Source organism: Sus scrofa, chromosome 11, assembly GCF_000003025.6.
Source record: "Sus scrofa isolate TJ Tabasco breed Duroc chromosome 11, Sscrofa11.1, whole genome shotgun sequence".
NCBI classification, from domain to species: domain Eukaryota; kingdom Metazoa; phylum Chordata; class Mammalia; order Artiodactyla; family Suidae; genus Sus; species Sus scrofa.
The window spans coordinates 54381773-54670130 of record NC_010453.5 but is presented as its reverse complement, the minus strand read 5'-3'; the positions used below and the strand labels follow the sequence as shown (position 1 = coordinate 54670130).

Genomic DNA, 288358 nt, shown 5'->3' with positions numbered 1-288358 from the left:
AAGAACTGCTGGAACTACTAGAAATAGAGTTGAATCCCACAAAAATCATGCATTAATGTTCCAAAAGAGAAAAAAAGATGGAAAACAAACTTTATATTTTTTTATTAAAGTATAATTAATTTACAATACATGATGATCTCACCCCAACTTGTACACTCTCACCATTTTTTTTTTTTTAAATAAGATCTGGCCCAGAGAAGGAAGTCACTCTTGTTTAGGCAAAGTTCATGATTTTTCTTTCATCTCTATCCTCTCTCTTGTTGCCCTCAGCAAGGATCCCTTCACCTTCTTTCTCTTGGCATTTTATTTGCTACTTTTGAACTCTGATGTATGCCAGTTTCACACTTTTCTGCTTGTTTTGTGCTGTTGTCTCCACTTGGCTTAAAAGTTAACATTTTTATGGCTATGCATCAATTAAAGTTGCCATCAGCATTTAAGATTTTCAATTTTCTGGTCTATTCTCACATTCTCATTGTTATCTCCATCTCTAAGAGAGGTTTTTCACTTATTTTCCCACATCTGATGAATGTCTCTGTGTACTTTTAATAGCCTTATCTTCTCTTCTAATGCTGTGTCCACTCACTGTCTGCCAAAGGATTTCTAGCACAGACTCCTCCGTTAAGTACGTCACAAAACCAGTACCGCACACTACAAGCAAGAATGTTCATGGCCTCATCTTGATGAAAGGATTTCTTTTTTGAGGAGGGGGCACAGTATTATAGAATTTACATACATATATTTTCTGTAAAATACTCACTATAAAAGGACAATGCCTTTTAAATTTGAGGTTATTTCAAATTTTTTGCCATATACCTAGAAACTTCTCAATAAGTATCTCTTGAATGTATAAAATGGATGTGGAGTCATAAGTTTGGGGAATAAAATGAAGATTATAAATGTTTAGAAATTTATAATATGCAAAGTAAAAGGCCTGAATTAGCCAAATAACTGAGGTGAGAAATAATTTAAAAAAATTTTATTGTAGTTGATTTATAATGTTCTGACAATTTCTGCTGTACAGCAAAGTGACCCAGCTACACACACACAAACACACATATATATACACATTCTTTTCTCACAGTATCCTCCAACATGTTCCATCAAAAGTGATTGGATATAGTTCCCCATGCCATACAGCAGGACTTAATTGCTTATTCACTCCAAAGGGAATAGTTTGTATCTACCAACGCCAAATTCCAGTCCATCCCACACTCTCACCCTCCACCTTGACAACCACAAGTCCGTTCTCCATGTCCATGAGTTTGTTTCTGTTCTGTAAATAGGTTCATTTGTGCCATATTTTAGATTCCACATATAAGTGATATCATATGGTATGTCTTTCTCTTTCTGACTTACTTCACTTAGTGCGAGAGTCTCTAGTTCAATCCATGTTGCTGTAAATGGCATTATTTTCTTATTTTTATATCTGAGTAGTATTCTGTTGTATTTATATATACCACATCTTAATCCATTCATCTGTTGATGGACATTTAGGTTGTTGTGAATAGTGCTGCAATGAACATAGGGGTTAATGTATGTTTTTCAATGAAAGATTTGTCTAGAAATATGCCCAGGAGTGGTATTGCTGGATAATATGGTAGTTCTATATTTAGTTTTCCTAAGTAACTCCATCCTGTTTTCCATACTGTTTGTACTGATTTACATTCCCACCAACAGTGTAGGAGGGTTCCCTTTTCTCCATACCCTCTCCAGCATTTGTTCTTTGTAGACTTATTAATGATAGCCATTCTTGCTGATGTTAGGTGGTATCTCATTGCAGTTTGATTTGCATTTCGTTAATAATTAGTGATGTTGAGCATTTTTCCATGTGCTTTTTGGCCATATCTATGCCTTCTTTGGAGAAATGTCTATTTATATCTTCCCATTTTCAATTGGATTGTTTTTGTTGTTGAGTTGTATGAGTTGTTTGCATATTTTGAGATTAAATCCTTGTTGGTTGCATCATTTGAAACTCTTTCCTCCCATTCTGTAGGTTGTCTTTTTTTTTTTATGGTTTCCTTTGCTATGCAAAAGCTTGTCAGTTTGATTAGGTCTCATTGGTTTATTTTTGGTTTTATTTCTATTGCTTTGGGAGACTGACCTAACAAAATATTTGTATGGTTGATGTCAGAGAATGTTTTGCCTATGTTCTCTTCTAGGAGTTTGATGGTGTCTTGTCCTATGTTTAAGTCTTCAAGTCATTTTGAGTTGATTTTTGTGCATGGTGTGAGGGTGTATTCTAGTTTCATTGGTTTACACACGCAGCTGTCCAGTCTTCCCAGCACCATTTTCGGAAGAGACTGTCTTTTTCCCATTATATTCTTGCCTCCTTTGTTGAAGATTAATTGACCATAGGTGTCTGGGTTTATTTCTGGGTTCTCTATTCTGTTCCATTGGTCTGTATGTCTGTTTTTTTTTTTTTTTTTTTGTCTTTTTTTTTGTTGTTGTTGTTGTTATTGTTGTTGCTATTTCTTGGGCCGCTCCCACGGCATATGGAGGTTCCCAGGCTAGGGGTTGAATCGGAGCTGTAGCCACCGGCCTACGCCAGAGCCACAGCAATGCGGGATCCGAGCCGCGTCTGCAACCTACACCACAGCTCACGGCAACGCCGGATCATTAACCCACTGAGCAAGGGCAGGGACCGAACCCGCAACCTCATGGTTCCTCGTCGGATTCGTTAACCACTGCGCCACGACGGGAACTCCTGTATGTCTGTTTTTGTACCAGTAACACACTGTCTTAATTACAATAGCTTTGTAATATTGTCTGAAATTTGGGAAAGTTATGCCTCCTGCTTGTTTTGTGGTTCCATATAAACTTTTGGATCATTTTAGTTCTGTGAAAAATGTCATGGGCAATTTGAAAGGAATTGCATTAAATTTGTATATTGCTTTGAGTAATTTGGCCATTTTAACAATATTAATTGTTCCAAGCCAGTAGCATGGGATATCTTTCCATTTCTTTGACTCCTCTTTAGTTTCCTTAATTGCTATTTTGTAGTTCTAACCATATAACTCTTTTTTACTTATTTGGTCAGGTTTATTCCTAGGTATTTAATTTTGGAGTTTGGGATTTTAGAAGGTAATTTTTTATATTCCTTTCCTAATATTTCATTGTTAGTATATAGAAATCAACTGATTTCTGAATGTTAATGTTGTATCCTGCTACTTTTCTGAATTCATTGATCAGTTTGAGTAGTTTTTGGGTGGAGTCCTTAGGATTTTTTATATACAGTATCTTATCATTTGCATAGAGTGTAAATTTTATCTCCTTTCTTCCAATTTGGATATCTTTTATTTATGTTGTGTGTCTGATTGCTGTGGCTAGGACTTCCAATATTACGTTGAATAAAAGTGGTGAGAGTGGGCATCCTTGTCTTGATCCAGATTTTAGCAGAAAGGCTTTCAGCTTTTCTCTGCTGAGTATTGTATTGGTTGTGGTTTGTCATAAATGAATTTGATTATGCTAAGGTATGTTCCCTCTATACCCACTTCTGTAGGAGGTTTTTGTTTTTGTTTTTGTTTTGTCTTTTAGAGCCACACCCACAGCATATGGAGATTCCCAGGCTAGGGATCAAATCAGAGCTGTAGCCGCTGGCCTACTCCACAGCCACAGCAACTCCAGATCTGAGGCACATCTGCAGATCCACACCACATCTGTGACCTATCCCACAGCTCATGGCATCGCCGGATCCTTAACCCACTGAGCAAGGCCACGGATTGAACCCACATCCTCCTGGCTGCTAGTCGGGTTTGTTAACTGCTAAGCTACGAAGGGAACTCCTAGTAAGTTTTTATCATGAATGGATGTTGGATTTTTTCAAATGTTTTTTCTGCATCTATTGAGATGACCATGTGGTTTTTAACTTTTCTTTTGTTAATGTGGTGTATGACGTTATTGATTTGCATATATTGAGCCATCCTTATGAATTTGGGATGAATCCCCCTTGGTCATGGTGTATGATCGTTTTTATAAGCTGTTGGATAATTTATTTAAAAATAGGTAATGAGGCACCTTTCTTTTTTGTAGTAGTATCTAAGCAGGTTTTTTTTTCATTAATTTACTTTGTTATATAATAATTTGCTAAATAAAATATTCTAACATTTAAATTGTTCCATCATTTTTCTATATAGGAACAGTCATTTTCTATTAATTGGTACTAGCAATATACTAGCAATATAATCCATGTTATGTATAAAGTATTGCATATTTTTCTTTGGTTAATATGTTTTAAATTTTCTCACCTTTGGTCAAAATACATCATCTGATTTAGAATTAATGCAATATGTGTTAATCTGTATTATATATGCATACACAATGCATACTATTACCTTGTATTGTGCAATATTTAAATACTAATATTCTGAAGTTTCTATAGAAGTCCATATCTTAGACAAAATTGCATGCCTATAATCAAAAGTTTATATTGGGAGGTCCATTGTGGCTCAGCAGGTTCAGAATCTGACTAGTATCCATGAGGAATGGGTTATATTCCTGTGCTCGCTCAGTGGGTTAAGGTTCCAGAGTTGCCACAACCCGTGGTGTAGGTTGCAGATGCAGCTTGGATCTGGCGTTGCTGTGGCTATGTTGTAGACGAGCAGCTAAAGCTCCTATTCAACACCTAGCCTGGGAAATTCCATATGCTGCAGGTGTAGCCCTAAAAAATATATATATATATACACATTAATTTTCTTCCATTGTCAGTAATAAATGTTACAAACACAATAATAAAATTTTAAAATCAGAGACTAATTGAAATACATAAAAGTAACAAACAATATTACTTCTGATATATTTTTTAGCAGTTGTATTGAAATATTTAGAAAGTGTATTAACAATGCATACTATATGATCAGCTTTTTGTCAATGGCTATTATTTTCAATATGTTTATCTTGTTTTTTACCTGCAATGTTATTTGATAAATAGATACTCTGTGACAGTGTGTAACTTAATGGAAGAGGTAACTTACAAATATAAATGGAAATAAAATTTATTAGACAACCAGAAAAGATCATTATGAACAGATAAAATGCCAAATCATCAGTTTTCTTTTCATCTTACTTCATCATTTCTCTTGCATCTTTATTTCTATCTCAGAGATAAAATTCCTTGAATAAAAAGTTTTACATTTCTTTTTATCTCCAGTACTTGCCTTAGCACATTAGAAAATCTAGATGCTCTAATAATGTTTATCTCCTCTGCCTTGGTTAACCCTGGACCAGTTGATAAACATAAACTTGACAAATTCAAAAATGTAAAAATTAGGATGCCTTCAGCTTCAGGTAGACGTCTCAGGTTCTTAACTTTCAAAACCTCTGTCCTATATTCACCTCATACTTCATCCACTCCTATGGTTGTATCTCACAATCTTTTCCTAACCAGTAATTACCTCAATACCAAATCCCTTTATCAACTATTCTGTTCAACTGTATTCATTTCAAGTCTAATTATGGTAAAATTTTCCCACCCACCAAGATCTCCAATCCTATGAGTCTGACACCATTTACATTTCTGTAACTCACAACAACTGCCTTTCTCATTACTTCCTAGTGCAACTGAGTCCATGATCCAGCAAAATAATTAATTGATCATATATATCATCAACTCCCTTGCCTTACTTTTTCCCCAGATTACCAGCAAAACCCTAACTGTACTTAAATTCAACTATGCCTACTTTATTGCTGTTCTAGGGAGGTTTCTCAAAGGCGACAGAATTCACATAGTGATGCTGACTAGATTCACTCTAAATTTTTAACCACAAATCTTAAATCTTTGCTGTCTGACCTGCTGTACTTCTCTTGTGAATTCTTTATCCCACTTGCAAATAAGTCTTCCACATCTCCTCTTTCTCCTTGGGGCTTTCTCCACCTTCACCATCTCCTGATTACCTTTGAGTTCACTAAGAGATTATAATCAATCAGAAGATTTTATTTCCCTCTCAAACTGTCTCCACCTAAAAGCACATATTCTGTCTTCCCTCTTGGTTTAACAGCTTCTTTTCTTTTCTTTTCTTTTCTTGTGTGTGTGTGTGTGTGTGTGTGTGTGTGTGTGTGTGTGTGTTTTCTAGGGCCACTCCTGCAGCATATGGAGATTCCCAGGCTAGGGATCTAACCAGAGCTGTAGCCGCTGGCCTACACCAGAGCCACAACGACATAGGATCCCAGCCGCGTCTGCATCCTACACCACAGCTCAAGGCAACACCGGATCCTTAACACACTGAGCAAGACCAGGAATCAAACCCACAACCTCATGGTTCCTAGTCAGATTCGTTAACCACTGAGCCATGACAGGAACTCCTTAACAGTTTCTATATAAGGCAATCTTTTCTCTGGCGCAATCAAAAGAATTCTACTCAAAGACCATGTTCTAGAAATTATTCCCATCCTCTAGCATAGAATTAACATTCATCTCTACTGGAGCATGTTCATCAAAATAAAAAGCTGCTGCAGAAGCTCTTTCTTCAAAAAAAAAAAAATTTAAGGTCAATTTCTTTGATTATTGTATATAAAAATGCTCAGACATGTCAAACCCAAGCTACTGGTCCCACTTCATCTATTATTTCCTTAATCTACTTCCAACAGTCTAATATTCTCATGTCTCTACTGAAAATACTCCCATTGATTTCATTGATATCTATATTGTCATGCTGAATGGTCTTTACCTTATTCCTAATTGATTTCTGAGCAATATTTGATTAAACTGAGCTTACCATCCCTCCTGAAGTGCTTTACTCATCTGGATCCTGGAAAATCACAATTTTTCAATACTTATTTTTCTACCTACCTGGTTTTTTGTTGTTTGTTTTTGCTTTTTTATAGTTTTGCTTTTTTTGTTTTTTTTTTTTTAATAGGTTTTTTTTTTTTGGCTTCTTTGATGGATGTGCTCCCTTTTCCTTTTTTATTTTTTTATTATAGTTGATTTACAATGTTCAGACAATTTCTGCTGTACAGCAAAGTGACACACTTATACATATATATATATTTTTTTTCACATTATCCTCCATTATATTCTATCACAAGTGATTAAATATAGCTTCCTATGCTATACAGCAGAACCTCATTGCTGAACCACCCTACATGCAATAGTTTGCATCCACTTACCCCAATTCCCAGTCCATCCCACTCTGCCCCCTCCCCCTTAGCAACCACAGTCTGTTCTCCATGTCCGTGAGTTTGTTTCTTTTCTGTGAGTAGGTTCATTTGTGCCATATGTTGGATTTCAGATATAAGTGATATCATATGGTATTTTTCTTTGTCTTTCTATTTTAATTTTTATTTTTGGGAAATATCCTTCCCCTTTATTCAAATAATCCCATCCTTTTTTTCAAATGATATCACAGAGAAACCTTCCAAGTACTCTATCTAAAATATCAAGTTTTCAACTTTCCATTTCCTTAATCTACTTTACTTTCTTTGGTTTCTTCATAGCTTTTTATCATTGTCTGGGCTTATATTTCACATTTATTTATATGTTTTATGTCTATCATCAGTATCCTGAAATTATAAACACCACAAAGTCACAGAATTCACCTCCAGCACAGTTCAAGTAGGTACAAGGTAAATGCTCAATAAGTACTCCTGATAAACTAATTGGAAATGGCCTTAACCCATAAAGAACATTTTTATTACCTTTCTGAATTTTTTGAGGTCTATGAAAAGTTGGCCTATGGTTTGTATTACTTTGGCTTTGGTCAAGGAAGTAGAATTACTATGAACGATATTGAATAAAATATTTAATTGTGAGATTAGAATTCTGCTTTATGAGAGCAGTTGGTCCTCTTTCTTTTATATCTCAGTACCCTGCATGTGGTCTGTGTGGGTCAATTTAGGGTTTCTCAGAGAATTGCAACTTCAACTATGTAGGACTTCTTATTTTGCCAACTTAGATTTCTGAAGCAAGTGCCCTAGTAAACCAGGCAGAAGTTGAACTCTGTTTTATGATATAGCCTCTAAAACATTTACTTTCTGCCGAGACCACCTCAGCAGGTGAGGGCTGAAGAATGGGTGCTGTGAAACTTAAGAAAAAGCTAACATAAAACAAGACAGAGACATTTACCTTAATTAAAGGTGGGAACCAGGGGACTCAAGGTCTCAGGGACCAAGAGTGCTGCCTCAAGAAACCACACTGCTTTTATTGTGCTCTCAGGATCACGTCAAGTGAGGAGGGGGCTATAGGTGCAGGATGTAGTTTTTTATTATTTTAACAGTCACATAGCTGGTAGCTGGTTAAGCTTTTACTCTGACCTTTAGGCATTTAACAATCATTAGCATTGAGGAAATTTGGCATCAGCTATCTATGCATAGCATCTAGAGAATCACCATTGTGCTTCTGCAGATGTCATGCCAATCTGCAGGAACCAGGCATTCCGTGCCTAGGTTTGCACCTCTTTCTCCTTGCTGATGCATAACAACCCCTCATAAACCCCTTAGGGCAATGAGACTCATCTTCCTCTTATTCTTAAGAGGACATATCATGCTGTGCAAATAGCGTGCCTATCTGCACAGGTCCAGCATGCCTAGACAAAGTATTATGTCCTCATTCAGCTGACCACATGAATAACATGCCTTTTGGTCTTTGTTCTTGAGAGTAAGTTATTTACCAGCACTGTGACTGTTTTCCAAGCAGAAATATGGGGTAAAGTAAAGCAGGACAAAATGGAGTTTTTAGCATAGAAAATAGAAACAGAGTGGCTAAGAAAAGATCGTAGGAACATGTCTCCTGACAACCTTCCTTCTGTTCTTTTCTATTGGTTACAAGTAGGCCATAGGCTACCCTAGATACAAGTGGAAGGGAATCAAACTCCCTATTAGAGGGTAGTGGTAAAGTCACATTGTAGAACACCATGTGGGTCCACATATATGGTTGCACTCTTTTTTGTGTGTGTGTCTTTTTAGGGCTGCACCCACGGCATATGGAGGTTCCCAGGCTAGGGGTCTAATCAGAGCTGTTGCCGCTGGCCTACACCAGAGCCACTGCAACACCAGATCCAAGCCATGTCTGTAACCTACACCACAGCTCACGGCAATGCCGGATCCTTAACCCACTGAGCAAGGCCAGGGATCGAACCACAACCTCATGGTTCCTTGTCCGGTTTGTTTCCATTACCTGAACTCCTGCACTCATCTTTAGAAAATATGATTTTCTACCATTCACCCTCTAGCCACCATAATCACATCCTCCACACATGCAATACACACTCATTTCTTCCCCAAGTCTATTAAAGTCTCAACCTATTAAGGAATCAGCTTGAAGTCCAGAAGTCATCTTCTAAATTGAGTTTGAATGACCATGAACTCCTCTGGTACAGTTCTAACTTTATCAGTTTTCTTATTTAGAACATCTGGGAACTAAAGAGACAGGTTATCTCTCCCCTCAACACACACACTTGCACACACACTTGCGCGCGCACACACACACACACACACACACATAAATTCAACAGTGTGACAAGGACAGGATGACCACTATAGATATACCATTCAAATAGAAGAAAATGAAAAGCACATGGCAATGTCCTCAGTGCTGAAATCCAGCAGGTCACAAGTTGCCAATGTCTTGATCAGGGTTTGATTGCCCTAATTTGGTAATTTCTATCGTGAATATTGGCTCTGTCATCTATACTTTTGATTCTACCTTGTAAATGATCCTTTCTTTTTCATAAGAAAACTTACTTTGCAACTGAGTAGATGTCTCAACATTCTTCCTGCCAATTCAAGTTTGTGGATACAAAGGCCTCTTTTCATTTTGTGTGTTTTCTGTTGCTTTATAGTTCAAGTTGTAGGTAAATTAAACCAGGAAAAAAAAATCTTAAAAATGTGTGGGCTTTTTCATGCACTGTATTAGAGAATATTCAATTTGAAAAAAAGGAACTACCAATAATCTTTTTGAGTCAAATCCTTCCTTATTTTAGGTTCTGGGTGAGGCTGGTTTTTAAGTGTTTTGTAATCTCCATTGTTTAGGTGAAAGGGTCTTGAAGGCAGGCCCTTAAGATCTCCTGAAGGACTTTAGTCTATTTGAAACTATGAGTCATTGGTGTAAATCTTTCCGAAATCTTTCTGAAATCTAAACAAAGAATTTTACAATCCCACTCTGGTTTTGAGTTTTGTTTTCAAACTCTTAGCTGGCTAAAAAGATTCTTCTGAGCCTTTTACCTTTCTGCTAAATTTTATTCTTTGATACATCTCCTCCCTTACTCATTTTGTTGTAAACTTCCTCTGAGGTTGTCCTCAACATTCGGTCTAGAAGTGCCCCAATCAAGATCATCAAGTTATTAGATATATTTTCTACTTCCCATGTTAGCACAGGTGATAGTTTAGCTGCATTTTCTGGCACTATAACATGAGTCTCCTTTCTACCATCTTACAACAACAACTTCTTCACTCTTCTTTAATGCCTTTATAACAACGCCTGAAGGTCTTTTAAACTTCTACATTTACTCTGATTAAGGCTATACCTGCTTCGATTAACCATTCCCTGAAAGGTCTTTCAGCATTGTCCTTTCATTCAAAAGCCAAGACCACATTCTTTTGGTTGTTATTAAGTGTATATAAAAACATACCCTTTCCTGTGATTAATTTAGATTTAAGTATGAGAACCAACTCCTGCCAATGAACTGGAGATCTCTGCCAGCTGGATAGAGAAAAAGTTCTGTTATTTTTTTCAATTTTATTAAGGGAAAAAAGGCATCAGATTCATTTTTCTGCTGAATATTTTAATGAAAAATGGACTACATTTTGAAGGAAAATTGGCTTGGAAGAACTGACTGATAATACAGGATGTAAATCTTGACCATACTCACCACAGATCTCTGACTATATGTATAAAAGGGATAATGATTCCATACAAATAGGTCCTTCATGAGGAATAAAGAAGATGTTTTCAGGAGCTTTCCCAACAAATTTCATATGCTTAAAAGATTAGAGTCCTCTCTTACTTTAATTAAAACAAACTTCATTTTGCTTTAACTGTGGTTGAAGTTACTTAGACCTTCACATGGAGTTCAGTTTACCTGTGGGAAATGTTCTTGGTACAAAAGACAGAAGAATTTATGCTTCATTTATAGTCCATAACAATATACTTAAATACTTAAAAAAAAACTAGGTATGCCTATCTGCCAATTGTCCTGTATTAATAGCTGAGGGATCATATAATAACTTACAAAGTTACAAAATATAAAGTGTCAAGAGTGAGGGAGTTTTGCCATCCATTGAATTGAAATGCCCTCGAATAAATATTTTTAAATTACTAAAAATAGGCCCCCAAATGCATAATATTTAAGTTAATTTCATCTTACATGAAGAAAGCAAGTAAGGTGAGAAGGAAGGTATATAGGACATATTTCTACTGCATATTTTTTTCAGTTCAGCATTTACTAAAGCCATTACAAGGATCATCAGCTTTTCTCAGGTTTAGCCTGACTATACTTCCACCAAGTTGTGCCATATATTTCTCACTCTCACCTCCAGATCTTTTAACACTTCAGTACGGGATAAAAGCCCCAGTTAACCACACGCTGCTGACCAAAGTGATCATGCACCCTTGTATTAAATTTCCATTATTATTGGAGTTCCTGTCATGGCTCAGTGGTTAATGAATCTGACTAGGAACCATGAGGTTTCAGGTTTGTTCAGTTGGTTAAAGATCCAGCATTGCCGTGAGCTGTGGTTTATGTAGGTGGCAAACAAGGCTCAGATCCCGTGTTGCTGTGTCTGTGGTGTAGGCTGGCGGCTGCAGCTCAATTAGACCCCTAGCCTGGGAACCTCCATATGCTGTGGGAGCGGCCGTAGAAAAGGCAAAAAGACAAAAATAAAATAAAATAAAATAAAAATAAATTTCCATTATTATCACTTTAATATATACTTGACTTTTTTACAGCACTTTTAGATTCATATCAAAATTGAATGCAAAGTATAGAGTTATAAACTACCTGAAACCACACAGGTGCAGCCTCCCACACTATTAACATGTCTTACTATACTGGTGCATTTGTTATAATCGATGAACTTACATTGAACTATCCTCATCATGCAAAGTCCATAGTTTATAATAGGGTTCACTCCTGGTGTCACACATTCTACAATGACAATAGAAAACATAGGAAATAGTTCTACTGCCTTAAAATCTTCTGTGCTCCATTGCTGTCTCCCCTCTCCACTGACTCCTGGCAACCATTGATATTTTTACGGACTCCATAGTTTTGTCTTTTCCAGAATGTCACTCAGAATGTCATTCTTAAAAGAATGAAGTTGGAATAATATAGTATATAGCCTTTAAAGATAAGCTTCTTTCAGAACAATATGCATCTAAATTTCCTCCATGTCTTTCCATGGCTTGGTAGCTGATTTTGTTTCGGTGCTGAGTAATATTCCATTGTATATCACATTGTATTGTAATATTCCATTTGGTTATTCCAAAATATATTTACTCATTCATCAACTGAAGAACAACTTGGCCACTTCCAAATTTTGTCAATATGAATAAATCTTCAATAAATAACTATGTGTATATTTCTGTCTGGACACAAATTTTCATTTCATTTGAGCATCATCTGTATTTTCCTTTACTGTCATCCGCTCTTTATCCTTGTCATAAATATGCAAAATAAACTACATAATACTATATAAACTATGTTCAGAATTTTTTATTGTGCTGTTTTCCAAGAGGCCCCTGGGTAAAATAGCTGGTATTAGAAGTGGCTATTGAAAGCAGACCCTCAGGATGGAATTCTGGAACTTTAAACTAGCAATTTCATCTATTGCTAATGGTAAATGGTGTGGTAGTCACCTCTGACACAAAGGAATGTCACAATCACGACTACATTCCTGTGAGGCACACTGGGATGAGTTGCAGGCAGAAAGTAAGCAGATGCAGAAGCATCATAGTTACTAAGACTATAGCACTGGCTATGCATCGGAAAGAGATTTAGGTGGAAAGTGAAACATTGATTTACATAATAACAGGGGCACCTCAACTTATGGGGGACTGGTAATAACAAGAATTGCGACTTGATTGGCTTTTTAAAAAGACTTTAGAGAGCATAAAAAAATAAATCCAGGCTAGCCTACTGTCAATTAAAAGAATTCCGTAAAAATCAAAATGCCCCTATGAGAGCATGTAAAAAGAACTTATTGACTGCAGCTGCAAAACAGACTACTGAAAATCAAGATCAGGATTTAATTATGAGGTCAAACGACTATACGGGCGCTAACATGTTGTCTATCCCTAAATCAGGGCAGTGAGTAAAAACTAGTGGAAATCGGAGTAAGGGTAGGAACATTTGAGTGCATGCACTTAAGAAACATAAATCTTGAAATTCCTTGATTTACTTGAAAATTAACATGAAAAAAATATTTCTCTTATCTCCTTAACCACTTTTTTTTTTCTTTTTTTTTTTTGCTGCCCCCTCGGCACATGGAAGTTCTGGAAGTTCCCAGGCCAGAACTGAACCCGCACCATGGCAGCAACCCAAACCACAGCAGTGAATAAGTGGATCTTTAACCCACTGCACCATAAGAGAATTCCTCCTTAACCATACTTTACTTCAAATGTTATTCTGGCCATCAGCTTCCAGCAACTGAAATACAGAGCATCTCATCTAGATGAACCAGTTATCTGTCTGAAATCTTCTCTGACCACAAAGAATTGGTCTCCTACAGGAAACACTGGGGATTTGAGTTTGCAAACTAACAACTGTAGAGATTTAACTCCTCATTCGCAACTCCTGATCAACGGCCACGGGAGTCAGTGGGCAAAGGGTTCTTTCAAAAATGCTCTGCTCTTCTGAACTTTGGACTACTCTGGACTATTCTGAATTTCATTCTACAAGGCTTCTTGAAAGATACCAGATGGACTGAGCCCCAGCTACCCATATTGATGCAACAGCTTTGATAACACTTGTATTGACTATTTTTTTTTTTTTTTTTTTTTTGCTATTTCTTGGGCCGTTCCCGCGGCATATGGAGGTTCCCAGGCTAGGGGTCCAATCGGAGCTGCAGCCGCTGGCCTACACCAGAGCCACAGCAACACGGGATCCAAGCCGCATCTGCAACCTACACCACAGCTCACGGCAACGCCGGATCGTTAACCCACTGAGCAAGGGCAGGGACCGAACCCGCAACCTCATGGTTCCTAGTCGGATTCGTTAACCACTGCGCCACGATGGGAACTCCGTATTGACTATTTTCTGTCTGATATTCCCTTAGTCCCCCATTCCTGGTCTCTAGACTTTACAAAGTAAACAATTTATATCAAGTCTTCAGCTCAGGTTTTGAGTTTCTAGGAGAACCCAAGAAAAGACCCAAATCAAACATTAGAGACATGTTTATTGTTCAATGAATCTATCAATAACAGGAATTTATTCACTATTCAAAGAAAACAGTAACTCAGCTTTATAAACCCAGAAATGCTTGTCTCTCTTTTTTACCATGGTTCATACATTTGGTGCTTTATTTGTCAAATAAAAATAAATTGCTTTGGCCTCTAGGGCCCCATTTAATTATTACAGCCCCTAGATAAAGTCTATGCCTGTTTGCGCAGTAAGCAAAATTTTGGAAGCTGCTCCTAATAAAGTTATTCTTTGCCTCATCAATTTGTATTGTAAACTGTTTCTGCAAGTTAAATTTACCAAAATGCTAGATTTTCTTTAACATAAAGACAAGTTTTATATTTTAAGAGAAAACTAGATAAATTGAAAATGATCCTAAGAAAAGAAACAGCAATAATTAACTGAATGGAAAATGGAATATAGAGTAAAGGGACAATTTTTGTATCTCCAAGACAACAAACACTGGTTAAGATCTACTTTGTTTTCAAAAATACATATATCATTTATATCTAAAATTAAGGGAGTTCACTTTTTATAAAAGTTTGATTACAAGTTGGGTAATTCCTTAGTTCTTACTAGGAAATAGACTACAATCTTGTTTTATGGACTTTACTCTCCAATTTTGGTTTTGAAGTTTAACAATTAAAACAATTTTGATAACATTATTAGTCTGAAAAAAAGTGAACTTCAGCAGAAAAATTAATCCGTTTAGAACATTTAAATTGGTTATGTCAAGATAATGTGTTATTGGAATTTCTTCTGTGGCTCAGCTGTAACGAACTGTACTAGTATCCATAGGGATACAGATTTGATCCCTGGCCTTGCTTAGTGGGTTAAGGATCTGGTGTTGCTGTGAGCTGTGGTGTAGACTGCAATATAGCTCAGACCCCATGTTGCTGTGGCTGTGGTGTAGGCCAGCAGCTGTAGCTCTGATTTGATCCCTAGCCCAGGAACTTCCATATGCTGTAGGTGCAGTTCTAAAAGGCAAAAAAAAAAAAAAAAAAGACAATGTGTTATTAAAAGCAATTCTAAACCTTTAATGTTTGTAATTTCAAAAGTGTTAAGTAATTCAATATTTTTAAGCCACATATTATAAATCCTTAGTAAAAAGTAAAGATATAACATAAATCTAATAATAGCATATTAATTTAATTGCATAATATTTTTTCCAACTTTATTATGGAACATTCCATTTGATTCATTTCATGAATGAAACAGATGATTTATTTTCAAAGTTAAAAAGTTATTGAAATAGAAACACTTGTCAGGTAAATGATTTTGCATAATCATCAAAATATGAAAAATATTGAAAGTAGGGAATACCATCAAGGCTCAAAAAATGAAGCATATAAACTAAGATATTTTTGTCATATGTATAAGGGTATTTCAGGTCATGTACATCAAATGAATGTGAGTTCCAAAAACGTTAAAGCAAATTGAAGAATACCCTGAGCTAGCAAATACTAAAAAAATCTCTATAGTTCTCCAGGCCCAAGAGGGCATTGTCATTTACATAATGTGGGACTAAGTCAATAAGAAGGGACATTTTGATCTCTCGTCTTGGAGAATGTGAAGAAAAATAAGCTAATGAAGGGTACACAGGAAAATAGAAAAAAAAAATCTATAAAATAGATTGTGCATTGATCATGGGAATTTCAATTACTGGAAACATGTCTTGCACAATAGCATTGGCGTCAATAGAGTAGAACACATAGTCTTAGGAGGAATGCTAGATGATTCTTACACACTTATTTGTTAAGAAACCTCAACAGCAAAATAAAAACAAGTGCTCCTGGAGAGAAACTTGCTGAGCAAAAATAAGTCACCGTGAAATTTCTAGAGTCTGGTGATCACTAGACTTTAAAGTATTTTCAGTTTCTATTGCAGTCAATAATGTCTGTTGTTTTTAATAAATTATATGAACTATCGCTGCTTTAATTCTTTGTCTTATCTTAACCAGAAGTCTTCAATTTTGCTGTCTTTTAAAATAAGTCGTTCTCATGCATCAAACTCAATAATGTTAAAATCATGACCCATACCACTGAAAAATTATTTATCTGATCTAATACCCCCAAATATCTTAAGCCTAAATATGGTTATCATAATTGATAAATCTTTTTGAAACATCCACCTAGTTGGCTAATTTCCATATTTTTCTGTCATGCACATGACAAATTTAACATGTTATTATTTTTTTAATTTTAATTACTCAATGAAATTATTACATTTATAGTTGCACAATGATCATCAATATCCAATTTTATAGGATTTCCATCCCACACCCCCAGTGCATCCCCTCACCCCCAAACTGTTTCCTTTGGAAACAATAAGTTTTTTCAAAGTCTGTGAGTCAGCATCTGTTCTGCAAAGAAGTTCATTGTGTCCTTGTTTCAGATTCCACATGTCAGTGAAAGCATTTGATGTTGGTGTCTCATTGTCTGACTGACTTCACTTAGCATGATAATTTCTAGGTCCATCCATGTTGCTAAAAATGCTGGTATTTCGTTCTTTTAATGGCTGAGCAATATTCCATTGTGTATATGTACCACATCTTCTCTATCTACTCCTCTGACAATGGACATTTAGGTTGTTTCCATGTCTTGGCTATTGTAAATAGTGCTACAATGAACATCAGAGTACATGTGTCTTTGCGAGTTGTGGTTTTCTCTGGATAGGTGCCCAGGAGTGGGATTGCTGGATCAAATGGGAGTTCTATGTGTAGTTTTCTGAGGCATCTCCATACTGTTTTCCACAGTGGTTGCACCAATTTACAATTCCACCAACAGTGTAACACAGTTCCTTTGTGTCCACACCCTCCCCAACTTTTATTGTTTGTAGTCTTTTGGATGATGGCCACTCTGGCTGGTGTAAGGTGGTACCTCAGAGTGATTTGGATTTGCATTTCCCTAGTAATGAGTGATGTTGAACATCTTTTCCTGTGTTTTGGCCATCCATATGTCTTCTTTGAAAAATTGTCTGTTTAGATCTTCTGCCCATTTTTTGATGGGGTTGTTTGTTTTTGGTCTTGAGCGGTAGGAGGTGTTCATAAATTTTGGAGATGAATCCCTTGTCAGTCGATTCATCTGCAAAGATTTTCTCCCCTTCTGTGGGTTGTCTTTTTGTTTTGGTTAGGGTTTCCTTTGCTGTGCAGAAACTTTTCTGTTTAATTAAATCCCATTTGTTTATTTTTGCTTTTACTGTCATTACTCTAAGAGGTGGATCTGAGAAGATGTTGCTATGGTTCATGTGGGAGAGACCGTTTAGCCTATGTTTTCCTCTAAGAGTTTTATAGTATCTGGTCTTATATGTAGGTCTTTAATCCATTTGGAGTTTATGTTTGTGTATGGTGTTAGGGAGTGTTCTAGTTTCATTCTTTTCCATGTGGCAGTCCAGTTTTCCCAGCACCACTCATTGAACAGGCTGTCTTTTCTCCATTGTATATTCTTGCCTCCTTTGTCATAGATGAGTTGGCTGTAGGTGCGTGGGTTTAATTCTGGGCTTTCTATCCTGTTCCACTGATCTATAGCTCTGTCTTTGTGCCAGTACCATATGGTTTTGATAACTGTTGCTTTGTAGTATAGTCTGAGGTACAGGAGCCTGATTCCTCCAGCTCCATTTTTCTTTTTCAGGATGTCTTTGGCTATTCTGGGTCTTTTGTACTTCCAAACAAACTTTAAAATACATTTTTAAAGAGAAATTATTTAATGTAATTTAAATTTGAAAAAAAAGAACATTTTATTTATGTGAAATCCAAAACTAAGTATCTAACATGCATTAGTAATATTGTAAAACAATTAGAGCTTTTCACTTAGCCACCATTTACCAACTTTTTCAGATTAAGAAGTATTTATTTTGTGTGAGAAACCCTCATATATCTATATATAAATATATCACTTCATTCTCAGTGAAGAAAATGTAAAATTCTAATTTCCATAAATATGACTTTTAAAATCTAATATCACATTTGGAGTATCTCATCATCATAAGAGAATAAAATTAGCAAAGAAACAGTAATAATAATAACATAATAATATAGTAATAACCATAATAGAAGAATTAGAAGAGGAGGAGTAGAAAAGTTCAAGTACAATTAAAATTTAAGTTTTAGACTCGTCTGATATATATGTAAAGTCAATATTTTAGGATTCTTTATACATTAAACTAAAATCACATTAACTGTACAACTGATGAATTCAATGAAAATCACATTTCCTCTTTCACTGAATTACCTGGTCATGTCAGTGTAAATGATTGATCTGCAAATACAATAAACTGAGAAAATGAACTATGCCTATCATTAGTATTAAAATCTACAGGTGAAATTATGTTTGGACACTGATTATATATAAATTATAGATGAATTATATCTTTGAACGCTGATATACATACACTAACATGATGGTTTTTGAACACTTATTTTGGGACGAAACTAATTAACATAGTAGAATACTAATGTTGATTCCATTCTGATGTTTTTGCATGTTCTAAATACTAATAAAATAATTGTAGTGAAGATTCAATTCAAAAATAATTCAAGCCAAACAGAAATTTAGGAAGAAAACTTAAGGTGAGATTTAATGAAGACCAAATATTGAGTGATTTTTAAAAGATAAATAGGCAAACAAGTCTATACTGGGCATTTTTGGCTAAAGATTAGAGAACATTTTTACAAATGGCATTTTTCTCTGAAGAAATATATCTCACATTTACCTATAAGAAGGCACTTGACAAGCATATGTTCCAAATAATTAAGCTCTTAAATCTGGCATGGCATCTGTTTTAGGCTCATTCAAAGATATAACAATTGAAGGGCTCCTTGAACTGAAATCTGTTGTCTTGCTAATGAAGAACCTATCTAACTGCAGGAGATAAATGCACTCACATTCCCCATTTGCTCTATTTTCTCTTTATCATTTAGTTTTGTTTTCTCTTTCCCATCATTCTTTTCCTCACTTTTGGTGATTATTTTCTATAATATTGTTTCCTTATTTGACTAATGCAATATGTAAACAAAACGTATATCATCAAATGGGATGGACTCCGATTCCCTTGGAAATCAGTCTGAGAATCTACCTTTCATATCCTGTCATGAAAGAAGAATGGAGGGACATGCAGAAATATGTAGAATAGTGAATCAAACAGACAACAAAGGATCAAGAGCACATCAAGCATCATGAATGAAGATGGTGAAGCCATGTGGGTGAGAATTCTGAATATGCATTAGATCAATGTAAAGTTTTTTTGTTTTTTTTTTTGTTTTTTTTTGTCTTTTGTTGTTGTTGTTGTTGCTATTTCTTGGGCCGCTCCCGCGGCATATGGAGGTTCCCAGGCTAGGGGTCCAATCGGAGCTGTAGCCACCTGCCTACACCAGAGCCACAGCAACGCGGGATCCAAGCCGCGTCTGCAACCTACACCACAGCTCACGGCAACGCCGGATCGTTAACCCACTGAGCAAGTGCAGGGACCGAACCTGCAACCTCATGGTTCCTAGTCGGATTCGTTAACCACTGCGGCACGATGGGAACTCCAGATCAATGTAAAGTTTTAATCTTGTATCCAACACCTGATTGTTAACTATGGAGAAGTTACATAATTTTTAAGCTGCAAATTCTTCATTTAAAATATATATAATATTAGATTATGAGAATAGATTTGTAGGGTTTTATGAGAATTCAATGAGGAAATGTATGCAACAATTTTAATTTTTTTGAGTGCCTATATGTGTCAGATGCTCTGTTGCTAAATGTTTACTAAAATTTATTTCAATTATTGTCCCATCAGGCATCTGAATGACAGTAAGTCAAAAGGAACAAATTTTTAAATGAATGGAGTCAGAATGTTTATATGGCAATACATGCTAGAGAGAGAGCACTTAAACTATTGATAGGAGGAAGAAATTGATAAATCTAAAGCACAAAGAACAGTGAGAATTTTGGCACAAGATTTTGTGTATTGTTCTAGACCTTTGAATAATGGTATTGATAACAGTGAGCATGATGGTATTGAATATAATAATGCTAAAGATGATGATAATGATAACAGTAATAATAAAATGAAGTTTTCATTATTGCCTTGAATTGCAATATAGGCTTGCAATGTTAAGTAAAATATAAGTGTACTGATAATATAGTATATTAAAATAAAACATCAGGACCTAGAGTTTCTTTGTAACTCAAGAATTACTATGAATAGAACTACTCAGAATATTGACGTTGATTTTGGACTTCTAGTATTAAAAAGGAGAAACAAATATATGATATTTTATAAGTGGGAGGTACAGGAAGAAGGGCGTGTGTGTGTGTGTGTGTGTGTGTATTTGTGTGTGCATATTTGTGTGTGCCAAGAGGATAAACAGAATTCTGTATTAGTTATGTGTCATTCAAAATAATGATGAAAATCTAAAATAACAGGAACTCGCTACACTTGCCTTGATTGGAAATCACTCATATTGATGGGAGATGGCCACTGAATGAGGTTCAAGTTGTATAAGCTCTCTTCAAATAAGGTACTCAGAAGAAAATATGATTTTTCAGATGCAGTCATGTCATCAGACTAGAGTTATTAGTTCAGCTTTTCAAGATATTACTCTACCACAAAAATTGCCTAAATTCATGTTCATATTATGTTGTCATCTCATAACTGAAATAAATGTTAACCATTCTCCATGGAGTTACATAATCAAACTCCTTCAAGAGTCACTATCAATTTTTCATCTGTGATTTCTTCTCTTTACTATGTCCTTCATTATGTACTTAAGGAAATGACTTTTTTCTCCTCTATGCTCCTGAAGAAATTTGAACAAAGATATTCTAATATCATACTACAATTTATCATTATTTATTAGCACACACAGTCAGTTAAATTGTTACCAATTTTGGTCAAGCCATATATAGCTTGTGTTTACTGAAGAACTGAATGTGTGGAGTTCCCATCGTGGCGCAGTGGTTAACGAATCTGACTAGGAACCATGAGGTTGCGGGTTCGATCCCTGGCCTTGCTCAGTGGGTTAAAGATCCGGCGTTGCCGTGAGCTGTGGTGTGGACTGAAGACGCGGCTCGGATCCCGCGTTGCTGTGACTGTGGCGTAGGCCGGTGGCTACAGCTCCTATTCAGCCCCTAGCCTGAGACTCTCCATATGCCACAGAAGCGGCCCAAGAAACGGCAAAAAAAAAAAAAAAAAAAAAACCTGAATGTATATTTAAGTAATGAGTCCAAATATCCAATAATTTGGTCTTATAAACACTTTGAGTAAAATGTATTCAATTTCTGAGAAAAAATATTAAATTAAGGTATTAAAAATTTCAGTTATATGAAACAATGTAAGCATCTAACATATTTTAACATTTTCTACAGGAATACTAGGTTTCATAAATATTATTAAAATATAGGCATTCATCCATGATAGACTTAATAAAACTGAATAAATATCTTATTTAGTATGAATTTTATAAGGAGTTGTGATTTTTAAATTGTATCTATTCAAACTTAGATATGATTTTGGTCATGAAAAAAATGGATTTTGAAGTACCCTATGTTAAACATTTGCCAAAAAAACCAATGCTGCCAGTTATGATAGTTCACTATTTACCTCTAAACATTGTATAAAATAAAACAAATTATACAGAATTATACAGAATTTGCCTTTTTAGAATCATGTCAGCAGAATAATTCATTCTTTAATATATTAATTTGCTTTATCTTATTAAAACTCAGATCCCTAACTGTTATGTTACAGCTGTTTTTGGTTCAAGAATTTTCATTATACCTACTACTTCTAGTTAAACTTTCCGTGAGCTTAATATGCTTTTGAAAGATTTTGTAATAACAATGTACATATGTACATTAAATCCAAATCATCTGGCAAAGTTTTAAAAATGTCTATTTTTTTATGATATTGTTATGGTGATAAGGATTTCTTTTATATTTTTAAAAACTGATAATTGTAGAATAATTATTGCCAAAACTATTCAAAAGAAAATATACCATATATATCATTTTCCATCCACAACCAGTCAAATTCTTCATCTTTTACCAGGCATTCAAAAATGCATTCAAAACTTCTCAAATGATTATAAGTTTTAATTATAAGATCTGGGTTTTCACATTATTGGCTGCTGGAGTTGAACTAATGGACAGATGTGGTTATGCTATATGTGTCTCCCTGTAGTAGACATTGTAAGAGAAACAATGTTTAGAGGAGCAAAACACCTGCACTGATAGCTCAGTGTCTACAACTTCCAGACTTTTATCTCCAGACATTACAATTAATTGGAGCCTACATGGACAGGATATCTAGATATTACTTTGAAAGAGATGGTGTCCATATTTCAAAATGCTAAATTTTGCCTTGCTCAAGGAGTCTTCTCTGCTGATCAATACTTACTCAATAAGAAATATAGCCCCCGCTCCCCTCCAAAAAAAAAAAAAAAAAAATGAAGAAAGGAAAAGAAAAGAAACCTGGCCAAATCAGTTAATGTCTTTCTTTACGTTATTAAAAAGCAATCAAAACATTGGTTTTAGCACAACATATGTGTCTTGCATGTTTGAATAGACATAAAATCACTGCAAGGAGCTTCTTATTAATAACAACAAATATGGACTAACTAATACTTACAGTCATCTGTGCTTCACATACATTTTCTTATTAGGTTTTAAAAAGCAATTAAAATCTTGCGGTATAGTTTACAGTTAAAGAGATGGAAAGTAAAATAAATAAAAAGTAGTCTAAGGAAATAAAAAAGTATGCCAGTTACTGGGCTAATACATTAGTAGAATTTTTAGGCTTACTTGCTAGAAAAATGTAAAATTGATTGATCTTTACAAAGATCAGTATGAATTAGTAAAACATCTGGTTATTTAACTCAATCCATTCACCAATTGTTTAAACAAATAGTGGTAGATGCATTTTCCAAAAATATGGAGAGAGAACATGGATGCATTTAGAGAAATGTAACTGTTTCCCACCAACATATCCTAACTACGCTAAAGGATGTGACTGAGTTGAGTACAAAGTGGTTTTTAAGGTGGAACATTTGATTTCTTTCAATAAAGGATGATTAAGACAAGAGGTTGTTTCCGGATAAATACTAAAAAAAAAAAAAAATACCATATGTATCAGTTTTCTAGGGCTGCCACGACAAAGTCTACAAATTGGGAGACTTAACAGAAATGTATTATTTCACAGTTCTAGAGGCCAGAAGTCTGAAAGGAGTTTACCAGGGCTATACTTCCTGTGAAGGTTCTGGGGAAGTATCCTTCCTTTCCTCTTCCTAGCTTCTGGTGGTTGCCAGCATCCTTGACATTCCTTGGCTTGCAGCTGCATCATCAATTTCTGCCTCAGTCTTCACAAAGATGCTTTCTCTATGTGTGACTGTGTCTCTGTCTTCTTTAAACACCAGTCATATTGAATTCCTTATGATGTCACCTTAATTACAGCTCCAAAGATCCTGTTTTCAAAGGAGACTGCATTCACAGGTAACTATTATTTTTTTATTTTAAATTTAATTATTTTCAGATATTATTTTCTGGATAAAGGGTCAATGCCCATAAAACATGGAAGTATTTTGGTATAAATTTCTTTGCAATCTCTAATATTTAATTTGTCAGCAAGGAGGACTATTTCTTCATGATAATTAATCTTAACCAAAGCTGGTATGGAAAACAAGGGTCCTGGTATAATTATTGGTGTGATAATTATAGCTACTCTTGGGACTTGACGCTCTGGGTGATACACAGTCTATATGGAAGACAAATGATAATTATGAAAGGCTATTTTATGATGATAAAATTAGAGCAGGGACTGCTTAGACAACGAAACTCTTCTTTTCTGCCTCTATGTCTCTTTTAGTCTCTGCAAGTCAGAGTATCTTCAAGGATGTCAGTAGTCATTTTCTCTAACAGCTGACTCTTGGCAACACTCATTGACTGCATTTTCACATAGAATTTGGATATTCAATAAAGAATTTCCATATTTAAATTGAGGACTTATGTATCCTTGTCAAAGTTGTATAATACAGATAATAAAGCATATGGTATAAAATCTATAAGCACCTACAAGCAAAACTAGATTTTGAACAAAACCTACTACAGTCACTGAATTGGGGCATAAAAATGTGGCGATGTAATCTTCCATTATCACGTTTCTTAAAAGTTTCCACAATTTCTTGGAACTGTAGGAAATGCCTAGCAACTTCTACGAGATGTAGCAGTTCACGTTTATCAGATTCAAGCAGGTATGTGTATATACTACACATATATCTGTATATACTACATATGCATCCATATAGATCTAGACATAAGTATCATATACACATTTTACTTTTACAGACATTTTCACTAAGATTTAAAAAAATTTTTTATTATTATTTTCGGGGCCGCTCCTGGGGTATGTGGAAGTTCCCAGGCCAGGCACTATATCTGTGCTGTAACTGTGGCCTGTGCTACAGCTGCAACAACGCTGGATCTCTCCCACGCTGTGCCACATGGGAACTTCCTCCATTAAGATTTTATTTTAAAGAAAACACCATGTTTTTAGAAAACCCAGGAATTCAAAACCTACTTATTTTATTTAACACATTTTACTTTAATTTATTGAACTTCCCCAACACCCAAACTCTTTGTTTATAATGAAAGTAGGTACTTAGGCAGTTTTTGAGATTCGTTATTTAAGATAGGATTTCTGAATGTGCTTTATTCACGTGTTTTCTAACTCTTTTGAATTCACTACTGATGATTTAGAGTAGATATTTAAGGATAAATTCAATTAGGATCATGATGGAAGATAATACAAAAAAGGAATATGTGTGTGAGCGTTTGACTAGGTCGCTCTGCTGTACAGCAAAAATTGGTATAGTATGTAGATCAGCTATACTTTAATAAAAAATGAAAGTAAAATAAATATTAAAAACACAATTAAAAAAAGAATACATATACTTGTTGAAAGCTTGCATGATATGGCTACAACTATGCTGGGTTATTCACACTAACTAAATCCAGGGATTATCTAAAGAATATGTGCCAGTTCTATAGGACATCACCTCTCTTCTGAGTCAAAATATTGATTTTCATTTTCATGGAAAAATCTTTAAAAATAATTGAAAATTTTACCATCTCACTCAAAAAAAATGTTTGAAGTCCACTGGTAATGATAGTTATAAATACATACTTGGTGTATGTCACAGACTATGACAAATTATATACATTAAATAACATTTTTTTGTACAGTCAAGTTCTGTGTCAGGACATCAGATAATTACATATAATTAACCTTGTCTTTGTGCATGTCCTAAGAATGTGTTATATTGGGGACCAAAATATTAGCAGTCTATTTGAGCCACTCTCTGCTTGTAACTGCTTGACATACTCTCAGCCAAAATCATCTTGCCATAACCTTCCCAAAATCCTGACCAATAAAAATCCATGAAAGGAAATGAAACCATTATTTTTTTTAAGCTACCATGGAGTGATTTGTTATGCACTGCAAATAACTAGAATGAATTAGATCTAAGCCTATTGTGATAAATGCTACTTTCACTTCTAAGAATCACTCTATCTCTTATTGGTACTTATGCTTTTGAAGTGAAATACTTGGTTAAATGTAAAATTATTTAAAAGTAATGCCCTCTCTCTCTCTTTCTATATATCTCTCTCTATTCCCCACCCACGCTCATCCTCTCTCTCTCCTCCTCTCCCAGCCCAAAATGTAGAGTTGAATTCATGTTAATACATAAGGGCATATGATGTCCCTACATTGTTTCTCTCTTAAATCCTAAGTAAAACATGAGTTAGATATTAGCTATCAATCATATTTGTCATATTTATACATTGGTAACTGAGGTTTGGAGATGTTGAGTAATTTATTATTAAAAACACACACACACACTTCATGTGCTATAGAGTTGGGAATCAAGTTCATGGATCTCTGACTGAAAATACTGTGTCAATATTCTTAATCAAATTACTAAGATTTCGCAAACACATTAATCATTTATACTTTTGCCATTTCCATTTGTGTTTTCATTTCATTAGTAATTGTCCTAGTTTAATCACTTTTAGAAACTTAGTTTATTCTAAAGCACATCAATGATGTTACAAGTTTGATATATTGGCAATAAATGTTATCGGAAAGGAATTACTAACGTATGCTTCCAATTGCGATCAATTCATTAGTACAAGAATGGCTCTCCTACTGCGAACAGCTATAATACTTGACAAATATATGAAGCAACTGTTTCTATGCACTACGCAGCAAACAATGCAAATATGTAATTCTTGAAAAAGGGAAGTACAAGGGATCTCCACTTTTTCCCAGGTTTCTGTCTGAGGGAAGTCTCCTTTCCACCACACAGGGAGGAAGAGTCCATGCAGAGCATGCAGCTATCAGTGGACTGAGGAAGCAGGTTTCAAAGTTTACTGCTACTCTAGCTGAATTTGTGGGCCAAAGTCCTGAAGTAAAGAGAGCTGAAGAGAGCAGGCGATGGACAATTCTAGTGGAGGTTCACTGTGTTTCCTTAGATGAAGGCTAAGCTGCACGTGCACATGGCAGAGTCTGTGAGACCCATGAGTTTCTAATTGCTCCATGGCTGAGACCTGAATGAAGATGATTATTCGTGGCTAGGGACTCAAGGCACTGAAATTCTAGCAGAGCTAGAAAAGATAGACCTCAGTGAGATCTTTCTTTAGTCATTCATTTGAGAAACCAGATAGGTCATAAGTTAAGAGCTAGTAACACAACATAATTGAAGAAACATGTCTTAGAACTAAGACCGAAAATTCAAATTTATCATTCCTTCAAAAATTCAGCATGTGCATAAATGAAACACACATGAAACCTCAAAATGCCAGTTATTTATCTGACCATCAGAGCAAAATTCACCATCTTTTAAGTGAAAACAACACAGTTCAGATTCCCTACAATCTTATATCCTCTATCATGTCCTGTATACAATTAAAAATTGTAAGTCATGTAATTTGTGAACTATTTAAAAATTACAAAAGAATCAAATATTATCCAAATTTTGGAATTTGCACAAAAGGACAAAAACAAAGATAAATTAGCAATCAATAATACCAATAAATCTATAAAATCATCAAATATATTTAAATTAAGCAATACTCTATTCAATAACCAACTGATAAATGTAGAAATCACCAAGGACATTAAAGTACTTTTTTTTTAAAATTTTTTATTTTCCCACTGTACAGCAAGGGGATCAAGTTATCCTTACATGTATACAATTACATTTTTTCCCCCACCCTTTGTTCTGTTGCAACATGAGTATCTAGACAAAGTTCTCAATGCTATTCAGCGGGATCTCCTCGTAAATCTATTCTAAGTTGTGTCTGATAAGCCCAAGCTCCCAATCCCTCCCACTCCCTCCCTCTCCCATCAGGCAGTCATTATAATAATAACAAAACATTCAAGAGCTGCAGCTAAATAGGTCATAGATGAAATTTCATAGTGGTCAATGTTTGTTGAAAAATAAGGATGAAGAGAAAAAAAAGGAAGAAGGAGGAGTAGAAAGAGGAGAGGGAATAAGAAAAAGGAGAAATAAAGGAAGAGAAGGAGAAGGGAGTAAAAAGTAATGATTTTATTTCACCTAATAAATCTAAAAAGAGGAGAGAAAATTATACTTAAAGCAAGTAGAATGAATAAAATCATAAAAAGAGCCCACGCAAAGAAACAGAAAACCAGCAGTTTTTAAAAAAGAAAATTAAAACATAAAACAAATTGCTATTAAATTTCTTTTAAGACAGTTAAGCAGAAATATAGGGAATATAATTTACCAATATGAGGAATAAAGGAGGATACAATTCTTTTGATTTTATAGGCATTAAGGATATAAAAAGGTACTAATATAATCAACTTGTGCAAATGTATTTGATAGATTAAATGAGGTATGCAACTTCCTTGAAAAAAAATGACCTAACTATGCAAATATAAGAAAAAATAGAAAATGAAGTAGGCATCATTATATATTACATACATTAAATTTTAAGTGAATTGAAAGCAATTCACACAAAGTAAAACTTCAAGTCCATATGGTTTCACCAATAATTAGTAATTTCACAAACTTAATAATGTGATTACATAAACCATAATATGATTATGTGACTTTGTCCTTTTTTTCAGTTAAATGTGGTGAATTACACTGTTGTTGTTATTGTCTTAATTTTAAATAATATTGCATTTCTGGAAAAAAAAAAACGATTTTGAAGATATTGACCTAAAACAAATGGACTGCCAGATATTTCTTCTACAAAAATGAATTTATTTGGGATTAGCAAAAAATTGCAATATTGGATCTGCTACCACTGCAAGCCATATGCAAGTCCCAGCAGGGCAAGGGAAGGAAGAGGGAGGGGTCTAGTGAACAAAAAGTCCAAGGTCTTTCATTGGCTGAGTCATTGCCAGGAAAGGGAGGAGTCTTTCCTCTTCGATTGGACTTAACCATCTTCACAGGGCATGAGATCTCCCCTTTCTGGTGTCCCATGTAGTTAATTGAGTAATAATTTATTTAATCTCTTTATTAATTTTTTTTTACAAAGTATTATCCTTTTTTATTAACCACTGGATCAAATTTTCTAATATTCTTTTAAATATATTTGCATGTATGTTTTTCAGATGTATTGGTCTGTTATTTCTTTAAGTTCTTTATCATTTATTAATGGGGTTGATACTGGCCCCAAGTATCCAAAGGCCAGCTATAAAGTACCTGCTTTCATTATAGTTAAATAATTTGAATGATGGAGTTTAATATATTGAGGTTAAAATGTTTTAAATGAGGTAAACAGTGTTTGGATTCCTGGTTTTTCTAAAAATATATGGTGTTTGTTGTTTTGTTTTTTTTTTTTTTCTCTTTTTATAGCTGCACCTCTGGCATATGGAAGGTCCCAGGCTAGGGGTCAAATCAGAGCTGCAGCTGCCTGCCTACACCACAGCCATAGCAACACCCGATCTGAGCTGTTATCTGTGATCTATACAGCAGCTTACCACAATGCAGGCTCCTTAACCCACTGAGTAAGTCCAGGGATTGAGCCCACACCCTCACAGACACTATGTCAGGTTTTTTAACCATACCCTGGTTTCTAAATATAATTTTCCAATGAAAAGAACCAGAGCCCTTAGGAGAGATGGTTGATCCCAGTGCTAGGGGATGCAAAGAAATAACAACTAGAACAAAGAGATAAACAGCATAGCCTGAGGTTATGACCAAATGAAACAAATATCCATGGGTCCATGCTGATATCAAGAAATAACAGGAATTCCCTCTATGGAGCAGTGAGTTAAGAATCTGACGGCAGTGGCTCAGGTCACGGAGGAGGTTTAGGTTCAATGCCCAGCCATGGGTGTTAAGGAACCAGCACTGCTGCAGCTGTGGCATAGGTCACAGCTGTGGCTCGGATTCCACTCCTGGCCCAGGAAACCCCATTTGATGTGGGTACAGCCATTAAAAAAAAAGAAAAGAAAAGAATAACAGAATATATAAAATAAAAAATAACAGAATAAATAAATAAGAGTGAGAGACAACTCTTCCTTACAGAAGAATTTCTATTCATAAAAGTGGAACGAATGAGGAAAACAAAGTTACTCTTTTAAATGTCACATCAGAAATAATTGTTTTTGGCAAAATGTAACTTTCACAAATTAACTAATTCTTTTCAAATATGGCAGTGTTATGAAAAATAAACAAGCAAACAATAGACTGAGAATTGTCACAGATTGGAGGAGACAAAGGAAACATGGCAACTCAATGGGGAATCTGAGTGAAAGGTTCATAGAGCTCTCTAGTATTTTTGCAATATGCTTTCATGTTAAATTTCTCAAAAAGTGAAAAAATATAAGAATTGAATGCAAAGTCTTTAAACAAATTGAATGTTTTAGATTTTAAACATTTTAAAAATCATTTTCAGTAATAAAAAGGAGATGAAGAGATTGTAATAGTTAATTTTTATTTTTGATAATTTAAACAACTATATCTCAATTTTATGTTAGGAAGAGAATGACAAATTGTTCTTCAATCAAAAGAAATTGTTTACCTAGACAGTGTCATTTATTTTTAGAGAAATAAATGTCGTTAGTAGCTGTTTTTTGTCTGCTCCCCTTATCGTGTATTTTTCTATAATGTACTGTGCACACTTATTATAGGAATGGGCATGGCCAAGGCAGGGTCAAAATAGCTACCCCATCTTCCTAGCAATAAATAGACCAAAAAGAATCTTTCAGTGAAATAATTGGATCTATTTCCTCTTGTTTCTTCTCAAATGTGAGGCTCTAAGGATATGAATCCAAATGACCTTGTAGGGCTGATGAATTTCCTGGTATGAGTATTTGTATTGACAGGCAAACAGAAACAGAGTCTCGCAACTGAGGGTGCAAATTAATACTAGATACCAGCATTGCCTCTACTCCCAATTTTTCCCCCCACTTTGGTGAGAGGATAGGGTGGAGAGAGTGTCTGGTTTTAGAAGGAATTATAATGCCTTCTTTTCCTTCCTTTCTGTTTAAGCTAGTTACTCTAATGGTGAATAAGATTTATGTTATTTGCTGCTCTATTCTAATATCATGCCTATATGTTAAGCTCAATTTATCGTGCTAAAAAACTCTTTCATGGAGTTGCAGTCATGGCTCAGTGGTAACAAATCTAACTAGTATCCATGAGGGCTTGGGTTCAATCCCTGGTCTCGCTCAATTGGTTGAGGATCCTGCACTGCCTTGAGCTGTGGTGTAGGTCGCAGATGTGACTCAGATCTGGCATTGCTGTGGTGTAGGCAGGCAAGCTACAGCTCCAAACTGCCCCCTAGCCTAGGAACTTCCATATGCCACAGGTGTGGCCCTAAAAAGCCAAAAAAAATTTTTTTAAAATAGAAATAAGTAAAAATAAAAAACTTGCTCATAACAATCCCAATTTATATCTGCGTTCACAGACTAATAGCGCCCCTTTCATTTTCAAAAATACCTTAGTTGAAGGGTCACATTAAACGATGATTTTCACAGAATATATGAAACACTAAATTATCCAGAATTTTAGAATCTTAAAGTGGCAAGGGCATTTATAAAAGTTATCACAGAACATATTTTGAAACACGTGATTCTGGTGCTGGATCAAGCTTTGGATAGTGCTGGCATTCCTGATACTTAAAGCTGTGCCAAATCACTATACCATGTTAACTTTCCCAGATCATTTTGAGTGTGCCAAGTTGTTATGCTCTGATTTAATTTCTAAATATACAGAGGGAGGCCATATTTCCTAGCTCTGATATGGTTTCCAGTAACCTAGGATTAGCCAGATTTTTCAAGCTATGATGCCATTTCTAAACACCTTCAGGCATGCCAAAATGCTATAGTGTGATTTAATTCCCAAATAGCTAAAACTATGCCAGATTGTTGGGCTCTGAAGTCATTGTTTGAACAGTTCATTTCTCATTTCTTGGAAGAGAAAATTCTCATATGAACAGATTAAAGTGTATAGTCTTGAGTAATTTATATATTTGTCTCCCCCCACCAAGGAACTCTTTATTAGGTCTCTGTGTTTATTTATTTATTAATTTTGTTGTTGTTGTGAGGATTAAATTTTTTTATTTTTATTTTTTCCATTATGGTTGGTTTACAGTGTTCTGATGGTTTATACTATACAGCAAAGTGACCCAGTCATACATATATATATATATATATATATATACATATATATATATATGTATTCTTTTTCTCACATTATCCTCCGTCATGTTCCATCATAAGTGACTAGATATAGTTCCCTGTGCTATATAACGGGATCTCATTGCTTATCCACTCCAAATGCAAGTCTGCATCTATTAACCCCAGACTCTCAGTCCATCCCACTCTCTCCTCCTCCTCGGCAACCACGAGTCTGTTCTCCAAGTCCATGAGTTTCTTTTCTGTGGAAAGGTTTGTCACTGTGTTTATAATTATACTGACCACCTTTTTACCACTTCCAAAGCTAAAAGTTTCAATAATAGAGGGCACATTTGCTGGTGTTAATTATTAAGAAAAATTTAATTTCCAAAATTCTAATATTAATCTATCATTTTCTTACCATCTGCCAGATTAGCTCTCCCCTCTGACTTCTACATTTAAATTCATAGCAATACCATGTTATTAAATCCCCAATTCAAAATATTACCTACTACTCTCCTCCATTTCTTTCATATTCGATAATTTTGGAAACATAAATAATGCTGTCATATTAACCACAGAGCCAATTCCTGGGTTATGTCCTCATTAGGACTGTTACAGAACTGATTTCCATCAATTCTGTAGTCTTTCACAATCAACACTCAAAAATATTCATATAAGTGGCCCCTCTAGAAAATTTATGACTATAACCATTTTAATAGACAGGTTATCCTTTCATACCTTGGAATGACATTTGATTGTTCTTTGATTAAGAACAATGATGGGACAATATTTGTTAACATTAAGTGTCAGCTTCACACTTAAAGTAGTATCATTTCTTTGTATTAATCAGAAATATAGTAACTATCTGAAAACTGAAAAGGCACTACATTTCTCAAAATTCCATTAAGATTATTAACACAAATATAAATAATAGAGGTTTTGTAACTGCTCTCTCTCCCTTTCTTGAGTAGAATTTATTCCTTAGAGTTTTTTTAGGTTCACATCAGCATTGAACAGAAGGTACAGAGGTTTCCTGTTCACTCCATGTTCCCACACAGGCATAACCGCCTCTGTTAGCAACATTCCCCAGCAAATTGGTATATTTGTTATAACTGATGAACCTACATTAACACATTATTATCACTCAAAGTACATAATTTAAGGTTCACTCTTGATGTTGTATATTCGGTGGATTTGGACAAATATATAGTCACAGATTTCAACCACTATAATCTACAATACTACTATACTAGCAAACAGAGTACTTTCACTGCCCTAAAAATGCTCTGTGCTTTGCCTTTTCATCCTTGCCTCCCTCCTAATCCCTGGAAATCACTGATTCTTTGCATATTCTCCATAGTTTTACCTTTTCCAGAATATCATATAGTTGGAATCATAAGGTATATAGCCTTTTCAGATTGTCTTCTTTCACTTAGCAATATGCATTTAAGTTTCCTCCATATCTTTTTGTGTCTTAATAACTCATTCCTATATAATGTAGAACTCTTTAATCATAATAATTAGGGGCAAACAAGAAAAATTAGCAATTGCAAAAAAAGCAGGAATAAAATAAGAAATATTAAGATTATAGAACACCATATTTTGGTATGTTTCTTTAACAATAAATTTTCACTAATTTATATTGATTTCCTCTTTTAGTATATCAATTCCTATTTTATTACTCTCAATACTTTCTTCTGATATCTTTCCATTTGTTTTGTGTTCTATTTGTTACCTCTTGAGCAGAACATTTAGTTCATTCAAATTATTACTTTGTTGAAATTTATGTTGAAGCATTCGTTACTATAAATTATTTTTCTTATGATCACTTTTCCAAAAATGTTTAATGTAGAAATTGTTTATATTGTTTTATTTATATAAATAAGATGTAATTACAGTTTGGAACCCCAATATAATTATAATGGACATTGTTAAACTAATTATATTAAACCAATTTAAGTTAACTTTAAACTGATTGGGCATCTGTGTTGATTAAATATATACTTATTTACAATATTTATCTTTTCTTTAAATGCATTAAAATGAATCCATTTGGTTGGTACTTCTTAAACTGTTTCAACAAATCCCTGCCCATGTTGCTCTATTTTCTTTTATTGTTGTTGTCGTTGTTTGTTTTTTGTTTTTGTCTTTCTGTCTTTTCTAGAGTGGCTCCTGTGGCATGTGGAGGTTTCCAGGCTAGGGGTTCAATCGGAGCTGTAGCCGCTGGCCTACGCCAGAGCCCCAGCAACACCAGATCTGAGCCACGTCTGCGACCTACACCGCAGCTCACAGCAATGCTGGATCCTCAACCCACTGAGCGAGGCCAGGGATCGAACCTGCAACCCCATGTTTCCTAGTCAGATTCATTAACCACTGAGCCACGACCAGAACTCTAAGCTCTATTTTCTATTAACATTTAATTGTGTGGCAGTAATTTAAGACCAGTTTGATTGTAATATCTTTGTTTAAAGTTTCTTTTTTCTTTGGCTGATTATTTTTTTTTAGTTTTAATATTAAATATTTCATTATGAAATGTTCCCTTTATTTAATGTGAAAAAAATAATTATCTGTATGTAAATTTATATTTTTGGCCTCTCATATCTTTAAATTGTTTGAATAATGATCTCTCTGCACTTTTCTTGTACATCTTGGGAGACTTTCTTGACACTCTTCCATGAAATATTGATTTTTTCTAATTTTTAGAATTTTTATTGTATTAAACTTCTCCTATTGAAATGTTAGCTTCTTTACCATCTTTCCTTGTCTTATTCACTTTATTTTTTTAAGCTTGTCCCTTAGACTACTCCCTTGTCAACTGAATCTATTTTATCACTGATACTTGTTTCTTAGTTTTTTATTCCCTTCAATTATGTCAAGTTCTAAATACACCGTATTTTAAAAATCCTTTTAAATTTTTGTCTCTACCTCTAATAATAATTATTTTAAATCAAAGTTTTTTTTACCAATTTTACCACAAGTTTAATTTTTTTTTTTTTTTTTTTTTTTTTTTTTGTCTTTTTGCCTTTTCTAGGGCCGCTCCTGCGGCACATGGAGGTTCCCAGGCTAGGGGTCAAATGGGCACTGTAGCTGCTGGCCTACATCACAGCCACAGCAATGCGGGATCTGAACCACGCCTGCAACCTACACCACAGCTCAAGGCAATGCCAGATCCTTAACATACTGAGCGAGGCCAGGGATCCAACCTGCAACCTCGTAGTTCCTAGTCAGATTTGTTAACCACTGAGCCACGAGGGGAATGCCATACAAGTTTGAAATTTTTCATATACTGGAGAATGTTTTCAAAGTTCTATCTTTAAAAAAAAGTTGTTCTCATCATTTCAAAACAAGAAATCTCTTCAGGCCTTGGTGGCCTTCTCTATCTATACATCCTTCATGAAAATTTCTAGTTGAACACCAGTAAGGATAAATGTATTATGATTTACATTATCTATCAATTACAAGGGAGTTATAGATGAAGTAAGTGATCTTGAACAGAAATAATTCTTAATCTTTTTTTCCTTATGGTATTATTAAAGTGCAATATTGGCTTCTCCCCCATCTAGTTTACATTTGAATCTGGCTTCTGTTCAAGGTACATACTGCCGCTATAAGCTGCTGCCACTATGCCAGAGAGAATTGCACTGTTGTAGTTCTTTTTCTTTGACAAGAATGAACAGACAATTCCTAAATGAGCAAGACACAGGGTCACTGTCTCATCTTTTAATGTTACTAATCTGTGGCATATAATGAGTAGATAAATAGAGGCCCCACATAAGCCTCATCTTTGGGTGTTGACTCCATTACTTGACTTTCCCAATACAATTTAGTTATTAGATATTTTAATCAAGCAAAGTGGTCTCCCCATAATCTTCAGTAATACTATTTGTCTACCTGCCGATGATAATGATCAACAGAGATAAATTATATTTGATGATGCCAGGAAAAATGGATAACTACATAAGCAAGTTCTTTGAGAATAAGAAGAATCTGTTATGCAAAGCATAACTAAAGGCAGAAGAAACACCAAGTCCATTGTAATAGAGAAATGTAGCAAATACAACTACAGATATAGGTAGGTTGCCAGATTATTGATGATGACTAAATCTTTTCAACAATAGGTAGTTAAGAGAAAGCATCAAAATCCAAACAATCTAAGTACAAATATCATCTATTTTTCTAAATTATTTCATTCAATCATTGAACTAATATTTATTAGCTATCTACTGTTTGGTGATCCCTCCTCTAGTTGCTGAGGAAATAGTTAAAGAGGACAGAGAAAACTTCAACCTGCATGTATTTTATATTATATTATCACTCAGTGATGAATTATGGCAAGAATAGTAACAGGCATTTTGTTATGGCTGGACAAACAAAAAAGCGAAGGCCTCATATCTGAGCCAACACTTAAATAAAGTGAGGGAGCCACCATGAGAATATCTGGAAGAAAAGCATTCCTGGCTGAGGAAGCAATAGATAAAATGGCCTTGACTAAACACTGTGCTTGAGAAACAGCCAGAAAATGTTTAATAATAATTTTAAAAATATTGTTGCTGTAATACTGAGGGCTGTTATAAAGATTAAATTCTATAACATGCACAAATCCCTTCACAAATATCCAAGACATAGTAAACATTGTGTAAATAAGTACTATACAATTATTTTATCAACCCATAGAGATGTTCTACTATGATGAAATAACTACTGCATATATAATAGATTGTGGGGGGTTTATATTATGAATATTTAAAGTCTTTATATTTATTGCAAGAAGGTTATTACTCAAAATACTCTTGTAATCTGCTTTTGGAATTTCATTCAAAGTTAGTTATGAAGTACGTATACAAATCTATGCTACTTAAGAGTCTCCTGGAGAATATTTTGCTTATTTCCCTTCCCAAAGAGAGAAACCCCATTATCCTTCTTCCTGTCCTTCAAAAATATTTCCATTTTAGAATGCATTACATTTCTATATTTATTTATTTTTCCTTAAGTCTGGGAGGACTTCTGTGGCATTTAGTCCTTCCACAAATAGTTACTGAGCATTTAATATATGCCGGGCATTGTTCTAGGTGAAGGCGACAATAGTGAACAGGACATAGAAGATCCCCGATCTGATCAGTTCTTATTCTAGTTTTCAAGGTGATTCATAAATACTAAAGAAGCTAATTAAAATTATCAGGTAGTGATATGTACTACTTCTAATTGCAGCAAACCTATGTAGTGTTTACATTGTGCAAATGCTGTTCTACTCAACAAAAATATGAATTTGATTTTCATGGAGGGAATAAAACAGAATAATGTGTTAAATTTTGACCCAAATGGACTTGAGGCAACATTATCTAATTACACTTGACCTGTTAGCAAAAGATCACATACAGTTACACATAAGTTGGAAGATTAAATCATATTTTAGAAAAGGAGTGGAGGAAAGGAAGAAGGGAAGGAAGAATAATGAAAAGAAGGAAGAAAGAGTAGAGAGGAAAGAAATAGATGATGATATGTTACAGAAATTTATGTATCTTGCATTGCAATTACAGGCAGGTCTAACAAGACTTTTTTTGTTCATGTATTGTGGGAGAAGAGTGGTTAACTGATCTCTAAAGAAGAGTAGTCAGCGTTTGTAAAATTATTTTCCTTTTGTTTCTAGGAAGTTGAGTTGTAATATTCATATTAAGGACAAGAGATTCTTATCATTGTTTGCAGAACCACAGAAGTGTGACTGAAGTCAATAATGCTTATTTCAAATGTCTACCACAACACTGTAAGGGAATAACTGTGTTTGGGTATCAGTTTCCAGTTCTGCCCTATTTGAAATGGTGTAGATTAAAGCTAGCAGACCGTAAGAATTCAGAAACAACCCAAGAAGAGTGTAAATTAATAATATTTGCTCAAAATTCCTCCCTGTTCGTCTGTGGGTAACTTGATGGCTATTCTCAGGGAAGAATTGATAGGCGCTTACTTTTTGGTTTATGAAACCACTGAAAAAGTTTCTTTCTCTGAACTGAATTTGGACTCAGTGTTTGATTGAATTCAATTGCTTGAGGATGTAATATTTGTGAAATAAAATCTCTGGATTCTGCCAGATGTATACTTTGTGTCTTCTTTTAAGTTTCTCTGGGACTTCAAAAGTGTAATAATTTCTAGGGAATGGCTCATGTTAAACAACAAATCCCCCAACAGTTTGAGATTCTCCAAATTCAGTAGGACATTAAGCATTTTCAACAGTCTCTTGTCATCTCTCCCTTTTCACAAAGTGCATTTCTAACTTCTCTCCCTATCCTCTAGCTATCTATCTCACCACCTGGCTCTCAGAAGACCCAACCGCCCATTTCATGTGGATAATAGCATTTATCAGACAGGATCTATCTGAATTTACTGCTTCCTTCTACTGTCAATCATCACATTTAAATATGATCCTGCACTTTTCTTCCAGGTACTCTTTTTCCTTTTCTGTCTGAGGCAATATCTGCATGCTGAGGGAGCTTCATCTCTATTTGTCAACTCTACCAGGTTATCTAGTCCTGTGTAACCAATTACCCCAAAATTTAAGGCTTAAAACAACAACTATTCATTTTACTCATGGTTTTTCAGGTCAGCAATTTGGACTGGTCTCAGGTGGGCAGTTCATATCCAGGACCCATCACTCATACGTCTGCTGTCAGCTAGAGGATGATAACTGGGGCTGGCAGGTTTATGATGCCTTGTCTAGGAAGGCTGGGATAGATGAGGGCTCTCTCCTGTGTTTTCTCCAACTGGGTTGTCTGGGCTTGTTCACGTGATATCAGAGTTCCACAAGCAGCCAGAAGTAAGTTTAATGCACATTTTTCAAGTCTGTTTTTGTCTCAGGTTTGCTACTGTTATTTGGCCAAAGCAAGTTTTAAAGATACGCATATTCACAGGGTAGGAAAGATGCCATCTTTTAATAGAAAGCTGCATTTCCTTTTAAGACTATAGAAATAGGGGAAGTGTCTTCATAATTATCACAATAGCTCACAATTTGGGGGGACAAGTTAGGACAGCTGGATAAACAGACACTCACAGTACAGGAAATTCAAACACTCATAAAAATGGGTCTTGACTGTATCTTTAAATTGTTTAGTCTCAAAACATGGTATAGATTCTTTATCCTATATGCTGGACATTTATAATAAAATTAATCATTGCATTATTTTCTCTTTGAGAATTAAAAATTATTTTACTCTCCTTGGATCCACATAGTGTGACACAACATAGGCACTAAAGATATATTTACTGAGACTATTTACTGTTTATTGAGCAGTAAATGCAGTCTTTCCTTTTATAGTCGTATCATATTAAATAGTATTTTCAGCTCAATCTTCTGCCCTACTTACATATTTCTCTCTGCATAATCTTTTTTATTTCTAAAATTAAGCTTCCTCATAGGACAAAAAACAGAGAGGGAAGACTATGGGTTTAAAGTTAAAACAGATCTTGGTTCAAATCATGGATTTCATAAGCACAGGTTTGATGTGACTTTGGGAAATTACTTGCATTCTTAAGGCTTATTTTTCTATACGTTATGTAGGATAACCATATTGATACTTTAGGACTGCTCTGAAGATTACAGGAATTTGGGGAATATTAATCCTAGGGGTATAAAGTGATGATTCAGGGAGGTTATAATAATGAACAGTTTATATTAGGAAGCCATAATATAAATGTCATTGGTCTTGCAATATTGACTTACTTGGATGTTTAGGTGTTAAATAATTTTAATAGTATTTTAAATTATATATAAATATATAATTATATCATATTGTAGAATTATTTTTCATATTAAATATTTTGCTAACATGGTCACTTGGGGCTAACTTCCATAGCACATCCGGGGGTATTCCAGCCCTTTTTCCAAAAAAGGTCTTATTCTAGAAAAATTGAAAAGCAGTGATATAAGTAAAGCTTGCAGCCCAGTGTTTGGCACAAAGTAAAATCTACATGAGGAGGCTCTTATTACTTTCCACCATTGAGACTGCTGAAAATAATGCATCAAAGATTCTGACCAAAGTTCTTTCAAAAAGTACACTGCCAGAAAAGTTTCTACAACTTTAAACATTCAGTCCCTTAATTTCACAGATACCATACTTATAAAATATGTTTGAAAATATTATAAGAGGTTGAGGAGTCCAGTTCCAGAAAGTAAAGACATATAAACTTCTTTATTTTGGCTACTACCAACAAGGTATTTTTTTCTTCACAACAACCACACCTAGGAAAGTTAAAGCTTAAAAGTTAACACTCCCTCCCCACTGCTACTGGCAACCACAAATCTATTCTCCAAGCTCATGATTTTCTTTTCTGTGGAAAGGTTCATTCGTGCCATATATTAGATTCCAGATATAAGTGATACCATATAGTATTTGTCTTTCTCTTTCTGACTTACTTTACTCAGGATGAGAGTCTAATTCCATTCATGTTGCTGCAAATGGCATGATTTTGTTATTTTTAATGGCTGAGTAGTATTCCATTGTGTATATATACCATTTCTTCCTAATCCAATCATCTGTCAGTGGACATTTGGGTTGTTTCCATGTCTTGGCTATTGGGAATAGAGCTGCAATGAACATACGGGTGCACGTGTCTCTTTTAAGGAATGTTTTATCCAGATAGATGCCCAAGAGTGGGATTTCTGAATCATATGGGAGTTCTATGTATCGTTTTCTAAGGTACCTCCATACAGTTCTCCATAGTGGCTGTACCAGCTTACATTCCCACCAACAGTGCAGGAGGGTTCCCTTATCTCCACAACCTCTCTAGCATTTGTTATTTGTGGACTTATTTATGATGGCCATTCTGATAGGTGTGAAGTGGTATCTCGTGGTAGTTTTGATTTGCATTTCTCTAATAATCAGAGATGTTGAGCATTTTTTCATGTGCTTGTTGGCCATCTGTATATCTTCCTTGGAGAACAGTCTATTCAGGTCTTTTGCCCATTTTTCAATTGGGTTGTTGGCTTTTTTGCTGTTGAGTTGTACAAGTTGCTTGCATATTCTAGAGATTAAGCCCTTGTCAGTTGCATCATTTGAAACTATTTTCTCCCATTCTGTAAGTTGTCTTTTTGTTTTCTTTTAGGTTTCCTTTGCTGTGCAAAAGCTTGTCAGTTTGATTAGGTCCCATTGGTTTATTTTTGCTTTTATTTCTGTTGCTTTGGGAGACTGACCTGAGAAAGCATTCATAAGGTTGATGTCAGAGAATGTCTTGCCTATGTTCTCTTCCATGAGTGTGATGGTGTCCTGTCTTACATTTAAGTCTTTCAGCCATTTTGAGTTAATTTTTGTGCATGGTGTGAGGGTGTGTTCTAGTTTCATTGCTTTGCATGCAGCTGTCCAGGTTTCCCAGCAATGCTTGCTGAAAAGTCTGTCTTTTTCCCATTTTATGTTCTTGCCTCCTTTGTCAAAGATTAATTGACTATAGGTGTCTGGGTTTCTTTCTGGGTTCTCTATTCTGTTCCATTGGTCTGTCTGTCTGTTTTGGTACCAGTACCACACTGTCTTAATGATTATGGCTATGTAATACTGCCTGAAGTCTGGAAGAGTTATGCCTCCTGCTTGGTTTTTGTTTCTCAGAATTGTTTTGGCAATTCTGGGTCTTTTGTGGTTCCATGTAAATTTTTGGATTGTTTGTTCTATCTGTGAAAAATGTCATGGGTAATTTGATAGGGATTGCATTGAATCTGCAGATTGCTTTGGGTAGTATAGCCATTTTTACGATATTAATTTTTCCAACCCAGGAGCATGGACTATCTTTCCATTTCTTTACATCTTCTTTAATTTCCTTGATTAATATTTTATAGTTCTTGATATATAAGTCCTTTACCTCCTTGGTCAGGTGTATTCCCAGGTAATTGATTTTTTTGGAGTGCAACTTTTAATGCTATTGTATTTTTGTATTCCTTTTCTAATATTTCATTGTTAGTATACAGAAATGCGACTGATTTCTGAATGTTAATCTTATATCCTGCTACTTTGCTGAATGTGTTGATCGGTTCATGCAGTTTTTGGGTGGAGTCCTTAGGGTTTTCTATATAGAATATCATGTCACCTACATACAGTGACAGTTTTACCTCTTCTCTTCCTGTTTGGATGCCTTTTATTTCTTTTGTATGTCTGATTGCTATGGCTAGGACTTCCAGTGTTATGTTGAATAACAGTGGTGAGAGTGTTTTTTATAGATGTGCTATCTAACTTTCCATTGTACATGGATCATGGCCAGCCTAGAAGTCCTATAGTTATGAGACTGTGCTCCCAGCAAGGTTTTCTGCCCTTAAAAAGCACTGTCCATTGCTCATGACCCACTCTGTTCATGTCATCTTATTCTTTCCCATCTTGACTTCATTCATCCTATTGCAAAGTCTGTGAAGATACCAACAAGGTAGGAAGAGGGTTTGGTAATAGCAGGTACCATGGCACTAATGTTCACAAAATTTCCCTGGGGGGCCATTTCCCAAGAGAGGAAGAACACCGGTAGCTCATAGGGTAATACTACCTTGAATACCTCTGTGTCTTCAGCTCTTTCTGCCTGCCCTAATGAGGCATAGATACTTCTGCAGGAACAACTGATGGTCAGACCTCACCAACAGATAGCTCAGTATAATCATTAGTCATTTGATATATAAAATATTAAATTTAGGATAGGAAATATTCTTTGGGGGTATTAATAAATAATGCAAAAGTTTATAGGTTGCATTAAATTTGAAGATATTAAAATCAATATTATTCCTAAAGTAGGAAAACTATTTAAATTTTGAGTTATTACATATGCCATTGAGATCAAAACATATTATTTTGAAACTACATTATAGAGGGGCTGAAAGACACTATATTCACCTGGAAGCCCTGTTCCTATAATTTCCATCCCACTTTGCCTCAGAACTATGCTCTAAAACAAGAAAAGAGAAGAGTTCTATTGAACCACATGGTGTATTTTGAGATCCTAGTGCAATGGCATGTCCAAGACATTGTTAGATCATTGCCTTGCATTTGCGGGAAGCCCTGAAAAAAAAAAATACAGTGGAAGTGAAAAGTGCCAAATAAATGTATAGCATACATTATAATTAGGCCTCAACATGATTGTGGTGGTTTCTTTAAAAAATAAGAATTAACTTATCAATTTGACTTTGCAGCTATATTCACAAGAATTATGGTTACTCTTTGCTTTTTTAGGCTTTAAGATTATGAAGAAAAATAAAGTTATTAAAGTTGGCTTCTAAGGTTACCTCAGAGATGGCATTTCAACCAATGTCTATGTAGTTTTAATAACTATTTTTTATTAGTACTGCCTAGGAAAATCTGTTTGTAAGAACCAAGATGGAAAAAAGCCCAATGCATTCTTTACAGAGAACTTCTTTATACTTATTATACTTGTCTCAAGGTTAATTCTTACAAAAATTATTTTTAGTAGTCATCTATAATTCTGTCCTTTTATTTCCATGATCTGCACTAGCTCATAATAGTTTTGGCATCATATTATCATTTGATTGAAAGGTAATAATCAAGATAAAGCTATCACATTTTCATGTTCTTTCCTCTTCTGATTTTGAAAGTACAGAGAAAGGCAGAAAAAAAATCCTCAAGTTATTTTGAAGTATCATTCTTATATAATCTGTGCCATAAAATTCTAACAAAAGAGTTATCTTTTAAAATAATCTTGCCAGAGTGTAAATGTGCAAATTTCTAAGTATGCGTTTTCACAAGATAATATTGCTCTTTCCTACTCATTAAACATTTTGTTGTTTAGTATATTTTAGAGTTTGTCTCTAAAAATCTAATACATGCAGTTGTCCATTATTAATGAAGAATCAAGCATCATAAAACTAGTACTTTGCATTTTATTCACTCAAAGAAGGCAAAATTAAGAGAAAAAATATTAGGTTTCGAATATATGATGGATAGAAATGCTTTAGTAAAAAGCTTCATTTAACAAACCCTGGAATGTATATATAAAACAATGGATATTTATTGGAGGAAATAAAAATTTGTAGTAAAAACAGAACACTTCAATGTAGCATATTTTATTTTGGTGATTGAAAAATGTATCATTTCTGAAAGTAGCCAAATAGATTCAGATATGTCTTCTTCAGGCATCTGAGCCGGATTTTGTAGAGGCCAAGAGGATTTCTGGTGTTCCTTTATATGTGAGCGTGTGGTGGGAAGAATGCAAAGATGCTCCCCGTGATTCCCCTGCTGTACATGCACTGTGTGATCCCCACCCCTTAATCATAAATAGGACTTGACTCTGATGGGTGCCTGCTCCCTTGATGAGACTGTGTTATATGATCAAAGTGATGGGAGAGTCACATTAGTGAGAGTATTACATAGGACTCCAACTTAGCAAACTGGAGAAAGGCTCTTGGGCTGGTCTCAAAGAAGCCAACTGCTATGTTGTGGAAAGGACCAAATCAATGGCAGAGAAAGGCAAGTGGCCTCCGGGAGCTGAGAATAGCTCCCAGCTGACACTCAACAAGAAAGATTTTAGTCCCACACCCAGCAGGAACTAAACCTTCCACAAAGTAAGCCAGAAAGAGGACTCTGAGCCCCAAATGAGACTACAGACCTAGGTGGCATGCATTGCTCCTTATTGCAGCCTGACCCTCTGAGAACCCAGGTAACATATACCCAGAGATGACCCCAGGATACTTTGACATAAGGAATTTGTATTTTTACAGATGCTAAACCTGTGATATATTGTCATGAGGTAACATAAAATAAAAACAAACATTCTTTTTCACAAATCCTATGGAAATAAAGTGCATACAATATAGTATTACTATAACATAGGTATCTATTTCCTTACAACGAAGTGTTGAGACATATTGTCATTCAACCTCATTTTTATAACTGTTTATTAAAACAGTCATTCGCTCTTTTTTGTCCAAAAATAATTACTGAGCATCTGCATTGTATTCAGAATTTGGGACACAGCTTTATAACCAATGCCTTATGTTACACATTCTCCTACATTCAAAAAACCTGAACCACAACTAAGCTGATACTTGGTAAAGCAACCTGGGCTTGTTGTTTTCTAGCTACAAGTTACAGGTGAGCTTCATCGGTGCCTTTCAAATTTTAAAGTGCCTAAGAATCACCTGGGGATCTTGTTAAATTATGGGTTCTGCTTCAGTAGGTCAGGCTTGCACCCAGGATTCTATGTTTCTAACAAGCTTCTAGGTGATACTGATGTTACTGGTCTGAAGATCACATTCTAAGTGGCAAGGGTATACATGAACCCTGCAGGTTTCTGCTAAGATCAAGGAAAGCACCTTGTTCTAATTTATAGTAAGTACCCTTTGATGTGGCCTTACATCGGTAGCTTCAACTTCGCAAAAAGTCTAGAGCCAAATATATATTTTCTTCTAGAGTAAAAGTATATAGCTACAAATAAATCTTGAATTACTCATTTTCTTCATTGTCCTTCTGTAAAATTACACTAAGTAATTTTATACATTTTCGCTATGACATATTGAGCATTTATGAAAATCACCATAAAAGTTCTTGGGTAGGACAACAAAATATTGCGAAGTTGTCTTGTCTTTCCATTTTTATATGCTTAATGCATCTCCAATCAAAATTAAAATTAGCATCGTTCTTGAACCATAGATAATGTATTTTGAAAATATTCAGAAGAAATAATAGGCAAAGGTAACATATCCTTAAAAGGAAGGAAGGAAATTAGTTATGACAGTCTATTGGGACTGAATATGAATTGAGAAATCTAGTATATTTTTATTTTTTCTCTTTATGTATCTACCCTTAATAAAATACAATAAAGTTTAAAACTATTCTAGCATTATTTATAGTATAAGTAATACAGATTTTTTATTAGTACCATTTATCATTAAATTACAGGTAGATTAGCTAAATTTAATCAAATATAATCAAAATTTGGGAGAATATTGATTTCAGAAGAAGAATGTTTTTAAATGTAAAAGAAACCTAAGAAATTACAAAAGCAAGTAAAATAATTGTGGAATCTTTTTTTGGATTTTTGTTACTAATATGTATAAATACAGCCCTCTTTTGTACACTGATCTTGTATTTTATGAACTTGTAAAACTAATTAGATTAATCCTAGAATATTTTTAATAGATTACTTAACAATCACTGCTTACTTATTTAAGATCATGTAATGGAGGAAAAATACACACACAAAGAAAATCCCCAGTTTTTAACTCTTTCTTTCCTGTATGGTTTGGCTTTATTTTTTCTTTTACATCTCTGATACTATTGGCTAGAACTTCAAGGATGATGCTAAATAGAAGTGGTGAGATGAACATATTTGCCTTCTTTCTAATCTTAAGAGCAAACCATAGGTCTTTTGGCATAAAGATTGCAAGTATCTCTAAAATTTGTAAATAACCTTTATTAAATTGAGGTTACCTTTTAATTTTCGCTTTCTCAGTAATCTTATAATGAATATATGCCTATTTAAAAATTTTTATATAGGTATTTTTACAATGAGGTTTTTATGTTCTTTATTTTACTAATATAGTATTTGAAGAGAATGGCACTAGCTGAAAACTAGATCTGAAAGAAATGACTGCCACTAAAAATGATAATATGAAGGTAAATAATTGTATTTCCTTTTAGCCATCTATTAAAATATTTTATCTTCAACTAAATATTTAAAATTATAACACACACATAGTTCTATATTTTGTATAATGATGTCAATAAATTTGGGGGTCAATCAGATATGATAATTTGAGGACAAACAAAAGAGATGTACACATGACAATATATAATAAGGCTAGTTATGCAGGAGGTTTTATACTGTCACTTGCAGGTAGATTGTGATAATTAATGATGGATATGTAATGCCCAGATCAGTCATGAAGATATAAAAAAAGCAAAACTACAAATATAAGAAAATAAATAAAATGGCATTCTAAAATAAGTACTTAAAACAAATAGCAAGTATTGGTGAGGATGTGGAGAAAAGGAAACCCTTGTGCACTGTTGGTAGAACTGTAATTTGGTGCAGGCACTAAGGAGAACAAAAGGGAGTTTTCTCAAAAAACTAAAAATAGAATGGCCATTTGATCCAGGAATTCCACTTCTTGGTATTTACTGAAAGAAAACAAAACACTACTTTAAAAACATATACATAGACCAGTGTTCACTGCAGCATTTTGTATAATAGCTAAGATACAGAAGCAACTCAAATGTCCATCAACAATGAATGGAGAAAGAAGATGTGATAAATATATACAACAGAATATTACTCAGCCATTAAAATGATGAATCTTGCCATTTGTAACAACATGGATGGATATAGAGGGTATTATGCTAAGAGAAATAACTCAGATGAAGACAAATACTATATGATCTCACTTATATGTGGAATCTAAAACACCAAACAAACAAAAATGTAAAATGAAAACAGACTCATAGATACAGAGAATAAACTTGTAGTTGCCGGAGGGGTGGGTAGTGTGGGGAGAAGGAGAGGCAAAATAAGTGAAGGGGATTAAGAGGAACAAACCTCCTTACTGTACCTCTTAATATAAATAAGCCACAGGGTTGTAATATCCAGCATAAAGAATATGATCGAAAGTATTGTAAAACTTTGTACAGGGACACATGGTTACTAGACTTATCCTGGTGATCATTTCACAATGTATGTGGATGACAAATCACTGTGTAGTACACCTGAAACTAACACAATACTATACATCAATTACATTTCAACTAAAATTTTTAAATCAAATATCCCAATAAATAAAATAAAGCCATGAGTCAAGCAAAATCAGTCAGGAGAAGAAGAAAGTAATGAAGATTGGAGGGGACAAGTATACAATTGAGATCACGACTATAGACTTGAACAGTACCATAGAAAGAGTTTCCTTACATAAAAATAGAATGTACTAAATATTTCAAAAAAAAAGATTTCTGCCTAAATAAAAAGCTATGTATTATTCACAAGAGACACACTTTACATATTAAGTAACAAACAGATGGACAGTAGATGAATGGAAACAATTATACCGAGAAAATACTATGCATGAAAAAGCAGACAGAAAAATATTATTAGCCCATATAGATTTTAAAATAAGTAGCATTATCAGAAATTAAAATTAACATTATGTAATGATAAGAGAATCATTCATGAAGAAGAGATAATTGTCTTAAGTGATGATGTGCCTAATAACAGAGCTTCAACATAAATGGACATACAGAAAAACAAAAAAATATATATCTATTAAATCATTTTGACCCTTACATCTCTATCCAATTATATACCTAAATATTGAATTCCTAATGAAAAACATTCTCACAAAGAGACTCCAGACCATGATGGATTCACTGATGACTTTTATCAAATATTTAAAGACTATCTAGAGAAGGAAGTAATGTTTACCAACTCATTTCAAGAGGCCAGTTATTACCCTGACTCTGAAATCAGATAAAGGCAATACAAATATATTTCTATTTACATATCAATCTATCTCATGATCAATAGATATTGTGAACACAGATGCAAACATCCATAACAATATATTAGATGATCTAATCCAGTATATAAAAGGGCTAGTGCATCACAAAGAAGATTCTTTCAGGAGGACAAGGTTGTTTTAACATTTGACTATCATTTAATTTATTAGATTTAAAGAATAAACATAAAATTCATATAATTACCTCAACAGATGCAAAAAAGGATTTGACTTGCTAAAAATGCCCCAATTGAACACAAATTAAAGCAAAAAAATGTTGTTGGATATTTTACCATCAATTAGTAGTTTTGATTCAATGAAGAACACCAAAAACAAAGATAACATTTTTTTTGCATTTTTTAATTAAAGTATAGTTGATTTACAATGTTGTGCCAATATCTGCTGTAAAGCAAAGTGACACGTGTGTGTGTGTGTGTGTGTGTGTGTGTGTGTGTGTGTGTGTATATAAAGGTATACATATATTCCTTTTCTTATATCATCATCCATGATGGTCTATCCCAAGAGATTGGATCTATACCTCTATGTGCTATACAGTAGGACCACATTGATTATCCATTCTAAATGTAATAGTTTGCATCTACAAATCCCAACTCCTAGGCCACCCCACCCCCCTCTGCTCCCTCCCAGCAACCATAGTCTTTTCTCTATGTCTGGGAGTCTGTTTCTGTTTTGTAGAAAGATTCATTTGTGCCATATTTTGGATTCCAAATATAAGTGATATCATATGGTATTTGTCTTTCTCTTTCTGACTTAATTCACTTAGTATGAAAATCTCTAGTTGCATCCATGTTTCTGTGAATGGTATTATTTCATTCTTTTTTAGGGCTGAGTAGTATTCCATTGTATATATGTACCACATCTTCTTAATCCATTCATCTGTCCATGGACATTTAGATTGTTTCCATGTCTTGGCTATTGTGAATAGTGCTGATATGAACATATGGTGCATGTATCTTTTTGAATTATAGTTTTGTCAAGATACTGCCCAGGAGTGGGATTGATGGATCACATGGTATTTCTATATCCCATTTTCTGAGGAACCTCCATACTGTTCTCCATAGAGGCTGTAAAAATTTCCATTCCCACCACCAGTGTAGGAGGGTTCCCTTTTCTCCACATGCTCTCCAGCATTTATCCTTTACAGACTTATTAATAATGGCCAGTCTGACTGGTGTGAGATGGTACCTCACTGTAGTTTTGATCTGCATTTCTCTAATAAATAGTGATAAATAAATAAATAGGAATAAATAGTACCTTTTCATGTGCTTACTGGTCATCCATGTGTCTTCCTTGGAGAAATGTCTATATAGGTCTTCTGCCCATTTTTTGGCTGAGTTGTTTTTTTACTGTTGAGTTGTATGAGTTGCTTTTACATTTTGGAGTTTAAGCCCTTGGTTGAATCATTTGCAACTATTTTTTTCCTTTCAGTAGGTTGTTTTTTTTTAATGGTTTCCTTTCCTATACAAAAGCTTGTCAGTTTGATTAGGTCCCATTGGTTTATTTTGTTTTTGTTTCTCTTGCCCTGACATTCTGACCTAGGAAAACATTTGCATGGTTTATGTCAGAGAATATTTTGCCTATGTTCTCTTCTAGGAGTTTTATGGTGTTATGAATTACATTTAAGCCTGTAAGACATTTTGAGTTTATTTTTGTGCATGGTGTGAGGGTGCGTACTAGTTTCACTGGTTTACATGCAGCTGTTCAGTTTTCCCAGGACCACTCACTGAAGAGACTGTCTTCCCATTTTACATTCTTGCCAGCTTTGTTGAAGATTAATTGACCATAGGTGTCTGGGTTTGTTACTAGGCTCTCTATTCTATTCCACTGGTCTTTATGTCTGTTTTTTGTACCAGTACCACACTATTTTGATTACTGTAGCTTAGTAATATTATCTGAAGTCTGGGAGAGCTATGCCTCCTGCTTCCCCCCCGCCATGATTGCTTTGGCATTTCTAGGTCTTTTATGGTTCCATATAAATTTTTGTATTACTTTTTCTAGTCCTGTGAAAAATGTCATAAGTAATTTGATAAGGATCACATTAAATCTGCAGATTGCTTTGGGTAGTATGGCCATTTTAGCCATATTATTTCTTCCAATCCAGGAGCAGGGGATATCTTTTCATTTCTTTGTATACTCTTTAATTTCTTTTATTAATGTTTCATCATTCTCAGCATATAAGTCTTTCTCCTCCTTGGTCAGGTTTATTCCTAGATAATTTTATCCTGAGAGGTGCAATTTTAAAAGTTATTGTTTTATGCATTTTCCTTTTCTAATATTTCATTGTTAGTATAGAATAATGAAACCAATTTCTGAATGTTAATCTTGTATCCTGCTACTTTGCTGAATTCAATGATCAGATCGAGCAGTTTTTGTATGGAGTCCTTTGGGTTTTCTGTATATAGTATCATGTCATCTGCATATATTGACAATTTTACACTTTTCTTGACATGGATAACTTTTCAATTCCTAAAGCAGACCAGGGATTACTACCTCAAATAGACAATGGTTTCCTATGAATCAACAGGACAGGAATAAAAAATCAAAAGTAATATGAGCAGAAGCACATATAAATAATTTCAGTGAAGCAGGATAAGAAGAGTCTCACAATTGCTATTAATCAGAAATTCATGGAGTTCCCATCGTGGCGCAGTGGTTAACGAATCCAACTAGGAACCATGAGGTTGCGGGTTCGGTCCCTGCCCTTGCTCAGTGGGTTGATGATCTGGCGTTGCCGTGAGCTGTGGTGTAGGTCACAGACGCGGCTCGGATCCCGCGTTGCTGTGGCTCTGGCGTAGGCCAGAGGCTACAGCTCCGATTAGACCCCTAGCCTGGGAACCTCCATATGCCGCGGGAGCAGCCCAAGAAATAGCAAAAAGACGAAAAAAAAAAAATCAGAAATTCATGAAACAAGTAAATTACATTTCTATACTTTGATATGGCCAAAAAAAATGACAACTGCCAAAGGTTGATGAATGTAAACTGATCTAAAGGTCTCATGCACTTCTGATGGAAGTATAACCAGGTGCAGCATTTACAGGAGACATTTGGGGAGTATTTAGTAAAAATAAGTCATATGCCCCATGATCTAGCCACCCTACTCTTGACATTGGTGCATAACTTTTATAAATTTTTATGTGTAATGATAACGGGAATACATAAAGATCATTATCTGAGACATTAATTTTTATTTATATATCTATATAATGACTGTTACCATGAATTTAAACAAAACTAAGATGTCAATCAAGGAAGGAATTGATATGTAAAATGTAATAGATATAAGCTTTGGAATAATTATTACATACTTAGAACCATTGATAAATTATCTATGGTAATACCGGTAGTAATTAGAAGTACTGTGTTGAATTTTTAAAAACTGCTACACAAGATTTCATGGAACAAATACACAAAACAACATTCCAATAAATACAAGAGGATGTGCACACTTTAGGATTTACATTGAACAGGTTAGTGTAGGGGCTGAAAAGAGGATAGGCATAGGAATGGGGATCAGGATAAAGGCCAATAAAAACAAAACAAGCAACACCAATCCAGAAAGGAGCCTTGGGTGATCAAAATAATTCTGCTAGGAACTAACTGACAGAACTATACACCTGATTTGTTTGATAATAAAATTTCTAAGCACTCATAAATTAGAGCAATCAAAGAACACTTTCTCCATGGAATCCCTGCTTATCCATGGAAATAGATTGAATATTTCATGTGAACTGTGAAACATGACAGTCTGACATAAAAGTGAATTAGAGAGCAGTGACAAATTCCATATGCAATACAAGTACATATAAACTTAAATATTAAATATAAGTAAGAAGTGATCTATAATCACCTATAATAAAAGTATTTAATCTATAATAATGTTATTATATAAAAAAATAAATATAAGTAGACATGTTCAATGTGTTCTAATTCTTCTGAAAGATTGTCTAGTATATTCCCTGGATGCACTGGCTGCTTTTTGAATAGTTTCACAATGGATGTTTATGAGATGGTAGTATAAAAATGTTGAATACTACAGAGACTAAAATATGTTTTACTTTTTTAAAGTCATAATTGACAGAAGGACTCACTTTTGTCTTCTTATCAAGTGCTAGATTGTATCTAATGTTTACAGAAAGACAGGAAGTTAAAATTCTACATGTTTGATTGTTAAATTATTTTCCATTCATCATTTGTTAAATTAAATAATACATATACATGCACATGAATAGATAGGCAGGTAGGTAGACAGATACATAGATACATTAAAGTATTTTTAATGAAGAGCAACATAAAAAGAATATAAATATTGGGAAAACTTGAGTGTTTGTCAAAGTTCTTCAAATTGCTAGCTTGTGACATTTTCCATACTGATGAACTGCAGTTTTGTCAGGAATAAATTCAATCATGAATAGTAATGATGACATTTCTCTCTCTCTCTCTTAGATAGTGAAAGAGAACAGATATTTATGGCCATTATTTGAGCAGCTGGATTCGGACATGTGTGAGGAAAGGATGATTCTGTGAACTTTTCGACTATATGAGTTAATAAAATTCTTTTTCTCTACAATCATTTGTTTGTGACTCAAAGTTGAGATTCTAGAGTAATATATATAATCTTCATACTCAAAAATATAAGCAACAAATAAAAATAATTTCAAAAAATTACTGATTTAAGTAAACCAATTGAGCTCTTGGTCTACCTTCCACATGATAATTTCCTAAAATTTAGAAAAAAAAAAATTTTACTCCTCCACTCACTTCCAAGTGATGAAAGAAAAAAAAAACCAACACACATCAAAAGTCAAACATCATTTAAGGTACAAAAATGTTGATAATTTACAAAGGTAAATATATTTTTTCCTTTATTAATTACAACTATTTACATAGCAATAACAAAGCAGCTATCAGAAGGCAGCAGGGATTGCAATGGGGTATAACTCATAAAGTTGCACACATAATCGTATATACATCCTCAAGCAACTGTCGAAAACACTGAATCTCTTACATTGCAAATCGTAAATTGTTTCCCTCTCTCTTCTCCTTCCTCTTCCTCTCCTTCTCCCTCTCTCTCTCTGTCTCTTTTTCTGCTCTGGCTTTCAGATGAATTCCCTTAGATTCTCTTTTTACAAAATTGGAGAGTATTTCAGGTAGTGATCTGCATTTTTGACATTTTCAGATATTTAAATTTCTAGACTAATTAAAACTTCATGTTCACATATAGCCTAAAATTTCTCCCTCAAGCCCAGCTCAGACTGAATCAGCATCTGATAGCCTGAACCCTGTGAAGTGCAAGGGGATAATGCCTTTTTTGTTTGTTTGTTTTTCCTTAATTTCCACTCATTTGTCATGCTCTCTTTTGGTGTCTCAGGATCAGGGAATTCTGATGATGGTGAAGAGGATGCCGTGAGAAAAAGAGGGCAAAGTTCTTTTTATTTGATGTTCATTGTAGTTGCCCTTTGGCTGCTGAGTATCCTTTGCTATTTCTAGCCTCCAAATGCCAGTTCTTTCATGGGTTTCATTTCTAGTTTTCTTGGGTGTATCCATCCCACTGAAGCTTTTTCTTTCTGATGAGTGCTGTCCAGTCCAAGCTATATTCCTGTGATCACTGCTTTGCTCCTTTTCCTGATGGTACTCTACCTGTTATTTTCTTTCCCTGGGGGTCTGGGTGAAGTTCTTTTAAGACACTGCAGTCTTAGATACCTTCCACCATATGACAACATGCATTCTTGCCCTGTATACAGAAAAATGTAATTTGAAAACTACTTACCTCTCTCTTCCAGCCATGTCATTGCCAGCTCTTCCAGCCTGCCTGAGACCTCTGCACATTTCCAAGTAAAAGGTGGAGTCTTTTCTTTGCTCCTCAGACTGCAGGAGTATACAGAGCATGCCTCTTTCTAATGTTCAAGTGCTCCATACATATCAGGGTACAGAGGTGGCCATCTGCAGAGTATGATGCTAATCTACATTCTTGCAACAATCCTGTCTTTCTAAATGTGCTCGCTTGTGCCTTCATTTAATTCTGGGGGAATGGGAATGCATCACATTCACCACAAAAAGGGATAGAGAAATTCCCCAAAACTCTTAGGAATTTTTATCAAAGAATATATTTGATTAATGTCTAGCTTTCTCTTTTATACTCTAGAAAGAAAGATGGAACTGTCATTTGTGTCAATTAGAATGCATTCCTCAATTAGTAATCAAATTCCTGACCAATCGTGACTTTGAAGGTAGTATTTGAATTTATTTCATCATTTTGCAGGAAGTCTGAGAAGTTTAGGAAAGCTCCTAATGAACTCTATGAAATTCTTCCAAAGGGCTTAGTTGCAGTTGAGCTTTAGCTTTATTTTAAAATACTCTATTCAACAATGGTAAAAGTTTATGACCTGGAATCTTGCAAAGAAACCATGTTCCAAGTTATTTTGTTCATTATATGTTTGTTTGAGGAATATGATAAGAATTAAAGATTATATAAGGATATGTCCTACAGAAAATCTAGGTATAGTAGAGAGGACTTTATGCATATGATTTTATTACAATATGAATGTGTAAAAATATAGACTGTAAAAATTTAAAAGAATATATGAAAATATCAAATTATCTAATCATGTATATCTCCAATTCACTCCTTTTTTCCCTTTACTGTGAGAAGTGATAAAAGAATTTCTCCATGTCATAAAAACTGAAAAATAGGACACATTTTCAAAGAGAGGGAATAAAAATAAAAATGTCAGAGGACATCAAGTTGATTATCAGCTCAACTGGATTGTTTCTTATATCTGGGTCACATTTCAGTGCATGCAGTTAGCTGCCAGATGCATTTCTGGGTTTCTACATGTACACATATTTTTAAACATAAAACTGCATCATCGTGTGACATCCATAACACTTCTCTATAAAATCTGCAATGGTTTTTCCAATGGCAAACTATAAGGTACTAAGCTATAATAAAAGTATACAAACCACAGGCTACTTTACATTTTAAATAATTGTTTTGTCTGAAATGTTACTACTGCCTTTCCTTAAGGTTTCCTTAGTTACTGAACAAAATGTTTGGAAATTCAATTTATGATCCCCTTCATTAAAAATACCATATATAAGAAAGAAAAGGTATGCAGAGTTAAATTCTAAAAGTCATTCTGGGACAGAGACTGGCATGCTGGGTATTTACGGGGAGGGCCAATGGGATCAGCAGTGCAGAGGGAGGGGAAACAAGGAGATAGGTAGGGAGAAGCTGGGATGCGATGGAGGGACTATAACAGTCTCTTCTAACTCACAGACAATTTGCCACCACAATGGCCTTTCAGATTTGTCCTGCACCAGGCTTTTTACCCCCAAACAAGAAGAGGTATGTCCCTAGGGAAGGAAGTACCTGGCCAGTGAAGCTGATCCTGGAAGGCCAGAGTGAAGGCTCTCTGATGACACAATTCCCAGTAACTGTGCCCAAACAGCTATCTCTGAAGCAGTATTGGAGCAGTGCATTTCAGTCTAAGGAGCTACGTTTATTATTTGATTGAGTTGGGCAGCACATTCTTTCCCCTGCTTCCCGCAGCTTTTTGACACCGAAGTTGTTAGTAAGGGGATTTACGTTGCAGGGAAACCAACACAGACTAGTGAACCACTTTGGCAACATCAACAGTTGGAAAACTCACTGACCTGAGGTGAAGGGGCTGGATGAATGGGTTACAACTGGAGCAGAAGAGGGCTGGTAGTCTTGGGTGAAGAACAGGAGCGCCACCTCACAGCAGCTTGTAAGGGATCCAACTGTGAGGAGAGATACACTGACCTCTCTCTCTGCAAGCTCTGAGCTGCCAGTGCATCCAAATGACTGAACCCAATGAAGAACAGGGCAAGACACTGACATTGGCTTAAAAATCAGCTTCCTGAAGCTCAGAGCTACACATCAAGTGGTGGAGCACGAACCTGGAAAGGCAGATAGAGAGTGTTCAATGTACATTTCCCACCTGTGAAATCCAAGATTTCTAATCTCTATCACAATAGCATCTGTGTCCATAATAAGCTTAGGACATTGAATAATAGATGAGGTAGTCCATAAATATATGGTTAATTAATCTTTAATCATTGAGAAAAGAAGCAATCTTTTTTTTTTTCTTTTTAAACATTTTATGGAATGTGGTGACCTCAACACATTTGCTCAAGTTTCCTGAGACTGTTCATAGCACTACAGGAAAAAATACTTTCAAAGGCTCCTCTGACACAGCAGAAAAAAATCCGCTTTTGAATATCCCTGTACTGTCGAATCTCATCCACCTGTTTCTCAACTTAATATCAGGTTTTCCCTCAAAATGAAGAATATAAAGCAAATGATTTCTCCAGCCTGTGGAAGAAGAAAACTTTTACAGGAAATGAAACAAAACAGGGAAAAAAATCATATAATGCAATGATACTGAATTTCTGCAAATAAAACACAGTCAAACTAAAATTAAAGGGAAAACTATAGGCTGCATTAACATTGACAACAGATTCAAATCCAAGTAATTGCTGTAACTATATAAGAAAAACCACTGGGACATAGTTGGTGATGCATCACTTATTACTATTGCCATTGATTATAATTTATTTAACGCTTTCTATGTGCCATATCCTGTGCTAAAATTGAGTTTAGTCCTCAAAACCATGTTTTCCTCAAAATACCATTATTACATCCATTTTAGCAGGGAGGAAATTGAAGCACTGGGAATTTAATTAAATTGCTGACATTCCTATGCTTAGGTAGAGTTGGGACTTGAAACCAGATCTTGCTGGAAGTTCCTATGGTGTCACCGGGGGTTAAGAACCAGACATTGTTTCTGTGAGGATGAAGGAGTTTGATCCCTGGCCTTGCTAAGTGGGTTAAGGATCTGGCATTGCCACAATCTGTGGTGTAGGTTGCAGATGCAACTGGGATCTGGTGTTGCTGTGGCTCTAGCATAGGCCCCAGCTGCAGCTCGGATTTGACCCCTGGCCCAGGAAATTCCATATGTCGCAGGTGCTGCTTTAAAAAGAAAAAGAAAACAAAAACAAAAATAAAAAGCTCTGGCCTGACAATTACATTTCACATTATATAAATAAGATATAGATCAATATACTTAACCAATAAGTAGAAACATGGAAACATGTTCATTTTCACTAAGTGCTGCAGAAACTTAGTTAATTACCATACTATCTGAATGTATTATACATCTATTAAATTACCAACACTTTCTTTTCTAAAAGAATCACCATTGCAGGTTAGGCGGCAGTGAAAATTATAGTCACAAAATAAATACAGTAACACTTCTAGAAGGCAAACCAGCAGAATACATCAGAAACTTTGTTCAAAACCTTTGCTTCTGTGACCACTCACCTGATACATATATAGGTGAGGAAATGACAAAGGGGCAAGAGAGAAACTTATATTATCTGAGTGATTCTCTTGACCTGCTTTATTTGACTCCATGTACTGAGATTTCTTAATGTGCTAGAATCCTGTAGTTTTAAGAGATTAAATTTAAATTTTTTTTTTAATTTTTTTTTTTTTGCTATTTCTTTGGGCCGCTCCCACGGCATATGGAGGTTCCCAGGCTAGGGGTCGAATCGGAGCTGTAGCCACCGGCCTACGCCAGAGCCACAGCAACGCGGGATCCGAGCCGCGTCTGCAACCTACACCACAGCTCACGGCAACGCCGGATCCTTAACCCACTGAGCAAGGGCAGGGACCGAACCCGCAACCTCATGGTTCCTAGTCGGATTCGTTAACCACTGCGCCACAACGGGAACTCCCAAAATTTTATTTTTTTAATATTTAACTCTATGTAAATGACTTATCATTCTAATTAAAAACAGAAAAATAAATAAATATTTTTTAGTTCTTTGAGTCCTGAACTCTTTCTTTCTTTCTTTTTTCTTTCTCTCTTTCTTTTTAGGGCCACACTGAGCACACTGAGACACCTGGAAGTTCCCAGGCTAGGAACTGAATCAGAGCTACAGCCGCCAGCCTACGCCACAGCCACAGCAACAGCAACATGGGATCTGGTCACATTTGTGACCTACACCACAGCTCATGGCAACACCGGATCCTTAACCCACTGAGCAAGGCCAGGGATCAAACTCACATCCTCATGGATACTAGCTGGGTTCTTAACCCACTGAGCCACAACAGGAACTCCTGAACTTTGAAGGACAATGCTACACCACCAAGGGAGAGAACTCGGAAAGCACATATTTAACTGCCTGCCTAAGGGTTTAAGGCATTTCTGAAGCTTACTGGAAGTAAAAATTTTATCAACCTCTTTCCTGTGAAAATATTTCTCAAATTTCTCTTGAATGTCTTATCTGAATTTGATAATCTGATTGTAATGTCTAATCCATATACCCTGTATAGGTTTCTTTACAAAATCTTTCTGAGAGGAAATAATTTTTTTCATACATAACTCTTGGTGGCTTGAATATACATTACTGGAAACATTGATTCATTATGAGAGTTCTATGGTCTAGAAGAAGGTGAAAAAACAAGTATGACATCTGCTTCATAAAGTTTGCACTATAACCATAGAGACAGATATTAATCAAGTCACACAAATAAATCTAAAATATCAACTGTGATAATGGCTATAAAAGTGGAATGCTTCTAGACCATATGGTAATGAAAATTAATTAATATAATCAATGAGGTCAAAGAAGCCTCTACTTTTACTGGTGAGTTGGTTGAAATAATTGATTATTCTCTAAGTCAAATTTAACTCTGCTCCAATCCTATGGTCAGATTGGCAGGGATTTTAGTTTGCCAGGTTCCTTGGATTTACCCTTCATCTAATAAGAACCCCAAATCCATTCCTTTATGGGATTCTGTTACTTCTTAGAAGCACTTACAGGGATATAGGCAAGGATCTACACTTCTTGAGTTAATTGAAATCCTGTGTCCTTGACTGTCTTGATCAAAATAACCCTATATTGAGGGAAACTGTTACAAATTCTCATGATTCTTTAGTTTTCAAGACCTAGAGACTTCCTTATTATGAAAAATGTATTACTTACTCTTTTAATATTTAGATTTTATTCAATAAAATCACTTAATTGCATGCTGTGCCTAAACCACTCTTTTCCATTGGGATGGAGGCAGGAATGGAGGAAGAGATTAAGACAAATTTCACTTCTAATTTCCTTACACCTTTCCTTCTGTTTATGGGAAGCAGTGAGGGTAAAACATACATAGATATTTCAATAAATTATTTTGTGACAAGTTCATCAACATTGATTCTAAAAATATATCTCAGGCCTATAATATGCTAAAAACTACTGAAAAATCTTTGTACAACACTGAATGAAGCAAAAGAATCTCGGTTCTGTTAGAACTTAGATTTCGGTGAGAAAGACGGTTTATGCTTTTAGAAGCTGACCAAAAGTTGAAACTACTTCACCACATTATCAGAAATAATAAGTAGTATAATGGCTAAATATTTTTTGAGGACATCTTGTAAAAGCCAGTGAGTTGTCTGCAACAGAATTAGAACTTGGTTTTTGTTTATGAACTTATTTAAAATGTAATTTATTTGACTTCTAATTGACTTTCCATTTGTTAGTCTTCCTTTTGTTATTAAAACTAGTAATTGCTTTCCTCTTCTATTTAGTTGTGGCCAATCTGCTCTCTCTTTCAAATGTTTGCTTTGTTTTTTAATTGGTTGCTTGATTCCCATCAGCTTTCAGGAGGGTTGGTTTTAGTTACATTTGTGTTTTGGAGCTGAATAGAGGAAGCTTGTTAAAACAAAAAAACAAACACTTTAAAATTCAACTTAAAAAATTAAATCATTTCTGCTCTAGTTTAAACTTTTATTTTCTTTCTCCTTCATTTGTCTTTGTTTACATATTGATTAAAATTCCTTCTTCATTTTTCTTCTCTATTTTTTGCTGTTATCAACAAATGCACCACTTTCCCTAGCAAGACACAAATTAATGAAATCCTTCCCATTCATTGCCTATACCATCTTTGTCCATATGTAAACAAAACAATTCCTTGAAAAGTATTGTCAAATAAAACAGAGCAAAGTTCAGGCAGTTATGTAAATCCTATTTGGATGGGCATGAAACAAGTAAAGAATTTGACTCCTTTGTCAAAGCAGAAGTGTGGTTTGAACTGACTGAACCTACCCTAGAACTAAAGTTACTTAGAATTTTATGATGCGGGAAGATATCTGTAAGAAACTGGGTGAATCCATTCAAATCAAGTACCAGTATAAGTAAAGGTAAAGCTTATGGTGAATTAGTAAGTATCCTTGTGCATTAAGATCAGTACGTTTAAAAGACAATTTTTTCCCTCTATTTCCTGATGAAAATGTTTGTTGACTTTTGATAGCTTATTTGCTTTTCTGTATTTCCAATTAGACATGACCTCTATGCAGACAGAAACCATATTTTTTCCCTTTTTAACCCCAATATATTACATATTACCTGGTACATTGCAGGTTTTCATTAAATTTTGATAACTCAAGGGACAGTGACAGTGACAGCCACATCTCCACAGGATATGAGCAAATAAAAGGGGCATTTGAGGGGGAATTGTAGGAAAATAATAATAAAGTTAATTTACAGAACTATATATCAAAGGGATAAATCAGGAGTTCCCATTGTGGCTCAGTGGTAATGAATCCAACTGGTATCCATGAGGACAGGGGTGGATTCCTGACCTCCCTCAGTGGGTTAAGGAACCAGCATTGCAGTTAGCTGTGGTGTAGGCCATAGATGCAGCTTGGAACCCCACTTGCTGTGGCTGTGGCATAGGCCAGCAGCTTTAGCTCTGATTTGATCCCTAGCCTGGGAATTTCCATATGCTGTGGGTATGGCCCTAAAAAGACAAACAAACAAAAGATGATAAATCAAAATCTCTTTATAGAATATCATTTGGGGTATTGCTGGGCTTTACAAGGTTTACAAGACAGTGGCATTGACAGCCTTCTGTAAACCTCAACAGAAGTGTGGTTGCTGGTCACTGGTGATGTTCTGTCCTGGATAAAAGAGTTAGGGGATGCTCCCCATGGGAATCTGCACTTCCCTTGAAAACACCTGAGAAAGGAATTTCAAAGGCAGAAGAAAATAACAATAAATCATTTGCTATAAAAAAGTACTATTTTTTAAAACATTTGGTCTAACTTAAAACATAGGGAAATTAGCATGTTATGAGCTGCAAAAAGCCAATCTATACAAGGACACAGAAGGACACACAGGTATTTATTTTAGAAACAAGTATTCACAATTCTAAAAAGGCTGTGTCACCACAATTGAACTCCTCAGGTGCCAAGTCCAGGCTTTATAGCTTGTTCTTGCCTTCACCTGGAGAGGTATGAACTGCAGGAGAGGAGAAAGGCACATCCAAAACACTATTTGAATAACAAAATGAATGTGTTGGAAAGCACTTCCTTTCTAATCCCAGCATGAAGAATGCACAGTGGCTTTGTGCCTCGCTTTTGTTACAGAAACACCTATCCCAGTAGTATCAATTTCAAGAACTCTAAACCAGAAGACTGCTCTTGTTCTGCCAGTGGAAGGAGAGACTCACAAAAAGTAACAGGAATCAAATGGCCTGCTTCTGTGAATCTGATCCTGCTTCAGGCAAGATAACAGGGAGAATGCTGACATCCATGATGAAAGTCTGGTGAACAAAGGCTCTCAAGAGTATGATTTATGGGAGTTGAGACTGTTAAGGTGCCTGTCCTCATTCAGTCACACAACTGAGATGGGAAAGTCTTATTCTTTCCTAAAGTTTCTGGAGGAAAAAAAAAAAAAGTGTTTGAGAAAGCAAATATAAAGGTATCCACTGTTCAGGTGAGTTTCTTTGGTTGAGAGAAGAATGGGGACTTCACACAAAATATTCAGAATCGCATCAAATGTGAGAAGAAATACACTTTATTGTGGTTCAGCTACTTTTCCCCTCACTGCTCTAGGAAGCCAGCCTGCCTGCAGGAAGGAATCCTGCTTTATCCTCTTGCATGTAGTAAGGAATATGTGCCCTAATAGGCCAAGTCTTGTGAGGGTGCAGCCGTGCCTGTGGCAAGGATGAAAATGTGGGGAATGGTGGAAACGAGGAGGTAAACTTGTCTAATTCTTAGTTTGCTGATGGAAAGCCCATCCTTGCCATGTTCTCAAGCCATAGCGTACTGATAAGTGTTTGTCAGAAATGAAGTTAAAAGAAAAAAAGGAAAGGAAAAAAACCACCATAGTTTTAAAAAAATAAAGAAAATTTTTATCTCTGTCTGTCTGCTTTTTGTGTCCTTGTCTCATGTTTAAGGACTCTGGAGGAGAGTTATTCTCAAGTTATGAGGACAAGGAAAATGTGAAGTTCAGCATGTCATATTAACTTGCAACTGTTCTCAAAGTTCTTGACGCAATGCAAAGTAGCAAGTAACTATGGTAACACATCTAAGTTTCTAATACAATTCTGGGCATCAAAAACACAAGTTTGAAGGTTTCAGACAAAAGATAAAATGTGACCATTTATAATGACTTGAGAAGGAATCTAACACCTCAAAGAAACATGGCCATCCTAAAACAATAACTCCTGTTCTTAACTGTATTTCTATTTTATTCTATGACTTTTATAGTTATAACAACCATCAATGACAAAGGGACACAATTCTACTTTAAAATATTAGGAAAGAAAAGAATATGGGAGTAAGTGTAGACACATATAACACTGAAGTATTTATTACTATATTTATTATGGTTTACGTATATATTTACATGTAAGCATAGATTAGCTTGTTGGCAAAAGTAGGGTAATAACATGTAGTAATAAACCACTTCCCATCAGCATATCACACCTTGCATTTCTCTTGACATTCAATGGCAAATGGTAAATGACCTTCTTTCAAAGCAACTTTGCCTTCTTATATAATAAAATAACTTTTTAAATGTTTACATTATATCTATTATGAAAAAGGCAAAATATGAATAAAACATAGAAAAATAACACATTAATGTATATGATATGCCATATTACCTTCTCTTTGATATAAAGTTAGTTTGAATGTTTTCAAAACATTGCTATTAATTTATATCAATCTTCTATCTCAGTTTTTATAAGTTAAACTTTTCTTGCACTCCAATTTTTTTTCCAATAGAAATAGGAAAAATGTTTTTCCTGTTTATCCTTTAAAAATTGAAGTTATCTCTATATATTCCTTTTTTTTTTTCCTTAGGGCTGCACACCCTTGGCACATGGATGTTTCCAGGCTAGGGTTTGAATCAAATTGGAGCAACAGCCACCAGCCTACGCCACAGCCACAGCAACGTGGGATCCAAGCCGCGTCTGTGACCTACACCACAGCTTACGGCAATGAAGGATCCTTAACCCACTGGGCAAGGCCAGGGATCGAACCCGCATCCTCATGCGGGTTCATTAACCACTGAGCCACGAAGGGAACGCCTATATATGCTTACTTAGGAAAGTATCTTTGGGGTTCCCCTTTGCCCACCTTCCCTAGCATATTGACTGACCTCATCAGGGTCAAGAGACGGCACTTTTGACCTCCTCATTCTGTCTTTTCTCCATGTCTTAGAGGATACATTTTTCCAATGCAAAGATGTTTATAATGAAAATAGAGTCAGCATTAGTCCATTTTAAGAAGTCTACATCAGTGTTTTCATATTTGCACAGAAGTATTGATAACCCTCAAATACACAATTAACTAAAATCTTAATCATCATATCAAGAATCCTACAGTACTAACACAGCCATCAGAAAACCTGTATTTCAGCAAGAATCTTTGACTTCTTTTTGTCATCTGTGAAATGAGAAGTTATGGCTCTCTATGTCTCTCTGCCTCTTCTCTCTCTCTCTCTGTAGCCAATATCTTTAGAAAACACCCTTCTTACATTAACAGGTGAGCATGCCCAAAGAGAACTCCATAAACTTACTCTAAACTTCTTCACAGCTAGAAAAAGGTATGTCTCATAGGCTCTGTCAAGTACACATATGTATAAAACACATCAGTGTGAAAAGCAAAATATGGGGATGAAATTAATACAATTTAGAAACTAATTTTATAGCAAAACTCTTAGACCAATCAACTCATGTTTACATATTTACTAATAGTCTTTTTTTTTTTTTTTTAGGTCATGCCCACAGCATGATATGTGGAAGTTCATGGGTCAGGGATGAAACTTGCACCACAGCAGTGGGCCTAGCTATTGCCCTGACAATGCCAGATCCTTAACCTGCCAAGCCACAAGAGAACTCCTATTTACTACTTAGTCTTACCATATTTCCCCAAACCCCTTCTAGGTGATTACTGGAAGGACTTGGGGTAAATTATCTGCATCAATAAAAAGTCCATAATAATATTTTTCAAGGGTGAAAATATGCATATTTGGAAAAGAAGGGGGAGAAGTAAAAATTTTATCTTTTTCTATTATAACTTCTGATCCCTTTATGGCATTTTTGTTCTTCATTGCAGGAATCTGGACTCTAATCTTCATAGGTTTTTAAATTCAAAGCATTAATGTTTACAACGGTTTATATAACGAGATCATGAAACTGCAACTTAGTTAATTCAGAGATTCAGGCTTCTCAAATCATTGGATAAATAGGCAAAGATAGGCAGATTGAATGTACAGATATATACATATAGATAGATACACAGATACATAGATATTTATCTGCACATACACAGTCACCCCTTGGTATTTGTGGGAGATTGGTTTCAGGGTCAACCACAGATACAAAATCTGAGGATGCATAAGTCCCATAGTCTGCTGTTCATATCCATGCTTCCACATCCACATTTTCAACTTCAGATCATGCTATACTGCAGTATTTTTGAAAAACATCTGTATAAGTGGTCTACACAGAGTTTAAACCCACTGTTCCCAAAATATTGGGATAGGAAAAATTTCCCTTCCCCTTTCCTTTATATGTTTTTGTTTAGTTGATGATAAAAATGAGGCAGATTAACAGGAGAAAGTTGAATTTAATTTCATATTTATGGAAACCTCACATACATGAGAGTTTCAGATAAAAAAAGTAAAATGAGGGATGTATGTCATCCCGAACTAAAAGATGGGATGGGGCCTGGGGCTTTCGAGCACGGGAGGGTCATTCACACATAAGAAAATTAGATATTTGTTCTGCCATATAGATGGGCCACTTATATAAAATTTATCTCTGGTAACAATTCTTTTTCTGAAAAAAAAAAATCTCCAATTTAAATTTTCCCAGGTAGTTAAGGAAAGGGCAGTAATTTCTTTTGAGTGTCAATTGCCTTTAGCTCAAAATAATCTAAATGCCAAAGTGGCACATCTTAAGGAGACCTGTTCTGAACATTATTCCTATCTCTTGATGATAGATGGATGGATAGATAGATAGATAGATAGATAGATGAAAAATATATAGAAGACAATCACAACCACTTAAAAGTAGGGCTACTAAAGGCTCATGTTCCTAAACAATGAATGACCAGACCACACTACCAGTTACAGAACACATACTAAAATATACATTTCAAGGGGAAAAAGCATATAGCATAGAGTGCAAAATGGAGAAAGAATGCCTGAAACAAGTTACTGAAACAAGGACTATCCATCTAACCAGATTTCATTCTTTCTTTGTTAAACTTTATAACTCATCTATTTAAGAGTTTTCCTAGTACCCTGCTTTATTACATAGCTCTGCTGGTGATTAGTAATTTAACAATTTAATCTATATATTAGAGACTGAATAAATGGTATGTAGCCATGGCACAAAAAGATGTATGTGGAGATCTGAACTCTGAAATGTTAAAATGTTATCTCTGTTAGGTTGAGTAAGTATGCATATACATATATGTATAAAGCTTCTTGTACCATTCTTTTTTATGTGTGTGTCTTTTTGCCCTTTCTAGGGCTGCTCCCACAGCATATGGAGGTTCCCAGGCTAGGCGTCTAATCAGAGCTGCAGCCGCTGGCCTACACCAGAGGCACAGCAACACGGGATCCAAGTCGCATCTGCAACCTACACCACAGCTCACGGCAACACTGGATCCTTAACCCACTGAGCAAGGCCAGGGACCAAACCCGCAACTTCATTGTTCCTAGCTGGATTCGTTAACCACTGAGCCACGACAGGAACTCCTTCTTGTGCCATTTATATTTTAATAAACTTTATTTTTCAGTACAGTTTAGATTGACAGAAAAATGCAAAGATAGTACAAAGAGTCCCATACATGCTGTACCACTTTTCTGCATTATTAGCATCTTACATTAGCATGTTACATCTGCTACTATTAATAGTAATAATATTAGCTAAAGTCCATATTCTATTCAGATTTCCTTGTTTTTTTATATATAATTTTTTTTCTATTCCATGAGTCTACCTGGGACACCAGTTTGTATTTAGTTGTTGAGTAACATTCTAGATGGCCCAGAGTTCAGCCCTAGGTTGTAGGGTATCTATGTGTGTGGCTATGCGTTAAATTAGTTACTCTGCTTAAGGGTCTCCACTGATCATCCTAGTAAGGCACTCATAGCCTTATACTGGGAGAGTAACATCACCTCCACTCCAGAGTTCATCTGGATAGCCACTTTATCTGAGCAAAACATAGGCAAATCCTAGTATGGAAAAATTTTTAATAGTCTAGAACAGCCTCAGTAAAGCATGGTTTTTTGTTTGTTTTTGTTTGTTTGTTTTTTAACAGCGGACAGCTGTATTTCTTCTCAGAAACATATTGTTGCTATTTGAAATTTAGGAAAAATAGTTATTCCCTCAAGAATTAGATTTTTGAACACCTACGGCCTGGGATATACAGAATATGCTATCTCTTGAACTATTACTTGCTATTGCTTATATGAATGTGATTGATTATATCTTTCTGCTATAATTTTCTCCACTTTGTCTTTTATAAAACAATTGCTTTATACTAGAGAATAAATGCTCATTATTTAATTAATTAATTAATTAATTTTTTATTTGCTTCTTAGAGCCACTCCTGCAGCATATATGGAAATTCCAGGATGGGGGGCAAATCAGAGCTGCAGGTGCCAGCCTATACTGCAGCCACAGTAACACAGGATCCAAACTGTGTCTGTGACCTACACTTCAGTTGAAGACAATGCCGGATCCCTAACCCACTGAGTAAGGCCAGGGATTGAACCCACATCCTCATGGATACTAGTTGAGCTCATTACCGCTGAGTCACAATGGGACTCCCAGTGGTCATTATTTTAAATATTGCCTTGCTTCAACCTCATCTATGTTGCACTTGACATCTTATTTTTAATAAATAATCATTTTATGATACTTTGGTTATATTCTTTCCATTACCATTTTTTTTTAAAGTTTCTTAGTAGAAAAATAAAGGGCAAAAAGAAGCTATCTAGTTTGGGTAGGTTTATTATTTGGAAAATGGGCTGTTTAGGAAAAAGAAAAGATTAAATAAATAAATATTAAAAAAGAAAAAGAAAATATAAAAAGCTTATAAAGTTTAAATCTATAGATTACAGACTTTATTTACAAAATCAGCAATAAATTTGTGCTATATTACCATATAAATTTTAAGTATATATAACTATTATATGTATTATGAGATTTCTACATAAACATAAATCCTAAATTCTAAGTAAGCATGTTTATCCTGGTTATCACCATGAAGAGATTTGGTAATTTTGGTATATCCATGTTGAAACATCAGCTATACATACAAGTGATGAAAATTCATTCAGCATCTTCCAGTTTTATATCTTATATTGTCCTATTAGAATGGGTCTATGCATATACTATCTTGAGATGTTGAGAAAGGGGCTCTAGAATAGAATATCTCCCTGTGTAAATATTTTAATATACCTAGTATTTTAATACCAAGGGCTTTTTTATTACTAAATTTAATGACAATTATTAAAATATTTTGTACTTTAGATGAACTCAGGTATATATGGAATATGGCATTTAAAATGTTTTAATACACCCAAAACTTTTTTTTAATTTTATTTTTTTAGGGCTGCACCTGAGGCATATGGAGGTTCCCGGGCTAGGGGTCCAGTCGGGGCTATAGCTGTCAGCCTACACCACAGCCACAGCAATGCCAGATTCAAGCCATGTCTGTGACCTACACCACAGCTCACAGCAACACCCAGATCCTTAACACACTGAGTGGGGCCAGGAATCAAACCTGCAACCTCATGGTTCCTAGTCTGATTCGTTTCCGCTGAGCCACAATGGGAAATCCCAAAACTTTTTAAATGTGTTAAATTATTAAATGATCACACAAATTAAATTTTAAAAAGTAAATGATTGAATAAAACATTTAAAAAATATTTCATCTACTCGTTTGAAGTGCCTCTAATTCACCAACGCTCATTATTATATTTGAAGTGCCCCACCAACAATTTTGCCAGAAAAAAAAAGAATGTAAAAGAAGACAATGTCACTAGCAATTTTCAATAATCACAGAATCACAGTTTCTTTTTAAAAATGAACTTGAAATTCTTTGATTTTGATGCAAAAATCAACCATGCTAAATACAGGTATGCTAATATTTTCACTACTCTGTATTTATTCAGCTTGACAGTGTTTAATATTAGAGAGCTCTGAAATCCATTTGTCTTTCATTGAAAGTTCACTGGTTTTGTCACAGACAGAGGACAGATCATCTTTGTTTGTGCCTGTGCCCATGATGCTGACACAGGAACTCAACCAAGAGTTCAGTGCCAGCTTTTTTACCAGTCAGCTTGCTAAGCAGCATATGTCTGAATTGTACTGCTTGGATAGTTCTGAATATTCAAGCTGTAAACCCTTAAGGCAAGGATTATATCCATGGGAAACTGCATAATACAGAATGCTTTACCAACACATAGTAATCCATAACGGAATGCCCAAAAATGGAAACCAACTTGGTTTATGCACTTGACATACAAAGAAAGAAATAAACCCCCAATGCATTTTGTCTATTCATTTTTCCGGGCCTCTTTTTTTTCCTTCATCTTCTCTTAGAAAAAATCTACTTAAATCCCCATTTCATCGTCTCATATAAATTCTGATCAGATACAGAGATTTGTTATACGTTGAGCACAAGTTAACCTTTATTTTTAGACTTCCTGAGACTATATTATACCGTTCAGAAAACCATACAGAAGGACAAAAGAGAGCTGAGTAATTGTTAGTTAATTAAATATCTTATCACAGTATGTGTCAGTCCAGAGTTCCAGGGAGATAAATAATTATGACACATTCCTAAGTCTAGAAAATATGACCAAATGACTTTACATCCAAATCTGAGGGAAATATGGTTCAGCCTTAATGTGGTATGTCCTGTCAAGGGCACTATCTTTTAATGTAGTTTTAGTAGATTTTAGTGAGTTTATTGCAAAAGCAAACGAAAGTATGTTTTTTATTAACTTCTGGAGAATGACTTTTAAAACAACTTTTATTATAGAAACCATTGTTATCTTTTTCAATGAACTGAACTCTCAGGGTATAGATGGAGATAGGAGAATTTCATTATTTGTAAGAGCAAAAGAAACCTAAATGCCCACTCATCATTGTGTTGGTTGCTTCACTTCACCTGCCCATTTCTGTGGTCCTTTCCCTCATTTAAGCTGACCTTATGTTACCAATAAGGTGCGATGCTAAAGCCACCACAGGCAGAGGTTTGCTCTTTTCTCTGAGCTTTTTTCTTTCAGTTATGGTATTTCCATTACTTTTCAAAATGGTTAGCATCTGGTAATAATGCTTTTTCTTTCACTGCCCAAGTTCTGGTGAGTCAGAGAATAAAGTGATACAAGAGAATATCTCACTTCCTCTCTAAATCATATTTCAGTTCTCAATTGATACTTTCAGATTTCTGGGATTCTAAAAGATATTAACTATATAGATGGTATTAGATGCTGTGTTAGCAACTTGATGATATCTGTCCCATTTAATAGCTTTGCACAATGATTTTTATGAAAAAAAAAAATCCCTTCTCTTCACATCTGTTGTCTCAGATGTTTCCCATGTCTCAGGGCATGGGTAAAAACAAACCCCAGAAGTGTCTTCAAGAACAGATGATATATATGGCCTATAATTCATCTCCTGTAACAGTGTTGATCTATCCAAAAATACCACGTAATTGTTGCATAACTAAGAATGCAACGACTCATTCCTAGAATCTAGCCTTTATTCCCTGTGAAACCAACTCCTATGTCAATGCTAGCCGACCAGATTTTGTAAATGTACTTCAGAAAATGAATAGATAGAGTGAACATACGATTGACTACTTCACTTGGGAGGGAAATCCCAGTCTACCCAGATTTCTGTTTTCTCTCCTTGGAAGAATACAATTTTCTCAATTTATGCTTTTATGTTCTTTTCAAATTATAAGCATATCTTTTATATGCCTTATACAGTTGTACTAATATTAAAGAATAAAATGTTTAAAAATTAAATGTATGAAATTTATGCTACAGTTTAAAATTTAGTTTCAGAAACAAGAGGGGAAATGCTACTATCTTGTTCTAACATTTTCAGAAACTCTCAGAATTTCATTTTCACTGCACTTCATGAACCCCATAGTATTTACATTAACACATGGCTTGATATTTTATTCTATGTGGCTAGGTAATTTCTCAGCACCTTCTGCCATGCACACAAAATTTCTTCACGTCCACATACGGTCCATTCTCCCCTCCTGCCTTACAATAAAGGTTTCTGAGCTGACTTCCTTTACTCTATATTCAACCCAGCACATACTGTCATTTCTGAGCCACAGCCAAAGAATGTGCCAGTTGAGTGTCAACCACTGAATTTAACCAGGTAATAGAATAAAATTGAGAGAGGTTTAAAAAAAAATCATATGGAGTCAAAACATGCACAACAGATGCAATTAAAATATTTGAAATTGGGTGTGAGGTGGAAGAGGGCTCCGAATGGGTCTCAGCAGCAGCCGCTCCCCGCGGAGAGAGCATAGGTAGGTAGGCGGTCCCCGTCCACATCCTGGGAGAGAGAACTAAGGCGCCAAGAAAAGTCCCGGTCCCAAAAGCGAGATCTGAGAAGGAGCCGCTCTCGTTGCCCCCACAGAAGACGTTCCAGGTCTCCAAGGCGACATAGATCCACATCTCCCTCCCCTTCTCGACTGAAAGAAAGAAGAGACGAAGAGAAGAAAGAAACAAAAGAAATAAAGAGCAAAGAACGTCAGATTACTGAGGAAGACTTAGAGGGCAAAACAGAGGAAGAAATAGAAATGATGAAGTTAATGGGATTTGCCTCCTTTGACTCTACAAAAGGAAAAAATGTGGATGGCTCTGTAAATGCCTATGCCATAAATGTGTCTCAGAAGAGGAAGTATAGGCACTACAGGAATCGAAAAGGTGGATTTAACAGACCTTTGGATTTCATTGCATGAGAATTGGAATGCTGAAGAATGATGTTTTCCCCTCATCTTGATCAGAGCTGTGGATTTTGTATTTTGTATTTAATGTTCATCAAAAACAGGATCACAGTCCTTCCTCCTTGTAAAGTGAGAAAATTTTATTTATGATGTGTGTAGTTCACTTACCCTGCCTCAAAAAAAGAAGGTTAGGAGTTCCCGTCGTGGCGCAGTGGTTAACGAATCCGACTAGGAACCTTGAGGTTGCGGGTTTGGTCCCTGGCCTTGCTCAGTGGCTTAATGATCCAGCGTTGCCGGGAGCTGTGGTGTAGGTTGCAGACGCGGCTTGCATCCAATCCAGCGTGGCTCTGGTGTAGGCTGGCAGCTACAGCTCCGATTGGACCCCTAGCCTGGGAACCTCCAAATGCCGCGGGAGTGGCCTAATAAATAGCAAAAAAAGACAAAAAAAAATTAAACAAAATTAAAAAAGGAGTTTAAATATTACATTTTTTTCCTTTAGGAAATACCGTTTGGGGCAGTCATCAACCGCATTTTTTTGTCCTTATACCTATGGAAGCTGTATATGGTCTCTTCTTGGATGCTCCTTAGGACTTTTTAAAACTCATGAAAGTAATTTGGAAGTAAGTTTCTCAAATTAAGCAATATTTCTAAAAAAAAATAAAATAAAATATTTGCAATTAGTAAAAAATTTTGCATTGTCTTTTTCCAATGAAATGTCTAACACTCTTGACATCAGCTTACCTCATGGCAAAAAACCAACAAGGAACCTCTTATTCTGCAGACATTTCAACTTAACTATGGTCTTTATTTTTTTTAAATGACAATTTTATTTACTTGAGAAATATATTAGCATTCATAAACACTATAAGCAGAATGGTTGAAGACATATTCATAAAAATGGACTATATGCCAGCTTATAAAGCAAATTAACTATATGCTTAAAATAATATGAAGAGAAAAAGAATACAGATATAGGCATGATCATGTTTTTATAGCATCAAAATGACAACCATTCTAAAAGTATCATAAAATTTATGGATGTAAGAGATGAGTAATTGCCTCAACACTGGCAAGTTTCAAATTGATTTAATGGTTGTGATACAAAATAAGGAATGAAAGATATGGAATTCAGGAGGTATCTGATTTAGATCAATGACTATAGCCAAACATTTTGGAAGTTAAAGAAAATAGGAGCAATGAAAGTACTGGTCCAGACCTTCCCATTACCAAATTCAAATGGAATTTATTTGTTGCCTTTGGGCAGTTTCACTTACTTTGCCTGAAATTTCTGAGTTTTTAAAAATATGTCAAATACTGTTGTATTTATCCAATATCTATACCTTTTTTCCTCCTTCATTTAAGGTATCACGATTATGTTTGGTACAAGATTTTCAGTAAGATGGGATGCTCCATTAAATTCCTTCCATCCTGGGTAAAGTTCACTTTCTCAGCTAAGTGAAGAGTGTTTACTTCATTATCCTTTGCCAATGACTGCTTTCAAAGATAGACACATACCCCAAATATAGAGTATTAAAAAGACATTTTATTTGAAGAATGCCACACCCCAAAAAGAGATAGGTAAAAAACATCCCTACTTTCATCTTGCCTTGAATTCAGCAGTGCTATGATTCTTGATGCTGTGACCTCTTCTGCCCATAAAGAAACATGCCTAAAGACAAAGGGCCCAATAGGCAAGAATAGAAGAGGCAGGATGAAATCAACAAGAGAGATCTCTGATGTTTTCTTTGAGTGGCTGCATCTACCCTTAAAATGCCTATCTCAAAACTTACTATAAAGTGAAATGATTATACACCTTAAGTGCTTAAGCCATTTTAATTCGAGTGGTTTTGTTTCCTGCAAGCATCATAAACAACACATATTTAAACTTGCCTCAAAAAAAAATAAAGACTAAATAGGGATTATTATTAGGGTTGTAATGCATAACAGACAAAATTTTACTATACTACGAGGATAGGATACATATATGTCATACAGGGGAAAAAAGCTGAGTTAAGAATAGTTTCATTCATGGAAATATAAGAAATGATGAACTTGAAAACACAGTTTTAAAAGAAGATAAGGAAGATCAAGCAATCACAACTAACAAATATGTCATTACATACTTAAGTGCTGAACAGAAACTTTGTCAAATTTAACTATAGATTTTATTCAACTAGCGTGTTTTTCATTTTAATTTTTTGATGCTTCTTTCAATATATATATTTTTCAAATTATGAATAGACTTTTAATTCATGAATTTAAAAATATTTCAACTTTATAACAGAATCTTTTCTGGTTCCATACACTTTTTAGGATTCTTTGCTCTATTTTCTGTGAAAATGCTTTATGTGACTTTCCATAAGGTCTGCATTGAATATGTAGATGGATTTGAGTAGGATGGGTATTTCAAAATATTAATTCTTTCAATACATGATCATGGACTATCTTTCTCTTTCTTTGTGTCTTCTCCAAGTCCTTTCAACAATGTCCTACAGTTTTCAGTATATAGGTCTTTCACCACTTGGCTATATTTATTCCTAGTATTTTATTCTTTTTAATATAATTATAAGTGGGATTATATCTTAATTTCTCTGACAGTTTGTTATCACAGATAGAAATACAACATATACTTGTATGTTTATTTTGTATCCTGATACTACTCATTTATTAGTTCTAACAGTTTTTAGTAACATTTTTAGAGTTTTCTATGTATAAAATCATGCCACCTGCAAATAATGAGAGTTTTACTTCTTCCTTTTCAATTTGGATGTGTCTTTTATTTCTTTTTCTTACCACATTGCTCTGACTAGGAATTCAAATACTGCATTGAATACAAGTATTCAAAATGGGCATTCTCATCTTCTTCCTGATCTTAGAGGAAAAGCTTTTATCTTTTCATTGTTGAATATGATGTCAGTTGTGGGCATGTCATATATAGCTTTTATTATGTTCAGTTACATTCCCTGAACACCCACTTTATTGGGAGTTGGAATCATAAATGGATGTTGGATTTATCAAAAGCTTTTCCTGAATATACTGAGATAATAATATTCCTTCATTTATTTTATTTATTTTTTACAGCCATACCCACGGTATATGGAAATTCCCAGGCTAGGGGTCGAATTGGAGCTGCAACTGCTTGCCTACTCCACAGCTACAGCATTACAATATCCGAGATATATCCATGAGCTACGGTGCAACCTGCAACAAAGCTGGATCCTTAACCCACTGAGCAAGGTCAGGGATCCAACTTGCAAACTCATAGACTATGTTGAATTCTTAACTCACTGAGCCACAACAGGAACTCCCTCCTTCATTTTGTTAATGTGGTATATCACACTGACTGATTTGCAAATGTTGAATCATCCTTGCAGCCCTGGAATAAATCCTACTTGATCATGGTGTAACATCTTTTGCATGCATTAATTTGGGTTGCTGATATTTTGTTGAGAATTTTTGCATCTAGGTCCATCAGGGATATTGGCCTGTAATTTTCTTTTTTTGTGGTGTCCTTGTCTGGTTTTGGTATAAGTTAGCTGGCCTTGTAAAATTAGTTTGGAATGTTCCTTCCTCTACTATTCTTTATGAAGGATTGGTATTAATTCTTCTTTAAATGTTTAGTAGAATTCACCAGTGAAGCCATCTTGTCCTGGACTTTTGTTTTGGAAAAATTTTCAATTACTGATTCAGTCTCCTTACTAGTAATTGACCTGTTTAGATTTTTTATTTCTTCATGTTTCAGAAGGTTGTATATTTCTAAAAATTTCTCAATTTCTTCTGGGTTTTCCAATTTGTTGGTGTATAATTATTCAGAGTGGAGTTCTCTTGTGGCATAGCAGGTTAAGTGTCTGGCATTGTCACTGCAATTGCTTGGGTTACTGTTGTGGCGTGGGTTTGATCCCTGGTCTGGAACATCCATATTCTGCAGGCATAGCAAAAACAAAAACAAAACTATCCAAAGTATTCTCTTATAATTCTTTGTATTTCTGTGGTATAAATTATGTTTCCTGTTTCTGATTTTATTTATTGAGTCCTTTATCTTTTTTCTTGCTGAGTCTAGCTAAAGATTTCACAACTTTGTTTATATTTTCAAAGCGTTAGCTCATAGTTTGATTATTTTCTATTGTCTTTTTCATCTCACTTTCCATATAATCTTAGTTATTGCTGCTAACTTTGGCTTTTGTTTTTACTTCTTTTTCTAGTTCCATGAGGTATAAAGTTAGGTTCTTTGAGATCTTTTCGTTCTTGATATAGGCATCTGTCACAATGGATTTCCCTGTTAGAAATTCTTTTGCTGCATCCTATAAGTTTTAGGATGTAGTATTTCCATTTTCATTTTTTCTCAAGGTATTTTTTATTTCTTCCTTGACCCATTGCTTATTCATGATAGCTTTGAGCTAGTCAATGTGCATCTATTTCACTCTCTTTACCATAATTAATTTTTTTTCATTTAAGGATAACCTCTCCATATTCCAACTGAACGAATCCTTCAAAAATGTAAATAGGATCATATTCCTCTTTGTGGCACAGAATCTCCCATTGGCTTTCCATCTAAAAACAGTTTAAGGGACATGGCCAGCGACAATCTCTTACTTTCTACTCCTTCCTCTCCTGACTCTGACTTCCATCTTTACCTCTATTACAAATACCATGCCTCAGCCTTTCAAAGTATTTGTGAACACCCTAGTCTTCTTCTCTGATGTTCTCACTCGATATACCTGCATTTCTGCTTCACTCATTTTAGGTTTCTCTGCAAATGACACCAGGGGCATGAGGATGCATAAAACAACATTTGTAGGTGCACACACAGACACACACACAGAAATCACATGCATTAGCCAAACATACACCATACACTCAGTATACATTGATCACATAGTACTCATGCAGACACACATACACTGTGAACACACACCAGACAGCACACAAATACACCTATATCACACATATTCCACCATCCCCTAGTTCTCTTACCCTGGTTTATTTTTTTCTCTACTGATAATCTCTTCATCAATCTATTGTATATATGTGTGTGTGTGTGTGTGTGTGTGTATAGTTAATTTATATATTATCTCCCTCCCTCCAAGGCAATGTAAGTTCTTAAAGTGTAGGCATTTGCCTAGCACTTGCCTTTTCTCCAGTTTTTAGAACAATGCCTGGTATATATAGATGACAATTATTTATTGCCTGAATAAGTGAATCTGATTCTTTCAGAACTGTAGTACATTAGTTATATTATATACCTTTTTATGTAGAGATATTATTTAATTTGATAGATTATGCAAAAATATATTTCCTTTATACAAGATATAATATGTAATCCTGTCAAAATATGTTTATAGGAAGTAAATAAATACAAAGTTTTCAATTTCATATCTATATTATCTTTCATGAGGCTTGATGTTTACATAGTGTTTTAAAGTACTTCTGGGGGTAGCATTATAGAAAATAACATAAACATGTCATTTCTAAAAGTGTGAATCCCATATGGCTTGTTCATTTCAAAAACAAGCAAAATGAAACAGGAATGATTAATTTACAATTTTTTGACAATGATAGTTTTTTTGACTTGTGCATTAAGAAGCATTACTACCTCATACGAAAACTTTTAGCCATTTATCCTTATTCAGTTGATTAAATACATCTTCCCAAATTAAAATGTTTGAGGCTTTCTGAAAAGATGCCTCAATAGGCAGATGGGAAATTGAACTTCAATTCTATATTTCAAGGATCATACTTGAATAGAAACTTTCATGATGATGTTTTATAAAACATTTGTAATTTCCAGTATAAAAATAGGAAAAGTAAAAGAGTGGGTTGTTTGTATTCAAGGTGAGCTCTTCTTAACTATGTTTTTGTTAAAAATAAAATGTTAAGCTGGAATAAGCATCAAAATCATATGTTTCTAGAAGATTATACATCTTTTAAATGCATTGTTTCATTTCTTAAAACAAAGAGATTTTGGAAATGCCTCGATGCTAGCACTATAGTTTTGTGAACTTAACTTTCTTTGAGCAACAGCTTGCTCACCTGTAAAATGTGGCTGTTAGAATATCAATTTTATTCAGTCTATGTGAGTATCAAGTAAAATAAATGTGATACTTTTATGATGAGGGCTGAAAGATAAAAGGAAGTGTCCAAATTAAATGGAAGGGGAAAAATAAAGAAGCAGACATGTTTTATAGAATATAGCCTATAAGAAAAAGTAGAAGTAGAGAGAGCAGTGACATATTTAGAAAACAAAACAAAATGATCAGTGTATAACAAATATATAACAAAATATAATCCCTTTATTTGTGGTTTCATGTCCCAAGATTTATGTAACATTTGATCACCTGCAATCCCAAAATATTAAATGGAAAATTTCAGAAATAATCAATTCATACATTTTCAATTGCATGACATCCAGTGTAGCATGATGTGATCACTTGCTATCTTGCACTGTCCCACCCAGAACTGTGAATCATCCCTTTGTCCAGTAGATGCCACCCACTGGTCAATTAGTAGCGGGGCTCAGTGGTCATATTAACTGTCAGGGTACTGTAGTGTTTGTGATTAAGTAGACCTTAATTTACCTAATAATGACCCCGAACACAAGAATTGCAATACTGGCAATTCAGATAGGCCACAGAGAAGTGTAAAATGATTACTTTAAATATAAAAGAGGTAAAAATTCAAGGACAGAAAAATGTATGCTGAAGTTGATAAGATCTATGATAAGAACAAATCCTCTATTCTTGAAATTGTGAAGAAAGAAAAGGAAATTTGTGCTAGTTTTGCTATTGCACATCAAACTACAAAAGTTATAGCCATACATGATAAACACATACAAAACAGAAGTAGATCCACAGGCACCGAAAACAAACTTATGGTCACCCAAAAAGAAAGGGAAGGGGGTAAATTAGGAGTTTGGGATTAACATATACACACTACTACATATGAAATTGATAGGCATTCCCATTGTGGCTCAGCAGTAATGAACCCAAGGATGTGGGTTCATTCCTGGCTTCACTCAGTGGGTTAAGGATCCAGTGCTGCCATGAGTGTGGTGTAGGTTGCATATGTGGCTTGGATCTGGGGTTGCTGTAGCTGTGGTGTAGGCTGGCAGCTGCAGCTCCAATTCAACCCCTAGCCTGGTAACTTCCATATGTGGTGGGTATGGCCCTAAAAAAGACAACAAAATAAATAAAAAATAATAATAAGATAAAATTGATAACCAGAGTTTCCACTGTGGTGCAACAGGATGCAGGTTTAATCCCCTGCCCAGCACAGTGGGTTGAGGACCCAGGGTTGCCTCAGTTGCAGAGTAGGTGGCAACTGTGACTTGAATCTGAGCCCTAGCCTAGCAACTTCATATGCCACGGGGAGGCCAAAAAATGAATAAAAAAAATAAAACAACCAACAAGAATCTACTGTATAGCATAGGGAACTATACTCAATATTTTGTAACAAGCTATAAGAGAAAAGAATCTGAAATACACACACACACATATAACTGAATCACTTTGCTATATACATGAAACACTGTAACACTGTAAATCAACTATACTTAAAAAGGTTTCTTTTTAAAGATGGAAAAGGGATTGTAGCACAGCTTGGGGATGCTGGGAGTTTAGTTTCAGACCACCACAATAAAATGAATTATCACAATAAATCGTCATATGAATTTTTGGGTTTCCCAGTGTACATAAAAGTCATGTTTACAACACACTCTAGTCTATTATGTGTGCAGAAGCATTATATCTAAAAAAAAAAATGTACATATCTAATTTAAAAAATACTTTTTTGCAAAAAAATGCTAACCATCATCTGAGCTTCAGCAACTCACATTAGTTAACATCAAACAAAGATCACTGATCATGGATCACCACAACTAAGGCAATAATAATGAAAACATTTGAAATTGTAAGAGTTACCAAAATATGATACAGATAAATAAAAATAAAAGCCGTTAAGAAAATGGCACTTGATGCAGGGTTGACACAAACCTGTTATTTGTAAAAAGCACAGTATCTGCGAAGTGTAATAAAATGAAGCGGAGTTAAAAGGTGTGCCTATATACTGGTACAAGACATTTTGATATAGAAAATTTATTCACATAACTTTTATTACAGTATATTATTATAATTGTTTTTATTATAAGTTTCTATTTTCAATCTCTTACTGTACCAAATTTACAAATTAAACTCTATGATAGGTATGGTGGTATAATGTGGGTTGTTGGGTACAGCTGTTATTTATTTGAGGATATTTCCAAATTGTTTCTTCAAGGATGATATTCCTTGTCTGTATGGTTACTGAAGTCTCAGTTCCATTATCTCTGTGGTTAGCCAGTGACTTGACAGATTTCCTTGAGTATCTGAATCCAGTAGAAAATAAAGGAAAAATAGGTATTCTGTCTCTTTAAGTTTCCTCCACAGATGCAACCTAGGAAGTTACTTTAGTGCAAGGAGGCAAAAACATGACAGCCATCCCTTGCACTGATCCTTAAGTGAATCAGCAGGCAAGTAAAAATGTACCCCCACCACAACTTTGGAGGACAAGATTATTATGGCATAACTAGCACCAGTAAGCCACACCAGGAACAGCAACCAGGAACTCAGCCCACCATTCCTACAGCTGCCTGTCTTGGGGCTGGAAGAAGGGAGATGGTAACTTTTATGCAAACACCAAAATCGCTTCAAATATATCACCTTTCAACTTCAAGCCCTCCTTGTAATGCTATAAGTGTTTAATTATACTTCAGAAATCTATAATATTTGATTGTCATGGTTCTTGCAGCTCATAGTTTTTTCATTGCTTAGATTGACTCCTGGAACTTTCTACTCTAAATCTCCAATAAAGGTACTCCCATAACACCAATATATATTTTAATGACATGCTCTACCTCTTTTATTTGTACACTCTGATACCCCTTATTAATTTCCTTTGTGGTTAAGTCAACAAATATTATGTTTTTTTCACAATATTTAATTCTATTATTTTACTAATTATATAAATTTTCCACTGCAAAAAAATCCGTATTTTTATTCTCATCTTTCACTTCCTGATTATATATTTTTTTAAATTCTACATATTTTTCCCAGTTTTACTCAGATATGATTGATATATAACATTATGTAACTTTAAGGTGTAAAATGTAACGATATGATGCATTTAATATTCCAAAGTGATTACCAAAATAGTGTAGGTTAACGCCTCCATCATCTCACATAATTACAATTTTTTTGTATGATAAAATATTTAAAACCTACTCATAGTACCTTTCAAGTATATAACACAGTACTGTTGACCATAGTCACTATGCTATGTATTAGGTCCACATAAATTTACTCATCTTGTACTTGGAAATTTATAGCCTTTGGCCAATGTTTTCCCATCTCCCAAACCCCAGCCCCTGAAAACCGTCACTGCATTTTCTGTTCAGCTTTTTAAGACTCCACATATAACTGCTCTAATATAGTATTTGTCTTTCTCTGATTTATTTCAGTTAGCATAATGCTTTCAAGATCCATCACAAACAGCAAGATGTCCTTCTTTCTCATGGCCAAGTAATATCCTGTTGTGAAATATCCCATCTCTTTTTATCCATTCATTTCTCAAAGAATATTTAACTTGTCTCAGTATGTTGGCTATTATAAACAATGCTATAATGAATATAGAAGGACAGATATCTCTTCAAGATCTGGATTTATTTGCTTTGGATATACAACCAGTAGTGGCACTGATATCACTAAATTGTCTGTATTTTCTTCAAGCTAACTGAATTTCCTTAAAGCAGTTTTTTGAGTTATTTATTGAATAAACTGCAGCACTCCATGGTTTTTTTTTTTTTTTTTTGAGGTGGGTTGCTAGAAGATTATTGTACTCTTCTGGTGTTATGTTTACTTGATTTTGCACAATCTTGAAGTTCTGTGTTGCTGTCTTTGCATTTGAGGTAGTAATCACCTGCTCCAGGCTCCACACTTTGACTTCAGGAGAGAAATACCTTTTATTTGTCTGCTAGGGATTCTGAGGCTTTATCAGACCTTCTATGGATAGGCCTGTTCCACACTCTTTGCTTTTTCTTGTGGCAAGATTCTTACATTTATACCCCTTCTCACCATCCCACAATTCACCAGGCTGGGCATCACAGGTCCTTTTTGCTTTCCCAAGGGAAGTGATAAATTTCAAGTCTGTGGTCTCTCTCTGGTCTACAGATTCAGGCTGGCTTTCTGCACATGATCACTAGCCATCTCTCAAGTCTTGCTCTAACCATCATCATGAGTATAACAGGGAACTGACCATGGGGTATGAGAAAGTGTGGCTGAGGCACACAGTGCTGGGGGGCAGTTAGGTATCCACAGGGGAGGCATCCCAGAAGTCATGTGTGGGCCTCCTGATAGAGTCTGTGATGTAGTTCAGTAGGAGCCATATCCCTTTGACACCTCCTTCTCTAAGCCTGGGCTTCTATTCTCACTACTGTCCACTATCCCCTAGTCATGACTCGGAACTCTGGATAGGGCAAAAGAAAAATGGGTGCCTCTGCTGGAAAGCTGGTCATTCACTCACATGCTCTCACCTTCCTCCATAGAAAAACAGAACAAAAGGGCACTTCATGCACTGAGCTGTGTTGCTTTGAGGGTTCCATGACACAGGTAAAGTTAATCTGTTCTTCTAAACTATCCTGTGAGTCTAATCTCAAAATTTTTTTTCTGCTCCAGCAATGGCTGGAACTTATCTGAACTCCTGAACTGTCTGTTACAAAGGCATTCTCATCCATGGGTGATTGTATAAGTCAGTGTTCTTCAGTGGTTCCTGGACAAGAGGAGCTGGAGCTGGTTCATGGGCCACTTCAGAGTCCAAAGCCAAGACTGAGATCTGTATAACCATTATCTGATGCATGGGGAAGGGGAACCCCTCCTGGGTTCCTTAGCATATGGTGCTAGGTCCCCACACTCCCTCAAAGGCACTTGTGACTGTGGATGGATACTAAATTGTCCCTGAGGGAGAGATATGAGTGAGGGATGTCTTCTTCACTCATCTTGCTGATGTCACTCCCTAATCTTATTTTTACATCAAAAGTTGGTTCACCTAGTTTTATTATTCATAAGAAAAAAATAAACATTGTGTATCTGGATTTTCAGAAAAAGTAATTTTTCCAATGTTAGTGATTATAATCCTTGACTGCACTATCAATTCTCTTTGTTCTTGAGAAAATGCAATCTTGTTGGGAAAGCTAATGAATTGGTAATTTAAAGGAATAATTTAAAATTTAAAAGTTTGGGTACTAATTATTATTTTGTACCTGTATGAAATAAATTGAATTCATGGATAAAGAATCAGACAAATGACTTCCTTTATATAGATTTTTCCCAAAAATGTATAATTAAGAAAAATAAACTTTATCCTTTGTCTTCAAGAAAAAGTTATAATCTAGTGAAATATTGAATCACACAAAATGATAAATTATCACTTTTGTCTCAAAAGCTGGAATTAGATGATAAATGACCACAGAGCAAAGTCGAACAGTTAAGTGCACAAAGGAAAAAGTTGCGAAAATCAATTGTATTATAGATTGCCGTCACCGGCTATATACTCCTTTCTTAAACTATTTTAAAGTTAGTAGCACATTCATTGCAAATTGCATCAGATTTGGCCTTGCTTTTGAAGTTGACAGCATTAGCACTTGAATTTCTAGTGGAAAAAAGAAATTTAAAAGGATAAAAATGTTCTTCTATGGGAGTTCCTTAGCTATCTAGAAATATGTTCCTATAATTTTAAAGCAGATGAGGTAATAATTTTTTCCTATTAGTTTTATTTCCTAAGCAGTTTTTTATTCCATATTTGAATATAAGTTTTGATGTGATTTTATGAACATGAATAATTATTTTTATGATGATTTCTAGATATTAATCTGAATAAAACAGACATGTGTAAAACAATCTGGTAGAGATCTTTAGGTTTCGGCTATAGGTCTTTGCAAGCAGTTTATTCCACATACATAAACTAAGTTTCATTTTAAAGTAGATAGTAAAATGAATAATAAAACAGTATAATTTGCCCTAAGTGAACTTCAAATACAAAAGAGAAGCATAGATGTCAATACTGTAAGCCATTTAGTAGACATGCTATTTTTTTTTCTTGCATTACTTTCTCAAAGTACCTAGCCCTTTCAAATACAGAGATGTTGAAAATATTAAAATATAGTAGAGACTGTTATTACAGTGTTTCTACAAGGCTGTTATTAAAGTGTTTCTACTTCTAAGAGACTGAAGTATCAGACTCTTTGTAAATGTCATGTCCAGTTTGTTAATGAAATAAACTTGCCATATGGTCATAGTCTATTTTGTGAAAGATTTAATACCATAATTCTCTGAAACCATTTGATTAAACCAAAAAAAAAAAAAATGTTCTTGGTTTAGGAAAGAAAAGAACAGCTATTATCTATAGCTCAGAGCTAGAAAAAGCTGGCAGAGAGGCCCTAGAACAGAAAGAATACTCAAATGCTGGAATACTGGCTAGAAAATCTAGAGAATTCTGTGGATTTCTCTGCAGGAGAATTCTTGATTCCACATTCAAAATATTTGAACTTAGGCATGAACTGAAAATAACTAAAGATACCAAATTCTCTACCTAACTTTATTAAAGACTATATTGACTCAGTTCCTTACACAATTTGCTTGACAAAAGAAAAACTGCACCCATTCCTGTAGTAAATATTTATTTGAGCCTCTACTGTGCTGTCAAATAAAATGCCAAATATATAGTAAAAAAATTATAAGACATCATGGCAAGTCATAATAAACTGTTGTGAGAGAGTAAATAGTCGATGGAAGAAACTAAAAGATTACTTAACTGTTAGACTTTTCAGGCAAGGAACTGAATGAAACTATTAGAAATATGTTTTAAAATGAGGTACAAAATGATGGCACATGTGAACAGATGAATGAATTACAGCAGAAAGGTGAGAAATGTAGAAAAAGCCAATGCTAGAAAAGGAGAGTCTCAGAAATTAAGGATTCTGGCAATGGGCTTAAGCACAGACTAAATTCACCAGAGTAAAAAAATCAGTAATCTTGAAAGTGTGTTGATAAATTTATCCAAACAAGTAAAAAAAGACAAAAATAATGGTAGGGAAGTGGAGGAAATAGAAATTCCTGTATCTTTCACTCTTGATCTAATTAGCAACAACCAAAAGATTTTTGTTTGTCTTTTTTTTTTTTAATCATTTTAGGGCCACACTCACGGCATATGGAGGTTCCCAGGCTAGGGATCCATTCAGAGCTGTAGCCGCCGGCCTATGCCATTAGCCACAGCTGCAGCAACCAGATCCGAGACGCATCTGCAGCCTACACCACAGCTCACAGCAATGCCAGATTCTTAACCCACTGAGCGAGGCCAGGGATAGAACCCTCAACCTCATGGTTCCTAGTCAGACTCATTTCCACTGTGCCACAATGGGAACTCCCAATTTTTGTTTTTCAGTGGTTCTCCTAGAAAAGACAAACCTTTAAAAAATTTATTTTCACATAACTACATTTAAAAATTGAGATGAGCATTTTTTTTTTCTTAAAAGTGAAAAATCATTAGTGATATATACTTAGCTCACTCTCTTCCAGGAAAGAATACTGTTTTCCTTTTCACCATGGAAGTCTCATTAATGTTCACTCCCTTCATCCTTATTAACAAATGTCCATATAAGATAGCTAATAATTGCTAATTAATTATTTAGGTTAGAAAAATATGTTCCCATTACTTTGAGGAAGTAATTCATATATCCCAGTATTACACATCCCATTTCTCTTGATCAGAAAACATTTTAAAAATATTTTACACTTTCATAATTTATTTGTGTAAATGTATGAAGTATGTAATCATCCCTTTCATATTAAAAGCAAATTACAATAATAATTGGTAGAAATGAACGAAGTAACAGTAGATTCAATATGTTATTCAAGAAATATCTAACAATGTTATCTACTTATTTCATTTCAACTGCATCATGTTTCAAAATCAGAGAAAAAGTAATGCAATGTATTTTTTTCTGCCAAGTTACTATGAGTAAAACAGAGGTTCTCCCAGGATTTATCTAAAATTATCTGTGAAGGTGACAGGTTAATAAAAATATTATTCAAAGACATTTCTCCCTCACTTATCTTACTGCTGACAGTGTAAAAAAATCTCACATAGGCTAAAGTCAGCTATACATTCAAATCAGTAGAAAAGTTCAGTGTTATGGGAAAAAAATAATATTTTGAAGACATTTTAACACTATCATTACAAATTGAATTCTTAAATAGTCTCTTAAAAACTGATGTTTTTATAAGTGCATGAAAAGTATAACTAAATCACAGGCATGGTGACATGAAAGTATGAAAGTTATTTTCCAGCTACCCTACATCTTATGGAATTCCTGTTCCTTACCCTTGTAAGGAACTCAGTCAAGTCCAAAAATATGTTTCTCTATGTTTAATTATTGGATGGCCAGAAACTCCCTTTCACAAAATGAACATCCTCTGGGAGATAAAAATAGCAGAACCCAAAGAAAATCATGTCAAGATTTTTCCAGAGGTACTATCTGTCTGTCTGTCTGTCTATCTATCTATCGATCTATGCTTTGTTTATTTTAGTAACATCCTGAAATGTTCTAAAATAGCTTTTATATTTTTCTTTTTAACTCTCTTCCCTTTCACGTCACTTTTCTGTGTTTGTATTTTCCTTGATTTTGTAAGTGCTTTATGGTACACAAAATTGTCAAATTGGAGCTGTAGCCACCAGCCTACACCAGAGCTACAGCAACGCGGGATCCAAGCCACATCTGCAACCTACATCACAGCTCACGGCAACACCAGATCCTTAACCCACTGAGCAAGGCCAGGGATCGAACCCACAACCTCATGGTTCCTAACTGGATTCGTTAACCACTGAGCCATGACGGTAACTCCTTATTCAAATGTTTTATGTGTAATAGTCAAAAATGGGAAACATCACAGATATGTATCAATTTAGTAACAGATGAATACTGTATATCCTAACAATAGAACACTATTTAGCAAAAAGAAAGGAAAAACAACAATATAGGAGAATCCCTACATAGTTTTGTTGCGTGACAAAAACCAGCCCTCCTGCCCCAAAATCATACATGCTATCATTCCATTTATGCAAAATTAGGAAATATGAGATAAATTAAAAGTCTGATAATATATAGTGAGCAACAATGAATCACTAACCTTCAAGATGCTCAGGCTCCCTTTTTAAAACTGGAGAGTAGAGCTAATTAGTGATTTTATGTACTTCAATGTTATAAAGAGATCTTTGATATTCTGGTGTAAATTTTAGCATTTACTACTACAATATAAAAATTTTGATTTTCAGTACTTTATATTCAATCCAGATCATTTTTAAACAATAATTAGTCTATGGATAATTTAAACATTTGGTTCTAGCTAAGAAATCCAAATACATACTTCATATAATGATATGCATAGTTATATATGTATATAAATATGTAATTTCATATAATATATATGATACACATTGTATATGTATTCAATCATTTTCTTTAACCGCAACTAATGATGCACAAATGATTTTTAATTATCATGGAAATGCTTAAAATAGCAACCATTTATTTATTTTCAATTTTCCTTATGATTTTCTTTAGCTATCTTCTTGGCAGTTATGCATAGTTAAATTCTGGTAGTTAAATTCCGGGCATGGAACCAAAGCAAGCTCTTTCCTCAATTATTCCACATCTTCATAAGAGAGAGAAAGAGACAAACTGAAGCACGTAGCTAGCATTGACAAGTTTTATTTTCAAAGGAAAACTGATAGTACTTGAAAGTTAATTTCGTTAAACCCTTAAAACAGATTGTACTGCATTACGAAAGGGGGTTTAATTTTAGTTTTATTGCGATGTGGCCAAAGTTTGTTTACCTTTCTACTCATAGCGTATCAATCTGTGTGATATGACAATGACATCACATTTGGACTCTTCTTGGAAACGGATATTCCATACAAGTATAACACAAATTCTCTTAATGGCCATCCAGAAGGAAAAATAACAAAGAATCAAAAAATCTTTGTCATTAGATGGTCTATAAAGTTTGTATTTAAAATTATATCCTATCAATGTATATTTTCAACTTGGTTTTGTAGTGTATCACATAGAAACTTGTAAGATTATAGAAATGTGTTTTAAATGTGAAATGTTAAAATCAAATGATATTTATTTATTTTGAAAAATATATTTATATAATTAAATTTACTTTTTTTTTCCACTGTTGGTGGGAATGAAAACTGGTGCAACCACTATGGAAAACAGTATGGAGGTTCCTTACTGAGCATACATCTGGAGAAAACAATAATTTAGAAAGGTACATACACTCCAACGTTCATTGCAGAATATTTACAATAGCCAATTCATGGAAGCAACCTAAAATGTCCATCGACAGAGGAATGGATAATGAACATGTTGTCCATATATATATAATGGAATATTTCTCACCCATAAAAATGAATGAAATAATGCCACTTGCAGTGACATGGGTGGACCTAGAGATCATTATACTAAGTGAAGTCAGACAAAGACAAATGTCATATGATATCACTTATGAGTAGAATCTAAAAAAAAATACAAATGAACTTATTCACAAAACAGAAACAGACTTAGAGACTTTGAAAACAAAATGTATGTTACCAAAGGGGAAACATTAGGGGAGGGATAAATTAGATGATTGGAGTAACATATACATACTAAATAGATAATCAACAAGAACCTACTGTATAGCACAGGAACTCTACCCAATATTCTGTAATAACCTATATAGGAAAAGAATCTCAGAAAGAATGGATATATGTGTATGTGTAACTGAATCACACTGCTCTAATCTGAAATTAATACAACATTGTGAATCAATTATACTCAATATAATTTTTTAAATAATAAAATTTACATATTTGATCCTGTTTATTATATTGTTTCCTTAGACATATTAACCCAACTAATAAAGTGGACGGATACTAGAAACAGAACATCCAAATACGCTCTTATTTTTTAAATAAAATTTACCTAAATCAAGTGAGAAATCATTCAAAAAACTATTTTTATTCTAAGAACATGTACAACCAAACTATATTCCTAACTTATAGTTTAATTAATAATTTAATACAAGTACAAATTAGATATATTTTTAAATCTTCAAAAATATCCAACCTCTTAGTCTTCCTGTAGTTTTTAAAATAATTTCCAATATGCATTTCTTTTTCATTATAGGGCATGAAAATATAAGAATATGACTGAACTTTACTGCACACTTCAACAAATTCATTTTATATGAAATAAAATGAATGACAATTCTATCATATTTTAAAAATATGTACATTTGAAATATTGGAGCCCATTACCTTTGTATAAAACACATTCTCTAATGAAAAGTTTAAACGTCTAAGTTCATCTTTAAATCTCTAAACAAGTCTTTTAGAAAAAGAAAAAAGAAAGTAATGTAATTTCACAACCCAGCTTTGCCAAATTTAGTCAAAATAATTAGGCAAATCTTGACTATGTAAGATTTTCCACCTGTAGAAGTTATATTTAATATTATGCCATAAGTTAGAAATCTAAATTATATATTTAATTTATTATAATATATGCTTATGTATTTATAAAAATATGTTTTACCCCAGTCACATGCCTTCATTTTTATTCTCCTTTAACATTTATATGGAAGACTAAACTGCCATGTTTTATTAGTTTTATTCCATAGTATTTTTTTTGCTTTTATTTATTTATTTATTTTGCTTTATTTTATTATTATTTTTTTTTTAGGGCTGCACCCATGGCACATGAAGGCTCCCAAGCTAGGGGTCTAGGGAGCTACAGCTGCCAGTCTATGCCATAGCCACAGCAATGCAGGATCCCAGTTGTGTCTGCAACCTACACTGCAGCTCACAGCCACACCAGATCTTTGACCCACTGAACGAGTCCAGGAATCGAACCAGAACCTCATGGTTCCTAGTTGGATTTGTTTCTGCTGTGCCACGACAGGAACTCCCATAGGATTTTTAAATGATAGTTTTAGGTAAAATTTCTCCCCAGCACTACCTGCAATTCTTGAAGGTCCTCTTCAGACCATATCTTATTACCTTTGCAGTGTGATCAATTGCCTGTTGGCAGGGGAGGTTTATGATACAGTAATATCTTCCCACAGCTCGCCCACTGCTATATTGCAAGACTGGTGCTCAATAAATATTAGATGAATTAACACTAGCAGGTAGTATCTAATGAATCTAATAATTTAAATATATGGTTTTCCTAAGGATTATAATAAGAAATCCAAACCAGTTCCATAAACTTAAAAATAAGTAAAAGTTGTAAAACTAAAGTGATACTTCCCAAATACAATGTTTCAAACTACTGATTACAGTGGTTCTTAATTAGGCAAAATTCTCCTAATTAACTCCATTTCATATTTCCATATTTAAATATATAATCTCAATAAGTAATTTGCTTTCATTTATACAATTTTTTCTTATGGCCACACCCATGGTATGTGGAAGTTCCTGGGCTAAGGACAGAATCTGAGCTGCAACAGCTGACCTACATGGCAAGTGTGCCAATCCTGGATCCTTTAATCCACTGCTGGGCCAGGGATCAAACTCACGGTTCCACATCAACCCAAGCCATTGCAATTGGTTTTTTTTTATCCACTCTGCAACAGTGGGAAGTCCATAAACATTTCTTTTATAAAGCTTCTAGGTATTATTTCTTGTGCAATATTTGTTTATCCTTTCTTTATCTTGATGGCCAGTTACATAAGATTGGAATCTATATTTCTCACAAAGTAACAATTATGTAAGTATTGACTTGCTAGACAGTTGCACAATGGACAAAGTTAGGCATGAAAAAATTATGTCAAAGTGCAGTAAATATATATCTGCGGGGAGCCAAGGAGATGCAGGGACTCAAAAAAAGGACCTTGCCTGATGGCAAAAAAACCTAAAGGCAGGTTCCTGACTAAGGAAGGGAGCTCACCTGAAGGTACATGCCGAAGGTGTGCCTCTGGACAGGATAAAACCTGCCTGAACGGTGCATGCCGAAGGTGGGATTCTGGTCAGGATGAAAGCCTGCCTGTACGGTACAAGCCGAGGGCAGGCCTCAGGTTATACAGCCCTCATGTTGATGTTGATGGGGAAGAATTGGGGCTTTCCTGGGAAAGCAATTTCCATGTTTGCACCGGAGAACATGGATTGTTTCTCGGGTGACCTAGTCTTTCCTGTTGTTTTATTATTATTCAGTTTTCCTCAGTCTTTCCTGATTATTTGCTTATTATTCTTATTTCCCATTCTTATTTTCCTGTGGTGATTTGTGATTTAACAAAATTACAATAATAGTATAATAAATATTTCATTCTAAAAGAACTTTCCCCTATTTAAATCCAACTTAATTAAACAGTGTTTATCTACTAACTAGTTATACAGTATTCTTTAGTTAGGATTTTAATGAGGTCTATAAAAGTTAGACATATATTATTCTTGATCAAAAGAAACCCAGCTGTGAGTTTTGTCCTTGAGTTTAGAAACTTTTAACAGTAGCTAGCTAAGTTGATTTGTATTTTCTCACGCTGTCTCCCTGCCAAGGACACTTTGAAGATAGACACTAGTCTAAAGACAGGATTTTTTGTGTTTGTAACTTCTTCAGCTTGTGGGAATTGGCTGGCCATGAGATGGTTTGTGCTGGGTCTCCTCTTTCCCACATGATATGCTGTGCCTGTTTGTCCTTGAATTGTTCTCACTAAATTTAGTTAAACTAAAGATTTTAAAACATGACGCATTGCTGCTGTACCATGTGATCAAAAAAAAAGTCTAATAGTTAACCAATGTACTTTTAACACTATGATGTAATCTGTAGCGAACAACTGTCTATATAATTAACCACTTATGCCAATAAAATTTGAGCAGTCCAGCACCCTAAAAGAAGGGACAAAGAGGCTGTCTCTGTTCTTTCGCCAACGCTGTCCATCTCCGATCGGGATGTATACTCCCTGGCCACCGGAGTTGGCCTCCGGCATATATCCAAAAATGTGAATTAACAGTCCATATAATCCATGACAAAAAAAAAAAAAATCAAGTTTCTCTGGTCATTTTATTTTAGAGACTAAAGAATATACCAGAAGAAAGAGATATTACTTTGTAAAATAAAATTTAATTTCCAGTTTTCAGTTTTATAAACACTTGGATTTATTTAAACTTAGCATATATTTATTTCTTCAAAATTTTTGATTGTATAATATATGCCAGGCCCTCTGATGACTTCAAGTTAAATATGAGGAGACATAAACTTTACCTTTGAGAAATTCAGCTGTGCAGTGACTTGCAAGTTTAAAATCACCTGCCATATTGATGTTCTTACTGAATTTCACAAGTTCTGAAATGAACTGTATAATAAAAAGAGTTTCACAGAGTTATATAGTCTTATAACTTCAAAATATTTGGAATGGAAATAATGTGCAAACTATTTTTCCACTTCTGCTTCATATCTCCACATAATTCTGGCTTTAATGATCATTTCTCATTTTGAAGTCTGTACAGCATTCTATATATCACCAACTTTATGTCATATTAAAATTTTATTTGCTAGTATTCAGCTATTATCATGAAAATGCCCCATATATAAATATCAGTATTTAAAATAAATAAAAATATAAAAAAGCAGAACATTACTCTGAACTGTCTTCTCTGTAGTACTACGTTTTGTAGCATTCTTGATTAAAAAAATGAAAATTAAGCTATATACTAGCCACGTAATAATATGATTTTCAGCTGAGTCACAGCTTGATTTTTATAATTTAGGATCTTAAATTATTTAGAAGCTCTTATAAGTGGCATTGCTTTGTAGACCTATTCTAATTCAAAGTTATAATTTATTATTATTTTATAAGTTTTATATGATTCTTATGCGAAATTCAGACATGAAACTGTACAAAATATTTTCACTTGCACTTTTGGAGAACACTGCTATTAGCCAAACACTACTGAATGTGTCTAACATTAACAGTACACAATAAGAATTCACATCCTGATTGTCACTTTTGTAATTCATAAGAGCAAACAGCTCAGAAGTAAATCACAGAGCCTACAAATGTTTTTAAATCCCCCCAAATAAATAAACAATATGGTATATGTTTATACATACATACGACTTCTGTCATATATATAATATGATTGCTCTAATGTTAGTTAGAATTTTAAGTAGCATAGTTATTTGCTTTCTCTGAATGCTTTTACTTTACATTAGAAGTTGATCAAGAGACCAGGTATTATAGAAAAGGCAGGGAGAGAACACTGGTTACTTTCAGAAGGCAAGGTCAAGTCCAAAGGATCAGAGAAAAGTTATCTCTACAATTTATATCAAAAAGGAAAATGGTTTGAATCTATAGACTGAAAGGTAGAAAGGAAGGAAGAAGGAGTAAAAGAATAAAAGAAGGGAAAACGTCTGCGTACCTCATTAGCACCAATGAGTATCACTGCATGTCTATAACTCAGTATTTGTTGATATGACCTTGAGCCATCATGAAAAAGTATATCATATCTGATTTATTCTACTGAGGAAGGGGAAAACTGCCTCAAATTTCAAAAAGATGACACTAAAATATTTTATGTGCATTTTTTTAAACTTTTGCGCATAAAGAGAAAAAAATATCATCCATAAAAATTCCTTTTGCAGAACATTTCATCTTTTCATAATCTCAGGTAAGTAGTATATTTAATTCTTTCATCCGACAGAGAAAATATATCTCCTCATTATTGCAGTCAGAAACAATCACCCTCTACATGTTTCTTGAATTGTATGCTCAGTTAAGTTTTAAAATCTACCCTTTTGTCCATTATTTCATTGACACTAAAGAAGCCCAACTAAACAACTGTGGCAAGACTGACATGACGTGTGCATGTCATGTTTGCACCAAGCAAAAACTCTTTTTAAAGGGGCTCCCTTGAAGATAATGACTGAAACATTGAAAGGACCCCAAATATTGGAGAAAGCAGTGGGAAGAGAATTCTTAAAAGTTTATTGACTTAAATAATTTTGTCTGTGTTACACATAATAAAAAAAAAACAAAACCTTTACACTTTGTAAAAAAATAAATAAAATAAAATCTACCCTAAATAGTTAATATAACCCATATAATTAATTTATGCCAACACCCAACACCCAACAAGAGCTCTAACTCTCGACATGTGATGCTGTCACTTTAAGGGAGTTCCTTTCAGCACTGACAGCAGCCTAGATCCCCACACAGTGCTCCCTTATAGAGAGCCTGCCGCCTCAATTCCTTGTTGCACTGTGGGTTAGAATCAAGGGAATAATGCAGACCCCTAATTTTTTAATAAAACATAATCCTCAGAGTTCCCACTGTGGCTCAGTGTGTTAGGACTGACTACAGTGGCTTGGGTCCCTGTGAAGGAGCAGGTTAAGGGATCCAGAACTGTGCACCTTCTGCTCATATTCACCCTGGGCCAGGAATGTTCATATGCTACAAGTGAGGCCATTAAAAATAATAATAATTCTCAACTTTTAGGTCGTGCTTGCTTTCTTTTTTTTTTTTTTTTAATTGACAAGTGAAGAATTGAACGATTGAAAAACTACCAACCCTTCTTGGACTTGTAAGAGAGAGGAGGACATGGGGCAAACTGCTCCCACCCAGGCTGGAAAAGACAGGCAAGCAAATATAGGGAATCAATTCTTACCTGAGCAGAGATGCAGATGCAAAAGCAGAAACTGATAGGGATGGAAGAGGCACAGGTGGTTGTAGAAGTCCCAGTAAAGGACCACAGATAATAAGGGAAACTTACGGAACATTGGGAGATCACTGTAGTAAATAAATTGCTCAAAAAAGCCATCAGAACAAGGCAGGCTTGCTTGACTAGTGGAAGTGCAAGAAATGCCTCAGGTCATTGGTTGGGAGATGGGATTAGGCCTGCATTCAGATTCTGACCAAGGGCAAGAGTTAGATGACCTGCCCTTCTGCTGATTTGAATACCAGATACCAAGGAGGAGCTGCTATTCCCAGAAAGGAAGAGGCAGGCTTTTCCAATCCCCACTCCCCTTGGAAGATAAAAATGTAGCCCACCTGATCCTTGAGGCAGAGCTTCCTTGCCTGCCTGCTTGCATCTCTCACAAATGTCCTATGCTAGTAAATGTTTTTCTTGCCTATCACTTTGTCTCTCGCTGAATTCCTTCTGTGCAGAGACATTAAGAACCTGAAACTCATTGAGTCCAGACACAGGGTGAGTGATTCTAATTTAAAACCACAGGTTCAAGTCTCAATCTGCATTTAGGCTGGGTTCAAGTCCTGGCATGTGGGTTCAAGTCGCAATCTGCGTTCTGGCTAGGTTCAGGTTGTTAGTCCTATCAGTTTGAAAACCGCTGTGGCAACCAGAATGGGGAAGAAAATTGGAATTGAAATTGACGAATGGTTGGAGGCTTAGTGAGGCCAATGTTAAGAGGTAAAAACACCAGGGAGACCCCATCAAAAAGGGCCCCCACAATATTGTTAGAGTTACTTCCAAGAGCTGGACCAAATTCCCATAGTAAACACTGGAGAAAAATCTCCTTGTGCTTCCAGCATGGAGAGGAGAAAAGGAATCATTTTGAAACACCAGAGCACTCTTTTCTTAACAAGGCCTGTCCTCAGGAGAAACTAGTTACTCAAATCCTAATCTGCTGTGAAATCATAGAGCCTACTAACTTTCCTGGGGGAAGGGAAATACCCAACTCTAGCCTGCTCTCGCCTTTCTTATGGGAGAAGGAAAAGATCCAACCCCAGCCTGTTCTAGCCATCCTGTCACACCAAAGGGAGGAAGAAAAACTGAGAAACTTGTAAAGCTCCTTAAAAGACTGAGATCTAACCATGAGAAATGGATCACTTCCCTTCTCTCCATAACTCACCACTGCATTACTAAAGACCTATTTACGGAAGCTTCTTTTATCCAGTATATCATGTCCAGCTTTCAAGATAACATTACAAGGCATACCACAAGACAAACAGCACAATTTGAAGAGACAGGGTAAGCATCAGAACCAGACATAGCAGAGACACTGGAATTATCAGACTGGGAATTTAAAACAACCATGATTAACGTGCTAAGGGCTCTAATGGGAAAGTAGACAGCAGGCAAGAACAGATGGGCAATGTAAGTAGAAAGATGGAAATCCTAAGAAAAAGCTAGAAATGCTAGAGATAAACAACAACAACAAAAAAACATTCTTCAGAAGTGAAGAATGTCATTGATGGAATTGCTAGTAGACTGGGCACAGCTGAGGAAAGAATCTCTGAGAGAATATATCAACAGAATCTTTCAAAAGCAAAAAGAACCAAGACTTGGGGAAAAAAAAAAAAAACCAGAATATTCAAGGACTGTGGAACAACTATAAAGGTGAAACATACCTGTAATGGCAAAGAAAATTTGGCAGAAATGGGCCATGGCTAAGAGGGAAACCAAAAGAATACTGAGTTATAAGATCAGAAAAAGACAATAAGAATTACATAAACAAGATTGCCAATGGTGACAAGAGATCAAATAGGATAAGCCCAAAAATTGCGTATTAGAGAAAATGAAGGAGAACATATCAAGTCCTGAAGATGTTTGTTTTGGAGGAGCAGTGAGCAAAAAGGTGAGATTATAGTGGGTTGAGGACCTCTTTGGGAAATAGGAAGTTGTAGCATTGTGTAGCTTTCGGATATCCAGGATATCATTGACTTTTCCTAATACTTTTTCCAACTGAAAGGATTTACTTCATACTACCAAAATATACTGAGGGGCTTTAAAATGAGTCCAAATGCAAAACTCTTTAATTCTTGCTACTGAGGCAAATATTTAATTACCTTTCATTTAATACATTTTTAAAATTTTATATTTGAGTTTGCAAAACCATCAATACATAAAAACTTCTAGATCCTATTATTACTCTTTATTCCTGCATGAAAATCAGCCAGTTTATTTTCTTAGATCATGTCTTATTTGAATTATTAAGCGCAACTTCCAGAAACTAACAGATGATATCAGGAGTTCATCAGGTACAAGATAGACCTGCATTCTGAGTTATCACAGTTAAGTGTTTTAACAATGTTGCAATACTACATACCACCATGATGTCTATCCTCCAAAAGCAATTTCATTTAACCTGCATGCTGCATTTAAACCAATGCCATACTTCTTCCTTATGTTTTATTATGACAACATTCTGTTCCCAGGAATACATTTCCATACCAAGTCAGGTATATTATATTCTTTTGGAGTAACAAACAGACCTAAAAACCTCAGTGACTTAAAAAAATGTCTATTTCATATTCATACTAACAGTAATGATGCTATTGTCTGAGATACAACTAAAAGATAAAAGAAGAAATAAAGAGGGTTGGAAGGGAATGAGATGTGAAGAAAATCTGTTATAAGAACTCTGGTTATTTTCATTTAGAATAAGTTTGTCTCTTTGCTTAAGAAAGGAGATAAGTAAGTTTAAATGCTAAGAAGGAAGGTGGTAAGAGAGAAGAAAGTATCAATGGAAATATAACAGGAAGAATTTGAGAAGGATGGTTGCCATTAAGTCTCATCTGACAACCTCTTCAACTGTAGGTCAAGAAGGGAAAGAAGATACATGCTGATACAGAAAGTTTGTAAACGTTTGCAAAAAAAGGAGGAAATTGTATCAAATTTTTGTTTTCTTCTATGATTAGTAATCAAGATATTCTCCTCAGAATGAAGAAAAAGAATAGGCTTTGGATGAGAATTTTAAGAGTAGAAAAACCTGAAATTACAGGGCAGATGAAAAGATTGGCCAACAAAGGAGGCTGGCCAATAATTTTAAAGACCTTTGTAATTTAGGAACAATAATATAATGGGGGTAAATATAATTTTGTGATTGACTTCCTTCTGCATCTCTGAGGCACTAGGCTTAGACAAAATAGTGGAGAAACTACATACACACAATGAAATGTATAATGTTAAATATAGATCATGGAATATAGTCATGAGGAGTGAAAACAACAAAATCCCATGAAATTGGGCAGTGTAGAAATTACTTAAGTGATGCTAAAGTATTCCAAAATGTAACATCAAGAATGACAGGTTTACCAAATATGCTGGAAGGATGTGTAATGAAAGTCAGACAACCAAGTACTTAAATGTTTGTTTCATCATATGTTTGAATTTATGATTTCTAAGTTGGAGCTTGATTAAAAGAAAATATTCCATTTTATTTGCTAATTTAAATTGTAATAGCTGCAAAATACAGGATACCACTATGTTGAGAAAAGGTAACTAAAACCATATAATCAATGAGCAGGACTTCAACGACATAGCTGGACGCAAACAACCCTCTGCCCTTTCTCTCTTATTCTTTTATGATGTGTATTCTTCTCTGTTAAATTTGCTAGACTTCATTGTTAAATCCTGTTTAATACATGCAAAATATTTCTTCTTACCAAATAAAATTTACATACCACACTAAATTTTATTGACTAGTTAGTAAATAAAGTCTAATTCTTCTTATATGAACCAAATACATAAAGTAAATGTTTAAAAATACATTTTAAGGAATGAAAATAAAAATTACCTTTTTTTGGCATTTAAACAAAAACAGGCATTTAATACTTTCACCAAAACTCTGATGTTGAGTTTGTAATTCAGAAAATATATTTGATTTATCTTGGAAATATAGATAATATTCACTCAGAATGTCTGAATGTAGAAAATGCACTGTAATATTACTACTGAAGAACGTATATGCATGGAAGAAGTAGGTGAAATATGTATGTCTATGGATGTGGGGGGGGGAAAGTAGCAGCCAGTTAATGGCCCTAAGGTGGGATGAACCTGGCATAATGAAGGAACAGAGATGAGTCCAATGTGTGACTAGATTTGAGTAAATAAGTTAGAGGTTGGTAGGTGAGGAGGTCAGGTAGCATACCCTACCATTTAAGGACACAACATTCCCTTTTCCATTTACTACTTCTACTAATATTCTATTGACTAAAACTCATTTACATGATCACAGATAATTACAAAAGAGGCTAAAAACAGGCTATTGGACTCTTTACCTGAATGACCTTTTGTCAACATAAAATGCTTTTTTTACTATGGACACACTGACCATCAGAGATCAGAGTCAAATAGTTTCTATCATATAGTATATTTTAATATGGTGTGTGTTGTGTGTGAAATAGAGAGAGTGACATTGATTTTATAATTTTAACTTAGTGTTGGACTTCTTTTGTTGAAGTAGCAGAGATGGGGGATAATTGCAAACTAATCTCTCAAGATCTGTCTGTGGGATTCACTACATCAGTGATCTTACAGATTCCAAACAGTACAATAACCAGTTTATTATACAAAACTTTGATGTGAAATTAAACTGTAACTTTTGGAAATCATATTGGAATATTATATCTGACAAAAGTCATGTTAGAAAATTATATCTGACACAAAATAAGTGAACTATAAACAGCTGTATATCTATTTGCATTTTAATGCAACAATTAATTTATTTTCTTTATTAGTTACTTTTCATGAGTCTGCTTTGCTTCATTATGAGCAATTGTATGTGGCTTGTGTTTTAGGAAAAAGTCAATGGAACAAACTAAAGTGACTCATCAAGAATATGTAATAAACTCTCCAAATGAAGATTGTGTTATTTATAAAATTAACTACCAAAAAGAGTGAAAAGCAACAGATGGCTAACAAAAAAGATGGAGTTTAAACGATCAAGTCTGTTATTGACTAAGTGGAGAATTTCAATCTAAACTTGATATAAGATGCGGAAATAAGGCTGACAAATATAAGATTTTCTAAAGTTTGTGATGTATATAAAGGAAACTTTTTAATATGCAAAAAAGAAATGGAGACTAATTATAATTGCACATGTAAAATCATGCTGATATCATGTCCTAAAATTTAAGAAATTATAAAGAGAAAATATGGAAAAAAACAAAGAATATAAACCAGATGTTTCATCTAAAGTTGATCTTATAATTTAAAAGAAATCCTCAACAAGTTTGAGCACAGGAAAATAAATTTTTCTTATTAGACAAAACTTGGATGATATATACTCTTCTAACATTAAAAATAAATGCATTTTAGTTACTGCTGCATAACAAACCACCTTCGAAAATGGTGGCTCTAAAAAGAAGAATTAATTATTTCTAATAAGCCTAGAAGCCCAGTAAACTCAGCTGATGATTTTAGTGTTCTGATATCAGCTGTGTTCACTCAAGCATTAGGGTTAAGCTGGCAAGAATAGTGCAGGCTGGCTAATCTACACTGGTATCACTCCATGTGTGGAAGTTGTCTGGTTGTCAGCCAGCTGATCTTGTTCTCATGGCATGGTGTATATTCTGGATAATAGTATAAAATGCAAGTTCTTTAAGACCTAGACTTAAAAGATTCGATACTCTACCACTTCTGACTCATCATATTGGTCAAAGGAATTGTGAGACTAGCCCATATTCATTTCCAGTGGGAAATAGATACCACTTAATAGAACTATATAGTACATTGTATGGGGCATGGGATACCCGAAAGGGGATGATTTCAGAAAACAACTTATCATGCTCTGCCCATGGCCCTCCAATTCATAACTTTCATGCTTGCAAATTTTAGTCGGTTTACCTAAAGGGGCTCTAAGGATATATGCAATCATGGCATCAGGTTCAAAACACAGACACAGATAACCTACATCATTATAAATATAATTGTTAAGATACTTCATTTCTTGACCAGAAGACCTAATTTAAAAAGACAATTTATCTGTCACCGAACATACCCAAGATGCAATGATGAGAAAAAGACAAAATAACACAATAAATACACATAGGCAGCCCCAAAATTTGTTAAATGGGTTTTGTTGTTGAAGATCCCAGGTCTCAGGAAGGCAAGAAAGCATAGAAAATTAATCAGACTGTGAAAAGATCTCATGGTTCTTAATTTTTTATGAATAGAAATCAACCCAAGGAAATATCTTTCTGTATAGGCATTTTTTTTTTCAAAAATAAAAACCAAAGGCAAAGAAAAAAAATTTGTAAAAGACCTACCAAAAATATTAAAACATTCATTCTTCTTTGCCGATATGCTACTATTCAAAACTTAAAATGATGGAATTATAGATTTAAATTATTACCATAATATATTGTGCTCCAGATAGTCCAGGATAGAGTGTCAAAATATTTGTCAAAATAGAGACAATCATCTCACTGCCATACCATTTTGTCTAGAATCCATCTGATCAGGGAATGTAAAGCCATTTTTTTAAAATGTTGAATTCACATCAATTTTATATACCAATAGTAAACATTTTTTATACATAGGCCAGAAACAAGCCACTATGGTTACAGGTTTCCATAGATGTTAAATTTTTACTTGCTTTAATAGTGAATTGTTCAATTAAGTCTTGGTACCCAAGAATTAGAGAACTATAGATTTAAAAGAGGTTACTTAAAGATTATTTTTTGGGGAAAAAAAAAAAAGAATATCCCATAAGGAAAAAATCAAGACTTTAATAAATCAACAAGATATAATCAGGAAACAGAAAAACTAGGTCTAATCTATTCGTGCAACACTGCCTACTCATGGGATAGATTAACCTGGCTGATAGATGCACAGATATAGTTTAGAATTTCTATGGATCCACAGTAACTGCATTTTATGTCTTATTCTCCCCTATGATAAATGAATAAGTATGTCTGATTGTAGTTAATTCCTTTTGATAAAAGCCAAACTCACATAGAGCAAGGCCAAGAACACTGAGAGTTCCCAATTTCCCAAACTGGATTAGATCTGTAAGATGTAGTGATTACAATGTTGCTAGAATTATCTGAAAAGTTTAGGTGTAAAATTTATAGTTATAATTTTTTAATTTGTGTAATGATTTTTTTCAGAATAACTTGCACTGAAAATGGAAAAACTAAAAAGTAAAAAATAAAATATAGTTAATAGAAGTTTCTAGAAAACATTGGTGACAAAAGGACTAGTGTGGCAAGAGAAAGGAGAAACTCAAAGTTGTGCTTTTTTATTTTATACTGCTTTATCCTCAAGGCATTTGCAAACTGGGAGGTGGCAGCTGAGAGATTAAAATGCAGAGATTTTGATAAACCCTTGTGGCCAGGGAGAAAACCTCCACTTCAGTGGATACCAAAAAAAAAAAAAAAAAAAAAAAAAAAAAAAAAAAATTGAGTGCAGGGGAAGCACTCTGGGGTTTTCAAATAGGACAAATTACGAGTAAGAATGAATTGAAAGTTTAACAGGAGCCCAAAGCCTAAAACCTGGATTAAATCATTCTATCTTGATTGGTTTAAGGTTTTCTATTTCTCCTTAGTTGTTTAGTAGAGGCAAAATGAATTCTCCCTGAATGTAGAAAATAGAATCCTATGCCTCAAATGTTTCTGTATAATTATGCCTGTGTCTGGTATTGAATAAAGAAAAAAATTACGCACAAGAATTGATTAAAATAAAGAGTAAGCAATAGAAATAGAGGCAAAATATTCAGTTATTTTGAAGCCAACATTAGAATTAGAAAACAACTTTGAAATAACTGTGTTTAATAAACTGCAGTGTAAAAGTTGTGAAAAGATCTAGTAGAATTTTTAGAAGTGAAAAAGTTTAAAAATCCAGTTGATGGTGATGCCAGAAAGATGTTACTGGAATCTGGGTCATTCATGCAGCCAAAGAATGAACTTGGTGATTACACAGGTGGCAAGCAAGCAAAGTCTTTATTATAGGAAAGCAAACACCCCCCAGGACTGCTGGGAGGGGGAAGAAGAGCCCCCTCTCTCTATTGTCTTATAGGGGGTTTTATCTCTTAAAGATGGGGGGTACCAATGTGGGGTCCAGAAAGATGTGGTTTTTTCCCATTGGTCTTGCCTAATTACCTATATCGGTCCTTGTCCAATAAGGGTTTTAAGGGTGGAAATGTCCCATAAGTCTCATGCCCGTTTTTCCCCCCCATAAACTGAGTCACAAGGGGTTAGGGATTAATGTCCATCTGGGCGCACTAGGTACACTCCCTATAATAAAAAAGACCTGTGGGGATGTTACTCCCTGGAGCCCTTAAGACACAGATGGTAATCAAGAGCCATATCAAAGAATGCATTGAAGCTTATGCTCCTACACTGACTACCTGAGTCATTATTCTGTCTCACTATGAATAAATGAAGACCTTCACAAGACCAGCAGCAAACTTCTATAGAATGTTTGCAAGGCTACATGCCCCTCCCCCTTTACCTTTATCACATACCTTGCTATTTCCCCTTTTCTCATTGGGGCAGTATTTCAGAACTATAGTTCAGTGGGCTGGGCTGTAGTTAAGTGAACAAAACAAAAGATGTCAGTGGTCATCTGTAATGCAGTCACTCCTAAGGCTGGGCCAGTGAGCCCTGGAGGGAACCCAGGAAAGTAACAAAGAATACTGGCCCACAGCTAAGGTGCATATCAAAGGAGTGATTCCAGTAAGTCCAGACTTTACATCTTCTCAAAGAAATTGGTTTTCTAGAAATCTTTTTCTGTAAATCTGGTTATTGGTAAATCTTTTTTCCTACTACCCTTCTCTTTGCTGCAAAAGCTTATATATCTTAGATTCCTCCCTCATCTCCTTAGTGCCATGTCTCAGGGCTCCCAGAGATGCTATCTCCTTGGCTTAATTTTACCCCAAATAAAACTTAACTTTCAACTTTCAGGTTGCATATTTTTTTGGAGGTTCGACAAATAGAATGCTAGAAATTTTTCAGCAAGATAGAGAAAATGCTTGTTGCTACATTTCTAATTACATACCAATGAAATTTAACTTGTATATTTTGATGTATTTAATTCATAATTTTTTTGGCTTCACCAGCAGCATGCAGAAGTTCCTGGACCAGGCATCAAACCTATGCCACAGCTGTAACCAGAGCTATAGAAGTGACAACACTAGATCCTTAACCTGCTAAGCTGTGAGGGAACTCTTCAGTTCATCCTTGAGTTGACAAACTTTTCACTTATGTTTAAATTCATACAATAAGTGTCTAAGATTAAGAGTGTCATGCATAGGCTCCAAAACATAAGCTACTTGGAGACTCAGGCATGTTTTACTTTGAATTCTGCAATGCAACAATTAAAATTATTTGAAAATATACTCATGAAATTCTAAATCACAAATGTCTGTTTTGTAACCCCATTTAAAACTTAGAAAACATGGACAAACAACATATTTTATACTATATATAAATACTAGAAAATATCATAGAAAACACAATCATTCCACTCTATTTTACACTAACTAGGAGATTAATAATAAATGTATAAATACATAACTAACATCAACAATCTTAGTAAATGATTTATTAATATTCCATTAGAATGGCAAATTGAATGTGGATGAATATAGCATAGAGCAATTCATTCTGAAAGAAGACTGAATAAATCAATATTGATAGGGGGGCTCAGAAAGATGACTATTTAGAGACAAACCTAAAAAGAAGAGAAACAGTTGTTTACAAGGAGTCTAGAACATTAGACTAATGAGAAATTGACTAATTCTTACATATCCTTTTTATCTCAATTTTAGATGTTACCATTTTCAGGAAATAATAAATTGCTTATACCTAGTCTTGAGATATGACTTCTAAAACTTGGATTTCTATCAGCTATCTCAAAATTAAGGTAACTCAAGATTTCATTTGCTTTGTTTAGATCACCCACCCTATTTCACATGCTTCAAATTTGTAAGTCATTATTTTTGTATCCTCCCTGTTTATTCCTGTTTTACACTAATAATTTAAAAGCATTGCCATTACCACCTCCATTTATTCTCTAGATTCTATATATCCCACATCCAGTCTATCCCTCTTCATTTATCCAAAATATATCCACTTCCCTCCATTTCTATTTTTGCTCTCCAAAACTCAAGTCCAAACCATAATGTCCCATATGTACTACCATAATACACTCCCTTCTCTTCTTGCATTTGCTATCAACTTGTCTCCACACCCAGAGTAAGTAACATCCAAGTGTTTACTCTCATGATGACATACTGCAGTGAATTTCCATAGCACCAATTCTTATCACGGCTTAAAAAATATGATCATGTTCCTGATCATGCCTCCCATCTCATTTCTTACGTCAAATACACAATGTCTTGAATTTGTTTTCCACCTATCCCTATCCTCTCCAGACCCACTCACTTAACATCATGCTCATCAGAGAATTTAGAATTTAGGTTAGCAATCTAATTTGCTTTTTTATGTACTTTTTTCCATATCTCTGCCAATCTCCTCCCCATATATATATATTCTATCATATAATGTGTATATAATATGTATGTTCTATCACATGTATTGCACTGTGAGATATATACTGATTATACTGCTGAGGAAATGCATGAAATAAAAGACCAATATAAAGTATATGCTTTAGATTAGAGCATCTTTGTTTCAAATTTTGGAAACAATTTGTTGAAAATATTAAAACATTTATAATGGTTCTTTCTATTTACACTTTTTAAAGTTGTAGGCCAGCATCACTAATCCTCTTATCCACACTGACCTCAAAGTGATAATATTCTTACAGTGGAACATGGAAGATACTAATCATATGATAATATTTCCTCCTTTCCCTCACCCAAGCCCATTCACAGATATCACAGTTCAGTTTATGAAATCAACAACAAAAAGAATATGAGAGTTTTTTCCTATTCAACATTGTACTGGAAGTTTTAGCCAAGGCATTTGGGCTAGAAATTAAAAACTAGAAATAAATGACATTAAGATTAAAAAATAATAAAATTATCTTTGTTTGAAGTTGACATTCTTTATATCAAAAATCCTAAGGAATTAAAACACATACATACAATATTACAGAAAATACACAAGTATTGTTTATTATAGAAGATCAATACACAAAAACCAGTTGTAAATCTACAGAGTAGCAATGAACAATCTGAAAATAAAATTAAGAAAGCAATTCAATTTAAAAGGGCATAACAATAAATAAAATACTTTGTAATGAATTTAACAATATAATTGCAAGTTACGTATACTGGAAACTCAAAAACATTATTTAAATTTTAAAATATTTTCATAAATGGAATGACATTCCATGTTTATGGAATAGAGATTTGATATTGATAACATGCCATTACTTTGAAAACTGACCTAAAGATTCAAAGCAATCCTTCTAAAATTCTAAATTCCGTCTTTGTAGATATTGCCATTTATCTTAAAAATTCATTTGGAAATGCAAGAGACTCCAGAATTACCAAAACAGTTTTGAAAAATAACAATACATTATAGAAATCACACTTCTTAATTTCAAAACTTACTACAAAACTATAATAATCAAGACGGTAGGGAACTGTCTTAAGGATAGACCTGAAAATGAATCATTGGAATTGAGAGTTAGAATACACTTTAATATCTGTGGTCAATGGATATTTTATAAGTGCTCCAAGAGAATTCAATGAGATAATAGTACTGAAACTATTGGAAATCTACATGCAAAAGAATGAAGTTGCATCATATACAAAATTTATTTAAAACTGACCAAAGACCTAAGTGTAAAAGCAAATTTTATAAGTATCTTACAGGAAAACATAGGCATAAATCTTTGTGAACTTCAATTTGGCAATGATTTCAAAAGCACAAGTTAGCCAAAAGAAAAAAAAATTAGGTTAATTAAAGTTCAAAATTGCAAATATTTGTGCTTCAAAGGATGCTTTCAACAAAGTGAAGACAACACACAGAATGAGAGCAAGTATTGGCAAATTATGTATCTGACAAAAGACCAGATATAAAAACCCTTAGTAAAAAACAAATAACCAAACTAAAAATTTGGAGAGGAGTTGTATAAATATTTATCTGGAGATGTTGTGCAAATGGCCAAAAAACACAGGAAAAATGCCCACTGTTATTAGTCATTAGGTGAATGCAAATCAAACCCACAATGAAAACAGCACAAAAATTAACAACAGATGAATGTATAAACAAAATATGGTATGAACATATAATGGAATATTTTTCCACTAAAAAATAAAGTTCTGATACATGCTAAAACACAGATGAATGCTTAGTAAAAAAAAATAAAGTTCTGATACATGCTAAAACACAGATGAATCTTGTACATAGTATGCTTAGTAAAAAAAAAGGACTCAAGGACAAATAAAGTATAATTTTACTTAGGAACAACTAGAAAATAGGCAAATTCACAGAAACAGAGAGAAGAAGGAAATGGAGAATGACTGCTTAATTGGTACTGAGATTCTCTTTGTGAGGATGAAAAAATTTTGGAAATAGATAATGGTGATGGTGGCACCATTGGGATTGCAAACAAAACCACTGAATTTTACACTTATACAATTGTAAAAATTGTTAAAATGAATAAATATAGGTATACATTGTATGTGTAAAACACACCTATAAACCAAAATAAACAAGATACCAATTCATATTCACTAGCATAGATATAATCCTCTTGTCAGAAAATAACAAATGTGACAGGAATATGGGCAATTGGAACTCTCATATATTGCTGATGAGAATGTACAAAGGAGCAGCCATTTTGAAAAACTAGTACCTCAAAACATTAGTTTTACCATATGACCCAGCAATATTACTTCCAAGTCGTGAATCTAAGATAACTGAAAATATATGACCTTCACCATAATTTCTATAATAATGTTCATTATATTGTCCATTATACTGAAAAAGTTGAAACAATCCAAACATCTATCCATTGATAAATGGGTAAACAAAATGCAGTATGTTCATGCAAAGGAATATTATTCTGACATAAAAAGAAGTACAGATATAGTCTACAGCATAGATTAACTTTAAAAGTTTTATGTTAAATCAAAACTACAATGAGGTATCACCTCACACTGGTTAGAAGGACCATCATTAATAAGCCTACAAATAGCAAATGCTGGAGAGGGTGTGGATAAAAGAGAACCCTCCTACTGTTGGTGGGAATGGAGATTATTACAACCACTATGGATGTTCTCATAAAACTGAATATAGAATATATGATCCAGCAATCCCACTCCTGGGCATATATCTGGACAAAACTACAATTCAAAAAGATACATTCACCACTATGTTCGTGCAGCATTATTCACAATAGCCAAGACAGGGAAGCAACCTAAATGTTCATCAACAGATGAATGGATTAAGAAAAAGTGATATATATATATGCACAATGGAATACTACTTAGCCATAAAAAAGAAAAAATAATGCCATTTGCAGCAACATGAATGGAACTAGAGACTCCCATGCTAGGTAAAGTAAGTCAAAAAGAGAAAGATAATACCATATGTCACTTATATGTGGAATATAAAATATGGCACAGATGAATCTATCTAAGAACAGAAGCAGACTCTCAGAGAGAATAGACTTGTGGTTGCCAAGGGTAAGAGGGTAGGAAGTGGGATGTATGGGCAGTTAGTAGACATAAACTATTACATTTAGAATAGATAAGCAACGAGGTCCTTCTATATAGCATGGGGAACTACATCCAATCACTTGGGATAGACACTGACAGAAGGTAACATAAGAAAAGGAATGAGTGTCTATATTTATACACATATGCATGACTGATCAATATGCTGTACAGAAGAAAGTGGCACAACATTGTAAATCAACTATAACAAAAAATTTAAAAAAAAAAGGTTGAAGCTAAAAATACTCTAGGTTAAGTGCAAGAAAAGTTAAATATACATATTTGCCTAAGTTGGATTTTTAAGTTCACTTTTTCCTTATGAGTATATTTTAGATATATTGCCCCTATTTTCCAGTTAAAGAACAAATAGTTTATTTGTCCAAGCTTACAGAGCTAGGAAATATTAAAGCTAGATTTTAATAATCCATGCGTGTGATCTGTAGATCACATGGGTATGACAAAAGTTTCCTCTGTCAGTTCTCACTTAGGTATGTCAATAAATGTACCTGGGTCTGGCTCTTTTTATTAACAAAATACTTCTTCACTATCTCAAATTATCATATACCTCCTTTTCAGCATTATTTACTTTTAAAATGCTCTAGGATATTACCTTCATGTTTTGAAGTAATCAATTATTTTTCTTACTGTAAACTTAATATACTTCCTATTTGGAGACTAGTCATAAATCTTTTAAGAAGCATCATATAATAATATTTTTTTATACTGGCAACACTTTGGACAATTCATGGTCTATGTCATTCTTTTTATATTACTTTGAACTTTCAACATATGCATGACTGATAGCAAATATTACACTCCATTAAATAAGCTCTTATAAGAAACACTTTTAACATAGGTTTTGGCATGAGAACAGGAGGTATTGAAAGGTTATTTTACTTCCTTTGTTAAATTTACTTGAAAAATAAAAAAAAGAGCAGGTGTTTCACAGAGATAACCTGTGATATGAAAGTCTTTTTCCTATGGACCAGGTTTGATTCCAAATCCTAATATGTGTATGTATGTATATATGGCTTGTAAACCATTAGAATAGAGTTCAAAGCTAATGCTATATTCGAATTTTAAATGAACATTATAGGGATTAAAATATTGCTATAACAGCAAATGCATTGGGCCCCTCTGCATCACTTACAGTCTATTTGAACTCATTATATTTGCCAAAATCACTGTACAATTTGGCATATTTGCTCCTTGTAAAAATGGAAATCCTCCATACAGCTCTAAATCTTTCAATAATCTTTATACTTATAGCACTTGACCTATGGCTTGATATTCAATCAAAAATTACTAGCACTAATTTATGGTTGAGAAATGTCTAAAAAATACTATTCCTCCAGCTATTATTACCATTTCAAATAGAAGGAAGGAAATTTCAAAATATCCTCCATATGTCTTATGAAAATGATGAGCAGAAAAATATTTTATTTTTGTTTTAACTGCTTTTAATAGTGATATATATATACATATATATATATTACACACAAAGCATTAAAAGTCATTTTTGAAGTTTTTTGAAGTCAACTTGAAATCTACATTTTCTGTTTTCAGAGACTATATGACATACTGTCAGATAAAATATTTATTCTTCATCTAAATTTTATAGAAAAACAGCATATTACTAAGTAAAATACTATAACAAAGTATATTTTTTATGGAATGTTCCAAGTCTATTTTAATAATAGTTTAAGATTAAGGGATTAAAGATAATCATGTGAGACCTGAAACCATAAAACTCTTAGAAGAAAACATAGACAGTGAGCTCCTTGACTTCAATCTTTTATTTCTTAGCATAATTTTAAGTAATATTGAGGACTGCGATGTAAACAAAATAGAACAAAACAATTCTAGGGAGATCATTACTAATACCATCAACACAGGTTTAAATGCATATCAGGGGTACAAGATAACTCAGAAAGCCTTCTTAAATAATCAATTAAATAGTAAATTGATCTAAACCAAAATGAGAGAGTTGGAAATTGAGAGATGAGAGGGGCTTCCAGAAAGAGCAATAACTTAAGCAAAAGTCTTGAAGTGTGAAATTACAGATATAGTCTATGAATGGAGTATAATGATCAAAGAAATGTGATAGAGCTGAAGAGGCTCAGTCATAAATAATATGCAGAAAGTATTCAAATATGTGGAGTATAATGAGAAGTTTTTGAACAGTAGGTTACCAAGCTCAGGTTTATAATTTAGGAAGATGATTATGGTAAGTAAACTGTAAATTTGATTGGAATTAACAAAGAGCTAGAGATTAGAAAGGAAACAGGAGGTTTACAATAATCCAGGTAAAACACATGAGAATCTGAAAACAGACGTTGGTACTGGGGATTTAAAGGTGATAAACAAAAGGAATTATAGAGTCAGAAAGATAGAATCCTTGAATGATTGGAAAAAGAGGAAAAAAGGGAAGGCATTATGACTAAGGTGGGATTGATGGAGCAAAGTAGAAGAAGTCAGATATGCAATTGGTGGGGAAAGGATTTTAGGAGATTATGAGGACTTCAGGTTGTATTTGTGTTAAACAACAAGCCATTCAGGTCTTCATTAAAATATAAACAAAATTTGCATATTGTTAAAACCCTTTTGGCTGGCTTGTATTTACAATAGGCCATGGAAGATAAAAGTAGAATCAGGGAAACCTAAGAGGTATCGTGCTAGTTCAGTTGAGAGAGAATAGTGGCTAAAACCAGGGTGCTCACAGTGGAGAGGATAAAAGGTGGTTGGATTCCAGATATATTTTAAATGTAGAATCACTATTTCTTGAAAGACCTAGGCATAGGATGTGACACAAAGAGAAGAAATAAAGATTATTCCAAAGGTCTTCTGAGCAACTGGAAGATAGAAATAGCAACAATGTGATGAGAAGAAGCAAAAGTGGTGCACAGAATTACATTTTTGGACATGTCAGATTTAAAATGTTTATTACATAGTCAAGTGGAGAACTCCAGTAGACAATTATGTATAGAAATATAAAGTAGATAATTATTTGCATTTCTCTAATAATTAGTGATATTGAGGATTTTTTCATGTGCCTGTTGGCCATCTGAATATCTTCTTTGGAGAAATGTCTATCCAGGTCTTCCACCCATTTTTCAACTGGGTTATTTGTTTTTTTGCCATTGAGTTGTATAAGTGTTTGTATATTTTGCAAACTAAGCCCTTGCTGGTTGCATCATTTGCAGCTGTTTTCTCCCATTCCATAGGTTCTTTGTTTTGTTTTGTTTTTTATGGTTTCCTTTGCTGTGCAAATGCTTGTCAGTTTGATTGGTCCCATTGGTTTATTTTTGCTCTTATTTCTGTTGCCTTGGGAGACCAAACTGAGAAAACCTTCATAAGGTTGATGTCAGAGAATGTTTTGCCTATGTTCTCTTCCAGGAGTTTGATGGTGTCTTGTCTTACGCTTAAGTCTTTCAGCCATTTTGAGTTTATTTTCATGCATGGTGTGAGGGTGTGTTCTAGTTTCATTGATTTGCATGCAGCTGTCCAGTTTCCCAGCACCACTTACTGAAAAGACTTTCTTTTTCCCATTTTATGTTCTTGCTCCTTTGTAAAGATTAATTGACACATAGTTGTCTGGGTTTATTTCTGGGTTCTCTATTCTGTTCCATTGGTCTGTATGTCTGTTTTTGTACCAGGACCACACTGTTTTGATTACTGTAGCTTCATAATATTGTCTGAAGTTTGGGAGAGTTATCCTCCTGCTTGGTTTTTTGTTCCTCAGGATTGCTTTGGCAATTCTGGGTTTTTACAGTTCCACATAAACTTGTGGATTGTTTGTTCTAGTTCTTTGAAAAATGTCATAGGTAATTTGATTGGGATTGCATTGAATATGTAGATTGCTTTGGGTAGTATGGCCATTTTACAATATTGATTTTTCAATCCATGAACATGGAATATCTTTCCATTTTTTGAATCCTCTTTAATTTCCTTGATTAAAGTTGCATAGTTCTTCGTATATAAGTCTTTCACCTGGAGCTTCCATCATGGCTCAGCAGTTAACGAACCTGACTAGTCCATGAAGGTGTGGATTCCATCCCTGGACTCACTCAGTGGGTTAGGGATACAGCATTCCCATGAGCTGTGATGTAGGTCATTGCTGTGGCTATGGTGTAGGCCATAGCTAAGGCTCAAACCAGAACTGTAGCCACTGGCCTGTGCCATAGCCACACCAGATCTGAGCCTGCATCTGCAACCACAGCTCATGGCAACACCAGATCATTAACCCAGTAAATGAGGTTAGAGATCAAACCTGCATCCTCATGGATACTAGTCAGATTTGTTTCCACTAAGCCATGATGGGAAATCCTTGGTGTGCTATTTTAAAAGTTGTTGCATTTTTATATTCCTTTTCTAATATTTCATTGCTGGTATACAGAAATGCAAGAGATTTCTGAATGTTAATCTTGTATCCTGCCACTTTGCTGAACTTGTTGATCAGTTCGAGTAGTTTTTGAGTAGAGTCCTTAGGGTTTTCAAGATAGAGTATCATGTCATCTGCATACAGTGACAATTTTAATCCTCTCTTCCAATCTGGACACCTTTTATTTCTTTTGTTTGTCTGATTGCTGTGGCTAGGATTTCCAATACTATGTTGTATAAAAGTGGTAAGAGTGAGAGTGGGCATCCTTGTCTTGTTCCAGATTTTAGCAGGAAGGATCTCAGCTTTTCTCCATTGAGTATTATATTTGCCATGGGTTTGTCATAAATGGCTTTGACTAGGTTAAGGTATGTTCCCCCTATACCCACTTTGGTAAGAGTTTTTATCATGAATAGATGCTAGATTTTGTCAAATGCTTTTTCTGCACTTATTGAGGTGATCATTTTTTTTTTTTTTACTTTTGTTAATGTGGTATATGACATTGATTCATGTATGCTGAACCACCCTTGTGAAATTGGGGTGAATTCCACTTGGTCGTGGTGTATGATATTTTTTATATATTATTGGATTTTGTTGGCTAAAATATTGCTGAGAATTTTTGCATCTATATTCATCAAAGATATTGGCCTATAATTTTTTTTCATAGTATCTTTGTCTGATTTTGGTATTAGGGTGATGGTGGCATCATAGAACATCTTTAGTAGTGTTCCTTCTTCAACCTTTTGGAAAAATTTAAGAAGTTCTTTGTATGGTTGGTAGAATTTGCCTGTGAAGCCATCTGGTCCTGGATGTTTGTTTGTAGGGAGTGTTTTTATTACATATTCAATTTTATTTCTACTGATTGGTTTGTTCAATTGATCTATTTCTTCTTGATTTAGTTTTAGCAGGCTCTACTTCTCTAGAAAGTTTCCCATTTCTTCTAGGTTGTTAACTTTGTTGACATATAACTGTCCAAGGTATTTATTCTCTTATTTTTTTTTGTATTTATGCAATATCCATTGAGATTTCTCCTTTTTCATTTCTTATTTTGTTTATTTGAGTTATTTCTCTCCTCTTCTTGGTGATTCTGGCCAGAGGTTTGTCAATTATGCTTACCCCTTCAGAGAACCAGCTCTTGGTTTTCTTGATTTTTTTAATTGTTTTTTGAAACTCTATTTTATTGATTTCCTCTCTGATCTTTATAATTTCTTTCCTTCTGCTGACTTTAGGTTTTGTTTGTTCTTCTTTTTCTAATTCATTTAGGTGGTGGGTTAAGTTGCCAATCTGAGATTTTTCTTCTTCTTTGAGAAGGCATGTACTGTTATGAACTTCCCTGTAAGTACTGCTTTTGCAGCATCTCATAGATTTTGAATGGTTGCATTTTCATTACTGGTCAGAATGGCCATCATTAGTAATTCTACAAATAACAAATGCTGGAGAGGTTTTGGAGAAAAAGGAACCCTCCTACACTGTTGGTGGGAATGGAAATTGGTATAACCACTATGGAAAACAGTATGACAGTACCTCAGAAAACTAAATAGAGAACTACCATATGACCTAGCAATCCCACTCCTGGGCATATATCTGGACAAAACAACAATTCAAAAAGATACATGCACCCCCATGTTCATTGCAGCACCATTCACAATAGCTGAGACAGAGAAACAACCTAAATGTCCATTGACAGATGAATGGATTAAGAAGATGTGGCACATAAACACAATGGAACACTACTCAGCCATAAAAAAGAATGAAATGCCATTTTCAGCCACATGGGTAGAACTAGAGACTCTCATATTAAGTGAAGTAAGTCAGAAAGATAAAGACAAATACCATATGATATCATATATCTGGAATCTAACATATGCCACTGATGAGCCGATCTACAGAATGGAAACAAACTCATGGACATAGAGAACAGACCCGTGGTTGCCAGGGAGGAGCATGGCAGGGGGAGTGGGAGGGCCTGGGAGTTTGGGGTTAGTAGATGCAAACTATTGCATTTGGAGTGGATAAGCAATAAGTTCCTGCTTTATAGTAAAGAAAACTTGTGATGGAACATGATGGAGGATAATATTAGGAAAAGAGTGTGTATATATAAATGGGTCACTTTGCTGTGTAGCAGAAATTGAGAATATTGTAAATCACCTATAATAAAAAAAAAATTTAAAAAATCAAAGTTGGAAGCATAAACCTCCTAGACCTCAGATAATACTACAAAAAAAGAAAATAAATAGAGAATTGTTGATAAAAATATAAATCAGCATAATTTAAAATAATGAGATGAGATGAAATCATCAAGACGGTCAGAATATTTGGAAATAAGAACTATGGACAAAAATTTGGGACACTCTGAATGAAACATCCAAAGAGATTAAAAAGGAACAGCTAATGAAGTAGAAGCAAAACCAAGCAAGTGTAGTATCTTGGAGGTCAAGTAAATGAAGTAAATAGGTCAAAGCAAAGTGAAGTGTCAAGGGAGATGAGGATTAAACACTGATCATTGAATTTAGCAACAGAGAAATCACTGTTCACTTTGACAAGGGCAGGATGGCTTGATAGTTGGAGACAAAAGCATCTGATAAATATGATGATAGAAACTGGAGAGCACCTGGGAGAATGAAAACAAACAAACAAACCAAAAAAAAAAAAAAACTATTCAAGGAGTTTTCCAGTAAGATGGCAAATAACTTGGAAATTGTTTGGTAGGTTACCCTTGGCATCCAGAAAATTGTTTTCAGGTTGTTTGTTGTCCTTATGTTAAATCATTGATCTGTGTGAAGCACTGAAGTGATTAATGGACAGAAAGACCCTCACACAAAGTCACTAGCAAAACCTGGCTTAGCCTTCTGCCCCAAGATGATGCTTGCCCCAAATGCATAAGGAGCAACAATGGCTCTCTTTTCAATGTTCTCATCCAAATCATGTAAGTAATCTTTGTTATCAGATTCTAGGCAGAAATTCTACCTGAAAAATATTCTGTGAAATATATACTCAAGACTTAAAATTTATGATACAAGAGACATCGGAAAAAGAAAACAGAATAGTCACTGATTCCCTTGATATTAACACACATAGGGGTAATAACAGTAATTTTAACACTTTTTGTACTAAGTTGAAATTTTGCCCTTTTTAGAAATTTTTTTCCAGTATCAGTTATTTGTATTTATTCCTGTTTTTATTTTATTTTATTTTATTTTTTATTTTCCCACTGTACAGCAAGGGGATCAAGTTATCCTTACATGTATACATTACAATTACATTTTTTTTCCCCACCCTTTGTTCTGTTGCAACATGAGTATCTAGACAAGTTCTCAATGCTATTCAGCAGGATCTCCTTGAAATCATTCTAGTTGTGTCTGATAAGCCCAAGCTCCCGATCCCTCCCACTCCCTCCCCCTCCCATCAGGCAGCCACAAGCTCTTCTCCAAGTCCATGATTTTCTTTTCTGAGGAAATGTTCATTTGTGCTAGATATTAGATTCCAGTTATAAGTGATATCATATGGTATTTGTCTTTGTCTTTCTGGCTCATTTCACTCAGATGAGATCTCTAGTTCCATCCATGTTGCTGCAAATGGCATTATGTCATCTTTTTTATGGCTGAGTAGTATTCCATTGTGTATATATACCACATCTTCCAATCCAATCATCTGTGATGGAAATTTGGCTGTTTCCATGTCCTGGCTATTGTGAATAGTGCTGCAATGAACATGCGGGTGCATGTGTCTCTTTTAAGTAGAGTTTTGTCTGGATAGCTGCCCAAGAGTGGGATTGCGGGGTCATATGGAATTCTATGTATAGATTTCTAAGGTATCTCCAAACTGTTCTCCATAGTGGCTACCCAGTTTCTATTCCCACCAACAGTGCAGGAGGTTCCCTTTTCTCCACAGCCCCTCCAGCACTTGTATTTGTGGACTTATTAATGATGGCCATTCTGACTGGTGTGAGGTGTATCTCATGGTAGTTTTGATTTGCATTTCTCTTATAATCAGCGATGTTGAGCATTTTTCCATGTGTTTGCTGGCCTTCTGTATATCCTCTTTGGAGAAATGTCTATTCAGGTCTTTTGCCCATTTTTCCATTGATTGATTGGTTTTTTTGCTGTTGGGTTGTATAAGTTGTTTATATATTCTAGAGATTAAGCCCTTGTCGGTTGCATCATTTGAAACTGTTTCTCCCATTCTGTAAGTTGTCTTTTTGTTTTCTTTTGGTTTCCTTTGCTGTGCAAAAGCTTTTCAGTTTGATGAGGTCCCATGGGTTTATTTTTGCTCTTATTTCTATTGCTTTGGGAGACTGACCTGAGAAAATATTCATGATGTTGATGTCAGAGAGTGTTTTGCCTATGTTTTCTTCTAGGAGTTTGATGGTGTTCTGTTTATATTTATCTTTCAGCCATTTTGAGTTTATTTTTGTGCATGGTGTGAGGGTGTGTTCTATTTCATTGCTTTGCATGCAGATGTCCAGGTTTCCCAGCAATGCTTGCTGAATAGACTTTCCTTTTCCCATTTATGTTCTTGCCTCCCTTGTCAAAGATTAATTGACCATAGGTGTCAGGGTTATTTCCGGTTCTCTATTCTGTTCCATTGGTCTGTCTGTCTGTTTTGATACCAGTACCACACTGTTTTGATGACTGTGGCTTTGTAGTATTTCTTGAAGCCCGGGAGAGTTATGCCTCCTGCTTGTTTTTGTTTCTCAGGATTGCTTTGGCGATTCTGGGTCTTTTGTGGTTCTATATAAATGTTTGGATTGTTTGTTCTAGTTCTGTGAAAAATGTCATGGGTAATTTGATAGGGATTGCATTGAATCTGTAGATTGCTTTGGGTAGTATGGCCATTTTTACAATATTGATTTTTCCAATCCAGGAACATGGAATATCTTTCCATTTCTTTACATCTTCTTTGATTTCTTTGATTAAAGTTTTATAGTTCTCAGCATATAGGTCCTTTACCTCTTTGGTCAGGTGTATTCTGAGGTATTTGATTTTGTGAGGTACAATTTTAAAAGGTATCGTATTTTTGTATTCCTTTTCTAATATTTCATTGCTGGTATACAGAAATGCGACTGACTTCTGAATGTTCATCTTATATCCTGCTACTTTGCTGAATTTATTAATCAGTTCAAGTAGTTTTGGGGTTGAGTCCTGAGGGTTTTCTAGTATAGTATCATGTCATCTGCATACAGTGACAGTTTTATCTCTTCTCTTCCTGTATGGATGCCTTTTATTTCTTTTGTTTGTCTAATTGCTGTGGCTAGGACTTCCAAAACTATGTTGAAGAGCAGTGGTGAGAGTGGGCATCCCTGTCTTGTTCCAGATTTGAGTGAGAAGGTTTCAGTTTTTCCCCATTGAGGATTATATTTGCTGTGGGTTTATCATAAATGGCTTTGATTATATTCAGGAATGTTCCCTCTATACCCACTTTGGCGAGGCTCTTGATCATGAATGGATGTTGGACTTTGTCAAATGCTTTTTCTGCGTCTATTGAGATGATCATATGATTTTTGACTTTTTTTTTGTTAATGTGGTGTATGATGCTGATTGATTTGCGTATGTTGAACCATCCTTGTGAACCTGGGATGAACCCAACCTGGTCATGGTTATAATTTTTTTGGTATGTTGTTGGATTCGGTTGGCTAAGATTTTTTGAGAATTTTTGCATCTATATTCATCAATGATATTGGCCGATAGTTTTCTTTTTTGGTGTATCTTTGTCCGGTTTTGGAATGAGGTTGATGGTGGCATCACAGAATGTCTTTGGGAGTATTCCTTCTTCTTCAACCTTTTGAAAGAGTTTAAGGAGGATGGGCACCAGTTCCTCTTTATATGTTTGATAGAATTCACCTGTGAAGCCATCTGGTCTTGGACTTTTATTTGTAGGGAGTGATTTTATGACCTCTTCAATTTCATTTCTAGTGATCGTTTTGTTCAGTTGGTCTGTTTCTTTTTGATTCAGTTTTGGCAGGCTGTAAGATTCTAGAAAATTGTCCATTTCTTCCAGATTGTCAAACTTGTTGCCATATAGTTGTTCATAGTATTCTCTTATGGTTTTTTGTATTTCTGCTGTATCCGTTGTGATTTCTCCTTTTTCACTTATAATTTTGGTTATTTGGATTCTTTCTCTCCTCTTTTTAGTGAGTCTGGCCAGGGGTTTGTCAATTTCGTTTACCTTTTCAAAGAACCAGCTCTTGGTTTTATTAATTTTCTCTATTGCTTTTTGAGTCTCTATTTTATTGGTTTCTTCTTTGATCTTTATAATTTCCTTCCTTCTGCTGACTTTAGGACTTTTTTGTTCTTCTTTTTCTAATTCATTTAGGTGGAGAGTTAAGTTGTCAATTTGGATTTTTCTTCTTTTTTCAGAAAGGCCTGTATTGCTATAAATTTCCCTCTGAGCACTGCTTTCACAGCATCCCATAGATTTTGAGAGGTTGTGTCTTCATTATCATTTGTTTCAAGGCAGTTTTTAATTTCCTTCTTGATTTCCTCATTGACCCATTGGTTTTTTAGTAGCATGTTGTTTAGTCTCCATGGAGTAGGTTTTTTCTCTTTCTTTTCCCATGGTTGATTTCTAATTTCGTGGCATTGTGGTCAGAGAAGATACTTGAGATAATTTCTATGCCCCTAAATGTACTGAGGTTAGTTCTGTGTCCCAATATGTGGTTGATTCTTGAGAATGTTCCATGAGCATTTGAGAAGAATGTGTATTCTGCTTTTTTGGATGTAGTGTCCTGAAGATATCAATTTAGTCTAACTTTTCATTGTTTCCTTTAGGATCTCTGTTGCTTTATTGGTTTTCTGTCTAGAGGATCTGTCCATTGATGTGAGGGGGGTATTAAGTTCTCCTACTATGATTGTATTCTCATCAATATCTCCCTTTATGTCTGTTAATATTTGTTGTATGTATCTGGGTGCTCCTATATTTGGGCATATATGTTGACGATAGTAACATCCTCTCCTTGGATGGATCCCTTAATCATTAAGTAGTGTCCTTCTTTGTCTTTCTTTATGTCTTTTGTTTTAAAGTCTATTTTGTCTGATATGAGCATTGCGACTCCTGCTTTTCTGTCATGTCTATTGGCATGAAATATTTTTCCCCACCCTTCACTTTCAATCTATATGTATCCTTTGTCCTAAGGTGAGTTTCTTGTAGGCAGCATATTGAAAGTTTTTGCCTTTTTATCCACTCAGCCACTCTGTGTCTTTTAATCAGAGCATTCAGTCCATTGACATTTAAGGTGATAACTGTTAGATGATTATTTATTGCCATTTTGAACCTCATGTTCCAGTTGATTCTATGGTTCTCCATTCTTCCTTTCTTTTTCTTTTTTTTTGGTTGGATGGTCTCCTGTTATTATCTGCTTGAGTGGTTTTTTTTTTTCTTTTTTTTTGCAAATGCAATATTTGGTTTTGGCTTGTGGTTGCTCTGTTTTTTAAGTATGCTAACCCCTTTCTATAATTGTGTGTTTTAGCCTGATGGTCCTGTAAGTTCAAACACTTCATTACTATATTAAAATTAAGAAGAGAAACATACAAACAAACAAAAAGGGTTATTTATTTCCTAACATCCCTTGCCCACATTTTATGGTTTTGATGACTCTTTTTTATTTTTTTCTTTTTAATTTTATTTTGTTTGAAGCATGTTCATGATTAAATCTGTATGCTGGCTTATTTGAGTGACTGCTCTCTGATTGCGGTTTCCTCAGTCCTAGTTCTTCCTCTTCTTCTTTTTTTTTTTTTTCTTTTCTTTTTTCTTCCCTTTCCTTCCTTTCTTTTTGGTTTAGAGAAGCCCTTTCAATATTTCTTTTAACCTGGGTTTTGTGTTGCTATATTCTTTTAGTTTTTGTTTGTTGGAAAAAATTTTTATTTCCCCTTCTATTTTAAACGATATTCTTGCTGGATAGAGTATTCTAGGTTGCATATTTTTTCCTTTTAGCACTTTAAATATCTCTTGCCATTCCCTCCTGGCCTGTAGTGTTTCTGTAGAGAAATCAGCTGATAATCTTATGGGGGTTCCCTTGTAGGTAATATTCTGTTTTTCTCTTGCTGCCTTTAGGATCCTCTCTTTATCACTAACTTTTGCCATTTTTATTATGATATGTCTTGGTGTGGGTCTATTTGGGTTCAATTTGTTTGGGGCCCTCTGTGCTTCCTGTATCTTGAACCCAGTATCCTTTAGATTTGGGAAGTTTCCATCGATAATTTCTTCAGATATATTTTCCATCTTCTTATCTTTTTCTACTCCTTCTGGAATTCCTATTATGCGTAGATTGGCCCGCTTTATATTATCCCATAGGTCTCTTATATTGCTTTCCTGTTTTTTGATTTAGTTTTCTGTCTGCTCACCTGATTGGGTGATTTCCACTATTCTATCTTCCATACCACTGATTCATTCTTCTGCATTATTCATTCTGGTTTTTACTGCCCTTAGTTCAGTTTGCATCTCTGCAAATGAATGTTCTAGTTTTTCTTGGTTCCTCCTTATATTTTCTAGTTCCTTTCTGAGGGTATCTGCATTACTGTTCATATCTTCTCTTAATTCCTTCAGTATTTTCACTATTTCTCTTTTGAACTCCAGGTCTGTCAGACTGCAGAGGTCTGTTTCATTGTTGACTGTTTTAGGTGAGTTCTCCTGTTGGTTTGACTGGGGGTGGTTTCTCAGCTTCTTCATCTTGCTTGTTGTTTTCTTTCTCCTGAGGGAGTTGTACTCTCCATTATCGGGAGTGTTTGCCTTGTCACTGCTGTGGAATGTTTCCTGAGGGCTGGTATTGTTGGTCAGTCTTTTTTGAGGCAGTGTGGCTTTTCTGGAGTGTTGATGGGGCTAAGAGGGTCTCTTTGAAGCAAAAGAGGACTTCCTGAGGGCAGACAGGACTGGGAGGTCCACACCACGATGGTAGCAGATTTCACTTGGTCATGCAGAGCTTGCTCTGGTGTTTTTAGGCTGTGGGGTTCTTGCAGGGGGTTGGCGGTGTTGGGCAGCTGTTCCTCAGGAGTGCAGCGCCCCCTGGGGGCTGGAGCAGCTATCTGGGTCACTGAGCTAAGAGGCTCTTCCCTAGGGCAGCCCAACTCTGAAGGACGACCTGAACGTAGGCAGATTTTTCACAGTCTGGCCAAGCTTGTTGTAGCTTTTCTGGGCTGCAGGGGCTCCTCCAGGGGGGCTGGTGTGCTGAGCAGCTATTCCATGGGAGTGGGGCACCCCCTGAGGGCTTGGGCAGCTAGCAGGGCGGTGAAAACCCAAGAGGCTCCTCCCCAGGGCAGCCCGACCCTTTTTGGAAATTTTATCATAAGAATGAGAAAAAAAAAAACTTTACTACATGGGAAAGTAACACAATGAATAAAAGTTCAGCTAAGAAAAAATCAAACTATTTGAAAAGTAAAATATGGTATGATTTTTTTCATTATTACAAATATATTTCAGCTGAGGTTGTTAAATCTGTTTTGAGGTTTGAATTGACTGTTGTGACGTCTTAAGAAACTGGAACTCCTGATGATTTTCATTTCTCTGTTGTATCCATTTCTTTTCTTTTCTTTTTTCTTTTTTGGCTTCCCTGTGGCATATGGAGTTCACTGGCCAGGGATCAGATCCCAGCTACAGCTGCAACCTATGATACAGTTGCAGAAACACCAGATCCTTAACCCACTGTGCCAAGCTGGTAATTGAACTTGCTTCCCAGCACTGCAGAGATACAGCTGATCCCCTTGTACCACAGCAGGAACTATATGTTGTATCTATTTCTTAATTATAGAATTTTACCTTCTAAAATTTATAATATATAAATTTAACTTATATATATTTTATTTTGGTCAAATTGTTTGCATTGTGAGGAAAGATATTATAAATGTCACCACAGAAAAATTACAATATAGGCCTATATGCATATAATGAAAATATAATTCTATTTAGTTTAAGCATAACATCTGTGTCATTTTCCAAGCACATATATGAATATAGTATAAAATGTTTTTATTAGAGATATAGTGTATATCATTTCTTATCATTCCCTACTTTTTTTTATGTCATAATTACTCTTTCCTATGCTCTTTAGCCTTTTTTCACTCCAAGTCTGATCATTTTCCTTCCGTCAAGATTTATGCTCTTTCTTCTCATACCGTATGCTTATGTTAAATAGTCATCTAGATTAGCATTTTTATTCTAATTTTTTTTTTACTAGAAAGTCTGACTCTTCTATTTTATTCTTCATGATGTTACATGGTTAAATGCAGAGGTTTATATAAATAAAAATAGGATTTATCAGTTGACAATTTTTTAAAGTTTCCTGCATTACCTGATAGTAGTTAATTTGTGTTATGCAGACACAATTTAATTTGTATTAGACAGATACAATTTAATTTGTATTAGACAGATACAAATAAGTTGTAAAAGTTGCTTATGCCCAGGAAACATAAGCCTGAAAGTTTGGCTGTAATACTAAAGAAGTAACAAACAAACAAACAAAAACTAAAACAAATATTTAAGACAAATATGACACTCACTAATGATAAATGTTTAATATATAAGGAAGCTGTAACAATTATAAATGTATTTGTTAACATTTGCGTAAATGTTAAAAGTATATTGAGTGAACACTGACAGTGCAAATAGAGACAAGTCAAGTCTAAATCATAGTGACATTAACTTCCTTCTCTTAGAAACTGATACAGCAACTTGACACAACTTCACTATGTAGAAAATCTGAATGACACTATCAATCACCTTACCTAATTGACATTTTGGAACACAAGCCCTCAAACTGCAGACTTTACAAATTTACATTCCTTTCAAGTATACATGGCACTAGCACTAAGATAGAATATATGCTAGTCATGCAGCAAGTCTCAGTAAATTAAAAGCCTTTTCATCTGCCGAGAAAGAGCTCCAATCATAAAAAAATAATTCAGAAATCAACAAAATAAAACATTTAGAGAAAGACCTATGTATCTGATTTCTAAACAATTTATAGGTCAAGGAAAAAATCATCAAAATATCTTAAACAAATAATAATAAAAACAACAGATATGAAATTATTAAAGACCATTAAATCAATGCTTGGATGAAATGTAAATGTATATATTAAATGTTTATAGTCTTTCAAACTTAAAGAAAAGCTTAAAAATCAATTATCTATTTCCCAAGAATATGAAGTTAGAAAATGACAAATAAGTCAATCACAAAATACACAGTAGAAATAAGAAAATAAAGTACAGACATTAATCAAATAAAACAAATCTTCTATTTAGAAAGGGGTGTAGAAGGATAAAAATGTAATTTTACTATTTGAAAAACCAAAAAAACCCAGAAAATAAGTATAAAAATATTAAGAATGAAAAAGATCTAACTGCGCATTTGATAAGAAATGGATGAAAAAATTGAAAGAAAAAAGCCTCCATTTGCAATAACTTTAAAACAAAGTTCAAAATAAGTTTAATGAAAAATGTGCAGAACCTGAATGCTAAAAACAGCAAAACATTGCTGGAAATTTAAAGAATACCTAAACAAATAGAGAAATACAGATTGAAGGATTTGTGTTACCTGTTTCAAGGCTTACTATAAAGCAATGTTAAATAGGTGAGTATTGACAAAAGAATAGGCATTAAAATAGATAAAACACAGTAGTATATGTAAAGTAGACTTCTGGTGTATAACGTGGGGAGTTTTCCAGGTAAAATAGGAAAGTAGTCCCTGTACCGAACGAAACCAAAGAAAGAGACAGACTACTCCAGGTTAGCAGGAAGCAGTTTGAAAAGCAAGTGAACTTTCATAGAAGAATGTCTTGAGTGGCTACAAAATAAGTTAATTTCTGCCCTCACTGCTAGAATATTAAATAAGAGTTTAAATAGTAGCTTTAATTTGGTTCAGTCATGTATACCAACCAGAGAGTCTCAAAAACGCACTGCTCTTTCAAGGCTGCCTCCTTGAAAATAGCTCCCACTGTGGAAATAGTGGGCAAAGGACACTCCAAGGACAGAAACATATTGTGCTAGATCAATTGGACATATGCATGGGGGATAAAGAATTGACTCTCATATCATACCTAAAAAGTAACTCAAAATTTGTCACTTGATTGTAAAAATTAAATTTAAAAACTTTTGGAAGCAAACATAAGAAAGATTTCACAACATTGGAAAAAGAAAATATTTCTTAGGTACAAGACAAAAAGTATGAGAGAAAAGGAAAACGAGTAATCAAGTGTTTTCATAATTAAAACATTTTTATAATCTTTTAAAGACCAATAAAAAATAAGAGACAAACTACAGAATAAGAGATGATGTATATTACTTATTTTTGCATATACATATAAGTAATATGTCATAATAGTAATAACAATAACACAATATTTGTAAATGTGCAAAACAGTGGAATAAACACTCTACCAAAGAAGGCATACGAATGACAATAAGCACATGAAAAGTTACTTACATCATAAGACATCAAGAAAATATAATTTAAAGCCACAGTTTTCCACTGTGAACCCATTAGAACAGTGAAAATCAAATAGACTGATATTAACAAATGTTGACAAAATATTGGAGAAATCAAAACTCTCCAAATCCATTTGTGCATCTCTAAAATAACAAACTTTTTTGAGAGAATGGCAGTTGTTTATAAAACACTTAGACTTACCAAATGTTTGGTGAAAGGGGCCTAAAAACTTTTATGGATGATAGTAGTTTTCTCTTTTTTTGTTATTGTTGTTGCTGTGATTTTGCATGATATATATCTGTTATGAAGGGTTTAATTTTATACTTTATATTATAAGATCTTAAAGAAGTTATATCATAATTGAATTGTGGAAAAGTAAAAAACAATTAAAAAAGAGTAAATCAATTCAGTTTTCCAATTAAAATACATTGGATTTAGACCGGATAAAATCAGACTAGATTGCAAAAACCAATAAGCAATTACAGCAAATTTTCAGTATACCAGGTTAATATGTAAAAGTTAATCACCTTCCTATATACCATCAATAAATAAGTGGAATTTGAAATTAAAAACAAAATACTATTTGCAATAGTAATGAAATATATAGGTATAAATCTAACAAAATATATATGTAATCTATATGTAGAAAACAATACAATTCTGAGGAGAAAATAAAAATGAACTAAATAAATGGAGAGGGGAGTTCCCGTCGTGGCGCAGTGGTTAACGAATCCGACTAGGAACCATGAGGTTGCGGGTTCGGTCCCTGCCCTTGCTCAGTGGGTTAAGGATCTGGCATTGCCGTGAGCTGGGTATAGGTTGCAGATGCGGCTCGGATCCCGCGTTGCTGTGGCTCTGGCATAGGCTGGTGGCTACAGCTCCGATTGGACCCCTAGCCTGGGAACCTCCATATGCCGCGGGAGCAGCCCAAGAAATAGCAAAAAAAAATTAAAAAAAAAAATAAATAAAATAAATGGAGAGATATGTTGATGAACAGAGATAATTAATATTATCAAAATGTTAGTTTTCCCCCACTTGATCTATAGTTTCAATCCAATCCAGGTAAAAATACCAATTTATTTGGGGGATATCAACTAAGTAATTCTAATATTTACATAACAAGGCAAACAAATGACCCAGAATAGCCAATGCAATATGTAAGGGAAGAACAAAGCTGGAGGACTGATGCTACTTAACTTCAAGACTTACTATCACACCACCATAATAAAAACAATATGGTTTTGGTGACAGAATATTCAATAGATCAATAGAACAGAACAGAGAGCACAGTAATAGATCCACATAAATCTAGTCAACTGATCTTTTATAAAGAAACAAAAGCAATACACCTCTCACAAAAATTAACTCCAAATGGATCACAGACTTAAATGTAAAATGCAGAACTATAAAACTAGAATATAAGATAGGAGAAAACACACATGATTTTGAGTATGGTGATGAATTTTTATATACATCACCAAAGAAACAATCCATGAAAAAAATAATTGACAAGCTGGACTTTCTTAAAATTGCAAACTGCTCTAGGAAAGAAATGTCATTATAATGAGAAGATAATCAAAAGATCAGAAGAAAATTTTTATAAAAAAACTTATTTCATAAACCACTAATACCTCAAACCCATGAAGAATTCTTAAAATACAATAGTAAGAAAATAAACAACCTGACTTAAAATGGGCCAAAAATCTTAACAGACAACTCATGAAATAAGACATACAGATGGCAAATAAGAATATGAAAAGATGCTCCACATCACATGTCATCAGGAATATGAAAATTAAATCAACTATGCAATACCATACACATCTATTAGAATGTCTGAAATCTGCAACATTGACAACATCAAATGCTGGTGAGGATGTGGAGAAAATATAATTCTCATCCATTACTGGTAAGAATGCAAAATAGTACAGACACCTTGAAAGATAATTCAGCAGTTTCTTATAAAACAAATCACTCATACCTAGATCCAGTACCTTGCTCTTTGATATTTCATTAAAATAAAATTGTGACATTTAAACTTGAAATATACCTAAATTGATGCTCACCATTAAATTTATAGCATTCAACATATATAATAAAAATAAGACAATTTGAAATATTCCAAGTGTCCATTTTAAGTCATCCAAATAATTAAATTAAATCCAAATAGACTACATGGAAGGAAATGACATCATAAATCTAAGAGGATAAAGTAATAAAGTAGAAAACAATGTTTGAAAAAGGATTAACAAAGGCAAATATTGTTTTTTGCAAACGTTAGTAAAATTGATAAATTATTTTAAATACTGATTTAGAGAGAAGTTACAACTAATACCAGAAATAAATAAAAGGGACATCCCTAAAGATTCTGTAGGCAGTAACAGCAAATTAAAAGACATTATGAAGAAAATTATGTCAATTTACTTTAAAATTTACACGAACTGTACACATTATTTTTTAAAAGACTAATCCAAGACTATCAAATGCAAAGGAAAATACTAATAATTCCAAATCTAATGAAGCATTTGGAATCTTTCTTTCAAATTAATCTAAAAAGAGAACTCCAGACACAAATGTCCTTTTTAGTGAATACATTGCAACATTAAAAAAAAAAAACCTTCAATTTTATGCAAATCACTCTAGAGAATTAAGAATGTAGGACAATTTACCACATTGTATTACAACAGAACTACTGCGAAACAAAGACCTGAAAATTTCTTGTACAAGTTTGAGTGTGTATGTATAATATATACACAACATTTAATTTTTTTGTAGTACAACTTTCTTTCAACTTTCCAGTTTAACTACCTGGCTCTGCATACTAAACAAAATTATTAGAGAGAATTACTCTATCCCAAGAATATAATGTATTTATTGAGGGTCCTCCAGAATCAAATATGAAGTGTCAGCCCACTTCATTATCAAAAGTTTGTCTGGTCCTTGTCATGTTAACAGTGTCCTTTTTTGTGATGAGCTAGATCAGCCACTAGATTCAAGAATGAAAACATCCCACCCTTTGTGTAATCTAGGAAGTACTAATCAACTAGTTTATTTCTTTTATATTTTTCCGTCTGCTGTTCTTTACTAATTTTAAAGGAAAGTATTTTTTAAATTAATCCAACGATTTCTTATTATAATAGAGGGAGTGAAATATTTTACACCCTTCTATGTGCGAATCAAAGATTATCCATTTTTTCCGAAATCCACTTTTTACATTCTAACTTACTTTTCAAGTTATTAAGGGAGGAAAAGTAGCAAGTGTTCAAAAGAAATCTTATCAAGTGTTGAATTAAATTTCTCCCTCAAATATATTGAAATTATAGGACTACAATAAATTATATGTTTAAGTGAATTTATAATTTGGGAGGAATATAGAAATGATATCTAAAAATATTTATTTCATACCAAATTAGAGATAACATGAAAGAGCCATAGTTTAAGTTTTGTTTTATTTTTTTCTGTACAGCTTGTTTGAAAGTGGAAGTAATTTTTTTTTTAAGTCACTGGTACCAGAGCAATTATTTCCTTGACTGTTCTTGAAATAAAAATCCATGGATTTCCTTAAAATTAATAATAATAATAATAAATTTTTAAAAAGAGAAAGAAAAAAAGCTAGCAACAGCTATGGAAAATCGCATTTTTTTATTTTGGCTTCAAAACGGTGCTTCATTAGTGGGTGTAGCTCAGTCACAAGATGCTTTGCTATTATAATAGCACTGAGAGCAGCTTTAAAGTGTGAACAATACTTTGTCCGTGGCCCAAAGGAATCTCCTCCCTATAAAGTGAAAATGGGATGTGGGAATTGGGTTTTGTTGCCAGAATTTCAGGCACTCTCTGAGGAGCATCTTCTGTAGGAGCAATACAATTAATTTCTACCTGCAGAGAGAGGCCTTTCACCTTCTGTAGCAGGAGATCTAAACTCTCACCCCTATTGTTCCTAGGACAAAATGTGTAAAGCTAGGCCATCTACCTAATCATGAGTCTTGGTTGCCCTAAACCATGACAATGCAAAGGGACACTTGTCTTACTAGACTCACAAGGCTGTTTCAAAAAGAAAAGCAGCATATAAAGGCATTTATTTATACACTTTAAGATATTAGTGAGGAATTTAAGTTTTACAGATGTCTTTCATCACTCCCTACCTCATATTTTTTCCCTCAAATGTTTATCAGAAGAATTATAAGGTCCTGAAGGGCATGACCTCTAACAGAGCTGAGAGATGTCCATAAGGAGCAAGGGAAACATGTCCACTTGTAGAAAATCTGAGCAAAGACATAGATATATATTCTTTTTTTTTTTTTTTGTCTTTTTTTTTTGTCTTTTTGTCTTTTTTGTTGTTGTTGTTGTTGCTAATTCTTGGGCCGCTCCCACAGCATATGGAGGTTCCCAGGCTAGGGGTCCAATCGGAGCTGTAGCCACCAGCCTACGCCAGAGCCACAGCAACGCAGGATCCGAGCCGCATCTGCAACCTACACTACAGCTCACGGCAACGCCGGATCGTTAACCCACTGAGCAAGGGCAGAGACCAAACCCGCAACCTCAAGGTTCCTAGTCGGATTCGTTAACCACTGCGCCACGACGGGAACTCCATAGATATATATTCTAATGTCCTCATTAGGTCATGTCCTTCCAAAACTTAAAAATCAGTAGTTATTCCTGAATTACATCGGAACAGGGAATCTAGTCTCATCGCAAGGAAAAAAAGATATATTTGTTTCTATTTCTTTAATATTGCATCTGAGATAATGAATGTTCTTTTCATGATACATGTAAGTCAAATCATAATGTTGTACACATTAAACTTACACAGATCTGTGTGTCAATTTTATCTCAATAAAACTGGGTGGGGGAGAATAGAGAACCTTTAAACTTACTATGGTAGACCATTAAAAATGAATCCCTGGAGTTCCCTGGTGGCCCAGTGGTTGTTGTCACTGCTGTCTCACCACAGGTTTGGGTCCCTCACCCTAGAATTTTCACATGCCATTGGTGCAGCCAAAAAAAAAAAAAAAAAAAAAGTAATCCCTAGCTTACTTTCCACATTATCTCCTATTCTCCTATGGTCCTATAGTATGGCCATAGTATTAAGATTGGAACTGATTTATTCACACCTACAATTTCATCTGAAAGACATGTCCTCCCATGTTCTAAGTCTATACTTCTTCTGGAAAATTTTCATTAACTACCTCATTCTATTTCATTTTAAATTTCTGACCTGAACTTTTAAGATGCTAAATCAAGTCTCTTTTGTCTCCTTGTTTGGTTATTTAAACTTTTTTTCATGCACAAATAACACATACTTACACCCATCACTGACAAACAGTGCTTTTGTAAATCTATAGGAAAGAAGTAGAAGATATTTTTATTCCAATAATAAGAGCTTTCTAAACTATTAAACTACTATTGTGTACCAAATTTTTGGATGCTTTTGAAAATCTCAATTCTCAGGATTATAGGTAATTGTATTTCATTCTTTGAATAAGGAAATCAAAACTTGGAAAGCTGATGTGCTTTGCCAATTTGCAAAGATATTTCACTGTCACACTGGATTCCAGACATATCTATCTAATTCCAAGATACATTTGTTAAGCTTCATTGTTGTCTGGCCAATTTTGTTTCTCAACTTAATTTTTTACAATTAATGCTTTCAATGGCTTCTGCACAATTTTGATACTTGGTAGGATATACATAGCAAGTACTTAAAATGCAATCTCAAGAAATCCATGGAGAGTGATGACTGTTTATGTGTTGGGCTTTTTCAAGGATCCTGGAGGAATTAAAAAGAAACCCAACAAATACTCAAATGGTAGATTATCAGGTATATTCGGACACTGAAACTACACTTTTTCTATGCTGAGCTCAAGTGGGAAGAACTCCTAAATCTGGGAGTAAATACTTTAGCAAATAACTGAACAGACTTGTTATGTACAGAAAATATTTTAGAGAGAATCTCTGATTGGGTATCATCTGATTTCAAACTTTGAAGTGTTTGACCAGTACTAGACAAAATTTAGAATTACAGGAAAATTCATACCCATTGATTCTTTCCAGCAGGCTTCCCTTGCATGAGATGAGTTGGAAGATGAAAAACATCTTTCCACTAACAAAACAGATGGGAATTATTGCCCATGGAAAATGTAGATATGCCAGAAAGAGAAGGCCAATAGGCTATATCCAAATAAATCCAGAGTATGGCATTACTTTGGTGAATTTATGAATTCTTCATGGGCAGAGGTTTTTGTGCTTTGTTTACAGACCTATTCTATGCTCCTTAAACAGCATATGGAATAATTTATTACTGAATTTACCAGGTTTAGAACTAACCCCCGGAAATAGTTCTATCTCTGAGAGAAAAAAGAAAATCACATTAACTAACTTCATTTTTATTTGGTATTTAGAAAACAAAAAAAGTCAGGAAGTAACATAAGGACCACAACACACATGATCACAGATAAAGTGAATTCTCTCCCTCTAGATAACCCTAAATGGAAATGGAATCCCATTTTTTTTTTTTTTTTGGTAAAGATGACTTTATGTGTATAGTAATCAGAGCCATCGGCAGATAGGTTGTATCAATTTAATGGCTTTGAGCCAGAATGCATAATATGCTCAATTCCACCACATACCTGGAATAAGCTATTGAATGAAATACCGAATATTCATCAACCACAGTGTTCCTTCTCTTTGGGCACCATTTGAAAGTATATTCCCTTTCATGATTCTGTTCCTGTATAAATCCATATCACAGCAACACTCTAATAGTGTCAATGTTTCTTTAGAAATTTTAATAAATTTTGTCAACGCAAACCTTGTATGGTTGGTCAGTGTCTATGGCTGAATTTGTTAAGTAGTTAAATTTTTATTTATTACTTAATACAAACCCCTTATTTTTCCCATGTGCAAACTATTATGATTGTTTCCAAATAATAGAAGTAAAAGGAATGAAAAACTTCAAACGGAAAATGCAGTGATCACATATCAGAAATTAATCAATACTTATTGAATGCATGGAGTACGTATTCAAATTTAAGATAAATGACAAAATTATACATTTAAAATACATATGCTCATTATTATGACAAAAGTCAAAGAAAATAATTTTTAAAAATAGTAAACAGTATTTAATTTTTTTAATGGAATACAACATAGTATTGCTAAGCTTTGCTCTAATGGGGGAGAATCCTACAATCACAGTAGCTTGAAATGGGTACTTAATTGTACCCAGGATGCAGCTGAGGATTGGCTACAGTTTTGCCCTGGGCAGTTCCTGGGCTCAGGCAAAGATTGTTTCAGGCTGTAGCTCTGCTCTATTTAGAGTATGATTGACATGCTTCTTAATTTCAGAACACAGGAAATGGAGCAGGGACTGTATAGTATATACATATTCTGCTGGACAGCGGAAGACTTAGAGCTGGAATAAACACATAATACCTGCAGCTTCAGTGTGGACATCGCACAACTATGTTTGCTCACATTGGCCAAAACCAGTTGCGTGATCAGTGTAAAGTCCATGGAATAGGGATTCACAGTACCTCCCTGCAGGCATTGCAAGTCACTGGCCCCCAGAAGGGCTGTGTCTCCTCATGTCTCTTATATGGAATGAGAGTGTGAACTTTGAATAATAATCTAGCACAGATATAACACATACATAAAACATTTTAAACTAAAAACACAGCGAATGACTGAATTTATATCCATGACAAGATTTTTACAAGTTTATTAACAATGTATATCTTTGTCAGTGATTTTTTGTTATTGTTTCTGGTTTTGTATAAAAACAAAAGTTGAATGCAGTTATTTGAATACAATGCTTAGGAAAATGATTTTAATTTATTTATGGTTAATATTTGTCAAAAAATGATCTCCTTTTTTTGTTAAGGCAGTGGAAAGGCCTCAGGGTCCAAATGAAGGATTGAATCAGAAATTTTCCTCAGAGGTATGAAGAAAGTTCCCAGCGTCCCTCTGCCTTGCTGTTAAAAAGTGAATACTCAACTTGTAGTATCCTCAATGCTATGTTGTATTATGCTTAAATTATGTGAATATTATTAATTTATGGATAAATCTTTATAGTGAAATACAAAAGCAACCTCCAAAAATCACTTCCAACTCCATCTCTGGTTTAGTATTTATTTCAGTTCAAGGAAGTTTAGCTATCAGTGTCTAATACAACCACAGATATATATGTAAAGAAAAAAATGGATGCTTAGAGAGGTATTTTTCTTCCTCATTCATAAGTAATCACCGAGGAGGTCACAGCTCTTCTTCCTGCCTTTCCAAGTTTATTACTGTGAATTTCACTTCTTAGACAAAAAAAGGTCACTCCATTTTTTGAATGTATTATGATTTAACCCAGCAGGATTCCATTGATGGGAATTTAAATTCTTTCACATCTATTGAAAGTTACAGTTATTGTTGTAGTGACTACCCTTGTGCCTTCATTTCACACAGTGTTTTTAATAAAGATTCTTACAAGTGGGGTTGCAAGGTCAGATGGTAAATGTGCAAGATATTGCCAACTGTCCCTCCATTATGTATTCTGCATCTTTATTAGCAGTGAATTAAAGAAATTATTGCTTCAAGCCCCTCTCAAGGACATGCTGTCACATGTTTAGATTTTTAAATCTAATAAGTGAAAAATAGTGTCCCAATTTTTTTTCATTTTCTTATTAGAAGCCAGTTTGAGAATTTTTTCATATGGTTAATATTTACATATCTTTTTCTTATAACTTTTTATGTATATCTTTAGCCTCTTGTTATGGGTTGTTGGACTTTTTTCTACTCTGTTGCTCAGAAGCCTTTTACATAGCAATATTTTTTGTAAGATATGAGTTTAGACATCCTTTGTTATAGAATTTGAATCTGTATTGGACCTGAGACATAGTTTGGAAGGAGTGAAAGTTAGTTTAGCCTTTTTTATGTAGAGGCAGTTCTGAACTTATCTGGGATTGTGAGAGATGATTAACCATATCTTGCTTGTGCCTTTGTCATCATGGGCCTCCTCCTAAGCCCCTGATGAATTTCTAGATCTTCCAGCTTCCCACCTGCCTGACAACAACTCTTAGGTCATATTCCATCTTCAACCTCCTCCCCAGAGTACCACTCAGGCCTGTGCTGCTCCTCCTGCTCTGAGGACAGCAGCAGAATCTGCAGTACACAGCTGTTTCCTTTCTCTAGGCCCCTGCAAGAGAGGCCATCCTCCGACATGGCATTTTTCTTTTGCTTAGAGTATTTCTGCAGATATTTGGATTAATTAACCTATTTTTGTATGGCTTCTGAATAATAAATCACAGCTGGAAAGGCCTTCCTACAAGGAGGTTATAAAGGTATTCATCCATGTTTTCTTCTAGTATATATAGAATATATAATAACATTAAATTTTTGATCCAGTTATACTTTGTATCAATGCATTTTGATGTACTTTTTTCTTCATTTATTCTTTCACGTCTTTCTCAGGTTCTCACGGCTTCAATTTCACCCTATAGTCTTCTAGACCATCTCTTCTCTGTGTTCCAGTATTTCTGCATTTTTGTTCTTATCTTCTTTCTTCATAACAGCAAATATTTTATTCAATGTATTTTTAGACCATGTTGGAATATTAGATACACTTTGTTTTGCTAGTCACTGCAGTCAATGAATTTACATTCAGCAAATTTTCATGGGCTATTATTGGTAGATTTCTAGGTAGTAGCCATAGGATTCATCTAGAATAGCTTTCCAAGCCTCCTTAGCTATTTCTTTTTTGTTTTTGTAAAGGACTTAAAAATATAGCACACTAGGGCTCTCAGAGCTACTAAAAGAAATCTTTCAGTAATAGTTCTAGTTTCCCTACATCTCACAGATTTTGCCTTAAATACCTTCATTTATAGAAGTTTTATTTGCTGAAATTCTTCTAATTTGCTATCTCTGGGAAATAACTCTCATGCCAATTTCTAAATCTCTCTCTCTGCTTCCCTAGAAATTCTTCCCTATTCAATATTTGTTTTAATTCCAATGACTCTCCTCTTGTGGGTCCCTCTCTTTTTGAAAGTCAGTGTGGTTAAAACCTTGTAATCACATGCCCTGATAATGCAAATAACACTATAATATGATGGGAGATTAGCTCCTGCTATCTATGCAAATTTATTCTAAGTTGGACGTAACTGACATCCAATAGCCTCTCAGGTAAGAGGACAAAATGGTGGTGGGTAGACTGAGAATCCATGGGACAAGGGCAGTCATTCCCACCTCATGGTGGGAAGCAGAGGGTATGTAGCCATAATCCCAGTTCCCTCTCCTTAGTCTTTCCCCAGTTTGGATATACAGAATAGGTATCAACTGACCGGAAATATCCCTAGAATAATCAGTATTGTAGACATTTCTCCACTGATATTTAAACCAGAGTAGAAAATTGCCATTCCATGCCTCCAAAACCAACTGCACAAGATGAGATCTGAATTGCATTGCATAGACTCTGGTAAGCCCAAACACCGCTGTGTAGTCTCAACTCAGTTATTCCATCAATCTCACAGTAATGGAACCCAACATTGTATGTGATTTAATATCCTGCATCCCATTGGGTGGATATTTATGTAGCTTCAGTGATTTTTGAGCTTCCAATTTCTAGTCCTCATGTACAGATTCTTATTTACTTTGTGACACATTCCCATGTTTGTACCTCATGGTTTATTCAGGACCTCTGCTTCTGGCAACATTTGAGCATGTTCATTGCCTATGGATTTTGTTTTTGTTTTCGTTTTTTTTTTTTTTCTGATCCCCATTTGTTTGAAAATGTAGATTGTGAATTTGTTGTTACTGTGGTTATTATTGTTCTCCTTAACATTCTGTATGAATACCTGCACGTACTCACTAGAGCTGGAATTCTGCTTATGGATTTGGAAAAGATCTTTTAAAATCCCTGAATATTATTTCTTATTTCTGAAATTAGGAAGCTCAAGCTTCATAAAATACAATTTAAGATTCACTAGTAGACTCTCATAAGATTCAGTCATAGAAGCAATTTCACCTAAATAATTTTTATTCATTTTACATTCTTCTTTTCCAGAGGACAGTAATTTTTAATCTATTTCTACAAAGTTCACCACCAGAATAGGTATTAAAAATTATATATGCCCTGGTTTCAAGAAAGCATAAAGGTGTCTATCACCTTTGACCTTGTGAATAACAAAGCTGAACACATATAAGCCACTTATAAGCCACTTATGTGGTTTCATTTATGTTCTATAAAGAAACTTATGAGGGTATCTAATACAGACATATAAAACTTGACAATGTTCACAAATAATAGTATTTGGTCTTTGAAGAAAGGTGTAATTATTTTATAAAGTGTTACATTGGTCTCAAGCACTTTTTCCATGATGAATATTCTTGGATTGAAGAATAAGACAAGATCAAATATTTTTTGTTCTGCTTTGACTCATGCTTGTTTCTTCTCAAATTAAACCTAATTTTAGTTGGCAGGATCCTAGCTATTAGCGTTGCATCTACTGTGACCATTTCCATCATGATATGCAGAGGTCATTTATATGATATTTGACTCTATTGATTTTAAAGTTATAAAACTCAACACCACATGGACTCTTTACAGTCCATGATAAAAATGGAATTTGGGACTCCTGATGTGTGGCAGAGGGCAGATTAAAAAAAAAAAAAAAAAAGAAGAAGAAGAAGAAGAAATGTGCTATCCTAGGAAATAAATTCAATAGGGAAATTGTATTTTGAATATACACTGGTAGAGAAAGGAAAAAGAGTTTGATTAAGACTAAAAAGTAGCAAAGTGAAAATAAAGTAAAACTGAAAAGTAAAAGGGATTATAAAGTTAATATTCATTAAAAAAAAAACACTAGTAAGGGAAGAATGTGTCATTGACAACTTCAAAGGAAACCTGGGAGAAAATCACATGAATTATGAATTTGCATAGTGGTCATATGTCATGTGTTCTGACCACCCAGCAACTTTTGCACATCCTTCACATGCACAAGAGAATTTTCTTCTTTTTGCGTCCTGGATATCCAGGATAAAAACCAGAAAACATACCTTCCCAATGTGACTTTACTTTTGTTGTGTCAACTCTAGGAGGTTGTTGTCCCTAGTTATCTAAACTAGGTGTTGTTATGAAAATATTTTTAGATGTTATTAAATTCCATGATCAGTTTAAGTAAGCTTCATTAATCAGCTGTAAGGTCTAAAAGCAAAGCTGAGGCTTATCCCCTTAAGGCTTATGCAGCAATACTGTCCGCCTTAAGGGGAATTTTGTCCTAAATTTCTTCACAGATTAACTATTTTAGGGAACTCAGACATAAAACAAAATAAAACTTAAAAAAATAAAAAAAAAATAGAAAAGCATTCTAGTAGCCAGCACTCTGGGTTTGCAATTTATCAGAGGTGTAAAAAAGAGAGATACTTTTATTGGGCTATATAGTAAAAAAGTTAATTAAAAAAGTCATCATCTTAGGATAATGGCCTACATATTACTACTTTTAAAAAATCAGAAATAATTATTTTCCATACAAACAGGATTCCAGATGAATAAAAAATGGTTTAACAAGTTTCAGAGAAACCTAGGGCTCCTGAGAGTTGATTTCTGAGGCATATGGCTTTGGGTTTCTAGATCTGCCACACTTAGCATTGTAAACCCAAGCCAGTCAGCCTTTTGGAAGCTCTTGGGTACAGTAATTTTAACCTAATTTTAGTCAAAGAAAGCTCTGCGAATCATTCTCCTGATAAATATAAATTGCTATAGTGAGTTTAAAAATTCCCTGCTTCTTTTGGAAAATGTTTCCTACCTGTCAGTTGTGCATAGATAAACTTGAGTGATTCTAGGAGTTAGGGTCCAAGTAACTCATGGTTTTCTGGACTTTTATAATTAAGAATATTTTGAATTATATGGTTTACTACAGAGTTACTACTTCATTGAATATATCAACTACTGCTTTATAAATTAAGTTTTTGTTTTTTCAGTGAGTGTTTTCTGTTCTGTTCACAAGGAATCTGAGAATTCAAACCCTAACAATGGAGTTGAGAGTCACCCAATTTACATACAACTGGCTTATATAACCTGCCAAAACCATATTTGCATTTAATTTATGAATTGTTAGTGTTAATAAATAATATTAACTAATATTAGTAGTCACCAAGGGAGACTGTATTTATTTATTTTTCCATCTGTATTGAGTATAATTGACACTGTATAAGTTTAAGATGTAAAACCTGTTGATCTGATATACTTATATATTGCAAAAATCATTACCACCATAGCCTTAGTTAACTCCTTCATCAGTTCACATGATTACTATTTCTTTTTTTTTTTTAATGAGAATATTACAGGTCTCCTCTCTTAGCAACTCTCTAGTATACTACACAGTAGTATTAAGTATAACCGCCATGACTGTACATTAGTTCTCCAGAACTTATTCATCTTATAACTGGAAGTTTGTTTCATGGACAATATCTTCGCATCTTCCCCACCTCCCAACTCCATAAAATCACCACTTCTAGTTTGTGCTCCAGTGAGACTGGTTTCATTAGATTCCATCTAACATTAGTGATGTTATACAATATTTGTCTTCATCTGTCCTTTGGACTTGTTTCACGTCACATAATCCCTTCAAATTCCACTCATGTTGTCCAAACAGAAGAACGCTCTTTCTCAAGACTGAATAATATTCACGTTTACATGTAACATCCTCTTTCTTTATCCATTCACCTACTGATGAACACTTGGGTTGTTTCCATATCTTAATTCTGTAGACAGTGCTGTGAAGAACATGGAGGCGAACATTTCATTTTCATTCCCTTTGGATATATACCCATAAGTGAGATTGATGTATCATATAGTAGTTCTTTTTTTTTTTTTTTTTTTTGACATAGGGGGACATTCATACTGTTCTCAATTGTGGCAAAACCAGTTAACATTCCCACCAACAGTAAAAGGGTCTTCTTTCTTCCATATCCCCACCAACACTTTTTAATCTCTTGTCTTTTTGATGATAATGATTCTAACAGGTGGGAGGTCATATCTCACTGCGTTTTTGATTTGCATTTCCTTGACAGTTAGTGATATTGAGCCCTTTATCATCTGCCTATTGGCCACCTGTTGTCTTCTTTGGAAAAATGTCTATTCAGACCTTTTGCCTACTTTTTTAATCATGTTGTTGTTGAGTTGTATGAGTTCTCTACATAGTCTGGATATTAACTCTTTAACAGATACACAATTTGCAAATGTTTTCTCCCCATTAAGTTGCCTTTTCATTGTGTTTCTGGTTTCCTTTGCTAGGCAGGAAAGGAATTTGATAGTTTCCCTAGTTTATTTGTTTTGTTGCCTTTGCTTTTGGTTTTGAATACAAAAACTCATTGCCAAGACAAAAATCAAGAAGTTTATGTTTAAATCCCTTAGTTTTATTGCAGGAGTTTTACCGCTTCAGGTTTTACATTCAAATCATTGATCCATTTAGAGTTGATTTTTGTATATGCTGTAAGATAAGGGTTCTGTTTCATTCTTTTATATGTGACTATCCAACTTCCATAAAAATATTTATTGAAAAGACTGTAGGTTGCCCGTTTTATATTCTTGGCTTCTTCACTGAATGTTAATTGATCATGTATGTGTGGGTTTATTCCTGGATTGTCTATCCTGTTCCACTGATTTATGCATTGGTTTTATGCCAATACTATAGCATTTAGTTTACTATAGTTTTTAATTTTGTTTGAAATCAGGAAGTTTATTATCTCCTGCTTTGTTCTTTCTCAAGATCATTTTGGCTACTGAGAATCTTTTATGAGTCCAAGCACATTTTAGGACTGCTTTTTTCCCATTTTTGTGAAAAATGTTATTGAACTAAGGGCTATAATGCTAAGGGTTGAACTGAATCTCTAGAAATATCAGTCTTAGAGATGCTGCTAGTGAGTACTCTGAGAGGTTAGAAGCATGGTAAGGATAACCTAAATCATCTTGCCTAATGCCTAAATAACTGTGAATGGATTATTAGCAGAAATATGGAGGTTAAAATTGTTACTCTAGAGGGTACAGAAGAAAATGAGGAACATTATATTAGAAATTGAAGGAAAAGGGATCCTTATGATACAGGAGAAGAAAGCTTGGCAGAATTGTGTCTTTAATTTTGAGTTAAGCATAATTTGTAAGTGTTGACACAAATATTTAGTAGAGGAAATCCCCAATGCGTTGAGGATATGGGTAGGTTCTTTTGCTTTTTATAATATAATTTGAGATAAATGAATACACTAAAGGAAGAATTTTTCAACACAGTAGAACTTGGACTGTGATTTGGGAGTTCTCAGCCTATCATGATTACAAAAATTGCTAAATTAATAGACATCATCAGGAAGAGGGGAAAAATGAGTGTGTGACTGAGTCTTTGACAAGATTAAGTATGTGATGCATGGAACTCATCAGTCATTACAGCAGAATCAAAATTAGAGATAGAATTATCTAGGAATGACCTCTGGAGGAGCCTCCTATCAAATAAAATACATACATTTGTGCATATGTGTACACACACACACACAAAGAACTATGTAACAAATGAAACATAACTTATTGGAGAGACACAAAGTCCTTGAGAATACTCTACCCACAGAAACATTGTCAGATTGCATTAAGGAAGCTAAAAGAAGACAAAATAAAAGAAGGTTACTGGACCCCCACCCCCAAATTGTGCATGCAAGAAGCAAGCAGAATAACATTACTGTGCTGCAAGCACATGCTATCACTGATCAAAAAGGAAGAATGATTCAGAGAATAGATCTAAGAATCAAAGAGGATTATTTCCAGACCTTGAAATGAAAGAGAATTTCCCCAACAAGATTTTGAAAGTTTTCTACAGTGGTTATTTCCTTTACCTTTCATTTTTTTCTATTTTGAGCAGAAATATCTATGATTTTTACCCTATCCCACCATTTAATTTTGACACCATGTAATATTTCTTGTGTTTCATAAGTAAACAAATGGAAGGGAATTGCCTTCACTATGGTTTATACCCAGAGGCTCATTTATCCCCAACTGACATGATGTAGGTGATGATATTGAAACTGATGTCATTTTGAATGTTGAGTTGATACTCTAACAGATTGGTTCTTCAGGGTACTTTGGGATGAGATGAATGTATTTCTTATATTGAAAGAATGAATATTTGGTGGCCAAAGGTAGACTGTGGAAAGAAGAATAATGGCTGCCCAAAGATATTAAAATCCTAATCCCCAGAACCTGTGAATATGTTAGATTACATAACAAAAGGTAATTTGGGTTGCAGATGAAATGCAATGTGCTAATCAGCTGACCTTAAAATAGATCTATTAGCCAGAATTATTCAGGTGGACCCAGTATAATCAGAAGGGTCTGATTTATTTTCGGGGTATACACCCATGGCATGTAGGAGCTCCCAGGCCAGGGATTAAACTGGCAGAAGGGTCTTTTAAAGTGGAAGAGGGTATTAGAAAAAAGAACCAAGGAGATGGAAATATAAGAAGGACTCAGACCTAACTTGTTGGTTTTTAAGATAGAAGAAGAGGGCCATAAACCAAGAAATTAGGATGGCCTCTGGAAGCTGGAAAAGGCAAGAAAATGGATTCTCCCTCAGGGAACACAAACGGAGTGAAGCTCTACAAATGTCTTCGATTTAGTCAAGTATGACCCATTTTGGACTTTACCTTAAGACCTATAAAATTATAAGTTTGTATTGTTTTAAATCATTAAATTTGTGATATTTTTTAATAGCAGCCATAGGAAATTAGTACACACAGCCTAGCCTTGCAGCTAGGAGTCAGGTTCATGATGCAGGCTCCAGCAGATAGACTAGCTTCCTCAATACTTCAGTTTGAAAATGTGCAAGATGAACATCGTACTCAGCATCCATTTTCTGGTGAGGTTAGAAAATGAGGCTTTGACCTACAGTAACAGAAGTTGTGAAGGCCACGGTGTAAAATCTGTGTAAGGCAGAGTGTCTATGCTTAGTTGGAGGTCATTGTGACTTCATCAACAGTCTCCTGATGAGGTTTGGTCCTTGATTCTGGCTGTGGAGCCTCTAGAGCCCCAAAGCCTAACTTGCTATCTCCCCTAGAGATTTCCTAACTTAATATGGTTTAAAAATCCATTTTTTTTTTGAACTAGCTAGTGCACTTTTTTTTTTCCAATTAAGATTTCTGACAAACACAATTTATCAAGGAAGAAGCTTCATTGGATTTCTGAGAAAGAAACCATATTTTAGGATTAATGTGGAAATAAATGTGAAAGAATTGGAGAAACAGGGTAGAGAGCACTTTGTTTAATAATCTGTGCCCTTCTGTTATTAACTCCTGAGACAAGGAGAGGGCCAAATCAGTGTTGCAGTGAATGAACTAGGACCTTTATTTCCTCTCTGGGCAAATGAAATGCTAATTATCTTGGTGTTTTAAATTCAAGCAGCTTATTCTTTCATTCACATGTGGGAATGCAGGCAAGTATAACCTCATGTAGGGAAATTTTCCACAGTTTATAAAAAAACGGAACATGTTTTACAGAGGTAGACAATGGAAATCTTTGTGACCACAAAACTATATACAAATGTATTATTTCCCCATATATTTTTTTTTTTTTTTAGGGCTGCACCGGTGGCACATCGAAGTTCCTAGGCTAGGAGTCGAATAGGAGATACAGCTGCCGGCCGTTGCCACAACACAACAGTGTCAGTGACCTATACCGCAGCTCACAGCAACACCGAATCCCCAACCCACTGAATAAGGCCAGGGATCGAACCACATCCTCATGGATACTAACCTGGTTCATTGCAGCTGAGCCACAATGGGAACTCTCCATAAATTTGTTCATGCATTAATTCTTTTACATTTGTAACTTATATTTATTGGAAATCTACCTTTTTTTTGGCTATGATGGTATAACCATTAGTAAGACATGGTCTTTGCTTCCAGGAAATCTACATATATAGAAAAAGGTAGGTATAATGAAAAAAATAATGGAATAAATGATACTATAAAGTACTCAAGGATCACAGATGAAAGCATGGTTGAATCTGCTTCAGAGACAAAAAAGTCTTTAAAGCAAAGATGATATTAGGTATTAACCTTACTTGAAAGAGAAAGCAAGAAGAGGAAATAGGTTATATCCCTGATGGAGAAATTGTCATATGTAAAACGAAGAGATAATAGTGAAGTATAATATATTCATGAACAATAAGCAGGCCTATATGGATGAAGTGATGGCTATGCATTTATATTTTCTGTATGACTGTGTGTTTGTTGGGGGTTGAATTTATGGATACAGTCTAAACATGTCTATTAGGATAAAATTGTGAAAGAACTCACATCTCATGCAATGGCGTTTATATTTGCAAACATTTAAACATATAAGTAAAAAAAAAGAATTGTAGCTGCTAGCAATGTAAAGAATACACTGAATATACTGAAGAGGAGGCGGAATGCAGGATAAATCATTAGATAACAATACATTATCCCTAGTTAGAAATAATGTTACTAAAACTAGATAATGACAGGTTAAGAAAAGCTTAAATTTATGGGACTTGAACAGTGCAATGGGAAAAGCTGTTAGGGAACACGTTGTAGTGACATCTTGATGGAAGATAGCACAATTAACTGATGTAAATTCATGTGACATTTTCATTAACAACTAAATAAAATAATTCACTTCCCTTATCCTATTTGTTTTCAGTAAATTCAGCATTCTTTGGAAAATGTCTGAGCTTTTTGAGGAATTGTTTTCATGCACCATGTGTCCTTTTTCTACCTCTCCTATGGATGGATTCTCTGGGTTTCCCCTTAGTCACCCTTGGCCACATCATCACTGTCTCTCCATGCTTATTCAGCTCTCTTTTTTCTGTTTCACCAAAAACTGGACTCATTCTGTCTCCTACTATTATTTATCAAAGTTAAACCAAAGCAGACACTAATCTGAGGTTTCTAACAAACAACCACAAATATTAATATATCATAATCATTATTTAGAACATCCTCAGTACTCCCCAAATCCATCGGCAATATGGAGTTACTCTGAATCTGCCATTTTGAACACTTCCTACTGAAAGCCACATCCCACTTCCCACTTCTAGTATTCCCCATCCTCGGCTCTCCAAACTATGTCCGTGTGTTTTTTTTCAGGGAAATAAAATATTTCTCTAAGATTAATCCTCCTGGAATGGAGATGCATTTTCTAAAACTGAAATAGACATTATTAAAGATAGCCTTTCACATCCCAGTCTGAAATATTTGCATTTCACCAGTTTTCAGACTACTACAAGGCAGGGATATTGAGATGAAACTTGATTTCATAGACAAGACAGTGAGAGGTTTCACTGAAATGAATATTTTTACAACAAGGAAAGGATATGACAAATGTGAATTACAGATTTCATTTTTAGAGACTGAGATGTTTTACAACATTTTGAAAACTATAGCTTATATTATTTCTTTTAAAAATTGAGTATGACGCTGAACTGAGCTTAGGATTAGAATATGCAAACCATTACATAAAAAAACAAGGCCTTTTGTTTAGCATAGGGTACTATATTCAATAATTTAATTTTCAAACCAAAGCTACAGTAACTCTTATAAATATAAATAAGCAAAATTTAATTAAACTATAAAATCAAAGGAAGTTCAGTGATACTAAACAAGGAATAGCAAAATGTCACTATTCATACACAATAAAAAAGCATATTAATAAAGACTAATTCCCAAAAGTTAATCACTCGTAAAAATATTTTTCAAAGTTAAAATTTTGTTTAATCTTTCTAATATTACAGTAAAGCAAAGCACCTCATTCTGTCTCTTACTATTTCAATTACAGAAATAACTGTTTCAAATGGAATAGTACTATGTTTATTGTGAAAAGAGGAAATATCAAATGCTTCTATTTGTAAAAATCTAAAACATCTTGAGTTACCTATAAATTGAATGTTAAGAAATATAATGAGGACTATTAAATATTGCAATGTTTAAGATTTATGTCACTGATGAATTAATTACATACAATTATGGTGTTCTAGAACACAGGAGTATATCTTTCAAAAGTAGATGGAGACTATATATTCAAAAGTATTCATTTGAGCCTAAATGTGTCAGCCTTGACATATTGTTACTCAGGACTATTTTGAGGCTGATATCTGTGGTTACAGCTATTGAAATATTTTACCATTAGCTTTTTTTATTGTGCGTTTGTGTGTAAATGTGTATGTGTGTGCTTGTGTGTTCACTTATGTATGTAAATGTGTGTCTAAGTTTTATGCAAAATCCTGTCTCATGAGATGATTATTGATTGTTTTCTTTGTAAGAACTTCAGATTTATTTAAACTATCTTTGCAGAATATATGTAGTCTGGGATGTTCCTTTCTTAGGCTTTATTCGTTCATGGAATCAATGTGGTTTAAGGAAGACATTATCAATGATATGCAGTCAACATAAAGAATGAAACCAAGATGTTTCTAAAAGCTCATTTGAGAAAGCATACTGATGAGAGAAGATAACCTAAGCATGATATGAAAAGGATGCAACTTGTTACTTTTTAAATTGATCAAGTTAACTCACCGTCTAGCCTTAAATAAACATTATGTTCTCTCTGTTTTGAAATGATGGGGAAATTTGTAAACAAAAAAAGCAGAAGTTGATTGTAATCTTCCAAATCTCAAAAAATAAAAAAAAGAATAAGGAGTTCCCGTTGTGGCTCAGAGGGAACAAAACCTGACTAGTATTCATGAGGACGCAGGTTTGATCCCTGGCCTCACTGAGTGAGTTAAGGATCTGGTGTTGCCGTGAGCTGTGGTGTAGGTCACAGAGGCAGTCGGATCTGGCATTGCTATGGCTATGGTATATAGGCAGGCAGCTAGCTACAGCTCCAATTTGACTCCTAGCCTGAAAACTTCCATATGCTGTAGGTGAGGCCCTAAAAAGACAAAAAAAAAGAGAGAGAGAATAAGAAATCAAGAAGCAGAACTGTTATTTGAAATTACCATTGCTATCATGATGCTATGAAATCATCCAGAGTAATTTTTTAATAGCTAGATCCTTAGAACATCTAAATGGAAACAGAGGGACTTAACATTTTGACATGGGGAATTTTTTGTCAGAAATAGGTTGCTGAGAGAAGACTTCTTCCATGGAGAATTGAAGAATAAGTCAGACATTTATCTGAGAGGGTTTCATTTTCCCAAGGCAAACAGGGAGGAATCAGATGATTTCTCTAATACCCCTTTCAGGATGTTACTTTCTCTATTATAAGAAAAGACAGGGTTTGATAAGAGAGAGAAAAACTGCAAGATACCTTTGAACTACATCCTTAGAAGTACATGGATATATTTAAATAGTCAGAAACTGGATCTCTAATGCCCTATATAAGTAAAAATTCCACATATAAAATAGGTTTTAAGGTTGCATTCCTCTAAGTCAACTTTGTCAACATGTTCAAATTAAGATATTCTGAAAGTAATTTAGCATATAACTAGTAAACACAGAGAATTGCTTTTTTAAAAAATCCCTTCCATGTGGTAGAAACTACGCAGAGAATCTTTCAGTGGAGAGATTTTATTCTGAGGCCATATAAGGTATGCTGCAATTATCCAAGGATGAAGTAGAGAAATCCATCAGTATTTTGGTGGCAGATGCTATATACAGAAGGAATGAATATCAGAAAAAAATTTAATTCACTAAGTAAGAGGATTAGGAGTTCAAGATGATGAATCAAAACATATTCAAGGTCTTTGTAACTCAAGAGTTGAGAGATTAAGACCCACAGGAAAGAAATTAAATTTGGAAAAGTACAGCTGGTCCTTCTCTTCTGCAGATGTAGCCATTTTATACAATGGACTTGAGAACCCATGGATTTTGGTTATCTGTGAAGGTCCTGGAACCAATTCCCTGAGGACACTGAGGAGCAACTATAATTTATCACCATTTTTAGCAAAACCATACAGAGCAAATGTATAATATGTAGAATCTATAATGTATATATGAATGCATACAGCCCTCTCAATGTAAGCACATACGCAAATATTTACATAGTTTTGTACTATCAATAAATTAGGCTTTTTTTTTTTTTGTCTTTTTAGGGCTGCTCCCACAGCATATAGAGATTCCCAGGACAGGAGTTGAATCAAAGCTGTGGCTGTTGGCCAATGCCACTGCAACATATACCACAGCTCATGGCAATCCTGGATCCTTAACCCACTGTACAAGGCCAGGGATCAAATCTGTGCCCTCATGGAGGCTAGTCAGATTCATTTCCACTGAGCCATGACAGGAACTCCCATATTTTGACTTTTTTTCCTAACCCTGTTGTATTTTAAGATAACAAAAGCAATGAGATCCTGCTGTATAGGCACAACAAACTATAGCTAATTGCCTGTGATGGAACATGATGGAGGATAATGTGAGAAAAAATATATATATAAAACTGTATGACTTTGCTGTATAGCAGAAATTGACTGAACATGGTAAATCAACTATAATAAAAAATTTTTAAAAAACCCATAAATGTCTGCAGTAAAAAAGTCAAATATGAATGTTCAATTAGATAATTCAGATGCTAATCTGTTGAAATATTAGAAAGCAATTATTACTGGAATTTTTAAAAAATCTCACAAACCCCATTATATTGATTTCTGTTCTTTTCTTGCCTCTCTAAATGCAGCATAACCCAGATCTAACTAGAGACATCTTTGGTGGCATTACATGCTTTACAAGTGAAGCATTATTAAGAATTTAATTTCAATCAGGAAATAATTCATAGACCTGTTTGGGAAATTATATCTAAATAATTACAAATAAGTTTATGAATGATATTTGGCTCAGGATGTATATAATATCACAAAGGAATAGTTTTTACTTTATCATTCAACAAATGAGCAAAGATTTCAGTAACATTACTAACCCATAATTGATATGCAGGAAAAAGCACGAAAGGACATTTGCTGCAAGGTCAGTTGAGTCAAAGAGAAGCATATTACGGAAAAGTTAAATGTATTAAAGGATTGACATGTCTTAGTAATGAGGAATGATTTTATTAATCTCTCCATTACAGTAAGCACAAAGTTCAATCACAAATTCTACATGAGTTGTTTTGGGATTTTGTAGAAAATATAATCTTTTTTCTCCCCCTTTTATTTATGACTTTAATTTTCAAAGTCATCTGGGAGGAAAAATAGAGTAATATATTTCCACTTGTTTGTTAATAGGAAAATGGTTAATGCAAGATTATTCCTATCTCCTGTGGACCCAAGATATCATAGTCCTAGGATATAAATTCTTCCATTATTTAAATATAAAGCAAAAAACCTGCTTCACCGAAATGTCTAAAGGAAGATATGTCATTACTAGAGACCCACTGATTAATTCAGTATGCCATAATAAAGATGCTCTAATCAAGGACAAATACAGTTTTCAGTCATTGAAATATGGGATATATTATGGGAAAAGGCTTTCTGTAATTATATATGAACAGTTATTTTGGTCAGGTAGTCAGACAAACAGAAGAAAAATTGGGGTTGAGGATATTCATTACAACAAATATAAACAAACAATTTAATAATTGGGCTTAATATATCCTTGAAGGTGAGAACTTGGGTATAGAAATGTATAGACCCTACAGGTTTAGATGAAACAAATGTTCGTGACATCAAGTATGGGCTAGCGTATGTCATAGATTAACATTCAGCCTATCTAATCAAATAGTATGACATTAATATGATGATTGCTATACACTGATTCCATTTTTATGATGTCAAAGAGGTGACATAAATAAGTACAACTTTGGGAGTTCCCTTTGTGGCTCAGTGGTTAAGAGACCCAACTAGGATCCATGAGGATGTGGGTTTGATCCCTGGCCTTGCTCAGTTGGGTTAAGGATCCGGTATTGCCATGAGCTGTGATGTAAGGCTGGGCTCAGACTTCACGTTGCTGTTTCTGTGGCCTAGGCTGGCAGTGACAGTTTCGATTCGACCCCCTGAGCCTGAGAACTTCCATATGCTGCAAGTACAGCCCTAAAAAGCAAAAAAAAAAGTACAAGTTTAAGTACCATTTTAAATATGTATAATACCAAATCATTTCCTTATTTTGAAATCTTTCACAATGTATTTACAAAAAAAATTTAGTGGTCATTTTTTTTTTTTTAATCAAGACATATTTGATAGGTCTACCTGGCTACTTTGTTCATCTCTGCTACTTTGACAACATTAAGGATATCTATAAAGAATAAAATTTTCTTACTGTTGTACTAGAGCAACTCTGTAAACTCACCACAATAAAAATAATCTAATTTTCCCTTTTCTTCTTTCTTCTCCTTCAATGAATCCAATGTTCTGAACAAATTTATTTACTTTATAGTTCACTACTATATTCTTCCTTTTCTACCTTGCTCAAATTTGCTTATATTGTTTCTCTATAATTATACTCTTATTTGTCACATTTCCTCATATTCTTAAAAAATTCTGCATCGTTTTCAAAAGCATGCCCATATGTCACTACCTCTGACCTTTTTTAATTTTTCTGGTGAGTATATTTTCTCTTGTTCTAACATATGTAGGAAAGAAAAGGTCAATAGGACAATAAGAATGTCATTAGTTACAGTCCAACTGGTTTAACGACAAGAAGCCTTAAAAGATAGCATTTAATTCATTGAATTCACCAAAGTCTAAGATTTGACCTCACAGGTTGAGAAACACAAACTTGTAATATCTCGGAGTTAATTAGATTCAGGCACATCATCTTATGCTAACAAAGCTCAAAAAATGGATATAAAAATCAGTGTCGTAGTTCAGTTTATTGTATGTAATATAGTTGTAAAATAGACCAAATACTTGTGTCGCTTTCTGCATACTCTCCCTGCAGGCCATGGCAAGTCAAGGCAAATAATCTGAAAGATGACTAGTTATCAAAGTAAAATAAATTATTTGACTAATCCGGTAGTAAGTTTCTTTAAAAACTGCTACATTTGTTATAACAAGAGAAACATGTTGCAAGTGGATTGAATTCCCAAAAGCCTGACCAGGTTGTCCCCTCTTAAAACTTAGATTGGCCTGTTCTTGTTCCTCCCTGTCACATTCCTTCTTTGTTTTCCTAAATTACAATTATCACTTTCTAATGAAAATATTATTTCATTAGAGGGTTTAAAACAGTTTTCCTCAACTTTCCTCTACAAACCACATGCATTAGAATAACCTGAGTAGATCTCTGAACTCTTCCTAAAATTAGCTTAATCAGTGTCTTTGATTGTGGGGCTTGGAAACTGGATTGAAGCAAACCACACAAAATATTCTCATTCTTACTAAAGACTAGAAAATACAAAGCTTATAAGATTACTTCTTGGCTTTGTACATTTTTATATGTATCTCTTATATCCTCCCCCCCCCAAAATTATAAATTTCATCAACTTAGGAAATACTATCTTTTTTTTTTTTTCTTTTTAGGGCTGCACACATGGCATATGGGGAGCTCCCAAGCTAGGGGTCAAATTGGAGCTACAGCTGCCAGCCTACAGCACAGCCACAGCAACGGAAGATTCAAGCTGCATCTGAGAACTACACCACAGTTCATGGCAACGCCGGATCCTTAACCCACTGAGCAAGGCCAGGGATCAAACCCACAACCTTGTTGTTACTAGTCATATTTATTTCCACTGCGCCAGGATGGGAACTCCAGGAAATACTGTGTTATATCTTATTTCTAATTACTAAAACCAGAACATTGTATTTATGATTTGTTAAGTTTCTGCTGACCTGAAATAAAATAAAACTTTAATTTATTGAACATTAATTGAAGCTATTTCCATGTCGTGTAGGTCGCAGACAAGGCTCGGATCCTGCCTTGCAGTGGCTATGGCGTAGGCTGGAAGCTATAGCTCTTATTGGACCCCTAGCCTGGGAACCTCCATGTGCCATGGGTGTGGCCCTAAAAAGACAAAAGACAAAAATTTGTAGGCTATTTCCAAAAATTCCAAATTGCCTTTTCTTTGGATCTAAATATGCACTAGAATAAATTAATTTTAACTTAAACCAACCTGATAAAAAAAATGAATCCTAAAACCAAAATCAACCTCTTCATAGAAATAGAAACTCAGAAAAAACCCCTGTTGTCTTCAAGTACATCATTATTTCTTGGAGCATATTTTCTAGCAGTTTTCTCAGTAATGGTCAGGAGAAATCAATTTTTTAAATTTTGCACATTTGAAAACAAATTATCCTTATATTTGTTCATTTGACTGTGTCTCGAATTCAAAGGTGAAAATTATTTTTTCTTAGATTTTGAAGGTATTGATCTATCATCTTCTATTTTTTAGTACTGTTATTTGAGAGACCAATGTCATTTGAGTATTGACAGATTTTATATCAACTTTTCCCCTTGAAAAATTTGAGGATGTTCATTTTGCTTCTTTTGTTCCAAAATGCCAAGGTATTATACGCTTCTGAAAGAACGTTTTTCTCTTCATTTCATTGTACTTGTCATTAAGGGAGACATCCTTTCTTAGACATTATCTTGTCCTGCTACATTAATAAATTTGTTGCCTCTGTTTCCCATGCCATCTCTTCTTGATATCACATTATTTGGCTAATATACATCATTCAGTAAGCCTAGGTTACTCAAATCTCTTCCTGTTACCGGCCCATTATATTTGTTTCATAATTTCTAAAGCTTTTTTATGTCCTCCGTTGATATTATCTGTAACATTTTCTTCTGGTTTTATTGATATAATATGATCTCCTATGATTGACTGCATTAATTACATTTCATGAGAAATTTCCTTTTGCTTTCAGTCATTGACTCTGTTTCCCCTCCCCCCTTTTTTTAATGTCTGTTTCATACCGAATGCTTTTCCTAAATATCTGGTCGATTTTGGCTCTTGATTTATATGTATTTATGAAGAAAAAAACCTTTAAGTATGTGGCAGAATCAGTCAACAGATGGGTTTTGTGATGTTTTCTTCTGGGAGCAACTCCTTTTCTACTGGAATAAAACCACCACCATCTCCTCCAAAACCCAAGCAAAGAAAAGCCATAGGCTCAACTTTACTGAATCATTGTCATTGTCCAGAAGAAATAAAGAGTCCTATGAGTCCTTCAAGTCACTTATGATTTTAGCTGTGGGGAATTTTACTTACTATAGAACTAAATCAATAAACATAAGCAGTAAAGGTGAGACGAAAGGAGAATGTCTTTTGGCTGGCAAGACATTCTTGCACTGGACCCAGAATGCTTAATTCTACATTTCTCCTTTTGTGAGAAAAGTAATATCCTTTTTACCAAATTGAATTTTAAATAAATATTTTATTACTGGCTGTTCAATATATTCCTAAATGATAAACCACCCTAAAATAAGCCTTCCATTTTCTGTTATACAGTCTTTTTTAATTTAATTTAATTTAATTTTTTTCTGCTGTACAGCATGGGGACTGAGTTGCACATACATGTATGCATACTTTTTCCTCCCGTTGTTGTGCTGCGATGTAAGTATCCAAACAGAGTTCTCAATGCTACACAGCAGGATCTCATGGTAAGTCCATTCCAAGAGCAATAGATTGCATCCGTTAACCCCAAGCTCCCTATCCCTCCCACTCCCTCCTTCTCCCCCCAGGGCAGCCACAAGTCTATTCTCCAAGTCTATGATTTTCTTTTCTGTGGAAATGTTCATTTGTGCTGTATATTAGATTTCAGTTTTCCCATGTGGCTCGCAGCGTAACTACTCGGCGTTGTTACACAGTTTTTATGTTCCTGATTTTTTTTTAAATAAGCATGTGTCAAAATATATTATGTAATCAATATTGTTCTTTTCTTCCTTTTCAGTTCTTTTATTAGATTCAACATCCAGAGAAAAAGAGACTTAGATTCTTTTACTGTTATACTCTCACCTTTCAAAGCAAAACTTGCTGAGAGATGAATATTCAGTGAAAATGAATACAGTTTCAGTTCTTTCAACGGAAAATTATGTGGTATACAGTGAGACAGAAAAAGAAAGCTTGCAAAACCAGAAGGTAGGTCATCATTAGCCATGTGAGCCATACAATGTGGCTGTCAAGATCACTATCCCTTTAGGATAGGCATGTAGGCTACAGTTCCCTTCACTCTCCATATAGTCCTATTGCCTTGTAATTGAACTTTTCTACACATTTACAATAAATGACAGACTTGGGACTGTAACTTTTATTACTTTCCTCATAGGTATACATACAGCATATAGTTTTTGCCTCTAGGTCATGTCCATAAATAAGACGTAAGTATTTAGTTTTCAATTATCCCAATTTGCATCTATTATTTGAGCTATGTAACAATGAGTATGCATTGCTTTAAAGTAAATAACCATACAATAAGTAAAAATGCTGTGTGTCATTCTTTTTATCCCCATGTTTACCTTGGCTTCCTTAAAGAAATTATTCATGGAAGCCTCAGTACATCTACTTAGTACTTACTAGGAGAAGATGTGATTATCTAATACACCTTTGTGAAAGAGTATAATATAAACCGTATATACAAAATAATCAGATTTTTTGTTATTTTAGGATATTTGAATGGAGAAAAGTATTGATTTCTTAATATGAAAAATTATTCTAAAATAGACATTTCAAAATCTAATATTTACTGAGTATTTTTGCCTGCATTTTATAAAAAAAAACTATTTGTAAAATTCAGAGTTTAAACATTTATAATATGCAAAGCTTACACATAAGATTGGGACTGTTGATTGATTGTTGTGTGTTAAATATAGTAAATTGAATTTGACCTAATTTTTCTAATAGCTATTTTATATTTAAAAACTTTTTCTATAAACCGTACTTTTTACCTTTTCTTTCAAATTGTATATGATTTTGGATATAATTATACAATAAGCTGGAAAATGGCTTTTCAGTTTACTGGATTTAGGCAATGCTGTTTTATCTGAATAATACAGTAACAACAAAATTATTTGCTTTAACAATAAAAAACCTTTTGGTGTAAAAATCTTAAAAGCCAGAGCTGATTCCTTTTAAACAGTGATCAAAAGACTGAAGAAATACTTCTTTAGTGTACAGTTACGCAATTAAATATTGAGTAAAGCATATGTAAGTGTCCAATAGTGAACTCAAAGGTCACCACTGAAACTTTTGGCAGTGGCTTAATTTGGAAATAAAGTAAACATTTTGGCATTATTTATACCATGTGAAGTTCTGAATTTCTAAAGAGAAATACATTAAGAACCTGATTACCTTTTAATTGTACCCATATGCTTTTAAATTTTAATAATGAAATCTCTTTAAATGCAGCATTCAAGCATACGTTTCCTTAGGATGATGTTAAAAGTTCCTTTTGCCCTTCACTTACTCTAACTTGGATGATGCTTTCTGAAAAGGGTTAATCTAATTTTAATTAAGTTTATTTAATTAAGCTTCAACCCATTTTTTATAATTGAATATCTAATGGAAGTCAGAGCTGCAGAGAAGCAAATCATTTTTGCAACATGAAGTTCTTAATTGGAAATGATATAATATTCATGAAATGAACTTATGTTTGAGAGATGACATCAAATAGTGCATGAAACACTTTTATTAGATCAGATTTCAAAGGTACTTTTTTATTTCTAAAGATTAAGTTGATCCTGAAGAAAATAATTGGTTTCATTGGAATTATTTCAGTCTGACACCTTAGACCACTTGGCCATCCTGACACACAATCACTGGAATTATTTTAATTATTTAAATTTTTGTTTTAGAAAGAAGCAAAGGGAGACAGATGAGGAGAAAGGCAAGTAACTTGAACTGTTTTGATGATAGAAAAGTAATATCAGCAGAATACACTGAAATTCAATATATTTAGTTGAGATATGTTACTGGGATTTTTAAATTAAAATTTGCTTTACTGTTTTAATAAGGGTAACAGTTGCCGATTCATATCAGTTATTAAACAAATACCTTTAAGCACAGTTTCTAAATGTGTGTGTATATATATAGACACAACATCCTAAAACCGAAATTGAATTGACTCTTTATATTTTTTCTCTAATAAAGCCAAACAGCTGTTATTTCAGTGGCTAGAGAATTGTGTTAGTACAGCGGTTCTTCACATCAAAATATATCTATTATAGTTGTTCTTCAGTGAGGTCTACTAATAAGAATTTAACATGTATCTAGTTACATTGATGCAAGTCAAGTGTTCAATACATAAAATTTTGAGGACTTTTTTTTTTTGTCTTTTTAGGGCTGCATACATGGCATATGGAAGTTCCCAGGCTAGGGGTGGAATTGGAGCTTCAGTTGCTGGCCTACACCACAGCCACAGCAAGGTAGGATCCGAGCTGCATCTGCAACCTACACCACAGCTCACAGCAATGCCAGATCCTTAACCCATTGAGCAGGGCCAGGGATCAAACCCACATCCTCATGGAAACTAGTCGGGTTTGTTACTACTGAGCCACAAAGGGAACTCAGAGGTTTTTTTGTTTGGTTTTTTGGTTTTTTTTTTTTTTTTTTTTTAATGGAGGATATTTGAGTTTCTTGATATACCCTTATTAACAGCGGATACATTTATGATAGGGAGTTAACTGTCATCCCTTGAGAAAAACCAATAATTACAAAGTTTGTTTTGACTTAAAACCTATCATTATCTATATATAGAAAATCCTAAGTACTCCACACAAAAATTACTTGATCTGATAAAGGAATTCAACAAAGAAGCAGGATACAAGATTAATATTCAGAAATCAGTTGCACATCTGTATTTTATGAATGAAATATCAGAAAAGGGATATAAAAATACACCTTTTAAAATCGCAACAAAAAAAGTACTGAGAAATAACTCTGAGGAGGTGAAAGACTTATACTCTGAAAATTATAAAACACCAATAAAGGAAATTAAAAAGATTTCAAAGAAAAGGAAAGCTAGTCCATGATTTTGGAGGGGAAGAATTAATCTCATTAAAATGACCATATTACCCAAATCAATCTATGGATTTAATGCAATCCCTATCAAATTACCTATGGCATTTTTTTCACAGAACTAGAACAAATAATCAAAAAGTTTATGTTGAACCATGAAAGACCTCAAATTCCCAAAGCAATCCTGAAGGGGAAAAAAACAAAAAAACGCAAAAAACAAGAGGCATAACTATCCCAAATTTCAGATAACGCGAGAAAGTTAACAGTAATCAAAACAGTGTAGCATTGGTACAAAAACAGACATAGGGAACAGACTGTGATGTGGTGTAGGCCGGCAGCTACAGCTCCGATTGGACCCCTAGCCTGGGAACCTCCATATGCTTCATGTGCGACCCTAAAAACACAGAAAGTCAAAAAATAAAATAAAATGAATTAAAAAAAAAACAGATATAGGGAACAGAATAGAGAACCCAGAAATAAACCCAGAAACCTATGGTCAATTAATATATTTCACAAAGGAGGAAAGAATATAAAATGGGAAAAAGATAGTATCTTCAGCAAGTGGTGCTGGCAAAACTGAACAGCTACTTGTAAATCAGTGAAATTAGAACACAACCTCACACAAGCAAGAAAATAAATTCAAAATGTCTTTAAAAATTAAACCTAAGACATGGAACTCTAAAACTCCTAAAACAGAATATAAGCAAAACATTCTCTGACATAAACTGTACAAATGTTTCTTAGATCACTCTCCCAAGGCAACAGAAATAAAAGCAAAAACAAACAAATGAGCCCTAATCAAACTTACAAGCTTTGGCACAGCAAAGGAAACCATTGCCAAAAAAAAAAAAAAAAAAGACAACCTATAGAAAGGGTGAAAATAGTTGCAAATAATGTAATGGACAAGGGTTTTATCTCCAAAATATGCAAGCAAATCAATGACAAAATAAACAACCCTGAAAAATGGGCAGAAGACCTAAACAGACATTTCTCCAAAGACATATGGATGGCAAATAGGCACATGAAAAGATGCTCACATCGCTGATTATTAGAGAAATGCAAATCAAAACTAGAGGGAGGTGCCACCTCACACCAGTTAGAATAGTTACAATTAATAAGTCTGCAAATATCAAATGCTAGAGAGGGTGTGGAGAAAAGTGATCCCTCCTACATTGTTGGTGAGAATATAAATTGGTATAACCACTATGGAAAACAGTATGGAAGTTCATCGGAAAACTAAAAACAGAATTACCATATGAGCCAGCATCCAACTCTCAGATATATATCTGGACAACACTATAATTCAAAAAGTTACATGTACTCCCTATGTTCATAACATCACTATTTGCAATAGCCAAGACTATGGAAAAACCCTAAATGTCCATGGGCAGATGAATGGATTAAGAAGATATGTATCATATACACAATGGAATACTACTCAGCCATAAAAAAGAATGAAATAATGCCATTTGCAGCAACATGGATAAAACTAGAGGTTCTCATAGTATGTGAAGTAAATCAGAAAGAGAAAGACGAATAACATATGCTATCACCTATATGTGGAATCTAAAATATGGCACAAATGAATCTATCTATAAAAAAGGAACAGACTTCCAGACATAGAGAACAGACTTGTGGTTGCCAAGAGGGAAGGGGGTGGGAGTGGGATGGACTGGATGTCTGTGATTAGTAGATGCAGCTATTACATTTAGAATGTATAAGCAATGATGTCGTACATATAGCACAGAGAACTATATCCAATATCCTGGGAAAGACCATGATAGAAAATAATATCAAAAAGAATGTGTTTACGTGTGTGTGTGTGTGTGTGTATAAACTGAGTCACTTTGCTGTATAGCAGAAATTGGTATAACATTATAAATCATTTATACTTTAATAAAAAAACAAAACAAAAACATCTATCATGAAAATTCCCCTGATCATCAGATCAATAAAGAATTTCTATTAAAACAAGTTCATTATATATGTTAGCATTGTTTCTATAGATTATAGATTCTATATTTTTGAAACATATAAACTGCATAGTTACTATGGATAGTCTGTGTAAGTTTAAATGTAATAATTAAATTTATTTTAAGCAAGGACTATTTTTTTATGAAAGCCATTACTATTTTTATCTTTCACTATTCTTATTGGCCATTTGTTAAGGAAAATTGCAAACATTCAAAGGAATACTGGTAGTCAACATTCGTCAAATAGTTCAATTCATGTTTTAAGAAAATAAATTTAGCTTAGATCAAGAAAAAATCTAATAATACTGTTTGATTGCTACTAGTAATTGGCAAGGTATTGAGATTTAATTGGATATTTCTAATTAACAATAATTGTTTATCTGAACAGAAACACATAAAACAATCTGTATTGCACTGGATAAAGACTGATCGTTTATAGAATATTTTCGTTTAATATGAAGATAACTGTTTCAACAATTATTTTTCCTATTCACAAACAGTATACAATCCTCTAATACTGCTGGCTAAGTCTCTACAGTGCATATTTACTATAGTGCATATCTATTCTAACTTTGGAATTCATAAAGAACACTACCTATTTGAAATGGGACATGATATGACATTTTTGAGAAGCATATTACCATTTTAAAGCCAGTGATAATTTTAAAACATCAAGGGTTATAGTGCTTAATTGAATTTTTTTAGCTAGATGAGACTTTATTCATTATTGAGTGCAATCTTCTTAATTTATGCATTAAAAGGACATTCTAAGAGGTTAATGAAAAAAAGAACTGGGTCATCAAGATTGAGGATAAAACTCAAGTACTGGAATTTCAGGCCACGGCACCTTTCTTACTTATTTTGCCTTTTTTTAAGAGATGTGGTGTCAATCAATTAAAACCTCATAACTGATATAGAAGGCCAAATACTCTATTTTAAATGTTCTATTCAAGTTTAATAGTTGTGTGAAAAACTTTCAATAAGAAATACATGAGAACTTCAACCTAATATAATTTGGAGTTAAAGAAATTGTTCTAAGTATAATTTATGAGGTCTTTCTTTTATTGATCCACTAAATTTTTAATGTGTTAAAAGTTATTTTTACCACATAATGGACAGATGCTTACTAAAGATAATGAAGGCTATATTCTTCTTTACCATGCAGCCTGAAAAGTAAATGAGAAAATGAGACTGTGCTTTCCAGAGCAACAAGATTTCCAATGTATGTTTCAGTTGCTCTAAGCAGCACTGTAAAAATCCTCACAGCAAAGAACAAATTAGCAAACATCAAAAAAAAGCACACTAAAAGGACAGACATCAAACTTTGGAAATATGTTTTTAAATCTTAATGGCAGAAATATGCAGCACCATCAAAGAAAGGAAAATCATCAAAAAAACAACTAAAAGATTATTTTAATATAAATTTTACAAAATGTGCAACATTCATTCAACCCTTAATTCATTATTCATTTGAGAGAAGACCATGTGCAGTAAGTAAAGGCTGGATATGAAGATGAATGAGCTAAAAAGCCAACACCCCGCCTGCTGAGTGCCTATGAATAAAAAAGAGATGCAATTTTAAAGAGACAATATATAATATATGAAACCCTGTAAAATAACATGTAGATATAAAATAAGCTATTATATGCATTTAAATATTTAAAATAAGCCGAGGTTCACATATGTGAAATAACAACAGTCATGCTTTTAATAAGTTACAGTCAGAAATAGATATACCTTTGGATACCAAATGATTGCTAAAGTATTATTATTAGAAAATAATGGTAATAATATTCCATTGTCTGTTCGTAAAATTTCCTATGATTTTACAATCACATTTTTTAACAATAATTTCACCTCATCCACATGGATGAAGTCAGACAAAACCAAGATTTTGACTTGCATTTAAGTGCTGTCTTCATTATGCTATTTAAGTTATGTCAGAGATTTTCAAATCTGATCCATCATCCGAATAAACAGAGGTTAATTTGTTATATTTATAATATTTTACTCTAAATATGCTAATATTAGAATAACAAAAACATTATGCTAATATTTTGTAGAATGTTTGCTCAGGTTTATGAAGTTATGTGGAAAAGCTATCATTAAGGAATACACTAGAATTAATCAATTCAGATATATATTTAACCATTTTTTTAAATATTCAGTTTTTTCAAACATAATCTCTGCTGCTTCCAGAAAGACTCTGTATATTAAAATATTACATCCCTGAATTTATCTAAACAAAGAATTTTACTAAAGAAAATTATAGACATATATGCAGTTTGTCATTACATAAATTAATCATTATCTTAGTTCAGAATATAAATGTTTTAGTCTTTTTTCATAATCTCTGATTGAAAATATGTAAGAAATAAAATATATTACATTAATCATTTATATTAAAGAACTGTTCCCAAATTTCTCAGTGTGACCCTTTCCAGATATTAAAAATATTTTATTTTTCATGTTGTGATACAATCTTTTTCCTCATATACAATCTTCTAGTTGAGATAGACCTGGATGAAAAAGTAGGGGGATGAGCCAATCTGGCACAAAAATGGTAGCCAGTCGATCATTCAACCATCTGGGCCCAACACAATCCTGACTGAGTTTCTGTACCTTGAACCAAAGGGGACCAGCTCATAGATTATAATTAACAGTGGGAAGAGAAGCTCGTGTTCCCATAATGCTCCCTATTCTGGGCTATTGGCCATCAACCTAAAGCACTGGCTTTCTCTTTAGTTTATTCTAAATTTAGAACTTGCAGCTTTTTAGAGATATTAATATAGTTTAGTTTAAGAAAATTAAACTGTACTTTTCACTCTGTATTGTTCAATTAAAACCTCTAACCTGGCATTACCCAGTGTTATTTTCTTTTAAGAGGGAAGTCCATAGATTTTGGCAGCCACCAGCAAACACTTAATATAGTAAAGATATTCTGGAGATGTAGTTTCATACATTCCAGAACAGGTATTGGCTGGAAAGCAATCAGGTCCATCCCTGCCATCTGTGCATATTGCAATCCTCCTATGGATTTACTGCACAAATTTCTTTTTTTTTCAGTATGTGGCTTGTCCAATTTTAATATTTATATTTACTGACACTTCCTCACACAAATATGCTCATATATATTTTGCATTTAGCTTATTTGGAAAGAAAATTGATTCATTAAAAGTTTTAAATATGTATACATATGTGTGTGTGTGTGTGTGTGTGTGTGTGTGTGTGTGTGTGTGTGTATTCCATTGACCCTAACATGATGGAGGTTAAGCGTTGAGACTCTCAAAGAATATAGAAACTATTTTCTATATGCAAATATCTATTTTTTAAGTTGTGATTTTCATATTTTTTTATACATGAGAGCTACAGAGCCTACTGATTTAAATGATCCAATGGTGCCTAAGTATCGGGAAAAAAGAAGTTATTGCTTTCTACAGAATTTATCATCTTTTTAAACTTACTGTGTTTCAGAAATATCACGGTAATAATCAAGTTAATAACTAGCCCTTTACTTTGTGTTTATATATTAGAGCCAATATTTACTAAAACTTGGTATTTATAAAATTTAATATTTATAAAGGTCATAGAAAGGTATACCTAAATAAAAAGACATTATATTTAAATTATGAGAACACAGATATTGGAGACAGTCTGCAAGCTTCTAAATCTCTTGTGAGAAATTTACTGTTTCTGTGCCCTGGTCAAGTCTTATCTCTGTGCCTAGATTTCCTTTTCTGTAAAAATGGGAACTATACATACCCAAGCAATTGTTATAAGAATTAAAGTAAAAGTATATAAGCCAATTAAAATAAGGTGATTATTAGTAAACAACGAGTAAATAAATATTAGTCATTGTTCTCATAAATTTCTGTAGAGAAATGCTGACAGGGTGTTGGAATCTTAGAGAACTGCATGGTACATACATATATATATATATATATATATATATATATATATATATATATATAATTAAACATCCCCCAAAAGAGTAAAGATGGTGTGATAATGAAAGAAGGAAGGACTGCTCTATCAGGTTGGAAAGACACCTTTCAGAGATGCTACAGGACATGGTTTTACCTCAAAAGTGAGGTAACACCAGTTTGCCTCTAAAATTTCTGCTGACACTAAGATGTAATAAAACAAAACAAAACAATGGTTCATTACACTTGCCTCCTGTGGACTTTTTTTAGCCAACTGCCTTTTTTTTTTTTCTTTGCTTTAAAATATTTTCACAGATGGAACTACTTCGGTGCTTTTATCAATGAAGATCAAATATATATTTGATCTGATCACATTTCCAGATATATAGGTTCTTTTTCCAATTTAAATTATTTTGGCGTAACAATAACTATAATGACTGTCATGTTGAGAAATAAATGCTACTATGCTAGTGTGTGTTCAAATAACTAGGTACTTCCTTACTAGTGCTGTTAACATTTAGTAGCTGTGTAGATTTTTATTGTTTCTTTTAATATTTGTTGATATCAAAGCTCTTTTGACATTTGCCAAATATGCACTTTTCCTGATTTACATTTACTGTATAAAATAAAACTTAAATTTTATTTTCATGTGGATATTCAACCTGTACTTATGCACTTTCATTTGAAACAGCACTCTGGTTGCTTCTGGGTTATGCCTCTCCAATGACTGCAGGGAAATGAACTTGAAGTTGTGCCAATATCTTACTGGTATAATTTTTAAAAGGCAACACATTTGAGTAATAGGCACATGGCCATGAAACTAAACCTAATTAAAGCCTTGTCAGTTACAAGTCCTGGTTTGATCTATAAAGTCAGTTAATACCAGATTTGCAAAACTGTACAATGTCAGGCAGGTGTTAAATCCTGACTTAATATTGACCCAGATTGAGAAAGCAATTTTTCATTGTCTCAAAGTGCTTATTTATTTTTTAATTATGTGAAAATATCTCTGCAATTTAGAAAATGCTTTTCTATTGCATAGTTTTGAAAAATGAAGATGGTTATCCTTGATAACTACTTTATAAATTGAACTGAGAAATTAGGGATGTAGTTATAGATATTTTACTTATAAATAAAGAGGAAGAGAAAAAATAGGGGGAAATGGCTAGGCCTGTTTTATTTCTCAAATTTAAAGGTATAAAAAATCCATATTTTCTTTAAGAACTTAGAAAAATATAAACATAGAAAAAATTTATTTGAATATTTAATTCAAAACCAACATAACTAACATAACTTTAGCTTTTAAATATTTAAACTTCTTAAACTTCTTCACATTATATATATATGAAAGTTACTCTTACTGCCATATTCCTGGAAGAAAGTAAAAGATTCCTTAGAACAATGTCAATTTTAAGAGACAAGCTGTCGCTTTTTCTAGGATTTTAAGACCTCTTTTTTTTTTTTTCCCCCCCTAGGGCCGCACCCACTGGATATGGAGGTTCCCAGGCTAGGGGTTTAATTGGAGCTATAGCCACCGGCCTACCCCACAGCCACAGCAATGCGGGATCCAAGCTGCGTCTGTGACTTACACCACAACTCACGGCAATGCCAGATGCTTAACCCACTGAACAAGGCCTGGGATTGAACCCGCAACTTCATGGTTCCCAGTTGGATTCATTAACCACTGAGCCATGATGGGAACTCCTTAAGACCTATTTCTAACTGTTGTTGTTGTTTTATATTTGTTTTTTTTATGGGTGCACCTGCAGCATATGGACGTTCCCAGGCTAGGGGCTGAATCAGATCTGCAGTTGCTGACCGATGCCATAGCCACAGCAAGAATGGATATGAGCCATATCTGCAACATACATCACAGCTTGCAGCAATGTTGAATCCTTAACCCATTGAGTGAGGCCAGGGATCGAACCCACATCCTATGGATACTAGGTTCTTAACCCACTGAGCCACAACAGGAACTCCTATTTCTACCTGTTAATTTAAGAATCATGGGTAAAAATTATTTTCAAACTGACTTAGACAATGTGAGAATAATAAATAATAATTATTGGGATGTAATAGTATTATGGTAATATTTTTTGAATCCTATTCTCGGAGTAAGAGAATAAGTTGGTGGAACATAAAGATGCTGTTTGCTTATCTATAAGAGCCACTACAGATGTAGTCTCCAAAGGATGACAAAAATAATAAATTGGGATTGGATGAACATCATAATTGACCAATCTGAAATAATGCAGATTACAAACAATTAGTATAAATACATATTTGGATAGTCATCAAATTTTGGTCCCAGTACTCTGAGATTTCAGAATTTTGAATCACAATATAAAATTTTTAATTTTAAAATTCAAGCCATTTACAAAATTGCAAATGTAAGGTCTTTAGCTAAAATACTGTTGCTTTTCTAATTTTACTTAGAATTAATTTTATAATAAAGTGATACAATTATATGCAAATCATGAGAAATAATAATTTTTTTTACTCTAAGCACACATTGTTTTTCAGTCTAAAAAAATAGGTTTAAGATATATTTTTTGTGCAGCTAACTAGTCAAATATTCAAATTAATATTTAAAATTCATTATGAGGAAAGATATTGTTTTTCTAATAAAAAGAGCATACAATTTTTTTTTTTTTTTTGGTCTTTTTGTCTTTTTGTAGGGCTGGACCCATGGCACATGGAGGTTCCCAGGCTAGGGATCTAATTGGAGCTGTAGCCACCGGCCTACACCAGAGCCACAGCAATGCCGGATCCGAGCTGCGTCTGCAACCTACACCACAGCTCACGGCAACGCCAGATCCTTAACCCACTGAGCGAGGCCAGGGACCGAACCAACAACCTCATAGTTCCTAGTCGGATTCGTTAACCACTGCACCATGACAAGAACCCCAAAAAGAGCATATAATTTTTTTAAGAAAACACACTTTGGCCATAACTTTTGCAGCCTTTTTCCATGTATAACATTTTTAAATTTATTTAAACATTTTAAAAATTATTTTTGTGATTTGGAATTTTTGTCTTGCAAAGTTTATATTTTTTTCTTTTATTCCTTTTTTCCCTGTACTGTATTTATATGTATTGTTCTCAACATAAAAAAAACATTTTAACTAATTTACCTATTAAAATTGTGTATTTGTGTTTTTACATTAAACAATATCATCTAAGTTACTGTTTTAAAATTTAGTGTACAGTGTGTTATTATTTTCCAAGTTTTCAGCCCTTTTTAATATTATTTGTTAATTCATGTATATGTTTCTTATTAATAACTTTTACTTCTCTAATAAAAATTTATTAATCATTTGTCACATAAAATTTACCTACAAAACTGCATCTATTTTAGTCTAAAATTCTATCATTTTGTGAAATGTTTATACCCTTCAATCCACCAGCACATTCAAGAAACATAATATTTTCATTATATTAAAAACTATCTTTATACCTCAAGTACTGATTCTTTAATTTCTACTTCTTTGTATGATAATAACATTTTTTGAGAATATTCTATTTTTTTAGCTTCTATCATGGTTTATTTTATTATTTTATTTTATTTTACTGATGAGTAGTATTCAAATGTATGGGTATACCAAATTCTTTTTATCCATTCATGTATTGATATTTCCAGTTTTAACTATTGTGAATAAAGCTACTCTGAACATTATTTTAAATCTTATTGTGTAAACATATGTTTTAATTTCTCTTGGGTTAATAACTGGGTGAAATAGCTGGATCTCATAATAGATGTGGGATGTTTTAGACACTGTCAATTTACTTACACAAAGTGGTTTGCCTTGTTACATCATTACCATATGTTTATGAAAGTTCCATTTCTCTCTTCTCAAAATTTCCCATTACTAGTGATTTTATTTAGTCATTTAATTTAAAGATAGTGGTATGTCTAATGATCTAGGATATATTTTCATGCGCTGGTAGGCCATTCATTCGTTTTTGATGAAGTATTTACTCAAGCTTTAAGCAAACTTTTAATTGGGCATTTGTTTTATTACTAATTTGGAAGGGTTTTATTCATTGTGGATATATGAGTCTTTTGAAACAGATATATATTGCAAATGTTTCTCCCTTTCTTTTCAGTGCCTTTGCCAATTCAAATAACAAATACCTAAAAGTTATGAGTGGCTTTGGAACCAGGCAACTAGGGTAAAACCTAAATTTCCTTATACACTGTTAGTTGAACTCTGGACTTTGAGGCGGGTGCCAGTGAAAGCTGAAACGGAGTATGTTATTAGAAAACGAAGGAAGATAGCATTTTATGGAATGACAGAGAGTTTAGCAACAATTTTGCTTTTGATAACATGGAAAGAAATTGATGTGTTTAATAAACTGATTTATCTACCTAAGGAGATTTCTAAGTTAAATGTGGAAGGTGTCATTTGATTTCTTCTTGCTGCTTCAGCAAAATGTGGAAAGAGATAGATAAATTGAGGAAAGGACTTTAAAAAGAAAATTTGGACTCCGTGGGTTTGAAATCTTTCAGCTTTTCCAAAAGGCATAAGATGCTTACATTAACAAATTGCTTCTGAGTAAAGTTCAAATGCAGGGCACTGTCAGGAGAAAGAAGTTTATATTTAAGCTAAGAGTGTTACCATAGAATTTTTGTTCATTTATCAGAAACAGCAATGATTTTACTTTTTTTTTTTTTTTGTCTTTTTGCCTTTTTCTAGGGCCGCTCCCACAGCATATGGAGGTTCCCCAGCTTGTGGTCAAATCAGAGCTATAGCCACCGGCCTAAGCAAGAGCCACAGCAACGCGGGATCCGAGCCGCATCTGCAACCTATACCACAGCTCACAGCAATGCTGGATCCTCAACCCACTGAGCAAGGCCAGGGTTCAAACCCGCAACCTCATGGTTCCTAGTCGGATTTGTTAACCACTGAGCCACTCCTAATTTTACTTCCTATAAAACATTCAGTTACCAAAAGAGTCATTTTAAAAAAAAATAAGGGTGTGCCTCAAAAATCCTCAATCAAACATCAGATCTCTAATATGCTTAATGGTCTGTCCCTCAGCATCTCAGAAGCTGCCCAAGGTTGAGGCGGACCTGTTGCAAAGATATTTGTGGGTATGTTTCTTGCCTTTCACAAAATCAACTTCAATGAGATCCACAGGTGGATTATAAAGTTTTTGAAAGACATTTCAGTAAATAGACTGATTACTTTAATGAAAATGGTGGACACAGTACAAAATTTTAAAAAGGCCATTGAGATCTGGAATTTCCTGGTAGAAAAAAAGCCTGAGAAAACAAACTCTAAACATGGACTATCTTTCATAAAAAAGGAAGGATTTTTCCAAAGACAGAAGAGCGCTGAATGTACTGCAGAGCGTCATGAAGAATGACAGGCCGACTTCATTTAATTGAACTCCCCTTTACTTCACTTTGCTGATACTGTGTCTTTAACAAATTAAAAATTTGTGGCAACCCTGCATTCAGCAAGTCTAGAGGCACAATTTTCCCAACAGCATTTGCTCAGTTCAGGTCTCTATGTCACATTTTTGTAATGCTCACAGTATCTCAAACTTATCCATTATTCTTATATTTGTTATGGTGATCAGTGATGTTTCCACCATGACTCACTGAAGGCTCAGATGATGCTTACCATTTTAGCAATATTTTTAAATTAAGCCATATTTTTTTTTTCTTTTTAGGGCCACACATGTGGCATATGGAGGTTTCCAGGCTAGGGGTCAAATAAGAGCTGTCGTTGCCAGGCTACACCACAGCCACAGCAAGGCCAGACTGGAGCCGCATCTGTGACCTACACCACAGCTCATGGCAATGCAGGATCCTCAACCCACTGAGAGAGGCCAAGGATCAAACCCATGTCCTCATGGATACTAGTCAGATTCGTTTCCACTGAGCCACAATGGGAATGCCCAAGGCATGCATTTTGTTTTTTGTTTTTTTGTTTTTTTGTTTTTAGCCCTAATGCTATTACATACTTAACAAACTACAGCATAGTGTAAACGTAACTTTTATATCACTAGGAAACCAAAAAAATTCGTGTGACTCCCCATTGTGATGATGTGGAACCAAACCCGCAATATCTCTGAGGTATGCCTGTCTTGAGTTTGTTAAATTTGCCGGCGAGTTTGGCAAGATTTAATGTCTAAACAGTATTTGAGTCATTCACTATAGAAACTTTAGTACCTCTTCAAAAATGTTTTACAGATTTTCACTGTAGAAGTCTTAGATATTTTGGTTAGATTTATTTTTTAAATTATGCTATTGCAAAAACAAATATTTATAATAATTTATATATTTATAATATTTGTAATTTAGAATATTTATAGTTTTCAATTGTCTACTGTTAGTGTATAAAATTGATTTTTATACATTACTCTTGTTATTTGATCTTACCAAGTTTATTTCCCATTTTTATTATTTAGTATACTGCTTGGGTTTATCTATATAAAGAATTATGTTATCAACAAAGAAATACAGTTTTACACTTTTTCTGGGCTCAACTATTTCAGCTAGGTTTTACCAATAACTGCTGATGGTTCAAATATTAACTTTTGGAAATATGTATTTTTATCCTGATTAATTTCTTAAATCAATTTATACTAAAATCTATTTTTACTATAATCTAATTTTACTATGTTTATTATTTCCTTCTACATATTTTGTGGTTCATTTGCTCTTCTTTTTCTCATTTTTAAAGTCATTGATTTACATAATTTTATAATTTGTTTTTAATTCTATATTGGCTTTTTTGGCTACATTGCATTATATTAATTTTTAGTGGTTGCTCTACAGATCAGAATATGAACCCTTAACAGATTTTTCAGTCTACTTATAATATAATACAGAAATATAGTAATTTAATAAACATAACCATATAAAATATAGCTAAGTATGTTTTAACATGTAATTTTCTAGTTGACTTCTGCAGTTCTTTTTTTTTCATTTTTTTCTCTCTATATATTTATATAATTAAACTTTTTAATTTCTAAAAATGAAACATGCTTAAATTTATTTTACTATTCTTACAGCATAGCTGATTTATGTTTTGCCAGTTTCTACTGTACTACACACACACACACACACACACACACACACACACACACACACACATATTCTTTTTTTAGATACTTTTCATCATGGTCAATCACAGAAGACTGGATATAGGTCCCTATTCTATACAGTAGGACTTCATTGCTTATACATTCTGCATGTAACAGTTTGCATCTACTAACCCCAAATTCCCACTCCATCCCCCACCTTCCCCTCTCCTCTTTGACAACCACAATTCTATCCTCTATGCCTATGAGTCTGTTTCTGTTTTGCAGACAGGTTCATTTGTGCCATATTTTAGATTCCACATGTAAGTGATATCATATGGTATTTGTCTTTCTCTTTCTGACTTATTTCACTTAGTATGGGAATCTCTAGTTATATCCATGTTGCTGTGGATACTCTTATTTCATTCTTTTTCAAGGCTGAGCAGTATTCCATTGTGTATATGTACCACATATTCTTAGTCTATTCATCTGTCAGTGGACATTACATAAATTGTAAAAGTGTCTTATTAGGTCAGTCTCCCAAGGCAATAGAAATAGAAACAAAAATAAATAAAATGAGACCTAATCAAACTTACAAGCTTTTGCACAGCAAAGGAAGCCATAAAAATAAACAAAAGGACAAACTACAGAATAGGAGAAAATAACTGCAAGTTACACAAGCAACAAGGACTTAATATCCAAAATATACAAACAACTCCTACAACTCAACAACAATTTCCAGAAAAATGTTCTTTCCAACTCTAGGCAAAAATTTTAACTGATTTTAAAAATTTATGGTTTCTCTTCTTAATGATAATATCCTTAACATATTAACTTCCAAAGATATCTTCTTCCATCTACTCTCCTACTAATATTTAAATAAATACTGTACATTTTACATTATGAAATACAAAAAAATAATTTATTATCTAGTAAGACAGGCTCTTATTTTTTTTCTTGGCTATGCCCACAGCAGACAGAAGTTCCCAGGCCAGGGGTCAAACCTTTACCATAGCAGTCACTTTAGCCACAGGAGTGACAATGCCAGATCCTTAACCTGCTGAGGCACATGAGAACTCAAAGACAAGTTCCTTTTTCTTACCTTTTTCTTCTCATTAACTGTGTGAGAAATACTTTAGTTGCTTCTCCAAATAATCATTTTGACCTACTTCTCAGTAACATATCCCTGAGCAATTATACAGATTATATATATATATATATATATCTTTATATAGATACAGATACATCAACATTAGGCATAGATCACAGAAGTATAAAATGACACAGAATCTTTGTGAATCATCTTAAAAAGACCTGGTTTACATTTTCCTCCCCCATGCTTTAGGAAGGACGTGGATTTGATGGCTGAAGTTTAGCAGCCTGATTAGACTGTGAGGCAGCATTTAGGAGGAAAACTGTGATGTAAGATGATGAAGGAGAGCAACAGATGAACCAAAGCTGACAAGTCAACTTTAGAATGCTCATTTTGCTTTTAAAAAAATACAGATGGGAGTTTCCGTCATGGCTCAGTGGTTAACGGATCCGACTAGGAACCATGAGGTTGCAGGTTCGGTCCCTGGCCTTGCTCAGTGGGTTAAGGATCCGGCGTTGCCGTGAGCTGTGGTGTAGGTTGCAGACGCGGCTCGGATCCCGCATTGCTGTGGCTCCATATAAATTTTTGTATGCATAAGAAAGCAATGACATTCTTATTAACTCCATATGAGTCACTCCCTCACTCTAAACTTCCTCCTGCTATGACGAATGCCTTATTTTCCTCATATTTATTCAGTATATTTCTTGTGGTATTTGTTCCTAGGAGTGCTATACTTTCCACAGGTAATTTTAGGGAGGGGAAGGTATTTTTTTTACAAATCTATTGTTCACTAATCTTCTTTATGTACATCCCCCACAACAGAGTGAAACTTTTAAAATATGAACCATGTATAATTTTTTTGTGCATTCATATAGCTGAATATATTTCTGTGTAACAAGCCTATCTCCTTCCTATGTTGAAAATATATATACTCATTCATGTGCGGACATCTAACTTTCAAACATGATGCAGGATAATGTGAGAAAAAGAATGTGTGTATATATACATATATGTGTGTGTGTGTATATATATATATATATATATATAAAACTATGTCACTTTGCTCTACAGCAGAAATTAAGAGAACACTGTAAATCAATCATAATAAAAATAAGAAAACAAAGAATTTTACTTAGGTGCATATTAGTAATATTCCCTAATTGAGAATTCAGGTAGTTTTTATTTTCATGTGGTTTGTGGTTCCTTTTGAGTTTTGTCATATTATTTAAGGAAAGCTTATTCCCCTACCCACACTCTGTCACTACTGCTTTAAAACTGATGTGTGCATAATGGGAAAATATATCAAAATCATAAAAGAGTTAGTATGAATAAAATTCCATGCGTTTCATTTGGTTTAGCTACTTTATAGAGTCAATGTCCAAGCTTTTATAGAAGACACTGAGATCTTGCATGATTTGAACTCATTTTGTCCCCCATATCATTCGATAAGCTTCACTTGTATTTTTAATTCTGAATTTAATTGTACCAGTTTCTCGTCTAATCAGGAAACTTCTCACCTACTAGGTTAAAAGGCATTTGTGTACATGCCATGATAGGCATACCCAAAAGAAAAAGCCTGGCCAGCATGTTTCATCCTTGGCTTACCAGGATAAAGGTTAATTTTATACTGTATAAAACTAGAAGACTTCATAGTGTTGGAGAGAAAAACACAGTATAACTGCTGAGCTTTTCCTATGAAGCAGAAATAATATAGTCAATAATTGGGCAGATTACAAATAACCTTTGGAAAAGGAAAATGTTTGAGAGGCTACAGTTGTTATACATTTTGAAAGAGAGAATGTGAAAGTTTACATAAGACATACTGAAGAAATAAAATAATTATAGAATTCTTGTGTTGGATGGTATTAAGAGAAAAAAAATGTTCAGCTAATCAAGATAATGCTGGAGCTTAAAAATACATGCGCCTATAAAACAAATCTCTTTATCTCATAGAGTAATCCTTGAAAAACTTTCACTTACATTGGTATACTTATTTTGCATGTATATATTTTATAGGATTATACATAACCTATACATTTGTTTTTATTTTATATTTTTATAAGAACCATTAACATGGGGGAATTAAAGCAGAGTTTTTGTATTCTCTTATGTAACAATATATTTTTTAATGTATCAAAATGAGTATTATCAACAAAGTTTTTCTTTAAAAGTTGCCTATGGTTATGAAGAAATGGAACTGACTCCATAGCTATTGTTATCAATGTATAAAACTGGAGTTCCTGTTGTGGCTTCATGGGTTTCGAGTAGTATCCATGAGGATGCGGGTTCAATCCCTGGCCTTGCTCTGTGGGTTAAGGATCCAGCATTGCTGTGAGTTGTGGTGTAGGTCATAGACATGGCTTGGAGCTTGCATTGCTGTGATTGTGGCTGTGGTGTAGGCCAGAAGCCACAGTTCCGATTCAACCCCTACCCTAGGAACTTTCTAATGCTGCAAGTGCAGCCCTAAAAAGCAAAAAAAACAAAAAAAATAACAAGAAAAAACAAAAAACCTCCAAAAACAAAAACACATAAAACTTAGACCTAACTTTAGGCCAGCATAATAAATAATGTGATATTATCAACAGTTACGGCTTCAAATTTGAGCAAGTAAATATAAAACAGTGTTTTAGTTTAAAAAAAGTTTATATTTAAATAAATTAGAAAATATATTTACAATGGCCTATTTCAAAGCAGCTCTTATGACAATATTCACTGTGTATAAAGATGGGCTAATCCAGGTTCATACCCAAAGTCTTTAATCTTATAATATCTTAATCTTAAAATAATGTATACACAAATTTCTTTTCACATTAGATTACTGCAATGACTCTGAAATGGTAAGAAAATGTTAAAGAATATGTAAGAAAGAAAACATATTTGAGATCATATTTTTATGATTTTAAATTGTGCCTGATGTACTTTCTTTAAAGTGAATGGTTTTTTATTATTATTAGAGTTGATTTCAATTTTTTTTTAATTACAGTCTTGCCTAATATATTCTAAATAATTGGTCAGATGAAGGAGTTGAAAGATTTTGCATTTTCACATTAAACTTTATAGCAGAGGAAACATTCTCATTAATGCATCTGTATGCACTCTTGACAGTTAAAAACACCCCAAGATGAGATTTCAAATACTTCTTGAAATTTGCACACTCCTATAGGTAGCATACTCTAATGCCTAAAGGAATGGCCTATTAACTGATGAAATAGGTCAAGCCATTATGCATATTTATTTAAATATGAGTCATTCGGGATAAAAGATTCCAATAATTCTGTTCTAGATAAGGTGAAGTAATAATGTCCCCAAATTATTTTCTCTGATTAATTATATTTTAAGATTTTTTAATGGAAAATGAACTGCATTTTGTAGATTTTTATTCTTATAAAAATAAAATTTAAATCATTTAACTTATTGCAAAAATGTAGATAGAAAATGATAAAAACTCATCAATGATCACTAGGAAAATTCAAATTCACTCCTCTTTTAGTGATTTTACAAGATCTCTTCATAAAAATAACAGTATATGTTTACTCTGCTTAATTTTATCACCGCACCTCAGCTGAAAATAAATGTATTTTTATTATGTTTTTCATATGTAATTTTGTATAAGGAGAATATTCAAGGCTATAAAAACGGTTTTTAGTTCATTTTTATCTTCCTAACTAGCGCCATAATTTAAATGTCATTATAAGAATGAAATGGGATAAAAAATATAAAAGAGGGCATAGATTTTAAAACCGAAGATCAGGATACAACAGTTTCCTATGCTCAGTTTTGATTTCGATGCTAGTTGTCAATTAGAGACCAGCTGAAAAACTATGAGAGAAATAAATTCTCTAAGATGAGAAAGTAAGAGAAATGAGTGCTCAAATTTGATTGAAACTGTCAAGAATACTAAGTGTGTATTTATATTTGAAGTCATTTTTTGTAGGAGCATGACAACAGTTTTTACTACAGGGACAAAGATATTTGTCATATTTGTATCATAAGAATATACTCTTCACTTTTCTCTTTTTACTTCTTATTCATTTGTTCACTATTCAGATGCCATTGTTTCATATCTACTCTGTTTCTGAAAATACCAAATATCCATTATATTAATCCAAGTCATAGTACTTTTTTACACACTACATATTTTTTATACACTCCATATACACTCCATATTTTTATACATTTTTATACATTTTATACATATTTTTTATACATATTTTTATACGCTCCATATTTCTACTTTTTACTAGTGACCTGTTTTAAGCAATGCATTAAAAGATGCTTATGAAAGACCTATCTCCTGTTGGGAAGCTGGTAAGACCTTATAAAACCTTCAGAAATCTGACTCAAGAAATCACTCATTGTATATTTTCTGTTTTGATAGACATTTCAGCATCAAATATAAACCTGGATAGAAATAGCATAATTATATTTGTCTGTGGAATTATTGTAATTTTTTCCAGTTAAGAATTATAAAATAAAAATTAAAAAATTTTCTTCAAAATATGAACTTAAAAGGCTGTAATTTTTCAGGTTAAAAAACTTTTTTTGCTTTGCTATTAACAATTCAAATTCAAAGAGCTGAGGCTTAGAAATTTGAATTATCAGTGACACATTTTTGGAATCAAAAAAGTACATCTATCCCTTACACCCTAATATGAGAATTGAATTTTTTCCATGAGTGCCATGCTTGAAGATTCTTGATAGCAATTTGAATTTCCTATCACTGTGGCCCCACTTTTAGTGTTAATATTTGCATGAAGGCTTCAGAGACAAAGTTCTATCATGAGCATTGTCTTTACTTTGTTCACAGGGTTTTGGCTGAGGAAGTGGCACAGATTTTTTTTCTCTCATCACGTCAAAAGAGAAATTGCAGGAGGATCTGTCTACGAATGTGAGTTTTATAGGAATTTTATAGGAATGTTCTCTCAAAAATCTTCCATGACCCTGAGTCAAATAAGCCAGCAAACAGAGGTTTTCAATTATTACCATGGATGAATTTCCTTGGGAGAATCAAGTCCTATGCTAATTTGAGTGCACAAATCAGTTCTGACAGTACTGCAGGATTATGTTTCTGAAGACTTTCAAGTTATTTCAGCAATGTCAATGAAAATTGCTCAGATATTTTATTATTTTCATAAAGTAGCTTGATGATAAAAGTTTTTTTTAGACATATATGCCAGGGGAAATTCCACTAGAAATATTTAACCCCAATGTATTCATTTCCTTTTTTTTTTTTTTTTTTGTCTTTTTTTGCTATTTCTTGGGCCGCTCCCGCGGCATGTGGAGGTTCCCAGGCTAGGGGTTGAATCGGAGCTGTAGCCACTGGCCTACACCAGAGCCACAGCAACATGGGATCCGAGCCGCGTCTGCAAACTACACCACAGCTCACAGCAACACCGGATCCTTAACCCACTGAGCAAGAGCAGGGACCGAACCTGCAACCTCATGGTTCCTAGTCGGATTCGTTAACCACTGCGCCATGACGGGAACTCCCCATTTCCTTTTCTTAAAAAGTTTTAATTAGTAGAAAATAACTGCCCACTAACCTTAATCTCTACAGTTTTGCTCTGTGATTTTGGAGTTCTGCTGAAGATGATAAAGCTAGGAAAATCAGCTCTGTTTCTTAGATGCTGGTCAAAGAGAGCTGAGCAATCTATTCCAAGAAGATTTGTTCTCACTAGTATCACAATGAGTTAAAAAGGAGGTATTGACTCCATTTGAAAATTTCCCCTCTGTAGTATACCTTGATTTTTAAATAATAAATAAAAAGTAACAAAAAGAACAAAAATGCTTTTAAATCTTGATTTAATGTATTCTATAAAATACAAAGGACAGAGGATCTATGCATCTTTTATAGCTAAAATTTCTGTGTACTTTGTGATAATTTTGGATACAAATCTTGAAGAAAAATGTCTATATATTTGGTGTTTAGCCAAATAATTATATTAGGCATTACAATATATTAGGTATTTAGCCAAACTTAATAAAGCTACCCAACCCAATTATTTAAAATATCAGTGGTATAATTAGTTAAGATCTTAGGATAGTGTCGTCTCGTGATTTTTTTTTTTGGGGGGGGGGAGTCATGGCTCTCTCTACCTAAGTGCAGACATTATAATACATAAAAATTATAATTAATTCCCATAACGTCAAGAACAGTTTAGACTATCATTTGGAGGGTTGTGTCCTTGAATGCAAAAATGAAAAAAATAATAATTGTTCATTAATACTTTTAGTCATTTTATCTATTAGATGGATTTAGTCTTTCTTAGAAACTTCAGTTTAGATAACAGCCAAAAAAAAAAAAAAATCACTGAAGGCATATAACTTCTCATACTTTGTGTACAAATATAGTTGTAGATAAAAATCACAAAGAACTCTACATTGATTTAGTTGTTATTTCTAATAATTACATTAAGCATTACATAACTTTTTTAACACACTTGGCTATAATTATTTTAGTCTAATTGGTTAATATATACACATAAAATTTCTTAGCAAAATTATTTACTGGAATTTTTTACAGAGTAGTTGGATATGAAAACCTTTAGTTTTAATCATAAATATAATTTCAAAATCAAAAGGTAGTCTAGGATAATATGAGCTAAAATCTTAACTCAGACTGTGCTTATTTGAATTAATAGTTTATTCATTCTCATTAGGTTTCTGAGAAAGCTATGACAGGAAGTTCAGTGGAAAGATTAAGGATTGGAAATAAAAATATGAAAAAATTATATGAAATTATACATAATTTTCAATATAAAATGATCTTGATATATATAAAGGTGATGAGACTTAATTAAACAGAAATGTAAGTTGCTAGAATTTTCTTTTTTTTCAGGGCCTCACCCATGGCATATGGAGATGGGGGTCGAATCAGAGCTGTAACTGCTGGCTTACACCACAGCAACAGTACTGCAGGATCCAAGCTGCATCTGTGACCTATACCACAGAAAATTTTGTTGGTACAGTGCCAGTTAATATCTCATGCTGCTGCATTCTGAATAGAGGTAACTCTAGTAAAGCCTTCATAGATTCACACAGGAAGAAGAAAATGAAACAAATGAACTCTCTGTAAATAAATTTTCTTATTGCCTTTCCCTCTCTAATTCTATAACTTTAGATGCATCCAGCAATTAGTAGATGCTGCACAGATGCTTTAAAGCTTCCTTTAATTACAAAAATATAATTTCCCAAATGACATTTTTCCTAAGTCTAATGATAATTTCAGGTGTATGAAGTAGGAAAAGGGGTGCTTTAAAGAGATAGAATGCTATATTTATAACATATTTTCTTTTAGAGCCAAGTGAAAATCTGAAATACAAATGCAAATACTACTTAGATCACTCTGGTGGACTAGATTTACTGATTTCTTTACATGCTCTTCCCTTTATATCTGCACTATAACAACTACATTTTACTTAACATTTTACTTTTAGTATGATAATTAAGACATAATGTAAGCACTTAGCACATGGTAATCACTAAATATAGGTCTATTTCCCTTACCGTAATTTTGTAGTCCTTAAGATAAAATAGATTTAGTTGGCATAAGTTTTGAAGAAGTGAAGGGGCACCATTCCTAACTGTACCCTTTGCTCATATTACTTTCTCTGTAGAGTTCCTTTCTTGACATTCATCTTTTTCAGTATTATGTATACTATGAGGCAAAACCTTCCCCCTCAGTCTACTCATCTATTTCTAACAAAATGAATTGAGATAGAAGATTTTGAAAGCTAATGAGTATGAACATTGTATTTCAATAATACAGAATTTTGAAAAGATCCTAAACCTCTCTTTCCTATGAGATTTTCTTTTTAAATAAATGTACTTATTATCTTGAATGCAAACAAGCGTTTTCTCAAGCAAATATCCAAGTTTGTGTTCTTACAACAGAATGCATCAGTTCCTTTTTACCCTGGTTATTCCCTCATCTGGGGTGATGCAATGACACCAAATGTCGTCCTAGATGTACTGGTGTTGATAATATAGAAAAGGAGCTTGTGTATATATTGTCCCCACCCTCCTAAGAGAGAGAGAGAGAGAAACTTAATCTCTTCAATATTATCACATTCTCCTGGGGTAGAAAACAGAAGAACCCTGGGTTCTTGTTCATTGGCATGTAAATAAATATCTCTATGGGGAAAATTTATTGCCCAGGGTTTTATCCCCTTTAAATCAGAAATGCATAGTTACTACCCAAGGTGAAGTAAACCTCTCCTGAGGTCTCTCAAATTCTAATTATCTGTTAACAATTTAGGCTTGTCCTTTGACTCAAATCACAATTTGTCTTAGTAAGCATTGGCCTGGCAGAAATATAAAATTATTTTCTCTACACCCCAAAACCCTACTCTTTCCAAATTGGAGCAGCATGTCACTCTTTTGCCAAGTGTGTCTGTCTATTCAGGAGAAAGCACTGACATGCTAATTAGAGAGCAAGAATAAATTAAGAAAAACATCATGGAGACCAATACTTCAGGAAGTCAAAATTCTCCTCAAAGCATTCATAATATTACAAATGCTAAAACAGCAAAAGTATTTCCTAGTATGTAAAATGCTTTTATATCTTCTAACAAATATTGGAATTATTAGTGTTGTCTATAAATATAATAAATTCACTGAGTAATAAAAAAAAGCAAATTAAAAAAAGAATTATTAGTGCTGTGTTTTCAAATATGGAGGAAGAAAATAAGAAAGAAGAAAATAAGAAAAATGAAAATGGGTACATCATCTTTCACATTGTTCTTCTAGTTAATTACTTCAATCTGTTAAAATCTACACAGACAACATAACTTTCCACTATTCCGTGAGTTTCTATCACTTATTTTTGTCTTAAGTCAGCAAGACAATAAATTATCATGTTCTGAGAATTCAGTAAAATAAGACACTGGCAGAAGTATGATTACTTGTGAGAGTCACAGGATGAAAAAAGTGAGACAGAAAAGCATAGAAAGAATATTATGTAATTCTATCAATTAATAATTTTATACTAATTGTTTTTTTGGTCTTTTTGCCATTTCTTGGGCTGCTCCCATGCATATGGAGGTTCCCAGGCTAGGGGTCTAATTGGAGCTATAGCCACCGGCCTATGCCAGAGCCACAGCAACGTGGATCCGAGCCACGTCTGCAAACTACACCACAGCTCACGGCAACGCAGGATCCTTAACCTGCTGAGCAAAGCCAGGGATCGAACCTGCAACCTCATGGTTCTTAGTCGGATTCATTAACCACTGTGCCACGACGGGAACTCCCAATTTGATTCTAACTTAGTGGTCTATAATTAATGATGCATGTGGCCCACAATCCAATAATATATATGGCAGAAAGTGATATTCAAGAAGAAATGGAAGATTTTGCATAGCATGAAACATTACCCAAAATGATCCTGCCTTTTATAGGCAAAAATGTTGAGTTTGGTAGCCTGAAAATTTTCTCTAACTTCAAGCAGAGAGCAAAGTAAATTAGGTTGTTATCTACTTTTCCCTCTTCTTTTTTGAAATATTGAAAAATGCTGCTAGGGAGTAATGGATTAAAGAGAGGTCTAGAAAAATAAGGACTGATTCATTATGCTTATTATATGAATGCAAAGAATCTATCCTGAGTACAAGCCATCATGGATATCAATACATGCACCAATTAGGTGGAACAAGCAGGTATCAGAGGTACTTAATAGCACTTAGGAAACAAGTATAAAGCCCAGTTACTCTAAGTAAATTTACCTATCAACTGAGCTGTGCTTTCCCTTCCCCACTCAAAATATCAAGAAAAATATTAGGTCCAAAATATGAAACTTAGCAAATAGTTGTTCTTAATAAAATCTAAGTGATTAAAATAGTTTGGGATTTAAGAAAATTTCTCACCACATGAACACATTGGAGAGTCTGGAAAAAGCTGCCTAATGTGAAAGAGATGAAAAGAAACTCCATGCAAGTATATATACAATAATGGAAGTAATATTACTGATATACAGAACTAGGTTGAGATAATTTCAGTGAATGCAGATAAAAAGATAAAAAAGTAAGAGGACAACTAAAAGTTATGAAGAGGTAAATAAGATACAAAATAAGGATCATCCCTTAGATCTTTGAAGTAGAGAACTCAACACATAAATTAGAACAAATTATCAAATGATCTTTTAGCTGCACAGCACAATAAGTTCTAAACAGTTATGTTTGATAATCCTCAGAATGATGACATCTGTTCTATTCAGTTGTTTAACTTCAGTGATTGAGAAATACTTCTTAATCCACCCAGGTATAATAAGTAAACCAAATAAAAGAGGGAAACAGTCAACTGATTTCAGAATTAATCATTGGCAGAAGATGATGAAAAATGCCTACAAAGATCTGGGAATGGTCTCTGATTTGAAAAGGTTGTATGTAACCAAAACGACATTGTAGCATATATCCTAATCTTAAATATAAAAAATAAGAGATTACAAACTCCATGAATTCTTATTGAAAGATATATTGATAATATGATCCAGTTGATTAAAAGTTGAATTAAAATAAATATAGGAAGAAATGTCTTGGTAAATGAAATGTGGTAAGAAGAGACTCCATGCAATTCTATAACTAAAACACTGAATTATTGTTTCAGAACAGAAGATAAGTGATATAAGTTGACAGTATGAAAATATATCTAAGAGTATTTGGGTAAAGCATACTTAGAGTTACTAACACTTCAGCAATGAAAGTCTAATGATACTCTAAATTTTAAACACTGATTTAAAACAAGAATAATTTCTCTTGACTCTTATCCTAGTCAGTTTCTTAATCTTAGAAGAATCTATGAACATTTTCATTTGTTAACATGCTTCTGGAATTTTCTTTGAATTGATTTTAATAGCTTTATTTCTTTGAAATTTTGGGCTTGGGCTAAAAAAATTTCAAATGAAAAAAAGAATATATTTTAAATTGAAATACTTTTATTGAAAAGGAAATATTTGAAATGGAATGTTGAGAGTAAAAGCATGCCTTTGATGGACAAATTATACATGTGTTCATCATAACTATTTTCATTCTTTATCCTAGTGTGTCATTCAGGAATTATTCATAACTTCAATTACAAAAACATGAAAACAAACTTATTATCATTACATTATTCTGATATTAACTGGAAAAGTCTCATGTAATACATATAATTTATAATATGAAATATATGTCATAATTAGTATTTGACTTTTATAAGTCAATTATTTATTTGTATTTGTTTTCCTATGAAAAGCACAATTATCATTTTACTTTTTTTTTATTTTACTTCCTGTGATATGCTGTTAAATCTATCCTCTACTTAACATTGAAATAATTTGGTAAGTTCTTTAAAGCTTTTCATATTTCCATGTACTTAGAGCTTATAAATATGAGATTTAGGACAAATATTCTTTTATTTCATCGATAAATACTTAAAAATGTATTTAAGTGTTTATTGATGAAATTGATAAATTGAAAAGTTGATAAGTTGATAAATTGAAGGTGTGTATTGATGAAAAATCCCAATGTCCTCCAAGCACTGGGAATACTAAGATGAGAAAGCATAATTTGTCCTTAAGTTTCAAATGTCTAACTGATGAAGGACACATCTATAAAACAAACAAACAAACAAAACCCACAATATTGTGTGGTAGTGAAGCATCTATGCAATACGGTGTTCAAATAGAGGATGCAATATGATGAGGAAGCATAAAGAAATCTCCCACAAGTAGGTCATCCTTGATACGCCTTATTAAGAGAAGAAAGTAAAGAAGACCAATGTAGAAGACAGATATGGAAAGTATGACAGCATGGCTATACCATGAAAATACAGCAATTTAAAAATTACTAGAGATAAGTGGCAGACCCATGATAATTAGGTAGGGCCATATGATAAAGCATTTGGCATAGTGTGCCAAAGTGTTCATGTGTACTGGATAGGCTTTATAAGCAAAGCTTGGGTTTAACCAACATAGTGTCTCAGGCAGACTGTTTTTTGTTTGTGTTTTTTGTTTGTTTGTTTTATCTTTTTGCCTTTTCTAGGGCCGCACTCAGAGCATATGGAGGTTCCCAGGCTGGGGGTCTAATCCAAGCTGTAGCCGCTGGCCTACACCACACTGAGCAAGGCCAGCGATCAAACCTGCAACCTCATAGTTCCTAGTCAGATTCATTAACCACTGAGCCACGACGGGAACTTAGCTCAGTCAGACTGTACTTTATAAAGTTCTATGGAGGATGCCCTCAAGAACAAAGGTGATGAAGAACAATGTGTGTGTGGTGGGGGAGTCTACCCCAAAAATCTAAGTGAGTTACAACAAGAGTCTGAATTAACAACATTATGAAGAAGGAAATAATTCACTCTATTGGCATCAAGAATAAAGAATTCAAGCATAATTAATTGGTTTCTAGTTGATGCAGGAGGGTAAAAACAGTGAGAAAACACAGGAACTTATGTGGTAGTAGTTCCCTAGTTTCTGTCTGCTCATTAATTCAAATTTCATACCTGCTGTAAGTTGTCTTAAGTCAACTTCCTGTTACCACTTTTGTCTAATTTGTTTTTCAAACTCTGTGTATCCCATATTTAATACTTCCGCCCATAACACAGGCAGTTCATTAGAGATACTTATTCAGATAAATTGCTTTGGGTTTTGGAATAAATGGGATATTGGTATGATCTGAGGAGTCAATGTTGCATTGAAGAAGGTACACAGTAAATATAAAATATTTAGGAGAATACCTTTGAAGGAAAATTAAGACATCTTTGTAGCTAAAGGATGGTATGGTGTATGTCTCTGTGTGTAAAGGGAATGGATTATATTTCATTCTTTAAAAATGGATGAATATTTTTAATAAGGATATAAATGAACTTATTTGCAGAACAGAAACAGACTCACAAACTTTGAAAAACTAATGGTTACCAAAGAGAACAGGTGTAGGGGGAGTGGGAGGGATGTACTAGAGGTGTGGGGTTGGCATCTGCACCATGAGGTATATGGAATAATTGGCCAATGCAGACCTGCTGTATAGCACAGTGAACTCTACCCAGTGTTGTGTGATAATCTATTTGGGAAAAGAATCTGAAAAAAATGGATGTATGTATAACTGAATCACTCTGTTGTACAGCAGAAATTATCACAACCTTGTAAATCAACTATACTTTGATAAAATTTAAAAAATGGATGAAGCTTAAATTCATTTATAGGCAGAGTGAGGGGAAATATCTAATAATTATGCTAAATTTTTATCAAAAGCAGATTAGTATGAAACTTCAGAAAAATGTCTGCATATATTGCTAACATATGTAAAAATATGGGCAACCTTTTATTTTATAGTTTAGGGAAAAATTTTAAAATGTATGTCCCCTAATATATCTTCAGCTTTGAAGCACACAAGGTGATGCTAATCTAACACTCAATGAATTCAATAACAGACATCTTTCTTGGGGTTTGAGAAAGAGAAAAGAAGCTTATTCTACAGCCTCTGGAATTCTGACAAATTTACCAAAGTGTTTATCTCTCGGATGCAGGTTGCCGTTGATTTTTGCTTTGTTGAACTTCAGAGGGGTGGACTACCTTAGTGAGCATTGCCTTCATAACATGAACATGAACAACTGCTTCACTGTGGTATTCTGTCCATCTATGGAATTTATTATAAGTGAATGAATTGGGCTTCTAATATTGATTGTTTAGAGTGAAACATTTAAAAGAAAATGGCTTCTTTGGTTTGTAAGTCTATTCCAAACAACCAACAAAAATATAATATCATGCCATGATAGTTGCTTTATGCTGAAATTTTAAAGAATTATACTCTGAAGACTAATATTTATGTCTTTAATAACTAAGATTCCTCTTTATATTTTAATATTATGGAGAAGTGGTGTGATGTTAAAATGAAGTAAAATTTTATTTCTTATACAATATATTCTATAAATAATCAGAGAATTTATTGGCTCATTCATAAAACTTTGTTCAAAGCTTAATCCAATCTTAATGAGCATAATCATATCCAAAGGAATATACAGAATGATTTTTAAACAATATCTACTGTTATGACTCCAACACTATCTTTTTTTTTTCTTTTTATGGCTGCATCTGCAGCATATAGAAGTTTCCTGGCTAGGGGTCAAATGGAGTTGCAGCTGCCAGCTTACACCACAGTCACAGCAGAGACAAATCCAAGTCACATCTGCAACCTATGCCACAGCTTGCAGCAATACTGGATCCTCAACCCGCTGAGGGAGGCCAAGGATCGAACCCTCATGCTCATGGACACTATGTTGGGTTCTTAACCCACTGAGCCACAATGGGAATTCCATGAACACTATCTCAGATCAATATGTGTCATAACTTTAAAAAAAAATGGAGTCAATAATAAAGTTTGGGAAAATGAAGCAAAAAAACAGAATACTTTATTTAAAATTTAAGCAAGAAGGCACATAATAACAATGCATAAAATCTTCATATATGTGTTTGATTAATCACATTCCATCAGAGACTAAGAATAAACTTCATCATTTTGTAGAAAAGTATATTGTACATATAAACACTGTTACTGCATCTTTTATCTCAAAAGTAACTTAAGCTATAAAAATATATAAATATAAGCAAAGTATTTTAATGGAGAAGTCTATTAATATTAATAATAATAACTGCTAATAAAAATTATTTTAAGTAGAGAATTCTGGAGTCATTCAATTATAGAAGCTGAGTAGTAAGTCCAGCCCCAGAGAACGACAGGGAATGGAGCTAGATGTTGGCACTAATTTTGCCACACTGAAATATGAGTGAGTCGACCACCAAATGTAAACACAGTTTAGAAATTCCTAACCTTAAGGAAAAATAACTTTTTGTGTAAAGAATTATATTGCAAAGTGGATGACCAACAAGACTCTTTACACTGAGAAAAATGGCCAGGATATCAAGATTCCCAAACAAGCGTAACTGTACATGCTTACTATCAATGTTAGCATCTTGTCCTGAAAACCTACCTCCTCTCCTTTAGGAAGAACAAAAAGATAAACTAAAGCCGTTCTTTTTCTACATACTCCATTTCGCATTTTTTCCCTATTCTATGAGCTCTTAGCACTCATCTTCATGCTTATTTTAGAACTTAATTATATATGATTATTAGTAATCTTTCTCCAGGTTGTATGTGTTTATTTCTAATTTCTAAGAGAAGCAGTCATACTTGTATCACTCCCTGTAGAAGATACAGTAATGCGTACCCATAAGTTTTCTACAAGAGCACACATTATCTCATTTTTGTATTCAAAGGATATATTCTTAGGACCAAATAGAGAAGAGCCTTAAGTATAAACAATTTCATTGAGCTTCTTGTTCTTTGATAAAGCCCTTTGGGGAAAAATTATCAAGATACATAGACACTCATGCAAACACTCTCTTTTGTTTTACTTGTCTTGACTTTGTTCGCTTTTAAAGGAGAAGAACATGGTGGCTAATAAAATACTGCCAAGATGTTACATAAATCCTCTATTTAAAACATTATGATTTAAATGAAAATCACAGTCCAGGAAAGTATTTAGTTTTGTGATATTTCATATCATCTTATGTGGGAAAGAAGCATGAAAATAACAGCTGTTTTGCCCAGAATTTCTAGAAGAAATGTTTATGCTCAGTAGATTAATAGAGGTTAAGTGTAATAGAATATGGTAGAAGGTGTGGGATTTTTCCTCTCTGAAAAATGCATTATGTTTCAAAATATTTTGTAAGACAACTTCTGGAGAAACAAAGATGGAACAGACATTAGTGAGTTTGCAACCTAACAAATTAAAATTTTAGTTTTAAAGGGACTAGAGAGTTCCCGTTGTGGCGCAGTGGTTAACGAATCCGACTAGGAACCATGGGATTGCGGGTTCGGTCCCTGCCCTTGCTCAGTGGGTTAACGATCTGGCGTTGTCATGAGCTGTGTTGTAGGTTGCAGACGCGGCTCCGATCCCGCGTTGCTGTGGCTCTGGCATAGGCCAGTGGCTACAGCTCCGATTCAACCCCTAGCCTGGGAACCTCCATATGCCGCGGGAGTGGCCCAAGAAATGGCAAAAAGACAAAAATAAATAAATAAATAAATAAATAAAAAATAAAGGGACTAGAAGAAAGAATAAGACAGAAAAACATCAGGGCAGAAAGAAATGCTTGATGATAACAAAGAAAAATAAAATAGAATACAAGTCACATTCATTTTCTGATTCTATTTTTAATGTACCACTAGCCAGCATTTTTATATGGTGATACTATAAATATTGAAGTAAAACTGACTAACTTGGATACCTTGATATATTTATTATGATTCCCTTGGCAAAAAGATAATTACATTATTTGCATTTGTGATATCTTTTTTGCTACCACATTGGAATAATTATTGTAAATGATAATTAATCTGAAACTTACAAGCTATATTCATAATATTCTGCATGAACTTTAACTTTTGTTATAACCCAATGATAAGACTTTCAATTTGAAAAATCAATGCAGTCAATGAGTCCTATGTTTGAACTTATACCCAAAATCTAAGGCATTTTACTCTACATGTCCTAGAGAAAAACATATGATTTTTTAGATATAATATCATATTAGTAAGAGCTTTTAAAGAGTATTGTAAAATAAGTAATAACTGATAAGGATTTTTCAGACTATAACAAACAGAAAAAGTACATCTTAAATACAGATAGTTTAATGAGACTCTCTAAATTCTCTTCTTCCCTTTCTTACATTATTATGGAAAAGAAGAAAAAAATATATAGCTATTTAAGCTCCAATGCCCATCTGCTACCCGCACCTACATACATAGTGCTACCCACACCTACACACAGTTCCCACACAGAGACACACACTAGTGAGTATGAAACTGAATGAAACTCATTTACAGCAAAACGATGATTCTCCATATCAAATGAAAGATTTTTCAGCTCTGTATGAGAATAAACTATAAACGGAACTCCCTATAGGCTTTATTAGCTGAATTCATGTCTAGATTTACTCCTTTGCTATTCTCTCACTACACGGAGCTGCTTAGATGGGGTGTTTCATTTGCATAATCAAAGATTCCTATGGCTCAGTTCTACACTCAGAACAGCTCTGTAGGAATGTGCTAGGAGTGCTTGGATGTATGAACAAAGAAGTCAAGAACAGAAGAAAAAGTCTAAACTCTCCTAAATTTTGCTTTTAACACTATTGGAAAGAGCACATTGCTCACACACACATGCACAAAGCACTCTCCCTGTTATGCCATAAGCAGATTTCTCTGTGACTTCCTAGGTAGCAGGTATGACCTAAGGGAAGGAATCTGGTTCTGAAGTCATTGGTTTCAGATCCTGGTCCCACAATTTGCTAACTGTGTGATCATAAAGAATTTATTTAAACTCTCAAACACTCCACACTGAAATGGTTTCTCAATACCATTTTTCATTTGATCCTCAAAGAAATTCAGATTTAGTATTACCTGCCTATAATTTACATTTTAGGAAATTCAAATTCATAATACAAACTGACCATGGCCCCATATCAAAGAAGTGACACCCCAGTGGTGTGACTTCACTTATCCATGTTCCTTAGTTTATTTAATGCCAAATCTAAGCTTTGTTATAAAACTGATTTTGTAATAAAGGGTTTTTTCACATATAGTGAAGGAAGGCTTAGAGCTTTATAAATCATTAAGGTTTTAGTGTGAAAAAATACTAATAAATCATGATCAATAATATTTAGCAACCCTGTAGCCAGTATTCTCTTAGCTTCTGGAAAAAAATGTCTATCTATTTATGACTGTCGGCAGTGCCTCCATATGAAAAACTGCTATCTTTTGCTAATAAGGATCCTAACACATGAGTATTTCCTTATATTAGGTTAAGTAAGATTTAGGAAAGAGTCAAATTACTTCTCTTTACTCTTTTCTCTGCCCATAGGCAGAACCTTGTTGGTAATGACTACTTGACCTATAAGGAACATAACAAAAGAAAAAAAAAGAAAGAAAGAAAGAAAGAAAAAACAGAATGGGTACAAGAAGAGTTAAGTGGAAAAAAAAAAAAAATGAGGTACCAAACCCTATCCATTCTCCTAGCTGTGAGTATCATGACCATAAGTTCTAATCGGGCCACTTGGCTAGTAGAGACCTGCCTCGGTATAGATGGTGCAATGGAATAATATAAATTTCAGCTTTGCTTTTATTGTAAGATTAGAGGACATTACAATATTAAATAAGATATATTTGATTGGTTGGTGTTTCCACATAAAGGCATTAACCTTTAGCATTTCATTTTTCTAGCATGAAAAGATACTTGCACTGAAAAAGCTTGTGACAAGTTGTTGATTTTATGCCAGAGACTTTGAGATTGATCTCCACACACTCTGCCTTTATCTTAATCAGTGGCAACACTCTTTTTAAACCCCAGAATGTGTCTATTTTATAGTGAGTCCTAAGCTATTAACCTTTAATGAAATCAATGAATCACAAACTTCTAAAATTACTGTTACAAAGAAACCACTGTGTAACTAAAGCTATTATGGATCCCTGCATTATTCTTGTTGGCACAAAAAATATAACTTTGTTTTTATATATCCCTAACATCTAAATATTTAATAGATGCACAGGAAGATAGTTTATCTTTAAGCCATCTGGTTCTCAAATGTAATTTGGAATACGTTTTTTCCATAAGGCCTCTCTCTTTCAAGTTTTCAAAATAATTTTTGAATAATACATTTTTGTCAAGATATTCTGAAAAAGTTGGTGTTTGATTAAATCTTACTTATGAAATAACTAGAACAAAAATAAATCCACACTCTATAATAAAATGAATTATTAAATGTTAAGTCTAAAACTACTGTTTGACAGAAACTTAAAAAATATACCAACAACAGAGTTTCTCTGTTTATCTTGTGGGGAATTAGTTATTTAATCTGGAGATTAATTTACTTGGCCCTCCTGCTAGACATGTCTTGACAGGTACCTTTCTTATTATTAAAGGCTATATATTTCAGTTTTAATATCCTTTATATGTGGTTTCTTCATCTATACATAAGGATAATAATTCTATTTTTCTTGACTGGGCAGTTCTATGGGTTGAATAAAATATGAGCAACTAAAATGCACCAAAAGCGCGTTAGGTATGTAATTCAGTCTAGTGTCATTTCCATCCTCACACACCAAGAGGATTGATTTGTATTACCTTTACAGGAGTAGGGGAAAGGCCTTGGTTTTATGAAAGTTTGGGAGTTGGATCTTAGTAAACCAGAGAAAAATGAGATGGTTAAAGTACTATGAAAGAAGGGATAGTAAAAATCTTCTGACTGGACGAAAGTTCTTTTTCTCTTTTAAATGTCTTTATGGAGGTAAAACTGACCCACAGAAAACTGTACATATTTTATTGTATAAAAATTATAGCACAATAAACCTGACATAAAAACAGAAAGTAAAAATATACTCCCTTATCACTAAAACCAAGAATTTGTCTCTGATACTTATAATCATCAAGTTTTAAACTACACATTAATCTACAATACCCTGCACTCTGAGGTTGCCTCTTGTTGTCAAGGAAATCCCAGATTAACAGGTTTTTAATGAAAACTAATCATTTGGTAAAAAAAAAAAAAAAATTGATGATGACAAATTTAAACCGTTGTGTTCTAGTTAAAACATGAAACTTAACACCTATCATATAGAAAATAAACAATTTGTAAAATACATTGGAGCACCTGCAATATTCATGTTATATTCAGCCATAAAAAGTGCTTGAAATTATTTACAAAAATGTATCAGACTGTATTATCTAACCATAATTCAATTAAGTTAAAAGTCAATAATAAAAATTATAAAGTGGTAACATTGAGCATGTTTAAAAACATGTACTCTTCTAGGTACTTAACTGACTAAAGTATCATTTATGTGGAAAATTAATCAACTATACTTCAATAAATTTTTTAAAAAATCATTTATGTGGAAAATTAAATTATAAATTTTAAAGCAAATGTGAAAAAAAAAGCCTTTCATATATTTAAAGGAAATAGTTCTGAAAATATTTTAAAGTAAAAAAACTTCAGGTTTACTCACAGTTTGTATTTAAAGAGTGTTTGAGGAGCTCCTGTTTTAGCTCAGTAAGTTAAGAATCCCACTAGTATGCACGATGATGTGGGTTTGATCCCTTGTTTTTGTGGCTGTGGCATAGGCTGACAGGTACAGCTCCAATTTGAACCCTAGCTTGGGAACATCCATATTTCGTAAGTGTGGCCCTAAAAAAAAAACAAACCAAAAAAAATAAAAATAAAAAATAGTATTTGATATAATTATACATTCTGGTATCAGAGCAACACAAACATGTTGCATTAATTAATGGAGGTACACTTCTTCACCATCTCTTCCTGTATATTTTTAAACTCTAGATGCAAATTGCTTAACTAAGTTTTAAATAAAACGTGGTTATTTACTATTTAATTCAAGAAAACTACTGAATTTTCCTTATGTAACAAACATTGTGCCATGCAGTGATGAAACTAAGAAGAAGCAAAGCTTTGCCTTTCAAGAATCATATTGCCTATAGTGCCAACTATACAGGAAACAATAAGGTACTACTACTAATATAGTAACAATGCATTTTTGTAGCTATTATGATGGATGAAAACCCACAGAGTGCTATGGCATTATACAGAACAGCTAACAGATAAGCATGTTGTATAATAAAGTGTTTATCTCAGTAACATTCAAATGAATATTGGTAGGAAATAGAGTATGAGCAATAAATTGTGTGCATAAAATATATTTTCAGTATGTTCTCTGTTTCTGTTCCTCTTTTTTTTTTTTTTCTACACATAACATACTAAACAGAAAAAGGAAAACAAAGCCTTAGCACAGAGATGGGAGGGGTTTCTTTCTCTCACTAGTTTTTAAATTTCTCACCGTGATTTCTCTTGCAGTTCCCTTGAAGGGTATGTAGACATGTGTTCTACTTAAAATACAATGGCATGTTTATGTGTCACCTCCATAAGTTGGACTGGAAAATATGGTGAAATGAATGAATCTTTTAGATTTTTTGTTTTGTTTTGCTTTTGTTACTGAGGACAAAGTGACAGTGGGGCTTCTGGATAGCTGCTTTTGATGCACTATTGGTGAAATGTTTCATCAACAGAATCTTGCTAACTGTCTCACAGCATATTTCAGATCATTTTTTTAAATGTGTCTTTCTAAAATTTTAACAGTGAAATATTTTTAGGTCAGAGAGGGTGATGGACATCATTCCTTTAATTATAGATTGCTAGACTCAGAAAATGACTTGAATATCAAAAGTATCTTCAGTACAAAGTTCAACATGTCTGTCTGCTCCTTCCTGTACATTTTTAAAGATGATTTCTGGGTTCCAAGAATAAAGTAAAAATATGTCAAGACAACAAAATACTGACAAGGAACCTGGAATAAGTTTCAGGTTACCTCACTGAGTTAATACCTGTAAGACTCACTCATTCTTATGTAATAAAATTTGTTTTGTATATATTTTTGCTTTTAAATTATATTTTGCAACCTGAAATGTAAACTGTATAAACACTATTTGTGATCATTTTTTGCTTTAACTTTTTCAGTAAAATAATTTTAACTATGTCTATGTCTCAAAAGCTGAAACGAATACTACATAAGGACCCTTAGTAGAACCTAATGAAAAGATGTAAATAACAAAGAAATTCAGTTTAGCCTAGTTTTAATTTTGACTATTCAAAAAATATGTAATTGAGATGTATCCATACCCCATTGTTAAAAGGGCACAAATTAAGCATGAATCTCTGCAGGAACAAACTCTTCTCACTTAGTTTAATTAGTAACTTTTTCCAAACTCCATTACATGAATTCATAATTATGGTGATAGATTTAGTACATAAATTAGCACCATTTTATCACAGAATGACAAGGGTTTAGAGACACAGTGTTGCAATGTCAGCAGGGAAGAGAGTATGGCACAATGATCTTCACCAGATAAGAGACTTATGCTTCTGAATATATTTATCTAGAAGGATAAGTACAAAAACATCTGGTTAGAGATACTGGAGAGTATGTAGATGGAGAGACTGAGCAAACAAGTATAGGTTGGTCAATAAAAGGCAGGCCAGAAGACCCATAGAGATAATAAAGCATAAAAATTGGACTATGAACAAGTCAAGGCAATAAGGACTTTATGGTCTAATATGCTGGACAGAAATATGGTGCATAGAAGTAAAATGTCCATTGTTTGCCCCAATTATGTACAATCTTTTCAGGAAGAATGGCTGAGAAATATATAGGATAATATAGCTGAGTTTTTTAAAGTCTTACAATTGCTGGAGGGAAGGAATTGGAACACAAGAAACTCGAGAAAGGATCGGCAGTATAAATTGTCCATTGTGGCTCTTCAAAGATCACATGGCATCAACAGAAGCCAATCAGAAAATCAGTGATGTTAAAAAAAAACTGAAACACACTGAGGATTCAACCTGATTTAACTGAGGACATCTGACTACTATTATACATGCCTAGGAGAGTTCTTACCCCAGGAAAGATATCATTTAGAGCTTCTGCAATTTCTCAGGGAAAATATTTAGTAGTCATGAAAAATTCTAGGGATCAGTACCTACCAATTAGGCAATGTAACCAGTCATACAAGACCCAGGTCTAGATTATCACATAATGGACTTTGAAATAGCTATGACAAACATTTTTAAGAAAATAGAATAAAATTTCACCAGAGAACAGGGAGTTATCAGTGAAAAATAAAGGGAAATTCTTATAAATCCTAGAAATTTAAAATAACAAAACAAATAAATTAACAAAATAGTTTACAGTATCAGTTGACTGAAAAATAGATCAGTATACTAAGGCAAAAAGGAAAATAAATAAATAAAAAGGTATATATATATAATATATATATGTATATAATGGAGCAAAGCTCTAATATCTGCCAATCAGGGTTTCAAAACAAGAAGCAATAAGGAGAATGATACAGAATGTGTCTGAAGAAATAAATAGCTGAAGAGTTTCAGAACTTATTAGCCATCTTGAGTCAGAGATACAAAAAATGCTACAAGTAATATAAATACAAAGAACAGCTCACTTAGACATTAAAATGTAACTATTAAAATCCAAAACCAAGATAAAACACTAAAAGGAACTAGGTATAAAGATTTATTATCTACAAAGGAGTAATAATAAGGCTGACATTTAACTTTTCAAAAGTAATTATGTAATCAAAAATACAGTGAATAACATTATTAAAGTGATTAAAACACATAACTGTCCACCTAGAATACTATACACATTGAATATATGACAATTAACTAAATGCAATAAGAATTAAGAGCAACAAAAGGGTAATTCTACATCTATTAAAAAAGATCAGATTATATATTATGAAATACTTTATATCAATTATATTTGAAAATCTAAGTGAGAAATATTGGTAAAAAATGTTACAAAGTAAATGGAAATTTGATTAGATATGGAAATTAAATATGTAATTTCTTTCTGGAATTTACTGTCAACCCTCTAGTACACAAGTGGTTTAATAATATATATAGAATAGTATCTCCTTTCTCAGCAGGTCCAATCAGGTTAATATCATGAGTATAACACACCAAGGTGGGATTCTGTGGAAAGAAAGATGTTCAAGTTATCTGTAAACTAGATTAAAAACCTAGAACTGAAGGACTGATGTACTACTAAATTTGGTCAGTAAAGGTACAATTTCTGGTCTTGTCAGCTGAAAGTGAACTGCTTCTGGTGGTCCTTTTGAAAAGGTATAGAGAAAAAGTGTTCCTGAGATCAATAACCAAGCATCATGAGATATATTGATTTGCTCCAGCAATGAAACATAACTGGAACAGCAACTTTAATTGGAGTCATGACCTGATCCATTTTACAACAATCCACTATTTTTTGCCAAGATTCAGCTCTCTTTTGCAAAGGTCAAAATAGGTGAGTTGACTCAGAACGTGATGGGAATTACCATGCCTATCTCTGACAAATTCCTATACTTCATCTAGGAAAGTGATATTCCATTTTGGTTTACCTGAGTAGAAGTAGTTCTAGTAGCCCTCATTTAGCACTTCCTCCTGGGATACAGTGAGGCAAGCAAGGCACGCAGGGCATCAAATTTAAAGAGACACCTATTCTCAGACGTATGTATGCATATTTCTCCTGAAATACTGAGCCCTAGGCCCTGCACTTGCCTTGCTCTAGTCCTGGCCCTGCATTGAGCCCTCATCCCATGGTCCAGAGGACTCTGTGTAGTTCTGCTGTTGATAAGTATGTTTATCATAATTAGGCAAGTTGTAATTGAGGCAATATTGGAGATGGGTCCTTGGGCCCGATTATTCCACTATGAGAGAGACCTACGTCAAAACTGTATTGACCATCTGATTTCCATTAGGTGCTGTTTTGACCTGTGGATCAGTAACCATTTGGATCTTTAGAAATTAGTGTCGGTTCAGTGTCGATGTCCAGAAATCCTCAAAAGGCTGATAATTTTCCCTTCCTCAATGTGCCAGAGGAATCACCTTGAAAAATGGCTGCAAGGACATTTTTAAAACCCTAGGAGGATGAGAATATAAACTGTTAGCACATAGGAGGTTCTTTTCTCAAGGGGGACACAGCTTCTTCTTCACACAGTTCTTCTATGAACTGACTGGATGTCTGGAAATTGCAGGTTCTCTTGTGATGATTCAAGTGAAACTCCTTTTCAGGAGAACTAGAGATGTGCTGCTTATACAGATCAACTAAGAATTCTATAGAATAATGCCATTTGCAGCAACATGGATGGAACTAGAGACTCTCATACTGAGTAAAGTAAGTCAGAAAGAAAAAGACAAATACCATATGATATCACTTATATCTGGAATCTAATAGACGGCACAAATGAACCTTTCCACAGAAAAGAAAATCATGGACATGGAGAATAGACTTGTGGTTGCCAAGGGGGAGGAAGGGGATTGGGATGGATTGGGAGCTTGGGGTTAATCGATGCAGACTATTGCCTTTGGAATGGATTAGCAATGAGATCCTGCTGTGTAGCACTGGGAACTATGTCTGGTCCCTTATGATGGAGCAGGATAATGTGAGAAGAAAAGAATGTATATATGTATGTGTAACTGGGTCAATATGCTGTACAGTAGGAAATTGACAGAACACTGTAAACCAGTTATAATGGAAAAAATAAAATTATACAAATTAAAAAAAAAAGAATTCTACAGACTAGCACTACTTCACTATTTCAGTTCTTCAGATACCATGATCAACTAGCTGACCCCAAACAACTCTGTGAGTCAGAAGATTTTTTTTCCCTTACTCTTTAGAATCAGTTATCCATTACCGTAACCAGGCACACATTAACTTTGAAGATTAAGTGACAACAACTGGTTCCTTCCATACAGTTATGCTGTCATCACAGTAAATAATAATTATGGATAATAATTTATATTAACTTTGATAAAATATTAATGTCAGGTTAAAGTTTTAAAGTTATCAGTTATAGGTCACAGTTCCTTTCTTTAATTCCTACCAGAAGTCAGAATTTGACTACAGCAGAGAATATAGAAGAAATACCACCTGCTTAATGTTTAAAAAAAGGTTCATCAATCTGTATCAACCTTGAAAGGTCTGATGCATTTTAATGAAAAACCTAATTTAGGAATTCTTTGGGAGGCCAACTTCATTTAGTGTTTTATTTCAAATGAAACAAAGAGAAAAAGCCTACTGCTGTGCTGACTTCTAGGGATCCTTGGGTGTCTTGGTTTTAATAAGAAGCATGTTTATTTTCCTATTATAACACTAACATTTTATATTATTTTATTGTATAGTTTTAAAAAGGATTGAACTTACAAATTATTCTGCATCCATATACATGCTTAAAGCAATTCAGATGCATACAGTTTACAGGAAATGAGTACTCTGACTGCAGTATAGGCACATATGTGTTCATATCTTTATATAGTTTCATTATGGAAGCAGAGAAATGTTAACGGCCACAGCTTTAATGAAACATATGGAAATGTTTCCCTTAGAGTAAAATTTTATACCAAAGTTGTTTTCTTACCAATTCTTTTTTTTTGTGATTTCATTTTTGTCAGCCTTTTATTAAATGAGCATTTTTATTTAAATGAGTTATATAAATAACTCTTAACTGTAGTTTTTAAGATATAACAAATAATTTTGTCATTCAAGTTTAAAATACTTTTGGGGGAATTATGTAAAAATATTAAACCATGTACATTCACACTGTAAGTACATCAGGTTTTTAAATCTACACACTAAATGTATGACATATGATACTGGATATGAGTTCATTATTGAGAATATTTTATGTGAAAACATTTAATAACTTTTTGATAGTTACAACTTCAAGACAGTCAGACCACTGAAATTAAATAAGCAAAATCTTCTGATGACAATAAAGCCTTTATCAATGAATCCATGCTCACAGTTCATGTAGTCACAAAACTAAACTGTACATGGATTTTACTCTCTTCAACCACGTATAATATAACTGTGACATAAGCCCCACATAAGGCAGTTTTTGGTTCTACCCCATCCTATATTTTAAAAAGAAATGTATGAATTATATAAATTTAGTATATTATACATTTTGTTTTATATGTATTTTGTTTACATATGCTACAGATTACATATATATTCACAAAATAAAAAATATATCCTATATTAAAGAAAGAATGAGAGAAAGAGAAGTAAAAGAAAGAAGAGAAAAAAAGAAGGAAGGCAAGAAATAAAAGAGGAAGAAAAAAAGAATAAAGGAAGAAAGAGAAAAGAAGGATGGGGAAATAAATTACAGTGTTGACTTTTATAGTATAGAACTTAAGTTCTGAACACTGACTCAGTTTTCTCAGATTTTATCTGAAATTGTTGAATTCTAGGGATAGGCAAAATTTTCTTTCTAACACATCAAATTAAAAAGAAGAATCTTTGTAGAGATTAAAATTAAATTAAAATTGAAATGCAAAAAATGAATCTAAATTCTAAAGTAAAGCACTTTGAATATATTCAATACATATTCAATAATTAAATGAATACATAAACATGAATCCTCATCTTTAACCATAAAATCACTCCCTAGTGAAATATATTCCATTCAAAATGCAATTCAAACAAAATAGCTTGGCTATCATATAAAATTAAACAATTTGTATATTTTGAATTATTAAAAAACCCCCACAAAACCCAAAGGTCTAGGTAATACACACATACACACACACACACACACACACACACACACACACACACACACACACACACACACACACCCTCCATACCTGTAATTATATATAGCTGTAAATCATCTCTACATCTTCCTTATCCACTGTTGATGAGTTGTCTATTATTTTCATTTTGGTAAAAGTCTCATATATTAAATAATTATATAAATATACAATTTTGATTTTATAGGCATTCAAGACATTTGTCCTATTGTCAAGGTGAGTGAGGCTGTTTCAAATGAATAAGAGATTAGAAGGTAATAAACATAAACTAAAGGCCTATTTCTTAGCTGGTTAGCGGCATCATCCTTCAGAAGTCGTTTTGCTCTTTGAACTTCAGTTCTCGCAATTAAAAATAAGAATCATCGTCATTTTTTAAATGCCTACTTCCAAGGGTTACTGTGGAACATAATTACAAATACTCAAAATCCTAAACCGATTTCCTGGCCTGTATCACAGTATAATAGCACCTGGAACAATTCCAGCACTTCTCTAAGAGCATCTTCCTTCTGTGTAGCCCTACACACATTCTTACCTATCTTAATTCTCCTTTGTTATGAAATTCTCTCTGGTTCCTCAAAATTGTCTCTATTTTATTTTTTTCTGTTTTTCCCAGCACCTACTTGGAAACTATACTTGACATGTGATTACATTTTCTCCAGTACAATTATCAGTGTACATTATTTTTTTGAACATCTTGGCAGAATTTGGACTACTTCTTATACACACCATGTATTCCTTGCAGCACTAAGGACACACTAGGCACTCACTAACAATAAATGCAGGCAAAATTAACATAAATAGTAAATTTCCAAGAGTAGATATTTTACACAATATAAAAGTTGACACTAATTTACATAGAAGGTTTTTCTATGTACTTTGTACTGATGACAAGTTATTCTGTGTACTAACACACTAACAATGTGATACCATAAATATTTTTTTCTAAAGCTTGTGTGAGGATAATTCTCGGAGTCTCTTGCATTTCCTCATGTCTTGTGAACAGAGTCATGGATTGCCTTTTTAGGCACTATTTTTCCAATTATATTTGTTTAATAACATTTGACTATTATACAAATAAACTTGTTTACAAAACATAAAAATACACACAGACAGAGAAAAACAAACTTAGGTTACCAAAGGGGCAACAGTGGGGGAGTGGAGATAAATTAAGAGTTTGGGATTAACAGATAAAAACTACTACAGATAAAGTAGAAAAACAACAACATCCTAAGGTATAGCACAGGGAATTATATTCAATAATAATAATAATGGAAAATAATATTAAAAAATACATATATGTAAAATGTATTATTGAATCACTTTGCTGTATACCAGAAACTAACACATTGTAAATCAACTATACTTCAATAAGTAAAAAGTAAAACTACCAGATACACATGGAAGATTTCAACTACAATTTTACAATGCTTACTTCCAAATATATTCATTTATACATAATATATGGATTTATATGTATATTTGTATATATGTACACATATATGTATGAATATTGTGTATCTACATATATATAAATAAGTGTGTGCAAACATATATATGTATGAAACTCAGATTTCTCTCTCTCTGTGTATGCGTTATCAGCCAATTCATTTCTGCCAATCACTGTTGTTAACTATACACTATTGGATTCATTTCTTTCTTTGTAAGTGTTCCGTTTTCTCCTAAATTTTCCATTCTGTTTCCTAAGCCTAAAACTCAGAAATGACTCTATAATTCTCTGAATCTTGTCTCTAACAGCAATCTTTACTAAATGCTTTTAACCTTCAGTTTAGTGAGATATTGCAGAAGAATACATCCTTTTTAGATGTAAATTCAGATGTGCTTCAGCCCTGTAGAGTAGTGGGTAGCCTCAAAGCACTGCAAGTTCATTTGACTGAGTTGCAAGGATGTGTCTGTCACATTTCTGCCTGCCTTGTGAGTAGAGGCAGGGACTGCTGTTGTTGTTCCAACTATTTTTACAGAGATAGTTACATAACTCTTGAAAGATTAGAGATAGTGTCTCACTCTGGACTGGAGTTGGTTTGCATGTTGCCTAGTTCACAGATAACTAACCCTCTGAGCAAAAGTCAGTATGATTACCTATTGTACGAGTCATTTTCTCAAAGCACATGGTTCCTCTCCTTTAAATTAACCCACTGCAAGTACAGGCATCAAGTGGTCCTTTTTGCATCACCCTGTGGAAGTGGAGCATGTAAGAACAGACACAAATACTGACATCCTGTCTCCTGTTATACTGTGAGTAATAAACTCTCTGTTGTCTCTGACCCAAGTTTCTCAGGGTTTTAAATATCATCTACAAAAATGTGGCAGGCTAACTTGTCAGTGAGAAAATAAAGTAAAAACTCATATATTTCACTGGTCTTGACAGCTGTAAGTGCCTCTATAAATTCAGTTGTTCTTTTCAACTGGTCATTTAAAATGTCTGTGCAACGCTAATCACGTTAGTTAGGAGTTCTGAGATCCAGTACTTGCTACAAAGTCATAAATTCTTTGTTTTTCCTCATGTTCATTCTCAGTAGACAAGTTCACTATCTATTTTTAGGAAATATAATCCACTAAAAGATTTGTTTTGCTTTCCATCACTAAACCAGAAAGCCAATCTTTTCTCCTTTCATTAGGTTTTTCTTTTCCTTCATGCTTGAATGAAAAAAAAAGTTCCATTTTCTATGTCTTTCAGTCCCTCTCTCTGATCTTTCTCAAAAGCATTGTCACATTTTTAGGAATTCTTTAACCATTTTAAACAACAGAACCTAAACATTGTTAATCAAAATCAACAATAAAAATGTCTTTACTGCATTTTTCAATTCTAGCCCAAATCCTTACCTATAGAATTTAGCTTCACCCGTATATTTATTTTAAATGGCTGGTTAATTTGCTTTTTGAATTTTACCATCTTTCAGTGATTCTTCAATCCATCCTTATAATCATAACAAAATCTTCCTTGTTAACATTAATAACTTATAGGATAGTATAACCAATTCATATCACATATGCAGACATTTTATTTCTTCTAAACTTTGACCACTTAAAAGTTAACTACTCCTTCTTGAGACACTATTTTTGTCCTTCTGACAGTACACCATCCTAGTATTTCTGCTACCTCACTGACTGCTCTGTTTCATTCAATCTGGTTATCTTTTCATCTTCACCTACTCAAATATTTAACATGAAGATCTTTAAAGCATAATCATACAAGCCTTTCTAACTCTATCTTCTCTTACTGGGTGAAGTCATCCACTATCATGGCTTCATATTACATTCTCACAAGCAATGTAGAAGTGATTCGGTTTCTCTATAGCCTTACAAGCATGTCGTGCTAGTTCTACCTCTCGGTTTATTCTGTGTGTAGAAATATTCCATCGTGATTATAAAATTTTACTTTCCATAATAGGTAATGATACTGAACATCTTTTCACATGTTCATTTACTATCAATATGTCCTTTTTGGCGAAATGCTATTCATGTCGTTTGCCCATTTTATAATTGGATTTGTTTTTGTTATTTTTACTGCTGAGTTGTTAGACTTTTATATATTTTGATAAAAATCTTTTGCTGGGTATGTGGATTGTAAATATTTCCCCCAGTCTGTAATGGTCTTTTCATCCTCTTCACCAGGTCTTTTACAGGTTAAATTTTGAGGAAGTAAAGTTTGTCAATTTTCTTTTTATCTACCAATATTTTGTGTCAAGTCAAAAGAAATGTCTGCCTGTCTGTAGTCCCAAAGACTTTCTCTGAGTTTCCTAAAAATTTGTTTCATATTTCATATCAGTAGGACTAAGCAAGGCAGAGTAAGCTGGGGCTAAACCACATCTCACTTTCCCCACCATTTCTGCAGTGACCACAGTATAGCAACATGGTAGTGTGTTATCCCCTCTCCCCACCTCATCTGGTGTCGGTGAGACCCAATGGCAAGCTGATTACAATCATTTGGAGGCCATGAGTTGGTGCATGCTGGTGCCTCACTTGGGGTGGGGGGAGTGCCAGTAGGACCAAAGAACTTCCACTCTACCTACTTGCAACCAGGCACAGTCAGTCAGTGCTGGGAACAGCAGGAAGTTGAAAGTTCATATACACAAAGCCCTCACACTACACCTCAAAACAGCTGGACTAGCCATTTAAAAATAAGAATACATCACATCTAGACAGTGGAAATGCTTCAGGTAATTATATTTTAAAAGAGAGCATAATAAAAGGAACTAAATGTTAACAAGGTTTCTACACTTCAGGCTAAGTAGTGAAGTGTTGATATCAGGAGATATCTGTAAGTTACATCTGTATATTAGAATAATCAAAGGAGTCACTAAGAAAACTACACAAAACATACTCAAAAAGCCCTCTAAATAAATCAAGATGGAATTCTATAAGAAAAACTAAAAGAGAAACAGAAGAATGAGAGTCACTACAAAATACTAAAGGGTACAAATACTCAGTATATACATTCATATATGTGGATGTCTGCGTAATACTTAGGTGAGTGCATACACATGCAAAGATAACTTACTGTAGAGACAGGTGTACCTCCTCTTGGAAATTGGCCGGTTCTCATTATGATGAGAGCTTTAAACATGGCTTTCTCAATTTTTGATAGATCAAACAGAAAAAAATATGGTAATAATAGAGACATCATAATAAATAATCTTCATTAATTTATATGAAACCCTGGAATTAGTAATTAGAAAGGAGCCTTATGTTTTAGATGTAATTTTCTCCTGAATACCATGTTTACCAAAAATTGATCGTGTTGTAGGCTACATAGCATATCACAAAGAATCTCAAAGACTTCATGTCATGCAGATATTTTTAAAGCATTGTACTTAAGTTAGAAATCATTTTCAAGACAGTACAAATAAGAACCATATATTGTGAGCTGAGTTGTATACCCCAAAAGATATGTTGAAGTCCTATTACCACTTGCCTATGAAAGCAACCTCATTTGGAAATAGGACCTTGGCTGACATAATCAAATTTAAACAAGGTTGTGCTGGATTAAATACTAATTCTAGGACTAGTGTTCTTGGAAGAGGAGACAAATGTGGACACAAAAACACACAAAGGTAAGATAGTGTGAAAACACAGACACACGGGAGAGAACATCATGGGAGCAGAGAGGGAGACGTTAGAGTGATGCCTCTATAAGACAAAGAACTCTGACAATTTCCAGCAACCATGAGAAGTTAGGAAAGAGGCATGCAACAGATTAGAACCTCCAGAATGATTCCTACTGACAGGTGGATTTTAGATTGCTGGTTTCCAGAACTGTGAGAAAATTTTTTTCTATTGTTTAAGACCACTCAGTTTGTGGTAATTTGTTAGGGCATCTCTAGAAAAGTAATATACCACACTTTGGGATATTAAAACAAAGCACAGGTAACAAGTGATGGATTAAAGAAGAAATTGTAATTAAAGTTTAAAAGCAGGATTACCAACAACTGTTTAGTGCAATTCAATTGCATATGGAAAATTCACCAAGGAAGACAATATACTAGATCATAAACAAATTTTCAATAAATTTAAAGGCTTATAAATAAACACACATATGCTTTAACTGTGACTATATTAAATTTAAAATCTAGGGAGTTCCCGTTGTGGCATAGTGGAAACGAATCCAACAAGGAACCATTAGGTTGCAGGTTTGATCCCTGGCTTTGCTCAGTGTGTTAAGGATCCTGTGTTGCCATGAGCTGTGATGTAGGTCGCAGACACAACTCGGATCTGGCGTTGCTGTGGCTGTGATGTAGGCCGGCAGCAACAGCTCTGATTCGACTCCTAGCCTGGGAACCTCCATAAAAAGGACAAAAGACAAAAAAAATTAAAATCTATAATAATCAATTATTTAAGAAAACCAATATATTTGGAAATGAAGTAAACCTTCTCTGAAGAATTCAAGGGTCAAAGAGTAAATCATAGACTATTTCTTAATGAATCATAATGAAAATATTGCATTTCATAATGTACACTGCTTCTAAAGCATTCCAAATAGGGAGATGTATAATTGAAGAAGCTCATATAACATAGGGAAAACATCATAAAATCAGTTGTCTAAAAAGTATACCTTCAAAAAGTATACGAAGAGAAGAAGAGTATATGAGATTAAAAGTAAGCAATCAAAAAAAAAAAAAGGGCAGAAAACTGACAAACATTAGGGAATGTCAAGTAAAAAGTTGCTTATTCAAAAAAAAATGAAACACAAATAAAACACTATCAGAAATAAGAGAAGAATCATTACTATACATGTTTCAGGCATTAACAGGTCACTAAGTGAAATATAAATATGTTTATGCTAATTACTTTGAAATGCCTAAATTTCTGGAAAATTACAACTTAGGAAAGTTAATATGAAACAAAATCTGAATATTTTCATCTATTCAATAAACTGAATTCTTATACATTTTCTCACAAACTAAACTACAGACTTAGATATTTTCACTGTGAATTTAATCAAATATCTAATGAAGATTAAATTAATTTCAATATTTTCAGAAGTTGATTGCCAAGGAACAAAATAATTAATAAATAAAATTGAAGTGCTAATACTTTTATGAGAATGATAAGCAAAAATAAAGACAAATGTACTTTTTTCCCCCAGGAAAATCTGCTTAGGAAACAAAAACCAGTACCACTTCAGTTCAACCATATTATTGAACTATATGTCTAATCCATTTATTTAAGAACAAGACAAAAAGATTAAAGAAAAAAAGGCATTTACATAATGTGATAAGAATAAATAACTTAAATCGCTACCTTACAATTAAGCCTAATTTTAAATATAACTTTTCCTTTATATTCTCATGCCAAAAAAAGTTGTGTTCAATTCCTTTTTAAAATACAATTTATTCGTATTCTATAGAGCATTGTAATTAAGGATAAGAGAAAGTGTTGGCAAATCAAATATTCTACTCTATAGCAAAAATTAATTCAGGCTTATCGACTTCAGCTTCTATTGCATAGAAAACTGTTACTTAACCTATTTACACTTTGATTTCTTCATTAATCTATTTTTATTGGTACTTGGTGCTTAAATTTAAATATGATAATAACTTAAATCACTTAGTATATGTAATAGTTTATTAAAATGTATTATTTAGCTACATTTTAGTTTTTAAAAACAAAAATATTCTATACAAATTCTAAGTCAAATTCCAATGATATTTATTATTCCAACTAAATTTAGTTTTTTTACTTGTACTTTTATTTCAACAATAGCATTTTATTGTTTCTTCACAACTCACACTATTGAAATATTTTCTGCATTTATGTTTATAACTATCAGCATTTTTCTAACTCAAATATCACTTTCTCTCCAGGTATCTGTTAATACAACGCTCAGCTCTTCCTTTTTTATACTACATACAAAATTATCTCAAGTGAGTATATTTAACATACACTTGCAAAGAATACAAGATATTTCTCATGGTTCCACATCCACGAAACAAATGTTTTCATTTTGTGTTGCTGAAGGATTTCTGTGATTTCAAACTTTTTTTTTCTTCAAATGTTTCTCCAAATCTTTTAGCATGCTAAAGTAAATTTTGACTTAACAAGAAGAGTGATATAGAATTAAATATTTCTAAAATCTTTTAAGCTTTAATCAGATTATAGTAGAATTCTCATTACCAATGATGAAACTTTAGCATTCTTTATATTGGAAATAAGTAATTTCAGTTGCTCAGTTTTGTGTTCATACTACCATATTTTTAATATTTATATGTTAATATTTTTGGCATAAAACCATTCCTGCTTCATTAGTAGTTCTTCTCCAATATATTTTTGCTTCCCCTTACCAAATTTCTGAAGTTCTGATTATTCACAACAAGCCTTCCAGAATCTCTTTTTTATCACTGGCCTGCTAAAAACACACTTACTAATGCATTTAAATCTTTACAGTCCATCACACCTTCCTCTGAAGGCTGACCATGAGCCTCTTGGGAGGAGCTCTTTGAACGTGTAGAACTCTCTTATTTGCAGAGATGTAATTAGTCTGGGAGGACTATATCCCTTCTGGGTCATGGAAGAAAAATTCAAATTGATGCAACCCAGAGCTGTGGACAGAGCTGAGAGAGATAGTGGCCATGAAAGCTCCTCTCAAGGAACATAAAGCCAGAAGGAAGGAAGTTAATAAAACTCTACCAATCTCTCATGAAAAAAAAAAAAAATCTGTACAGCATACCACTGAAATATAAGGAATAGTAAACATGGCAAAAGACATGGTCAAAGTGATATTTTTGTATGTTTTCATTTTCTGCTCTAAATAATTTCATTTATTTAAAAAATATAAATTAATACACAGAAATTCATTGCATTTCTCTATAACAAGAGATCAGAAAGAGAAATTAGGGAAACCATCCCATTATCATCACATCAAAAAGAATAAAATACCTAGGAATAAACCTGTATAAAGAGAAAAAAGACCTATATTCATATTGTCGAAATGAGTACACTGCCCAAGGCAAACTATAGATTCAATCAATCCCTATCAAATTACTGAGGACAATCTTCACAGAACCAAAACAAAATATTTTAAAATTTGTATGGAAATACAAAAGCCAAATAGCCAAAACAGTATTGAAATAGCCAAAACAGTATTGAAAAAGAAAAATGGAAATGGAGGAATCAGGCTCCCAGAGTGTACTACAAAACTACAGTTATCAAAACAATATGGTACTGGCACAAAAACAAAATTACAGATCAAAGGAACAGGATAGAAAGCACAGAAATAAACCCAAGCACCTATGGTCAGCTAATATATGACAAAGGAGTCAAGAACATATGCTGAAATAAAGACAGTCTTTTCAATGAGTGGTGCTGGGAAAATTGGACAGCTACATGTAAAATAATAAAATTAGAACACCATCTAACACCATATCTAAAAAAAAAACTTAAAAATTGATTAAAGACATAAATATAAGGCCAGCTACTATAAAACTCCTAGGGGAAAACATAGGCAGAATCTTCTTTGATATAAATCACAGCAACATCTTGTTTGATCCACCTCCTAGAAAAAGGTCAATAAAAACAAAAATAAGCCAGTGGGACTTAATTTAATTCAAAAGCTTTTGCAAGCAAAGGAATCCATAAAAAAAATGAAAAGACAACAAAGATAATGGGAGAAAATCTTTGCAAATGATGCAACAGACAAGGGCCTAATCTCCAAAATATACAAATAACTCATTCAACTCAACAACAAAAAAACCAAACAATCCAATCAATGAAAAATGGGCAGAAGACCTAATAGACATTTCTGCAAAGACACATGGATGGCCAGCAGGCACATGAAAAAATTACTCAACATCACAATTTATTAGTTAAATGCAAATGAAAACTACAACAAGGTACCACCTGATACCAATCTGAATGACAAGCATTAATAAGTCTATAAATAACAAATGCTGGAGAGAGTGTGGAGAAAAGGGAACCCTCTTAAACTGTCAGTGAGAATTTAAGTTGGTACAACCACTATAGAAAGCAGTATGGAAGTTCCTCAGAAAACTAAAAATAGAACTACCGTATGATCCAGCAAGCCCAATCCTGGGCATATATCCAGACAAAACTATAAATGGATCCAGCAATCTCATTCATTGTCATCTATCTAGACAAATCTACAATTCGAAAAGCTACGTGAACCCCTATGGCAGCACTATTCACAATAGCCAAGACATGGAAATAACCTAAATGTCTATCAACAAATTAGTAGATTAAGAAGATGTAGTATATATACATAATGGAATACTACTCAGCCATAAAAAAGACAGATTAATGCCATTTGCAGCAACACAGATGCAACTTAGTATGAAAGTCTCATACTAAGTGAAGTAAGTCAGAAAGAGAAAGACAAATACATTATGACATCACTTATATGTGGAATCTAAAATATAGAACAAATGACCCTATCTATAAAACAGAAACAGATCATGGCCATGGAGAGCAGACTTTTGGTTGTTAGGGGGAAAGGAGGAAGGTGTGGAATGGAGGGGGCCTTTGGGCTTATTAGATGCAATTTTTTATGTTTGGAGTAGATAAGCAATGTGGTCTTTCTGTAAAGCACAGGAAACTATGTCCAATCTCTTGGTTTGGAGTAGTATGAAAATAATAAAAAAGAATGTACATATATATGACTGGGTCACTTTAACGTACAACAGAAATTGAGAAACACTGTAAATCAACTATAATTTAATTAAAAAAAATTTTTTTTGCTTTTTTAGGGCCACACCCATGGCATATGGAAGTTTCTAAGCTAGGGGTCAAATCAGAGCTACAGCTGTCGTCCATAGCCAGAGCTACAGCCATGCCAGATCCAAACTGAGGCTGTGACCTGCCCCATAGATCACTGCAATGCCAGATCCTTAACCCCACTGAATGAGGCCAGGGATTGGAACCCACATCCTTATGGATACTAAGTGGATTCGTTTCCACTGCGCCACAACTGGAACTTCCAAAAAATATTTTTTCTAAAGTATGTATACTGAGGGTTTTTAAGTGAAATATCCATAATAATACAGGTATTTTGGTAAATATACAAAAATACATGTTGAAAACATCATTGCCATATTTATCTCATGTGAAAGTCTGTAAGCTATTCATGGTTGAATATATCATCTTTTAGTTTTGCTGCTAATATTGAAAGCCATCAGAGTCTGTATATCCTGCATAGTGCTCAATAGTGAGAGATACTTAATGACTGCACGGGCATAGAAGAAGAGATTTGAACAGCACAGTGCTTTAAAAAGAATTGAGTTAACTTTCCTTCATCCTCTGATTCACAGCCAGGGCTCCTTGTGGCTAAAATAAATGAGAAACCAGAAAGGACTGAGTAAGTCTGTTCTTCTTAGAACCCTTGAACAGAAAGCAGGGTGGAATAGGTACAGAATAGATCTAGTGGGACAATAGAAAGATATTCAATATAATCTACCATAAAAATTTTCAGGATTCACTCTTGGATTTTATTTTTTTATATTAGATTTTTGTCCCTAAGTCAGAGGAGACACCAAGTTCCAATCACTACCATATTAATACATGTGATTCAAGTCTGACAAACTGCTATATGAAAATTAAATTTTAGCTATACACAATGGTTTCTCTAGAAGACTGTTGAGTAAAACAGGGTTGAAAATAATAAGTATCACATAGTGTAGTTTCTATATTGTTCCTATCCCTAATGCTGGCCTAATTATTAATCTACCTTTTTCTACAACACATTCCAATTCTCCCTTAACGTCTTTCAACACCTGACTGTAACATCTACTTTACCTGATCATGTGATCCATACTTTATCCAAACAGCATCAAATTCCTTGTGGGCTTCTGTCTTTATTAGATTTCTGAAGTTTTCCTTTGATTAATAATACTGGACAAAGAGTAATAAGAAGCACCCTACGTTACCCTAGTCTCCTTTGGTTACATACATTGTTCTCCATGTTAAAGTGCAAAAATGTTCACAATTCTCCACTTTTCCCCACATGCACACATTTTTGCATTGTGATCTTATAGCTCTTTCCATCAATAAATTAATCTTTTTATTTACTCCTTGAAATGTGGGCTATCCTTGGGAACTGTTTGAAAAATAAATACAAACAAATTAACATCACATGAGGTTTGAGTCCAGGTCTTAAAACATCTTGCATGTCTCTCCAGGAATTTTATTTACTTGCCATTTGAATAGTTTGAACAATCCTTCACCAACCTACTGGAGGATGAGACACTATGTGGAGAATAAGACATCTCAGCCAAAAGTTAGTTAAGCCTACATAAGGCAAAGCTCACTTGCTGAGACGTCAACATAGAAGCTGATTTCTAAAGATACATGAGTGAGTCTAGCTAAGACCAGGAGAACAACCCAACTGAGACCAAACTGTTGATCATCTGAACCATGGGTTTAAAATTTTAATTTTTAAGATTTTGGGTTATTATCTTATTTTCTCTCATTTTATAGCATTGACCCAAATTTTCCCAGATAGGAAAAAATCTGACTTGGTGGCGAAAAAAGTAATCTTAATCTTGGTCTGCTGGTCCACTGTAATAAGAAGCCCAATATGTTGAAAACCATTACTGAATCTCCCTGCAGAAGCATTTCACGCTTGTACTAAAATCTTCAAACACCAAAGGTCACAGGGTAGGGGGAGGAGGGTCAATTATTTGGTGTAATAATTGACTTCTTCCTCATCCATGCATCTTTTCTATGGGGGAAACAGCACACTATGCTGACAATTAACTTAAGGCATACGTTCAATATGTACCACATTCCAATTTTTTCAGCCACATGACTGCAGGTGGCACTATAACTAGTTCTTTAGTATACCAATCATAAAGTGAGCTCTTTATGGGCAAGGGAACACTGAGCAAGACAAGTGAACCCCATGCCATGAGCCCACTGTCATACTTCATTGGTCAGACATGATGTGTGGGAAATACTACGTTGATGGATAAATAATGGTAAAGTTTCATGCTATGGGGTGTAAGAAGAGCCTCTGGGGGCAGTGAAAGCAAATCCACACTCAGAATATGGTTCAATACTTTTGAGAAGAGAGGCCTTCCTTTTGTACAGTATTTGGAGTCCAATGTAGTTGATCTGTAACTGATAGCTAGCAGGAGCCCCACTGAGATGGTGTCATATCAAACAAAATGATGGCCAATGCAGGCTGGACAACAAGGAGTTTTCTTTAGCCAGATACATTCTGGGGAGGGAAGTCTATATTTTGAATCATGCATTGCCCTGAGTGTAGGTTGCTAGATAAGCAATGAAGTAGTAGCAGCACATACCATGGAATTCTGGTTAACATGCTCACTGCTAATAGTTTAATTTTGCCTTCCAAACCACTTGGGCCTTGTCTCCTGCACACCACTTCTATTTTAGAATAGGATGCTTAGACACCCATCGAATTATGTATTTCATTGGATGTGATACTGTTAAGGTTATAATAGATGATATTGGTTGATACTGGTTTCACCTTCACTTGGTATACATGATGATCTGGTTGGTAGCCTCTACCAGAGTCAATTAGCAAGTCACAGAAGTTCTTGGTAAAGAGGAAGGTGACTTTACTTCAAAATTCTAGATATCTATGTTGTATTTCATTTACGGTTTGCTAGAGGTTCTATACAACACTTATTTTTTCTTTCCCAACACTTATGTATCTGGGTCTATTAATTGTGGGGAAGTCTTCAGGCGACTGCTGAAGAAACATTACCCAATCCATGATCAATTGCATCTGGCAGTCTAAGAGATTATTCAGTAAATATGTGAGGGAAGCTGCAAAAAATGTGGCATATGTTCTTTACCAAAGCCAAATAGTGTTCCTCTTTCTCCTTGACAGATGACACAAAGTTAGAGCAACTTGACTAGAATTTTAGAATGGATACCTCATACCACTGGAATCCTCAAACTATCAACTTTTCATGTTGAATTTTTGCAGGTAGTTTTCTAAGACAATGACATATTACAACCATCAATGTTATTTCTGCATGTTATTGCTGATAATCTACTGATAGCTACTTTAACCAAGCTACTTTGGATTAGCCAAATTGGTAAAAGAAAATGTGATAGAAATCAGCATAAATGCATCTCTAAAGACTTCAGTTCACATGTTGACCTATGTAATTCTCCCACAAAAGTGGCAGGTTTTAGTATGCTATGAAAGGAGAAACTCAAATATTGACTTCCATTTGGGCATTTTTACTGTAATGTCTCTCACTCCATAGTTTAGAAAACCAAAATGGAAATTCTGCCATGTAGCTAATATGTTAAGTTTTCAGTATTCATTTCAGAATTGAGGAAGTTATTCTCGGAGTAAGCCATAGTTCCGCTGAAATGATTTGGACCAAGAATCCATTTATCAGATGATTATCATAAATCTTTACACTGAGTGAAAATTATAGTAGCTCTCTGGTGACCAAAGTCAGATCATATTCAGAGCTTATATCTAACAATTACGAAAAGCTTATTAGGATAACCATTCCTGTGGACAAGTTAGTTTTGTGTTCAGTAGACCTCAACAGACCTAGAACTGTTTCACTGCGTATGTCAAGCTGTAGTTTTAGAACTTCTATTTAATTTCTAGGAACCCTGATATTACTTAGGGTTAAGTAAAATTTAACTAAAATTTAACTAAAAATTAAATAGAAGGCCCTGAGCTTAAAACAATAATTACCCTATGACAATGCAGTTTAGTGTGTTAATTGCACCCATGCTGTCCCTGATGGATAACTATTGCCAACTGGCCTTTACATCACTAGATCCAGCTATTCTCATGGCATTAGAATGTCAGTGTCTAGTGTATTATCACCCTCAGTCAACTCTGATATAATGATCTTTTCAAGGATTAGGGATCTACCTCTTAAAAATGTCAGTGTTAATGTTTGATAATGGAAGGCCCTGCTGGGAGGTATTTTTAGGGGCAACTGAGGAATGTGCACTTAATAGATCCACTTCAACACCCTCTTGTTTTCATATTCCTAACTCTTCAGAATCTATTCTCTTCAATATCATATGGATATTTCAGCATTTTCACATTATTAATTAATGTCATTATCAAGTCTGCCTTTGAAAAACCCCTCTAGTAGACTCTTATTACTTCTTGTTAAATCAACACTTTAGAACTCAAACGCTGAGTTCCCCCTTTAATGTATTTGACCAAATCACATTTGTATTATGTCTGCTTTGGTCTACCACACTAGAATCACTTCCACAAATGTTCCCAGTCTTATGCCAGTAAAAACTATAAAAATCTCATACATCTTTCAATGTCAAGGCAATTTTCTCCTGGATCAGGAGTTATACTTCTTCATCAGGGCTTTATGGGGTTTAACTCTCTTTAGGGACTTGAGGGCAATGAAAGCTAGTATAAGTGCAGCTAAGTATAATTGGCTTCAGTTTGTGAGGAAAATGCCCTGCATGCATCCATTAAAATGTTAGAATGCAGAGATCAGATTCCAGGGGAAGGATAGGGTAAAAGGGAAATTTAGGGATATCTAGAGATTCAAGGTTTTTAAATTCACATCCTTCCCAAATCTTCATCCCTTTCCTTAAGGTTTCACTTCTTCCCCACCTGTGTAGAGTAGGAACTTCAGCATAAATTGCTTGAAGGGGATAGTACATTTAATTTGTGCTACAACCATTTAAAATTTACAGACTTGTTTCTCAGTTTAAGATTCTTGCCTATTGTTACAGGAGCTGAGGGACCTCTTCGAAGTTTCTGGAAATATCTCTGGTTTCTATTCATGTTCTTAATTGTACACTGATAACTCCTAAATTTTCTTTCTCCATGTTTGCTCTCGAGAGCTGTAGAAAGAAATCAGGTCATTCTTTATAATCATTCTAGTTGCCATGGTAATTTAATATCACCACAGCTTATTCTCTACGTATTATGCCTTCTACCTATAATTCATCCCTAGTTACCACTGGTGATAATTTGAGTAATTCTGAGACCACTTATAGTATGGATTAATCCTGTTTGCTTAAGTAATTTGGTTTGAATACATGCTTGCCTTCAATATTTGATCAAATCAACATAAGCTTATGTTTCCTGTGTGATTTCTAATATGCATTGTTATATCAATCACAACTAGATAAATGCAGTATTATCAAATAAAGACCATTGCAAAGGATTGATTTACGAAGGTGTGGGTGGGTGAAGGTAATCACAGGAGGATTAATTCATGAACCCAAAGCTAGCAATGCTTACACTTCCTGTGAGTCTAAAAGAACAAGGGGAAGAAGAGGTTACTAGAATTCATAACAAGAGAGTAAAGTGGAGTAAGCTACTTTGAGATGAGCAGTGACCTCTGCCCAAGGAACAACAAATTCAAGCAAATCAATCTCACAAAGTAATTAGGGAAATAAATACTTGGACTTAAATGGAAGATGGGGCACAGGAGCCCACTAATCTAACTAATCATGGAGCTCACCTCCTGAGGCTCCATAAAAGAAGAAAAAAGGTGGAAAATGAATGAAGATGGGAAAATTGAAGGCATTCTGCATGACTTTATAATACTTTTATTCAACATAAAAGTAGCCAGACCTGTCTACAAAATGACTGAGATCACAGGAACAAATTTTGGAAGGTCAGACTTAATGGTAATTGAAATAAGAATGCATATTCAATATTTTTCATAGGCCCTACTGGGGTATCAATACAAACACACATATACCACACACACAAACACACACACATACACACACACACACAAGAAGTTGTGAAAAGAGATATCTTTAGCACCCCCTTGACCAGGATCAGAACCCAGAGTTGCAACATTACTTGCTGTAATAATAAGAAAGATCTTATTTCAGCACTAAAGACGTGATTATCTCAGTTCTCTAAATCTATTTCCACAGATCATCTATTGGTATCAATGGTCAATCTTTTTCAGAGACAGAAGATTAATCAAAGGCATGCTCTCCTTGTGGGTAATACTAGAAATTTAGGGAATGTGGGAAATGCTTAAGTCACATGAATTCCTTTTCTTGGCTTCTGTACCATCTATCTATGAAGTATATTTCACCTCTTAGCTACACTCAGGAGTCAACTCTTTTAGGCCATTTCACCCACTGTTTTGTCAGGACTGGCAACCACTTAAAATGTTGGCAATCATTTAAATCCCTTAGATTTAGTGACTCTTTAGGCTTAGTACCCTATGTCCTGAATTACATCTCTTAACAGATGGAACTTTCTTCACTCAAAATATTTAATGGTATTCATGAATTATTCATTTTTAACTCATTTTAAACTCTTAATTAAGTTAAAAATAATTGGTTCTGCTCTCAAGGCGGGAACAGATCACGTATTTGTCAATTCTGGTAACTGATTATTAAATAATCTGAAATATTTGCTGAATATGTGCATGGCGTCAGGCACTTTTCTTGTCAGTAATGATATAATAGTGACTAAATTGAAATCTTTACCTTCATAGAGTGTCCATTTTCCGGGGTATTTGTACTCTGTTGAGACGCAAGAAAATTTGGTATCAAAACAGATCACACACTTTGCTGTGGCAACTCAGATGAGCAAAATATATAAACAGGTAGGTGGGCAGGGGCACTTTAAGAAAATTACAGTAAATTATTTTTTTAAATACCTATGTGTCCATACTCAGAAAGAAGTTAAATTTTGTTATATTCATTTTATTTTTTTGATATCTAAATACATACCTATATATTTATATTACAAGTAGATAGATACATATAAGTAGACAGATAGTAATAGAGAGAGGAGAGAGAGAGAGAGAAGATAAAGAAATATCCAGCCATCTATAGGTATACCTATCTGTCTATCTATACAGATAGATAGATGCAAACAGATACAATGCTTTTTCCAAAGTATGGCATATTACGACATGTCCTTCATAATAGCATCTTTTTATCTTGTGACAATAGCTAATATTTTATACAATGAATTTATATATTACATACTGTTCTGACAGACATACTTTATATATGCATGTTTACTTCCAGATTCAGTTCATTCAATTACCTAACATTCTTAAATTGAAAATACACCGTCATTTTTACCTACTGTAAAATTGCCTACCATGGATAGATTTTGATTTACTTTTTTGGGAGGAATTGGCATCTTTATACTTTTGACTTTTTTCGCAATCAAGAAAAGTTTATATTTCGATTTTCTGACTTCTCATATGTCTCATAGGATATGCTTATGAGTTTTTTAATATGTAATTTCTTATAATGCCCTAAGATTTCTTCACACTTTTATAATTATACTACTGTTCTGAACATTTATTTTATCAACATTGCATTAAACAACACAGTAGGAAGATTGCCTCATTCTGTATGAAGTTATCACTTATTAATTAATAAGTGGATTTATTGATTTATTTGACCTTAATCATTCATTTAGGGAGTGGTATATATTAATATAGATATATAAATTTTTACCAGCTACTTAGGTACATTATTTTCAACAGGTGGTATACATGTCAGGATATGAATAAAGTGTAGAGAAACGACAATATCAAAACTTTCTTTTCTGACCTTTACTTTCAAAATCAAATAGGAAAAATTATATTTTAATTAATGCTCTTATGGCGAGTCTTTTGTTATTTCTCTAAATACTTCTGTTTGTAACATTTAATTTTCTGTGGGTCACTGAGTGTCCTTAGAACATTGTATCTACTTAAATAAGACGAAGAGAATGCTAAATAAGCACTTAAATTTGATCTCCTGATTGAAATAATAGTAGAAAACACTTATTGAGTATTTGCCTATGAGAAGTACTGTACTAAGTACTTAATGTTTTTTATGCATCATTTATTTCAGTGTTAAAATAATCCATTTAGGTGATAAAGAAAATAAAGCTCAGATGGGACTTTCTTTTGTGGCTCAGCTGTAAGGAACCCAACTATTTTCCATGAGGATGTGGCTTTGATCCCCGGCCCCACTCAGTGGGTTAAGAATCTGGCGTTGCCATGAGCTGTGGTGCAGATCACAGATATGGCTCAGATCTGGCATTGCTGTTGCTGTTGTGTAGGCCTGCAACTGCAGCTCCGATTTGACCCCTAGCCTGGGAACTTCCATATGCCATGGGTATGGCCCCTAAAAGCAAAGAAGGCTCAGAAAGTTAAGCATCTTACTCAAAATGATACTTTCACTAAAGAAAAGTGGAAGCCTAACTTTTTTGGTCCTAGTGACTGGTGTGCTCAGACCTCTCTATTCTTTTATATTTAATCACATTGTCCAAAGGAAAAAAAGAAAATCTATATACAATAATGCTAATAATAAATACATTTTCTTTTTCATCTCAGGACTATATGCTACTTGAGTGTAGAAATGTAATTTGACCACTCTATTCACAGGACCTTGAACATTACTTGGTACATATTACTGACCAACTTGAATCAGAGCTGTATATTGAAACTGACTCTCCAATACACATTGCAGGGTTTTGCAAATATAAATAATACATAGCTGTATTCAGAAGTTGTGGGTTTAATGTGTGTACATGTGTGTGCCTGTGTAAATAACACACAACTGCATTCAGAAGTTTCCAGTAGATGTTACAGCCCTCATCATCTTCTAATTGTATGACCTTGGGTGAACCATGATGCTTCTCAACCTTAACAATAAAATGATGACAATAAAGCATTCCAGAAAGTAGTGAGAATAACAAAAGAGAATGGAAAAGAAAGTGATTTATAAAATACAGATCAATCTACAATTTCTTGCTATAATTTTTACTACATCTTTGTTGTTTTAAATATTTTAAAGATTATACCCAGGGGAATCATCCCAAAGGTAGAAGGGGATACATTTTTAAGGAACAAAGGACCTTTGAAAGGGTAATGATATAAGACTCTTCTGTAGGAGGTTTCCAGCAGTGCTAGGAGATAACATCTGTCTGACATTCAGAAGAGTCATACATCCTGGCAGAGAACAGCAAAATGAATGAGTTTGCTAATGAGCACTAATTAACCTGTTTGGGTGGAAAATTTGGTTTAATTCAGCGGATCTACCACATGCTGACAGACTGAATTTTAACACTAAGCGACTTTCACTAATTTAATTGATTAAAGTTTGAATCTCTAAGCATTTATTTGGTTACATATATACATATTCAATAACTAGGTACCACCTAAAACATTGTCAGGGAAAAGATGTTCTATTTCTGCTTTAGTTGTTGTTAATACACATTATAATAGCACTTTTTCTTTTTTCAATTCATACTAACTAATAATTGAATTCTAATAATTCCTGAAGAATGACAGTAGTCTGTAATTCTGTTCTTACAAAGATAAACTGAATTAGTGATTTAATACATGTTTTAGATATTTTAGACAGAAAACAAATAGTTTTAGTGCAAAATGGATCACTCAGCTTTGTGAGTATTTTTAATTGTGAAAAATACACTGAATGAATTCTACCCATTTGAACTACAGTATTCCTTACACCGAGTTTTGCTAATTGCACACATGAGGTGGTTCAACATGCTTCTTGGTCCTCTGTATTTCCTGCAAATTGGCACCTGCATCCAGAGAATGGTCTTAGGTATTATTTCTCTGGCAAGACTCAAAACTTTGACTATAGGTGGCATATAGGGCAGTAAGAAGCAAATAATATCTAATTATCTCCAATTTGTGATGTTCAAAGCCACTGGTGCTTAAATATTGATATATTTAGTTCATATCTGTTTAATCCACCTACTTATTGGTGGTGTTCTAATTCTATATTTACTTTTTTTGTTTAGTAGCTGTTATTCTACTATAAAGAAATATTTCCTTTCATTTTCTATCTCATTATTCAACCCTCTGCAATTACTGTCATAATTAAACCTCAAAATGGCACCTCCAACATGTCTAAAAAGACAAATGGAAGCCTCTTATTGCTGGCTCCTGTGGTCCCTTCGACACATCCCTAGATGTCTCTGAAACATTTCCTGAGATACAATGTAAGATGTTCCAGCATTATCTTGTATATATCTTTCCCTATACCCCGAACTAGCTATTTCTTTAAGAATCATCTAGTGAAAAATAGCATTTCAAGACTATAATCTTGTGTACATTTTCTGTGTAGTGTGATGTAAAAATCAAAGCTATTTTTTTTTCCTAGGTCAAACGGAATATTACACAATGAGAAGGAATGATATATAAGAGATAAATTTCAATGTAAAATTGAGAAAAATGCCAGACACAAAATATGCGCTATGTAATTGTACTTACATAAAGTGCCAAAACAAGTAAAACTAATTTATGCTGTTAAAACTTGAGATAATGCTTGTTCTTGAGAGTTAGTTACCAAAGGTACATGGCGGGAGCTCTTGATACTTTTAGAGTCCTTTCTGGTCTGGGTGATGCTTATGTGGGTCTGTTAAATTTTGAAAATGGGTCAAATTTCAATGTATAATTTGTATACTTTAATATATAGTTATCATACCAAGGTAATTTAACACATTAACATTGTGCAATGTAGAATATCCCACTGCATTTCTAATAACTTTTGCCCTAAATGCCTGCACTAGTAAATGTACAACAGCTTTCTTTTGATTAGCATTAGTCTTTTTTTTTTAATTTTATTTTTTTTCCTCTCAGATTGTCCAAAAACACCCAGTTCAACTTTTGTCGTTTTAATAAATGTATAAAGAATACAGTCTGTGTACTCCCATTTGTTTATTTTTATTTTTTATAATATATCCTGTTGCTAATTTGTTTTATATTTTTCTACATAGTAGTTTTTGTCTCAATCTCTATAACCCCATTTTGTCCCTCTTCTCTTCCCTCTCCCCACTGGGAAACTCTAATGTTTTTTTTGTATCTGTGAGTCTGTTTCTGTTTTGTCATATATATTTGTTTCTTTATTCAATTCCGTATGTAAGTGAATACAGAGTGTATGTCTTTCTCTGACTTATTTCACTAAGCATGATACTCTCTAGACCCATTCACTTTATTGCAGATGGCAGAACTTCATTTTTTAATGATTGAGCAATATTCCATTATATAGACACACACATATACATATACATACACACACACGTACACATATATATATCACATCTCTGTCCATTCATCTGTTGAAGGGAATTTGGTCTGCTTCAATTTCTTGGCTATTGAAAAAATGCTGCTATGAAAACTGAGGTGCATATAGCTTTTTAAATTAATATTTTCATTTTCTTCAGAAAAATACCCAGGAGTAGAACTGCTGGATCATACAGTAATTCTATTTTTAGTTTTCTGAGGAACTTCCCTGTTTTCCATAGTGGCTGTACCAATTTATACTTCCACCAACAGTGTACTAAATATCTATTCAGATTTTCTGCCCATTTTTCAAATTGAGTGGTTTTTTTTTTTTTTTTTTGATGCCAAATTGTATGGAGCTATTTATACATTTTGGAAAGTATTTCTTTATCAGCCACATTACTTGCAAATATTCTTTCTCATTCAGTAGGTTTTATTTTCAGGATTTTGTTTTGTTTTTCAGGGCCGCACCTAGGGATTGAATCAGAGCTGCAGCTGCCAGCCTATACCACAGCCACAACAGTGCCAGATCCAAGCCACGTCTGTGACCCATGTCACAGCTCGTGGCAAGGCCAGATCCTTAACCTGCATCCTCATGGATACTAGTCAGGTTCGTAATGAGCCACAATAGGAACTCAGAAAGTGTATCTTATATTCCCCCTTGTCCTTTCTTCCTTTTGTTTGAATTAATCAAAATATTTAAATACCCATTCCCTAATATATTTCAATGGTTCCTCTCAAATCATCATTTCTTCTCAATGGTGACCACATGAAGGGACTCTTCTTTGTGCTTGGAGGAGGGATTGTAATAAAAAGTTCTTTTTTGAGTGGCAAGGGCAAGTCCATACCTTCCAGTGCTTTTTTCTCATTCAGTATTCCAAATTTGGTGGCAATCACTTATTTTTTTTTAGATAAAGTATTCTTTTCCATCTTCTACTTCTCCTATGAAATTGTATATTAATTTGCTCTTGTGCTACTTTAACTTTGTTTCTGCAGTGGTATTTATTTTTAATTTTTCCTATACTCCTTAACTGAATATCTGACTTATCCTAATTCTTATTCAACTTTTATGTCTTTTTAAAATTTTGTAATGTCTTTTAACAGTTTTGAAATAATAGGCTACAGTTGTATCTGTTTAATGTACTCAACTTTCTGAGTTAATACCTGGAGAGATGTTACTCAGCTATCATTTCTTATGCGTTAGTGCTAAATTTGCTCAAAATTTGATTTCAATACTGTCCTGTTGTTTATTTTTACATGAAATTGTTTCATCTAAACTTGAAAATGAGGCAGTGTTCTGGAGAGATTTTATAACCTCAGAGATCCCTAGTCCATTGCTGTTTTTGAGCAGTGTTCACATATATAATAGCTTTCATTTTCCTTTTCAGTTTCTGGCTTTGTTATCCTCTCCCACTTTGGTCAAGAGCCCTCTCTTTTCTCTATTTATGTTGTTTCTTTCCTACCTAATTTAATATCACTACCAGAGATTCCTTACCAGTATCTGGCTACATCCTAGAGTGGAGCCTCAATGGGTAATGTTTGAACATTCATCACAACTAGGTAGGTAAAGCTGTTTCAGACCTTCTTACCATAGGCCTCTTGTAATCACCCACCATTAGAGATGGTGAAACCCCTCCCTGCTTCAGCTGCTCTTGTCAGATCAATCTAAGGTCCTCATAAATATCTGTTGGTTATTTCGAGTTCTTTTCTCAGATCTATCTGATGCTCTTTCCACCTGCACAGATGTTGAAGCCAGGACGTAGTACCTAATTTGTGGGGCTTAGGTAAAAATGTGGGTAAAATAATTAAGAATTTGAAGATAGTGAGAAGAAGGCATTAAATCAGCTCTGTGGCCTTTCCAAACAACAGGTAATAACCATGAAGCAACGTGGTGGACAGTTTTTAGGTCTTCTGGCTCTTGGTAGTTTGTCCTTACTCACTGGTATTTGTGGTAATTATGTTTCTGCCAGTGTTACCATTGTCTAAAACACTATTTAAAAAAAAAACTGAAAGTTAAAATTATACTGGCAAGGTTTGTTACGTTTTCAAGTCCTATCTGGTTTAAAAATAAAATTGTCTATGTGATTAAAATGATCATACTTGAATTTTCCTTTTATATGACAAAATTTGTTATTTTATTTTGTGTAAAAAATGTTATGCTAATATTTAAGAATTATCATGGTACCTAAAAGTGGAAATATTTTAGACTAATATACTCCATATCTATGTAACCACACTTTTAATCATTCAAATCTCCAGTGGATCATTTAACATGAAAACACTGAAGTTTCAAGAGTATACCAAAACAAAATTTCTTGCTAAGATGATAGTTGCTAAGTTGAATGTAGATGGTTTTCTCAACAAGTGATAGAAACTCTGAGGAACCTAAGCTGGTTCCAAAGGATTTCCCATCTTCAATAAGTCTTATAAGACATCCTTGGAAGTCTATCAAGCCAAAACAGCTAAGAGCATGAAAAATTGACTATGAAAAAGTATTTGTGTGATTATCTTGTAATATTTATTATTTCTGTCATATCCATTGGCTATAATTTCATCATGTGACTACCAAGACAATCTAAGAAATCTATTCCAACTGCATGCCCAAGAAGAAAAGGATGTAGATTTAATAAAATCTATAATTTCCTAGAGCTGCCAGAACAAATTACGACAAACTGCTTGACTTACAAAACATGTAATTGTTCTCTTGCAGTTCTGGAGGCTAGAAGTCTAAAATGAAGGTGTTGGCAGGACTATACTGATTCCAAAGGGTCTATGGAAAATTCTTTCTTGCCTCTTCTAGTTTATGGTGGGTGCTGGTAATTTTTGGAATTCCTTGGTTTGTGGAAGCATAAATCAAATCTCCACTTCTATTTTTGCATGGCCTTCTTGTCTATGAGTCTCTGTGTTCCTATGTCTCCAAATTTCTCTTCTTTATAGGACACTAGTAATGGGAATTAGGGCCAACCCCAATCCAGTATGATGTAATCTTAACTTGATTCAATCTGATAAGTTCCTTTTCCAAATACGGTCACATTCATAGGTACTAGAGTTTAGGAATTCAATATGTCTTCTTGCAGGATGCAATTCAATCCACAACAGAGAGTCTCTGCCATATTCAACTGTGGCTTTAACCTTGAGATTCTTCCCCATGAATAATCATAAACTCTCTTTTATTCAAAAAAGAAACCAAATATATTATATGAATAGTATCATAAAATGCTCTTAATTGTGAAAATTCTCTTCAACATACTTGGTTCAGATCAAATCTTATCTTTCTACAAAGACCATCTTGTCACATTTCACAATCTATTGACTGTTAGAATGTGAAAAGTTATTTTCCTTGGCCATTAAGGTCCATTAAGAAAATATGAATATTTTCAAAAAATTAAAATTAAAACAAATCAATAAAGCAGTATAATTTTCACTGGTAAAATAACAATATGGCCAAATTATATTTTGAAGTCTGGCAAAACATTTCTATATTGAATTATCTTCAGTCTGAAAAAGAAAATTAGTATTAAAGTTTCTGATAGTGACCAAGAGTTAGGCTGAGTAGTTGAAGGATCACATTCCTAAAAATGATTCCCCTTGGCAGCTGTTCACCAGGTAATGATTCTTCCTTGTCTAGGAATGAAACCTTAATACTATGACACCATACTTACAGTGTGTAGCTTTTATTTACTTTCAAGGTTAACAGGGCTATTATCCTTTTGCCATTGCTCTCAAAACAAAATGTATCTGGTTTTTTCTTGCTAGTCGTAGAGCAATTAGCCAAGGACAAACAGGGCAGCGGCCATTCATGTGGGTGTACAGGAAAACTTTCCTTGTGACCCACGGACACAGTAAGAGTTAAATAAATCAATTTCTAAACTCTTAAAGTACTTGCACAGGATGGCATCCATGCTTAAGATGGCCCTGAGGAATCCCTAATCATTCTCCTCTGGCTGACCTTGAGCCTGTGGGAAAGCAGGCACTGAAGGATAAGGCAGAGCTGTAAACTCTGTCCAACATGCACACAGATTCCTCTGCAGAGGCTGTGGGTTATTTTTTGTTGTTGTGCCAAGGATTTAAGGAAATTTCTTTCTAATCTTTAAATGGCCTAAACAGAAGTAAGTTTTTTCTAGCCACATACAACAAAGAATACAGATTTCATAAAACTTCGTCCAGAAAAATCATTAAACATATGAATAATAACCACAACAGGGAGAGAATAATCTGATTTTGAGAATTATCCCATTTTAACATTTAAAACAATCATTTTCAAAGGAAAAAAAATACAAGACATGAAAAAATAAGAAAGTATTGCCCAGGCACCAGGAAAAAAAAAAAAATCAACAGAAACCAACTGTCCCAAGGAATCACAGATGTTAGACTTATTTTGCAAAAGCTTCAACTATTTTAAATATGTTCAAAGAGATGATGGAAACCATTTTTAAAGAAGTAAAAGAATGCTTGTCTCGCCAAATGAATTATGAAGTATATGAAATAAATGGTGTCTCACCAAATAGAAAAAAATCAATAAAGAGACAAATTATAAAAAGGAACCAAACTTTTCTGGAGCTGAAAAGTACAAAAACTAAAATTTCAGGGAAAGAAAATTTAAGTAGAGGAGCTCAACTGCAGAACTGAGCAGACTAGGACAGGCGAATCAGTAAATTTGAATAGGTCAATTGGTATGTTTTTCATTGTGAGGAAAATAAAAACAATTAAGAAAAATTTGCAAAGGCTAAGGGAACTATGGAATACTGTCAGCCATACCAACATATGAAGAGAGAATATTCGAAGAGATAACAGCTGAAAACTCCCCAAATTTGATGAAAAAAAAATTAATGTACATACTCAAGAAGCTCAAAGAACTCTAGGAAAAGCTCAGAGATCCACACAGAGGCATATGAGTCAAATTACAGAAAAACAAAGGTAAAAAAGAGAATCTGGAAAGCAACAAGGGCCCCACAATAAGACTTAAATATATTAGTCACAGGAATATAATATACAGCATAAATAATATTGCCAAAAATACTATAATAACTCTATATAGGGACAGACAGTACCAAAACTTATCCTCCCAATCATTTCATAATGTATTTAAATGTTAAATCAGTATGGGGCATGCCTGAAACTAATGCAGTATCACAGGTTATATACATATATACACACATACATACTCATGATATTAGCAGCTAACCTCTCATCAGAAGTCGTGAAGACGAGTAGGAAGTCAAGTAGAATAACATATTTAATGTTCAGAAAGAAAAAAAAACTGTCAACCAGTAACTTTACCTGGTAAATTATTTTTCAAAAATGGAGATAATCTCCCCTTTGAGTATGAATGGAACTTGCAAATATAAGATATTACTCCTTTGATTAGGTTACACTACATTGCACAGCTAACTAATAAAGCAAAATGATCAGAGTGCACCTTTCTTAATCACATGAGCTCTTTAAAAGCGCAGACTTTTTTCCAGGTGGTTCCAGAAGGGATACCAGAGAGATTCAAGGTATGAATGAGATTTCATACAAGGCATGTTCTCCCTCGATGAGATGGATAAGGTCATGTGGCTAGGACCTGAAAGCAGCTTGTAGGAGTTGAGAGCGTTTCCTGGCCAACAGCTCACAACAAAATGAATCCTGCAGTTCTATAACTGCAAGAAATTGAATTCTTCCAACAACCCAATGACCTTTTAAGTGCATCATTACAGTCAAGAGCCTACAGATGATTACAAAGCCAGGCAACATCTTGATTCTTGATTTCAATATTATGAGACACTGAGTAGAGAATCCAGCTAAACAAGGCCAAAATTCTAACACAGGGAAAATGAGATAATAATATTGGGTTATTTTCAACTGCTAAGTTTGTGGCATTTGCTATACAATGATAGAAAACTACAGTACTTTGTTATACCTTCCCATGATTAGGTCATTTTAATGAATGGAACCATTAGCTTACTGAACTCCATGACACGTGCTCCTCATATGATATTCTGATTCAAGGAAGGCGAAAAGACCCTCCTTGGTTCTTGCCTGGAACATTAAATTTGTTTCTTCATTTATTTGTTTTTAGAAAAGTTTCTGAAAATCAATTTGTAAATAGATAATATATTGGTATAGGTCACAAACCAAAATGTATAACAAGATACATAGTGAAAATTTTTCAGCCATTGTTACCCTCATCTCCACTGTTCTAACTTGTTTCCCTCCATAGCTAACCACTGCAATGTCTTGATATTCTTCTAGGGTTATTTAAAAATGCAGATGTGTGCAAAAGACTGGGGGTTTTTTTGCGTTGTTCTTTAGTTTTTTAATGGCTGCACTCACAGCATACGAAATTTCCTAGCCCAGGGATCGAACTGAATCTGAGCTATGGAAACACCAGATCGTTTACACACTGCACTGGGCCAGAGATCCAACACTAGTGAACACAGCAACCCAAGCTGCTGTGTCAGATTCTTAACCCACTGCACTACAGCAGGAACCCCACAAAGGATTGTTTATCACTACCAATATTCATTTTCCCCATCTTAAATAATACTAGAATTATTAGTTACCTTGGCTGCAGGGATAAAAACTGTACTCTCCAGGTTCCCTTACAGCTAGGTGTGCCTAGGTGGAATAAAGAGAAGGATTATGTGGAAGCTCTCAGAAACATTCTTTGAATGTTTGAAAGAAATATTCTTTGAATATAGAAGCCTTTGGCTTCTGTTTCTCCATCGTGCTGCCTAAAAAGTGGATGGTAGCTTGGACTGAGGCCAAGGCCATGATCTTAGAACCATGGCTGGTGATCGAGAAGTAAATTCCTGAGCATGCCATGGAGCATAGCCTTCATACCAATCCTGATTTTCCCACCTCCAGCAATTAACAGAAAAAAAAAAAAAAAAAAAAAAAAAAACCCTATGTTTTCTTAAAAGAAGGAGAAATCAAGATATCCCCAGACAAGCAAAACTGAGATAGTTTATCATGAGAAGATGTGTACAGGAAGACCCTGTTTTATTGTGCTTTGCTTCTTTGTGCTTTGCCTATATTGCATTTTTTACAAAGTGAAGGTTTGTGGCAACCTTTGTTTGGTGCCATTTTTCCAACAGCATTTGCTCACTCACTGTCTCTGTATCACATTTTGGTAATTCTCATAATGTTTCACATTTTTTCATTATTATTATTAACTTGTTATAGTGATCTGTGATGAGATTACCACTGTAATTGCCTTGGTACACCACCAACTATACCCATATAAGACAGCAAATGTAATCAAGAAATGTGTTCTGACTACTCAACAAGCCAATCCCTTATTTCTTGGGCCTTTTCCTTGGGCCTGTCTATCTCTGAGACACAATATTGAAATTAGGCCAATTAATTATCTCACAATAATTTCTAAGTGTTCAAACAAAAGAAAGAGTCCTATGTCTTGCTTTAAATGAAAAGCTAGAAATGATTAAGCTTAGTGAAGAAGGCATGCCAAAAGCCAAGATAGGCTGAGAACTAGGTCTCTTGTGTCAAACAGGGAGCCAAGTTGTTAATGCAAAGAAAGTTACTGAAGGAAATTTAAACTGCTGCTCCAGGAGAGACCTGAAAGATGAGAAAGCAAAACAACCTTATTGCTGAGATGGAGAAAATTTTATTGATATAGATAGAAGATCAAACAATTAAAACATTCCCTCAAGCCAAAGCACAATCCAGAATAAGGCCCTAATGCCCCTCAATTCTATGAAGGCTGAGAGAGCTGAGGAAGTGGCAATAAATAAATATCTGAAGATAATTGAGGTTGGTTCAAAGGAAGAAGCCACCTTCATAATAGAAAGTGCAAGGTAAAGCTGCATGTGCTGATGTAGAAGCAACACCAAATTATCCAGAAGATGTGGCTAAGATAATTAATGAAGGTGACTACAATAAAAACAGATTTTCAATGAAGACAAAAGAGCCTTATATTGGAAGAAGAAGCTATCTAGGACTTTGATAGCTAGAGAATAGAAGTCAATGCCCGACTTCAAAGCTTTGAAGGACAGACTGACTTTCTCTTAGGGGCTAATGCAGCTGATGAATTTAAGTTGAAGCCAATGTTCATTTAAATTCTTAAAATTCTAGAACCTTTAAGAATTTCACTAAATCTAGTCTGCCTATGTTCTATAAATGGAACAAAAAGTCTGGATGGGAGTACATCTGTTTACAACATGGATTACTAATTATTTTAAGCACATTGTTGAGATTTACTGCTCAGAATATTCCTTTCAGAATATTGATTCACTGACAATGCATCTGGACACTCAAGACTTCTAATGGAGATGTTCAATGAAATTACTGTTTTCATACCTGCTAACAGGACCCATGTTGCAGTCCATGGATCAAAGAGCAATTCTGACTTTCAAGTCTTCCTAGCCAAAAAATATATTTCTTAAGGCTATAGATGCCACAGATATAGCATGGGTCTAATGGATCTGGGCAAAGTAAATTGAAAACTTTACGGAAGGATTGTCCATTCCACATGCCATTAACAACACTGGTGATTCTTGGGAGATGCCAAATTATCCACATTAATACAAGTTTGAAAGAAGTTAATTCTAACTCTCATGACTGACTCTAAGAAAGTAAGACTTCAGTGGAGGAAGGACTTGCAGATATGGCAGAAATAGCAAGAGAACTTGAATTAGACGTGGAGTATGAAAATGTGACTGAATTTATGCAATCACATGATAAAACTTTAAATAAGAGATTGAGGGTTTGCTTATGATGGGTTAAAGAAAGCGGTTTTATAAGATGGAATATACTTTTGGTGACGATACTGTGAACATTGTTAAAATGGCAACAAAGAACTGAAAATATTGTATAAACTTAGCTGATAAAGCAGCATCAGGGCTTAAAAGGATTGACTTCAACTTTGAGAGATGTTGTACTATGGGTAAAACACTATCAAACAGCATTGCATGCCACAGGAACACTGTACATGAAAGGAAGAATTAGTTGATGAGGAAAGACCCTCCCCCAGCGAAAAGATTAAGATTCACTGAAGGTTCAGATGATTGCTAGAATTTTTTTAGCAATAACTTTTTTTTTTCTTTATTGGGCCACATGTGTGGCATATGGAAGTTCCCAGGCTAGGGGTCAAATCAGAGCTGCAGCTGCCAACCTACACCACAGCTTATAGCAACGCTGGATCCTTAACCCACTGAGTGAGGCCAGGGATCAAATCTGCATTCTCATGGATACTAGTCAGGCTCATTACCGCTGGGTCACAAGAGGAACTTCTGCAATAAGGTATTTTTTAAATTAAAATGTATACACTTTAAAAAGACATAACTCTATTGCATACATAGAATATAGTACTGTATAGACATAACTTTAACATGCCTGGGAAACAAAAAATTCATATAAATTATTCATTGTGATATTCACTTTATTGCAGTGGTCTAGAACCAAACCTGCAATATCTCTACAATATCCTAAGGTATGCCTGTCCTGCAAGAAATACCATAGAGAGTTATTTGGGCTGAAATTTTTTAAGCTTTATATTAAAGAAAAGAAGCTAGATATAAAGGGTTATATATTGTATGATTCTATTGCTATAAAAATTCCTGAATAAGTGAATCTACACAAAGAGAAACAATATAAGTGGTGGCAGGAGGATGAGGTAAGGGGAAATTTTGTCAAAAAGAAGTACATGACTTCTTTTTGAGATGAAAAAATTGTTGCAGAATTAAATAATGGTGATGAATGCACAAGATTATGAATATACTAAAAAACAATAAATTGTATATTTTAAAACAGTTAAATGGTGAATTTTATGTTATGCTTACTTTATTTCAATAGAAAAATAAGCACTAATACTATTAACTCCCTCACCTATATCTCATGTCTCTGTCTGATGTGTATGATAAAGACAGAACACAAAATAATTACTAATAAGAATCATTAATGTCCAAAATAACATCATGTTAAAAATAAAGTATTTTTAACCACTGCAGATCTGATAACAGGAAATATCTGTAATGTGGTGGGGATCTTTTCATCCATATCACTGTTTCTCCTTTAATTTAAGGCAATTTATGAAAGGACTGGCAAAGAGCAGTGACATCTAATACCATCAGAGATCTCATTCAATGCAAAAAAAAAGTCTATTTCCTCTTATTCACCAGGAACATTTTAGGATATTAGGATTCATCAGTGAACTGGCATATATCCTTGTCCGCAATGACCTTATACTACAATAGAGAAAGAAAAACAATAAACAATAATAAAAGACACGTATTATCAGAGTTCCCGTCATGGCGCAGTGGTTAACGAATCCAACTAGGAACCATGAGGTTGCAGGTTCGATCCCTGGCCTTGCTCAGTGGGTTAAGGATCTGGTGTTGCCATGAGCTGTGGAGTAGGTTGCAGACGTGGCTCGGATCCTGCATTGCTATGGCTCTGGCGTAGGCTGGCTGCTGTAGCTCTGATTCGACCCCTAGCCTGGGAACCTCCATATGAGTGGCCCTAGAAAAGGTAAAAAGACAAAAAAATAATAATAATAATAATAAAAGATAAGTATTAAATAGGATGGTATAAGACGATAATTTCTACAAAATGAAAGGCAAAATAGGTTAAAGGGGATTTGGGAGAACAGGATTAGTGGGCAACGAAGAATGAAAGAAGCATGGAACTTTGGACTTTTGTCTGTTTTGAGGGTAACATACTGAGGAGTACTCAGATAAGCCAGAAAAATGTCCTCTTTTAAGAAAGGAAAATTATGTTTCCTTCCCTGTGTCCCTACATGTCCATTGATACCAGTATCTAAGTCCTAGTAAACCAAGTTGGAAATCTTGATGCCAGTATAGATTCTTCACTATCTCTGTGTATTCAAGTATTCTACATTACTGCTTTGGTTTAGTACTGAAGTTTTGCAAGAGCATCCTAATAGGGCTTCCTGCCTCCAGTCTCACAGTTTTTCTTCCTCAGACTATCTTGTAGTCACAATGAAGAAAAACACATTTGATGTGAATGTCTCTCTTGCTTTAGTTTAAAAGCAACCAGTGGCTCTAAATTGCTCAGATAAAGTTTTAAATCAATCTGCCAGATCAAGAAATAAAACACAGGCAGTATCCTAGTAGTCTTTAGTGTTCAGTTCCTTTATCACACACACACACCACACACACACACACACACACACATACTATTTTGATGCTTTAGGAAGTTCCTGTTGTGGCTCAGTGGTAATGAACCTATGAGGACGCAGGTTTGATCCCTGGCTTCGCTCAGTGGGTTAAGGATCCGGTGTTGCTGTGAGCTGTGGTATACTCACAGACGTGGCTCAGATCTGGCAGTTGTGGTTGTGGTGAAGGCTGGCAGATGCATCTCCAATTCGACCCCTGGCCTGGGAACTTCCATATGCTGTAGGTGTGGCTCTAAAAAGACAAACAAACAAAAAACTATTCTGATGCTTTAAATAGTTTTAACACATATGCCTACATCCCTAAAGAATATAGCTGATTTTTGCTTAAATATTATATAAATAAAATAAAAAATAAAATTTTATATTTATTTTATATAAAATTTATATAAATAAAACCACAAAAAAACCTTTATCACCCAATTACAAGTTTGTGAGATTCACGTGTTGCTGCATGTAGCTATCATTCATTTATTTTGCTACATAACATTTACCGTTAAGAATATGTCCCAATTTATTCACCTGTTTAGGTCTTACTGAACATTTGAGTTGCTTCTCCTTTTGGGGTATTATGAAAATTGTTGGTATCGATTTCTTGATTAAATGTATCCTAAAGTCCCACAGATACGTGCATATGGTTCTCTAGGTTATATACCCAGGTGTACAATTTCTGGGTCTTAAAATATGCATATATTTAGGAGTTCCCTTCGTGGCTCTGCAGTTAATGAACCCGACTAGGATCCATGAAGATGTGGGTTCGATCCTTGGACTCACTCAGTGGGTTAAGGATCTGGCATTGTCGTGAGCTGTGGTGTAGGCTGGCAGCTGTAGCTCCGATTCAACCCCTAGCCTGGGAATGTCCATATGCCATGGGTGCAGCTCTAAAAAAAAAAAAAAGCATATATTCAAAGATTTTCTATACTGCACACTAGGATGAAAGATCTGTTTTGCATTTTTATGATACTTGCTAGCAATCATTATAATTTTTCAGTCTTGTGGATTTTTAAAAAATTTTTATGGTCATACCCATGACCTATGGAAGTTCCTAGGCTAGGGATTGAATGTAGCTGCAGCTGTGACCTATGCTGCAGCTGTGACAATGCCAGATCCTATAAATCACTGCAGTGGCCCAGGATCAATCCCATATCTCTGTAGTGACCCAAGATGCTGCAGCTGGATTTCTAACCCACTGTGCCATGGTGGAAACTTCACTTGTGGATTTTTAATAGAAATGTATTGTGGTTTTTAACATATTATTTGAGATATAATTCACTATAAAATAATGCACTTAAAATATACCATTTAATGGTCTTTAGTATCTCAAGAGATCTGTACAATTACTACCATGATTTAGAATATCTTCATCATCTAAGAAAGAAACTAAGTACTCTTCAGTGATCACATCCGGAATCCCCAAAGGCCTCATAACCGAGCCCAAAGCAGACGCCAATGTACTTTTTGTCTCTATGGATGCCCCCATTCTGGACATCTATTTGAATGTAATCATATAACATATGAACTTTTGTAACTGATTTCTTAAACTTAGTATGTTTTCAAAGTTGATCTACATTGGAGCATGATCAAAGACTTAATTACGTCATATGACCAAATAATATTCCAGTGACTTTTTTTGGATATGCCGCATTTTTTATACATTCATCCATTGATGGACATTTGGGTACTTTCCACCTTTTAACCATTATGAAAAATGTTGCTGTAAACATTCAGGTACAAGTTTTTCATGAACATACTTTTTTATGAATATTTATTTTTATTTCTCACGTGTATATCTAAAAGTGAAATTGCTGGATCATAAATCTGTGCTTAAACATTCAAGAAACCTAATGAGTTTTTACCCAGAATGGCTGAATTTGTTTTCATTACCATCAGCAGCATTTGAGGGTTTAATTTCTTCCCATCCTCACAAACACTTGTTATTATCTTCCTTCTTCAAGCTAGGCATCCTAGTGTATATGAGGTGATACTTCGTTTAAGTTTCAATTTATAGTTTCTTGATGGCCCATAAAGTTGAGCATCTATATGCTTATTGACCATTTGTTTATATTTATGGGAGAAATATTTACTCAGATCTTTGACCTTTTTAAAACTGTTTTCTTTTTATCAGTGAGTTGGAAGTTTTCACAACATTATTTTATTTTATTTTTAATATTTTTTTCTTTATTTTCCCACTGTACAGCAAGGGGGTCAGGTTATCCTTACATGTATACATTACAATTACAGTTTTTCCCCCACCCTTTCTTCTGTTGCAACATGAGTATCTAGACATAGTTCTCAATGCTATTCAGCGGGATCTCCTTGTAAATCTATTCTAGGTTGTGTCTGATAAGCCCAAGCTCCCGATCCCTCCCACTCCCTCCCCCTCCCATCAGGCAACCACAAGTCTCTTCTCCAAGTCCATGATTTTCTCTTCTGAGGAGATGTTCATTTGTGCTGGATATTAGATTCCAGTTATAAGTGATATCATATGGTATTTGTCTTTGTCTTTCTGGCTCATTTCACCCAGTATGAGATTCTCTAGTTCCATCCATGTTGCTGCAATGGCATTATGTCATTCTTTTTTATGGCTGAGTAGTATTCCATTGTGTATATATACCACTCTTCCGAATCCAATCTCTGTCGATGGACATTGGGTTGTTTCCATGTCCTGGCTATTGTGAATAGTGCTGCAATGAACATGGGGTGCATGTGTCTCTTTTAAGGAGAGTTTTGTGCGGATAGATGCCCAAGAGTGGGATTGCGGGGTCATATGGAAGTTCTATGTATAGATTTCTAAGGTATCTCCAAACTGTTCTCCACAGTGGCTGTACCAGTTTACATTCCCACCAACAGTGCAGGAGGGTTCCCTTTTCTCCACAGCCCCTCCAGCACTTGTATTTGTGGATTATTAATGATGGCCATTCTGACTGGTGTGAGGTGGTATCTCATGGTAGTTTTGATTTGCATTTCTCTTATCATCAGCGATGTTGAGCATTTTTTCATGTGTTTGTTGGCCATCTGTATATCCTCTTTGGAGAAATGTCTATTCAGGTCTTTTGCCCATTTTTCCATTGATTGATTGGTTTTTTTGCTATTGGGTTGTACAAGCTGCTTATATATTCTAGAGATTAAGCCCTTGTCGGTTGCATCATTTGAAACTATTTTCTCCCATTCTGTAAGTTGTCTTTTTGTTTTCTTTTGGGTTTCCTTTGCTGTGCAAAAGCTTTTCAGTTTGATGAGGTCCCATGGGTTTATTTTTGCTCTAATTTCTACTGCTTTGGGAGACTGACCTGAGAAAATATTCATGATGTTGATGTCAGAGAGTGTTTGGCCTATGTTTTCTTCTAGGAGTTTGATGGTGTTCTGTCTTACATTTAAGTCTTTCAGCCATTTTGAGTTTATTTTTGTGCATGGTGTGAGGGTGTGTTCTAGTTTCATTGCTTTGCATGCAGCTGTCCAGGTTTCCCAGCAATGCTTGCTGAATAGACTTTCTTTTTCCCATTTGATGTTCTTGCCTCCCTTGTCAAAGATTAATTGACCATAGGTGTCAGGGTTTATTTCCAGATTCTCTACATTATTTTATATTGAAGTCCTTCATCAGACATATGATTTGCAAACATTTTATCCCATTTTTGATTGTCTTTTACCTGTCTTGATAGTGTTCTTAGAAGCATACACATTTTTAATTTGCAAAAAGTTCTAAACATCTGTTTTTTTATTTTGTTGCTCATGCTTTTGATGCTATATTTAACTGTTAATCTTTTTTTCAAACCAATGTGAAAAAAGTAAATTAGGTTGATCTAAAAACGGTTAATGAACAAAAACATGTGTTTTAATCTTATTTTGTATTTTATTACTGCTTATGCTGTGAAACACATTTTAATGATGTTATAAAAACATATTTACTTTTTAATTTTTCTACTCTGTTGCTATAATGCCCGTTAGGCTATAATAACCATAAGGGTCGCATCATCCCCAGGCAAGCACAGGATGATGCAGTGACTGAAACTCATAGTGAAAGGAGTTCTGAGTTGAAGAAAGTTCACATGTTTCTTCTGCCTCTTAAGAGATTTTTAGAAAATCTGCTAACTGCTACTCATACTACCCATATGTGAAATGGAGAGAATAATATTAAATGGCATCATAAAATTCAAGAACAGAGGTATTGACAGGTAGCTCCAACTCAATAAATTATCCGCATTCCCATCACTCTCCTTCTTTGAGTCTTTCTGGCTTCTAGTGGCTCCCAGAAATTCTTGGCATTTCTTGGCTTATTTTTGAACTTTTTTAAGAGTGTGCTACTATAATTTTTGTAATACTATTCCATGTAATTTTCTGTAATAGTACTTCATGTAAATGAATATTGTGTATGTAAAGTCATCCTTTAAACTTGTATTTCCAATCTTTTTTAAAGGTAGATTTATTTCTCGCATCCTATGCACCCTTTCTCAGTGTTTTGGCTAACTAGCTTTACCCTTTTAAAGTTCATCAAGATAATTTAAATTAAACTAGATATATTAATAAATTTTATTTTTATTTTTTTGTCTTTTGCCTTTTCTAGGGCCACACTGCGGCATATGGAGGTTCCCAGGCTAGGGGTCTAATCGGAGCTGTTGCTTCTGGCCTACACCAGAGCCATAGCAATGTGGGATCTGAGTCTCATCTGCGAACTACACCACAGCCATGGCAATGCCGGATCCTTAACCCACTGAGCAAGGCCAGGGATCAAACACACAACCCCATGGTTCCTAGTCAGATTCATTAACCACTGAGCCACGACGGGAACTCCCAATAAATTTTAAAATATTACTTTTAAGCTGTAAATTTAAGGTATGCATATTAGAGTTTTATATTACCTTTCCAATCTTTTATATCTGCAATCAGAACTACTTTTCACCTTAAGAATTTGTGTTAACTAGCATACAAAATGCTATATTTGTCCACAATTTTAAATACTACAAAAAAGTCAGATCCAAATTCTCTTCTTTATACTACTGTTTTCTAGACTACACATCTATAATGGCTTACTTTGGCATTTGATAAACTGAAAAATAACATCTTTATTTCCATGAAGAAAGAACGAGTCTTGTACTTTGCAATTTAATACACACAGCAAACTCACAGAAGTAAATGGACCAAGCACCACGGTAATGAGATCTAAGTTACTAAGTTTCACCAGAGTCTATTTACTCCCTAGTATAATTAAAATAGTATAAAGTAAAATGATAAGTTTTTTGTTCTTTTCTGAATAGAAAACATTCATTCACTCCTCCATAGAGATACTAGTTTTTGAGCATAAAGCTGTATTAAGAAATAGCCATTATTATAATACTTATTTTAATTTGACTAGATTTTATAAGGATTCAGCCTCATAACATTCTACATTGTTTTCTTAGAAAATTTATGAACACGGTTATGTCTCATAAGTTCAAAAGCAAAAATATACAACATAAAATTGGAAAAGAGAATGTAGCTTTATTTAGACAGTATCTTAAGCAAACATATAGGGAATTTTGGGAAATTCATGATCAGTTAAGGGACTTATCCTTTGATTATTTGGGAAAGTAAATGGAATATATACTAGTTAACTCCCTTGACTATTTCCTTTCATGAGATGTCACTATGCACTTACTAAAATAGCTAAAATAAAAAAGCAAATCTGGAAATTCCATTTGTTACCAAAGATGGCGAGCAACAGGAACTATTATTCATTCCTGGTTGATTGCAAAATGATACAGTCACTTTGGCAGACAGTATGGCAAGTTCTGACAAAACTAATTATACACTTACCATACAATCAAGCAACCATGCTCCTATGTATTTGCCTAGCTGATTTAGAAAACTTCTATACAAAAACATAAACATTAATATTTATTGTAGCTTTATTCATAACTACTTAAGACTGTGTACAACCAAGATGTCTTCAATAGGTAAACTGATAAGCAAACAGTGGTACATCTGTACAATGGATTTTATTCAGCAATAAAAAGGAACAAGCCATAAAGTCACACAAAGTATAAATGTACATATATTGCTAAGGAAGAGGAACAATATGCAAAGTCTACATATTGTAATTTTTTTTGGCTTTTTATTTTTTGTCTTTTTAGGGCCACACCCACGGCATATGGAGGCTCCCAGGCTAGGGGTCAAATTGGAGCTGTTACTGCCAGCCTATACACCACAGCCACAGCAACGCCAGATCCGAGCCGCATCTGCAACCTACACCACAGCTCATGGAAATGCCGGATCCTTAGCCCACTAAGCGAGGTCAGGGATCGAACCTGCAACCTCATGGTTCCTAGTTGCATTCATTTCCACTGCACCATGACAGGAACTCTGCAAAGTCTACATATTGTATTATTCAAATTATATAACATTCTGGAAAAGGCAAAACTATAATCATGGTAAACTAACTGGTGGTGCCCAAGGTGATAGTGTGTGTTGGGGGGTGGGGTTAAGTAGGTGAAAAATAGTGGACTTTTGCAGTTAAATTATTCCATACGACGTTACTATGGTAGATTCGTTACTTAGGCATTTGTCAAAACTCATTGGATTTTATAGCACAAGGAGTGAAGCTAAATGTATGCAAATTTAAAAAATCATTCAGGAGACTAGGGCATCCTGAGATGGAAAATAGACTGTAATAAAATAATCTGATTATATTATAAACAAATGAAATAACCTCACTAATGGAGGAGAAGGGGAAAGATGCTGATTTAAGCATCTCGTTATGTTTTGTTGTACTTTTTCTACATGAGTATGGTTAACAATTATGGTACATTTCCACATGAAAAAAATTACCTGAAATATTATAGATGATGAAAGCCAACTTCTCACTTTTGGAGTAAGAGGTTACAGATGAGGAAATAGAGGGAGAATAATCCTTGTGGCAATGAATTAGAGTTGGAAACAATATTACAAACTAATGTTCAGATTAATGTACATATGGAAATATTTATAGATATGAGTATGTCCACAGGTTGGTGTGTCAAATTTATGATAGTTGAAAGAGCTAGGAAAAAATGGCACCTATTAGCAATGAGCACACCTAGCACCTAGATGACTAGTTTTTGGATTTGAAAAACATTCTCTTTGGAGAACTGGTAGAATTTAGATCGGAGGAAGGGAATCTACAGGATGAGTTTGAACATCTTGTAGTAGTAGAAATTAATGAAGTGATCAAAGCACATACACTCAAATACATAACACTGAGGGCATGTCAAAAGGACACAAGAGTCAACTGAAAGAGTTGGCAATGCCCATAGCTGGAACCATCTGATCAACCAAATGATTTGGCATTAGATTATAGCCCTAAGTAAAAACTAAATGTCTGTGAATCCATACAGATATAAATAAATGACTAAATAGCTGGAGGAAAATACACAAATATCCTACGGAAAAGAATTCCAAGTAATTTACGTAGTCTCCTCCCTCAAAAAGATTGAACTTAACTCTCACCTTAAGTGTGGGCTGCAGCCATAATGACTTACATCCGAAGAGTACCATGGAAAGAGAAATGAAATAATAGCTTTACAGTGGAGATGTGACAAACTCCACCTCAACCAAGGAACAAAGTTTAAATGTATAGTTATTTGTAATCATGTCATGCTGATATTATATGATGATGTCATGTTGACATTTTATGACGAGAATGACACTTCTTTGTAGTATTCCTGTCTTCCAAAAAAATAATCAGGAGAAAAACATCACAGAGATCACAGTCAATTGGGCATTCAGAGCACTCATCAAAACTGTCAAAGTCACCAAAAACAAGAAAGTCTAAGAAGCTATTACAGCCAAGAGAAGCCTAAGATACAACTGAATGTATGTATTTATTTATTTTATTTTTTTCCTCAGCTACTTTATGTTTTTAATACTTAATGAATTTTATTACATTTATAGGTGTACAACAATCATCACAACCAAATTTTACAGCATGTCCATCCCAAAACCTCAGTGCATCCCCCACCCCCCTGAATGTATGTATTTATTAAGAGTATGTGTGTACGTGTGTGTGTGAATGTATACATGTATAATCATTGTAATAGTGGTGGTTCCTGCAATAACTTTTTCTTCCATTTGTACTTGGTGATTGTGTACATGTTACTTAAACAATACATCAACATTCTAGAAATTTTAAAGAATAAAATAAATTCCTCACAAATCTTTTGGTTTTATCTGAATTCACATATTGCTTCCATTTCTTCAGTCAGTAAGGAATTACCTGGCAATTTAAAACATCTTTGCTTTCATAGCATGAAAGGTTGAATTATACATTTGCTTTCCATTTAAATTATCCTTTCAAGAATGTTCAAAAGATGCTTTAAATACTCCATTTATCTCCATCATATCATTATTAAAGAGAAAACAGAAAACTCAATAAATAACAGGTATAATAAAAATTACCTGCCTCATTTTTACTTAATCTTTCTTGTCTTACCTGTAGTAAGGGATAGGGTAGGAAGGAAAGGAAGGGAAAATAATCATAATTTTCTCTACTAAGTCTTCTCAACACTGGCATTCTCTTTTTGTATGCTGTATTATTATGAAAATATTTAAATGATTTATATATGTTTATTATTAAGAAAAGGAGATACTGTAATATAGGTGATAGTAGGAACAATCTAACAGATGCTTTTTCCATAGAGAGTTACATGGTGGCATTTTATGGATTATATAGATATAATATAGCTTACTTTCCAAGATAATATTAAAATGTTAAACATTTGAAATAGACAAAGCAAATAAATCACAAACTCTTAATACCTCCATGACAGAGTGTTCTCAAGATAATTTATAGAGAATTGAAGGGCATTTTCTCAATCTTTTGCTTTCTTCATACCTGAGTTTTTCAAGTTCCTATCACTAATTTTAAGAGTTACACCCACACATCCATGATCTTTTCACAGACAGAAGTAAAATAAATGTAAGAACTATTGTTCACTGCCTGATCTATCAAAGACCAGTGACAACTGTCAAAAATCAATTCACATTATTTTAACTAAACTTTGTATGATTAATTGCTTCTAAGTCATTGAATAAATTTATGTTCTTTAGTCATCATTAAAATAGAAATTTGGTGGCCGGCAGCTGTAGCTCCAATTCAACCCCTAGCCTGGGAGCCTCCCTATGCAACAGGTACAGCCCTAAAAAGACAAAGAAAAAAAAATTATACTAGGAAAAATTGACTTTTTTCTATCAATTAAAATACCAGTATTTTAAAAAATGTATGCTATAGGTAAGAGAGAGTGCCTGTATGGATTTCTAAAATATAAATGATTAAGTCAACATGTTCTATGGAAATATGTGTCCATGTCACAAACATTCTACAAAGCCACATAGTTTAGTTTTGTTTTTTGTTTTGTTTTTTGTGGGTTTTTTTTTTTTTTTTTTTTTTTTTTTGTCTTTTTGCCTTTTCTAGGGTCGCTCCTGCAGCATATGGAGGTTCCCAGGCTAGGGGTCGAATCGGAGCTGTAGCTGCCAGCCTACACCAGAGCCACAGCAAAACGGGATCCGAGCCGCGTCTGCAACCTACACCACAGCTCATGGCAATGCTGGATCCTTAAGCCACTGAGCAAGGCCAGGGATTGAACCCGTAACTTCATGGTTCCTAGTCAGATTTGTTAACCACTGTGCCATGATGGGAACTCCAAAAGCCACACAGTTATTGTTCTTGGTCATGTAAGAACATAGGATTCTGGCCTGATAATCTAATGTTCTATTCATTATAGTAAACTGACACTGTAATATTTGCATTAGTATATGTACATTAGATTTGGTAGTGTTACATCTTCTGATCTATATTTTTGGGGTGAAAAAAAATGTGGGTAATATGTCTGCCCAGTCAAATACCTAGCTAGTTATGTATCTCTGCAAGAAATTACAAATCAAGTTTTAGGATTTTGATGGACAATAAATATCTAAAATCAAGTCATATCATATTGTTGACCCTATAACATATGATGCTGAAATAAAACATGACTTTATAATGGGCATTTGCAAATTTTCATAACACAATTGTAAGATTATATCCATACTTTTAACAGGATATATATGTATTTTTGTCATCCTACATATGTTCAGAATCTAGGTACTTTACATTGGTGTTGCTTATATTGTCATTGTCTGTGATCTATCTTCTCTCTCCTATTAGCAGCTGCAATCTCCCTCACACATGCTACCGTTCTTATTTGCTGACATGTATTTTATTTTACCCATCTACATGCACTAAAAGCCATTTTATTCTTACATACATAAAAAGATTAACTTTATCAATAATTATTTACATTCAAAAAACTTACAAGCATATTTCTACATGAGGCACAATATCACTTTCAGAAAACAACACATATAAAAGATGGCTTTTATTTCACCACCGTGAACCTTCCAGCTAGAATAAATACCTTAATATTTGTTTAATATTTTAAGAATGAGGGATTGGATAAGATTTAAATGTCCAGGTAATATCAATAAATATGAATAAAATGAGCATTTTCCAATTATTCTAAGTGTATTTTTAAAAATGAAATCTTTATAAAGAAAGGGTGGTTTTTCCAGTTGTTTTTTACAGTCACAGAAAATGTGATACTTCAATGGAAAATAAAAATAAAATTGACACTTTTTCTCTTTTGGTCCTATGGTTATTTCTTTCTTCGATTTTCTTTGTCAGAATATTACACAGAACTACTGAACTGGAAATATTGCTTGATTTAACCCTTGAGGAAAGAAAAACAAGATAACGTGTGCAAATGAAACTCGTATATACGCAAAAGTAATTCTAAAATGATGTATTTTTATAAATAATTTTTCAAATACTACTTTACTACTGGATAATCAGATAATTTCTAAAGAAACAGGTAAAATTAAAGGCGTAGAGGCTCAAAAATAGTCCAGTTCCAAAATACATGTATTCAGGACTAAGGCTTCATATCACATCATACAACAATTTTCACATTAGAACTGACATCATATCAGTCAAATACGTAATAGATATTCAATGAGTTTCCTCATTGTGGCTAGCACCATGAGAAGCTACAAATACGCTAGCACACAATTTCTGAAGTTGTATTCTAATAACATTTTATGGGTCTATTATCTTACTATTAAATTATTTATGTCTACCTCATAAGGAATGGTGGATATATGTAGTCAAATTAGTTTAAGGATTATTAATAAGATTATTATTGGCAATAATCAAATCTTCAATACTATACAAGAAATAAGATTGCTAAAAGCAAAGTTATATTATTTAGCACAGTTTGAAATATGATTTCTGTCAACTTCATGGTTCAAGTACTGGTGCAGATTTGTCACATAGAAATCAAGTGATTCAAGATATACATTCTTGATGGACAAAAAGCCTAAAGTGATGTCACTTGCATGTTGTTTGCTCTGGCTGCAACTTTGTTTTGATTTAATTTCTGAATTATTAAAGTCTGACCATAGTTGATGCAGATTGAAATTAGTAATTAAAGTCTGAATAAGACTATGGTAAAAATAAACTACAACAGAAAAATATTCCATTCCTTTTCACAGGCTGATATTGTGCAGATGACAATCCATTTTAAGAGCTACAAACAGTTTAAAATATTATTTTAATAATAAAATGTTTTTCCTTTGTAATTGCATATTAATGATGTTTTATATTCTTATCACGTTATGAAATGAGAAAATAAATCCTAATTTCAAGTAAAATAATGTATTTTCTATAACATGGATAGCATTTAGGCCTATTTAGGTCTATTTATGCCATAAGATGTTTATAGCTTTGTTTCTATTCATAAAAAAACAGATGCCTCACATTATATTATATATACATTTTATATATGTATATATGTAAAATATTCTATGTTTTAGGATATATTCACATAAAGAATTATAAGGATTACAGATTTATAATATAGTAATACATATTAAATATCAAATGAATAAGTGGATATCAAAACTATTATTTCCATTCCATAGCTAAGAGGCATTAATGTGATCAATTATTTCAGAATGCCTAATCAGAGGAAGATTAATATGTAATATTATCCATTAATTTTTCACAATCAATGCTTGTGGGCTTTTTTTGTTTGTTTTAATTTATGGCTGCACTTGTGGCATATGAATGTTCTTGGGTCAGGGACTGAATCCAAGCTCTTCTGCAAACTACACCACAGGTGCAGCAACGCCAGATCCTTCAACCTAATGTGCCTGGCTGGGGACTGAACCCATGCTTGCTTCTTTAGCAACCCAAGACACTAACCCACTGTGCCACAGGGGGAACTCTAATGTTAATTTTTAATACACTCTATATTGAAATAGTTTTAACATTATATACCAAGTCCAGGAAATCTCACTCTGTCTACATATTTCCCTTTAGTTTTGGTGCCATTTAACATTATCTTTTCCCCTCTACTTTTAATTTAAACCAGTTACATTATTTCTGTCAATTAAACTGTATCAACCAATTGCTGAAGTCAACTGACAAGTCAGTTTAATAAGATCATTCTAACAAATAGTTAGCAACTATTTTCTGACTGGTCACTTAAAAATAATACAATTAGCTTTTGTGTTGGCATAATATTTTTTTCAGAGACTAAATTAGACAGACTATATAAATGATCTAAAATAAAATACTTTACAGTTACTCTGACAATTTTTAAAAAGGCGCTTCAAGATTAATTTCATTTCTCATTTCATAAACATTCTGACTTAAGTAGGCTTTGGGACCACAATAGTTTTCCCCTATTAACCACTCCAAGGTCAAGTTTTCCAAAGAGCAATGCTATTTCTGAAAACTAGTAATCACTTACAGGAGGAAATGAGAAATTGTATGGTATAAAGCATTATTTTAATAGAGGAGTATACAACATAGACTAGTACAGACCAAGCCAACTTTCTCTTTCTGCATCCACCTTTCGTAGCATCCAGAATGGCATAATATTGCAAGCTAGCTGTATTCTCAATATTATTCAATGAGTTCATACACCACGTTTTGCTGTATTCAGAGGTAAACATAAAGACCCATTTCTTAGATGTTCCCTTAAGTTTTCCAAAACTTAGGATGCAGATATAATTCTCTAAAGCCTGCTTTTCTCATCCAGTGATACATTATGAAAATAATCCCAAGTGTCCTATATAATAATGACTAGTGATGAACCAGTCAGCTTAATAATAGTCCTTAGAAACCTTGGAAAATAAGTATAATACTTTATCAGCTTCTCCCATATTGATTCTATTTTTTGCCTTTATAAGAAAAAAATTTCGATAAACTTTCCCATGTATGTATTCTGGTTAAAAAATTGCTATATACTATATTCTCCAGAATAGATTGATGAGTTGTATTTTTAATTTTTATATATTTTCCACATTGCTTACCAAAACAGCTACTAGCGGTTCACACTTCACTCAGCAATGTATAAAAACACTTTTTCCCTCACTTCTGCCAAAAATAGATATTATACATAGGTATATTTTAATATGTTAGTTTTATAAATGTTAGGTCATAGGTCATGGTTGTTTTAATTTGTATCCATATTATCAGTAAAGTTGGCTATGTTTCCAAGTTGTATTGACTATTTGCTTTTTCTTTACAGTAAAGTCGTCTTAATATATCCTGTCCAATTCTCTATTAGATTTAGTTCTTTCCTTCTGGTCACCATTTAAGTGTTATTTGTTCAGTATAAATGCCAAAACTTTGTCATTTCTATTTCCACAAACTTCAACATGTATCTCTTGAATTCTTATATATATATATATGCCAAATTTTAAATTGTATATATATCATTTATTTATATTTAATATCCAATTAACCACCCTTTCTCCAACCCTTTTTACATATTTTGAAATATATATAGAGAAAATATCTCCTTTTCCAAGGTCATTTCACATCAAGGTATAAGCTTGCTACATATCCTGCAAGGTTGACCATTTGTTCACTCTAGGAATATATCTAAAGGTCAAACAGATGTTGACTCTAATTGAACCTGTCATTAGAAAGATTAGGCCATTTTCTGCATCTGAGATAAGAAAAATAAGTTTTTAAATGTGCGTCTGATTACTGTTTTTCCCATCAATCACAAAAATGTCTTATCAATCTGATATTACTCACTCCTCAATCTAGGAAATAGCTCTAAGTATCTCATATTAGTTCATGAAATCCTCGTCTCCTTACTCAACCTAATTCTTCATTTTCAAAAGGTCAGATGAATGATCTCAAGGATGATACAAATGTATTCAAAGAATACCAACATAAACATTCAGAAGTATGTTTAAATTACTTTTTCTCAGTCTCTGTGAATATAAATTTGCTAAAACATACATAATTATCACTTCTCACAGTAAAGTCCATGTTAATAGCATTAAGCTATTTTTCCCATATTTGTGTAATAAAATACAGTATTTTATAGTTGATTTCCATAAATCATTGCAATTATTATCTGATTAAATATACCTAAGTACAGTTGTGTTTCAATAAAAAAAACACAAAACACATCACAGTGTAAAAATATAAAACCTATCAACATGCCCACCATGAGTGTAATGCCATATTTAAGACAGAATTGTACATGATAAATGTGCCTTGTCATACAGAGGGCCCAATATAACCTAGGTAATATAAAATGTATTAAGTACATTAAAACCTAGGAGAATGATAAATATAGAATATTAAACTATAAGGAACAAATATTTAAATACAATGTAATATTTGCCATATTCAAGATAAAAGCAATAGTATGGATAAGAAGAAAGACTGATTTCTTTAATGTATATGCACAAAATACATACAAAGAGGCTATATGTGCCCATCTAATATATATACATATGTATATGCTAAAATTATTGATAGATACAATTATATATGCTACACATTTAATATAGATATAGATCTAATATATCATATATAATGGATTGTATATAATGATATATATGTTACTTAAATATATGCTTAAAGGTAGCACTTTAAGAAACATTAAATATAAATCAGTGTTTTAAAATGTATACTAATTATTCAATGAGTGTCATTAATGTGCTAATATTAATAAAACACACACAAAAAATCTAAGAATTACTTTTAGGCATGAGCATATATGGCATTTTTCTACCAAAGCATAAGAATTTTCTTCTTAATCTCACAGATTATTCATGAAAACTAATTCATATGAATAAATGGAAAATATTGAATTATTTAATGTCTTATTTAAAAATAGTTCTTAATGAAAATCTAAAACAATGGAAACACATTTGTGGCAGGAAAGGGGACCCCTTTCCAGGGCCTAAGAGTGGGTTCTTTTCTAATGCTTTGAAATGAATTGTCTGAGGAGACACAGGTGGTGACAAAGGGAAAGACTTTATTGGGAAGGGGCTCCTGGGAGGAGAGCAGCAGGGTAAAGGAACCCAGGAGAACTGCTCTGCCATGTGGCTCGTAGTGTCAGGTTTTATGGTAATGGGGTTAGTTTCTGGGTTGTCTCTGGCCAATCATCTTGCTTGGCCCAAATTTGGTTTGACTCAGGGTCCTTCTGGGTGGCATGTGCATCTCTCAGGCAAGATGGTTCCCAGCATCAAGGATTCTGGGATGCTGGTCATCTCCTCTTTCCTAATGGCCCTCCTGAATCCTTCCAGGTAGTTTTATAAGACATATTATGGGCTTGCATCTCTTTCTGCTTTTGGGCCCCTCCCAAATTTACCTGGAGTAGCACCATGTTCCTTACTGGGAACCTCTTGTTAGGAGATAGTTCATGCAGTTATTATCTTGGCTGGCAAAGGTGGGCAGTGTTGGTCAACAGTTCCCTAACACATTCAGATATCTAAACATCTAAAATTTAAGTTTCTATTTGGGGAAATCTGAAATAACAACTGCTAAATGTCTTGGAAAACTTTAAGGGATATTCATTTTGGAAGAGACTGTACAATGTAAATATTGAGTACAATACTTTTCTAATTACTTAATAGCCATAAAAATAGAAATTTAACCTGCTTCTTAATTAGCTATTTAATCAAGAAGTTATTAAACCAAGAACAGGTATAATCTGAAATTTCATCCTATGGTTTCACAAAACCAGAACCTTCTATTTTAAAGATACAAAAGAGAATATTTCAAAACTAGTAAAGTATTTCCCTCAGCTCTCTGGACCAGAAACAAAGTAGAGGACATCAGTGTCACTTTGGGAACAGTTCTGTCAAAAGGACAGTGAAAAGAAAGGTGAAAACAGCTAATGCCAGTGCAGGTCAAATCTAATCTTATGCAAGCAGAATGTAATCAGATCAGCACAGTCAAAAGTTATTATTCAGGTAAATTCTCTAATTTAAAATTGAATTCAGATACTCAAACAGACTCCTGGTAATGGCAATTAAAATTTTATACTCATGTTTAGCTTTTAATACAAAGATATATTTTTTCCATTAAATATGAATGCTTTTATATATCGCTTATGTTGAAACCATTTTTTTCTGTTGTGAAACCATTTTTGAATGTCTATAAGCATCTGAGAATCAAAGTTGTTGAACACACACATATTAGTGTTGGGCTTAGAGACTGTACACACTTTAATGAGTATTACTGACATTGTGCTCGGTGTGGATCTCTGTGTGTCCATTTGTCATAGTTATCCCATGTTAAAGTAGTCTATTTACCATCATTTGAGCAGATGAGGAGTCCATGGCTTATAGAATTAAAATAAATTTCCCAATGTCACACAGCTTGAAAGACCCAGGATGGGAATTTTAATCATGCCCATCTGCAACATACTAGCTTTATTCTTCTCCAAAAATCACAAAAGCGAAATGGAAAAGGTACTATAAGAAAGGCACTAAAAAGGAATATGACAATGTTAAATGTAACTTTTTTCTCACTCCCCAAAATAGAAAATCTAGCAATATTCATTTATATACCTTACAGAAAAATCTGAGAATAGAAAACTACTTCTCATTGATGATAATTATGTCTGTAATGAGATAATTCACTATTTAAAGGAAAGTACCATTTATTTTTTTATGAGCTCTGATCTGAGATACAATTAGTAAGCCTTCTTATAAGTTTCTGATCATCTCTCTCCCAAATCTTAGACATACAGAAATAAAAACTTTCCTATTACAGCACACTAAATTGTACACATTTCTCAAATGTTGAGTCATTTTAATCTATAACACTTTTCTCATTTTATAAGTCTCCTTCATGTAAAAAAAAGGTTTAAAAATCCATTAAGCAGCACATATATTTAAATATGCAAATGATTACTTCATTTGTTACCAAGCAAAACAATGTATTACATTCTTATATGTCTTATATATACATTTAGATTCTATGATACTATTCTTTCTCTGATTACTGCATGTATATGTATCTTGTACACACACCACTTTTAAGATAAATTCCACTGGGGAAAATATGTATCATTTCTGAAATTCTTGAGCTCTTCATGAGTGACATTCTTATATACCCATGTCTTGAAATGAATGGAGGAGAAAAACCCAAAGACTTACAGAGTACTAGAAATTTGCCTAAGAGGCAAAACCAGGTTCTTATACAGCATTAGGATGATGATGGGAGTGAAAATGCAACATGACTTTCTGGAGAGGCTAATAAATTTGCCCTGCTCTCTTATCACACTTTATCTGGAGACTACAAAGTAAGTAGGTCATCTCAGAGGTCCTCCTGGGAAACCCCTTCATGGATTTTATTTTATCTGCCATAGGAAGTTTACTCCAGTCCCCATTTACATCCCTCAATTTCCAAACTGTTTCTAAAAAGCAAATACTATGAGTAAATAAAACTGAAAAATGAAATCCTTATTACTTGTTAACACTAGGTTTTGTTTTCTTAGACCAGAACTTAGGACAACTGATTATGAATTACTCTGTTCTATAAAAGCTCATCTTTCATTGTCATAGTTGAGGCACAATATTAAGCAACAAATTTTGAAAAAATAAAACTTAGAGGCTAGTAAAAACAAAATTCTGAAATGTAAAGCTGGGAGAAATCTTGGCCACATCTACTCCACTATTCCCATTGAAAATAAAGAGATCTAGATGCTAGACTACCTTAGTATCTCACAACCAGGTTACAGATTTTGGTAGACTATTGTCCATATTACTTACTCTTACGTCGCCTAAATTCTAAAATGAAAATTTAATATTACAAATTTTATAAATGTTGAAGTTTTTTACTCTGACTTTATTTAGGGAAACTGAAAACTATATTAACCAAAATACTAATATCCTCATTTAACAAAGCACTGCTTTAAATTTTCCCCAGGAGGTTGGCGTGACTTTTTTCATGGTTTCTTACGGTAAAATAATATAGTTCTTCAAGGAGTTAATTTATGAAGCACACTAACAATATTTATATATGATAAATCAATTTATGTAAATTAAGAAATTTTGTGACTGTGAAACATTACTTGAAACAAATATATATAATTAGAAATTATAAGATTCAAAAGTGGTCAATAGTTGTGTCAGTTCTATTACATCTGTAGCCACTCATAAGATCAGTATCCCCAAGGCTTTATGAGAATTACTTTAAATGATACATGCCTGATGTAGTAGAAACTCAGACTCTTTCAGACTTCTCTAGAGAAATTGCTCAAGAGGCTGAAGAATCATAATGCAGAGTATTATCTCACAAATACTTTTGAGGGTTTATTCTCAGGCTTAGAATCATCTTGCATTTATCTAGTTTTTCACAATATGAGAGGAAGACATCAAGAATGACATCTTACTGTATTGTTCACATATATTACCAAGTAAAAATAAGTCACTGAAAACAAATATAAGGAGAAAATGTATTTGCAGAAATTATAAACTGAATATAAAATAATAATTTAAAAAAATTGATTCAAATAAATAATAAAAATTTCCCCATGGTTCAATGGACATATTTTCAAAAATCATTGATAGTTGATATAGCAATAATGATGCTATCAACACAAAGTGAGCAGTGCAGGAGGCATTTAGTTACTAACAGAAAATAAGCATTTATTATATTGATTCAGATCATTAATAGAGTAATCAGTATCCATTTCTATCTTGTGAGCATCTTGGACTTAATTGATAAACCTCTCAAATGTATCAATATTATAACATCAGTGATATAAGCAAAATCAAAATTTTAAGACTAAAATCACTCATAGGTTTATTTTTTAAGCTAGTATAGTTTATTCTGGGGAAGAGATTATTCAACAACTTTCAATGAAGCCTGGGTTTCCCAATTAAGGTTTAAATTCAAATTTAATGGACATTAGTTGCATACTTTGAAGGTAAATGTAATTATTATATATAAACCTGAAACTTAAAATTTAAAAATATCCAAAATACCATTATAGTCTCCTAGTTAAAATCTCTGAAAAGTAGAATTGAAATGGGATGGCAACTTAGTTAACTAGAACTTTATTATATCATTGCTTCTCTGAAGAAAGATTGTAATGTGAATGAAGTGGCAGTGAATGATACAAAGCAAAATAAAGCCACAAAGTGCCAATTTAGCACGAGGTCTCCAACATCCTTAAGAAATCCCTGGCTCATGTTCTCAACAATCACGCTCTTTGAAGTGATAACATTCCTTTTATAGAGAAAGAAATGTAAGCATATTATAGCAGAATGGAAGTAGTTGCCCGGACTTACTATGGATGAGGAACTGGTCTAAAAGCAGTGATAAACTCTGCAACAGCTCTGTAGATTGGTAGTTATAATCACCATTGCGCAGGTGAATAAAATGAATCACTGAACAGTTAAGTGATTGGCCCAAAGTGACAGGTGTCAGAGTCAGAATTTTAATCACTGTAACTAGCTCTAAGTCCTAAATTTTAAACCATAAGGATTATTATATCTATTTACATATAAAGTAATACATATCATCATATATTTACTCCAATGGCAAATTAGAGATTTCAAATTTTCTATCTATCTCAAAAATAAATAAGCAATGACTCTTCACATGGAACATAAAATGAAAGGCAAATAAAAATATTATAATTAGCCACACACACTCCCCCCTCAACTACTTAAATGAATCTTAAATGGAATTGTCAGAGATTCTTCACTTCTTCCATAGAGAACTCATGTATTTTAAACTTTAAATTTCCAGTTTTTTAATAAAGCGATTGTTACCTAGTGGGTACAAAGAATATGCTTATTTTTTTTAAAATGAAAAAAAATCTACTTGTGTCAACTAATTACCTAAAAAGACTTGTTATTTTCCTGCTTCTGAGCCACATTTCTACATTTACTCTGGTAGTGTGTTTTCATCAATACAAAATGGCAATGCTCTAGGAACCCTCCCACACTGTTCCTGGGAATGTATATTGGTATGGCCACTATCGAGACAGTATGGAAGTTCCATATAAAACTAAAAATAGAGCTAACATACAATGCTGCAATCCCACTCCTGGGCATAGATCTGAAGAAAAACATTATTCGAAAAGATACTTGCACCCCAGTCCTCATTCTAGCACTAGTTACAATAGCCAAGACATGGAAGCAACCTAAGTGTCCATCAAAATGAATGGATAAAGAATATGTGGTACATGTACACAATGGAATATTACTCAGCCATAAAAAATGAAATAATGCCTTTTGCAGAACGTGGTTGGACCTAGAGATTACCATACTAAATAAAATAAGCCAGATAGAGAAAGACAAATACCATATTATATCATTTATATGTGGAATCTTAAAAAAAAAAAAGATACAGATGAACTTATTTACAAAACAGAACTAGACCCCCAGACATAGAAAAGATACTTAGGGTTACCAAAAGGGAAAGGAGGTAGAGGGTAAAATTAGGAATTTTAAATTAAAACACACAAATCACTATGTAAAAAAATAGATAACAATCAAGAACATACTGTATAGCACAGGGAACTATTCTCAATATCTTATAAAACCTATAATGGAAGAGAATGCAAAAAAGAATATATACACATATATGTACACACACATACATAACTGAGTCAATTTCTTGTATACCTGCAGAGCATTGTAAATCCAGCACATTTCAATAAAAATTTTAAAAATAGACCTGCTCTATGGAAACCTTTTTTTTTGTTGCCACTTCTCAATGGTGAACCACTGCCTGTTGATATTTTTTATATTCCTTCCTCTATTCCACTAGGTCCATCACTAAAGAATATGGTTGTTCAGATTCTGACAAATATGGTGGTTTTCTCACTATTCTGTACTTCCTGGGGTCTAATACATCAAAACTAGGATAAAGAAAGACTTGAAGATTAAATCAAATGAGTGATATACCTGATGAATTTGAAGAGATTCACTCAATGGAGAGGAAAAAAATAATAAAAGAAGATTGGAAGTGTCAAAAAAAGGGGGGGGGAATTGCTTTTGTGAAAACACCTCAGGAAAGGAGCACCCATGCAAATGGAATCCCATTGAACATTAAAGATCTCATGGCCTTTGAGGAACTGGGTGATGCACTCAAGAGGATAAACAGGGTGGCATACCTATTTCCTTAAACTTCATTCTCTTATAGACCCTGCAATGTTTGCAAGCCTTATCAAAACGTTGAATTCAAAGACATTTCTCTGAATGTGTGTGTGTTTTCTTACAGTAAGATCATTTATGATCAGTGGTACTGCTCTCACATTCCAGTAGGCATTAGGTTACATCACTTTGCAGTATCGTTAATGGAAGGAAGCTGGGATTTTTGCCAATGAAATATAAATGGCACAAATAATCAGCTAATTCTTGGTATCTGGATATATTCCTAATAATTATTCATGGTCATTCAATAAAAGAGAATTAGTAATATAGTAAAAATACTCTGTTCTAAAAAGCAGTAGCTTTTTTTTTTTAATTTTTATATTGTTGGCTGCACCTACAGCATGTGGAAGTTCTTGGGCCAGGCATAAAACCCATGTCACAGCTACAGCCAGAGCCACATCAGTGACAACATGTGATCCTTAACCCACTGAGCCATGAGGGAACTCCAGTAGTAGCTTTTTAAAGTCCTGAAATGTAACTATAGACTTTAGGAATGAGGTGCCAGTTAGGAGCAGTGAGGTACCACCTCACACCAGTCAGAATGACCATCATTAGTATGTCTACAAATAACAAATGATGGAGAGGATATGGAGAAAAGGGAACCCTTCTCCACTGTTGCTGGGAATGTAAATTGGTACAACCACTATGGAAAACAGTATGGAGGTACCTCAGAAAACTAAATACAGAACTAACATATGATCCAGAAATCCAGCTCCTGGTCATGTATCTGGACAAAACTTTCATTCAAAAAGATACACATACCTCTACATATCTCTATGTTCATTGCAAAACTATTCACAATAGCCAAGACATGGAAACAACCTAAATGTCCATTGACAATTGAATAGATTAAGAAGTTATGGTACATACACACAATGGAATACTACTCAGCCATCAAAAAGAACAAAATAATGCTATTTGCAGCGACATGGGTGAAACTAGATTCTCATACTAAGTGAAGTAAGTCAGAAAAAGACAAATACCATATTATTTATATGTGGAATGTAAAACATGACACAAATAAACCTTTCTACAGAACAGAAACAAACTCTACAAACATAGAGAACAGACTTGTGATTGCCAAGGGGCAGCGGGAAGGAGTGGGATGGACTGGGAGTTTGGAGTTAGTAGATGCAAACTACTGCATTTGGAATGGGTAAGCAATGAGATCCTGCTGTATAGCACAGGGAACTATATCCAATCACTTGTGATGGAACATGATGGAAGATATTATGAGAAAAAGAATATATATAAATATATATATGTATGTATAACTAGGTCACTTCGCTATTCAGCAGATATTGACAGATCAGTGCAAATAAACTATAATAAAATTTTTAAAAATAAAACAGCTTTAATGAAAAAAAAGAGCAGTTGAGAATTGGTTTGTCACAAGAAAATCATGTAATTCTCTCTCATCCAAACTCTACCAAAATCTCAGAGACATAGACTTGATTTTCCCATAATTAACATAATCTATTAATGATATAGGTGATCATATATCCCACAGCATGAACATTATTGTCTGAAAGACATGACCCAGACTTTCTAAGTTTTCTTTTCTTCTCTTTCTATTCTATTGTGTACATTGTCTTTATATTGTAGGAAGTTTTATTTCCACTTGCACTAAATTTGTATTTATGATTCTACAACAAAAGGGGGGTGGACTTATATAAAAAATGGATTGGCAAATATTTTGTTTAAAAAGAAGACAACAGTAGTGTACTTGGAGAGGTCATTATGTTCTTATATTAGTCCTCTTTCTTTCCATCACTGTCACCTGCATTTTCTGATTTATAAACATATAAGGAAACAAAGTAATTACTTCAGCATAGTTCCATATTCAGTGAAATATCTCAGAGAGAAAGGATGCATCCAAATTAATTGTGATAAGCAGACATCTACAAAATCTGATCCATTAGAATAGCTTATGTATCCTCACATTTCTTTTTTCTTATCCATGCCTATGGTAAGTGAAAATAGAGGATTTCTTCTGAAACAATACTTTTGATTTTATTTGGAAGAGAAGTCAGCTCTCACTTCTGTACTCTTGCCTTTTTTCTATATAATGGCATGATCCTTGTTACAGCCATGGATGAAGGCTACAAAACTATAGCTAACTAGAGGATAAGTGGAAGGGGTACATTTGCTCATTCTTGTTAATTGATTAGTTCCTTTTTCTCTGACATTGTTGAGTCTGTCTTTGATAAACATTTATTCTCAATGCAGTGGTAAGCTCTGAAAAATCCTGTTTTTAGGGAGAAATAATTAAGGGCCTACAGGAAATATCTACCATACGGGAATTTGTTTTAACAGCAAGTAAATAAGAACCAGAACTGCTTTGGGGGACAAAAGAACTATAAAACTTTTGCACAGACAATGGTGGCTATTTTAATGTCACTGAAACAAAAGAATTTATAGTAAGGATCTCACTTCAATGTCACAGTATGTTTCACAGAAAACACAACGTGAGTGAAAGAGAAATTCCTTCCCTTCAGTTATGAACAAGGGAAGTCCCTTTTACATATGGACTAATGTAAAGACAGTTCACCTTTTGGATTCTGAAAGGAAATTAGGCTTTGTTTGGGGGAATAGAAGACTCGGTTCAATACAGATTTCTTCCAAAATATACCTACGAGCTAGGAAGATTTAACAGCAACTGTTAATACTGTACGATATTTAACAAAAGCTCTTTTCATTATTTCTTCCCTGACTAGAAGAAAATTAGACCAGCTGTTGAATATAAAGTCACATGCTATCATCTGAATGGTGTAGTAACAACCAGAGTACAGTAAATAAAAATCTAAGAAAATGTTTTGTCTATAAAAATTTTGTGGACATAGGTTATTACTTCTCATTATGTTGTAGAAGGTACAAGACTTAGGAAAAGTCAATAGGATCACCTGAGATTTTCCAGAGTATAGAAAAATCTGATAACAGCACAATTAACTTCTTCAGGGAAAATTCCTTTCAATTGAGTTAACATTTGTAAGTTATTGTACACATTTACCTGATATGGGCTAGTAGTTAAACACTGATACTGAAGTCAACATTGGAAAAATATTGGCCATAAAATATTTGGGAACTGATTACACCTCCAAAGTACATAAATTTATTTACTACAGACAATAATAAAATAAAGGTTTATATTATAATTCCTAGGGCACAACTAGTGTTAATAAAAATAATAATAGCAATAAAAGAGATGTAGCTAAAAAGGCAATAGAAGACCCAGAAAGAAATAACTAAAATTATTCAGTTAATCCAAATAAAAATAGCAAAGAAGGAACAGAAGAGATGAGCCATTTAAAAGTAAATAGGAAGATAACACCCTAAAACCCAGCCACATCATAAATCACATTAAGTGTAATTGAGGTAAACTTTGATAAGACTAATATTATCTTAATTAGATAATTTTAATAAGACAAAATCCTAAGTCTATGTTTCCAACAGATGAAATGCAAATATTAAAAAAAGATTAATTAAAAGTGAAATGATGAGAAAAGACATACCATTGCAAAAGCTAATCATAAGAAAACTCTGTGGTTATATTAATATTTGAAAAGTATAATTAAAGGCAAAGTATACTATGAGATAAAATGGGATGTTCCATCATGATAAAAACTTTAATTCATCAATAAAACAATCCCTAGTATGTATGTATCTTAAAACAGAGCTTCAAAACACTTAAGAGCTAATTTTAAGACACCTAAAAGTATGAAAATACAAATCTGTAATTATAGGTGGAAATTTTAACATTCTCAGTAACTGACAGAGCACACAGATCCACACACAAACTCACACACATCTATGTGTGTATATGATACATACACATATATATAAATGCAATTAAAATATAAATATTTGAAAAAATCCTTAAATAACATGACCTAATAGAAACAGTAACACTACTCCCACCAACTCTAATACACATTTTTTCAAGTGCACTTTAAATGTAAACAAAATACACCAGAGTTATAGCACCATAAAACATATATCAATATATTCTAAACTATTGAAATCAGTCATAGTCTGTCCTCTGACCACCAGAGAAATGAATTAGAAAACTATAACAAGATGATATCTAAAAATAGGTGGGTTTGAAGCTGTCTTGAATCCAGTATTTTCACCCTTATTCTTCCTGTTTATATGCCCGGACCCTGAAAGAGATAGGCAGGCTCACTTCCCCTTCTGGTTTTAAACACATGTTCAAAGGAAATTTCCTAAGCACCTGCTCTCGACTTTGGCCTAAGTGCAAGTAAAGTGTCATAGTTTATTTAGTGATTAACCTTTGTGTGTGCATCCTCTAAAATACAGAACTTGGAATTGTAGCATGGGGTGGGGGCAGTAGGATTCAAGTATGAAAACAATTCAGAATTAATTTCAAGATCTTACTACCAAACAAGAAGATTGAAAATATTTTTAAAATACTGTATTGGGTATAGGAAATAAAGTTAAAATGTGATGCTGTTAATTCTTAAAAAATAAATATTGTCCCTATGATTTTACTTATCTTCTTTTATAGGTCCTTAAATGCATTACTAAATAGTTCTACAGCAATTTAAAAATTACATAATTGTATAATAAAACTTAATTTCTCTATCTGGCTAAGATTTAATAGTTAATATTCCTTAATGGTTATGATAATGAAAATCTCTAAAATCTTCTAAAGTTAAATATTTTGTTATGAATACTGGAGAAAAATGTCCATTGGATTTTCTCTTTGACTAACAGAATATAATAGCATATTATATTAGAAATAAACAACATTTCTGGACAAATTAATTTAGTTGTTAATAGGTTTCAAAACCTATTGGACTACATTTTAACGAACATAAAGAGAACATTAAAAGTTTAATAAGGGAGAAAACTATCAACTTCCTTGTTGATTCTGTTAGTCTCTATTTTGTCTTTAGCATTTAATCTGAAAGTCATAATGACATTAAGATAAAAATATTTTTTCAAAAGGTGATATATTTACTTTCTCTATTCTTCATTATTCAAGACTGTTATACAAACTGGTTTGAGTTTTGGGGCTATCTTACAATCTGGATAATGATGGTGTGATAATAGGGTATAATATTTGACATCTCTTTTTATGACATCATTATTTTGGGGAGATTTTATAGTATTGTAATCCATAAGCAGAGGAGAAAAACTGTGGATTGTTTATATAGTTTTTAAAATCTTCTTTCATTTGTTGAAATTAGCTGTGGTCATACTTACTTGGTTATGGGGAAATAGTCCCATCAGGGTTTTCTAGAAAAGACATTTGCCATTTCATCATCATAGTTAGGAAATGCCTCAGTTTATTCTGCAAGTTCTATAATGGTCTTAAACACATGTTCAATCTTAGCTTGAAGGAAATGAACATTTCCTCTATATTTACACGGAATGCTGTGCTTAATTGTAGTAGAGATATGAAAAATCACTTTCATGGAACAGGATAGCAGTGCTAAGCACATGAAAAAATGCTCAACATCTCTGATTATTAGAGAAATGCAAATCAAAACTACCATTAAATACCATCTCACACTAGTCAGAATGGCCATCATTCATAAGTCCACAAATAACAAATGCTGGAAGGGCTGTGGAGAAAAGGGAACCCTCTTCCACTGTTGGTGAGAATGTTAGCTGGTACAACCACAATGGAGAACAGTATGGAAGTACCTTAGAAAACGATACATAGAATTACCATATGACCCAGCAATCCCACTCTTGGGCATATATTTGGACAAAACTCTCCTTAAAAAAAACACACATGCACCGCATTTTCATTGCAGCTCTATTCACAATAGCCAAGACATGGAAACAACCCAAATGTCCATCAATAGATGATTGGATGAGGAAGATGTGGTGTATATATACACAATGGAATACTACTCAACCATAAAAAGAACAAAATCACACCATTTGTAGCGACATGAATGGAACTAGAGACTCTCATGCTGAGTGAAGTAAGTCAGAAAGAGAAAGACAAATATCATATATCACATATCTAGACTCTAATAAATGGCACAAATGAAACTTTCCACAGAAAAGAAAGTCATGGACTTGGAGAATAGACTTGTGGTTGCGAAGTGGAGGAGGAGGGAGTGGAATGGATCGGTAGCTTGGGGTTAACAGATGCAAACTACTGCTTTTGGAATGGATTAGCAACGAGATCCTGCTGTGTATCACTGAGAACTGTGTCTAGTCAGTTATGATGGAGCATGATAATGTGAGAAAAAAGAATGTGTACATGTATGTGTAAGTGGGTCACCATGCTGTACAGTAGATAAAAAATTGTATTGGGAAAATAACAATAACATAAAATAAAAATAAAAGATAATGTGAATATAGTTGGGCATCCCCAATGGATGACATTCAGTTGCACACAATGAATCACAATTATAGCCAGACATATATTCAAAGCTAATGTGAGTCAGACACTGTATCTAGTTTGAGTGAGTTTGTTTCAACCTTAAATTTATTTCTTTTGAATATATTTTCTTAAACCACCCAATGATTGAATATAATTACTCATTTTAAAGGCATATTTGGTTACAAAAGGGAGATAGAAGGGGGAGGGGTAAATTGCAGTTATGTAATATATTGTGTAGCTCAGGGAATTATAGCCATTAATTTATAATAACTTTTAATGGAGTATAATCTGTAAAAATACTGAATTGTTGTGCTGTTTGTCTGAAACTAATATATTTTAAATCAACTGTTCTTCAAGAAAAAGATGCACGTTTGATTTTAAAGCATACATTGCTTTTTACATGTCCTACATTTCAAGATATAAATTTCATATTAAAATAAGTATAATTTAGGAAGAAACTATGAGATAAAATAATTGTTGCTGAAAGTGAATTATTTGTAAAAGAGAAATAAGGCAGTAGGAAGATGGAAAAGCATGGAAAAGCATCAGGTTAGCCTAGCAGAATTAGAAAGATCTAAAGAGTGGAAAAGTTGTTACAAGACAAAAAGAGACAGGCAGGGGCTGCAGGGGAGAAGAGAGAGCTGAGAGAGAGACAGAGAGAGAGGGAGAGATGAGATGAAAAAATGAATGAGACTGTGAAGGGAGAAATTAGGCAGAAGTTCAGATTATTTTAACTACCAAAATATGGGTTTCCAAGATACTGGTTTATTTGGTAGAATTAAACTATCTGATAGAATTTGAGCCTGGGCTAAGGCTCCTATTTTCCACTCCTCAATGTCTTGGTAATAGAAACTCCCACATGGTGATAATGAAATTCTAATGAGAAAAACTCCATGAAAATAAAAAAGGTAATGTGAACAAGGACTATGTTTGACCTATGTAGTTGCACCTTCAGAGAATGAATGAAGAAAATTCTGAGTGAGGTTTTCCACATAAAAAGATGCCATCCTACAGAGGAGGAATATGATTTATGATTTATGTTTTGAGAGGCACCTATAAGCCAGTGAGATTCCAAGTCTTTTTCTCCTGCCTGGGAAGCCTTAGTATAGTCAGTGTAATGTTTACTAATCCATGATGTATTTGTGTGACCGGCTGTTCTAATTTAGGCTTCTCATGCATCGCTTTTCATAAGTGAAAGCTGAGGTATTAAAAATGCAATGCTGAGGAAACACGGATGTCCCTTCTCCTGGTACTCTATATAGAGTTCAGGGTAATCTAGGTAGCCTTTAATCCAGAAGGTTCTCCGTGCTCTTATACTTTACTTTGAAGCTTTGGGTCTCCTCATAGGAGAGAGTTAGATAGGAGTTAACAGCTTAGAAGAGTACACAAACAGCAATGGTCCAGGTTCTATGGACCTAGACAACCATTCTGTGCTGATGCGAGTGTAGAATGACTTTGTCAGAGGCCAGCATGCTTACTTGGGTGTGGTTTCATTAAGGATATAAGACCTAGATTCCTGTATTCTTAGTTTCTCGCACGGATGATTTAGAAATAAGAAAGACATTTTTTTTTTTCCCTCAAGGAAATATAGAAAAGACATGTTCAGTTAATGGAGAAGAAAGATTTTCATCAGTGGAGAAAAAAAATCTTAAAAGTATGGGTATTTTATAAAGAAAAAAGTTTTCTTCTCCAACATACAGCCATCTTGAAGTCCAAGAATATAAAAACAGAAAATAGGAACAGGGACAGGTGAGAAATCTGTAAGACATGAATATAACATATCCAGAAATTGAGAGAGAGGATAAAGTCACTTTTTAAAATTGTCCATCTAGAATAGCTGCAAGAAGATAGCAGGCCCTTAACAAGTACTTATATTTGAAATGATGAACAAAAACCAAAGCCAAAAACTCCTTATTTATATTCCTCCCTAAATGTGCAGTTTACTAAATCATGCATGGGGCCTATTTACTGGCCATGCATTTAATTTGCATAATTTTCTCATTATAAATGATTACAGAAAGTCAGCTAAACTGATCATTTTCTGATTTTATTCTTTAATATTTTTTTAACTACTAACTAATCCTTATGAGTCTTCCCTTCTTCTACACAATAGACTTTTTCACTGACACTTTCCTATTAATATTCATCTTACATCTATATCAAGAATAATAAGAAACTATAAAGCATGCTTAGTAGAGATTATTATCATATTTTAAAAGTTTTTTTTTTATTTAGGTATAGCATAAAGATTGTGAAGTACACGTTAAGTATATAGTTCAAATAATTTTTACAAACCTAAAATAACTGTGTACTTTTTTCTACTCACACTTTAAGTGTTGACTTGTCTATTTTCTGTCACTAACTCCACCCAATCCTACTACTTTATTTTGAATACTTTATAAATGTAGTAATCTCAATATGTTCTCTTTTGCATCTGACTTCATTCAGGCAAAATTATGCCAGAAGATCCATCTCTGGTGTCCTTTTATATTTCACAATTATGTTTAGTTGTAGGAATAAACCTCAGTTATTGTTTTCATACATTTAACTGTTGATAGTTTTAAAATTAAATACATAATGGAGGTCAGATCTGAGAATCCTTGAGGACAAAATCATTTAAGCCACATAAGTAAAACTAAAGCTAGCTTATTTCTCAAACATAAGCAAAACTTAATTTAGGTTATCTCTTAAATAAATTCCTCTGATAATTATAAAAGAAACTCATATCATTTTCCTAAAAATGATATAAGATAGTCACTTTTTTTCTTTTTAATCTTTTGTCAAGGTCTTAAGTTATTTTTTTTTTCTCATAGTCTGTGGCTTCTCTTTTCATTTTTTCCCCATTGTTTTAAGTTTAATTGAAGTATAGCTGATTTACAATGTTGTATTAACCTCTGCTGCATGACAAAGTGATTCAGTTATACACATGCAAATAGATAGTCACTTGTAACCAATCCCCTGTGGTCTGGAAACCCCCCACTGCAATGATGAATCATTGTAAAGATTAAGTAACATTCTCATTTTAATTTTATAAGCCATCCTGTAATGTCACACCTCTGAGCTTTCCATCAGGTTTGGTTTGAAAGCTCCGAGTTCACAAACTGTTCAGCACTTTCTTACTAAATACTATTTTGTTGATCTAGTAGTTTTAATTTTGCTATTTCTGGATTTTTAACAAGAGGGATTTGAAATTTTCCACTTTGAAGCTTTACAAATTTTGCTTTGAACATTCTTGTACATGTATGTTGGCACACAAATTTATGTATTTCTCTTAGATATATATCCGGGAGTGAATTCTTACAGCCATAGATTATACAAAAGTTGGATTTTTAATAGTTACTGCCAAATGAGTTTCCAAAGTGCTCATAAAAAATTTATACTGTTAAGGAGTTCCCATCCTGGTTCAGTGGTTAACAAATCTGACTAGGAACCATGAGGTTGCAGGTTTGATCCCTGGTCTTGCTCAGTGGGTTAAAGATCTGGCATTGCCGTGAGCTGTGGTATGGGTTGCAGATGCGGCTCGGAACCCGCGTTGCTGTGGCTCTGGCGTAGGCCAGTGGCTACGGCTCCAATTAGACCCCTAGCCTGGGAACCTCCATGTGCTGTGGGAGTGGATCAAGAAAAGGGCAAAAAGACCAAAAAATAAAAAAATTATACTCTTAATACCAAAACACCACTAATCTATTTAATATTTTCCAACAGTTATTACTCAAAATTTCATTTCTTTTCGTTTGAATATTAGCCATTCAAGTAGGGTATTGTTGATAATAGATTTTGAAGCATAGGGGATATAAAAGGTATCTGAGGTTTCTAGAATGGAAATTGAGCTTTGTTTGCAAGGCAGATTTTTTTGTTGTTGTTGCTGGGGGCATGACATTTGCTGGTGCACTAATCATTAAAAGCAGTTCTTATATGTCCTAAATATGGAGAAACTAGACAACCTCAGTGCTTCAGGATACGTTGCTTGATAAGGGCTCCCTTCTGAAATGTCATTTTAAAAACAAAATAACAGCAATGTACTCCATAAAACAGAAATTTCTTTGTGTTTGTGTTTATCTATGTATGTATGTTTGTGGTAAAGTGTTATGGGACCACTGACTGAAACTGCCCACCTTGGCCAGTCATGATAATAGCTGCTTGCATGAGTTGTCTCACAACAGGAGATTCCCAGTAAGGAACACCGCGCTGCCATGAAGACTTAACTGGGAGAATTTGGGAGGGGCAAGTTGGAGGGAGAAGACATCCAACCTTCCAGAATTTTTAGTGCTAGAATCCATCTTGGCTGAGAGTGTGCATACACCACCAAGAAGGACCCTCAGCAAGACCAGGTATAGGCCAAGCCAGAGGACTGGCCAGAGACAAACTGGAAACTAACCCCATTCCTGTAAAACCTGAGACAGCAAGCCACATGGCAGACAGTTCTCCTGGGTTCCCTTACCCTGCTGCTCTCTGTCTGGGCACCCCTTCCCAGTAAAGGCTTCTGCTTTGGCAGCATGTGTGTCTCCTCAGACATTCATTTCCAAGTGTTAGATAAAAGCCCATTCTCAGGCCTTGGAAGGGATACCCCTTCCTGCAACAACCCCTTCCTGTTGTTAACTGTAGGTACTAATGTTGCACAGTGGATCTCTAGAACTAGTCATTCTGCATAACTGAAACTTTATACCTATGAGTGACAAATCCCCATTTCCCTCTCCCTCCATCCTCTGGCAACTAGTATACTATTCTCTGCTTCAATGAGTTTGACTATTTTAGATTCCTCATATAAGTGGAATCATGCATCAAAAAGAATAAAATATTTCAGAATAAATTTCATCAAGGAGATGAAAAACTTGCACACTGGAAGCTGTAAAATACCAATGAAGGAAATAAATACAAAAAAAAAAAAAATGAAAAGACATCCATGACCTGTTTCACTGGAGACTAGATCCAAGGAGCTCAAATACTGCCATTCTATATTTAAAAGTAAACAGAAAATCCAAAACACTACATGTAGTCTTTACTATGCCTGAACATTTTTATAATTATCAAAGATGTAACTATTCATACCCAAGAATTTCTCTTTAAATTGGATACTATCAGGGATAGGACAACAGCAAGTAAGGACTGATTTTTTTTTTCATCTTTCATCAGTGAAAAATGTCAAAAATGCAACCCAGAATTTGTTTATCAATACAGTTTTGAATGGATGACACATTATTTAAGAGTATATTAACTACATTTTGGGGGCCAGCATGAACTCTTATGACATTTGCATATGCTATTGAGCCATCAGGTACCTTCTGGTTATACTGAGAGCTTCCACTGAAGGAAACACCCTAAAATGTCTATAATTTTAATTAATAAAACAAGAAAAACCATGGACTATAGAAGAAATGAAGTTCAACATTCTCAAGGGGTTGGAAATGAAGACTCTTGTAGGAATTTGAAAAGAGTGAAGGAATTTTGATTGGCTCTAATGAATGGTTACACTTGGAAATTCTTATTTGAAAAGTTTAGCTGGACAAAACCACATGGAAGCTTGCTAGTTCATTGTCTCAATGTACAATCTCATCTAATAAATTATTAGTTTTTATTATACCTAAGTATAAGAGATATTATGTTAATTTCATTAAAAAGTTGCTGGGGTGCCAGAGTGAAGTACAGTCTGTGTGCTGATTTTTGTTCACTAAGAGAAATAGGCTTATAAACTGAAGTCATTCGTGACAGAATCCTGGAGAATTATGAACCCCTCAGCAATCAGAGATAACATTATGATGACAAGAAGGCTAACAGGAGAAGAATCCAAAACTTGCTCTGGTGTACAATCAGTAGACTGCCCCTGAGCTCCCATCTCAAATACTCTCAGAATTAAAATAAATAAATATTTTGATTTCTTATCAAAGAATTTGATAATTGATGTTGCTACTCTACTCACACAACAAAAAGAACAGCAACATAAATGGAAGAGGTCACATTTATAATTTACTGATTTTATTTTAAAAACAAAGAGATCACTGAAATCATTTAGTGCCTTAATCTCTGTTATTATTAACATAGCCTTTAATATGGCTATACATACAATAAATAATAGAAAGTCCTACTTTCTGGTAAATAGGATGATGAGAAGATCCTGATAACATAATTTGTATTCCTATACGTAATGCCAAGGAACATACCCTCTTTATATGTTTGTTGGGGTAATGACTGAGGTGATACATATCACCTTAGCAAACAAAGTAAAATCTCAACTATTTTTTCCCCATTTTTTTGCTTATTTCAAGAAAGTAATAATGAAAAGATTCAAAATAAAACAGTTCTTTATATTTATGTTTAGATTGTATACCATAAAGGATCTCTAATACCATAAAAGATCTCTAAAAGCATCAGAGGAATGTAAAAGACCATGAATTTTACCTACAGATGATAATTACTTCTACAAAATTTGAATAAGGAAGGATGCTAAGGGCTAGTTTATTTCTAACAATGAAGATGTGCACTATTCATTCAGAATGAGAGAGGAAGAGCAAATTATAGGAAAATCAGTTCAAATTGAAGTATATGCATTAGCAATATAGAAGACACAATTGCTATATAAAAGAACAAAAATTGAGAAGAAATTTGAATACAAGATTTTCTAAATTGGAGGGATGAATGTGATTGCTCTGTCTGGCAACAGTCTAATCTTTACAACTCTTGAACAGTAACATATAAAGGTTAGATTCAGATTCTTGTGATTCTATACAAAACTCTTTATCATCCACATGGTCATGTTTTATTACTTTTTTAAAGAACGTACTTTCATTTACTATATTTTGACTAACAAAATACAAATCACCCCAGTTGTTTGCATAATTGCTGAGCTTCCAGTAATTGACTTGGAATTTTCAGGAAAATGCTGATTAGTTTAAAGGAGATTTTAGTTTGTTTTTTGCCTTAGTAGCCTCCCACATAAATCTCTATAAATACTTGTTGTTTGGGAAATAAAGCAACAAGAGTGAGTTATTGTATTAATTTTTCATTCTTATGAATAAAATATACTTATTACAAATACTGTAATTTAATGAAAAGAGGAACAATAATAGGAAAAAAAGTTCATTAAGGCTACCTGAAAGCAGTGATACCTAAATGGATTAAATATAATCAATAAACATTGAGTTCAATTATTGATATATATCATAATCATTTGTATCATTTGTGTATCCTTTGTTTTCTGTTTATTCACTTTAATGTTTTCTCTCTCTCTTTTCAAAAGTTCTTTGAATTTCTTAGAATTCTTTTTTTTTTTTTTTTTGCTTTTTTTTTTAGGGCTGCACCTACAGCAAATGGAGGTTCCCAGGCTAGAGTTCTAATTGGAGTTATAACTGCCAGCCTGCGCCACAGCCATAGTAACACCAGATCCAAGCCGCGGCTGCAACCTATACCACAGTTCGTGGAAACGCCAGATCCTTAACCCACTGAGCAAGGTCAGGGATCAAAGCCCCAACCTCACAGTTCCTAGTCAGATTCATTCCCACTGCATCACGACAGGAACTCCAGAATTTGTTTTTAATGTATCTACTGTTTGTGGCCTATGAACTGGAGATTGTCACTTGCCATCTGCCTCTACATGGATTGAATCACAAGGCATTACAGCTGCTAACCCTCAATGCCCCCAAAAGGAACTCAGGATGGAGATTAGGAGTGAGGCACTCTGTGCTCTGGGAAAACTGGCAGACTAGGTCTTTAGATAGTTAGATATTTTCAGAAGATTTTATGAGTCCAATTCTCATGTCTCCTTGTATCTAGAAAAGCACTAAAATCTTCCATAGAGACATCTGCTCCTCATGACCAGTAGTAACCTTCACAAGACTAGCAGCTCCCTTCTGTAAAATGTGTGCTTAGTTACGTGTACCTCCCCCTTCACCAAAATCACATACGACCTTCCCCCCCCTACCTCTTTGGAAAGGTATTTCAGAGCTGTATGAAATGCTGCCTGCTGGGCTGCGGTCCTCATTTTGCCCCAAATAAAACTGAACTCTCAACTTGTAGGTTGTGCATATTTTTTGAAGTCAACAAGCCATATATCCTTACATATTTTTGTGATGTTCTAGACATGAAATGCATCTCTAAATTCTCATAGTCTACTGAGAAGTAATACTGTAGTACTTCACACAAAATATAGAAATTTTCAATCATAGATATAGTCCCATCCTCTGGATTCCTTTTTGTTATAGTTATCACACTTACTAAATCTATAATTGCTATATATCCATAAGACAATGTTATAATTTAGCTTTTAGTGGCTATGTAGATTTAATAAAAGAGAAAAGTTTGTCTTTCATCGGTATCTGGCTATCTGCCTTTTATTTGTCTGCCAAGAAAAATCAATACCCTTTTATTGATTTCAAAAAGATCTGAGTTTACCTCAGTATAATATTACTTGATATACAATAGTACATATGCCACAGGTATATAATAGAGTGATTCACAATTTTAAAGTTACATTCCATTTATAGTTATTATAAAATATTTACTATAATCCCTGTGTTGCACACTATATCCTTGTAGCATGTTTATACCCAATAGTTTGTATCTCTTAGTATAAACTATCTTGCCTCTCCCCCATCCCTCACTCCACTGATAACCACTATTTTGTTCTCTCTATCTACCTACTGAATATATCCCCTGGCATCATTTTCTTCGGATTGAAAAACTTCCTTCAGGACAAGGGTAGATATGGTGACAAAATATATTCCTAGGTTACTTTATCAGAAACTATATTTATTTGATTTTCATTATAACAGGTTATTTTACCACATGTAGAATTCTGAGATTTTTTTCTTTAGGCATTTTAAAGACTTTTTTGCATTGTGTCCTAGACTGCATGGTTTTGATTACTACTTGTAGTTACTGAAAGATTATTCCTTTAATATGTCATTTATTTTCCCACTTGCTTTCAAGATTTTCTTTATCACTGTTTTCAAGAGTTTGTCTATGAGGTGCCTCGTTTAATTCTCATTAATTTTGCCCGCCTTTGGGCTCAATTAGCTTCTCAAGTCTATATAATTATATATTTCACCAAATTTGGGACTTTTAGCCATTATATCAAACCTCTTTTCCTAATTCGTAAAATTCATAATCCATTCAAGTTTTGCCACTATACCTGAAACCAGGATCAACTTTTATCTCCTTTTATTTATTTATTTATTTATTGCATTTTAGGTCTGCACCCATGAGATATGGAAGTTCCCGGGCTAGGAGTTGAATTGGAGCTACAGCTGCTGGCCACAGCCACAGTGGATCCAAGCAAAGTCTGTGACCTATACCATAGTTCACAGCAACAATGGATCCCCAACCCACTGAGCAAGACCAAGGATCAAATCTGCATCCTCATGGATACTAGCTAGATTTTTTCTGCTGCACAAAACGAGGTCTCCTTATCTCCTTTTTAATCAATTCCATGTTATCTAGATTTCTTAGAATTTTATATTGTGTTTGTTCTCCCCTATCCTCCCACTTCTCTCTTTCTCTTACTAACTTTCTCCTATATCTTTAGGTGTTTACAAATTGCCTGATATATTAGAAGCATCCTATATTCACTGAATAGTTTAATCCCTCACTTTTACTATCTTAATTTTATCCTTAAAATTAGTATTTTAACCTGATCAATGTTTTCCATCCTATATTTTGCAATTAAAATAATTTCAGCTAGCACCTTATCTCTTTTTTAACTATTTAAGCTTAAAATACAGCATACATGTATACATTTGCAACACACATTTTAGGTCTATAATGTGGTGATTTACTGCAAATTGAACAAGCTTATGAAACTCTTGCTTCAATGAAGAAATAATCAGCTGTATTCTAAAAACATCTTCTAAGTCTCTTCATAATTGCTGCTGCTTATTATAGATTTAAGGAAAATACAGTTTTTTCTTCTTCCATTAAATGTCTCCTCTCTTTCATTTGTGAGGTCTCTATCATTACTCTGACCAAATGTAATATGGCATCAATAAAGCTGGTGTCAGATTTTGGGCCCAGGACTTAAGGGAATTGAAGCTTATACTTCCTATCTTTTGGAAGACTTATACTTAAAAGCCAGCTACCACAAGAAAAGTTTCACTATCCTAAGCCAAGCACACTCTGAGAAATCAAAGCCATGTAAAAAGCCCCTAGAGAATGGATTAATGGGAGGAAGAATGGGTCAAGGAAATTGAGTGAAGTAGATCTTCCAATTAGAGCCAATCCTGCTGAGATCAGAGTTGAGCCACCCAGTCAAGCTGTTCCTGAACTCCTGACCCAGAAATTTATGAGAAATATAAGTAGCCTCTTAGAGTCACCGTGTTTACTATGTAGCAATAGATATTAGCTTGAATAGATAACTGGAACACTACTGGTCCTTATTTCTCACTGTCCTAAATTCTAGCATCACAGCTTAGTCTGATCTGTTTTTGACTTTTATGAAATTTAATTACACAAATATGTATGTGGGAATGGTTTATTTCACTCAGTTTAGCAAAGATATGTATCTGTGTGTGGAAGGGGGAGTTCTTTTTCATTATTCTATATACAATGAAATACATGAATATACACACATTGTATGAATATATGATATTTACTGTCAATTCTCCTATGATGAACATTTTAGTTATACCACATTTGGATTTATTATGAATTATACTTCTATAAATATATTTATAAATGTCCTTTATTACCCCTTATATGGATTTCTATTGGTTATGAATAAGAGTGAAATTGCTAGTTATAAGAAATTTACATTTTCAATTCCACTAAATATTAAACATTACTATAGATGTTGTACCAGTGTATACTCCTATCAGCTATGTTTGAGAATGCAAGTTACCCAAATCTTGCCAAAATTGAAGATTGTTAACTTGAAAACTATCTTATTCCAGTGGTATTTCACTGCTAACCAAATCGTTCTTCACAGACAACAAAAGAGAACATTTAACATTTTATATTTTATTGGTTACTAAGACATTATCTTTTGCAAAGTGATTGCTATCCTACTTTTTCTATCCATTTTCTGCCTTTTAGGCAGGAATTCTTTTACATTGGAATTATTTCAAAAATGTATTAGATATAAGCTGGTATTGGTTATATGTGTTTAAATATCTTCTCATGCCATAACTTTTTTTTTTGAAAATGTTCTTAATTTTAATATTGTAACTCAGCAAGACTCAATGGGGTCCTCCAGGGCACAAAAGCCTTTCTATGTCCCCAGTTTCTTATTTGCAGGATAAAGCTTTCAGCCTCCTAGACCTTCCTGAACACCAAAGAGCAGATTCAAACAGTTACTAACCAGGAAAGTAATGGGATGCAGAAACACTGGAGGAAAATCTATAAACTATAGTGCAGGACTAAAGCAGGATCCTGGTAAGGGATATGCATATTATCTTTGAGCTTTTTCTACAGGAGCTAAGCCCCCCCACCCCACCCCAGCCAGGTTGAAGCTGCTAATTTCAGGCTGAGCACTAGATTCCTGAAACAGCTCTGTTATCTCACCACCAAACAATCAGAAGAAAGTCACATACCCTGTAAACCTCACACCAAATTTTGCCTATAAAAGGTTTTCCTTTTATAGGGTTTTTGAGTATAAGTCATTCTCCTTTCTTGGCCTTGCAATAAATCTTGCTCTGCTCCGAATTCTAATGTTTTAGTTTGTTTAGTCTCACTGCGTATCTGGAACACAAACTTTTGTTCAGTTACAATTCATCAAACATTTCCAATCATGTTATGTTTAGTATTTTTTGCATCCCATTTAAATATTTTTATAACATGAACGTAATGCTGTATCTTCACACATTTACAGTCCATTCATTTTATTTCTTTTTGTTTCACATATAGATACAGACCATCTTAGTGTGTTTGTTTTTGTTGAGAAGCAAAAAGTCAACTTTTTCACATGGATATCCAACCTTTTATTGAACATTTATTGAACCAGAACCCATTATTGAAAAGAATGACTCTAACTTTTTTCTGCAAGGCTAGCTTGTTTTAAAAAATGTAGCTATATGTACTTGGTTCTGCTTCAGGACTCTGTTCTGTTTCATTGACCTATTTGTTATCCTTGTGTCAATACCAATTCTCTGAACTACTTTAACTTTTATATATGTCTTAAGATCCAGTAGAGTACATTCAAAACTGTGTACTTTCCAAGATTGCCTTGGCTATATTTGTCTCTTGTATTTCCATATTCTTTTTAGAACCAACTGTACATTTCAAAAACACCTGCTGAGATTTTGATTGGGTTATATCATCTTTATATATAAATATGTGGGGAAATATCAACTTTATAATACTGATGCTACAAATCAATAAAGAAGGTTGTATATCCGCATTTAGTGAGATATTCTCTACTCTCAGAAGCTTTTTATCTTACTGTGGAGAAATACAACCCAGTTTTTATTTATTTTAACCATGTGATTCTGATGTGATCCAGATGTTTATTTCCTATTTTTATGGCCCCACTTGTGACATATGGAAGTTTCCAGGCCAGGGACTGAAACTGAGCCACAGCTGTCAATGCTGGATCCTTTTTGGGGGTTGAGGGGCTTTTTAGGGCCACACCTGTGGCATATGGAAGTTTCCAAGCTGGGGGTCGAATTGGAGGTACAGCTGCCAGCCTATGCCACAGGCACAGCCACGCAGGATCCAAGCTCAAGGCCTACATCTGCGACCTAAACCACAGCTCAAGGCCACACTGGACCCTTAATCCACTGAGCAAGGCCAGGGATTGAACCCACATCCTCATGGATCCTTGTCAGGTTCCTTACTGCCGAGCTACAAAGCAAAATCCCTAATGCTGGATCCTTTAACTGTGCCAGGCTAGGGTCCAATACATACCTCCACAGCAGCCCGAGCTGCTGTAGTCAGATTCTTAACTCACTGCACCACAGTGGGAACTCCTAAATATTATTTTTTAAAACTTCACTTTTTAATGTTTACAGTTGCTTTATACAAATAAAAATTGAATCTGTATACTGGCCTTGCATCCAAAAAACTTACTAAATTCCCTTAAATTCTAACAGTTTAATTGTAATCTTACTAAATTAATTTTTAATTAACAGGTAACAACCAATTGCTATGGACTCTACTGTCTCACTTGTCTACCACACTTATTTTTAATCCCTGTGCCACCATTCCAGTTGAAACCGCCTATATTTTTTCTCATTTGCTGTAATAGCCTCCCCATTCATATCCTACATTCTCTCCTATTCCATCTGGTTTTTCTGCAACATAGTAACCAGACATATTCTTTCAAATTTCAAATCTGAATATCTCATTCTCATATAAACATTTTAGTGGCATCTATTACTTTTTTCACCTTAGCATATTTTCTTTCTTGGTTTTTCCACACACAAGCTCTCAGCCTGTTACATGGATTATGATGTTTCTGCCTTCCATGTCATGTAAGGTTATCACAATATATATATATAAGATGCCCAGTTAAATTTGAATTTGAGTCAAGCACAAAATATTCTTCATATATTATTTCATGGGCTATATGCTTGTATTTTTTTAAAAAGTATTTGCTGATACCTAAAATTCTAATGAAATTAGGCATCATTTTCCCACTAAGTATGGCAATTCTACATACAAATAATCCTATGAAACCTAGTATCAAACCACCCGCTTGGAAACAATGATTAGTTCTGGAATAGACCTATGCCCTAAAATAGGACTGTTATGATCCTGAAGATTTTTCTTGGGCTATACAGAAGTATTTAGTTTTTAATCTGTGATTTCAATCGGGTGAATGATATTAGCTTTGGCTTTCTTGTGGACATCTTTGTCTTGTGAAAGAAAATAAAATAGAAAAAAATGTTGACCAGAGAGATGGAAATAGGAAGAGAATAAGAAAAAGAGAAAGATTACTGATGGCTTCTGTTAGTCCCTGAGTGTAACTGTAGAAATAAAAACTAATCAAAGGAGAATAAGCAAAGGCTATTTTCCACCATCACCTGCATTTTGGCAGAGACGCAAAGGCAGGCAAAAGAGTGGAAGAACTTAGGAGAAAAGGCCGAAGCTTCAGGTTTTCCCTGATTGGAGCATGTTGAGAAGGGTAACCTGCAACTGGGCTCACTAAAAACAAGGTATCTTCTGTGATTGGTAAGAGGTACACATTTGGCTTTTTCTGGGTGACCCTAAATTGGAAGCAGGGACAACAATTTGGGAAGCTGCTAGTTATTCATCAAGTTCTGGCCACTTGGGTCTGATGATTATAAGAGTTACTGTTTTGCTTCCTGGATTGTCAGTAGAGATTGTAATCTGGTTTCCTATAAATATGATTTACAGCAGCTGGCTTCCTAGGCTGGTTACTATAGATAATGGGTTGGTTTCCTGGGCAGATTGCTGAAGGTTATGATCAGAGTTTCATTTATATATGTGGTCTGACTTCTGTCCATTTGTATATTCAGTCTTTCACAGTCATGCATGAATCATAGATTTTCAGCAATGAGAATCAAGAAATTCCCTGTTATGTCTAATCTAGTTTGAGGTGTGGATAAGTCAGTTGCCTCAAGAAAAATTCTTACAAACATGAACACGTTAGATGTTTTCTGCCCATTTTTCTTAAAAAGAGACAAATTATTAACCTGGCTTACAGTACTCTAAATAACTGGCCTCTGTCTCCCCAGTCTATTGCAGCATCAATCTATTGGTAATTTAGAGACATTAAAGCACTATATTGGCTTTCTTCAATTCCTGTAATGAATGGAGTTATTTTTCTTTCTCAGGGATTTTGTCCCCACATTGTTTCCTCCTGGATTGTTTTACACGTGCCATCTTTCCTGCCATAATTCACCACTATTAGTTGAAACATAACCTTTATGCATTCCTGATCCCTCAAAACAACTCTTCTTCAGGGAGCTTTTTACAATTTTAAGACAACTTCAGATTCCTATTATACACTGTTTTATAAACCAGAACTTGTTTATTAAATACCACACTTGTAATTATTGTAATACTGTTTAACATAGCATTAAATATCTATCCATCCTGTGGGCCTAAACTTTTGGTTAACTGCTTAACCCTCCACATAATGTCCCCAAACATAACAATCAAAATATATTCACTGAATGAAGATTTTACATATAATTTTTAAGTAAACAGATACAATTATATCATAGCAGGTATAATTATAATTAAATACAAATTTAATCAGACTAATAGCTGTAAAACACATTTTTCTAACATAATAACATTAAAATTACAATATGAAAGTTGTATTAGAAATATGAAAGGGTATTTAACACAGAATTGAAGCATTTTCTGACTTTGGCCTCTCTATAATGAGTTCATGGTATCACTCTATAATAAATCATCCAGAGCTATACTTATCTGTCTAACAGTATAACAAAGCCACACATTGTTTTCATATGTACATATTTACTTTTAAGCTGAAACATCACTTCAGATTATCAAATACGTTGTAATAACTTCCTAGGCCCAAGATTGTGCTGCTGCTACCCAGAGGGCCACATTGGCAAACCGAAAATTACATGACTTTCACACCCCTATAAATGCTCCACTTAACCAGAAAAACAGTATTGCTAGTTAGTCAATCTCCAAACACCAAGCCAGCTCTCCACATTTTCAACCCAAACAAGGTTGACTATTGGCTCCGGCCAATCAAATATTTTTATTTTTCTCTTCCCTGTTCTTTTTTGTTTGTTTTGTCTTTCCTAGGGCTGCACCCACAGCATATGGAGATTCCCAGGCTAGGGGTCTAATTGGAGCTGTAGCTGCTGGCCTACACCAGAGCCACAGCAACTCGGGATCCAAGCTGCATCAATGACCTACACCACAGCCCACAGCAATGCTGGAGCCCTAATCCATTGAGCAAGGCCAGGGATCGAACTGGCAACCTCATGGTTCCTAGTCAGATTTGTTAACCACTGAGCCAAGATGGGAACTCCTCTTCCCTGTACTTTACTCTTCATCCTTTAAAAACTTCCTGCTCTCTGCTCACTTTGCACTTTTTTGAAACTGTCCACTTCATAAAGGGTTAAATAAACATTGTTTGTATCACCTGAATTGCTTTCTTTAATCATCTTTTAACAGTTTTTGGCAACAAGGAATGGGATGCAAAGCTAAGTGCTAACAGTAGGCCAAGAACACACATAGGCTAGGAGCTCTGTGAAGCCTGAGTTCACTCTTTGTCTCCTCATTAAGGAGTACCCAAGGCAAGTCACTCTCATAGTTGAGGTCTACTCCCTTGCATGAAACTCTCCAATTCAAACACACTTTATTTAAATACATATATACATTATATATGCTGTACCCCAAAAGGTTCTGGGGCCTCAGAAAGGTTATGGCATAGTTGTGTTGGGAGTCCACAAGGGGTGGCAGTCATTAGGGGACTCACAAAGCCTCAAGGTCAACCCATAGCATGAATTACTTAGGGGTTTGGGAAAATAAATTATGATAAGAAATTCAGATAGCGTGATCATCAAAATTAAAATCTAAGTAAGCCCAAATCAGACTATTAAAAGCCACTAGGGTATTTGTCACTATAAAGAAATATTTTTGTGAAAGGAATAATAGATCTATTGCTAATGGGATCTTGGAAGCCAAAGCCCCAAAATTGGTGAGTACACACAAAAAGCTGTTAGAGCAATTGCCACCTAATTCTGAGACTCCCATGCTGACCATAAGTTGGTCACAGAAGGGGTTAATTGGACAGTAATTCACCTGCCCATCTCAAGAAAATTTTCAGGCAATGAGGTACACTATAAAATATCACAAAATCCTCTATTCTGTAGCACATTTCTCTTTGGTAATAATTTGGCTCCAAGAGACCCAAGCTTGAGCTAAAGAAATGGGATCTTCACGTTTTAAAGAATTGAGCACACCAGCTTCTGGCACACCTGCTTATTTTATGGCTAAAAACTGTAGTCCCAGAAGCTGTATCTACATAAATGACAAACCTCAAATTACAATAGTTATTATGGAAAACATTCCTATTAGATACAATCATTCGCTTAAAAAGCACACTTGAAAGCAAAGTTTCCCAAATCGAACAAACTGAAGAGAACCTCTATTTTTTTGTTTTTTTCATTTTCAGCTGTACCCCCCTGCATATAGCATATGAAAGTTCTCTGGACAAGGGATTGACTCTGAGATGCATCTGCGGTAAATGTCACAGCTGCAGTAATGCCGGATCCTTAACCCACCTCACCAGGCCAGGAATCCAACTAGCAACAACATAGAGACAAGCCAGATCGTTAATTCAGCGTACCACAGCAGCAACTCCTTGGAACATCTGTTTTAACTGGCACCCTGAAGCTTCCCTAAGGCTTCAAGATTCCAAAATAGCCTCATTAAAAGATTCATTAGAAAAGGCTAATAAAAATTAAAGACACAAGAAGTACCCAAAACAAAACAATGTAAGACTGATGTGACTCCTACTACTCCTCTCTGTTCTCTTGACCTGATTACTCACAGTCACTAATCCTCCATAAGAACTGCCTTTCCATTTTGAGGAGACTGCAAACCCCTAAGCAAAAGTCCACCAATTCTGGAGTTCCCTGGTGACCTAGCAATTAAAGATTTGGCATTTGTCACTGCTGTGCTCGGGTTTGATTCCTGGCCCATGAACTTCCACATGCCGCAGACGCAGCCAAAGAAAAAAAAAAAAAAAAAAAAGTCCATCAAATCAGTAGTCTTAAAACTGCAACAACTCCAAGGCCAGTAACCTAATGCCAACACCTTGGGCTTCCCGGGTGCACACTCCTAGGGGTCTGTCATCAAAACACTGGCCCAGAAATGTGTGTTTCATTTGCAATCAACCAGAACATTGAAAAATATGTAGTCTTAGGAGGTTCTGTCAAAATCTTTCTCATCAATTTGATCACCCTGTATCTATTCTCAAGGATGGCCCCCGTTTGGGCCTCCAAGGGCTCACAGATTCAAAGGGAATTCTCCAATGAACTGTTCCCACTTGTTCTCTTACATAGCCAAGGTGTAACTAAAAATTAATGGAAATAAACGAGTGAAAAGAGTCAGAGCTTACCAGAGTCAGCTCTCCCAGAGCTTGATGTTGCCCTGTTGAGAGAGGCAGGTGAAATGTAACGTTGTCCTTTTCTTTCCAAACCCAGACTCTCGTGACTATGATTTTTGGGTGCCTGCAAGTTGTTGATCCTCCTTCTCCCAGGGAAAACTATTTTCTTCTTGTTTGTCTCACTTGTATCTTAGAAACTTTGCCTGACTTCTCGCCTACCTACAAACACAAGTGTTTGGTTCGTGCTGGCAGCTCTACCGTCTGGCTAGAGACTTGAAAACATGGCCGAACAGAAATCTGGGTTGCTTGGGGACAGCTGTGTCCACTTTCAGCTTGAGCTTCTTAAGGCTGGTGGGGGGGCGGGGAGGTGGCCAATGATTCCTACAGCTGGGCATCATTCGCCAATGTCCAAGCCATGACCTTTTAATTTCAGAGGGCCAAAAACTCCACTCTAGAACATAGAAACTATTTTCTGAACCTGTGCTTATGAAGAAGCACATGGCTTAGCTGCACGTGCGGGCATACTGATAATTGCTTCACCTTTTTCTTAGCTCTAAACACCTTTCCCCATGATCCCCATGCCTCAGCTTTATCTTATAAATACCCCTCACCTCTAGGGGGGTGCATTTGAGATTTGTTCTCCATCTTCGCCTTTGACTGCCTCATAAATAAAACTTTTCTCTGCTGCAAACCTAGATGTCTCAGGGTTTTGACTTGCACATTGTTGGACAAAAGATCCAGGTTCTGCAATAATAACAGTGCAGTTGGATGTTTGGTCACGCCTTGATACCATTCAGGTTGCAACCTGATTCTATGAGGAATTAAAAACACTTTCCTGTGAAAAGTGAGGAAAAGCTGTACAACTTGTCTTACAAATTAAGTCCTTTACAAGAACAGAGAAAACCCATCTTTTTTCCTCAACTTCCAAACCTCCACAATTCCTCTCAAAAGGCTAGCAGGTATTGTAAAAATTCTGGCCTTAGGAAACAGAAGTCCTTCTTGCTGAAGTTGTACTCTTTCTCTGTGCTTTTGAGATGTAAGTGTTCTACCTGGGCTTCTCTAGAAACTCTACTAATTCTTTTTTGTTTTCTTTTTAGAGCCGCAAGTAGGCCAGGGGTAAAATCAGGGTTGTAGTTATTAGCCTGCTCTACAGCCACAGCCATGCCAGATCCAAGTCACATCTGCAAATTATAGTGGCTTTCAGCAATGCCAGATCCTTAACCTACTGAGCAAGGCCCAGGATTGAACGCACATCCTCATGGATACCATCAGGTTCTTAACCCACTGAGCCACAATGGGAATTGCAGAAACCCTGGTAATTCTTATCAAAAGAAACAAAAGGGAGTATATAAATGTATGATTGAGTCGCTATGTTGTACAGCAGAAATTGACGCAATGCTGTAAATCAAGTATACTCTAAAAAGAAAGAAAGAAAAAAAGAAAAGATAGGATCAGGTTGGGGGTATTTGGAAACTATGCAAAGGAAAAAAATCTTACGTCTTCTCCACTGATATCAGTAAAAATTTAAGACACCTGAGTAAACACAATTTGGACCCAACTATTCTTTCATATACTAGTGAGTTTTGCCATATCGTACCTATCTCATGACTAAATTTGAAAACAAAAGCAAAAGATCTCTGTTTTTCTGTTTATGTATGTCTATGTATATATGCATTGATGTATAATTTTTTTTCTGCCAACAGATAGTATTGACAAAATTAATTTTTACAAAGCTATATTTAATTGGCTTAAAGTTAAGTGTTTATATAAATTAAGCATAGTCTTAGAAATAATACAAAAACTATCCCAAATGTTTTTCAAGTTCACATGATCTAGAATAATCTTCAGTAAATAAAAGTTTGCATAAATTTGTTGGTTTATTTAAAATGGGCAATTACATGATGTTTTCTTGTGGTCCATTGGGTTAAGGATCTTGGGTTGTCACTGCAGAAGTTTGGGGTGCTGCTGTCTCAGGTTTGATCCCACATGCCATGGGAACGGCCAAAAAAAAAAAAAAAAAAAAATTAAAACAGCCGTGTCTTTAGAGTTATCAGCACTAAAAGTAATGCAGAGATACAAATTTTATGCTACCTAGGTTTACTAAAAGTTAAATAAGGTCAACTATCTCTGTTGTAATATTTGTTAGCAAGAAAAATAAGATGATAGCTAACTAATTTTCATGAATAATCTAAACATAATTGTTAAGAACAAGTAAGTTAAATACATATAAGTAAAAGTTTATACGTGAATTTTCAACAATAATTACACTTTACGGTAGGTCTACTTAAAAATAACTTCCAAGATCTTTTTGATAATTTAAAGCCTTAAAGTTACACTGAGATAAATTACATGATGGATATTCACTGAATATCCAGATCATTTCCAAAAGCTGAAATACTGGAACATTAACTACTGAACATAGTTTTATTCACTTTTGGCTTTTTTTTAACCAGAAACTAAACTTATTTGGGTTTATTAGCAAAAATATTTAATGTCACATTTCTAAAATTTGTCACTAAAATTCAATAATTCAAGTCTTTACTATTACATTATGAAGGGAAAATGAACAGAGAAAGAAAGAAAAAGAGACCTATAGTTTTCTAAAAAATTACTTTGAATTATAATTTTCACAGAGCTAGACAGTATATCTAATTATGCAAGTGGAAGAAGATAATATGGATTGTACTTATGCAATTTCTTGTCTGTTATTTAATTCTTTGGTTTTAGACTTATTCTATTGTATGAATATAATTATAAATAATAAACATAATAATTTTCATTAATAACAGAGAAATTGGTGACAAAGTGAGAAAGATATATAATTTTATTATTTTATATATATATTTTTGTATACAACAGGGGAAACCTATTTATTTGAATTGGAACTTGCACTGACCTTGACTCTTAAGAAATTATGTCCTGTCAAAAGGCAAAACACAATTGTTGCTTCTTGAATTTCCTAGCTGTTATCCTTTACCATAGTTAAAGTAGTTCATTAGCTAATTGACACAGAGACCAAATTAATAGCAACAATTTTAATTTATACGAAGCTATAGACGTCTCTTGATAAATTTCTTTCGATGAGTTTAAAAAAAAAATGTACTTGACATTTTGCCACACAAAAGTTAATTGCTCTCCAGTTCCAATTAGAATGACACATAATTTGAATTGAGAGCTTAATATGTTGTTCTAAAGAAGGAAAAAAAAAAGACATATAACCTGGGGTGACTATGATTTAGTAGTTCATTGCCACAATTCACACAGAGAGCAATAAAACTAGAAATTTCCTGCCCGATGATGACTAGAGATGTCATTCAGGGTAAATTATTAATTTCTTTTGATGCCAAAGTTCAAGAAGCACCATGTGTTCTAATGTTGACTAATATTAGCTTTGGGGGAAATTTCCTAATTAAAGGCTCATGACAGTGAGCCTCAACATTTAGCAATAATAATAGTGAAAACTGAGAGAGAAGAGGAAAATCCATACAAAGTAAAATAAAATATAAAATGACATTCCATTATATTTCAGACTGGTTTTTTTTAAGAAAATGAATCTTACCTTAGTTTAGCTAATTACAACATATATTGAAAGACAGTAACACAATGAGCAAGAGCTATAGAAGTCTAGGAAAAGGGAGATCAAAGTTGACTGAAGCAAGCTGTGAGGAAATAGTAGGCTCAAACTAGACATTAAAAGATTTTTTAAAAGGCAAAAATAAAGACTTTCTGAATGAAAATGGACAATGAAGGAAAATCATAGCAGACTGACCCTGAATGACAATTATAAAAATTAACTACATCAAGAAAACTTTATAACTTTTAGAACTGAGTTTTTATCTTCACAACAAAAAGTGATAACACTTTATTCAAATTTTATCTATTAAAAATATATTTTAGGTTTTTTTTCACTTCCTCTCCTCACATAAATGTCCATAAGCAATATTAAGTAAGATAACTAGTAGAATAAAAGGATGAAGAGATTCAGGAAAAAAGGGACCCACAGATAGGGCTCCTAGAGTTTGACAGGAGCAAAAAAGACAGATTAGGCAGTCCTAGAAATCTCCAGGATATAGGCCCAGCTGCCTGTGGGGCAGAGGCTGACACTAGGAGAAAAGAAGCCCCATCTCCCTAGTTTGCTTTTTGAGGAATAATGGCAGCACTCTTTTCATCCAACCCACAGCAAAGAGTACTGACCTTCAGTCAGCAAAGAAGCTAGGAAGTGTCCCAAAGACTTTCCCCCGGGGAATGACTATCACATTTCTAGTAGAGAGCATATAGGTGATAGACTGGGACAAATCCTATTGGGTAAAACTACTACCAAGGACAAGCATAGAGTCAAGGTACGCTGGATGAAGTAAGGGCAGCTCCACAGTCAACAGAAACTGGAGATGAAATTGCACAATGGGCAGAGTGAGCTAGAAGCAGAGTGGTGGACAAGCAGGCACATGTCTTTAATGAGAGGATTCAGACTGCTGACTGTTCAATCTTTCTCACATCCACCCTGGTGCAACCCATCTACATGCCTGTAATGAAAACCCAAAAGGGCAATACTAAATAAAGTGGTGCCATCCTAAGTTCCACCAGCTCAGAGCAATGAGGCAAATTTGCTGTCTGCACTGTGCAAATTCTTATAAAGTTTAATTCTACTTTTAATTTTTTTAAAAAAATATATTTCAATTAATTTTATCTGACGAATAAGGCAATTAATCTGAGAAAAGGATGATCTACTTGATATGTACGTAGCAAGTATAACTTCTATTTCATAAAAAGTAGATTATTACATCTCAAGAAAATGTGGTGTTTTTTTGGTTGTTGAGTTGTATGAGTTGTTTGTATATTTTGGAGATTAAGCCTTTATTGGGTGCATCATTTGCAGCTATTTTCTCCGGTTCCACAAATTGTCTTTTTTTTTTTTTTTTTTTCCTATGGTTTCCTTTCCTGTGCAAAAGCTTCTAAGTTTGATTAGGTCTCATCAGTTTATTTTTGTTTTTATTTCTATTGCCTTGGGAGACTGACCTAAGAAAATATTTGTGTGGTTGATATCAGCTAATGTTCTGAATATGTTTTCTTCTAGGAGTTTTATGGTGTCAGTCTTATGTTTAAATTTTTAAGCCATTTTGAGTTTATTTTTGTGTATGGTGTGAAGATGTGTTCTAATTTCATTGATTTACATGCAGCTGTTCAGTTTTCCCCTCACCACTTGCCAAAGAGACTTTTTCTCATTTTTTTTCTTGCCTCATTTGTAGATTGCTCTGCATAGTATGGCCATTTTAACAATATTAATTTTTCCAATCCAGAAGCATGGGATAGTTTCCCATTTCTTTGAATCCTCTTTAATCTCCTTTATTAATGTATTATATTTCTCAGAGTGTTAGTGTTTCACCTACTTGGCCACATTTATTCCCAGTTTTGTTTTTTTTTTTCTTTTTTTTTGCTATTTCTTGGGCCACTCCCACGGCATATGGAGGTTCCCAGGCTAGGGGTTAAATCGGAGCTGTAGCCACCGGCCTACGCCAGAGCCACAGCAACTCGGGATCCGAGCCGTGTCTGCAACCTACACCACAGCTCACAGCAACGCCGGATCGTTATCCCACTGAGCAAGGGCAGGGATCGAATCTGCAACCTCATGGTTCCTAGTCAGATTCGTTAACCACTGCGCCACGACTGGAACTCCTATTTTATTTTTTGATGTGATTTTTGAAGGTATTTTTGTATTCCTTTTCAATATTTCTTTATTAGTATACATAAATGCAACCATTTTCTGAACGTTAATCTTGTATCCTACTACTTCACTGAATTTATTAGATTGAGGAGTTTTTATGTGGAATCCTTAGGGTTTTCTATTTAAAGTATCATGTCGTCTACATATAGTGATGATTGTACTTCATCCCTTCCAATTTGGATATCTTTTATTTTTTTTCTTTGATTGCTGTGGTTAGGACTTCTGATACTATATTGAAAAAAAGCAGTGAGAGTGGGCATTCTTGTCTTGTTACAGATTTTAGCAGGAAGTTTTTCAGCTTTCTCCATTGACTGTTATAGTGGCTATGGGTTTGTCAGAAGTGGCATTTAATATGGGTTTGTCAGAAGTGGCATTTAATATGTCAGAAGTGGCATTTAATATGTTGAGATATACTATACTCATTTTGGTAAGAGTTTTTATCACGAATGGATGTTGAATTTTGTAAAATCCGTTTTTCTGCATTTTTGAGATAAGCATTTAATACAATATTAAAAGGTCATATGCTTAAAAACATTACATTTTCAAATTATGTCATGTTCCTTTTGGAGTAACTGTCCATGAGAAAATTATTGAGCTAATCATCTTAAAAGGAAATTTAAGAAATGAATTAACCTTTTTGCAAAAATTTAGAAATATGCTTATTTGTACATTTGAACTATTTTAGAAAATGAACTTATACAAAAGGAAGGTGAACATTATCAAACATGAAGAATTTATGAGTTCAATGGAGTTCCCATCATGGTGCAGCAGAAACGAATCCGACTAGGAACCACAAGGTTGCAGGTTTGATCCCTGCCCTCAGCATGGTGGGTTAAGGATCTGGCATTGCTGTGAGCTGTGGTGTAGGTCACAGACGCAGCTCGGATCTGGTGTTACTGTGGCTGTGGCATAGGCCAGCGGCTACAGCTCCAATTAGATCCCTAGCCTGGAAACCTCCATATGCCATGGGTATGGCCCTCAAAAAAAAGACAAAAGACAAAAAAAAAAAAAAGTATGAGTTCAATAATTACTGAGAAATGGCATCAATAAATAGGCCATCTTCTAAATTATTGCTGGTATTTTTATTTAGATTGTACTAATAAATTACACTTTGGACCTGAAAATCACATTTCAGAGAAATGCACAAAAACAATTATGCTCAAACATTTTTCTGTCATATATTTTTCCATTTGTAAGCTTTAGTTCAAAAGGAAAATACTGGCTGCTGTTAAATTTAATCATATTCAAGTCAGTTCTAAGGCGCTATAATCTTCTAATAAGGTTATAATTCTTCTAGAAATATATGATGGGAATTTCTAATTGGTTAATTTTCTCTCTACTCTCAAAAAGAAGATAATATTATAATATTGGCAAAAATACAAATCATTCATAAATATTAAATATAAAGCATGGTGAAGAAAGAAGCATGAAAAATAATTTTAATGCACAGTTTATAAATATTCTTCAAGTGTTTGAATTAGTATTCCACTATGGTGTTATTTCCAAAAAAGTATAACACTTTCAAGGACACAATTTATTTTAATTGTGTGCTCTCAAATGCTAAATGTGCAATCAAAATGCCCTTAATTTGTCTTATTTGTATCTTTCTTTTAACTCTGGCAATTCTTTAAGTTAAAGCAAACACGCACAGACATACCACTTAAAATGTCAGCCTTTAATTATTTTCTTGATTTTAAATAGTCAAATTCTGAATTAACCAATAATGATGACACTGATTTATTAAAATAGAAAAACAATATACAAATATACCCTACATGTATTTTAAGGTTAAGACACAGTCAGCATCAACCTTGTTCAATGCTACTCTTCAAAGCCAACCTGAAATAAGTGCCAAGTACTAACATGTACAGAAGGAATATATAGAAAGAAATCCTTTTTCTTTCTTGATGTCTGGCACTTTACGTATTAGCATTAAACATAATCACATTAGCTAGAGAAACTAACATTGCCATAGAAAAATTCAGCTCTCTATTTGAGATTTATATACATACATATACATATATATTTATTTATACATATATGTGTCTCAATAAGTTATTAAATTATTATTCCTAGGTTAAAGAAGAAATTTTCAAACTGTACTATTACTATATCTAATTAATGAGAGGAGAGAAAGGAAAGTGGAAGAGAAAGGAGAGGGAAAATATCAGAATACATCTTAGGAAGAGATTAGCTTGTGAATGGATGAGTATGCTTGTGTGTGTATGTGTGTGCGCGTGCGCGCACGCGCACGAGCGAGAGAAACTGGTGTTTTTTTAATTTAGTTTTTGCTTTGTTTTATTTTCTAATGTAAGTCTTGGTGAAAACATTTTGAAATCCAGTGGTTTAAAGTGGCTTAAAAAGAGTAATTACAGAAATTTCTCAGGGATTGTTTGTCAGGGATTTTGTTTGCCTATATAATATTCCTCTCTAGAGAGGTCCTTCTTAAAAGAACGTAGACAAATATGTGCCCAGATTGGCGAAGAGGACAATTTATTTGAAATAGGCAATAAATTTGGTGACCTGTCAAAGGATTTCCACCATTTTGTGTCTGTGATTCTAATTCTACTTTATATTAGAAAAGTAACTTATACTCAGAGAATTAAATGCTTAAACTTAAGTCCTCCTGGCAGAGAAATCAAGAAAATTTGGCTTTTTTGCCTTCAGTATAAAATGATAAGGGCTGGAATACACATTAACACTAGAGGGAAAAATCTCACATTTGTGAGTGTGTCTGGATCCCAATGGTCCCATTTCAGCCAAATGTCACCACAGTAAAACTACTCTGGAAAGACATTTGAAGTGAGGGGTAAAGAGCTCTGCTATTTGAAATGATTTAATTCTTGTGCAGGTGCATAGCTCTGGGTTTTATCTTTTCTTTATAACATGTAATCATTTGGTGAAAATTCTTTAATCACCTCAAATGTAAGCTTTATCAGTAGGGATATAAGGCTGTAATAGACCTCCTCCACCTAAGAAAATCTATGAATATATTCTTCTACTCTCTGGTTGAGAATGATCTAGGTATTGAGAATTCTTATCAATATTTTAGCTCATCTTGTGGGAAATCATTAATGTTTGGCAACTCTTAAATATTATATTTTATAATTTAAAATATTTTGTGATGTTTAAAGAACAAAATAATCCTGCAGACATATGCTCAAGCAGGTAAACAGATGATTTGAAGTGATGAAATTCTTATGAGCAATTAATTAATTAAACACCAGAACATGAAATAGATACAAAGAAAAGTAACAGAACATAAAGAATATATGAAGCTAAAAAATATGTGCTAAAAATCAAATCCTAGTTAGCCTGGTATGGTTAAATCAATAGCAGCCATGTAAACAATCAGATCTCTTCCAAACCAATCAAATAATGCTTAGTATATTTAGAAGAATCCGAGAGGAATGACTGGATCACACACTTGTGAGAGAGCATTCTCCATTAAGGTTTAGTTTTAAATACGACAGTACTGAGAATTTTAAGAACACTGCTTTACAGTCTGATTGTTCAAAATGCAGATTATAAATACATTAACTGTTGCTTATAGGGGAGTTAAATGATAGGTCTAAAAATATTTACATCAAAGCTATTGACATAAAGTGACAGTTTGAGGCTCAGCTATACTCCTAAAATTATTTCTATTGCAGATATTCCAATCCCTAGCCATTTAATCCCTCATGAAATCAACACATAACACAGTATTCCTTGAGTTGTTAGTGGTATTCCCTTTCTTTGAGAAATCACTCTTCAGACATATGACAATTACTATCAACCGGATACAATTAGAAAATTGTCCATGTTCTGTTGATTTCCATGTTCTACATAAATTAAAAATACTTAGGAATATCTACATGGAAACTGCATTAAAAGCATTCATCAAAGAAACTGAAGAGTAAAACTTGTTTTCATAAGACTTATCCCTAGATTACAATTTTTGATAAAAGTTACTACCATGGATGCAATTCTGGGAGTTTAGAAGTGTATGATTGATTTTTGTGTGCAATATGGGAAATAGAAAAAAAAGGCTGAAAATTTAGATAAATGGAAAGATTTTTTTACTTGAAAGTTACAGAAAGTTTCTTTTTTCCAGTCCGTGAAGATATTTAAACTCTATTTCTTTAATTTTTTTTTTTTTTTTTTTTTTTTTTTTTTGGCCTCTCAACATGTGGTTTCACAGTCTGCTTGTTAGAGTGGAAAGATGTCTTTGATAAACATTTTCAGGGGTGTGAGAGAAGTCTTTAATTAAGAACCAAATACAAACAGGCTGCCTGTCAATATTTGAGGTGCACTATTCAGAAACAGCTCATAATTAGTCCCCTAGAGAACAGGAAGCATTATACCATTCTTTTCCAGGAACATTATACTCACCTAATTTTGTCTGTCCACTTGCAATATTTTTATTATTTTGCACTGTAGAGCACTAAACTTTTAACATTTTCACATGTTTTTAATCCTTTGCCTTTTGCCTTTTCCCTCTTCATTCCAAGTGTCCTGTGAACAAATTGACAATCCTCTCAAATTAGTAAATTAACAACATTTACCTAGTTTCCTGGATTAAAAGGAAAGCTGATGAGCCTCAGCATAAATACTCATATATTTTCCTTACAATTCTTGGTCACATTTAATATGATTTAACAATGCAAATCTTTGTTAAAGGAACACACGAATGTATGTCCAAAATGGAGCAATTCTCCATTTTAAAGCACTTTATACGAGGAATTCAAAAAGCTGAACCACATAGGATAAATGTATTAGTTAACCGGTGTATTTTGAATCCAGTAAGTGTTTTAAAATTGCAAGGGTGTCCCAGCCAGGATAATACTTGAAAATGTTATTGCTTCAGGGAACACTATAAATGCTGATGACCGAGCCCTGCAACTCTTTAAACCATTACTCTGCTGCTATTTCGTTCAGCAAAGCATTCAAAGTATGTTTCTATTAGTCCAATTCCACATATGCTTACATCATATGCTTGTGGATATTGACTGGGATAACTCTTCTGTGATTAACACATTTCTGTGCTAAGACAATAAACCAAAAGCCATCAAGGAGCTGTTCGATACATATGCGAATAAGTCACTTACCTTGTGCTCATCTCCCACACCCATATTACTTATCATTCTCTCTCAAATGTCTAGTGTATTTACCATGGGAGTCATTTTTGTGAGATGGAAAATAAACTGATGAGAAAACTTCTACTTAAATACACCCGGTAGAGATTTGCTTTCCATTTTCTAGTTACAAAATCCAACGAACTTTCTTCTGTTCTAATTTTGAACTCTGTAAAGTGTTATTTCCAGGAAATAATTTCCACTTCCAGCTAATAATTTTCCTCTCTCTTTTTCTTCTTCTTTATCTCTCTTTTATTTGGCTAATGAAGCTCTCAGACTCTTCCTGTTTTCTTCTTTCAGCCTAACTGACTTGGGTGTGTATGGTTGGAGTCCATGGGCATCTTTTATTAGTGTATCTTATGTCAGCATCTCACTTTCCCACATGGTTGATTTTTATCTCAGTGCATCTCACTTCCTCACATTCATCATCAGCCTTAGAATATCTCCTAAATTCTCAAATCTCCTGTCTAACATCATTTAATAGCATCTTATTATATTGGGAGAAATCTGAGTCATCTTTATATTTCATTTACTTTGTCCTCTATGGAAATTATTAGCTGCCTTTTGCATAGTTCACCTTTTTAAAATGGTGCCTGTGTTTTGTCTTCTGTATCCATTCCACTACCTTCCTCAGTCAAGTGGACAGTTGTTATTTTTATTATATTGGTTCTATATAGGCAGAAATCATATCATATCTCACTTTAAATACATACAGATATAAATAAGACATCCTGTCCCCCATTTCCATTTCATGAACACACTTAGTCTGCTGGATGAAGAAAAAATTCCCCTAAGGCACAAACCTAATCTCCCCAAAATACTACTATAAAAACCAGTATCTAATCTTTGTATTAATCTCCATATTTGAAATTCCATTTTCTTAATAACTTAAATAATTTCACTCCTATTTTCTACTTCTATCATATATTTTTAACATGCAGTGCAGCATTTGATTCTATAAGGCTATTTATTATCCAGCTCTCTCTTCTGATGTTTCACTCTTAATCTCCTCAGTTGTGTTTGCTGTCTTATATTCCTCTAATCCTGACTTATTAGACACTTGACAAACGTGATTAATTTTCTCTTCACTTACCCATTATATAGTAATTTCTTATTTATCAATACTCAACTCAAAAATTTAAATCTATTTTTTCTTTCTTTTCTAAGAGAATGATAGAAGTTATCTTAACACTTTAGTATTCTCTTCGCTAAAATGCAGAAAATAAGTGACTTCAAGTATTGTTGTGAAGATTAGAGGCAATTTATTATAAAATACTTAGCAAAATGCCTGGCTCAGAGAAAGTGCTCAATAAGTGCTTGTTTTTTGTATTTGTATTTGGGTTTTTTTAGGAAGCTCTTCTACTTTGGAAATCACTCACAGTTTTCTTGCCATTTTGAAGCAAATTTAATAATATACGTACATGAGAAAAGATTCCACTTTAACAGCTGTCTTCATTTTAAGCACAACTCATTGCAAAAGATCATGAATAATATTGCTAGTCAGAAAGCAGTATGTAAATGCTGTTGTATGCATTCCACAGTGCCAGAATGATATTTATGTATTCAGTGTTGAGAAGACAGCTGTGAATATTGCTGAAAGAATCCTCTTGAAGTTAATGTTTTCTTTCAAGGCAAGTTAATCATGCCCAAAACCTAAGTATCTTTAAAATATACTTTTTAAGGAAACATTTGCTATTTTGAATGCAAGAGCCAATGTACCTTATGCTTTTTACTTTTTTTATTTTTATAGAATTCATTATATACTTTATCACATTTTTTTTTAATTGGGACATTTGGTTGCATAAACTACCAGAAGCTTTAAAATGAAGAGTTTCAAAAATAGAAAGAAGACTGTTATCATAAACAATAGTTATTGTGATTCAATTTCTGAATTCATCTCACTTGATTGGGATAATGTATCTTCCTTCTTATTCCTTTCAGGACAAAATAACTCTTCATTCCTAAATCACTTAATTTGACTTTCAAAACACAGTGGTGAATTCCTCTTTTGGTTTTCAAATTCTAGGAATCATCCAAAAAAGAAAAAACAACAACAAAGCTGCA

The 288358-nt window shown here is 34.0% G+C and overlaps 1 long non-coding RNA gene and 1 pseudogene across 2 annotated transcripts; one reads left to right on the top strand and one right to left on the bottom strand.

Annotated features, from left to right (window-relative positions):
• On the bottom strand, nucleotides 53242-275761 carry LOC110255836. Its single transcript, XR_002336712.1, has 3 exons — nucleotides 275468-275761; nucleotides 56083-56349; nucleotides 53242-54160 (listed from the first exon to the last, which is right to left on the bottom strand). It is a non-coding gene; the product is annotated as an uncharacterized LOC110255836 (long non-coding RNA).
• Nucleotides 71272-71862, top strand: LOC100625735 (annotated as a pseudogene). The gene has a single exon (XR_002336711.1). The product of XR_002336711.1 is annotated as a U4/U6.U5 small nuclear ribonucleoprotein 27 kDa protein pseudogene (transcript).